The sequence below is a fragment of the Prionailurus bengalensis genome, chromosome A2, assembly GCF_016509475.1.
Source record: "Prionailurus bengalensis isolate Pbe53 chromosome A2, Fcat_Pben_1.1_paternal_pri, whole genome shotgun sequence".
Lineage (NCBI taxonomy): Eukaryota > Metazoa > Chordata > Mammalia > Carnivora > Felidae > Prionailurus > Prionailurus bengalensis.
The window spans coordinates 103,525,080-103,813,437 of NC_057348.1; the positions used below are offsets into that span (position 1 = coordinate 103,525,080).

Below are 288,358 nucleotides of genomic sequence, written 5' to 3' on the forward strand. Positions count from 1 at the left end.
CGTCCATGCCCAGAACCACCAGTTTTATCTCTCCCAATTCATGAACACGCACCTCTGTCCCACCAAGCTGTCTCTTTCCACCTGTGGAGATTTTTCTGCCACTCCGCAGCCTGCATTCCCGGGCGTTCCAAGTATTCTGACCTCAATACAGCTGTGTTTGAGGGAGGAGGGAAATTGTGGTTCCCTCACTTCTCTGCCATCTTAACTCCTGGTGTCATGTGAGTTTTAAAAAAAAAGCTATGTTACTATGTGAATGAACCATGAAAACATTGCTTGATAAAATAATCCAGACACATGAGATAACACATTTTTTATTCCATTTATATGAAATACCTAGAATAGGCAAATCCATAGAGACATAAAGTAAATTGGTGATTGTGAAGACTAGGAATAGGGGAAATGAGGAGTAACTACTATTGGGTATGAGGTTTCTTTGTGGAGTAATGTAAATGTTCTAGAATTATATAGTGGTGGATGGTTGTACAACTTTTGAATATGCTAAAAATTGCTGAATTTTATACCAGAAAGGGTGAGTTTTATGGGGTGTGAATTATATCTCAATAAAGCTGTTATAAAAACTCAGCCCTGAGCTAAGCGCCTTTTTTAAAAAAGGTAATCTTGTTATATCTAGAAAGATGACTGACTGGCTAGGGTACAAAGATAAGCTGATAGTTTATTTTCATGGTACTCGTTTGTGCATTTAAAATTTTTTTACTGTGCGTACATACTATCTGTGAAATTAACTTAAAATATTTTTACTATTATGTATTCATTAAAGATGTAGAAAGTTTTTATTCATGTAATACTATAGTAGATCCTTGCTGCCTAAATTCTTAAAGAAAATTCTGTGGTCAGTATGTTTGAAAAGAATGATTATCAATGAACCCTTTATTACAAAACATAAAATGATCTTAGAATTTCCCAGACCTTCAAAGTTGCAGTTGGGAATTCTGATTTGAATCTGATTCCTATTCCTTTGTCTATATTCTCTCCTTTCTCTATGAGAACATTAAGAATTCTCCTGAAGTTCAGAAATTTAAGCACAATCTTTTCTTCATCAATATTGCGTTCTCTTGAATATCTCTGAAAATATTAATTATGGCAAAATAAAATGATCCATGGGCTTTCTGGGATCATAAATGACAGCTAGCTTCTGGCTTCTTCTGGCTACAACCCAGCTCAGTATTTCTTATTTCCATCTTAGCATTCTATCATAACAAATACTTTTTACCAAACGCTGGCCTTCAACTGGCACCTTATTCCATGTGATTACATGTGGTAATGTAAGTAACTCTTTTACCATGCATGCCTGGGAATACTGATGTCTTATTTTCCACTGGTAATAAAATCATCACTGTTGGAGTGCCTGGGTGATTCAGTTAAGTGTCCACTCTTGATTTTGGCTCAGGTCATGATAGGGTCATGGGATCAAGCCCCACATTGAGCTTTGCACTGACAGTGCAGAGTTGGCTTGGGATTCTGTCTCTCCCTATCACACATTCTCACTCTGCCTGTCCCACGGTCATATGCATGTGCTTTCTCTGTCTCTCAAAATAAATAAATACACATTTAAAAAAAATTATCACTGTCTTTTGACCCATACCACATCAAATAATAAATCTTAGATTCCCATTTTGAGGTTTTATTTCTTTCTTTTCTGAACATCTTAAGATTTTAGTAGAGGAAATAGAAACCAGTCTAGGTATGTTACTCTGAAAAGAAATTTTGTGCATACAAAATCATTTGAAAGCCTGGAAGAATGAAAGTCAGGGATCCAATGAGACTTTTAGTTTGAAGATCATACAATTGTAGCTGTGATGTAGAAATGAGAAAATGAATGCAATTATTGCCACTAACCTTTTTCCAGAACTGCTGCTCCACTGTAAGTTTATCCCTTTGAAGCTGGTGAGTAGATTCTGCCAGAATGTGAATGGAGCTTGTTTTGGTGCTTCTACAGCTAACAGAAGATGGCCTCTGCCTCCCTTTTACCTTCTAAATCTCATGATGTATGTAGGAGCCCTGATATTTCTGAATTACAGAATTGTTTTAAAGGTTTTTAGAAGTTTAGTTCCTCTCATGTTGTTAGATTTAATATTTAATTAATATTTTATACTTTAATACTTATACTTTTTTAAGTATAATACTTTTATACTTAAATACTTTAATATTTAATTAATCTTGTTTGCTCATATGTCTGTATACATAGATTGCATGGTATTGGTAGCCAGAATTTATATACCTTGCCTAAATAAGAAGCCCTGTTCACCTGGAAAATAGATAATGGATACAAGTTCTGTTTATAGATGGCTTTGCTCTTATGGTTATAGTGGGTGGGAAGAAGTTTGGTGGTACAGGGAAGGTGCATGTGAATGAGTAGGCTGTGCCTTTATGGTTTATTAGTAGTTTATAATGCTAAATTTTTCCATTTCTTTTGGCAGTTGATAGTGGACTCACTATCTTTCTTTCTCTTATAAACCTGGTACCCATTCTGAAAATTTCTGGAGTCAGACTTCCTGCTTAATAGAACTGAACTTGAACTTTTATTCTGGAGAGAAACATTGTTTTCAGCTTCCCTGGAAACAGGATTGCTGTGTGGTTTTTTCCTTTTAATGAATTATCCAACCGGTTGTCCAAGTCTTAGCCCTCTTCAAAGGCCTCATTATCTCTCATCTGAGGGTTATACAGACACTTTTAAGGAAAATCTCACTTCAGTAACTCCTTTCTTTCACCTGGGTGAAATTATTAGCTCCTTAGTTTGGTGAATTTTTTTGGCAATCAGAGCCTACCTTTCCATAACTGTCATAATCCCTTGATAACCCTCAAAAGTTTGTGACACTCCTCCTGGGTTTACAACAATACTATGGTTTAATGGCCTTATTTCTATTTTTATGTTTATTCTGTGATTTCAGTGAAATTTGGGGAGGGTACAAAGGCAATTCACATGTTCAACTACCTTTTGTGAATCAGATCTATTATCCTTAGATTTATAACAAACAGTTTTGTATTTTCCTGGCTTCTTAACAAAACAGTCAGGGTCAATAACCTCTTCCAAACCAAATAAGACAATTCAATTTTTGTTTTTATTTTTCTTATTTTACACTCCCCACACACCAATTTATTTACCACCAATTCTCTTGGGTTTGGTTATAATCTTTTAAAATTATGACTCTTCTGGTTACCTATCCTTGCTTAATACTTGTATTAAATTCCACAATTTCATTGTTAATAATTATTAATATTTAATTACAACTTTTATTTTCCTTTTCTTTTACATCATTATTTGCGTTGTATGTTATCCTAGTTCTTGGATTTTTTTTTTTTTTTTACCATTTTTTTTTGCAGTAATTTTGGAAATAGGGTCCTTTGTCATCGGCTTCTCAATACCATTTAACTAGAGTAGTTATTATTATCATCTCCAGATTCTAAATGAAGAATCAGAGGCTTGGGGTGCCTGGCGGGCTTAGTTGTTTGAGTGCCTAACTCTTGATTTCAGCTCAGGTCATGATCCTAGGGTCATGGGATCAAGCCCCCTGCATTGGGCTCCATGCTGAGTGTGGAGCCTGCTTAAGATTCTCTCTCTCCCTCTACTCCTCTCCCCTGCTCATGCTCTGTCTCTCTCTCAAATAAATTAATAACAAAGAAAGAAAGAAAGAAAGAAAGAAAGAAAGAAAGAAAGAAAGAAAAAAGAAAGAAGGAAGAAAGAAAGAAAGAAAGAAAGAAAGAAAGAAAGAAAGAAAGAAAGAAAGAAAAAGAAAGAAACAAAGAATCGGAGGCGTTCCTGGGTGGCTTATTCAGATAAGCATCCAACTTTGGCCCAGGTCATGATCTCACTGTTCATGAGTTAGAGCCCTGCGTTGGGCTCTGTGCTGACAGATCAGAGCCTGGAGCCTGTTTCGGACTCTGTGCCTCCCTTTCTCTCTCTGCCCCTCCCTTCCTTGCTGTCTGTCTCTCTGTGTGTGTCTCTCTCTCTCAAAAATAAATAAACATTAAAAAAATAAAAAAAATAATTAAAAAAAGAAAGAATTAGAAGTTCAAAGAAATCAAGTTGACTTTTTAAAGGTAACACAGAAATTCAGTGGCAAAGCTTGGACTGAAATTCAGGTCTCCATATTTGCTGTTTGCTGTCTTTTGTTTTCCTGTTTGTTCCTCTTTCATATAGAAAGTGTCACATAACACTTTGCTGCTTACTTCACCACCTTTTGTAGGAGTAGTTTGAAGGACCATTTTTACATATAAATCTGATTTATATAATTATTGTTGATGGCACATACAGTCATGTTCAGCTTGATTAGTTGAAGATCATTGTGAACATTAAGAATATGTTTTGACAAAATACTACATTAAGGCTGTCTGTGATTGTAACTATTATGAAATAATTATTCTTATAATATGCATACTAATGCATGAATATCTCGAATTGAACATAGAACAAAACACAAAACATGATGGATTATGTAACACAGGTATTTTAACAAGATGTCATATCATGTGAAGATTCAAATTTGTTAGAGTTAAGGCCAACAGTAATTTACAATGTGTGCCTTTAAGACATAGAGAAAAATATTGTAGATGTTAATGTAGCAGCTCATAAACAATAAAGATTCTTTATGTACAAAAAAATAATAGCAAAGCAATATCCCTTATGAACATAATGCAAAAATACTCAACAAAATACTAGCAAAACTGAATCCAGTAACATATACACCATGAGTAAATGGAATTTATACCAGTAATGTAAGGTTGGTTCAACATATGAAAATCAATCAATGTACTATGCCATACTGATAAAATTACAAAAGTATAAAAAACACATGATTGTTTCAATAGATACAGAGAAAGCATTAAAAAAAACTCAAAACTCTTTCAAAATGAAAACAATCAGTAAACTAGTAACAGAAAATTCTTCCATGTGATAAAGGGCATCTATGAAAACCCACAGCTAACATCAGACTCAATAGTGAAAGACTAAAAGCTTTCTTCCTAAGATCAAGAACAAGACACAGAAGTGCACTCTCACTAATTTAAATTTTTTTTTTTATGTTTATTTTTGAGAGAGAGACAGACAGACAGAGGCTGAGCAGGGGAGGAATAGAGACAGAGGGAGACACAGAATCTGAAGTAGGCTCCAGGCTCTGAGTTGTCAGCACAGAGCCCGATGCAGGGCTCAAACCCATGAACCGTGAGATCATGACCTGAGCTGAAGTCAGACGCTTAACTGACTGAACCGCCCAGGTGCCCCGCACCCTCACTACCTTTATTCAACAGTGTACTGGAGGTTCTATTCAGCCCTAAAATTAGGCAAGAAAAAAAAGAAGTCATGAAAAGAAGAAATAATTTATTTCATGTAATTTCCTGGAAGTTGCACATACCTTTTCTGCTAGCATCCCATTGGCAGAACTTAATTATGTAACCACATATAACTTAGAGAAAGTCAGGTAATGTAGTATCTATTCTTGAAAAACTTGTGTCTGGTCAAAATTTGGGGCTTTTATTTTTGAAGAAAGGTTAATAGGTATTGGACAACAAGTAACAGTTTCTTTCACATTTATTAAATGCAAATCAAAAAAGCAATTTGCTATTTAAATTTTTTTTCTTTCTCTGTTTCTTTCCTTTTCTTCCTTGTCTTTTTTTTTTTCTTTTATCACATGGGTTGCACAGGTTAAAAAGATTGCTAATTTAAGTGCAATGTGGGAGAACCTGGGTGGCTCAGTTGGTTAAGCATCCAACTCTTGATTTTGGCTCAGGTCATGATCTCATGGTTCGTGAGATGTAGCCCCAAGTTGGGCTCTGTGCTGACAGCATGAAGCTTGCTTGGACTTCTGTGTCTCTCTTTCTGTCTGTCTCTGCCCCTCCCCTGCTCAAGCTCCCCACTCCCAAATAAATAAATAAACTTAAAAAATAAAGTAGTATGGTCCTCTGGGTGGGATCTTGGAACAAAAGAGGACATTAGTAGTAAGGCTAGTAAAATCCAAATACATTTTGCAGTTTAATTAATAATATTGTACTAATGTTAATTTCTTAGTTTTATAGATATATAACATGGTGATGCAAGATGTTGACATTAGTGGAAACAGGATGAGAAGTATACACAAACTCAGTATTATTGTTGCATTCTTTCATAAATCTAAAATTACTTAAAAATAAAAAGTTAGGGGTGCCTGGGTGGCTCAGTCAGTTAAGCGTCCAACTTTGGCTCAGGTCATGATCTCACAGTTCGTGAGTTTGAGCCCCATCTTGGGCTCTGTGCTGACAGCTCAGAGCCTGGAGCCTGCTTCAGATCTTGTGTCTCCCTTTCTCTCTGCCCCTCCCCTGCTCATGCTCTGTCTCTCTGTCTCTCTGTCTCTCTCTCTCTCTCAAAAATAAATAATAAAACATTTAAAAAAACTAAAATAAAAAGTGAAAAAAAAAGATTGCTAATACTCAATTGTCAGGGGTTTGGAAAGAATTCTTATGCACTCCTGGTGGTAATATATATTACAGCCTGTTTTTAGAGAGCAATTAAGCATTGTTTATTAAATATGAATGTGTTTATATTTTTTTATTCAGAAAATCTATTTCTGTCAGCAGTGCACGGTGGCAAGATGGTGATGAACATTTCCAAGAAGAGGAAGTCTATGGCAGATGGCATCTTTAAAGCTGAACTGAATGAGTGTCTCACTCAGGAGCTGGCTGAACATGGCTACTCTGGGATTGAGGTCTGAGTTACATTAACCAGGACAGAAATCATTGTCTTGGCCATCAGGGCTCAGAGTGTTTCTGGTGAGAAGTGCTGGTGGATCTGGGAATTGACCCCTTGGTTCAGAAGAGGTTTGATTTCCCTGAGGGCAGTGTAGAGCTTTATGCTGAAAAGGTGGCCACAAGAGATCTGTGTCCCAGTGACCAGGCAAAGTCTCTGCTTCACACATTACTAGGAGGCCTTGCTGTTCAGAGGGCCTGCTGTGGTGTGCTGTGGTTCATCATGAAGACTGGGGCCAAAGGCTGTGAGGTCGTAGTGTCTGGGACACTTGAAGGACGTAGGGCTAAATCCATGATGTTTGTGGATGGCCTAATGATTCACAGTGGGGATCCTGTTAACTACTACATTGACACTGCTGTGTACTGTGTGCTGCTCAGACAGGGTGTACTGGGTATCAAAGTGAAGTTCATGATTCCTTGGGACCCAGATGGTGAGATTGGCCCTAAGAAGCTGGCCCTAAGAAGCCCCTGCCTGATCATGTGAGCATTGTAGAACCCAAAGATGAGATACTGCCTACCACCCGCATCTCAGAACAAAAGGGTGGGAGGCGAGAAAGGCCTGCCATGCTGCAGACAGTACCCACAGCATAACAAGGTTTCCTTGGCAGGTGGATCTGGAATCTGGATTTTGCTCTGTAAAGACCTTTAATAAAATCTTTGAAAAAGAAAAAAACACAAAAACTACAATCTATTTCTTGGAATTCCTCCTATAGAAACTTGAATGCTAGCTTTTGGAGTGTCTTTCCCTTCTTAGATAATTCAGCATAATTCCTCCCAATGAATCTAGGAGGTTGTTAGAGAGTGGAATGTTTGGCTTTCTAACTTCAGAGTTAAAACAATCCTTATTTTTTTATAAAGTAACTTATTATAAAATAAATAAACATTTATTTATTTATTTAGAGAGCATGCAACTACAAGTGAGGGAGAGGCAGAGAGAGAGGGAGAGAGGAAGAGAGAGAGAGAGAGAAAGAGTGAGTCCTAAGCAGGCTCCAAGCTGTCAGCATAGAGCCCGATGCAGGGCTCAATATCATGAACCTTGAGACATGAGCTGAGCTGAAACCTAGAGTCAGACACTTAACTGACTGAGCCACCCAGGCACCTCCGTATGGTTGATGTTTGAAGTAGAATGGAAATTAAGTTCCCAGAGTAGAGCTGGTTAAATAATTAAGTTCCTAGGCTTTTAACTCGAGGAGTAACAGGCCTGAAGGCCAATGGGGAATATGAAGGATACGATGCTACCTCTGGATCTGGAGAAAATGAAGTGTGGGAGGCTGAGTGGCCTCCAGCTGAGAGGGCTGCAGGGTAATTTCCCATTTTAGACAAGGAACTGCATAAATGATCCTTGAAAAGGAAGAGGGATTACTTTGTAGGTTTTAAAATTTTCGAATTTAGTTTGTAAAGCACTGTGGAAACACTTGAGGGGGCACATAGCAGTGGTAGTTTGGGGCAGGGCACTAGAGATTCTTAGAGATTGGAGAAGTTTACACTTTTAGCGGGGATGAGCAACACAGAAAGATGAGGTTGCAATATAATTTGTACAACTACTGTTATGGTGGAATGTCCTGGGGTATTAGAAGTAGTCCAGCTTTTGGTAAATTTAACTAGCCATGCTTTCCTAGCCCTCAGCATTTGTGTATGACTTTTCCTTGGTCTGGAACACCTCCATCTCCTTTTCTCCCTTTCTCAGGCCAGTTCAGGCTATGTTTGGATCTATAACTTACTCCAGGAAGCCTTCCCTGAGTGCTTTCTCTCCTTTTAGCCATGTGTACTTTTTCCCTGGTAGCCTTTCTCACCATACACAGCGAGTTAAGTTCTGGAGGAGAAAAGACAACTGTCTTGTAGAAGGTCCAGCCCCTATGTAATCATACCATAAATTACACGTCTTTATAGTGAATACTATTTTTTTTTCAAGTTTAATATTATAAAATTCAATTCCAGTTTACAAAATAATTCAACATGTTTCTTTAAAGAGTAAGTTCCACTACTAATGATTTGACTCCTACACATTTACTTCCCCATGTTACAAACACTGCCACTCCATGTTTATGTGTGGAATACACCAATGAACTGAATTAACTTCATCCAAATCTTTCTCGGCCCTTGATATATAACCTTTGAAAAATATTAATACTATTCAGATTCTAACATTTTAGTATCATTAAAAAAGTATTTAACCTGTATGTAATATGGCATTTGAAACTGTTGAAGAAATAACAAATCTGTTTGTACATGTTGAGCTGTTCTTATGGGTTTAAAAATTCGTCTCAAAAAATAAATTCCCTAGGCAGATGCAAGGCATTATGTCACGTTCATATGGACACACATCCCTAGGTCATACATGATATACTGGTGAAATGGAATATTTCCCGCTAGATGTATTCTTTTAGTAAAATTGAACTATTTATGTGAAAATAACTGTCCACAGTACACTCGTTGTAATATTAACATAACTAAATCAGTGCTTTTTCCCCCTTGTTACATTTGTGATTTTCAAGGCAGCAAAGTCTAATACAATTCTCACACCTCATTTCCCTCTTAGGGAAAATGAAATTTTCTCAAATTCCAAGATATTTAAAGCGATGCAATTTACAGAAGCAGTAGGTAGAGTGTGGCTCTCGGTATTATTTACGTTTCTTTAGTAGTAGCTTAAGTTAGCAACGTCTCTTTTTACGTCCAGTGTACTCTGAGTAACTCCTTACACGACAAAAGCCAGAAACAAAAATTGCCTCCCAAGGATTCGGGCTGGCGGTGAAACCTCAGGGATTTGTGTAGGAAGAGCGGCGCAGGGTCCGGGAGGGCTCTCGGCTCCCTCTCGTCACTACTCGGCTCGTCTCGGTTTCCTCTCGGTTCTTGCTCGGCTCTGTTCGGCCCCTCCTCCCACGGGGCGGGGGGTTGGGGAGACAGAGAGAGATAGAGACAGAGAGAGACAAGGAGCGCGGCGGCAAGTTCGGCGCATGCGTTCACGTCTGTGGCTGCTATTAGGGCCGTGCTTTGCCGTGTATTTTCACTTCCTTCTCTTCAGAGCTGTATCCGGGTCGTTGCTTTCTCTATTGTCTCAGGCAAACGGCCTCGGACTTTGCGAATTCTGGGTCTTTTGTTGCATCTGGTGCAGGCTAATAAAGTTTTTCTTTCTTTTCTTTTATTTTTTTTCTAACAGTTTTGACGGAGGAAATTTACTGCCCGGGGCTGCTGGGGCCTGAGGGCGCCTCTGACAGGGGAGCCGTGGGAAGGGGCGCGAGCTGCAGGGGCTGGTTCGGCGAGGAGTAGGGGGCGGGGTGGGGGGCGGGAGGGGACCGGGGCCGGTCTAGAGGCGCCCGGGTCCGGTCGCTGCACCGATTTTAAGTAGCATCTTTCGGATTTGTTGCCGCGGTATCAGTCCCGACCTCGGCGCTGCCTGGGCTCTCGAAGCCTCTCCCTAGGTCTCCTCCAAACGACCACCTCACGGATTCCTTAGTAAGTGTGTCGGAGGCCTCCGGCGGGAGAAAGGTGCATTTCAGCCCTTCTAGATAGAAGTCAGGGCCTGTGGGAGCAGGGTGGGGGTGGCAGATTCCTGCGGGAAACTGGACCTTTTTTGGACCTTCCACGTACACGGGAATGAACAGGCTTCTTTTATTACCTGGGCTTTGCGGTTTCTTTGTATTGACTGTTACCATATCTAAGTGAGGGATTATGAACAAGTGGCAGAAACATAACAATGTGCAAGAGGGTCAGTTTCGCTTTTGGCCGGCCTGGGTTCGCCTTTGCCGTACCCCAGGCTGGAGCTGTAGGTGTTGCTGCCCAGCCCTCCGCAGCCCGCGTACCCACCGCGAGCTTCTTACACCATTTGCTGAGAACTGAATTAGACAAAGATTCCCTGCACGAGGTCATCTGTGTCTTCCCTCAGCATCACAGGTGTCTTCTGCCCTTGGTGTGATTATTAATGACGATGTAATGCTTTTCTCTTAACAGTGGATCGCAGCTCCAAGAGGAGGCAGGTGAAGCCTTTGGCAGCTTCTCTGCTAGAAGCTCTCGATTATGATAGTTCAGATGACAGTGATTTTAAAGTTGGAGATGCCTCAGGTAAATGTTTCCTTCTCTCTTCCCTTTTCTCAGCTTCCTGGAATTGGGCTTACTTTCAGAGCCTATTAAAAATCGGTTTTGATTTAAGTGCCAATTTAAAGTTAAAGCACATAAACTTCATTTATTTTGTCCATGTGATTTCCCTAAGGTTCTTTTACTAGAACCTACCGTTGCTTCTGTTTATGTTGATACTCAGATAATTAGCAGGCAGAAAAAAACTTATTCCATTGATTCGAAAGCATTTTCTCTATTCTTTACTCAAAAATGTATTTATGCTTATTTTATGGATAGAGGGAAAAAAATCGGGAAGTATTGCAAAATCAATAAATACCCTGGGAGTATCGTGAGCCATATACAGCCCATGAGCAGGGTTCTTTTCAAATCACTTGACACCCTCTGAGGGGAGTTTTGCTGTTTGTCTGTTAGCTCCCTTACCAGAATAAAATTAGCCAGTGTGAAAAGTTGTACTTCGTGGTAGGTGTTGGACCTTGTGGATTGGGCCTTCCAAACAACTCTGAAGTATAAAGATACATGTTGGCTCATACTTTGTGATTCTAAAAACAGCAAACTTTTTAAAAAGGTCATATATTCACATACTAAATGGAAAACAGAAAAATATGGTTTTCCATGGTATCTTCTGTTTATTGTGCTTCATGTATATAGTTTTAATTGCAGGAATCTGAGAAATGCATACAAATTGTGTTTATTTTATGTGAAAAATACTAATACACCCGAACAATAAAATTATTTTAAATCTGTCCCCTTTTGTTGGAGATTTAAATAAAATGAGAAGTTAAAGCCTTTTCAATTTCATTCCTTTAGTACTTTTAATATATTCTTCCGGAGAGCTTTCTATACTTAGTCCTTTCTCTCTCCTTTCCTCTGGTTTTTCTTTTTTTTTTTTTTTTCTCCTGCTAGGGATGGTAGGAGATGAAATTAGGTTGTGTTGTGTTTCTGATATTACTTTCAATAGCATCAGCAAGTAGAATTTGCATTGTGATTTACTGAGAACATTTTATTTCCATAATCTCATTTAACTTTTATAATAACTTAATGAAGGAGATACTATTTTACAGAAAACAGGCCTGAATTCAAAGAACTTGCATGAGGTCACTTAGGCCATAATGGATATATTTTGACTCCAAAATTTAATAATCTTTTCACTGCTTTGATCCTAAAAGTAAATAGATGTGATTTTAAACTGAAGCTACCTGGATGTTATGACTAATTGAGGTCACTCCCAACAATCAAAAGTTAAGTTTATCTTGCCTTTTAATCTTTGCTTCTCAGCTACTTTCTTTCTCATTTAGTCAATTCACTGATGTTTGGTCCTTCCAAAGAAGGGGAAAAAAAGGGACGGGAGGTAAAATCCAAAACTATTTAAGTTCTCTTGGTGAGAACCTTGGTAGATAAGAATATTTTTGGTTAGAGTGTAGTTTTGGTCAAGGTTGTTGACTGTGACAACAGTCGTTGGGTCTCAGAAGTTATGAGTTATTTGAACACCAATTATGAAAAAACTCTAAAGCCAAATCTCTAAGTGTTCCATAATTGTTTCTGTGACAATAAATCCTCACTTGGTAGGTTTTTTTGTTTTATTGAGATGTAGTCATTTACAGGTATCACTATCACTTGTCTTTACAAAGGTTAAAACAATCTAATGATACAAACTACTTTCTCAAGATAATTTTTGGTATCAAGCTAAATATAGATTCCTGATCTTGTAAATCTTAATCAGAGTTGATGGGAATTATCACTTATGTGTGAAAAATGGGAGGATGAGTTGTTAGGCTGATAATTTTTTTAAAAATCTCTTAAAAACACTAAAAATGTATATACATTCTGTTCCTCTTGTATCATACCTAGTCTGTTCTATTTGTAATTTACTTCTTTGGCTCCTGTGCAGTTCTTATGCTATTGTAAAGGAGATTATAGTAGAAAATGATTTTGTTTAAAGTGGTTAATAGCAATTGAATCTTATTTTCCATTTTTGGTTAAGGTGCATTCGTGTCCCCCATAGCTGAGGTGGTAGCTTACTCTAGATTACTAGTGTTTCCTGTTTGTATCCTTTCTTTGCCTGAGGTAGTTGAACTCCTACAAGAAATAAGACGTAGATTCTTCATTGGTTTTCAGTCATGTTAGAGTTGTGGGATCCCAATCCTATGTATGAGTAGATGAAACTGAGGTGGAGAAATAGCTTACCATCTGTCTGATCAAAGCTTTTAAAAGCAATGTCTAGAAATGACTCGTTGAATGAACTACTGACTCCCTTAGAACTTAATATTAAAATGATTAGATTGGTTGGCCTCCATTTTTATTAATGGGATTCTGTCCATCAATTTCTTTTGCTCTTCATTTTGCATTCAGAAATTCTGGCTAAAAAACTTCATATTTCTGTTTGGCTTTGAGAATATAGACAATTCTGAAAGATTATATTCAATACCTTTGCAGGTAAACATAATTTTATTCATGTAGTTCTCAGTGATAAAATACAAAAAGGTAAATATTGATCAAAAAATGACCTGCCAATCAGATTGGCAAGTGATGTTAATGGCCAAAAGTCCTTTAGAAAAGTACAAACTGAAAATAGATCATCTTTTGTTTTTTCTTTAATGTGAAATTAGAGCTGAATTTCTTTTTTTAAAATACTTTATTTTTAAGTAATCTATACATCCAACATGGGGCTCAAACTCACGACCCCAAGATCAAGAGTCACATTAGAGCTAAATTTCTCATTTTTGGTTGAGGGCAGTCAGTAAATAAATTGTAAAATTAATAAGTTTTAAAACATTAGAATTATGGTGATAACCACCAGAAGAACCATATGTAGACATGTTAAACTGAACCACATAAAATTACCATTTTAGATTATTGGCAGTTTTATCACTTAACCTAGTTAGACTGGTTATATCTGAGACTTGATCCTAGGATTGGGGTTAGGAGAGATTACATTTAGTAATCTGATGTATAAGTGGAATGTTTTTGAAGATGAGTGCTTGTATTCCTTCTAAATAAAACAAAATAGCAGCATTGTTTCCATTAACACACTGGCCAAGGTAGGATGATTAACTTTAGATCTTGGGCCATAGTTAGTTTAGTTAGGACAAATTGCCAGAAAATAATTTACCTGAAGGGTCAGGCTGCTACTTTGCTTTGGTAGTATTTTGCACTTTATCTAATTTAGGCTAATTGGTCAAGATATGTTTATTGATCTTTAGTTTTGTTTAAAAGCACTTTGCTGGATATTATGGTGATTTCACAAAGAAAAGTGATGATATTAGAATAATTAAATCAGTAAAATAACAATGCAAGGCATGATTGATTACTTGTGTAGTTTAAGTCAAGGAGATAGGACTACTTTATCTAGAACAATTCATTGAGGAGATGAGTTGAACTAGAAACTGAAGGAGAAGCAGCCTAGGTGAGGGAAACCTTAAATATTAGAAGTGTGGAGCCTGGAAAATGTCCAGGGGATTGGGGATCTGGATTGAGTAAAAGAATAAAAGAGATGTGCTTGGGAAAATATAATGAGGTTAAATTGAGGCTTTATATTGCTGGACTAGGGTTTCTCAATCTTGGCACTATTAGCATTTTTGTTACATAACTCTTTGTAATGGAGGCTTGTCATGTTTATTGTAGGATGTTTAGCAGCATCTGTTTTCTACTTACTAAATGCCTGTAGTATCTCTTCTTCCTTCCACCGCCATCAGCACCCCTGTCTCTCATGGTGACTATTCATCCATTGCCTCTAGTCATTGCCAAATGTTCTCTGAGGGACAGAATTCAAATTGTTCTTACTTGAGAACCACTGGTCTAAATTTACCCAAAAAATGTTAAATGACACAGATAATGAATAGGAGTTGTGTTGGTTGACTGGTTGACTTTTTAAGAAGGATGTACAGGATTAGTCAAAAATGGCCTCAAGGAGATAACTGAATAACCTGTAGACTGGTGATCTGTCTATTCTGTATTGTGTATATTTATAAATGCTAATCGCTATTGCATTAGATCAATGAAGGGAATAGTTAATTAAGGTTGATGAACAAAGATGATTCTTTACATGGCAAAGCTAAAATAAAACTGAGTCAAATCATACCAATTTTATTGTTTAATATTTATCATGGGGAGAACTTAAGCATTGAATATTGTGAAAGAATTCTTGAAAGTTGTTTTTTTAAATCTGTGTCTGTAAAAAATTGCTTAACTGTCAAATAGCTATTGTTTCGAGAGAGTTTACTATATTGTGTATTTGAGAAAGGTTACTTTTTACTTAACTGAATAGAAAAGAGGGATTTAAATTTTAAAGCTTTTTTCCTAAAAAAAAAAATAAATTTATTGAAGAGTTAGAATTGCTTCTAATGCTAAGTATCTGACTTACGTGATGTATCTGACTTATTTCTCTAGTCTATTATTACCTTTAAAAAAAAAAGATGTAAGAGTGATGGATTTGGAACTTGACAGAGTCATTGTTTGAATTTGTAATAATAGGAAATTTTTCTTTGCAGCCTACAAAAATATAATTATAGACAAAGACTCTGATTTTCTCATTGTTATTTTTGTCAAGCTATGTTTGTAACTAAATATTGTTTATCTCCATCCCTCAAGTGCATATGTACCAAAAAGAAGTGATGACTAATCAGATGTGAAGAAGTTATTTTTCAGAAATCAAAGAAAGATAAAATTTGATATAATCCTGATGCCTGCAGTTGGAGTATGAATAATGTATTGTATTTGGAGAATGAAGGGTTGGGTAAGCTACTAGGTTTTGGATTTGTGGAAAAATTTCAGATTCATCTAATAATATGTTAACATATGTAAAGCATTTAAATCTTTTTTCAAATTGCTTTCTATTCAGACATGATTGTAAAACAAAAACAGAATCAAAGAGTATCAATTTCCCTATACATTTAAAAATAAATGATTGGCATTGGCAACAACAACCAAGACAAAATCATAAAAATTTTTAACATTTTGTAAAATTTACCAAGCAATAGCAAAGTTGGATTGGTCTCAGCTTTTTTTCTTTAATTTTTTAATGTTTATTTATTTATAAACATTATTTTTAATATTTATTTGTCTACCAGAGGTAGACAGAGTGAGAGCAGGGGAGGGGCAGAGAGAGAGGAAGACACAGAATCTGAAGCAGGCTCCAGGCTCTGATCTGTCAGCGCGGAGCCCAAGGTGGGGCTTGAACTCATAAAGGGTGAGATCCTGACCTGAGCCGAAGTCAGATGCTTAACAGACTGAGCCAACCAGCTGCCCCTAGATTGGTCTCAGTTTTGATTAGGTACCCACGTTTGTGCCCCAGTTAATCTTACTTTTGTTATCTGTTGTTGTTTTTATTGGTAAAAATTGTTAGGAATGCTTTTTAGGTATTTCTAAAAAGTATCTCTGTTAATGGGGGCCATCTCTCTTAATTATGGCATTGCTTGCAAGATGTTCCAATTTTCTGTAGTCAGTATGCACAAAGACTCTTTTTTGACTTAGAAGTGTTTAGTTAATTCTGCTTATTATTTATTAGATCCTTATTTAAAAATATCTAGAAATTATTTTACCATAAGTAGTGTTTCATGGTAGGTTGGGTTTAATTATGAGTGGTGTTAAAAAAAAAAATCACAATTTTCTTAACAATTTGCAGAACTGCTGGACTGAAAACAAGTTACCTAGTTGTGGGTGATATTCTTTATTTTTGAAATTCAGGAAGCTCACAAATCCAAAAATGTTTCTTAAGTTTGGTACACACTTGTTTCATGGTAAAACCTAATTGGAACTGATAGTTTATTTGTAGTGTCGCCTTATCGTACTTATCATACTTTTTAATGCAGATACGTATTTCATTATAGGATAGTGCCACAGACCTCACTGGAGATTTTAGTGTAATATATTGTGTATACACCATGTTACCCTTCTAAAATCTGAAAAAAATCAAAATTTTGAAAGACATCTGGCTCCAAAAGTTTCACCTAAGGGATTGTTGACCTACATGGTACTGCCATTGTGTTCTATGTAAGATTATTTAGAGAGGTTCCTCCCCTCACCTGCAACAGTTTTGAATAAGTCTTGGGTTCCTGCATGGTCATCTTGAGATTGACAATTATTTTGTAGGGTCAGCCAGTATCTATTGTATGTTAGTCTTTATTTTTTATGTGATTTAACTTGCAGGATTTTTTTAATCAATCATTTGTAAAGTATTCCTAGGATATTTTAGATACTTGATACTAATTACAACTTTCTTTCTTTTAATGCCCAGTTAATTATAGTGGCTAAGGCTGGTTAACAGAAATTAAAATGGTGTGGAAACATAGACTTTTTTCCACCATTTTTATTACCCTTTTCTTGGTTATATGCTCAAAAAATTTATCACTCTACAGATTTTACTGATGGTGATGACCACGATCTGATTATGACTGGTTGTTTCTTATTTCTTCCTGTTCCTTTCCTTTTTTCTCCTTTCCTTTATTTTAGATTTTTATTAATTTGATTAGGTATAAAGAGGATTTGAAGGTTACTGGGTAGTGTTGGTCTAAGACAGCCTGGCCTGCCCTCATCAAGAGTGGAAGAAACTTGCCAGAAAGCTTGAAGTCCTGCATGAATTCTTTAATATTCTCAGCCTATCTTTCTAGTGACTACTGTGGTTGCTCATTTCCAAGATAGATTCTCTTTTTAAAAAATTATTAATTTCTTTCATTCTGGGGCTATTGTAGTTACTGCCTAGAGTTTTTGAAAGTTTAGGTGGCTCTTACTGATAGGAAAGGTATCCTAATAAGCAGGAAAATTGATAACAGCTCTTGCAACTTCTATTAACTGTGCTAGTGCTATTGTCTCTTTTCACCTGTGAACTTGGTACTCATAAAATTGATTGATATGTTAGGGATGTTGACTATCATAGATACCTGTGCTCATTTTTGCTGGATAAAGAGTGAAAGAAATGAAACCAAGTTTTTTTTTGTTTGTTTTTGTTTTAAATTTTTTTCAACGTTTATTTTTGGGACAGAGAGAGACAGAGCATGAACGGGGGAGGGGCAGAGAGAGAGAGGGAGACACAGAATCGGAAACAGGCTCCAGGCTCCGAGCCATCAGCCCAGAGCCTGACGCGGGGCTCGAACTCCCGGACCGCGAGATCGTGACCTGGCTGAAGTCGGACGCTCAACCGACTGCGCCACCCAGGCGCCCCTGAAACCAAGTTTTTTGGGCCAGATTTTTCTTGTTCTGAATGTGACACAACACTTGTAGGTTCATACAGTTTATGAAAGGAAGATGGAAGAGAAGAAGAATTTGATCTGTATTATATAATTCAGTTAAAATTAAGTGCCCAATTTAAAAAGAAACACCTTTACTTTTAGGGGAAAAAAACTGTTTCTAGGGTACCAAATATAGCATGAGCTATATGACACAAAATAGTGCTCTGCTTTTTAAAGCATGTTTTAATTTAGAGTTACATATATTCATCTTCATTAGTGCTATATTGAATTAAAACCATTATACCAACTTCATTGATTTATTTAATCAGGTTGGGAATGTCTACCATTCTTTGACTTAACTTTGTTTATATTGTTTTGCAAGTTGCTCACAAATTTTGGTGGTTTCATTTGTGTCAGCGTTGTGTGTGTGTGTGTGTATGTATATACATATGTGTGGTTTTTTTTTTCTCATATTTTCAACAGATTCTGAAGGGAGTGGTAATGGAAGTGAAGATCCTTCAAAGGACAGTGGAGAAGGTTCCTGTAGTGATTCTGAAGAAAATATTTTAGAAGAAGAACTGAATGAAGATATTAAAGTAAAAGAAGAACAACTTAAAAATTCTGCAGAGGAAGAAATACTGTCCTCAGAAAAACAGTTAATTAAAATGGAAAAGAAGGAGGAAGAAGAGAATGGAGAAAGACCTAGAAAGAAAAAGGAGAAAGAGAAAGACAAGGAAAAAGAGAAGGAGAAAGAAAAAGAGAAAGAGAAGGAAAGAGAGGAGAAAGAAAAAGCAACAGTATCTGATAATGTGGCTGCTTCTGCTGCTTCTACCACACCAGCCACAAGTCCTCCTGCTGTTAACACATCTCCATCAGTCCCCACTACAACAACCACTACAGAGGAACAAGTCAGTGAGCCAAAAAAGTGGAACCTTCGTCGAAATCGACCGCTTTTGGATTTTGTATCTATGGAAGAGCTGAATGATATGGATGACTATGACAGTGAAGATGACAATGATTGGCGACCTACTGTAGTAAAGAGAAAGGGAAGATCTGCATCTCAGAAAGAAGGAAGTGATGGAGACAATGAGGATGATGAAGATGAGGGAAGTGGAAGTGATGAGGATGATAATGATGAAGGCAATGATGAAGATCACAGCAGCCCTGCCAGTGAAGGGGGTTGCAAGAAGAAGAAGAGTAAAGTTCTTAGCAGAAACAGTGCTGATGATGAGGAACTGACCAATGATAGCCTGACACTATCTCAAAGCAAGAGTAATGAGGTAGATCAACCCAATTTTTATGATATCTGTCTGTCTGGGGAAAAGGGAATTCTTCTCTAAACCATTCTGCTCGTTATATTAAGTAGCTTCCTTGAAATCCTATTTATAGACAGCTGTGGGAGTGAATGAGCACCTTAACTGTAACATTTATTCATTTGGTCAGCCAGCCTTTATTGAGTATCTACTATTTGTCACCGTCCTCAAGGAGCTCACAATCACCGTCCTCAAGGAGCTTGCAGTCTATATAGTTAGAGAAATATTTTTATACCCATAGACTAGGGAAATGGTAGTTTTACTTTCCCCTTTCTATTCTCTCATCCCATTGTTCATAGGACTGCTGAACGGTGCTCAGTGAATTATGGAAACAAAGGTCACCTTTATTTCAACTTAGTTATATCCTGTATCCACATGAAAATTTAGACTTCTAGAATACTCTAGAGTAGGACAACAAACAGCTTAATGATTGCCTCAGACTTTTAGAGACTCACTTTAAGGTTACTTCCTTTACCAGTTGTAACACTCATCATCTGAATAGTCACCAAGTCTTTGCTTTAGATGTAGGGAGTATATGTATACATATATTTAGTGAATAAGTTCTGTCTGCAAAGAAATGAAAAAGAAAAATCAAACATTCCTGTCATAAAACAAACATTTCTGTTATAAAACTACAGTAATGACTCCTTCCACTTGAAGTTCTACTACCGAAAGTTAGGTTTATCCATTGGGCCCAAGATGCAACATTCAAGACTCTTCAGTCAAACACATCTATGTCTCTTTGTCTGTGTGTTTATGTATATGTTTTTCTTCAAAAGAAAGATTGAGTTGTCGTCTTACATGTAGATGTACCTGTTACATCAACATGTAGAACTATAATTAAGTCTGTCATTTCTGTTAATGTGTTTATTGTCATGAAAATTCACTTCTTTAGCAAGCACTTTTTTTTTTTTCTTCATATCATTGAAATAGGGTAAACTGGTAGGGAGAATTTCCTTGTGTACTTTATTCTTTTACATTACTTCTACTTAAAAGTTTTTCATAGCAGTGATTACCTATTTTAAGTAAGTTTCATTTAAAAACTTGGTAATTTTTCTTACCAGAATACTAAGTAACAGGCTCTGAGTGGGTTATATGCTGGTAGTGATGAAATAGTTTATATTTTAAATTATAAACATTGGCAAACTTCTAGGTTATCCACTTTCATGTGAAGAATGTTGCCTGCCTCCAGTGCTATCCTAATTCTTATATTTAGGTAATGGCAAATTGTCATTTGGAATATGATATTTACAATGCTATAGCACAAACAGTTCCATATTCCCAGTGCCAATTTAGGGAAATAGAAATATGGAAAATTCAGTTGTTCAGATTTGATTTAGGCTTTATCCAGTGTATTTTTTGATTTGATTTGATTTAGGCTTTACCCAGTTTATTTTATAGTATTTAGTACTCAGTCTCTCTCAAGTTAGTAAGTTTACCTTTGGCAGCATCACTTTCTTACATCATTTTTATTAGTCTGACGTTCACAAAAGTAGGCTGGCTCACGACAGAGGCAGAGTTAGATTTATGGTAAGGTGTGGAAAATACCAGCATATGTTTAGAAATTTGCCACATAGAATGTATACATTATCTACTTGTTAATAATCTGCAGTACATATTAAATTATGTTATATTTATTATATATATAATATATATATATAATATATATAATATATATATATATATAATATATATAATATATATATTATATATATATATTAAACACATAACATATTGCTTAAGAGGTTGTAGACTGTCCTTTATGGTACATTGGAAGGCCACATGTGCTATTTTAGTTTTTTTTTTTTCCTACCAGAAGAGACTTTAAATAATGGGACTTTATATATTTAGATTAAGTCCCAAAGAAATGAGATTCCAGAGTATTTCTTGGAAATGTGCCCCAATAAAATTGTCAAGAAGTTGCTTATAGTAGCTAAATTAATTTCTCTTGTGTTAATTTATGTTAATTTTCCTTTTGCTCTACCCCCTGCAGAGATGTGGAAGAACTGATAGAAAGTTAGTTTTCCCTTGATAATATTCTATCTGAAAGCTTGGTGACTATTTTTCCCCAAGACTCTTCAGTAATTTTTGATAATTCTATTTCTATTTAAATGTTACTCAAGTTAGATAAAAAAATTAATAAAAACTAATCAATGGAGATTATTATTTTATATTTCTGAATTTCATGTTTATGTGCTCTTGATTTTGTAAAAATGACTAAAGGTAATTCTTATTGCCTATGGCCACTGTTTGTATCTTAATCTTCCTGGTTATTTTAGGTAGTGATACCTTGGCAAGTATCTATTAGTTAATACATATATATTTGATTATATTCAGAAGTTTAATTTTTCTCTGCTTTTAAGTATTCAAATATTACTTTTTGGTAGAGATATATTTAGTTTATAAGCAGCAAACTTTCTTAGCTGCTGTGTTAAGTACTTTTGTAGGGAATTGATGTTGGACATCCTGTAAATGATGCCCAGAAACTTTAATAATTTAAAAATTTTTTTTAGGGGATTTTGATGGGCGGGGTGCTGGGGACCTTTTATAACTACTGACTCTTCTTTTTAATGTTTATTTATTTATTTTGAGAGAGAGAGTGTGAGCAGGGAGGGGCAGAGAGAGAGGGAGAGTGAGAATCCTGAGCAGACTCTGCACTCTGGGCACAGAGCCTGACCTGGGGTTTGATCTCATGAAACATGAGATCACGACTGAGCTGAAACCAAAGAGTCGGGTGCTTAACCGACTGAGTCACCCCTGTACCCCTTACTATTGACTCTAAAAGCCTTAACATGCCTTTGCCATAGGCCTTGAAATACTCTAGAACAGTGGTTTTCAAACTGTTTTTTGTCTCAGAACCCCTTTATGCTCTTAGAAAATCATTGAGGACCCCAATGTAGGTTATATATTTTGTTATTTACCATTTCAAATTAAAACTCAAAAATTTCAAAAAATAAGACATGCAGAAGCACACCAGTTGTCAGATTGATGACCCTATCCCATGTTATGTAGTTCTGGAAGACTACATTATATAACCATGAGAGAAAGTGAAAAAGGCAAATAACTTTAGTATTGTTATGAAAATAACCTTTCTCTTCTGGACCCTATGAAACAGAATCCCACAGACCACACTTTGAGAACTAACGTTTTACACCTGGGCATTTGGTAAACCTGCAATTTTATATATGGGCACTTGCCTTTGCCTGTAACATTATGACATTTTTGAACTTAGCATGCTTTAAATAATCCCCTTGGAATATGGTTATATGTCTTCTTCAGACTTTTATCTTGATGCTTTTAGATTAATTTATATTATGTTGCTTTTTGGTTTTCTGAAGTAAATCTTGGTGATGGGTGTGTAGCATTTTCAGAGAATGGTTCCCATTTTTAGGACTTTGAAGTGAGAGCTTTGGTTGAGAATTAATATTTGATAGAAAATCATATCATATTTCAATAGAAATTTTCAGGTGAAAGTTTTTTGGTTTCTTTTTATAAAATACTCTTATGTTAAATGGATTAGATTAGATGTTAAATGGATGTGAAGAAATGGCAATTGTCATCTGACTTTGGTAATTAAAAATTTTGCCAAAATTTATAAAGAGCTCCTTCTATTTGGGGCTTCTGACTTATTAAATATTAAGTGCCTTTTTACACATTTCAATATAAAGCAATCTGCTTTAAAACCTAAAAAGACAGTTTGTAATATTGTATTTTATTTGAGATTCTTGAGGATTTAACTTCCTTAAAAAACTTAGGGGAAGACCTATTGCTCAAACTCTTTGGTATACTATTTTTTTTTCTCATCTTGAGAACAAGTGGATTCTTTTAATTCTAGTTTTACATGAAGTGTTCTGGAATTCCCTTAAAAAAAATTTTTTTTAACATTTATTTATTTTTGAAAGACCGAGACAGAGCACAAGCAAGGGAGGGGCAGAGAGAGAGGGAGACACAGAATCTGAAGCAGGCTCCAGGCTCTGAGCCATCAGCACAGAGCCTGATGCGGCACTCAAACCCACAAACCGTGAGATCATGACCTGAGCCAAAGTCGGATGCTTAACTGACTGAGCCACCCAGGTGCCCCTGGAATTCCCTTATATTAAACACATAAAACTTAGATAGAATTTATCTTGTATATATTATTTATAAGCATCTATGTGGAATACATATATAAATGAACACTAAACATATTTTAGAACCCATTGAGAACATTGGGCAGTGTTACCATTTTAGGTGTAAATTTTAAATCCCAAGGGTAAATGAAATAATTGACTATAAATAGTCATTGAATTATTACTACAGTGCCCCATTCTTAATTACCATTAGATTCCATTATTCTATAATATTAAAGTTATATCCTAGGTGATACTCTTGTGCCATTCCAAACCTACTTTCTCAATTACTATTTTTATGTAAAAATCATATTTTCAAAAGATATATTTTTTGGTAAAAACTTGAGCCTAACTATCTTGTCCAGAAACTTGAAAAATGATACACATCTTCAGAAGTATGCCAATAAAAATTGATACTAAATTTGCTTTTTATTTGATCACAAGTGTTCTCAACCCATGTTTGATGTATTAACGACAACGTGGAGCATAATATTTGAAGAGAATGTGTTGCTTAGATTTTCCCACTGAAGCGTTATCTGTCAATCATTTGGTAGGGCTCCAGTTCCCCTTCATTACTCTTGTCTTTGAAATACATTTCTGGTAAGAGTCTCAAATGATGGGGATCAGGGGGCCAGAAATACCAGTTAATTTTGATCTTTCTGCCTCTAAATGATAATATGTGTGGAGAGAATTTGGTATAGATACACAATTGAAACATTTACTGTTTTTTTTTTTTTTCTGAGCAAAATGGAAAAATAGGAAAATAATAGAATTAGAGCTACCTATTAGTGCTAATTTACTTGTTTCCCACATGGGTAAACCTTTTTTCAAGGGCTCATTAGTTGTTGTAATTCCACCAGAGAAGTATTGGCAGCACCAATACTGTCAATCATCAAACTCTGGTTTCTGGTTATTGTCTAGATCTTTTTCTAGTCTATGATTTTTTTAACCTAGATGTGGTATTTTGGGGAAAAAGTCTTTTTTGGACACCATAGGAAAATATTTAAAGTAGCAGTGCTCACTGAAGCTTACAACATTTTGGGGGATTCCAAGGAAGATTCCTCAGTATAATAAGTGGTCAGCTCATATTCCTCTTCTTGAACCACCTATAAGAAATAGGAAAGGAGAATGAGAATGAACACTTATTGAGTACCTCGTTTGTCTTGGGAACATTGTTACCATACAGTTATCTTGCTAATTTTTACAACAATTTCATCAGGTAGGTATTATTTTTGTGATACCACTTTACAGATAAGAAAACTACAGCTTCGAGGTTCAACAGTTATTAAGTAGGAACTGAGAATGAAAGCCAAGAACATTGGGCTTTAAGTCAAATGCTGTTACATTGGAAGCATGGCTGATGGAGCGAGAATCTGGGTAGATTTTTGTTTTGTTCAATGTACCAAACTACTATAAAACGTGAGTTTTCTTTTTAGGAAGTATTTCCTACTCATGTCCAAAGCCCTCAAACTGCTTTGGCTTTGTAACAAGGAGGAACAAAATACACAGTTTTCTTAAGTTTATTTATTTATTTTGAGACAGAAAGAGAGAGAGGGAAAGAGAGTGAGCTTGAGTAGGGGGCAGAGGCAGCAAGCAAGGAGATAGAGCATCCCAAGCAGAGATGTGGGGTTTGAACTCCTGAAACCATGAGGTCGTGACCTGAGCAGAAATCAGGAGTTGGATGCTCAATCGACAAGTGCCCCCAATTTTAAAGTAGTAAGATTCTCGAGAAGTGACACTGCCTCCTTGTTGACTTTTCCTTCATTTCTGATTTGTTTTACAGATCAGTTGCAATTTAGATGTATAACACAGAATTGAAAAAAAATGTTATTGATTGTGACATTGAAGTATCATACAAATGTCATTTACAATTGCTATGAAATGATGACTGTAAATGTTATCTGTGGTTATTGGTTTAAAGGAATATGAAAAAACATGGTTAGGTTTTTAAAATACGTAGACTCAAGTGCTGTCTTATACAATGCCCAATCTGGTGATATATGATAAGAATCATTGTCTTGTTACCATTTAAAGTTTAAATCTGTAATGCAGTTTAAATTAGGTAAACTCTTCTTTAATTTTATCTTTATATTTATTATGTCTTCCTCCTTTTATATTATAATTAGCTCCATATCTTTATTTACACTAGATCTTTCTTGACACGAACCTACTAGAGTACTCTCACTCTTTAGCAACTAGACAATCTGGATCCTTTTTAGATAGTTTTCTGTCTCTGTATACACAGATATGTCTATGCAGGCTCTCTTGGATCTGTCATCCAGTAATTTGATGACCCTGGAACTTCTGAATTCCTCAGCAGTTAAGGAGTGTAGAGTCTGTAACTATGCCATCACATACATATTTGCTTATGTGTTATCTTGAATTGATTTTTTTTCCTGTTTAACATATGTGTGTCTTGTCTCCCTTAAGGTAAGAGTATAAGCTTCCAAAGTATAGGAACCCTGTGTTAAACTTTTTAAACCCGTTGTACGGTTAATAATTACATGTGAGTTAATTTTTCCTTTCTCCTAGTTTAAGGGGTCAGACTATAATCTGGAATGGCAAAGCAGATGAAGAGTTGCATGCTTGCTTTTTTATTTCTTAAAGGAGAGAGAATATGGGACTTGTAGAGAAAATGAAAAATTAGAGGGTGCTTTGAGGGTCATTTGACAAAGAGATGGGTTTTCAAGTGTAATATGCTTTGAAATTACTAAAAGAATGGAGAATGCAGCATAATTTTAGAAATCCATAAAATAACTAAGTGGGAATTTTATTTATTGAAATTATCTTTTAATTTAAACGTGATTTTTCTGATATATTTTAATATTAGGACTCGCTGATTCTTGAGAAGAGTCAAAACTGGAGTTCTCAAAAAATGGACCACATTCTGATTTGCTGTGTTTGTCTTGGAGATAATAGCGAGGATGCTGATGAAATAATTCAGTGTGACAATTGTGGCATTACGGTCCATGAAGGTAATTTTGTTTTGTTTTGTCTCCTTGTTGAAACAGCTAATTGACACTGAATTTAAATGAGTAAAATCAGGTCTTTTGCATTTGTACTGTTCTAAAGTTCTTCTACAGTCTTTCATGGTGTTTCAATTGAAGCGACATCTCAAATCCTCAATGTATGAGGGTGTTATTTTTCAGATTATGTTAATTTAAAAATGTGTTTTTAAATGATTGAAATAGAAATATTATATGGAAATCATAACATTTATTTGAAGGTCAGTGTTAAAATATTTTCATTCTTGATGGCATTTATTTCTAGTTTTTACATGAAATTTAGATACAGAAAAAAAGTCTGTTTAAATACAGGAAAAAGTCTAGTATGTTAGTCTGGGAGAATGTTATTTAACATTCTGGGACGCCTGGGTGGTTCAGTCGGTTGAGCGTCCAACTTCAGCTCAGGTCACGATCTCAAGGTTTGTGAGTTTGAGCCCCGCGTCAGGCTCTGGGCTGATGGCTCAGAGCCTGGACCCTGCTTCCGATTCTGTGTCTCCCTCTCTCTGCCCTTCCCCCATTCATGCTCTGTCTCTCTCTGTCTCAAAAATAAATAAACATTAAAAAAATTAAAAAAAAAATTTTTTTTTTTAACGTTTATTTATTTTTGGGACAGAGAGAGACAGAACATGAATGGGGTAGGGTCAGAGAGAGGGAGACACAGAATCGGAAACAGGCTCCAGGCTCTGAGCTGTCAGCACAGGCCCGACGCGGGGCTCGAACTCACGGACCGTGAGATCATGACCTGAGGTGAAGTCAGCCGCTTAACCGATTGAGCCACCCAGGCGCCCCCCAAAAAAATTTTTTTTTTAAAATAAAAAGTTACACTCTAAGTCTAGTGATACATAGTTTCTTCTTTCCTGGTTATAATTTTCAATTTTAAACCAGTATTTATAGAGATTGTCTTTTTTTTTTTTTTAAGTTTATTTGTTTTGAGAGAGAGAGGGCGAGAGCACGAGCAGGTGAGGGGCAGAGAGCGGGGGAAAGAGAGAACCCCAAGCAGCCAAGCAGGCTCCCTGCTGTAGCATAGAGCCCAGTGCAGGGTTCAGTCTCAAGAACTGTGAGGTCCTGACCTGAACTGAGATCAAGAGCCCCCAGGCACCTCTAGAGATTATCTTTTAAGATCTGAGCTAAGAGTGACTAACTATAATATATTGAGAATATTTTTGCCCATTTTATTTTTGAACCCTTTTCATTAATGTATTTGTTTTTTCACTTATTTTTTTTAATTTTGACATAATTTCTGACTTACAGAAAAGTTATGAGTACTACAGAGAATTCCCATATATTCTTCACTCAGATTTCCCACATGGTAATATTTTGCTATTTTATCTTCTGTCCTGTAGCAATTTTGTTTTGAACTCTAGGAGGATAAACCGTAGACATAATGTCCCCTTCTACCCTTAAATACCTCAGTGTGTACTTCTTAACAAGAGCATTTTCTTACCATATAATTATAACCATGTAATTATCAAAGTCAGGAACTCAGCATTGATTGAACTCTATGTAATCTACTGACTGTATTCATGTTTTGCCAGTCATCCCAATAATGTCAGAGCAAAATAAAATCTAGGATTATGCATTGCATTCAGTTATTATGCCTATTTGGTCATCTTTAATCTAGAACATTTTTGAGTCCTTGTGTTTCCTGCCATTGGCATTTTTGAAGAATACAGGCCAGTTCTTCTATAGAATGTCCTTAATACTATTTTTTTCTTATCTTTTCTTATGGTTAGATTCAGGTGACATGCTTTTGGCAAGAATGCCACAGGAGTTGTGTTCTCATTGTATCATATTAAGAAGCATAGAATATTTATTTTTCCAGTTATTGGTGATGTTACTTTGATCAATTGGTTGAGACAGTGTCTTCCAAGTTTCTCTGTGGTAAAGTTGTTATTTCGTCTTGTCAGCTGATTTTTTTCTATCGGGCCATGACAACCACAGAGCAGTTTTTCTGTGGCCTTGCCTTTACCTGCTCTTTTGATGTTACAGCCCTCCTCCCAAATAGTTCTGGTATTCGTCTGGGCCTATGGGACCTGCAGGGTCTGTGCTTCTGTGGCCAGTTCTCTTGCCTTCATGTGAAGCTTCCCTTCCTTGCTGCCAAGTCTCAACTATGGAAATGTTTCCTATTACTATTACTCATTCACTTATTTTTTAATAATGTTTATTGAGTATCTTCTATATGCTTGCATTCTATAGGTTTTAGGCATGTAATATAAACATTGAAGCTTAATGTCTAGTAAGAGAGACAGGCAATGAAGAAATAAAAAAAATAAATATATATCAGGTGGTAGTCTGGACTATGGAGAAAAATAAAGCAGGACAAGGAGTATTGGAAATGCTGTGGATGGGGGTGGTTAACGGGCAGGTGGAAGTTTGCGTTTACAAAGGGTGAAATGGAAAATCCTCTCTGATAAGGTGATATTTGAGCAGTGACCTGAAGGATGTAAGGAAGCAAGTCATGCAACTATTTGGGAAAAGAGTGCCCTAGAAAGAAGCAGTAGCAAGTGTAAAGATCTTGAAGTGGGAACATGGTTGGAGTGTTTATATAATGGCAGGAACTAAGTGAACAAGCTTGCGAGTGGTGAAGGTAGAGATGGACTTAAACCAGGTGAGGCCTTGCAGGTCATAGATTTTATTTTATTTTTTAATTTTATTTTATTAAAAAATTTTTTTTTAACATTTATTTATTCTTGAGACAGGGTGTGAGTAGGGGAGGGGCAGAGAGAGAGAAGGAGACAGAGAAGCCGGAGCAGGGTCCAGACTTTGAGCTGTCAGCACAGAGCCCGATGGAGTGCTCGAACTCATGAACCATGAGATCATGACCTGAGCGAAAGTTGGACATTCAACTGACTGAGCCATCCAGGCACTCCTTATTTTATTTTATTTTATTTTATTTTATTTTATTTTATTTTATTTTATTTTAAATGTTTACAGTTTATTTTTTTATTTTGAGAGAGAGAGAGAGCGCGCATGCACAAGTGAGCAAGGGGCAGAGAGAGGGAGAGAGAGAATCCCATGAGGGGCAGAGGGACAGAGATGGAGAGAGAGAAGCAGGGCTCACGCAGTGCTGGGCTCATGCTCACCTGATGCGGGCTTTAACTCACAAACTGTGAGATGGTGACTTGAGCCGAAGTCCAATGCTTAACCGATTGAGCCATCCAGGCACCCCATAGATTTTAGATTTGACTGTGATGAATGTGGGGAGACCTAAGTGAATTTTGGGCAGAGGATTAATATGATTTGATTTATGTTTTGGAAGGATCACTCCAATGATTATTGGGTTGGGAGTAGACTGAAGTGGGTCTAAATTGGGAATCAGGGAGACCATTGCAATGATGCAAGAGAGGAATCTGTTTTGAGGTAGATAGTAAAAATTTGGTTTTAAACTGTCTGGAGTTTAGGTAAGATGTTGGGACCAGAGATAAAAATTTGGGACTTATCAGCCTGTAGGTCTTATTTAAAGCTGTGAGACTGGATATGCTATCTGGGGAGTAGTAAAGTGGTCTAGCACTTCAGAGGAGATGGGGAAGACATGGCCAATGGGATAGGAGAAGAACCAGGAGTACTGTCACAGAAGCTATGTAAGGAAAATGTTTCAAACAGAGAAAGTGAGTAACTATCAAATTCTGGTTTTAGAGTCAGATGAAGACTATGTCCTGTGGCAAATTATCCTAATGCAATGGTAGACTCCCAAGTATATTGCCAGATAAGCCACCTCAAAGGTTGTGGGAGAAAAGGTTTATGGACAAAATGCTTATATTACATGGTTGGTTGGTTGATTTATTTATTTATTTATGTATTTATTTATTTATTACTTTGAAGCTTGTTTATTTTGAGAGAGTGTACGAATGGGGAAGGGGCAGGGGCGGGTGGGAATCCCAAGCAGGTTCCATGCTGTCAGCACAGAGCCCAACATGGGGCTTGATCCCATTAATTATGAGACTGTGACCTGAGCTGAAATCAAGATGCTCAACTGACTGAGCCACCCAGCTGCGCCTTACGTGGTTTATTAAATAAATATAAAATACATGAAGAGAAGCAAGGGGAAAAAAATGTGATTAGTTAACACACTTATGATAGAGTACAAGTTGGTGGAAGGATCACCTGAATCTTATGGTACACAGAGTTTGTATTGTATGTCTTGGCTCTCTCTGCCTTTTCAGCTCGAGAGCCCACATAGATGGTACCCTGGGGCAAAGACACACTCTCTTAGATCCAGGGACAAGTATGCCTGGTTGTAGCTTTAGTTCTGCAGTTAACCTACAAAATAGTCATGGGCTTTGTGTTTTTAGGCTGTGGACACATGGAGTCAGAATGGTGTCACTGATCGGTGGCCATACTAAGGCCTCATGTATATTGTGTTCATGTCTCATGTGTATTTAGTATATCCTGATTCTTCTTTGTCTTCTCTATACTTAGTAACTAGGTGCCTCAAGAATGTTAAATGTTTCTTGGTCTTTTTGTCCTTTTCTGTCAGTGTGTATGCACATGCTTTACTTTGTACATGTAAGTTTATATCTCATTTTGTTTTTCTGTAGCAGAAATGAATATTCTCAAACAGAACAAAAACAGCATGGTAATCAAGAGTTTACCATGGAATTTAGTCACATGAGCATCAGTGGTTATCTTGATTCAAGAGAGTTCAAGTGGGGATAGAAGAAGGAAAGTGATTAAATGCAATTCCTATGATGACTTTTTATATAAAGAGAAGCAGCAAGATGGGATCTTTGCTAAAAGGGTTATGGAGTTTGAGGGAGGGTTTGTTTCTTCTTATTTTAGGTGATGTGTTAGTTATGTATTTTGTAACAAATTATCCCACAATATATCAGTTTAAAACAACAAACATTTTTTACTTCACAGTTTCTAATGGTCAAGAATCTGGGCGTGGTTAGTTGGGTGATTCCGGTTTAGGGTCTCTCATGAAGTTGTAGTCAAAGCTGTTGGCCTAGGCTTTAGCCATTTCAAAGCTTGACTGAGGCTGGAGGATCTGCTTCTAAGCTTGTTTAACTAGTTATTGGTAGGCTTCCATTCTCTGGTGGCTCTTGGATGGAGACCTCAGTTCTTCACTGTGTGGGCCTGAGTATCTTCATGACAGGACATTTTTCTTCAGAATAAGTGATCAGAGAGAAAGAGATAGAAGCAATTATATGAGAGAGTTAGTGTCTTTTGTAACCTAATTTTAGAAATAAATACTATAATTTCTACATATTGTTCAGCAGACCAGCCCTAGTTAACTTTAAATGTAGGAGGGGACCTTCTAAAATTGTTAATATAAAGGGCACTGATCATTGGGACCATCCTAGAGGCTGTGTACCACAGATGCAGAGATTATATAATATGTTAGTGTGCTATACTAACATGGAAGTGACCAGTGGAAAAGGAGAGTTGATGATCATTTAAGGAGAGAAGAGGAAGGAGTTGCTGGAGCAAGGTTTTTGAGTCTAAGGCTAGAGGGGATAGGATCCAACACCAAGTGGAGAGACTGAGTAGATATGAGTAGCCAGAGTAACTGGAGGGAGACGATATATGGATACAGATTACGTAGGTTGTTAGATGTGGTGGTTGGAGCTGTGGAACTTATTTTTTGAATGCTTCTTGTTTTCTCAGTGAAATGGGAAGCAAAGTCATTAGCAGAAGAGTAGAGATGAGGGAGGTGTGAGAGATTTGGGAAGAGAGGTTGGTATAAAATAGTTATTTGGAAGAATGAAATGGACTGGGGAAATGTTTACGTAATACTATATGATAGTGTGTGTGTGTGTGTGTGTGTGTGTGTGTGTGTATGTGTATGTATTACCTGTATATTTTATTGCCACAAAGCTATAAAGTGTGTGTGTGTGTGTGTGTGTGTGTATGTATGTATGTATGTATGTATGTGTATTACATGTATATTTTATTGCCAGAAAGCTATAAAGGACCACTTGTGATTAGTGGTAATGAATATAAACAGACTAGTTCAACATGGTTGTGTGTATGTCTGTTTTGTTTTCTTCCTTTTTTTTTTTTTTCCCTCCCAGCATGTTCAGATTACTTGGAACAGGTGCAGAATAGGTGACTATCAAAAGCAGCTGCTGTGCGGCTGATGTGTTTGTTGTATTCATCACCACTGTTGATCACAAATATGTTACCATTGCCTATATCCATAAATCTCATTGCTGATGTGTGATGTAGGCATGACCTCTCCTGTTAATGTTGTTGATTTCTCACCATGCCGAAAGCACTATCTCTACTTCATAGGTCATCGGTTTGACCATGGATATATTTTCTAAGGCTGGCACAGTGGTTTTAAGAAATTGAATTGGTTCCTAACATTGAAAAACTGGGATATTTATTTCACACGTTTTGGATTTCAAACTTCTCTTAAAGTGCTGGCAGCAGTATTTCCTCTGAGGGCAACAGTCTGCTAGAGTTGAATAGGGCTGCCTCCTGCTGGTGAAGCCTAGTTTTCTCACCATAATCCTTTCCCAGATCACTTACTCATTTTTGTCAGTTGCTTTTTCCCTGGAGGTATTTGAATGTATAGTTCCCCATCTGTTTTGAGGGTGCTATCTCTTGGTGCTGGTGCACAGACTGCTGAGGCCTTGTGGTCTCAAGGTTGCACAGCTATAATAGTAAAGCAATTACTCTTCTAAAGCTCCTGCCTTTGGGACTCAAGCCACTGGGGACCAGTACTATGTACCACCTCTATGTCTTTGATTCAGACTTAATGCACCTTGGATTCTTAATATGAGTTCTTACCCAGTAGATTCATTGTGCAAACAAATGTAGATTTCTGGAAGGGCACCCCATTAGTACCCTTGACATGCTTAGAGTTGTATTAAAGGTTCATAATGGGACCTGTCCTTCAAGTGAATAGCCTCTTTTATGTCAAATCTACCTTATTTTAAGGTAGTTCTGATTTTTTAAAAATAGCCAAAAACTCTTTCTGAGACAAGGCAGACAAAGATGATGAAGCTGAGTGGTAATTCCATTTAGGTCAAAGCAAGTTGTGTCTGTAGAGTCATGTAGCATATTTTCCTGCATAATTCATTTAACCAACTCTAATGGCAGTTCAAGTTCCAAATGTTCTTAAGTATTTGCTAATGATTGCTCGTTTTTCTTGTAAGACTGAGTCATTAGAATTGGAGACCTATTTTTGTTATGGAAGAAGGAAAAAGAGAAGACAGGAAAGGGAAATTAATGCTCTTGAGTGTGAAGCTTTGTAAGTGTTTTGAGAGGTGGCTAATATGTAGAATAAATAAATAAGAAAGACAATAAATGGGGAAATTGAATAATTTTCTACCTCTTTAGGTGAATATGTTGTGTATTATTGCTTTGTTGGTAGTTTTGTGAATTTTGTGAACTTCAGATAAATTCAAAGTTAAGGTGCAAATTATAAATCATAGGTAAAACATAATTCTTGAGAGGTTTTTTTTTTTTTAATTATGTTACAACTTTTCCCCTCTAGTGTAATTTCCCATTTCCTTTGTTAATGTTGGAGATCGTGTTGTATAATTGTGATTATATTATTCCCTCTTTTTTTTTTTTTTTTTTCCCCTTGCTTTCTTACTAGAGTTAGAACTAATAGCTTGAAACAATTCTAGTTTTGGTAATTTTACATTATGTTTTGGCTTAGGGGACAAGTGTGATTAAACATTAATGTATTTTTCGTAGACATGAATTAAAGTGATGGTTAATATATTCTAATACAATTCTTATAGGGTGTTTGTCAGTAAACATATCAAACATGGTACTTGGGTCCTTTTTTTTTTTTTTTAAGAGTATAGCTCTTTTTTTTTTTTTTTAATGTTTATTTTTTAGAGAGAGTGTGTGAGCGGGGGAAGGACAGAGTGACAGGGAGACAGAATCTGAAGCAGGCTGCAGGCTCTGAGCTGTCAGCACAGAGCCTGATGCGGCACTTGAACCCACAAATTGTGAGATCATGACCTGAGCCAAAGTTGGATGCTTAACCAACCGAGTCACCCGGGCACCCCTATACTTTGATCCTTTTTAAGTTGATTTCCTATAGGTTGTGTTTGTCTAGTCTAAAAAATTCCTTTACCAGGTAGTATTGAGTAGTATGTTTGAGAAAGGGTTGTTTTGATATGGATATACTCCTCAGTCTCCGTTTAAGTTATTTTTGGTAATACTTAGGTAGTATTAGAAATAAATTATATTGATTAATAGAGCTATGAAGAATTTTTCATCATCACTAGTTTTACATCAGTGGAGTCTACTAATAGAAAAATAAAAATAAAACAAAAACCGTGCTTAATAATCTTTGGTTTGATTTTATCTTCTGGGAAGGAGTAATGATGATAAGTCTCAGTATAATATTCGTCTTGGTCAACATATATCTTCTGGACCTTTTTTTGGGTCACTACACTGTTGCTAGCCCATGTTAATTAGACCCTGAGTTGAAAAAATAAGTCATGACTTGTGACTTGATCCAGATAATTTAGATTTTTTTGTTTTTTTGTCTCTTTCTAGGTATACCATGTTCTTATTCCATTTTAATTTTGTCTTCCCCTGAAATGGAGTTAGCAGCCTCTTAGAAGTGTCAGTTCTTCACTTATCCTAATAGGAACTTTCATGACTGCTGAATTATTTTCATTTTCAAGGTCTTTCTCCCTGTATAACAATTCTTGCTGTATTTAAAGTTAATAAGTTTTAAAAATGTTCTGCAACTCCTAGTATTTAAATTAAAATGTCACTCTTACCTATTTCAGTAGTTTTTTAAAGCTTTGCTACTCAAAGTATGGTTCATGGATCCACAGCATTAAGCAGTAGCATCTGTGTAACCTGGGAGCTTGTTAGAAATGCAGAATCACAGGTCCCTTCTAAATTAGAATCTGTATTTTGACAAGATCCCAGGATGTTTCATACACACATGAAAACATTAGTTCCATTGATAATACAGAGAAGTAGCTCTGCAATGATTACCAGGGTGTCTAAACTTTAAAATTTTCAGGGCTACCCTTTGGGCATATTTAGCACCAGTTTATTGAGAAGGCTAAAAGAACGCAATCCCAGGTTGCCTCCAAGGTCTTCATTTTTTGTGAGTCTTTGTAATAGTCCCTATAGCAAGCAAATAGTCATCTGGGAGCCATTTTCTTTGGGCTATGCATACGCCTCCCCCCACCCCCCGCTCCCATTTATTGTTACTTTCAGTTCAGATGCAGTCTGCCAAGGAGAGTCATTTTTACCATAAGCAATATTTCCAAGTAACACAATTGATACTCTACTCTTTATCAGGTTCCCAGACTAACAAAGGTAGAAACTTAACCACAAGTCAACAGGGGAAAGGGTTAATGGAATCACTTGGGATCCTACCAGTTCTCTCTGCTAAGGACTAAGAGAGACAAAGGGCTTTAATGCATGAGTCCTCCAGGACCCGCCTTCTGTTGACTGTAGCAATATCTATTATGTACATACACCACTGAAAGTATTGAAAGTACTCTTTTGTGTACCCCCACTTCCCCAGTACTAGACTTCCCTGTTGCTGTCTTTGAGTCATGGGTCCCATCAACATTTCTGTCTCTCTAGTATTGCTTTTTTTGCCACCTAGAGAGGATTGAAGGGAGAGATTTGGTGAGCACAGCTTTCTCTATGGTGTTGATGTAAACATTAACTACCATTTAAATAAATTTATTTAAATATTAAATATTCTGTAAATATTTATATTTTTAATTTTTAAAAAATTTTTTAATGTTTATTTATTTTTGAGGACAGAGAGAGACAGAGCTTGAGCAGGGGAGAGGCAGAAAGAGAGGGAGGCACAGAATCCCTGAAGCAGGCTCCAGGCTCTGAGCTGTCAGCACAGAGCCCATCGTGGGGCTCGAACTCAAGAACTGTGAGATCATGACCTGAGCTGAAGTCGGACGCTTAACCTACTGAGACACCCAGGTGCCCCGATTCTATAAATATTTAAATGTTAAGACTTTGTGCTAGGAAACTAGAGGATGTACCAGATATAGTCTCTGCTGTTTATATATAATAGAGGAAAGAAAACATGTAAAATAAGAGCGAAGAATACAGTTTTATAAATGAATTATAGATTCTGTGCTATGGGTGTATTGAGTGCAACATACCTTATTGGTAAATCTTTGTGAGTTGTGAGTCAGTTGCATGTGTTCTTTTTGTAACTGAACTCAAGAGGTTTGTTGCTTGGGGTGCATCAAATTGAACACAACCCAAGGAAGGGTTGGAAGCATTGTTATTGTTACAAGTAAGGGAACAGGAAGATAGCTCTCTAAGTACTGTCTCCCATGGGGTTAGTACAGGAAGCTTTTATTTAGTGTATTAGGGAGTACTGTAGGGAACTTACATAGGTGCTTCTGTTTCAATTGTACATGCTTAACATGTCGACATGCTGGTGCATACATCATGTGTTCAAAAAATGGCAGAAAGCTCCGCCCATAGGAGGAGATTTTAGTATAACAGTGAGTGAAGGGTAACTTTAAGGTTACTTCAGGAGGCTTCGGTGCAGGTCCTCAGCACCGAGGAGCAGTCAGGTGAGACACACCTAGCAAGGGGCTATCAGGTGAAACACCTAGTTAGGTATCTCCTTGGCTGGAACTGTTGGTTCTGTAGACCGAAACACTCTCCTTCCCTGCTTTTGTCCCTTCTCCTTCCCTCTTTCTCTTATAGCTTTCAGCTCTCTTATTTGAGTAACTCCTGTTGCAGCCTATCATTTTGATATGCAAAGAATAGGCTGCTGATCCTTGCACTAAAGTATATATTTCTGAATATATTGTATTTAGCTTATTGCTTTTTATTTTTATGAAATTTTAAGGTATTTATGAATTTTACCACATTTTATACTACTAAATTCATTTATGGACTTAATGCAAATTTTTCTTTGCATTTAGAAATCAGTTTTACATGGCTCCTTGCTTTTCAGCATTATGCTACTTTTCATTAAAATAAGCTCATCAAAGCAGAGATTACTTAGTATTCGTATAGACAAGTTATATTTCTTGTGAAAAATATTTTTAGGACAGAATCATTAACCTTGTTTATTTTTAGAAATGAGTGTTAGACAATTTAGAGATATTTTATGTACGTATAGTTTTTATTATTTAAAAATTCTTTTAATGTTTATTTATTTTTGAGAGAGAGAGAGACAGACAGACAGACACAGCAGGGGAGGGGCAGAGAGAGAGGGAGACACAGAATCTGAAGTAGGCTCTAGGCTATGTGCGACCAGCACAGAGCCTGATGCAGGGATCAAACTCATGAGCTGTGAGATCGTGACCTGAGCTGAAGTTGGACTGAGCTCAACCGACTGAGCCATCCAGGCACCCCTCTTTTTTATTTATTTTTTTTAAAGAAAATGTGAAGTAAAACCTTGATGAATTTGTGGTTGTTTATCCTGTGGTAAAGAATCATGGCAAATACTTTTTGCTCTATTTGTTGTCAGCTACATGAATTAGGGATAATATGTTGTTTGGAGATAGTCTTGAATGATTGAAGCCATTTTACCTATATAAGGATTGGAATCTGAAAATATCTTGCTAACAAGTACCTGTGTTTTTTATGTAGTCAGATTCTAAATCTCCTGCATGTTTTCTGTTTCTCCTGTGGTTGTGACTGATATTTGGGTGGTGTACAAAATACATATTAATGCTTTTTAGAATAGAGATAATCTATTTAGTTATCTGATGTTCTTTCCAGTGGTCTCAGATTTCATTGTGGAAAAGAATCACCCGAGGTGCTTGTTTAAAACAGATTTCTGGTTTCTACTCCTAGAGACTCTGATATAATAGGCCTGGAGTGGGACTCTATTATCTACAATTTTAAAAGGTAACCTCAGGATTCTCCTGTAGGAGGTGGGGACGATCATCCTTTGAATGATATTGGTTTAGAAGGAAGTAAAATTTGAGAGAGAAGGAGAATGCATAGTTGGATGTTATGCTGGAGTTTACTATAGCTGCAGGTGTAGGTCATGGCAAGGAGCCAGGGCATTGTAGAATAAAATACACTTTCTCATATAAGGCAGGTAACAGACTCACCAAGAGATTTTTAGAAATTTAGCCTTTTTATTTATTTATAGAAATGGTTGGGAGCAAGCATAGAGAGGAAGAGATAACGAAACTCTGAAAACAAAAAATAATGGTGTCTAAGCCAGTAGAAGGTTGAGACTCGAGGCAGATGGGAGCTAGGGTGTTAACTTCTAAACAGATGTGCCTCTTCTTGCTCCAGCTCTCCTACTGTCTTCAGGACTAATTTTTCGGAAATGCCTATCTGTTCATATTATTCCGTTTAAAATCATTTTGTCCCACTAGAATAAAGTTCACACTCACAGCAGGACTCTTTTAGATTCCATAACCTGCCAATTTGAATGACTTGCCTTTCCAATATTAGGGGGCTTTCACATATGCTCTACCCTCTACCCAGATTCCTTATGTTCTATAAATACAACCTAAATGTAGAGGTGTTAAATGAGTGTTACTGTCTTATGTTACTAGGAGATTTGAAAAATTATTTTTATTAAAATATTTCTTATTAAATATAAGTAACATATAAATATGTACAGAAATTGCAAACATAGAAGTACATAAGGTAAAAACAGTGAACTACTGTTCTTCATCTGAATTTTGCTTCTCTTTGCATAAGAAATCACTAATTAATTTGGTCTGTATTCACACCAATCCCTCTTTGGTAGTCTAACTCTCCTACAGGTGCTATTCATTTAACTTTGTTATATTACATAAATACATTTTCATTGTAGAACATATCAGTGTAAATGAACATCTTCCATACCACATAGAGATAAACATACTTAAAACGGCGTGTGTTCTTCCAGACTTTTCTTGCTTTCTCATGTGCATACACGTAAACACATTAAAAAAAAATTTAATGGGGGGGTACCGGGGTGGCTCCGTTGGTTAAGCATCTGACTTCAGCTCAGGTCATGATCTCTAGTTAATGAGTTCGAGCCCCATGTCAAGCTCTGTGCTGACAGCTCAGAGCCTGGAGCCTGCTTTGGATTAGATTCTCCCTCTCTCTGCCCCTTCCCTGCTCATGCTCTGTCTCTCTCAAAAATAAATAAACGTTAAATTTCTTTTTTTTAATTTAATGGCCAGTAATATGCAAACTCTTCTTGTGACCTCTATACCTCTGTTACCACTGTGGTACTGTCTTACTCCCTATCCAAGATCCATCCATGTTTATGTGTTGCTTTTTGTGTCTTAGTCTCTTTTAATCTAAAACACAGTTTAGAGTCATTCATGACCATGTGTTGAAGAATCTAAGCCATTTTTTAGAATAACTTGTAGAATTTCCCTCAACCTGGATTTGTCCTTTTTTGTTTTTTTTTCCCCTCATGATTAGATTCAGTTTAAACATTTTTTGGTAAGAATACTATGTTGATGATGTTTACCACCACATGAAAAGAACTATGATGCCAATTTGATGGTAGTTAAGGTGATGTCAACTAGAACTCTCCATTTTAAAACCATTTGTTTTTCTTTTGGTAATTAATGAGTAATCTGTGGCATAGCAAGTTGGAGACTATTAATATCCTATTCTCCAATAATCTTTTGCATAGTGGCCTATGAGTTCTTGCCAGAATCATTTATTATGTATGTAGCTGCAAGATGGGGTTTTTAATTTTGTCATTCCTCTGCGTTTATTAGGCCGCATTTGTTTTGTGGAGAATTTCTTCTCCCATTTTTCCTTTTCAGTATTACTATGTTCTCATCATCTATTACCAGATTGTTCTTTCTGATGGTTAAATTGTCCAGATTTGACCAGTGGGAGTCCCTTCACTCAGGCTCCAGTGTATATATGTGAATACACATATCACTTATGCATTTGCTTGGCTCTGTCTCTATCTAAATAAATGGTACAAATATTGTGGACTTTTTTTCCCCTGTGACTTGTCTTATTTCACTTATTTGTTAATCTGTTAATATTGAGATTCTTTTCATGTGAGTACATATGGATACATTATTCTTTTTAATGTACATAGTTATAGAACTGTTCAACGATGTCTTTTTCTTTTTGTGTCTAGTTTTTAATTTATATTTAGTACTAACAAGTATGTGTCATACATATTCATGTAATAATTTCTGTGGGATAGATTCCTAGAAGTGAAATTGTTGAATCAAAAGATAAGTATGTTTTGGGGCTCCTGGGTGGCTGTCAGTTAAGCATCCGACTTCGGCTCAGGTCATGATTTCATGGTTTGTGAGTTCAAGCCCCGCGTTGGGCTCTGTGCTGAGAGCTCAGAGCCTGGAGCCTGCTTTGGATTCTGTGTCTCCTTCTCTCTCTGCCTCTCCCCCACTTGTGCTCTGTCTCTGTCTCTGAAAAATAAATAAATGTAAACAAACAAAAAAGATAAGTATGTTTTAACTTTTAAAAAGAATTGCCAGAATGACCTTCAAAAACTGTACTTATGTATATTCTTAACAATAATGTACAAACTACTTGATAACACTGCATATTAGTAAATTTTATTTTAATCTTTTGGAGACTCTCATTTTATTAAAATATGCGCTCACCTTATTATGAGTGAGGTTTGGTATCTTGTCATTTGCATTTTATTTTCTGTTACTTGCTGTATATTTCCTTTGTCATTTCTTAATAGGTTCTACTTGTCTTTTTCTCATTGATTTACTGGAATTTGTTTTAATGTTAATCCTTTGTCCTGTATGTGTTGCTAATATTTTTGATTCTTGTAAATATTTTTTCCACCCTTTCCAGTGCTTGTTAACTTTGTGGTATTTTTCAATGTTAGAATGTTCATTTTTATACAGTTATAGCTATAAATCTCTCTGTACTACTTTTTAAGTTCCAGAATGAATTTTTATATAAAATTAATCCAGAGAAAGGGAAATTTTCTGAAGTATAATGGAAAGCTAGTGTTGCTGGGTTTTTTGTTTGTTTTAAATTCAGGTGCCTAAGTGACAAACTTCTATATTATAATTCAGCCATGGATTTTTTTTTTCTTAAACATCTCATGGTTTAAACAGAAATTTCCTGAATGTTTCATTTTTGAGAAAACTGTCCATCCTGATATAATACACAGATAGTAAATAAAATGTAGAACAGAGAGAGGAAACATTTCTAATAGTCCTAATATCCAGACAACCATAGGTTAGTGTTTTGGTATAGTTCCTTTATCTTTTCTTCTAATTTTTCCTCTTTTTATTTTTCGTCTTTTTTTTAAATATACTTATTCTTAAGCATAATTAAGAGAAGTGTTTAAGTCGAGATTTTGCTATAAGACAGTACTTGAAATATTGCTTATAAAATGTATAACTGTCTGATTACTTTTCAGAGTACTCTCTTCATCCAAATATAGATGAAACTCTTTTCTCTTTGAAATTGAAGAGTTCCAACTTGTCATTTAGTATAAACACCTTTGTGACAAGATCTTATAACTGAATTGTAATAGTAGGGTACCCCTGAGTGTAATGTCAGTTATCCTGATACACTGATTGTACTATGTGTGAAGAAAACTGTCACATATGTGTCATATAGTATGTGATAGAGCATTAGGTAATGCACTTGGCAGCAGTTACCTTAGGCTTAGCTGATGCATTAAATGAGATACGGTCTACTAAGAGATGTTTTCCCCCTGTTCATTTTCAGTCTGTGGTCTTTTAACTAGCCCTAGACCATTTGTATTTCTTAGTATATGCAAAGATATATCCTTGTGAACGTTTATTGGGTGGTAAAGTATGTTCAAGTTATAACCACTTGAACTTTATAAGTCAGCAAGAACTTTGGTTCTTTTATGTTTTGTCATAGGTATCACATCTTTTCTCAAATAATAGTATTACTGAATTTTTTTTTTCTTTTAATAAAAATCTGAGGTCTTAGTGATAGGATGTTAAGAACGGAAAAAATGTTTTAAAATTTTAAATGACAACTTTTGGGTTCCTATTTTTTTTCTTTCCATACTGAGAGATAATTAGGAGAGATATTATTGAATACATATTGCAGATCAGTTTAACTCAGTCTCAGAGATGTGGTTTGTCCAAAGTTACATAGTTGGAAGTTGGAAGACTGCAGGTCTTCTACTCCCCTGGGAAAAGTTGAATGGAAAAAAAATCCACTGGATTATCCATACCCGTGTATAAATCAGAACAATTGTAGACACATTTATATTAGTTTTCCTTAAATACAATTTGTGTAGGTTCATGTGTTGCTCAGAGGTTGATCCTAATTAGATGGCCATAGAAACATGTTTTCAAAAATGGATAAAGGACCTAAATGTGAGACAGGAAACCATCAAAACCTTAGAGGAGAAAGCAGGAAAAGACCTCTCTGACCTCAGCCGTAGCAATCTCTTACTCGACACATCCCCAAAGGCAAGGGAATTAAAAGCAAAAGTGAATTACTGGGACCTTATGAAGATAAAAAGCTTCTGCACAGCCAAGGAAACAACCAACAAAACTAAAAGGCAACCAACGGAATGGGAAAAGATATTCGCAAATGACATATCGGACAAAGGGCTAGTATCCAAAATCTATAAAGAGCTCACCAAACTCCACACCCGAAAAACAAATAACCCAGTGAAGAAATGGGCAGAAAACATGAATAGACACTTCTCTAAAGAAGACATCCGGATGGCCAACAGGCACATGAAAAGATGTTCAACATCGCTCCTTATCAGGGAAATACAAATCAAAACCACACTCAGGTATCACCTCATGCCAGTCAGAGTGGCCAAAATGAACAAATCAGGAGACTAGAGATGCTGGAGAGGATGTGGAGAAACGGGAACCCTCTTGCACTGTTGGTGGGAATGCAAATTGGTGCAGCCGCTCTGGAAAGCAGTGTGGAGGTTCCTCAGAAAATTAAAAATAGACCTACCCTATGACCCAGCAATAGCACTGCTAGGAATTTATCCAAGGGATACAGGAGTACTGATGCATAGGGGCACTTGTACCCCAATGTTCATAGCAGCACTCTCAACAATAGCCAAATTACAGAAAGAGCCTAAATGTCCATCAACTGATGAATGGATAAAGAAATTGTGGTTTATATACACAATGGAGTACTATGTGGCAATGAGAAAAAATGAAATATGGCCTTTTGTAGCAACGTGGATGGAACTGGAGAGTGTGATGCTAAGCGAAATAAGCCATACAGAGAAAGACAGATACCATATGGTTTCACTCTTATGTGGATCCTGAGAAACTTAACAGGAACCCATGGGGGAGGGGAAGGAAAAAAAAAAAAGAGGTTAGAATGGGAGAGAGCCAAAGCATAAGAGACTGTTAAAAACTGAGAACAAACTGAGGGTTGATGGGGGGTGGGAGGGAGGAGAGGGTGGGTGATGGGTATTGAGGAGGGCACCTTTTGGGATGAGCACTGGGTGTTGTATGGAAACCAATTTGTCAATAAATTTCATAAAAAAAAAAAGAAACATGTTTTCAAATTCTGAATGTCCAAACATTTGAAAACATGAAAAAACTATATGAAATAGGTTTTATATGTCTATTAATTTTAAGTGTTTGCCCAAATGAAAAAAATTTGCATCTTCTACTCAGAATTACATAGGTAGAATTACATAGGTAGAATTACATGTTTTATGGTAGTTCCTATTCTGTTTTGTATAGAAGAAAGAAAAAGATCTTAAAATGTGTTTAGTCATTGGGGCACCTGGGTGGCTTAGTTAAGTATCTGACTCTTGATTTCTGTGGCTCAGGTCATGATCTCATGGTTCCTGAGATTGAAGCCCTGTCTTGGGATTTTCTCTCTGCCCCTGCCCCGTTTGTGTGCGCACACCTACATGCGTTCCCCCTACCCCCCTCTCTCTTTCTCAAAATAAATAAACTTCTAAAAAATGGATTTCGTCATTAATTAAAATGGATTAGAGTGGACATAACATGTTAGAACTTTGGTCAGTAAACCCAATAGGCATGGCAGAGAAATACTGGAAAAGTGGCAGGTGAAGAACTCTATAAATCTCACAACATACTGTGAATCATCTTATTGAAGCTGAAGAAGAAATACGCACCTGCTGGTTGATGTTTGAACTTACATAGTACCAATCTTCTAGGTTACAGAACAGGAATTGCCAAGGAGAATCCTTCAAAAATTATTCTTGAGGTTGTTAGTAAGTAGGTGGCTTAATCTCTGTGCAAATTTTTGTTATGTGTGTAGAATATTCTTTAAAAAATAGAATTGAAATTTTCTGTATTCTAATCGCAGAAATTTTTTGTGATTTACCTTGATTTTGGTGAATGAAATGAATAAAATAGATAGCCCCTTGGGGGCTTTGTTATTTTGATAATTGCCTACTTTGTGTGAATACAGATGAAAGAATTTACTTCAAAGGAACATTATTTTATAAAGAAAATAGATTCTTTCCTTGTAGTATTGTATAACCCTTTGAAAAAGCAGATTATTTTTTATTTTGTTTTTGAGTTTGCTTTGAATACAATATTTTGTTTACTGTTGCCTTTATTGAAAAATTTTATTTTATTGGTGACAGTCAATAATAACTGCTCTCAAGAAGAAAATTATATTTCCTTTTCATTTTAGGGTTTGCCATCTAAAAAATGTATATCTAAACAGAAGTGAAGATGATTATTACCAACCACAATTTAATGATATTAAATTAATGAGTTTTTATTTCTTGGCTAGTCTTATGTATTGTAGTCTGGGTCCTTAGAAATCTTTTCTTTGGGGCACCTGGGTGGCGCAGTCGGTTAAGTGTCCGACTTCAGCCAGGTCACGATCTTGCGGCCCGTGAGTTCGAGCCCCGCATCAGGCTCTGGGCTGATGGCTCAGAGCCTGGAGCCTGTTTCCGATTCTGTGTCTCCCTCTCTCTGCCCCTCCCCCGTTCATGCTCTGTCTCTCTCTGTCCCAAAAATAAATAAATGTTGAAAAAAAAATTAAAAAAAAAAAAAAAGAAATCTTTTCTTTGGCATTCTTTTGCACAATTTTCAGATCATGTTAAGGTTCCTGGTTAACATGATTAACCTTATGGTTAAGGAACCATAAGGTTCTGCCTTTATGCCTTTGAATAGCATAAAGGTGACAATTATGGCATCTGCTTGAGGCAGCTTATATAAGTCATAGTTGTAAACCAACTTTTTAGTTTTCTGCCTACCAGCCTATTTTAATTGTAATCTATATTCAGTTTTTAGCATTGTGTAAAATACTTACATATGACTATTGACTTATTAATGACATCTAGTAAATTAATGACATCTAGTAAATTATTTTCTTTTTATATCCATATTTTTTCCTTTTTAAAATTTAAATATTAAATACAGTGCAGTATTGGTTTCAGGAGTAGATGAAATTATTTTCTACTTGTGTATAGTTCTTTCTGGGTGATTTAATTCAGTATTTATATAGTTATTTTAATTGGCTATCTTTGGTATTTGTGAGAAGATACTCTCTAGTTTAGGCTCCTATTGTCTATTTAGTGTGTAACCAGGTCAGATAATCACATCTTACACTGCATGCATATAAACTTACCTGTGTGCTAAGTCTTGAGTCTTTTGACAGACGATCATTGTGTATATATGCTTCTCATAGTGGTTTTGTTTTGTTGTGTGTATGTTTTTGTTTTTGTTTGTTTTTTGTTTTTTTAGTTTATTGGAGGTCACTTTGGATGCCCCTTAAAATTTGGCACTTAGACTACCTTCTTAGAATAAACCTGGCTAGAGATCTTTGAGTGGTTGATAATTTGGCTATCTGTCTGTAGAAGCAACCTATCTAGAAGAGGTAATAAATGTGTCTTAGGAGATTGGAGAAATACCCAAGCTTAGAGATGACCAGGGCATACATTAGGCCTAGAATGAAGTTGTAATTTATTACCATTTGTGCATTAATTTTTTTTCTCTTAAGGATATTTTATCATAAGCATAGTGTCTTTCTTTCTAGAAGAAGAGAAATTAGATAACATGAAGTGTTGTGTCAAGCATCATTTAGGGAAAAGAAAACTATTTAGGAGTCATGACTATTGTAGTCACCAGTGCTCTTTATTATAAATCATCAAGAGGTTGAATGGCTTTTTATAGTCTGGGTGAAATTATCTCTTAACTTTTCAGTTGCCCTTCACTGGATTCCATATTTATCAGTACTCTGTTCATGCCAATACATCTTCTTGGTATTTTTATACTGAGAAAGAATTATTCATGACAATGGATGTGACATCTCTTTCTTTCTTTCTTTCTTTCTTTCTTTCTTTCTTTCTTTCTTTCATGTTTACTTATTTTTGGAAGAGAGAGAGAGAGACAGCGCAAGCAGGGGAGGGGCAGAGAGAGAGGGAGATATAGAATCTGAAGCCAGCTCCAGGCTCTGAGCTGTCAGCACAGAGCCTGATGTGGGGCTTGAACTCACGAACTGTGAGATCATGACCTGAACCAAAGTCAGACAACTTAACCAACTGAGCCACCCAGGCGCCCCGTAACATCATTTTCTAGTGAGTTTGGTTGGTTTGTCAGGCAATAACAGCCTGATCAACACAGAGTTCATTGATAAAATTGAGTTTTAGGAATTTTAATGAGAACCTGATCTTAACCAAAATGTTAACAGTGGTGTTGTGCCTGAATTTCCTGTTGGCTTACAGGTTTGACATCTAATCTACTATTTTTGTTCTTAATGTTTATTTTACTGCTTATTTTTTTAAGCATTATTTTAATGTTTTTTTGTTCTGCCCCTTCCCCACTTGTGGGGCAGAGATAGAGGATCTGAAGTGGGACCTGTGCTGACAGCAGAGAGTCTGATATAGGGCTCGAATTCACAAACCGTGAGATCATGACCTGAGCTGAAGTCGGATGCTTAACTGACTGAGCCACCCAGATGCCCCTCTAATCTGCTCTTTTTAAGTTCAATCTTAAGAGTGATCTTTTTGATTTTATAAAAAGTTTAGTCAGATCTAGAAGCCCACATAGTAACTTTAGTATTTGTGCTGCTGAAGCAAGTACCCCACATAGTAACTTTAAATATAATTTATAATTGCAGGCATGTATATTTGCATTGATAAAGAAACTTTTTGCTTTTAATAATTGAAAGATAGTTGAAGTATAACATGACCTAATATAAAATGTAGAGACCTATGTTAACTAATCTTGTTTGTTTGGTATGTTTATGAGGATCTTTAAAAATTTTTATCACATTTTCTGCTTAAATAATTTAACTTCTCTCAGATTATTAAGTTAAACAGAAAAAGAGTAATTTCTTGTTTTCATTAATTTGAGTTATGAATAAATTTTTACAGAAGATAGAATTGTAAGTGCTTAAAAAAGATCAACTATCTTCTAGAGCTAGAAGTTGGCTCAGCTATGAATGGAACCCAGCTTGTCTGACTCTAGTCTGAGCTATTCAAATTGTTCTATAGCCTTAATTTATGTCTGTGTGGGTTTCTGTCTTATTTTCCTTTTATTAATACTTAACTTTGTATTTATGGTTATATGGGTTTTTGTTTTAACTGCCATCTCCAAAGTTACATTAGAGGCTTCTTTGATTGTATGTTTGTTTTGCATGAACATGGTCTTATATAAATTTAAGTGTCCATTACAAAGGGAGCACAATAAATATTTGTTAATCAATTGTTCCTAGATATAATCTGATTTCTTTTTAATGAAAACTTCTATTTTTATGTAATTTTGTAAATTAAAAATTTTTTTAAAGAACTGTATATTTTTCTACTTCTGTAACGCTTTTTCAGTAGATCTAAAACTCCTTCAAAAGGTTGTTTCATTGTGCATACTATGGTAGGTGAAAAGTATTTTTATAAAATTTCACTTACGTGTTTTGACTTTGATATCATTTTTATAAACCATTAGTTTTTCAGAATTTTTTCCACTTTTTGTTTTGTGATTTTATTATTTAATCATACTTTTTTTTTTTTTTTTTTAGGTTGCTATGGAGTTGACGGAGAGAGTGACTCAATTATGAGTTCAGCTTCTGAAAACTCCACTGAACCTTGGTTTTGTGATGCCTGTAAATGTGGTGTTTCCCCTAGCTGTGAACTATGTCCCAATCAGGATGGAATTTTCAAGGAGACAGATGCTGGAAGGTTGTTGTCATAATTCTGATGGGTTAATGTGTCTGCTTTGTAATGTGTCTTCTTCTATTTATAATTTTTTCAGTTACATACTTAGATTTGATTGTGTCTTTATATATATATATATATATATATATACACATGTATATATATGTGTGTATATATATATACACACACATATATATACATATATAAACATATATATACACATACATGTATATATATACATATATGTATATATATACATACATATATATATACATATATATACAAACATATATATATACATATATATATACAAACACATACATATATGTATATATATACAAACATATACATATATGTATATATATACATATAAACATATATATATATATATATTTGGCATAGAGTAAATGGACAGTAGGCTACACATCAGGGGAAGGAGGAGAAAAGACCATTTATTGATTATCTGTATTTGCTTTTATGCCCATAGTTGTATTTAATCCCAGTAATGACTCTATGATGAGACAGGGGCTAAAGTTTTCCATATTATAGGTATAGTACTGGAGGCTCAGATCATTAAGTAATTTTAATTTGATCAAGGCCACAGGCTGATGAACAGTCAAATTTGAACCCAGATCTATCTGACTTAATGAGTATATCAGGAGACAGAACGCATACAGTGATTTTAAAAGGGAAAGTTTAATTTACAGAATTATTAAGCTATGATAAAGAGTAACTATGATAGAGGCTTCTGGGTGGCTGAGTTGGTTGTGTCTGACTTCAGCTCAGTTCAGTATCTCATGGTTCGTGAGTTCGAGCCCTGCATCTGTCTGTGCTGACAGCTCAGAGCCTGGAGCCTGCTTCGGATTCTGTGTCTCCGTCTCTCTCTGTCCCTCCCCTGCTCTCACTCTGTCTCTCTCTTTCAAAAATAAATAAAAACATTTTTAAAAATTAAAAAGAGGGGCGCCTGGGTGGCGCAGTCGGTTAAGCGTCCGACTTCAGCCAGGTCACGATCTCACGGTCCGTGAGTTCAAGCCCTGCGTCAGGCTCTGGGCTGATGGCTCGGAGCCTGGAGCCTGTTTCAGATTCTGTGTCTCCCTCTCTCTCTGCCCCTCCCCCGTTCATGCTCTGTCTCTCTCTGTCCCAAAAAAAAATAAACGTTGAAAAAAAAATTAAAAAAAAAATTAAAAAGAAAAGTAATTATAATATAAAAGAACTCTAAAGGATATCCTAAGGCCGAGGGAGAGTAACCAGGGAATGACCAACTTGGAAGACCCCACCACAGACTGGGGTTCAACTTTGTTGGAGAAGGTGTAGCTGCAACCTACTAGAGGGCAGAGATGTTTGCTGGTTTGCTTGGGCCAGAACTGGTCTTTAGTTCTTGGCAAGTGGGTGTCTAAGCACAAGTTGCAGAGGGAGCTAGGGCAGTGGTGGGATGTCTGTAGTGTGTGGTGTCTGTGTTAAGAGAGGCACAGAAAAATTGTCTCCAGTCTTGGCCTCTGAGGTTACAGAGAGTAGGTGTATGTGGCTGAGGCAGAGCACACTGGCAGATGTCCTTCTTCATCCCTGGTGAGAAATAACTTCCTCCTGCAGTGCTGTCTACAACTTCTCCTAAGACAGCTTAATATCATGCTAACTGTGAAGGAGAAATGCTAAAGGGATTTTGTCCATTGTTTCATATTTAGCAGATATTTACAGGTGGAGAATATCATGCTCACTGTGAAGGAGAAATGCTAAAGGGATTTTGTCCATTGTTTCATATTTAGCAGATATTTACAGGTGGACTTGGAGGTGAGAGGCAGTAAATTGATAACTAGCACAAAGACCTATGTGTTCTTTTCACTATGTTCACACTTATCTTTATTATTAAATTTGAGAGATTGTTGTCATAATAGTGTTGACATTTCCCATGATTTTGGTTTTTGCCCAAGAGACTACCATCTGGAATAGATGATTAAGATTTTATTTTATGGATCACTGCCTATCCCCCCTTCCCCAATATAAGAGGAGTACTAAAATATATTGTTTTTTATTTTGTGATATAATGTTATTTCAATATTTTTTTAAAAACATGTTTAATATTCGGATGGGAACAAGATAACCTATACAGATTTTCAGAATGGTTTGCCATATTTTAATGTTGAAAAGGATAGGATATACATTTTATCCCAAAATAAAGGATAGCCTTTAAAATTTAATACATATTACTTCAGTAAAGTAAAAAATAGTTTTCTTATTTTTCAAACTGAGTTAGTGGAAGCCCGTGAGAAATGTTGCCGTATAAGATTGTTGGGACAACATAGAATCTACCATGGAATCTTGGAGAACCCTGGGTGTTGATGTCTGGGAAAAATGGCTAAAAATCTTACCTCTTCTTCCTTATTGCCCATCCAAGAAGATAAAATCTTTAGTCTGTATCATTGACATGGGCATTATTTCACATTTGCACTGACTTGGACCAGAATTAGGGAGTTTACAGCATTAGAAGTATGTGCTTTCAAGTTGGACTGCCTATATTTGGATTCTGGTCTTTCCTTACCAACTGTGATTATAGACATGTGATAAAGCCTTTTTAAACCTCCATTTCCTTAGCCCTTTTGAGAGAATTAAATGAGGTGATTCCTATAAACAGTACAGTTTCTGGAACATAAGTGGTTAATAAATGTCTCCTTATTTCTACTCCTGCTTCCACTGCTGCTACTAGTGCTTTATTACTACCAATATTGTTCTACTTTCTTAAAGTAATCATAGAGTACCAGCTGCATAAATTCCTTGTGGTAACTATTTCGTTCCAAGAGTTGAAATTTTTGGTGATAAATTGTGGTGAATAAGTAGGGCAACTTTGGAAAACAGTTTGCTTTTAGGGAAGAGAATTTGTTTTACCTCTTTTCTTGTTCATAATTTGAAAGTTCTGTTGGAAAACTATAAAGTACCTGTCTCTTCATGCTATTATAATCCACAAAATAGCTTGTAAAATTTTTTCTGTATGGAGAAAAGATAGGCCTCTTTAATTAGATTTACTGAGAAATATTTGCACTGACTGCTATGGGTCTTACCTATGTAGACACTACCTTGATGGTATGGCCTGGCAAAAGTTCCATTATAGTATTTGAACATTTTATTTGCATTGATACCCACACTTAACCTGTAGGCTATGGTGGAAATTATAGGTCTTGATACAGTTTAATGGATACTGTTGAAGCTTGATATGCTTTGATTCAAGGCAAAAAAATAGCCAAGAAGATTTGATCAAAGCCATATAGTATTCTAGTTTCAAATGGAAAATGGGAGGAAAAAAAGAACAATATGTGGAAAGAATGAAAGAAGTTTTGAAATTGACTTCTACCACATGGGCTTTTTTTCACCCTTTGTTTCTGATGGGAGCTGGAAGTTCTACATAGGAAATGATGTGATCTAATGTAAGAAAACCATGAGTACATTTTTGTCATTAAATTTTTATTCCATTCCTTAGGAAGAGTATTTTACTCTAAGTGGTCTGATTATGGGAAATAATAGACTCTAATAACTTAGAGATAGCATGCACAGCACTATGCTGAAAGCACTTCACATTACATAATTGTAACTTCTAAACTGCCTCTGCGGTGCTCTGTTTCTAGCAGTGACTTAGTAATTGATTAATGAGTGAATAAATGGAATGAAAATGACAATGAAAGTGGATTTATTTTACCTATTGTAAAAGCACTACAAACACATGTTTCAAAATCAAATTTGATTGATTAAAATAGTTCCCATTCTGGGGTGCCTGGGTGGCTCAGTCGGTTGAGTGTGTCTGACTTTGGCTCAGGTCATGATCTCACAGTTAGATTCCTGAGTGTGAGCCCTATATCAGGCTCACTGCTGTCAGCAGCACTTTGAATCCTCTGTCCCTCTGCCCCTCCCCTACTTGCGCTGTCTCAAAAATCAGATATTTTAAAAATAAAATTGTTCCCATTCTGATTGAGCCTTTGGTAAGTATCTGGTTAGTTTTCTTTATTAAAATATGTGAATTTAAAAGAATTTATTAATAGTTTCTATGCTATGACAATTTTGACTCTCTGTTTTTTCGTGGCTTTATGTGGTGCTTGTTTTGTATTCCTTTCCTCAGTCAACATCTGTCATCATAGCTCCAAGCAAAATGGATGTTAAAGTAACAAAGAAGACTATTCGTTTTGATTTTTCAATTTGTATTAATTATAGAGTTCTAATGTTTGTGCAGTTAAACAAATGAACAAAAAAATATTTACAACAGGTATTACAAAGGATGGAAATTGTCTCAGCTGTTTGATAGGTGTTTTAATAAAGACCCAAGTTGGCATCCTCACATGAGTGATTTGGGGAAATGATACACTTGTGTGCCAATCACACTGAAATGGCAGTTTAAATCTGTAGTACTTGCATGGCTTATACTAAAACATTTTCAGAAGGTCAGTAGGAAGCAAGCAGCCAGCTGTTGGGTTTATCAAAGATAAACTCCTGCAGAGTACAGTGGCATTTAATACACCAGTGGAGCATGAAAAAACTGTGCAAATTAAATTGAGAAAGCAGCTGCTTGTTGAAGATGTGTATCTTTATATTGAACTCCGCGGGATGCATTTGGGAGGTTGAATTAAAACAGTCTATCAAGAAAATCTCAAAATCTTGGAATTTCTTCTCAATAAAAAAGATAATTTTTAAAGATTCATAACTATTTTCCCCAGGACCTCTATAAAATGATTCTTAGTCATCTTCTTTTAAAACTTACAGTGTGTCACAAAACACAGCCATGTGGCAATGATAGCCTCTCAAACTGTGATAAAGCAGAATTTATTGTTAATATAGTCACAAGGTGAAGGCAGGTTTACCATCTCATTTTTACCTTCTTTCTTAAAGAAGTGATATAGATCTGTTTAAAATTTTAAAACCATTGATCCCATATATTGTATGGTTGTAAGTAAACAAAGGGTTCCTAAATGCATTTTTAGTGCAGCTTTTAAAAAAGAATTAGAATCAACTCCCCATTCTGTGTACTGCAACTTTTTCATGTACTAAAACTTTGAGCATTCTTTGTTTAGTGTTGCAGCATCATTCAGAGTTAAAAAAAATGTATGTGGGGCATGTAAGTTTAAGTACAAAGGTTGAATGGTGAACAGATTAGTTGAATGAGATAGGACTTCCTTATATTATATAACTGTTCTCTACAGTCTTCTAGCAATCAGTTTTAACCTGGGAAGAAAGAAAGGATGTCCACCAAAAATTGTTTTATTTATTTTTTTAAAGTTTATTTATTTTGAGAGAGAGAGAGAGAGCATGCACGAGCAGGGGAGAGGCAGAGAGAAAGGTAAAGAAAGGATCCCAAGCAGGCTCCCTGCTGCCAGCACAGAGTCTGATGTGGGGTTTGAACTCAAAAACCATGAGATCATGACCTGAGTCAGAATCAAGAGTCGGACTCTTAACTGACTGAGTCACCCAGGCTCCCCCCCCACCCAAATTTTGAATTGTCCTGATGGTCTCTCCAACAGCTTTTAGAAAAAAGTAATAAGAAAGAGCAATTTTACTTACTTACTACAGAATTACTTCACAGTTCTTAAATTAGGATCCTTCTCAGAGAGCTTAAAATAATGAATGTGAATCTTCCCATGAGTAAGAAAATGACGTTTCATTTGTATAGTGGTTTTGTGCAAATATTTAAGAATAACAGGTAAGTGCAAAGTGCAGTGAATTTAAGTGAAAGGCAATTATAGTTGTTAATTCTTAGCTTGGGCTAAGCTGCTAGAAAAGTAGTGCTTATTGAGTTGTGCTTATTCCATATTCTTCAGTTGTGGGAGATTGTGAAGGTCTGACCATAGAATTCTTTCAGTAGTTACTTGTGATGGCACACACGTGTTTTATGTTTATTTTCCTTGTGGGCATTTTATGAAAGTTTGATTGCAAAATCATATTTTTCTCTCCTTATAGATGGGTTCATATTGTCTGTGCCCTGTATGTTCCTGGAGTAGCCTTTGGAGATATTGACAAATTACGACCAGTAACACTGACAGAAATGAACTATTCCAAATATGGTGCCAAGGTGAGGCAGTGTTTTTGATTGTCTAAAAGAGAAAAATTTGTTTATATGACTTTTTACTGATATCGTTGTTCACTACAGAAATGCTTATTAGTAATGATACTATTTGTAGAACATTTAGCACTAAATCATTTATTATTGTTAGTAATTTTCCCAGAAAGCCAGTAATTTATAAATTCTTTCATGTATTCTTAATTTAGAGTTACCTATGGGGTAAAATGATAATTGATACTACTTCTATTTTTGTGGTATTTAGTATACTCCCTAGTACACATGAGTTCTCAGATCAGTAAGATCAAATACAAACCTAATTTCTGACTTTATTTTTGAAGTGAAATTTACCAAAATTATGAAAAGAGGAAAAGGGACACCTATTATTTTACTCAGGTTTCAAGGACTTTTTTTTTTTTTAAATGACTGCATAGCCTGCCTTGCAAATCATTCTCAGCCTCAATAATTTATAAATTAGTTTTTATTGATTGAGCTTTAGGATTATAAGTGATAAAAATACACTTACTGGGGCACCTGGGTGGCTCAGTCGGTCAAACATCTGGCTTTGGCTCAGGTCATGATCTCACCTTCTGTGAGTTCGAGCTCTGAGTCGGGCTCTGTGCTGACAGTTCAGAGCCTGGAGCTTCGGATTCTGTGTCTCCCTCTCTCTCTCTGCCCCTCCCCTACTCACACTCTGTCTCTCTCTGTCTCTCAAAAAATAAAACAACAAACAAAAAATACACTTACTAACTTAAACTTAGGTATATAGTTATTATAGGCATCCCTGGAATACTAGAACCAATTAGGCACTGATACATTCTCTTCCATTACTGTCCCTTGGGAAATTGGGAAGGAAGACTGTAATAGTGTCAGTAATACATTAAGGTGGGTGGGAAACTTAAAGGTTTTTGGAAAATTCTGATGGTGAAAATTCAAAAATTTGACAGCTTCTGCTGCTATATGTAGAATATTCTCCTCAGACTCTAACCACAGCCCCAATCCCTCACCCTCCAGCCTCACTCCAGTACTCTTGTGCTTTAGTTTGGGTAATTTCTATTGAACTGTCTGCAGCTTTTTTCTCCAGAATTAGTTAAAGACCCCAGGGAGAAAAGCAGGCCCAAGCACTGAACTTACTTTCCTGGTCCTCAGGTAATTCTGTACTATCTTGTTATCTTTCTAATGCCTTAAGCTATAGTTAAAAAAAAAAATAATTTGTTCACATTTTCTAGTTTCTAGCAGGATTAATACCTACCTAGTATTACCTAGTCCACCATTATTGGAAGTGAAAGTTATTGCTTTTTGAGATCAGCTTCAGAATTCACGAGCACAGAGCCTAGAAAGGACTGGCTTAAGTAATTTTCATTAGGCACACATTATTATCATAATTACAAATCTAGAAGCAATGAAAAAAACCAAGAACCAGATATTACTTCATATAACTGAAACCAGCAATGACCTCTGAACTGAAAAAGAGAATCATTAAATATATAATCGTCAGCTGATTTTTCATTATCACCTTCTTTTGTTTTGAAGTATGATTAGAAAGTAGAGTAAAAAAATTATGTATTCTCTAGCTTATTGGTACAGTCAGTGATGTGAATTATAACTGGGACAGTTCTTCTAGACCACATTATCTATCCATTTCCTAATCCTGGTTACTTTCTCCCCTGTGTTCTCAGTTGCTTAGCATAGTTCTCCTAGCATTTTAAATGATTCAGGCAATTGAAGAAGATTCCCATTTCTTTGTTAGATTGTTCTATAGTCTTTATAAGACTTTTTGTCAGGAAATTTTTTCTTGTATTCACTCTGAAATCCCTTCAACTTCATCGTATTACATTAAATTAGTTTGGGAACTTCTTAAGCACTTTGGTTCTGTTTGTGCTGTTGACATTATTGAAATAATTTAATTTCTCCATTTCTCTCTCTTCCATCTTCTCTCCTTCTGTCTCATTCTTTGTCTCTTTTTTGGTCTCATGTTTACATTACTATTTGCTGATACATCCTACCATATGCCTCCTACTGTTACTAGGAAAAAAAAAAAAACAAAAAAACAAAACCTTAACCAAGCAGTAGAGTGTCAGGATTTGGGTATATTTTCACATCTATACCCAGATTCCTATTCTTGCTGTTTTCATTCATTGCTGATGTATCAGTTGGGTGCTGTCTACCTCCTAGGTAGTTACTTACTGTTACAGTATTAAAATGATATTTTTAGTGTCTACTGAAACTTTTTAATTTTCCTCTGTATGTGTTTCTGTTATATTTAATTTACTTAGAATATATTTACTAAACAGTTCTTCTTTAAGTGTCTACTGGCAATCTGTCACAGTTTAGCAGGTTTTTTTTTTTAAACGAAGATTCCTATCATTAGAGTAGTTTATATTTTAAGACTAGATTTCTTTTTCTCTCTCTGTGGTATAGATAGTGAAAAGGATAAAAAAATAAATTTGGGGAGGATTGGGGGTAATTTCATTTGTTGAAACTTTCAGTTTTACAGTTCTTCCCTTTGTATTCAGGAAGGATTTAACTAGTTGGCTACATTGTGTATCACAACCAATTTCATCAGATTGTTTACATAAGATTACTTTTTAATTCTCTTAAAGATATTTTAAAAATGATTTCTTTGGTTCCAGTACCTAGATTTTTTTTGGCGAATTTCTCTGGCTTCTTACTTATTTTCTTTCATTTTCCAAGCAGTATTATGTTGTCCAAGTCATTATAGCTTCATGGTTAAGAACAATGACTTTTAGATTACTCTGGTTTGAAGACTGACTTGACAATTATTTTTTTGTGTTATTCTGAGCAGATTTCTTAACCTGTCTTCAGTTTTCTCATGTGTAAAATGGAGGTAATACGTCTTTCATATGTTAGTGTGGAATAGTGGATCAAATGGATACATATGTTAATATATGTAAAGTGTTTAGAATAGTGGCTAGCACATAGTAAATCCTTATTATTATTATTATTATTATTATTATTAGTGTCATCATTATTGTATCAGTGGAATTTTGGTTCATTAGAATTCTAGAGAGAATTTTTTCATATAAACTCTTTTCTTGCCCACAGTTATTGTTTTATTGATACGCTATTGATTCACTATTTGTATTTTATGGACGCTTTGTATGAGAATGCAGTCTTGTTTTAGAGATATTTTTATTCTGAGAGTTTTCCTGTTATTCCATTTTAGGAATGTAGCTTCTGTGAAGACCCTCGTTTTGCTAGAACTGGAGTTTGCATTAGCTGTGATGCAGGGATGTGCAGAGCCTATTTCCATGTGACCTGTGCCCAGAAGGAAGGTCTGCTTTCAGAGGCAGCAGCAGAAGAGGTAGGTTTATTTAAAACTATCATTGGTGAATATGTTCATAAGATGTCTCATAACTCTATTATGTCCTACAATAGGTGTGCATGATAGAAGAAATTAACAAGCGTATTTTTAAAGTCTTTGCTTAGATCACTGGTCTAAAATTTCAAGAGTAAACAATATATGAGTTTTTCAGTCTTAAAGCTAGTTAGACATTTGGAAAACATGTTAAACTTTTTATAGCGAGATCTGACAGGTAAAATGAAACATAATCCAAGTTGTTTTAAAGCATTAATATGTCAGCATTTTTTATAGGAGGATCTGAAATTATGTTTGGATAACTTTGCTCTGTTTCTTTAAATAAAATCATTACCCTTTCTTCAATATCTGTATTTCTATCTCTTTACAAGTGTTTTTAATCTTATAATTTTCCTTCCAGGTTTATTAGCTTTAGATTAGACAGTTTTTTTCAAAGCACATTTTGGGGACTCCTTAATCTTCTTTCAAGAGGTTTGTGAGGTTGAAACTATCTTTGTAACAATATGAAAACAGTATATACATTTTTTACTCTTAATTATCTCATGAGCAATAGTGGAGTTTTTCAGAGATTATATGATGCATAACAATATAACATACTGAATGTGGAAATAGTTTTGAGAATCCAGCCATCTTTTATAAAGTGAGCTCTCTAGACATTAAAGAGATTTGAAAATGTAAAACAGTGCCACCCTTCTCACTGAGTTTGTGTATATGTAAATTATAGTATTTTTAATAAAAGTGTTATTTATCTTAACATGTAATGGATTATTGTTATTTTAAAATGAATAAATGTTTTAAAATTTTGTTTTTTAATTTCTAATGGGGACTATCTATAAAATAACTCACATAGGTCTCTTTGAGGTCTTCAATAATTTTGAAGACTGTTAAGGAGTCCTGAGACTAAGTTTTGTTGATTTCTTTAAGTTCTTGTGTTAGATAGGTATTTGAGTATTTGCTTGGTAATTCTTATTATCTGTTCATGGTGGATCTGTGGTGTACCTATAAACCTTTGGTTGTGTTCCTTCTTTTACTGGATAAATTTTCAGTGTTACATAAAAATATATATGTATATTTATATTGGGTCTTTATCTTTTCCCATTTATTTTGTAGACAAGAAACAAGTAAAAAAGATAATGTAATGAAAATTTGTTGAGCAGATTTTGAGGGGTATATATTTTTTTACATTTTTTAAATGTTTATTCATTTTTGAGAGAGAGAGAGAGAGCACAAGCAGGGGAAGGGCAGAGAGAGAGGGAGACACAGAATCCAAAGCAAGCTGCAGGCTCTGAGTTGTCAGCACAGAGCCTGGTGCAGGGCTCGAACTCACAAACCGTGAGATCATGATCTGAGCTGAAGTAGGATGCTTAACTGACTGAGCCACCCAGGAGCCCCGAGGGATATATTTTATGAATAAATGAATTCTATAGCAGTTATGTGTTGGATACGTGTTTTTGTACCAGCTTTGATTCTTAAGAATTGTACTTTAATTGATGAAGGGTACTGGATAAATTTTGAGCATTTTTACAGCTCTTAGGAAGACATAGAAGCATAATTAATTATATAATAAGGTTATGTGGATTAGTATTGACTACACTCTAGATGGTGGGCAGCAATGCAGAGGGGCAGTACAAGTAAGACTTAGAAGATGAGATAAATCCCAAGTGAATACCCAGATCATGGAGTCTGTAGGGTAGGGTATTACTGTACTTACGGAAAACTTTGAGCTTTGCAATCAGGAAGACTCCTTTATAGCCATTTCTTTTAGAACTTATTGAGAGCTTTACCTGTCATACTGTGGCAGTTTGGGTTCCTTTGTATAGTTGCCATTCAACATTTTGGGGGGAGGGTAGACAGTGGCTAACAAAAGCCGCATGATGGGACAGTGGAATGTAAGAGAGTCTAATATAGTGATTTAGAGCATACATCCCTGTATCTAAAGGCATGCACATGGAAATGAAACAAACGAAACACAGTATTACATTAAATAAATAGTTTGCATCTGTGGTCTGCATGTCTCTGTCTCTAATCTCATCTGGGGAAATTTACAGGGGAAATTGAAATAAATCAGGATGTAGAAACAGGACCTGAGGCTTTTCCTTTGCCTTGCTGCCTCCCTTGATTGATTAGGTAGGAATTCTGGATGCTAGAATAACAAAATGTGACTTTTCTCCACATTTGCTTCCTTGTTAGGTGTACTTTTTTGTGGGGAATGATTTAAATCTATTTACATGTGTTTCTGATGTCTTCTTATAAACATTTATAGAATTGGAAAATTATAAAGATTTCTGAACAGTGTTTTAAAACCCAAGAATCAGTATCAATAAGATTTGCTCTTGGCAGTAATCATTCTGTTAAAGGAAGTTCGTGGCTATTATACTTCTGTAGACTAAGATTCATGTAATATAATAGCATATTTAATTAAAAGACAAATTTTAAAGTAAAACAAATCTACTGTTTGTGGGCATATCTTCTGTTTCAATTTTATATGACATTCGAGAAAGCTCCCCTCCCCGCCGCCCCTTTTACAGATTGGTTTGTTAAGTGGGATTTCTTCTTAATGGCTGTTTTATATAGGCAGTAAAAGCAAGGTGGCAAAAGAGAGTAAGTACCCTAGTTTCATCTAGTGACATCATATACCTTACTATATTCTAATGACTTTTTGTAGCCTTCTGACAGTACTTTTTATCTCAGTGGTGAGGATCCATTTAAAGTTTCTATTCTTTTCTTTTTCTTTCTCTCTCTCCCTCACTCCCTCTCCCTCTCTCTCTCTCTCTCTCTCTCTCTCTCTCTCTCTCTCTTTCTTTTAGAGAGAGAGAGGGTAGTGGCAAGTGGGGGAGAGGGGCAAAGGGAGAGAGAGAATCCCAAGTAGGCTCCATGCTGTCAGCACAGAGGCCAACATGGAGTACAATCCCACATCTCTGGGATTGTGACCTAAGCCCAAATCGAGAGTTGGACGCTCAATTGACTGAGCCACCCAGGTGCCCGAAAGTTTCTATTCTTTCTGATCTGCTTTGTGAGAATTCCAAATTATTTAGAATGTTCAAACCATGTTATGATATAATGTATTTATTATTAAAATCGAACAATAGCACAGATTCAGTTATGCTGACAGAAATTTGTTTCACACCATATAGTTTCCCTTAAGGTTACTTATATTTCATGTAAACCATATGGTAGTTTCTTCTGTGATAAAGTATAATTTTCGTATAAAGTATAATTTTCGTATAAAGTATTTCGTATAAAGTATTTCGTATAAAGTATTGTTCGCACCCTGTTACCATGTAGAAAGTTCTCATTGAAACAGTGGAAATAGAGTATAGATTTTTATTGATTTTTTTTTCCCCCCATAACCTTTGACTTAATGGACTGAAATCATTCATGCATTAAATTTCAGTGGCTCAAATTGTGTCGGGGTTTTTTGTACTTCTAAATTCTGTGATGTTATCCACAGTACTATATTGTGACATTTGTGGATACCACACTACAGAATGCCTCATACACTTTTTTTATGTTAAGGATACCTCATATTTATTGTTATTGTTATTATATTCCTTTCTGTTCTTTCTCATTTGTTTCTTTTTTTTAGTGTCATCATTTCTCTTTGGGTTGTAAAATCTCACCTTACTAAGAGACCCTTCTAACATAACTTGGATAAAAACTGTATATGGAGAGCTTATCTTTATTTCTTCTCCTTGGGACACACCTAAAGAATGAACTCCCAGTTATTTTTTTGGCATTCACAATGCAGATTACTTGTTTTGGCTAAATATTTACAAATTATTTTTGTTTTTGATAGAGTAAATTTTTTTTTGGTACTCTACTCTTTATGAATAAAAAATAGACCCTTTAGGTTAGTATCCTGAGAGATGGCTATGAGAGAGCTATGTTTTCTGTTTGAGGTTTTAAAGTTGTATAAAGAGTTAAAGGTGATACCTAATGTGTTCAATTGACAGTAAATAGAAGTAAAAAGTAAAAAGAAGTCTGCCCTTCTTAATCCATTTTTGTCTTGGGTAGAATCTGGCCATGCATTGCTAGCCAGTTAAAAATGTTCCACTTATCTGTGTTAGCTAGTCCTGTATTTTCTGGATGTATTTTTTGTAATATTAATCTATGTATACATAACTTTAATATTTAATGATGGCTTTTACCTACGATTATGAAAATTCTATTTGTTTTAAACAGTGCTTATTTTTTTAGGTACACAAGTTTGACTACAATACCTAAGATTTTATTTCAGTGTTTTTAAATATACAAGGCCCTTTAAAGAAAAAAATAGTTGTTAATTTGAAGTTGATATACAGGATTAAGTTTCAAACGCAGCAATTTTTATCATTGTGTATAAAAGTTACTTTTGTAATTTATTTTAGAAATAACCAACAACATAGGAGATTCTTCAAAAAGCAAATATTATCTCTTGTGTTAGGTTGTTTATAACCCTTTGAAGTGAAAATATTCACTCCTCCCTTCTGTTTTTTTTTTTTTTTTGGTATAGGATATAGCAGATCCATTTTTTGCTTATTGTAAGCAACATGCAGATAGGTTAGACAGAAAGTGGAAGAGAAAAAACTACTTGGCTCTACAATCCTATTGTAAAATGTCTTTGCAAGAAAGGGAGAAGCAACTGTCACCAGAAGCACAGGTATGGGATTCATGCCAAAACTCATGTTTTTTTCTTTCAAGGTTATGGATTTCACATCTCATGTGTATGTGCCAATGACATGTGAAATGTAATTATGAAGTTTGGTTAGTTACCTAGGAAGTAGATTGTCATTAAGGTAGTGAGTGTAGTTTGTAGCTGAATATGTTACTCCTTAGTCAACAGAGAAGCCTTTTATAAAGCACGTTTCCAAATACATTGAAAAATGTGGCTTAGAGAAGTTATTCTATCAGTGCAGTATGTTGACCATATCTTTTTTTCAGTCTGTTTTAGTGTTTGCTTATGTAAAAGATTTGATCAATTTGCCCATCTTTTAAAATGTATTTCTATGTAAATTAAGTGAACTTATAGAGACTTTTGCAGGTATTGAGAAAAGGAACTTCAGTTCAGTCAAATTAGTTTCTGACAACTCGGATCATAGACTAGGACCTGGATTCGTTACTGGGGTAGACCTTTTTTGTAATCCAAGAATATTATCTTAAGAACTGTGGATAGATACAATTTGCCTTGATACAGGAAATTCTGGTTGTCTTTACTATCTCTAAACATACAAGTAGAAATCATAAGGAATATGTTACATTTTAATATCTTTTAAAATGTATATGCTTTTCTTTTATAGGCAAGAATCAATGCCCGGCTTCAGCAATATCGTGCCAAAGCAGAACTAGCTCGATCCACCAGACCCCAGGCCTGGGTTCCAAGGGAAAAATTGCCCAGACCACTCACTAGCAGTGCTTCAGCCATTCGTAAACTGATGCGGAAAGCAGAGCTAATGGGAATCAGTACAGATATCTTCCCAGTGGACAATTCAGATACTAGTTCTAGTGTGGATGGAAGGAGAAAGCATAAGCAACCTGCTCTCACTGCTGATTTTGTGAATTATTACTTTGGTCAGTATACACACTGATAAATTCACATTTTCAATGAGAACAATTTGCTATTGGAAATATTTGATACACTGTCAGTTTTTAGAAGTGTATTAGCCATACTACATTACATATATTAAGTAAAAAGCATGTTTATTTATTTATTTAAAAAAATTTTTTGACATTTATTTATTTATTTATTTATTTATTTAAAATTTTTTTTTTTCAATGTTTTTATTTTTATTTTTGGGACAGAGAGAGACAGAGCATGAATGGGGGAGGGGCAGAGAGAGAGGGAAACACAGAATCGGAAACAGGCTCCAGGCTCCGAGCCATCAGCCCAGAGCCTGACGCGGGGCTCGAACTCACGGACCGCGAGATCGTGACCTGGCTGAAGTCGGACGCCCAACCGACTGCGCCACCCAGGCGCCCCAACATTTATTTATTTTTGAAAGACAGAGAGATAGAACATGAGCAGGGGAGGGGCAGAGAGAGAGGGAGACACAGAATCTGAAGCAGGCTCCAGGCTCTGAGCTGGAGCCCCACAGAGCCTGATGCGGGGCTCTAACTCACAACCTGTGAGATCATGACCTGAGTCAAAGTCGGACACTTAACTGACTGAGCCACCCAGGCGCCCCAAAAGCATGTTTATTTTTCTATTAAGTGTGCGTTGTTGTAAAATGCTAAGTTCATGTATTTGTAAATAGGGTTAAAAATGTTGCAAACAATGTATGATTATCCATATGATCATGTTTATGGCTAGCTTCTTCCTTTGTGTGTTTTGTACATCAGCTTTTATTTTCTAATAAGTAAAATTGGATATTTAATTTAAATAGAGAGAAATATGCGCATGATTCAAATTCAGGAAAATATGGCTGAACAAAAGAATATAAAGGATAAATTAGAGAATGAACAGGAAAAACTCCATGTGGAATATAATAAGGTAAGTCGGCTACAAAACAACATAATATGATCTGTTGTTGATGTCATTTGCGATATTAGAGCTTTCTATGTATGTCCCATTTTGAAAATTTTCTGGAATCTTTAGACCTTTCCCTACAATTCCTACTCTTATTGAATGTATTATCAGCACTAACACTAAGCACTTCCTACGTGCCAGGTACAATCTTGAGCATGTTACATATATTAACTCATTTAATTTCCATTTCTGTTTTATAATGTGAGTTGTAATTATTGCTCCCATTTTCAGAGGAGAAAATTGAATCCTAAAGAGGTGAAGTAATTTGCCCAGACTCACATAGATAGTCATGTCATAGAGTTGGGGTTTGAGGCCAGCCTGACTCCTTTCTAACTAGTATACTGTAGAGCCTCACTTTCTAAGTTTGTAGAAAACAAAGAAACTTACTTTTAAATTATTGTTTTTGTCTTGAATTTGTAATGTTACTTTTGATTTAAGAAAAATACCTATCAATCCAAATTTCCATTCTGCCTCTTCATTGTAATGATGAGGGAGATCAAAAGAATATAAAAGCAAGGTGTAGCCAAAATGTTAGGTAATAAGTAACATGAGCATATAAAACCTATATTGACTTACTGTAATGTTATTTTAAGTAATAAAAAATTAATAAGAGGTAAGTTTCCAATATCAGCCATCTGTAGTGAAAAGAGTAGTGGGATTAGATTCAGAAGATCTGAGGATTCTTGCTAGTTCTATGATCTTGGCCAAGTCACAGACACCATATAATCCTTAATTTTCTTATTGGGAAAATGGTGGAAATACATCTTGATAGACTTTTAAGGATTAATTAGCAGAATGTGTATGAAATATCTATAAAACTGTAACCAAATGATAAATATAGGTATTATTATTGTCAGTAAAAATGCTAATATAAAACAAAATGCTTACATTTTATTAGTGTTGCTGATTAAGTAATTGGATAGCCTCATCTCTCGGTACTGTGGCTTAAATATATTAAAAATATGGACTATAAAAAATATGGACTATAAGTGTAGATATTCTTGGACACTTGTTGATAAATTATTTAAATTTTCCCATGGATTACTACATATTTTATTGGCATACTAATTTTGATTATTTATGTTGTAGCTGTGTGAATCTTTAGAAGAACTACAAAACCTGAATGGAAAACTTCGAAGCGAAGGGCAAGGAATATGGGCCTTACTAGGCAGAATCACAGGGCAGGTTAGTTTCTTTCCAATTGCTATCTCCTTCTGTTCTCATTCTCTATATTATTTTCAGAGATCAGACTTCTGATACAACTTTCCTAACTAAAAAATTCTGTTTGATTAGGGCCAACTAATCCTCTGGGATAATGATAATGCCTGAAATATATCTAGAGAATTGGAAGCTGCCTACTGAGAACCTGTAGCTTAATTTGCTTGTTCTAACAGCTATCTTGTTTGCAGAACTTTTTCATTTGCTCTGATTGTCATTTGTGGTGAAGCTAAGATGTGAAGCATGAATTCGCTCCTACCACATTCTTCTTATGTGTAATTTAGCAGTTTTAGAGTCCTTGCCACATTTTTCTCTATCTTGTTCTTATGTTATATTTAGTCCCCTCTCCCCCACCTTTTTTTTTTTTTTTTGACATAAAATTTAAAAGGCAAACTGAAGAGATTCGTTTTTATGTTAATCTGGTTTTGAGCTATGGAAGAGATGGGTTTTGAAACTTGAGAGTCTAAAGTGTGGTTTTTCCTGTTAAGTAGATATCATTGTAGTAATGAAAAAATTTACTTTATCCTTGAGCATATCTAGCCTATTAAAGTTCTTGGTGTTAAAAAGAAGAATCATTGCCAAATAGATTTCTTTGAATGCTTTTTTTAGTACTGTGTATAATTCATAAATTAAGAATTCATTCAAATAATCTGTTATATTTTAGAAGGAGATGGAGACTCCCTGTGGTACTGTGAAAGTAGTCTTATTTGTGAAGGAGTTTATCAAAGAAGAGATATTTTTCATTGTACTTGTTTCAGAAGTTTACAAAGGGTCAATTTATCATACAATTTGTGTAGACTTAATATTTTAGAAAATAATACATATTGCTATGTGTTGTGCTATGCTAGCTTTCAAGATGCTTCTTTTGTGAACAGGATGTATGCGGCTTATATTACAATGAATAACATAATTTAAGAGGTGAGAAGGAGCAGTCACCTATGGAGAATTGACCTTTCTTCCTATTGATAGGTTGTTGATGGATTTGGGGAAGATTATGGTGCTTTATGTTTTATATTTAGAGAAGTTAATGTTGAGTGCAAGACTATTATTTATTTGCCAAGCTAACATTATGTTTTGGCTTGATTTGCAAGATTGTCTCATAAGAATCTTCTATTTAGTGTAAAGCATTATGTACCATAAAAGAGCATTGTCATTTATTAAGTGACTTTTAACAGAAGTTCACAAATTTCCTTGTGCAAATGTAAAATACACAGAGGAAGTAGAATTCATTTGTACCACTCGCATGACACTTTTTTCCAGTTGGTTGAACAGATGTTGGCCCACCAGGCCACCGAGAAATGACTTTGATAGATGGTTGCTGTCTCAGAAGCCAGCATACTACAGATTAGTAGAAACCCAAAAAGAATCTCATTCACTTTATGGAGAGTTTGGTCCAATAAGATAATTTTTCTAATTAACCTATGGAGCACCGTGTAGCTGGGATGTTGAGGAAAATAAACGGCTTCAATATTCTTTTTGTCAAGTGTATTGTGTGTGGTTTTTTAAAGCTCTTAAATGCTTGTCCTTGTCTTTCACTTTTTAAAGCTAAAGTAGAAGTTTAATTTTCATAATGTTTTAGTGTTTCACTGAAAAGGGATGAGACTATGTAATTATAGATTTTTAATGAGAGTAACTGTGAGACAGAAACTCATTTTAATTCTTTTTGCTGGTGTAATAGCTGGTAAGACATTTCTCCCTCACAATTCTAGCATATTTAGTTGACTTGAGTGGCAAATAGAGGAGAATGTTGCTTTATATTTTTTCTTTAAAACAAAATAAACTGCATTTGTTCAAATCAATAGAAGTTGAACATACCGGCAATTTTGCGGGCACCCAAGGAGAGAAAACCCAGTAAAAAAGAAGGAGGCACACAAAAGACTTCTATTCTTCCTGCAGTACTTTATAGGCAAGTAATAAAATGATAACAGATTAATATTGTGTGTTTTTAAACTCATACTTTTAGTAACAAGATGCTTCAAATATTTGTGAATGGATTATGTCCGTATTAGAATTTATGTTAAATGCATTTGAAATTCATTTTATCAGTACCTTTATCAAAGATGGTTTAGGTTGAATGAGAGAAGAGATTTTTGCTCCTCTTTTAATGATAAGATTAATGACTTGTATCCTTTAAATAAGTGGAGATATATGTCCAAAAGTTGCATGGAAATGAACAATCCATTGTCTTGGGGGAATTGGAAAGTAACTTTAAATAATGTAGATGATCATTTTCTTAAATAATTAAAATAATCTATTATTTAATGGGCATTTATATTTTATTTTACTTTAATGAGTTTTAGAGCTTTGCATGTGTTTTTAGGTAGTGATGGGTATCACATACAATCTGAATTACTGCCTTTGTACAGTGGTGGATAATGAAGATAAGTTCTAGATTTGAATCTGTCTGTATTTTTTTATATGCTCAGTTGTAATAATTTTATTTCTAGTAGTGCTTCTATTATTTACTTTTTTGTCTCTATCGTAATTTTGCATAGCCAAGACTTCTTGGCTCAGTCTAGCTTTTCCAAACAAAATTAGTTCGTTTGGAACCACCATGCATATCAGAGTGCTTCTCACTTGTCAGTACAGTTCATTTTTGTTTCAGAATGTATTGTAAATGATTTTCCTTTTTCACTTGAGTAGCATTGAGAACCAAGCACTGGTTGTCGTTGTTGCGTGTATGTGACCCTTTTTCTCTAGGATAATTTAAAACTTCAAAAATCATTTTTATTTCTTACATGGATGGGTAGCTGTTAGAGATTCTTAACAACTTTTTCTTCACACTTTATGTTCCCAGTATAAAAAAACAGAGATATTCCAGTCATGGTGCCTGTGCTCTCAGGAGTAGTTAAGTTGACATTTTGCACAAGAAAAGTTGGATTCCTTGAAAAGTAACAAAAATCCAAATAACAGTAACAACAATGCAAAATTCCCCATTCCTCACAAAAATATCAATTGGTGTACTTTTAAGACTCAAAGTCTGATTTTGAAGAGACTTATTTAGAAATGTAGCTTATTTACATGTTGAAGATTCATTGAAAGGCTTATAATTAATGTTAAAATAAACAATTTTGTTTGTAAATTAACTTCTGTAGTTTGAGAGAAGTAGAAAATTGTAAAATTTTTTTGTTTAATAGTTATGTTTCTAGAGAAAAGTTGAGCTAATATTAAATGTTTTAAGTGATAACTAAATTGAGGTAGCTGTGATGTTGAGAATACTACGTTCTTTTTTTTTTTTTTTTTTTTTTTAAGTTTTTTTATTTACTTAGAGCAAGCAGGGGAAGGGCAGAGAGAGGGAGAGAGTGAATCCCAAGCAGGCTCTGTGCTGTCATCCCAGAGCCCGATGCAGGGCTTGATCTCACAAACTGTGAGATCATGACCAGAGTTGAAATCAAGAGTAAGACACTTAACCAACTGAGCCATCCAGGCATCCTGAGAATACTGTCTTATATATGCCTCTCTCTGAAAAGTTTGACTCCAGAATAATAATTATACTAGATCCAGCTATTTTTCTATAGTCTCAAATATTTAGAACTAATAATTATTGATGTTACAAAGAGGCACGTTTGAAGGAAAAAAACACTTGATTTTAATAGAAGAAACATTAATCCAAGGTGAAATTTTAAAATTTAAAAAAATGTGCTGTAAATAGCTGTTTCACTAAAATAATTATTATTCTAATCGTTTATTTGCTGCCTTTATTCAAAGTTGTGGCATTTGTAAGAAGAACCATGATCAGCATCTTCTTTTATTGTGTGATACCTGTAAACTCCATTACCACCTTGGGTGTCTGGATCCCCCTCTTACGAGGATGCCAAGGAAGACCAAAAACAGTTACTGGTAAGTAAAATGAAAGAGATTTTAATGGTAGAACTGGTTTGCTCTCTGTTGCAATAGTATAAGATGAAGTGTTATGTCCTATTTTATAATGAAGTTTTTAGCACATTTTTAATTGATATTTTAATATTTTTCCAACTTTGTTGAAGTATGACAATTAGAAATTATATTTAAGATATACAACTTAATGATTTGATATACTAACACATTGTAAAATAATCACCAGCATCAGACGAATTAACATATCTGTCACTTCACTTTAGTTCCCATTTTCTATTTTGTGGTGAGAACACTTCAGACATAAATATTTATTATAATATTACATGAATAAATCTGTAATAGTTTTTTTGAGAAATGAATTTTAAGTTAATTGAGGCTGTTGTGATATCTTATCAATAGTTAAGGCATAAATTCTGTCTCAGGTGTTTTAATTCTGTGTATTATAAGAATTTCTCTAATGCTTTTTGTTTTGAAATTGAATGAATTTATCAGGAACTTGCCTCCATATTCATGCTTTTATTTGTAATTTAATATTTTTAATTAGTTTCACCCAAGGCTTTACTTGTGGTATTTGTCATTTATGCTACTTCTGTTTAAGTTTAACCATTCTTTGCAAATCTAGAAACATTTGACATACGTTTCTAAGGTTGTTTTTTTTTTTTTATTAGGTATATTGCATAACTACAGATGTTTTATAAAAGCTTATGTATGATGAATTGTATCCTTTCCTTAATTGTAGTTCAAGGGAGAGAGATATGCTCAAATTTTAATAGGCCGATTCTATATAGGAAAAATATAGGACATGGAAAACTTTGGAATAAACATCAGTATTCTGTTTAGACAAATTACCTTTCTACTTTTAGAAAAGAGTAAACCCCAGGTTCTTAAATGATAATCTATATAAAAAGTCATGTGTTTGTGAAACACATTAAGCATGTTTTTTGACTTCATTGTTTCATCTCATAAAGCAATCTCTGTTTATTTTATTAGGAAGCTTCTATTGTTTCACCATTTTCACAGGATTGCTTTTTCATAGTGTTCTTTTATCAGTTTGTCTTGAGAGAGTCCTACTAGTACGCCCTTTTCGAGTATAGTGGAGTTTATGTATATACTTTTTGATATGTGCTTTTGAAACCAGAGTTTACTAAGAAAATGCTGTAGCTTATTAGAATGCCAGCAGTGGTAATAAGCATCCTAGGTGGGTGTTTATAAATTGAAAGCCAGTTTGGTAGTCTCCAGGGCCAGGTGCTTTGATATGGAGAGATGCAGTTCTCTACTTAAATGAGATTATGAACTTTTCTAATATTGCTCTGCTTGCAGAGTTCTGGTTTCCAGTGTGTAAGTTTCTGGAAGAACTTCAGATGAAAATGCATTGGTTGCCTCGGATGTTTTAGTGAAAGTTCTCCCCCAAACACCTAAAACTACTTAGGGTCCTATGCATTGGTTGCAGTGTTTTAAAGTAAAAGTAGAAGGTAATATTGGAACAAAGTGAAGTCTTCAATATCTTCTAGTTTCCAGTTATCAAATTTCCTTTGGCCTCTGTAATCAACTTAGTTTTGCTTAGCAATTAATTGAGTGTATTATTTTTGGAGTAAATTTTATAGAATTATATTTTTCTTTAGTGTATCTCAAATGTGAGAGGCACTTTTTTCTTTTCAACATTTTCAGTTTATTTTTGAAGTTATATGAAAGGTAATAAACATTAAAACAGTTTCACTTCCTAAATATTTTATTATTACCTATGTATGCTCTTTACCTAAGTCTATTGTATATGTATGGTAGAAAAACGGTAATGGTGTGCTACTATGCATCTTTCCCCCATTCTGCATTCTCTGATGCCTTGTTGGTATTTGGAAATTAACTATGGTTAGGAGTATTTGTACTGCAGAAATTGGCAAATGCTACAAATTACCACTTTTTTTTCCATAGAGAGCTAGGTGTTAGATATTTACTAACACACCACTAATCCTAACCCCTGCTTTGTTTCTGTTTAGTTCTTCTCAGTCTTTTTTTAGGAAAAGAGGTTCTAGAAAAGCCCTTTCCTCTTAGGGAAAGGGTTCCTGGACCTTTATCTCATGACTGGGCCTGTTACTGGCTTAAATTTCTACAAAGCCTACTGGTATACATTTCTGAATGTCACCAATCACTGCTTTTGCTGTCTTTATGCTGTGTGCACTTAGTAACTCCCTTTCTGGTATGCCCCTTTATGTTCACTGCTAGCTAGAATTACTATGCAATCTTTCCTTCTCAAATACTGTGTTCGGCATGATAGACTAAGCACCTGCTGTCTTAGCTTTTCTCTCCTCCCAGTATCAGCACTGCTTTTGGAAGATACTAGTTTGAGATCTAGATGCTTTCTGTTTGGTCCACACCACAATAGTTGATTGGTTATGCTGGACTGATTTAAGACATGTAACAGGAAAGAAGAAATGGATAAAGATGCAGAAGTAATTATTGGTGGAGAGTAGGGAAGTTGAATAAGTTCACATTAGACAGGCTCTGACTTTTCAGTGAAATAGAAGTAGTCTGTGGAGAGGTAGAGGACCTGGGGTGATGATGGGAACTTAAGAAGACAGGAGATAGTTTCCAACAGTTACTGTGGGAAAAAAAATAGATAAACGACCTGCTGAGGCCATATATATACATATATATATATATATATATATATATATGTATGTATATGTATATATATGCATGTGTATGTATATATATGCATGTGTATGTATATGTATGTGTATATGTGTATGTGTTTGTGTATATATATATATAGTATATACTGAACAGGAATGTTCAGTGAATTAGTTTAGTAAGTTTGGTTAATTGCTTTTTCTCCAGTGATGCTGAGCTGTCCAGGAGCAGGAGAGGAGAGAAACCCAGGAACTTCTAAGGTTGGATTAGGAGTGGACAAATCAGATGAAGAGTGCTTGGTGGATGGGGAATTTGGCAGGTGATAGACTAGTGAAAGTATACTGTTTGGATTTACTTCTAGTGTTAGAAATCTATTTTGTCTTGCTTTGAGTTTATGTTATCTTGGTATGTTTCTTTTAAAATATATGATCTTGTATACTGCCTTACATTCTTCTAAGACAAGCGTAATACTGTATAAATTAGTAAGGGTTTGATTTAGTAGAATAGCCCAAATAATAAGCAGTTCTTTTAATTTTAGAGTAATCTATGTTTCCACCACCCACCTGATCAGAATTTGTCTTGCTTTTTCTAATTAAAGCATATTCTGGGGGCGCCTCAGTAGCAATTGGTTAAGTGTTTGTCTCTTAGTTTAAGCTCAGGTCATGGTCTCATGGTTTCTGAGTTTGAGGCCTGTGTTGGGCTCCATGCTGGCAGTGGAGAACCTGCTTGGGGTTCTCCCTCTGTCTCTCTCTCTCTCCCTCCCTGCCTCCCTCTCCCTCTCTTCCCCTCCCTCTCTGCTCCTCCCCTGCCCCTACCCTCATTCATTCTCTCTCTCTCAAAATAAAAAGGAATATTCTGAAGGGTATTATTTGACAATTAGATAATTGAGTAATATTTATTATATCCTTTTATTCTTTGGATATACTTTTGTTTATTAAGATAAAAGAAAATCTATAGCACAAACTCTTCAGTGAAGAATTTACGGAAGGTTTCTTCCCCTATTTTTAATAATTTATCCTCCCTTTCTTCCATTAACTCTTTCCTTTTTTATTGAGAGATAATTGACATAAAATATTGGATTAGTTTTAGGTGTACATATTGTGAAATGATTACCACAGTAAGTTTAGTTAGCATCCATTCCTATACATAGTGACTTTTTTTTTTTTTTTTTTTTGTCTTTATGATAAGGACTTTTAAGATCTACTCTCTTGGTAACTTTAAAATACACAATACAGTATTAATAACTCTAGTCATCATGTTGTATGTTACATCTCCAGGACTTATTTATGTTTTAATTGGGATTTTATACCTTTTGACCACCTTTACCCCTTTAGCACCCACCTCCTGGCCTCTGGCAACCACCAATCTGTATTCTTTATTTATGAATTTGTGGGTTTAAAAAAATACTCCATATATAAGTGAGATCATACAATACTTGTTTTTGACTTATTTAGCATAATTCTCTCAAGGTCCGTATATGCTATTGCGAATGGCTAGGAGTTTCTTCTTTTTTATGGCTGAATAATATACCATTATATATATATCTCTCCCACAGTTTTTTTTTATCCATTCATTCATCAATAGACACAGGGTGTTTCTATATTTTTGCTATTATAAATAATGATACATGAACATTGGAATATAGATATTTTTCAAGGTAGTGATTTTTCCCTTGGCTGTATACTGAGAGGTGGACTTGCTGGATCATATAGGCATTCTATTTGTAATTTTTTGAAGAATTTCCACACTATTTTTCATAGTGTCTGCACCAGTATACTTCCCTGCTAACAGTGTCTGAGAGTCCCCTTTTTTCCACACTTATTATTTCTTATCTTTTTGATGACAGTTGTGCTAACAGAGTTGATGTGATAGCTCATCGTGGTTTAGGCACCAGTGAAAATTTTCCTCTAAAAAGAGGAGAAAATATGGGAAAAGGCTTAGAGATGAGGGAAGAAACAAATTTTGGTATGGAATCTTTGAAGACTGAAGGAAGTAAGTTGTAAAGGCAAAAAAAAAAAAAAGGCAAAACATGAATTATGTATAATATTTGAGGAATAAAGTATCATTGCATTTATTACATTTAAGGACTCATAAGATCCTTTTTTCTCTGATGTATGCAAATAACTTTTTCTATAAATTGAATTAGTCTACTTCCTTGTCTTAGCGTTAATGAATGAAATATTTTTTCTTTGGTAGTTAAAAATTTTTAACCCCCCTTCTGAACATAAGTTGCAATGTATGGTGTAGGAGATGAAGAAGATACAGCAAATGAGAAAATCTCTTGGTATTTCATTTCAGTATGAAGGTTGTTCTTTTCTATAAATTCCTGACATGAACTTTTATTACTTTAAAATTCCTTTTTAATTAATTCAATATTTGATTACCTAAGATTATTTTTAATATTTTGCATGGGAATTATAAATTACAGGATTCTCTAACCCTTAGTAGAATATATTAAGTAAAAATACAGAGGATTAAATATATAGGATAGCAGCTTAGTGGGTTATTACAAGAAGCCAGGTATGTGTTTTGACATTATGAAAGATAATTATGACTTTACCCCCAAATAATACTTAATAACATTGAATTGGACAAGCCATGGTTTTATCCTAGATTATTATTTCTTAGGACCTTTTGTACTGATTAGTGTGGCAAATATGCTTTTTCATATCTTAAAGGATACATAAAAGAGACTTTAGTATTTAATACATTGTTGGAAAAATTTCAAGTAGTGTGTCCATCTATGTGACTCTGTACTGTAACTATCCTGTCAGTTGTTTTGAAAAGAAATAGATAAATTTCTTCATTGGTGGTTACATTTTGTTTTGATTTTCTGTGTTGTTAAATGTTTTGTGGAGTTCAGGGAATAATGGTACTACTGTCAGAAGGCTCTAATGCAAGTTTTTTTTGATACTTAAATGTATTTTGGTGAGGATGAGAAATGACCATGAGAAGTTAGAGAATGTTCTGACAAGGGTTATAGTTACAAAATGAGAAACAAAAGGGAAAAAAACTCAATTAAAAAAACAACAACAATGATTTGTCCTAAAAAAGGGACTTGTTTCTATACCCCAGAAATTCATGTATATTAAAAATGAATTGGAACTGTCTGAGAAACTTTGACTACATTTCACATCAACTGGTAGAAATGATCACTTAAGGTTATAATCTGTAAATACAAGGAACTGGCCCTTTTCTGTGATATAACTTGATATCTCTCTATAGGCATTTCTGTTTTAATGTTTGTTGTATTTGTTACTATTTACTAATAGTATTTAACGTTTGTGGGGTTTTCACAATTTAGGACTGCCAATAGATTATTTCAAAATATGTTAATTATTTCAGTTAGGAGATATGTTTAGGTGTTTAGTTCTCATACCAGTCTTTGATCTTTTAATCTTTCAAGAGGGACAAAACAGGAACAATTTAGTGTATTACATTTTATTTGTATTTTAATTTTGATGGTAATCTGTGAATTTAAGGAATAAAGTGCTTGGAATAGACATAAAAATTTTTAAGTAACACATGATAAATTATTTCCTTGTTTTTTTCTTACTGGTCAACTTTTTTAGTGTTAAAATGTTGCTTGATAATTTTGGTTAAATGAATGGGAACTTTTAGATACTAAAATCAATGCCTTCAATATAAATTTGTATTTTGGCAATTAATGTATATGTCTTCATAACACATGGTATATTGCATTTAACTCTTACTGGAGTTCAAAGTTTAAATTGTTACTTATAAAAAATAAATATTAGTTTGGTAATGTTTACTTTATTAATGAGCGAAAGGTGTGAATTTTGACTTCACATGGCAAGAAATCTTCGAAAATACTTGGTAAGAGAAATCTAAGATGCATTCAGAGGTATTGGTGTAAACTGAGGATATTGATATAAACTAAGAGTACTGATACATAAACTAAATATCAAACATAATTTTATCTTATAACCATATTTATAAAGATAACTATAAATTAGACTTTGAAAGAAATACTTCCTGATCATTCTTTTAAATTTGAAGAAAATATTTGAAAACTATTTTACTTTTAACAGCTTCTTATTTGTTTTTAAATGGGTTTTTTATAATGGGGAATATCAAGATTTTCAACATTTTGTAGACTTCTGTCCAAGTGTCCAAATGTTAGCCACTAGCCACATGTAACAACTTGAATTTAAATTGATTAAAATTAAAATTAAAAAAATCAGATCCTCAGTCACATTAACCACATACAAGTACCCAGTAGCTATATATGTCTAGTGGCTATTGTACTGGATAGTGCAGTTATAGAGAATTCTAACATCATATAAAGTTCTACTGAACAGCACTGATATAGACTGAAGTTTCAGGGTTAATTATATTTTAGTGTAACTAATGTTTTTTTCAAATATTTTATTGTAGCAAAATACATATAACATGAAACTTACCATCTTAATCATTTCTAAGTGTAAAAATTAAAAGTCTACATATTAAACAGTAGCTCCCTATTCCTCCCTCACCTCCAGCCCCTGGCAAGCACCATTCTACTTTCAGTTTCTGTGATTTTAACTACTGTCATAAGTACCTCATGTAAGTGGAAATCATACAGTATTTTTCATTGTGATTAGCTTATTTCAGTTAGAGTAAGGTCTTCAAGTTCATCGATACTGTAGCATATTGCAGAATGCTCTTCGTTGTTAAAGCTGAATGGTAGTCCATTATATCTGTACCACATTTTCCTTATCCATTTATCAGTAGTTACTAGGGTTACTCCTACAGCTATTGTAAATAATGCTTCTATGAACATGGGTGTACAGATGTCTCTTTGAGAGTGGATTATATGGTAATTCTATTTTTAATTTTTTGAGGAACCACCATACTGCTTTCCAAAGCAGATATACCATCAGCAGCAGTACCATCAGCATTGTATAAGTGTTCCAATTTCTCTATATCCTTGCCAGCACTTACTATTTCTGTTTTGATAATAGCCATCCTATTGGATGTGAGGTGGTGTCTCATTATAATTTTGATTTTCATTTCCGTAATGATTAGTAATGTTTAGCTCCTTTTCCTGTGCTTGTTGGTCATTTGTGTATATTTGCATATCTAATTTAAATCCTTCTTTAACATGCATGTGGACTTCAAAAACAGGTATAATGTTAGCTTTTAGGGTATTAATTTTTTTAATGTATTCATCTCTTACATTATGTAAAAAGTGAAATTACAAACCATTGTTATAATACCAGCTTTTATAATTGATCATGCATTAACCTTTATTGAGATCTTTATTTTTCCATAATAGCTCTGAGTTGCTGTCTAGTGTCCTTTTTTGTTTTCTTTTTTCTTTTTCTTTTTACCCTGCAGGGCTCTCTTGAGCATTTCTTGCAGGACAGGTCTGGTAATATCAAACTCCCCCAGCTTTTGTTTGTCTAGGACTGTCTTAATTTCTCTCACTCTTTTGAAATTTTTTTTTTCAACGTTTATTTATTTTTGGGACAGAGAGAAGCAGAGCATGAACGGGGGAGGGGCAGAGAGAGAGGGAGACACAGAATCGGAAACTGGCTCCAGGCTCTGAGCCATCAGCCCAGAGCCTGACGCGGGGCTCGAACTCCCGGACCGCGAGATCGTGACCTGGCTGAAGTCGGACGCTTAACCGACTGCGCCACCCAGGCGCCCCTCTCACTCTTTTGAAGGACAGTTTTGGTGGACATAGGATTCTTGGTTGACAGGGTTTTTTTTTCTTTTTTCTTTTAGCATTTTGAATATATTAATCCACTGCCTTCTGGCCTCCAAAATTTCTGATGAGAGATCTGCTTATAATCTTACTGAGGTTCCTTTATATGTGATGATTCTGAATTTCTGTCTTTATACTTTGAAGATTTTCCTTGGGTCTTTTTCTTTGGAAATACTGATTATAATATGTCTTGGTGTGGGATTCTTTGAGTTTATCTTCCTTGGTATTTGCTAAGCTTCTTGGATGTTTATATTAACATCTTTCATCAAACTTTGGGAAGTTTTCAGTCATTATTCAGATATTCTCCCTGTCCTTTTTCTCCTTCTGAGCCTTACACAGTGCAGATGTTGGTCCATTTGTTGATGTCCCACATGCCTCTTAAGATCTGTTTGCTTTTCTTCAAGTTTTTTTTTTTTCCTTTTTGTTCCTCAGACTTTGTAATTTCCATTGTTCTTTCTTTCAAGTTTGCTGCTCAAGTCTGTCCATTTTTTTTTCATTTTTATTTTATTTTTTTCCATTTTTTTAAAAATATAAATTTTAGTTAACTAACATAGTGCCATATTGGTTTCAGGAGTAGAATTCAGTGAGTCATCACTTACATACAACACCCAGTGCTCATCGCAAGTTCCTGACTTAGTATCCATCACCCATCTAGCCTATCTCCCACTCACCTCCTTCTGTCAACCCAGTTTGTTATCTATCAAGAGTCTCTTGTGGTTTGTTTCCATCTCTTCTCTCCCCCACCCCTTCCAATATGTTCATCTGTTTTGTTTCTCAAATTCCACACCTAAGTGAAATCATATGGTATTTGTCTTTCCCTGGGTGACTTATTTCACTGAGCATAATATATTCTAGCTTCATGTCATTGCAAATGGCAAGATTTCATTCTTTTTGTTGGCTAATATTTCATTGTATATATATGTGTGTGTGTGTGTGTGTGTGTGTGTGTGTGTGTGTGTACACACATATATAATATTCCCTTATATGTGTATATATTCCATATATGTTTGTGTGTATACACACACACACACACCACATCTTTATCCATTCATCAATTGATAAATATTTCGGCTCTCTGCATAGTTTGGCAATTGTTGAGAAATTCTGCTGTAAACATTCAGGTGCATGTACCCCTTCGAATATGTATTTTTGTATCCCACACTGGTGGCTGCACCAGTTTGTATTCCCGCCAGCAGTGCAAGAGGGTTCCCCTTTCTCTGCATCCTCACCACCACCTGTTGTTTATTGTGTTGTTAATTTTAGCCATTCTTACAGGTGTAAGGTGATATCACACTGTGGTTTTGATTTGTATTTCCCTGATGATGAGTGATGTTGAGCATCTTTTCAAGTGTCTGTTAGCCATCTGGATGTCTTCTTTGGAAAAATGACTGCATGTCTTCTGTCCATTTCTTCACTGGATTATTTGTTTTTTGGGTGTTGAGTTTGATCAGTTATTTACAGATTTTGGATCCTAACCCTTTACCTGATATGACATTTGCAAGTATCTTCTCCCATTCCGTCAGTTGCCTTTTAGTTTTGCTGATTGTTTCCTTCACTGTGCAGAAGCTTTTTATCTTGATGAGGTCCCAATAGTTCATTTTTGCTTATGTTTCGCTTGCCTTTGGCGACATGTCTAGTAAGAAGTTGCTACAGCTGAGGCTGAAGAGGTTTCTGCTGATGTTCTTCTCTAGGATTTTGGTGGTTTCCTATCTCACATTTAGGTCTTTCATGCATTTTGAATTTATTTTTGTGTATGGTGTAAGAAAATGGTCCAGTTTTCCCAACACCATTTGTTGTAGAGACTGTCTTTTTTTCCATTGCATATTCTTTCCTGCTTTGTCAAAGATTAGTTGACCATATAGTTGTGGGTCCATTTCTGGGTTTTCTGTTCTGTTCCATTGATCTGTGTCTGTTTTTGTGCTAGTACTATACTGTCTTTGCAATAGCTTTGTAATACAGCTTGAAATCTGGATTCGTGATGCCTCCAGTTTTAATTTTCTTTTTCAGGATTGCTTTGACTCTTTGGGGTATTTTTTGATTTCATACAGATTTTAAGATTGTTTGCTCTAGCTCTGTGAAAAATGCTGGTGGTAGTTTGATAGGAATTGCATTAAATGTGTAGATTACTTTGGGTAGTGTAGACATTTTAACAATGCTTGTTCTTCTAGTTCATGAACATGGAATGCTTTCCCATTTCTTTGTGTCCTCTTCAATTTATTTTAAAATTGTTCTATAATTTTCAGAGTATAGATCTTTTACTTCATTAATTCATTCCTAGGTATCTTATTGTGTCTGGTGCAATTGCAAATGGGATCGATTCCTTGATTTTTTTTTTCTGCTGCATCATTATTGGCATACAGAAATGCAACAGATATCTGCACATTGATTTTATATCCTGAGATGTTGCTGAATGTGTTGGTTATAGCAATGTTTTGGTAGAATCTTTTGGGTTTTCTCCATAGAGTGTCATGTTGTCTGTGAAGAGTGAAAGTTTGACTTCTTTCTTGCTGATTTGGATACATTTTCTTTTTGTCGTCTGATTGCTGAGGCTAAGACTTCCAATACTATGTTAAATAGTAATGGTGAGAGTGGACATCTGTGTCTTATTCCTGACTGTAGGAGAAAGGTTGTCAGTTTTTCCCCATTGAGGATGATATTAGCTATGGGTCTTTTGTATATGGCTTTTATTGTGTTGAGGTATGTTCCATTTATCCAAACTTTATGGACGTTTTTATTAGGAATGGATGCTTTATTTTGTCAGATGCTTTTTCTGCATCTATTGACAGGATCTTATAGTTTTCATCCTTCCTTTTATTGATGTGGTGTATCACAGTGATTAATTTGTGGATACTGAACCACCCCAGCAGCCCAGGAATAAATCCCACTGGATCATGGTGAATAATTCTTTTCATGTACTGTTGATTTTGATTTGCTAATACATTCATGTTCATCAGGGATATTGGCCTGTAATTCTTTTTAGCGGGGTCTTTGTCCAGTTTGGGAATCAAAGTAATGCTGGCTTCATAGAATGAGTTTGGAAGTTACCCTTCTATTTCTATTTTTTAGAACAGTTTGAGAAGAATTAGGTATTAACCATGCTTTAAATGTTTGGTAGAGGGGCACCTGGGTGGCTCAGTCGGTTGAGCATCTGACTTCGGCTCAGATCATGATCTCACGGTCTGTGGGTTCGAGCCCCGCATCCGGCTCTGTGCTGACAGTTCGGAGCCTGGAGCCTGCTTCGGATTCTGTGTCTCCCTCTCTCTCTGCCCCTCCCCTGCTCATGCTGTGTCTCTCTCTGTGTCAAAAATAAATAAACAACAAAAAAAAAATATTTGGTAGAATTTTCCTGGGAAGACATCTGGCCTAGGACTCTTGTTTGTTGGGAGATTTTTGATTACTGATTCAATTTTTTTGCTGGTTATGGGCCTATTCAAATTTCTATTCTTTCTGCTTTAGTTTTGGTAGTTTGTGAATTTCTAGGAATTTTTCCATTTCTTCCAGATTGCCTATTTTGTTAAAATGTAATTTTTCATGGTATTCTCTTATGATCATTTGTATTTCTTTGGTGTTGGTTGTGATCTCTCCTCTTTCATTTGTGATTTTATCTATTTGAGTCCTTTCTCTTTTTGATAAGTCTGGGTAGGGGTTTATCAATTTTGTTAACTCTTTCAGAGAACCAGCTTTTGGTTTTGTTGATCTTTTCTACTGTTTTGTTTGTTTGTTTTTATATATTTTATTTCTGCTCTAATCTTTATTATTTCCCTTCTGCTGACTTTAGGCTTTATTTGCTGTTTTCTAGCTCCTTTAGGTGTGAGGATAGGTTGTGTAGTTGGAAATCTGCCTTTTTTTTTTTTAAGTAAAGTTTATTTATTTTGAGAGAGAGAACATGTAAACAGGGGAGGGGCAGAGAGAGAGGGAGAGAGAATCCCAAGCAGGCTCTGTGCTGTCCATAAGGAGCCCAATGCAGGTCTCATTCTCACGACCTGAGCTGGAATCAAAAGTCAGACTCTTAACTATCTGTGCCATCTATGTGCCCCTGGAAATCTACCCTTGTAATCCTTTTAGTAAATTTTCCATTTCAGTTATTATACTTTTCATCTACAGAATTTCTTTTTCTTTTATTTTTAGGCTTTCTCTCTCTTTATTGATATTTCCATTTTGTTCATAAATTGTTTCTTGTCTTTTCCCACAATTTCTATTAGTTCATTGAACATTTAAAGAATAATTCTTTGTCTTGTAGATCTGCCATCAGGTTTTCTGGGACAGTTTCTGTTAATTTTTTTTTCTCTTTTAATGGACCATACTTTCCTTTTCCTATTTCTTGTGGGGTTTTTGTCAAAAACTGGACATTTTAGTTTAACAATGTAATAACTTCAGAAATGAGATTTTCTCCATTCCCAGCACTTGCTGTTTTGTTACTGTTTTTTGTTTGTTTGTTGTTTTTTATTATAGTGTGCTATCTCTCTGCTAAGGATCAGACTGAGGTATAAACTTGCAGTCTTCTCATATGTTTTCTAAGCCTTTCTCTGGGCAAGGGTGGCCACTTCCTAATTTTTCTTGTATATGCACTTATGTTTTGAATGTCTATATCTTTAATGTCTGGCTCCCAAAAGAGGACAAAGAGAAAAATGAAGGTGGAAATAAATGACAGTGGTCTTTTAAGTACTGGAAGTCATTTCAGGCCAAGTGGGGGGTCACATAGCAGGGTTCTTACACAGAGAAACGGAACTCTGAGGTTCCTCTTTCTAGGAAGCAGCTTTATTTGTGCCACCTGGGCTCAGCAGGTTAAGATCCCAAAAGGCTGAGTCCCGAGTGCAGCAGGGTATAGCCTTTTATGCAACTTCTACTTCTTTGTCTCCCATATATGGTGACACATATAGTCTGATTGGACACATTTCAAGTTACAGAGTCGTGTCAGAGCTATACATACCTGTATAGGAGTTGATTGGGTCACATTGCCTTCCTTTGTTCTGAGAAGCCTCCACTACATTCTTTAGGGAGGGGCCTTACCACACACCTACCTCTTTGTACTTCTGTGATCACAAGCAGTAATTCCCAGAGTATGGATTCCCAATATTTGGAGGACATGGTTTGTTTTGGCTATCCTGGTTCTTACTGATTGTATGTAAGCCACTGCAGGAATATGTGCACAACTGCCTGCCATGTGGCTTGGTTGGAGGTTGGGTAGTTTTGACTGCTGAGAAATGAAATTAACAGAAATTAATGGTGATTTACCTGTGCTAGCCTTTCCCTGGAATTTATAAGCCTTCAGTAGAATCCAGAGTTCTAAAATAATTGTATTAAACAAAATCTGCCAGTACAGTTTTTTTCTAGGTGGAGAGACACATTTCTGTTGCTTTGGACTGTGCCACCAGTGCTGAAATCTCTTACATGGGTTTACTTAAACATGTAGCATTATTGCATGTGTTCTTATGATAGTTACAGAGTACATGGAATTGCTTTATACATTTACTATTGACATTCTTATAGGAGTGTATGTACCTCTCTGTATGTAGTCATTGTATACCCTGTGGTCACACATACTTGTATATAGTTTCATATATTCTTCACATCTACCTGAATTTTGTATTAATAGGAGCCATAGCTAACACTAGAAGATAAAAATAAACGTATGAACTTACATTTTTTTCTTTATATAGGCAGTGTTCAGAATGTGACCAGGCAGGGAGCAGTGACATGGAAGCAGACATGGCCATGGAAACCTTACCAGATGGTACCAAACGATCAAGGAGGCAGATTAAGGAACCAGTGAAATTTGTTCCACAGGACATGCCCCCAGAACCCAAGAAGATTCCAATAAGAAATACGGTAATTTTTTCCCTGTTTATCATAATCATCACAAACTTCTGAGGGCAAAATTCTGAGGCCAGTTTGTTGTTTTACATTATGAAATATACCGTACATAACTGAGAATTTATGCTTTGTATATTCAACTTAAAGCATAATAACAATGAATACCCACTGTATCCACTGACCTGCTTCAAAAATAAACAGTAACAAAGCCTGTGAATCCCTTGGTAATTTCATTCTTACCTGGCTAGCACAGAGATTACCTCCTTTCTCAACTTTATATTTCTCATTCTTTTCTTTTTATTTAGTAATGACTTTCCAAATGTGTGTATTTGTAAATAATACATAGTTTTGCAGTTTTTAAATTTTGTATGAATGGAGTCAGGCTTTTCCTTTTGGTATTTGTTAATTTGACCAGTTTTTTTTTTTTTGTTTTTAAGTTTATTATTTTGAGAGAGAGAGCTTGAGCAGGAGAGAGGTAGAGAGAGGGGGGGAGAAACAGTCTGAAGCAGGCTCTGTGCTGTCAGCACAGAGCCCAGTGAGGGGCTTGAACTAACGAACCATGAGCTCATGACCCGAGCAGAAATCAAGAGTCAGATGCTCAACCAACTGAGCCTCCCAGGTGCTCCTAACCAAATTTTGTTGATGAGATTCATAAATACTGATCTGTGTAGCTACAGTTCATTTATTTTTACTAATGTGTAGTATATTTTATTAAAACAATAGATCGTATGTTTTGTTCTTTAGATTGGCAGTTTTGTTTCTTTCTTTTTTCTTTTGTAAACAACTCTGTTTTGAATATTTTTGTAAATGTCTTTTGCAGCATGGTAACAAGGAGTTAGGATATATACCAAGGTGTTCATTTGCTTAGTTATCGGATATGTGCGTGTTCAGTTTTGCTAGTTAATTCCACTGTGTTTTAAACCAGTTTATATTCATAGCAATGAATAATCTTACTATTGTTCCCTAAACTTATTTTGTGTAATATTTTAATGCTTTCCAATGCAATACATGTAAAATAGTATATCATTTTATTTTGTATTTGTCTCAATACTAATGACTTTGAGTATCTATGTATTTTATCTATTAGGAAATGTAAATGCAAGTCTTCTCTGATTTTTCTATGAGGTTGTTAGTCTATTTCTCATCACAGAATTTTTGAGGTTAGAGTTCAAAGAATTTCTTCCAGAAAGTATTTATATTTGTTATTACCAGGTGCCGGTGAGGTGTACTAACCTAAGACCGTTTTATTATTTTATTTATTTTTAAATGTTTGTTTATTATGTATTTTAAGAGAGAGAAAGAGAGTTAGTGGGGAGAGGGGCAGAGAGATAGCAGAGAGAAAATCCCAAGTATGCTCCATGCTATCAATGCAGAGCCCCTCATGGGGCTCAGTCTCATGAACTCTGAGATCATGACCTGAGCCAAAATCAAGAGTCAGCTGCTTAACCGACTGAGCCACCCATGCACCCGTAACCTAAGCCCATTTTAAATAAGTTTGGTGTGTGTGTCTTTTTCCATTATATAAATAGTGTCAATTTCTGCCCCAATCCAGTGAAGGCTGGCTTGCAGTTATGAATTCCTGGGGAGACATTTTTTACTTTCTGACTCTGAACCAAGGCAGACACTTTTGAAAAATCTGCCTCCTCCTGAAGGAGATGTAGATTTTTTTTTTTTTTTTAAGTAGGCTTTATGCCCAGCACAGAGTCCAGTGGCCGGGGTTGAGCTCACGACCCTGAGGTCAAGACCTGAGCTGAGGTGAAGAGTCAGATGCTTAACAGACTGAGCCACCCACGCATCCCAAGATGTAGCTATTTTTAGGGTTAGTTGTCATCCTTTGTTTTGTTACCTGTTTAGTTGTAGAGAGTTTTTTCTTTTTTCCTTAAAGTAACAGCTTTCTCAAAAATGTTCTTTAATCTGTAATAACACATTTAATCTAATCATAAGAGAAATTACTTCGAGTATTTCATTCAGTTTGTGTTATGAGCTTATTTGAAATTGAGGAAACAGATGTGGAAATTGTCTCCCAGATAATTTAAATAGTTGTGTTTCAGTGCTGTTAATCAACTTGAAATTGTTTTATTTATAATTCCCATTAGTTTAAAACAATTTTTTTTTGGCCTCACAAATACATTTTGTTTACAAATGAACTAGAGAGAATTTTCCTTCAAGCCTGTTCACTTCTTCCTTCCTTCCTTCTTCCTTTCTTTCTTTCTCTTTCTTTCTTTCTTTCTTTCTTTCTTTCTTTCTTTCTTTCTTTCTTTCTTAAAATTTTTTTAATGTTTATTTTTCTTAAAGAGAGAGAGCACGAGTGGGGCAGAGGTAGAGAGAGAGGGAGACACAGAATCTGAAGCAGGATCCAGGCTCTGAGCTGTCAGCCCAGAGCCTGACACAGGGCCCAAACCCACAAACCGTGAGATCATGACCTGAGCCGAAGTCAGATACTTAACTGACAGAGCCACCCAGGCGCCCTAAGCCTGCTCATTTCTAATACATTTTCTGTAACTTCAATGCCAATAACTTCAATGTGGCTATTAAGATATTCGAGTAAAGCATGTGTCTGTGTTTGCAAAGATTATCCTTTTATGAAACATCGTTTTCTTTACTGTTTAAAGAAATTTTTAGGACCAGTGTTATCATCTTTAACCAGAGACGGAAATTTTGTACATATTATAGTGATATTTATGTGTCCATAGTTTAGTATTATTTCAGATAAAAGAGGATCATATTTTCTTTTAGTTTACTTGTTTGTTCTTACAGCCTGGAATTATAAGGAAGCTTTTGAATTTTCTAATTTATTCCAATTCCTTTTACTGTATTATTTGTCTCTTGTTTTCTTGTGTAAAAGTCTTAGTCTTCTTGTAGATGTGTGTGGGTAAAACACAAGAAAGGATTCTAAGGTCAGTAATTTTAGGAAATACAGTATGATTACTTTCTTTCTTGGGGGAATTCAAATGTATACTCAAGGTCTGAGAAACACTACTGTTTAGAATAATGATTACTTTAACTTTTTCCTAACCTATTTTATCAAAGAGCACTTTTTTCAAGACCATTTTTTATTTTATCATATAGCGCTGAGTGGTACCAGCTTTGGAAATGATGTTCTAGAGGCCACAAATTACTTGCATAAAGGTCATCTGTGGGGTGTTTGTTGGAATGTAGGTTTTGGACTCATCCAAGAACTAATAACTTAGAATTAGGGGTTGGTTTAAGCAGACTTTTTAGGTTTTATTCTTATGCAGACTGAAGTTAGAAAATAACTATCTGGATAATGTTTATCATTATTACTCTTACTTTTTTCTTCCCTTCCTTCCCCCCTGATTAATCCATACAGCAATTCAGAAAATCTTTAATGAGGCTATTCTATTGGTCAAGTACCTGATCGAGGAATGTAAGAATGAGAGATGCAGAGGAGAGTGATTCAGTCATCTTGATTTTGATCTTACCATTTAGGCTGCGTTCCTATTGTTACGTTAACTTTTTATCTTATCAGTTCTGTTTCAGAGATATATTAACATTTTAATTAGACGGTATGGTTAAAAATGAGGCAGCTTACTTTCTTTTCTTAGCACACTGTTAATTATGGGAATCTAGGAATCTAACTGCCACCTCATTTGTATGTATAACCAAGTATCTTTCACAGTACATAACTGATTTATCTCTCCTTTTAATTTTCAATTCTTGTTCCTAGTATTTTTCTACTTATACTTTTTATTTTGGTACATGTATTACTACACTTATTAGCCACCCAGGTGCCCCACATTGAACTTCCTATTACAGAGGTATTGTGATATTGAACAAATTACCTAACCCTTACCTGAGTTCCCCAGCTGAGCTGCTGTATGAATTTCCTATAAGGTGCTGTAACAATTACCATGATTTTGGTGGCTTAAAATAACACAGATTTATTATCTTACAGTTCTAGAGGCCAGAAGTCTCCAGTCAGTTTTATTAGGCTAAAGTCAAGGTGTTGACAGGACTGGTCTTTTAGAGGTTGTTAGGGATTATCCATTTCCTTGTCTTTTCTAGCTTCTAGAGGCCACCTATATTCCTTGGCTCAAGCCTCTTCTCCACTTTTACCTCATTTCCAAACTCACATATGCTTCCTCTCTGATCTTCTATTTCCCTCTTATAAGAACCTCTGTGATTCAGGCCCACCTGAATTCATCTCAAAATCCTTGGCTAAATTACATATACAAAGTCTCTTTTTGTTATCAAGTATCATTTACAAGTTCCGAGGATTAGGATATGGATATTGTGGAGACTAGTATTCAGCCTATTACAGTTGCTTTGAAAATTAAATTAGATAATTTACATAAAGTACCGATCATGATGTCTGGGACATATTAACATCAATTTATGTTCATTTTCTTCTCCCTCCTTCCTCATCCTATTAACTAGATTGTGTGATTTTGATTAAAATACCCGGGCCTTTGCTGCCCCATCTGTAAAACTAGATATAATACGCATAAGATTCTCAGTAACAAAATCTATTAGGGGATGCCTGAGTGGTTCAGTCAGTTAAGTGTCTGACTTCTGCTCAGGTTGTGATTAGTGATTCATGAATTGGAGACCCGCATCAGGCTCTTTGCTGACAGCTCGGAGCCTGGAGCCTGCTTTGGATTCTGTCTCTCCCTTTCTCTCTGACCCTCCCCTGCTTGTGCTTTTCTCGCTCTCTCTCTCTCTCTCTCTCTCTCTCTCTCTCAAAAATAAATAAATATTAAAAAAATTAAAAAAAATATTTCTTTTGTTAGTTTTAATTTTTCCTGCCATTATTGATCAAAGTGTACTTCATTTCAAAGTAGTCATATTACTCTATCAAAATTTTGAGGAAGATTTACCTTTGTGACATAGGGAATTCATGACATATATCCTAGGCTTTAATTTCTCATTTCAAAATAATGTATCACTTAATAAAACTATTAAAATGATCATTTGTTTTACAACTTTGATTTGTTCTACAACTTTCTACCATTTCTGTTAAGCATATGTTCCCTTGGGCTATAGTGCTAGCATAATTTTTAGAAAAATAGTTTGGATTATTTCATGCTAGTAAAAGTGAATTTTCTAGTTTCAAAAGTCTTTTTTGTGGGATATGTGAATTAATATTCGGTTAGAGTAATTTTGTTTTTAAAAATTCAGTCTTTATAATTAGGCATACAGCACTTTAATTTTTTATTTTTTTTGAAGGACTGTCTCTGTAGAGTTGTCCAAGAACCATCAAAAGTATAAAATGAGGGGCGCCTGGGTAGCTTGGTCGGTTAAGCGTCCAACTCTTGATTTTAGCTCAGGTCATGATTGCAGAGTTGTGGGATTGAGCCCCATGTCAGCCTCTGCACTGAGCATGGAGCCTGCCTAAATTTCTCTCTCTCCCTCTGCCCCTCTCCCTCCTCTCATGCTCTTTCTCTCTCAAATTAAAACAAACAAACACATATGTATCTATGTGTATATATGTATATATATGTGTGTGTGTGTATGTATATACATAGACATATATGCATACAGGATCATGGCTGCCATAGATTGAAGTCCTGTTTTGATGAACAACTTTTCTTACCTCTGCTATTACTTTCTCACTTTGTATACTTTATATCTTTACACTTAAAAGTAACATTCTTGTGGTAGTAAAGGAGCAAAAGAAGGAAAGAAGGGAACATGTTGGCGTATTTGAGCAAATTCTTGTATGTTGCTACTATTAACTTCTGTTTAGCCATAATGCCAGTAAACCCAACCAGCTTATTATTTTTTATTTCTTCCTACTATTTGACCATTGGATATTTTAGTTCATTACTTTTTGCAAAGGACAGTAAATAAGAAGAGGCCATGAGGGATTAGTTGACCTTTATCTAAGATTGTTTAATTAGTAGTAAAACCTAACATTTATTGAGTATGCCTCATATGCAGACACTGTACTAATCCTCCAGCCTACTCCCTCTTATAAAAAATAAGTTCGTATTTGACTATTATAACACCTATTTCACTCAAAATAAAACTGAGACACAGAAGGCTTGAGTAACCTACCTGTGATCTTATAGATAGTAAGCAGAATAAGACTTGAACTCAGATAGTTTGAATTAAGAACCTGTGTTTTTTCTTTTAAGGTTTGTAGAAGAGATTTAGAGGTTTAGTTGAGGTACAAATGGAGTCGTCAAACATTTGGCTTTTGGTAGTGTCATTGGAAATATGGTGCTCTAAGGCAGGCATATATCCAATTACTAATTTGTGTACCTGAGCTTATTCACATTAGATATGAGATTCAGGGGCACCGGAGTGTCAGTTAAGCATCCAACTCTTGATTTTGTCTCAGGTCATGAACTCATGGTTCCTGAGTTTGAGCCCCCTGTCAGCCTCTGCACTATCAGTGCAGGATTTTCTCTCTCTCCCTCTGCTCCTCCCCTGCTCTTGCTCACATGCACACATGCTCTATCTCTCAAGAGTAAGCACTTTGAGCTGAGTGTGAATTCCACCCCCCCCCCCCAAGCTTATATGAGCATTGGCATCACTGTGCTTAATCACAGTGCAATAGTATAGAAGTTAATAAACTGTTTGAAGGTTATTCTACCTTGAGGAAATTGATATTAAAAAAAAGAAAAAATTAGAACCAGCAAATCTCTAAGTACACTGGCAGCATGTGTATGTATATATTGGCTGCCAGTATATGTTTATTTTGCTCTTCTGTGTTGGTCTGCTTGTTTCCCTCTAAATTGTAAATAGTATGAAACTTGCTGTAGAAAAAAAGTATATACTTTGATATTAGCAGTGAAGATAGAGAAATACACAATGGTCTTTTTGCCTAACTAATACTCCAAATCCACCTAAAACATTTGGTTTATTGCATCTTAGCTTTTTTGATTAAGCAACAGATATCTTTTGGATTTGTTCATTTGGTTGATCAGTGTTAAGAGAGATGGGCCCATGGACTCAATTTTTGTGCTCCACTGCCTGCTTTGTGCCGAACAAGGCTGCTATTAGAAGAATGGCATCCACACTTTACTGCTGACAGGAAGTTTCCATTTATCATAGCCAGAGAGTGCAATGGGTAATAGACCACTTTGGCAAGGCTTAATATGTTTTTATTATTTAGATCCTGAGGAAAGTCATTTTTCATTTTATTCTACTCTGATTTCCTTAATAAAGATTTATAGAAATATGAACAAATACAGCATATTTTGAGACAGTAGATCCAATAAGATACAGATGCTTTTTGGGGCACCTAGGTGGCTCATTCAGTTAAGTCTCCGCCTCTTGGTTTCAGTTCAGGTCATGATCTCATGGTTCATGAGTTTGAGCCCAGCATTGGACTCTGTGCTGCTGGTGCAGAGCCTGCTTGGGATTTTCTCTGTCTGTCCCTCCCCTACTTGTACTCTCTTTCTCTCAAAATAAATAAATAAACTTAAAACATATATATATAAAATAACATATAACATATAAATAAACATATATATAAATAAACATATATATAAATAAACATATATAAATAACATATAAATAAATAAACTTAAAACATATATATATATATATATATATAATGTATGTAGTCCCAGTGTTACTGTTACTTTCCTAATTTATTTTTCTATCCAAAGATGTTAAAAGATTATCCAGAAAAGTTACTTGACAAAAATGATAGCACTAGAGATTTGGTGTTTAAAAATAATGGGTTAAAAGAGCTATTTTTAAGTGTAAGAATGAAATCATATTACATTTTCAGAAAATACTTCTATACAAACATAGACATTTTCTCTGATTGATATTTTCATGTTATCTTATATTGTTAGGGTATCATTATTTTTAAACATTTACTCTGAATGTTAGAATTATTTTTAAATTGAATTTTAGCTGTGAAAGTAATATGTTAATACTTTTTGTTAAAAGAAATTCAAAATTATAAAGTCTCCTTTGATTTTCCTCCCAACATTACCCTCCCCCAGTCTAATTCACATGCCTTGAATTTGCCTTTATTACAAGGGTACATATTTTGAACTTTGATTTTCTGACATTTCTTTTGGTGTATCTGTCAAAAAAAGGAAAGGGTGATCAGTGAGTCATACGGAAAAGTAATCTGGGCATAGTTCAAGTAACATGGAACTATTAAAGTATTAATAAGTAAAAGAAGAATGATCTGGTTTTAGAAAATCAGAATGAGAAGCGTTGAAAAGCATTTTTTATTTACCCATTACTTGTGATTTACTTTGTATTTTATATTAATTGTCATTACTGTACTAACGAAGTAGTTACTAATGTCATTGCCATTTTACAATTGAGAAACTGAGGCAAAGATGTCAAGTAACTTGCAGAAGGACATACAGCTTCTAAATGATAGAGCCGGGAATCAGATAGCTCCTGAGCCCATATTTTTAAGTACTCATTGTGCTGCCTTTCTGGGTAGAATTGTTCCTGGCACTTCTCCTAAGGCCAGAATCACAGGCTTCTCATGATTTCAGCAGCTTAGTGACTAAGGGTTTGATCAAGAAAATGGAATTCACTCTGTGGGGAATTAGGGGGTTATACCACTGCTGGTATATCTGGGGCTGTAGATGTCAAGAAATCTGTCACCACTGGTCAGAGGAGTTCTGTCAAACATCAGAGAAATTGTCAATGAAATATTTATCTTGAAGCTCCGAGTCAGTGGTAGTTGCTGACACCAGGTCAGAGACTTTGACAGTGAAGATCTTAGCCCTAAGAATACTGTTGGGTAGGTGAAAAATGAGGATTTGTGGGGAAGTCTGCAAAGCCTGCCAGGACTATGACTTGGGAGCAAATGGAAAGGAATATATGGCTGCACAGCATGTGAAAAAGCCAGGCATTTGACTCCCATGACCTCCTGAGTAAAATGGTCTTCACTTAAATGTTTCAAATCTGTGGTCACTAACATGGAACCACAGACAGAAGGTTGTGGGGGAAGACTATGGGAAATGTGGTTTCCAGCCTTAAACAGAGTAAGGTGATGGTGGTGGTGATGGAGGTGTGTGTCAGATTAACCAAAGACAATCTAGCGTACTAACCAACTGCAGTTTTTAAAAGTGCCTAATGTAGTACTTGGCAGTGTTAGGTGATCTAAAAAGTGACATTTCCAGACTTCTTTACTCTCACTCCCTTTTCTTTGCTCTTTGAAGACTGATAATATTTCATGTTTTCTTCCAGCTCTGAGCATTGTGCAGAGCATGCAATAAGTTCTTGATGAGATGATTAAAATAATCACTAACAGCATAAATACAGACAGTGACTTAAGGAATTGTAAATACCAAAAGGATAACTTCAGTGTAGGTCAAAGAAGTTGAACCTGGAATTTTTACAGACTCAGCAGTGTTTTAAAATAGAGAGAGGGTTAACTGCTTCCCTGACTTGCTGAATGTCCAGCTGAGCCCTCACAATGTTTGCCATTCATTTATGTCACAGGTTTTTAGTCACAGGTTTTTTCTTTCCTTTTTTCTTTCTCTTTTCTCCCTTTTTTTTTCTTTTTAGTTAATTAAAAGGAAGAAACGTGGGTGAAGTAGAGAACCTTAAAAAAAGTTTCTTGTGATGTTAGGTCAGCCTCTGTTAACCCAGTGAGTTTCTTCCACTGTTCTTCTATTTATAGAAGCTACACAAATGTGTAAAGGGCTTTTCACAAAGATTTCAGCAGAGAGCTCCTTTTATTTAAATTACATTAAGCAATTCTTTTCTGTAGAATTCCTACAATTTGTACCATCTGTTGCCAATGTCTATTTCAGAAGTCTGCTTTTATGCAGTTTTTTTAGGGTTGAGCCTATGCTTTTAATATATATATTCAGTACATAGGGTAATATTACTTTATAAAATAGTAACTTTCACATGTCTAATTATACAATCTGGAGAAAACTAGTAGTTTTCACTGCTGCATTGATAGCCAGTAATAATAATTTGGAATTTTTTTATGTATGTTTCATTATAGGAATGAAAATATTTAGTCTCTGGGACTGGAATCTCATTTCATAATATAATTTAGCTTCTTTTGTACTGGGAGAATGCTTTTCTTCTCCTGCATGAAAACCTTATAGGACAGTGAATTAATTTATATACCTAGCTCACTTTTAAATGTAAAATGCTGATACTTCACATATAGTGTTTTTCTTTGATTCCTGTATTTGGTAAAAAAAAAAAATGAATTTCTTAAATGTTATGTGGTTTTAATCTTTCAACTATGAATTTTTATTACAGTACCTCCTTTCCACTAGTTTTAGGTAATATCTTCTTTCTTCTGCCTTTCAAGGTTGTTTGCCATTGAGCCAAAACAACTTTGTAATCCTATCAACCTTGTAGTTGCTGTTTTACTGATCTGTGATTCATTCACTATCTAGTATCATACAGTGTGTTTTATGATTTTATAGTATTCTAGTTTTAAGAGTTGTTTTGTTTTTCACACCTTTGAGATCCCAGTAATTCTGTAGTTCTTTCATCTACTTTGATTTGTTCATTTTCAGCTTTATCTCATATTGTTTAGAGGATAGATTGTAACTTCTGATGCATGCAACACAATCTCTAACCTCAGTTATTTGATCTTTAGCTATGTTGTCCTCTTTTGTAAACCTTCAGAGTCCAGTAAAGAGAAGACAGTATTTCAAGATAAACTTTTGCTTATAACATATAGGAACTCAAATTTATGTTGTATTTCCTTTGTAATAGTCAAAACTATAAGCAGTTATCTTTTTTTGTGAGTGCTTTAGTCATATTTACTTCAGAGTTTAATAGTTCTCCGTCTTAAGCAATAAAAATTGGCTGTGTGGGAATCCAGGTCTTTCCATACTCTCTAGTCTTTATTTGTGGTTCCTAGTCCTACTAATGAACAATGACCAGGTTAATTTTTTTTTCAACATGTATCTCTTGAGCAACTAATAATGTAAGGCACTTGCCAACAAATCCTGAGTAGAACACCAAAATGAAGACATGGTCTATTACATCAAGGAGGTATACTGATAAAAAGGTGGCCCTGAAATAAATGTAATTTAACTAGGGAATACAGGGAATTTAGTGTAAAAACTTAGGTATCATTATACCTATAGCTGTCTTTCTTACAATATGTTTTGTTTTTGTTTTTTACATGTTTATTTATTTATTTTGAGAGAGAGAGCATGAGTGTGAGGTGGGAAGGAGCAGAGGGGAGGGAGGAAGAGAGAGAATCCCAAGTGGGCTCCACGGTGACATGGGGCTTGATCCCATGAACTGTGATATCATGAGATCATGACCTGAGCTGAAATCAAGAGTTCGATGGTCAATGACTGAGCCAACCAGACACCCCACAACATGTTTTTATAATAGCCAATTTGATAGCAAAAGCCTCTTGCATTATGAACTGGACAAAATTTTAGAGAAGTTAATTAGATCAAATCCTAATAATTTAGTTTTAATACAGATTCATTTATCACTTAAGATTATTAATTATTAATGAGTGTTGCACATTTTCAGCAAAAATGTTAATATATCCACTATTTTATTTTTTTAGATAAATAGGTACAGATTTTTTTTAGGAAACTTCATTTATAATTATTTCTGTGCTAAGGAAATTCTGATGTATTGATTAAGAGTTTTTTAAATTTAAATAGCTCCTCTGTTTATTCAATTAGAAATACCTTGTTTATGGATATGACTTATAATTATGCTTTAGAAAGTAACTATCCATTTAAAATATAATCATAGTTTCCTCTCTAGACTTTTTTTTTTTTTTTTTTTTGGTAGCATCATCCCCTTTAAAAAGTAGAGGATGGTAGGGGCGCCTGGGTGGCTTGGTCTGTTAAATGTCATTGCTGTCAACTCAGAGCCTGCTTCAGATCCTCTGTGTCCCTCTCTCTCTGCTCCTCCGTCTGTCTCTTTTTCTCTCTCTCAAAAATAAATAAACATTAAAAAAAAAAGTAGAAGATGGTATAAAAATCAAATTCTTGAGTGTTTTAGATAACATCAAAACCTGTAAGATAGCATAATGTCGGGTGGAAAGTACCTGGACTAGCACATAGTAGATTTGAATTGTAGTTCATACTCCACCAATAACCCTTCGTGTGGCCTTGGAGAAGTACTTTAATTTATACCTTGTTGTACTCAGTATCCTCATTTATAAAATATGTTAAATAATCTGCAGTCTTTCTACAACTAAAATTCACATTTGCATTTATTATTTTATCCTTAACACTGTTTAATTGATTAGAGAGTTAAAGTACATTGATACTCGGGGCGCCTGGGTGGCGCAGTCGGTTAAGCGTCCGACTTCAGCCAGGTCACGATCTCGCGGTCCGTGAGTTCGAGCCCCGCGTCAGGCTCTGGGCTGATGGCTCAGAACCTGGAGCCTGTTTCCGATTCTGTGTCTCCCTCTCTCTCTGCCCCTGCCCCGTTCATGCTCTGTCTCTCTCTGTCCCAAAAATAAACGTTGAAAAAAAAAAATTAAAAAAAAAAAAGGTACATTGATACTCAAAGAATCTAGGGAAGGTAGTACTTTGTAATTAGGCTTCATGACATGTAATAAAAGTTGTTGTATTTTTAAAGACCATATTTATTGTTAATCTTTTTATTTTCCCTTTCTGGAAATTACCTTTATTATAATTATTGGTTGTCTTTATGAATGCTTCCAGGAGACACTTTTCAACAAATGGGCCATGAGATGTGTCTGTTGACTTGCTTCCAAGATTTTATGTTTTTGAAATTTTCCTTTTGCTCTATTTTCAAAGTGACATTTGACTGTTTTACCTAGCCAATTTTATACTGATTTCTTTATGATAGTAACATCCCAAAGATAAAATATTGTTTAACAATAATAGAAACATGCTTTCTCACTTTATGAACACTTTTTACCCTATTGCTGTTATAAAGCTGAGTAGGCAGGGTGAGGCAGACCCTGAAGGAAACAATACACTGACTATCCCACTGATGAATTAAATTTTAAGGATTCTCAATCATTTAGTTTATTTTTAAAGGAAGGCATGAATAGAGTTTTAAAAATGACTTCCTTTGCCTTCCATTGTTTTTCAATTTATTTAGTTTCTTTGAATCTAAAAGCAACTCTTGCTACAATCTTCAACTTCTTTGTAAAATACTTTTTTTTTTAACATTTATTTATTTTTGACAGAGACACAGAGTGATGGGGGGATGGGCAGAGAGAGAGGGAGACACATAATCTGAAGCAGGCTCCAGGCTCTGAGCAAACTGTCAGCACAGAGCCCAACACAGGGTTCTAACCCACAATCTGTGAGATCATGACCAGAGCCGAAGTCGGATGCTCATCTGACTGAGCCACCCAGGCGCCCAAAATATTTCTAATGCACAAATTTTTTTATATGGTCAGCCATATCAAATAAAAAAAAATCTTGGATTTTTCCTCTGGAGCCCTTTCTCCTCCAGCTCTAATCTGAGTTTGTTTTTCAATGTCATCCTTGGACTTTGTTTCATCATCATGGGACTTCCTTTTAACCTCCCATAGGTAGAATATTTTGTTGTTTGCATTAAAAAACTTTTTTTTCTATTTATTCCCTTATTTTGATGGGGCAACTTCTTCAATAACTTACTTAGTAAACGTTAGTGAGAGGTAAATTTTTGAGATCTTACATACTTGAAAATTAAAAAAAAAACTACGCTTCAATAGTAATATGGCTGTGCATAAAATATTACATTTAAAAAAATTTTTTTTCATGTTTATTTATTTTTGAGACAGAGAAAGACAGAGCATGAACGGGGGAGGGGCAGAGAGAGAGGGAGACACAGAATCGGAAGCAGGCTCCAGGCTCTGAGCCATCAGCCCAGAGCCCGACACGGGGCTCAAACTCACAGACCGCGAGATCGCGACCTGAGCGGAAGTCGGACGCTTAACCGACTGAGCCACCCAGGCGCCCCTACATTTTTTTTTTTAAAAAGGTATCACTTGACTGACTCCTGGCTATAAGTATTGCTTTCTGCTTTTGTAACTCTTTTTTCCCCCCTGTCTTGTATCCCTCCGGCTTTTTTATCTTTTTCCATTGTATTCAGTGGTATGACTCAGTATCTTGTTTGGTATGGTATATTTTTATTCATTTCTGGGAGCTCACTGAACCCTTTCTGTTTAAAATACTCATGTATTTTAGTTCTGAGAAATGAATTTTTATTATTTCTTTGGTAATTTTTATCCTTCTCTTTTTCTATTTTCTTTTTCTGGAACTTACACTAATTGTATTTTAGTGCTCCTAGATTGGATCTCTGATTTTTTTTTTTTTAATCATAATAATCATTTCTTTCTTCTTTTCTTTTAAATTTCTGGGAGATTTTCTCAACTTTATATTCCAACTGTTTTACTAAATTTCTGATTTGGGATGTGTATGTACCTTCATTGTTCCTTTTTCTTTTAATAACAGATGTTCTTATTTCATGATGGCAAAAACTTCTTTTATCTCTTTAGGAATATTTATTGTAATTACTTTTCAGTTTTCTTTTGTATCCTTCATTGTCTTTGTTTCCTCTGGGATCCTTATTTCTGTTTGTGTTTGTCTCTTTCATGTTGAAGCTTTCAGATGCCTGGGGATCCTTTGATGTCCATATATATATATATATATATATATATATATATATAGTAATTAAGTTTAAGCCGTTTTCCCTATAGCTGTGATTTTATGATCTGGGGATGTATTCTTTGAGAACACCTTAAATGTCAGTATCTGTAGATGTTTTCTACATCAGTTCAGTAGAACTATTCTCTTATCTCTTAACTGGTAGGTATAATTTTAACTGCCAGACTCCTGGACAGGTAAGGAAAAAAGGGCTAAAGGTCTCACAGTTCAGAAACAGAATTCCATTTAAACCTTCTGGTTTCTGTTTTGCTGTCTCACTGTTCTTTTCTCTGTGCCTGATAATCTATTGTCCAGAGTCTGTTTAGTTTTTTTTCTCCAGAGAATATGCCCCCTGTGTCTGGTGGGAGAGGAGTAATCTCTTGACAGCATAGGGAGGGAGTGAAATCCCTTATACCTTTATGTTGATGAATTTTAAACCAAAGTAGCATTTTATTTCTTATCTATATAGTTTGTGTGATTGTTACTTACCTCAGGATTTTGTTTTTTAAGTGTTAACTTGTATTTTTTTCAAATAGTCATTGTTAATGCCTTATCTCCATCTATAGGATGATAGCTTTAATAAATGTGTTTGTGTATACATTTGATTTCTAGTGTGGTAAGTGGAATAATGGCCCTCCAAAAATGTCCACGTCCTAATCCTCAGACCTTGTAAATATGTTCCCTTACATAGCAAAGGAACTTTGCAGGTGTGATTAAATTTAGTTATGGATCTGGAGATAGAAAGATTAATCAGGGTTATCCATGTGACCCCAGTCTAAATCACATAAGTACTTAAAAGGAGTAAATGATGTAGAGTCAGTAGATGAATTTTATAGTGCTTAATTAGTTTTTTCAACATTGATGGATATTGAAATGATTTTGAAAGGCATTTTTGCTTTATTTAGATGTAAGTTAAATATAAAATCATTTAAGCAGTAATGGAAAATTGGTTCATTATTCTTTAAAGTTTGCTACAATTAAAAATGATCAACTTATGGCTGATTTTTTTTATAACTTTTATTGAGACATAATTCACATACCATTCAGTTCATTCATTTAATGTTGTATAATTTAGTGGTTTTTGGTAAATTCATGGAATTGTCCAGCCATTACCAAAATTAATTTTAGAACTTTTTTTTTAATGTTTATATTTATTTTTGAGAGAGAGAGAGAGAGATTGAGAGAGCAAGCTGGGGAGGGGCAGAGAGAGAGGGAGACACAGAATCCAAAGCAGGCTCCAGGCTCTGAGCTGTCAGCACAGAGCCCGACGTGGGGCTCGAACTTGTGAACTGTGAGATCATGACCTGCACTGAAGTCAGACACTGAACCGACTGAGCCACCTAGGCGCCCCTAATTTTAGAACGTTTTTATTGCTCTGCTCCTCCCCGCACCCCCATTCCCACCAAAATTCCTATACCCATTACCAGTGACTCTATTCTCCATTCGCCTAGCCACACGCCCTGGGCAACTCCTAATCTACTTTCTGTCACTGTATATTTACCTATTTTGGACATTCCTTATAAAGGGAATAATATGTGGTGTTTTATGATGGCATTTTTTTCACCTACCATAATATTTTAGGACTTATTCATGTCATGGTATGTATGATACTTCATTTCTTTCGATTTTTGTGTAATATTCCATTATCTGGATATACTGGATGTTTAAATTTATCTATTCATCTGTTACTTGATGGATATATGTGGGTTTGTTTTGTTTTTCACTTTTTGGCTGTTATAAATCATACTGCTATGAATATTCACATACAGGCCTTGTTGTGAACATGAGTTTTCACTTATCTTAGTTGTATTGCTAGGAGTGGAATTGCTGGGTCCTAGGATAACTCTGATTTGAACATTTGAGAAACTGCTTTTAAACTGGCCATACTATTTTCTATTCTCACCAGCAGTGTATGAGGACCCTAGTTTTTTTTTTTTTTTTTTAACATACTTAACAACATTTATTTGTGTCCTTATATAGTCATCCTAGTGGGCGTGAAGTGGTATCTCATGGTTTTGATTTGCATTCTTTGCCGGCTAATGACACTGATGATATTTTAAAAAGAAAAGAATGATGCAGCACCTTTTCCCTCTCTTTTATCTGTGCTATGTAACATGGCTAAAATGATGTTTCTTTCTAGTTGGACTCTTAAGCAAATGAAAAATGACTGAGATTACACATCTGTTGTACAGCTTTAAATAATCTATTATTGCCCTCATCCCTAATTTTAGTTCATATGAGCTAAGAAAGCAAAATCCAGTGTGATATTATAGTCAAATTCCAGAAGGATACTCTGAGGAATAATTGAAGATTATTCCCATAGCACTGTTTTCTTTTGCTGTCCTTATTACAATTGTAATTAAGTTTGTTTTTATGTTATTAGTTTAATAAATGGACAGAGACCCTTTATATAATAGAGATCTGGCAACTTATTTTTAAATATTTAAACTTTTGTTACTTGAATGCTAGGATAAGTTCAGACAGTAAAACTGGTGCCAACAACAATTAGAATTGTCTTACTATGAAAACGTGCTTCCTTGTTCTTGGCTATAATTGAAGCTATATGACTATCAGGGATATTTGTGAAGAGTTTTCCAAATGGGTACAGAGTTGGGATTATATGAAATAATACTGGATTTTAATTTTAAGATGTATGTGAAATAATCATGATTAAATCCTAATTCCTTTGACCTCACTATGTCATGGGTGCTTTTTAATATTCCTAGTCCAATAGCCATTTTTTTGTCACAATTATAGTGTCCTAGTTACCCACATACCTCTTGCCTTCACTTAAAATTCCAGTATCTTAGTTGGATACTATGTTTAATCATTTTAGTAATGCTTTTGCTACCATCCTTGATATTTTTCATCCTTTTGCCAGTCTGGATGAATTCTTTCCTTTTCCATTCCTGCCTGAGAGTTGCCAGTTACATTTTTTTTTTTTTTTTGAGAATTTTTTGTTGTTAGGCATTTTTTTAACCCATCTTTTTTTTTTTTTTTTCCTATACCAATCTTTAAGGTGAATGTAGAGTTTTATATTATATTAACTGTATTAAAAAGTACTTACTCTAAATTCAGGAACAATTTTGATTATAGTTGAGATTTTGAAAGATCTGAGCAAGATCTGTAGACTAGTGGACCTGAAATCCCAAGAGAATAGGAGCTGTCCTGGCAACCGCTTTAGGTCTATTATCTATCTACTTCTACAGGGTTTGGTTGACACCGGGTACTTACAGAGTATTTCACAAATGAGTTTTTTCCATCTTTCAAAATAGCTATGCACCTGAAGCTAGTGTACTTTGGAAGAATCTTTTTTTTTCTAGTCCTTTATTGGTTAGAAGGGAATTAGTCTGATTCTCCTTATATATTAATTGTATTTCATTGGTGAAACTATGTAATTACTCAAAGGCTGCCTGGGCTACTTTTGTGTAAGTACCTTGTTATGTAGACATTTTCTCTGCATTATTTTTTTATGTGGAAACTTTTCATTTGCTTTTAGGCAAGGTAATTGCTTTTGAAGAAAATATAAATTAGCTTACCTATGTCCCTTTTGAAGTTCGTTTAAAATTGATGTTTGTACTTTTTTGGCGTATTTTCTTATAACTTTAATGTAACTTGAAAGCGTTCAGATTTTCTTTTCATTTTCTCTATACTTTATATTATCTAGTGACTTTTCATCTTTTTATACAAGTGCCAAAGGACTTACTGGGACCTATCTTCTCATAGTCTTTTACACACATGCATCATTTTCTACTCTCTTTGAAGTTGTCTCATCTTTTTTCCTATCTCATACATTTTATTTTGTTTTATAGATCTCCTTTTTTGGAAAATAAATGCATTAAAAAGTCCAAGTACTTTTTAGCAACTTTGACTAAAAGCATATTGCTTTTCAGGGGGCACCTTTTGTTATAGATCATTATTTTGAAAAAAAAAAAAAAACCTTAAGCACCTGGTTAAACTGTTTTCCATCTAACTTAAAGTCTGAAGTCAATAGCCTGTTTCAAGTGGCATTCTTCATTCGAGAGATAATCAAATATCCTAGAGTGTTCTTTCATTACATTTGTTTTTAAACTAATTTTACACATGCAAAATAGTAGCCTATTTAACAACATTAGAACCTATATCCTAAGAATTTGAAAAACCAGAATGTTTTTTTTTGTGTGTTCATATCTGTGTGTGTGTGTGTGTGTGTGTGTGTATGTGTATGTGTAATTCTTGACGCTAATTTAAGTGGATACAGAAACATGTGGACTCAGCCCTATTGAAATGACTAAAGATTACTGTGCATTGTGTCTTAACTTACTTGTCATCTTTATACTTTTTAAATTAAATTATTACAGTTCTGGAAATAAAGGGTTATGTATTGAGGCTTTAGATATCAGAGATTGAGTCTCTTATTAGACTTAAAGTGACCTCTGAAGTACTAAACAGATTGTATAGCCTCTGTTTGTTAAAGATCCTTAGAAAAAACCCTGGCAGAAATTTTTGTGGTGAACTGGACTGTATGTAACTCACTTTGGCTTACTTGGAAGGGATCTACTATGGGTATCCTTAGCTCAGATAATCTATTCAGAGCCCAAAGACCCATGCTGTGCTTTTTTTTGCCTGTTGGAAATCTGTAATTTTTATTTACTTCCTGGAATGTAGAATAACAACAAAGAATAGTCAGAGCTTCACGAGTTTACTTATTTTGAATATACCACCATTCATGAGAAGGATTTTATAGATCCTTATTCATTAATTTGTACAATGTATAATTTTTTTTCTACTTTTAATTAGGCGTGTGGTTATTTTAATTTATAGTGTTAAGAAAAATCAGTCACAGTTTCATTCTACATATTTTCCTAACCCCGTTAAAATTAAATTAGATAAAAATAAACTCCATAGCCAACTGACAAGAAGGGGGAAAACTCACTTTTGGTGATCACCATTCCATCTGTTATGTGCCAGTAGCCAGTAGAAACAGATGGTGCTTGTTGATACGTATATAGTTTTTATTTTATTTTGAATATCATATGAGCTTTACTAAGTAATTGTTTCCAATATATTGTTTTATGACTGGAAAACATATACTTATTTTTTAAGGAATTTTATGTTACATAAATTTATTTTGAAAAATTAAAAAAATTATATTGAACGATTTTGTACAACTGCCACACAGTTGCTGGCATTGATTCCTCAGCATAAATCCGAATTTTAGCTTAACAGGTTTTCAAGGTTTGACCTGATTGTCCTAATTAACATTGAATTTAGAATTTTGTTCACGAATAACCATTTTCTCTTTTTATGTAGAAATTACACAGGGAGGCATTCCTTATGTTTCTTCTAACCACATATAGCTAGTTTATTAATTGTGAAAAAAAGATACATGTTAAATTTAGAGAAAACACACAAATGAATATGTGAAACCCATTTTAGTGATATCAAAGATGTTGAGGTACTGTTAGTTTGAAATTTAGTTCATTTGTCAAATGAATCATTCTAACCTTGTGAAAATCATCATGAATCTAGCTTCATTGTAAATTAAAATAACCCCAGTGCTCAAGAATTAATTAAAATTTGTTGCATGTTTTCTAGTCCAAATGTTAGTGAAATTACTGAAACATTTAATTATATCTTTCAGATGAATAAACTATTAAAATGATGCTTGGTAGGTAAAAATACTTTATTCCTTTTTAACTTAGATACATTGTCTGTAATACCATGGCACACTTTCTTTGTGGATAGTTTATCACCTTCTGTTTTCAATGTACTGGGGCGCCTGGGTGGCTCAGTCAGTTGAGCGTCCAGCTTCAGCTCAGGTCATGATCTCACGGTTTGTGAGTTTGAGCCCCGCGTAAGGCTCTGTGTTGACAGCTCAGAGCCTGGAGCCTGTTTCAGATTCTGTGTCTCCCTCTCCCTCTGCTCCTCCCCTGCTTATGCTCGCGTGCTCTCTCTCTCTCAAAATTAATAAACATTAAAAAAAAAAAAAAAGAAAAAATGTACCAGAGGCAGATAAAGAGCTAGGTAGATGTGATCTATGCAACTCAGATTGTCATTGTTCCCTAGGCAATAATAAAATTCTTACAAAATAACAACACAGAAAAAAAACAGAAATATGTCAAGATTTGGAGTGAGGTTCAAAGAAATAAATATTTGCAATTGAACCGTCTATCATTGGGAATTCTAGATAATGTATCTGTGTTAAGTTCTAAAGCATATACTTTTTAAATAAAATTCTTCCTTCTTCCACATGCTGTTTTCACCCTGAATTATTATTATTATTATTATTATTATTATTATGCTTCTAAAATAACATCAACCTCAATGTATATATATCATGAAATGACCACCCAGTTATGAATATTTCTATATATCTAAGATAGAGCAAGCTTTTGGATAATTGAAATTTGTTGCATGAGTTAAACATGTTTTTGTTATTCCTTTTTGCATCATTTCTCCCTTTTTAACTCTTACCCTTACATTTTCTGATTCTTTCAGGGACACCATGTTTAAGATATCTTATCTGTTGCGACTGTAGGCAGTTATGAATTGTCATTATTACAGTGGCTGCCACTTCATTAAAACTAGGAAAAGAAAACTCTTTCCCTCTCTGTCTGCTCCTATCCCATGTGTTATCTCCCTCAAAATAAATAAATATTAAAATTAATATTAAAATAAATATTTAAAAAAAAACCTAGGGGGCAAACAACAACTTCCAGTATTTCCCTAGTTGGAGGACTTGGTATGCAAAAAAACTGTGTTTGGATTAATTTTTTTTTTAATATTACTGGTGTGATAAATGCCAAAAAAAGAAGATTGCTGTACTTTACTTTGGTACTGGATTCTATTAGTCATTGTACTGTATAGAATGCCAAGTGGGGTAGATTATAGTGTCATTTTAAGGTATTGAAGTCTCCTCTTCATTGGAAGGAAGTTTCTACTTGTTTCAAAATACAAGAATTTTTCCTTCAGGCATCACACTGTTATAATTTATTTAAGTATTCAAGTGGAAATAAGAGATTTGCTTTCTTGTAATAATTTTACTTATTTCTACTTGGGATTATACTATTAACCTTGGATTGCCATGCAAGAAAAATTACTGAATTAAGAGTTGAGCTACCTGAGTTTGAAGTTTGCCTCTGTCAGTTATCAGCTGTGTAATCATCAAATCACTTCTTTGGACTGCTTTTTCAGAGCTCTAAGATGCTATAATTTCATCTTGTTTATAACACCTCTTTTTTTTTCTGGCTGGAAATTGTTTATGTTACTTGTGTTTTGTTATTTAAAATTACCACAGAAATACATCAAAGATTACCATTTGGTAATAAGTATACTTAATTTAAAATGACTCTTTTGGGTAATTATAAATATATTCATTTTAAAAATAGCACTTTGCAGTGCCTGGGTGTCTCAGTCCATTAAACATTTGACTTCAACTCAGGTCATGATCTCATTGTTCCTGAGTTCTAGCCCCTCGTCTGGCTCTGTGCTAACAGCTTGAAACATGGATCCTGCTTTGGATTCTGTGTTTCCTTTTCTCTCTCTATGCCCACCCCCCACTTATGCACACGTGTGCTGTGCGCACTCTCTCTCTCTTTCTTTCTCCGCACCCCCCATCAGAAATAAGTAAATAAACATTGTAAAAAATAGCACTTTAAAAAAATAGCCTGGGTGGAATCTGACTCTTGATTCCTGCTTAGGTCGTGATCTCATGGTTCGTGGGATCCAGCCCTGCATCAGGCGCTGCGCTGGAAGTGCAGAGCCTGCTTGGGATTCTGTCTCTCCCTCTCTCTGATGCGCGCTCTCTCTCTCTCTCTCAAAACAATTAAATAAACTTGAAAAAAATAGCACTTTCATCAGACATATACATGGTTAAATAAGAAATTTATTGAGAAATACAACTATGCCATTGTGTGATGGTATCACCTCTTGGCTTTATGCCTTAGGATATTAATTACAGTGTGGGTATGAAAAACTTGCAATTGATGCAATCATATGAGAGGTTAAAGGATTTAAAGTATTAGTCAGAAATGTTAAATTATTGTATATCTTCAAAAGAATTGCAAATATGAACTTAGGACATTCACATATATATTTCAAAAATTAATTCAATGGTTAGATAATTTAAAAACCTGGTAGTAGTTGACTTCTATGCAAAAAAGAACCCCAATTACTGGTAGCAGTTTACTACTAGATAAAGAAACAAACTGAATTGCTACTTCATTACCTAAAGATGGGTTGAATGAAGAAAAATAGGGGAATGTGTGAAGGCCTTTTGGGGATTCTTAGATGTTATGGGACTCAAATGAGTAACTTCAATATTTCCCCTTTGATATTGGTTATTTGGATCACCTTATTGAAATGACCTTATTGCATAAATTATGCAAATTAAAAATAGATCAGTAGAGAAGGGAACAGTAATTTATCCTTTTTGTCAGTTGTTTTATCATTTGTATTATCTAGTATAATTATGAGTTTCAATCTACCCACTTATTTGATTAAAACAAATTTATTGAGCTTTAATGTAGTACATGTTGTATTATTTTTAATTAAGTCAAGAAAGATGAATAGGACAAGGCTTTTACCAGTTTTGTGATGAATTGTGTCAGAGGACAGAAATTAAAGCATAAAGAACAGGAATGTCACAGAAAGGAAAGATGAATATGTAAAGAGCTAGCTTCAAGGTTATAGGTGAAACCTGGATAAGTGTCAGTATTAAGGACTCTTCATACTGATGTTCTCAAACTTTAATGTGTGTATAATTTGCTTGCGGATCTTGTTAAAGGGCAGACTCTAATTCAGTATGTCGAAGTGAGCATGAACTTCTACATTTCTGGCAAGCTCCCAGGGAATGCCAGCATTTATGGGCCATGACTGATATTTTGAGGAGCAAGGCTCAGTACTGTTTTTTGGAAGTAAGAATGGATATATGTAGGTCCTACTCTTAAGTATTTTATCTATCTTAAGTTTTTTTATCCATGCATTATTCAACCACTGTTTATTTAGTGCTTACTTAGTACCAGATACTTTGCTTCCTGTGTACCAGAGTTACAAAGGTGAATAATTCATTGACTCTGGCAGTAAATTCAGTCAGTAACTTCAAAGATTTTTTTCTTTTTTTGTGTATATGTGTGGAGAAAATATCTTTATTTTTGTGTGTGTTTTCCTTTTTCTTTTTTTTTAAATTTTATTTAAATACAAGTTGGTTAACATATAGCCTAATACTAGTTTCAGAATAGAATTCAGAATAGAATTTAATGATTCATCACTTACATATAACACCCAGTGTTCATGGCAGCAAGTGCCCTCCTTAATGTGTAGGGCCTGCATTTAAAGCCTTTTCCTGGATATAGTCTTTTTCTAACTTATTCAATAATGTAATTAGAACATCCTGATTAGCAGTACATAGAGTTTATAAATTTACTTCCTTTAAATGACTAATTTAGTCACCGCTTGGTTATCTAGGGGTAGATTAAACAGTATGCAATTGGCAATGTTATTAAATGACAGTGGACTCAGTATCATGAAGAATTGAAATGAGAGTAATTTAGGAAGACATCAATGTATTGGACATCATTTCTGTTTAGAATTATTGGTACCTGTTCTAATTTGGGAATGTTCCTTGATCTCAACAGTCAGGCAAAATAATTTGTGGGAATGGTGCCTCCATTCTCTTTTAGTCTCTCTAAAGAGCTGTGGTCTGAACATGGGGATTACACATCTACAGGAGGCTGTCCTATGTGGATAAAGATTGTTAACATATTGACCGCAAATACCATTGTATTTATATTACTTTTTTTATTAAAAACCTTTTTAATGTTTATTTTTGAGAGAGAGTGTGAGCAGGGAAGGAGCAGAGAGACAGACAGAATCTGAAGCAGGCTCCAGGCGCTGAGCTGGCGGCACAGAGCCCGATAATGGGCTTGAACTCATGACCTGTGAGATCATGACCTGAGCCAAAGTCAGACACTTAACCGACTGAGCCACCCATGCACCCCATATATTATTTTTGAACATGTAGAGGTCATCTTTGTAATAGTAAATATGTTGTGAAATAATTGATGTAAACTTTGAACTAAATTCGTTTAAAGTAAGTAATTTATACCATGTTTTATTTCACCTAGGATTTGGGGACATCTGAGATCTTTTACTCCCACTTTTTTTATGACAGTTAGAAATTCTTTATATTATACAAACATGTATGTACACACATGAGAATACTAGAAGTAGGAGGAGTCCAGGTGTAGCATTTCAGCTATAGAAGCATATAAGTTACGAAAATTGAAATGCTCTAGATAAATCATAATTGTGTGACATGTATAAAGTGTTGAAAAAAATCATTCTGATTTTGGAGAACTTACTTTTCCTATCAGAAATTTGTGTAATTTAAAAGTAAAGAACTTATAAAGTACATTTAATTTGTTATGTTTTTATCTCTCATAGATAAATTGTTAACAAAATATTGCTAGAGGAATACAGTATTAATTAGAAATACTAATTTTCCAAGTCCTTAACTTAAGCAGTAACATTTAACAGAGAGTATTTTTTTATTATTATTAATTAAACATTAGATATTTCTGTGGCATCTTTTTTTTCTTAGAGAACCAGAGGACGAAAGCGAAGCTTCATTCCTGAGGAAGAAAAACATGAGGTTGGAATAAGTTAAGCATTTTTTACACAGTCTAAACTTTGAAAAACTTTCTTGCTTAAATTATTTCTTTTTTCCTCATATCCAGATTTTGTTTTATGTTTTGTTTTGTTTTGTTTTCTCTTGTATGGCAGGAAAGAATTCCTAGAGAGAGAAGGCAAAGGCAGTCTGTGTTACAGAAGAAGCCTAAGGCTGAAGATTTGCGAACTGAATGTGCAACTTGCAAGGGAACTGGAGACAATGAAAATCTTGTCAGGTAAATGGGATGCTGAGACTTTGTCTTCAGGGCATTAAGGTTCCATCTTCATCATTTTCTCATCACAGATATAATGGGGGAAAAATCACAGTATAGGGCTTTCTTAAAAGCTTATTTAGTGGAAACGGTAGTTCAGAAACATTTCATTCTCTTACTAACCTGCCACACATGGTTATTTTCTGGATTGAGATGTAATTAAGAGTTCAAAATCTGGATTTTGAACACAAGAAACAATTTTCTCTTGACAAGAGCACTTGACACAGTGCTCTGTATATAGAGGCCACAAAAACAATTTGATTTAAACACTTAATACTAAGATTATTACTTTATCTCATAAAATAGCAAAATTACTAAGTTGTTACATATTATAAAAGTTGAAATTTATTAGTAATAATGTTAAGAACAACACTTGTTTATTGACAAGAGCTTCATTAGCACTTCCTTACCATTTATCAAAATGAATGTGTTAAATGCTTCTCTCTTATGAAATAAAGAAAAGTGAAAAGATGGCCTAGGTAGATTTTGTTTTTTGTTTTGTTTTCTTCTTTGTTTCTTTGTTTTGATTTGGTACTTTTTTTTTTCTATCAGACATAATGCTAATCAGGAATCTGAGCTGATGTTGCACAGTGGCTATTCCTGAGGGTGCAGAGACTGTTAATTTTAACCTTTTGTTTCTTTTGTTGAGATGAAGAAATTTATTTAAAACCCTAGGTGAGATGGAGGAGTAGGTGGCACGAAAGGAAACCTCATTTAAAAGAGGTATCATTCTTTCAAAGTACAGTAACAAAGAGTCTTTTGGTATGTTAAGGGAACCCTTTCTGATTTCTTTTAAAAATTTTTTGATAAAACACTATGAAATTAACTGAGGGCATAGAAATTAAGTGTTTCAAAAAGAAAAAGGTGTTGAAACATATATTAGTCCTATTAAATGATTTTAAATATTTGCTTCCAAAATGATGTCATTTGTCATTAAAAATCAAATTTCTGTTTGTTTTCATTCCTCAAAAACATGCAGTTTTAAATTTTATGAGTTTTTTTTTATTCTATCATTAAAGAAGATAAGGAGAAAATAAAAATTCCAGTGAAGAAATGCAAAGTGCTTCAACAAAGTTAAGAAGGTCTATCATATTTGGTCAGTAATTTTTGAAGTAGTACATATAAGATGTCATGAGCACTCTCCTGAAGATGAAACTCATTTAAATTTAGGGTAGAGTAGTTCCTGTATCAGAAGATACACATGAATAATTCTGACCACAATATAATTTTCTGATTTATGTGAATAAAGAAATCCCAAGCATAAGCATAACATGATGGAGTGCATAAACTGTAAAAATAAATAAAAGGAAAAAAAATCCCATAAAACAGTCTTATATAATGAATAAAAATTCAGTCTAGAGGAAATCCTCTTGGGGTTGAGGGTTGTATTGTGGGATATAATCAATTTGAAACAATAGTTTAAAACATAGCTGGTTATTCTGTTTTTAATTATTTGAACCTATGTCAATATCAACCCTCTTATTTATTTTTTTCAAGATAGTTGATTCATGACATTTTTGCTGTAGGACCTATACATTTTTACAGGTTTCTATTTATTTTATTTGCTTGGTCATGTGTTTGAAAGAACCTAGGCTATATGTTCAATTTTTAGTTTAAAAACCACTTTATAGCAAGAGCAAGTCCAACACATCATATCATAGTTGTCATAAAAAAAAGTAGCCACCATCTTCCTTCATTTATAGCTGAAATTTTTAAAATAGTATTAGGCTTTCCTATCACTTATTTAATTAGTTTCTCCTATAAAATTTCCTTTCCTAATTGCATTATTATAACTTGCCAGAGTCTGGGATTTGGTGGAAAGTCTCCTGGAAGGTAAAGATATTTTTGTTACTCTAGAAATAATCAATATACAAAGTCTTCTTCCTTGATTTTGCCTTGTTAAGAAGATAACATCACAGATTTTCTGCAAAGGTTTTAAAGAGGTAATGAAGAGGGAATTAAATGTTTTATAAATATTATATAGTAATGTTTTTGAGGACAAAATAAGCTGGATATAAAGCAGTGCCATAAAATGTTTTATGGTTATAATGTGAATCTTCTGTAAAAAAGAAATACATATTCAATTTAAGCACTGTTGCTCTTGAGTTAAAGAAGAATTTTATTTTATGTAGAATTTCATGTGTTTTTTAAAAAGATAATCGTATAAGCTATTATCTGCCATTTCCCTTAACATCTCTTTTATTTTGTAATTGGCACCATTATCGCTTGCAAATCATTCCCACAAAGGTTCACACTTTTATGATTAAGTTGCATCTTAAATATTGTGTACACATGCTATTTTTTAACTTTAATTTTAAGACATTTTAAATGAAACTTTATTTTTCCCAAAGATATATTTCAGTGCTTAGTCAGAGATACATTAAACTTATTATGTCTGTTAGGTTCTCTTATAAAATTAAACTTCTTGGGTGGTAATTTAATTAATAGTCTTTTGCTGAATATATTTTCTCAAGTTCCTTTGAACTAATGTACATGACTCACTAGAACCTGCTGTTTAGCAGCTTTGATTTTGAAACCACACTTCTCTATGTAATTCAGGCTATATAAAAAATTCTTTCCTAATTATTTTCTTGCTTTTTCAGTTATTGTATATGTGTATATGTGAATTTACATGTGGAATTTTTTAATATCATTGGAAATTGAGTTCAGTTAATCAGTTAACTGTAATATTAGTTTCCAACTGTTATTTTCAGTTTGCCTCTAAGTTTTTCTCAGGTCTTTGACAAGTAATTTACCATTTCTGTGTCTCAGTTTTTCCCTCTATTGTACATGATCAAAATTATACTCTTTTCCATTAGGGACTTATATAAATAACTACTGAGTGATCATATTTTTTCCGTATAAAATAGTAGGGTAGTGGTATTATTTAGTAATACAAAGGATACATATATGTGGGCTCTGAAATAAGGGTTCCAGTTGGTAAATATGTTGCGGTAATAATACATGCTTATTTTTTGCTTTTCAGAAAATGTGCACGTCCTGTTTTTGTATCTAATTATTTCTAGAATATGGGGGACAGAAAACTTGAATTTGTTGAAACATGTTCTCTAAAATAATTAGACTGAACTATTTGCACTAGACATGAAGAATCTGAAAATGATCAAAGTCTTAAAGAGAAGGATGGTTTATAGTATCTTACAAATTTTTTAAAAATACTGCTTCCTTTTTGCCATTTGCTTTTAACATTTAATTAAAAATTATGTGGGAAGTTTCCAATTAAAATGTATTTTTTTTATGCTACTGAGGGCTAAAGACCAAAATGAAATTCTGTTTTGAAATTGTGAAGTCTTTTTAGGCATTTATCTCTTTGTAATGGATGTTCTTTGTTCTAGGTAGTTATGGCCCATGCAGTGATCTAGTATTTGTTTTTGTTTCCACATTTCTGGCACATTTAATACTCAGTAAATGCTTGGTAAATGAATGACTACTTCATAATAACTAATGACTGATTATTCTTTGCTGAATTAATTAAAAAAATGTATACTGTTACAATTTATTCCTAGAACAAATTCGTCATTAAATAGAAGTATTTGGTGAAAATATTTAAAAGCCTTAATAAAGGAGGATTGCTTTTATGTCATTAAAGAATAGGGGATTATTTGTTTCTGTGTATTAGGGAAGGAAATAGGAACTACAGACTTGAGATTAGTTAGTTGATGCATCAGTGTAATAATAGAAATGAAGTGATCCCTCTTCTTGATCATATTTGACTTGCAAAAGATAGATTTTTAGATATAGGTGGGCCTTTCTTCTAAGTCTTCATTAAACTATCAAATTAAGAATAAAACCAAACTTTTAGACCTCAAATTTTACTTTAACTGTGCAAACTCATTGTGACACATTTTATTACTTAATGGGAGATAGGAGAGAGGGAAAAGGTTTCTAAAACTAAGAACCCTAGAATCCATTGTCGCCTTGAATAGCATCTTTAATTTTATCTTGTATTGTTGCTATTACTCAGACACATTGAGTGTAGGAAATGATCTATGAAGCTATTTCACTTTTATAGCTATGTCCACACTATTAAACACTTATTACTATATTCTCCTTGAGTATATGGCAAATTACATAGATATTTAACCATTTTAGTTATGAGATGAGGATGTCTGTTTGGTCTCTTAACAATATTATTAGCACTTTTATTTAGTTCCCATTTTAAACATCTGGATTCTGAGTGTTCCCCCTGAAACTAAATTTAATTGTATCATAAGCTGTTGGAACACCAGCAAGAATTTATATTTATCAGATTTGTATTTCAAATATTAGTCTTTGATTACTCAGATGTTTTTAAATTACCTGTTTTGTTCTAACATAGATGGAGGCTTATTAGATTGCCTGTGTCATAGTTGAGAAGGTGTTTTCAGGTAGAGATTTTATTAGACTGGAGAGTAAAGCTAAGATTAGTTACAACTTCAGTTACTATATTCATAGGACATCGGTTTGCTGAAAATGGATTGTTTTAAATTACTTAAAAAAATGAAACCTGGTGTTATTTTTTAAGAACAGTTGAGATTACAGCTGATAGATTTCTTAAAACAAATAGCATGTATTATTTTATTTTGATTACATACTTGTTAGTTTATTATTTCTTGTGCAATTTATCACATAATCATTCTTAATGATAAAATTTGCATACTCATGTAGGAGTTTCATGATTGTAAGTGATGGTGTAAATATATATTATTTGGATACTTATGAATTAAAACTTAGAAATAACTACAAGTTTTAAAATGATTTGTGTCTTCTAAAAAATTTCAAATGTATTAAAAACAGACATTCCTGTACAAAGACATTTCTGTACAAACTTCTGTTTTTATTCTTTGCTTCTATCAGCAATTACAAGGATAAGTTTTAGGGTTTTGTTTTACTTGTTTTGTCTTGTATTCCTGAGTCAGTGGTTAGTACCATTGAATTACTGTATTCTAAAGGACTATTTCTAAAACTTGGATTTTAATATTTCTTTCAGTTATATGTGGTAAAATGTATCCTCTCATGTCACCCTGACAGCCTTTGTGTTATACCGCTTTCTTCAAGTTTGGCTGTTACTCTGTCTGGTATATATTTAACTTGGCTTTTCACTCTTGAAAGTATAACCATCTTGAAGGCATAGTCTCTGTTTCACTTACCCTCATAAACCTTTATGTTCTCGCTCCAAGTTACTGAACACCAACCCCCACCCTCACCAACCATGATGGTTAGTGGCTGACACACTTCATAGGAAGTTGTATTATGGAATCATTGCCAGGATATTAAATCTGACTAATTGTTATGTTAGATTTAATATAAAAGACAAAGAGCAGCATACAAAGATTTCTCAGAAGACATATGGACTTCCTGTACTCTTGGCTTGAAGAAATAATGCTGCCTAACTCCTTTAACAGGGTTCACATCAAAAGAGAAGAAAAGTCTGGCATTCTAAATCCAAACTGATGAAGCTTTAGGAATTAAATGTAAACAAGGAACATAATTATGAACTCTTTGAACGTTTATTTTCTTAGATATTTAACTGTTCTTTTATTTTTATATATAATTTTAATAACGATTATAGAAACAGTTGCTTTTGAAGGAAATTCTGATATGATTAGTGAATAATATCTAATACTGAAGCAAGATTAAAATTCAGTAAAATTAGAACACCTATTTCTGTCACTTTCTGGAGTGTTTAACATAATTACGTCTTTATTTTGAGAAATACTAATAAATCTCCATTTTGTTTAGTACACAGTTGATTTTAACTTTTGATATCTTTTACAAAGGTATTGCTTTATGAGATCATCTTTAGTAATGAAAGCTTAATTTATTATTCTTGAAAACATGGTGGTTTAATTGTGTTAACTTTTAAAAAGCTACTTAATTGGATAAGCTTAATACTACACATAAAACTCTATAAGAATGCAAATAGTTAATACATGAATAATGCTAGAATGTATAAAGAATTCAGTCTGATTATTGATTAACAAAGATGTTTTTCTTTATTATCAAAGATAAGTAGGAGAAAAGGGAGCATATATATTGCAATTATTTACAGTTTTAAAATATATTATCCTTTATGATATATTTTTAAAAGTAGATATTTTTTAAAAAATTTTTTTTTCAATGTTTATTTATTTTTGGGACAGAGAGAGACAGAGCATGAACGGGGGAGGGGCAGAGAGAGAGGGAGACACAGAATCGGAAACAGGCTCCAGGCTCTGAGCCATCAGCCCAGAGCCTGACGCGGGGCTCGAACTCACGGACCGCGAGATCGTGACCTGGCTGAAGTCGGACGCTTAACCGACTGCGCCACCCAGGCGCCCCTAAAAGTAGATATTTTTTGAATTTGAATGTAGACAACAGAAAATTAAAAGTAAAAAAGTGGCTCTACCTAAATAGAAACTTAATCATACATGTTTTGTTTCAGTGTTTTAAAATCTAGACTATGTCAACTACATAGACAAACAACAATTTAATGTCCCTAAAATTGTGAATTCTGAAGTAATAATGAAATGATTAAACAAGCTTAGACAGTTTCATGGAAATATTGTGTCCATATTAAAATTTATTTAAAAGTGTCATGTCCCTTAGTTCTCTGTTTGCTTGAGTTTAGAATATATAGGAAGACGTTACATAATTGCTAACCCAAACAACTACGATATGTGAATTTACTAAGTTCGTGTGTGTGTGTGTGTGTGTGTGTGTGTGTGTGTATGTGTATGGTCTGTTACATACAATGGAATGCATAAATGTTAAGTGAATAAATTGATGACTTTTAACAAAAGCAGGTACTCCTATAACCCCCCATTTCTAATACGATCTGGAACATTTTCATCACTTCCAAAAATTGTGCTGTTTTCCAGTCAGTCATTCTTTCCAAAGGCACCTACTTTTCTATTTTTCAAACTTATGTTACTTTTCCTTTTCCTCTTGTAGAATTTCATATGAATTATATGTTAATTTTTATTTGATATCAGCTGTTTCTAATGGGTATGTGAAGGAATCCCACTGTGGTTTTAATTTGTATTATTCTGATCTATATTGATATATGAGGATGTTGATAGGCAAGTCAGTTAATCTCTGTGGATCTCTGTTTTCTTATTTTAGGAGAAGAATTTCGGCTATATCATATCTGAGGTCTAGCACACTAGCTCCGATAATCAAAAATTATATGATATTCCAAGTCCCCAAGTCCATACTGCTTATTTGTTTACATTCTTTCACAAGCCCTCCATGGAAACACATTTTGTCAGTAACATTTCTCTCTAGGCTACTCTGTATGTAGAATGTAATTATGTTTTCTTCAGTCTCCAAAAAAAAAAAAAAAATTTCTTAGAGTGAAAGCTGTTTTCATGTTGTGGTGTCTCATTTACCTAAATAGGAGGGGAAAGTAATTTAATTCACAACTTCATCTTTCATTGATAAATAGCAAATACTTCTTTTCTTTTTAAAAAATAAATATATTGAGATCCAGTGTTTGAACTGCAAAATCAGCCATTATAAGTGTAGAGCATAATAATGACTTTTACTACATTTGTTAAGTGATTTGCTATCACTAAAATCCAGTTTTACAATATTTCCATCACCTCAAAAACTTCTATGCCTGTTTACTGTCAGACCTAGTTTCCACCTTCAGCCTTAGGCAACCTCTGCCAACATTTCCCTACCAGTTCCTCATAGCCTATTTACTTTCCTGTCCTGCTCTTTTCATCTTAATATTACCATTATACATATTTCTTGTTACAGATTTTTTTTAAATTTTTTTCCTAAAGGCAACAAAGATTCTTTTTCTGATCCAAGCTTTAGTCAGTCTCCTGAACCTCCTCCTAGGCTCATCTGTGTACTTCTTTGTAAAACACAGGTTTAGCAAGAACTCTGCTAAGTCACTTTTATTTTTTAATCTTTAACGTTAGTTTTTATTTTTGTAATGTTTTTCTCATACAAATAATTTTTACCTCTCAGTTAATCTCACCTTTTCACTCAATTTCAGGTATTGTCCTGAATTTCTCGCCTCCAACATCTCTTAATTTTAATGCTGTTTTAATCCTGTTGTGGTTTTTTTTGTTTAATTTTTTAATTGAAGTATAATTAGCATATAGTGTTGTTATATTAGTTTCAGCTGTGTAATATAATGATTTAACAATTCTATAAATTACTCAGTGTTCATCACAGTAAGTATACTGTTAATCCTCTTTATCTCTTTCACTTATCCCTCCACCCACCTCCCCTCTGGCAGCCACCAGTTTGTTCTCTAAGAATCTGCTTTTTTATTTGCCCTTTTTTCTTTGTCTGATCATTTGTTTTGTTTCTTAAACTCCATGTATGAATGAAATCGTACTCTACTTGTCTTTCTCTAACTTATTTCACTTAGCACAGTATCCTCTGGCTCCATCCAGTTTGTTCCAAATGTCAAGATCTCATTCTTTTTTAGAGAGTACTAATCCAGTGCATGTACACACACATACACACCATCTCTTCTTTATCCATTCGTTTGTCAGTAGACACTTAAATACTTGACTTGCTTCCACATCTTGTCTGTTGCAAATGATGCTGCCGTAAATATAGGGGAGGATATATCTTTGAATTCATGTTTTTGTTTTCTTTGGGTAAATACTCAGTGGTGGAATTATTGGATAATATGGTAATATTGTTTTTAATTTTTTGAGGAACCTCCATATTGTTTTCCAGAGTGGCTGCACCAGTTTGCATTCCCACCAACAGGGCAAGAGAATTCCTTTTCTTCTACATTCTTGTAACACTTGTTTCCTTTGTTTTTGATTTTAGCCTTTCTGACAGGTGTGAGGTGACACCTCACTGTAGTTTTTTTTTAATTATTTTTTTAACATTCATTCATTTTTGAGAGACACAGAGAGACAGAGCATGAATGGGGAAAGGGCAGAGAGAGAGACACACACACAGAATTCAAAGCAAGATCCAGACTCTGAGCTGTCAGCACAGAGCCCGACATGGGGCTTGAACTCACTAACCGCGAGATCATGACCCAAGCCAAAGTCGGATGCTTAACTGACTGAGCCACCCAGGCGCCCCTCATTGTAGTTTTCATTAGCATTTTGCTGATGATGAGTGATGTTGAACATCTTTTCATGTGTCTGTCAGTCACGTGGATGTATTCTTTGGAGAAATGTCTGTTGATGTGCCCATTTTTTGATTGGATTTTTTTGGTGTGTTAACTTTTATAAGTTCTTTATATAGTTTAGATATTAACCCCTTATCAGATGTATTATTTGCAAATATCTTCTCCTATCCATAGGTTGCCTTATGCTTTTGTTGATAGTTTCCTTTACTGTAGAAGAGCCCTTTTTTTTTTTTTTTGGTGCAGTCCCAAGTAGTTAAATTTTGCTTTTGTTTCTCTTGCCTGAGGAGACATACCTAGAAAAATGTTGCTAAGGCTGACGTAAAAGAAACTACTCCCAATGTTTTCATCTAGGAGTTTTATGGTTTCAGGTCTCATATTTAGCTCTTTAATCCATATTAAGTTTATTTTTGTGCATAGTGTAAGAAAATGGTCTAGTTTTCAGTTTTGTTTTATGTGTAGCTGTCCAGTTTTTCCCAGCACCATTTGTTGAAAAGCCTATCTTTTCTCCATTGTATATTCTCATCTCTTTTTGTTGTGGTTTAACTATCCAGTTATGCTTGGGTTTATATCTGTTCTCTATTCTGTTCCATCGATCTATGTGTCTGTTTTTGTGCCAGTACTATATTGTTATGATTACAGCTTTGTGGTATAATTTGTAATCTGGAATTGTGGTACTCCCAGCTTTGTTTTTCTGTCTCAGGATTGCTTTGGCTCTTCAGGGTCTTTTGTGGTTCCATACAAATTTTAGGATTGTTTGTTCTAGTCCTGTGACAAATGTTGGTATTTTGATAGTGATTGCATTAAATCTGTAGATTGTTTTGGGTAGATTGCTTTCTGAACATTTAAATAATGTTGGTTCTTCCAATTCATGGGCATGAAATATCTTTTCATTTGTGTCATCTTCAATTTCTTTCATGGATTTTTTTTCCATTAATTACTTTTCATTCATTTGTTTTTATTGTTTTTATTTAAAAATTTTTTTTCATTTACATCCAAGTTATTATAGCATATACTGCATCATTGATTTCAGGAGTAGATTCCTTAATGCTCCTTACCCATTTAGCTCATTCCCCCTCCCACAATCCCTCCAGTAACCTTCTGTTTGTTCTCCATATTTAAGAGTCTCTGATGTTTTGTCCCCCTCCCTGGTTTTATATTATTTTTGCTTCCCTTCCCTTGTGTTCATCTGTACTGGATCTTAAAGTCCTCATATGAGTGAAGTCATATGATAGTTGTCTTTCTCTGACTAATTTCGCTTAGCATAGTACCCTCTAGTTCCACCCATGTAGTTGCAAATGGCAAGATTTCTTTCTTTTTGATTGTTGAATAATATGCCATTGTGCGTGTGTGTATGTGTATGTGTGTGTATGTATATATACACACACACACACATATATATATACATGTATATATACGTATACACACACACACACACACACACACATATATATATGTGTATATATATATATATATAAAACTTCTTTATCCATTCATCCATTGATGGACATTTGGGCTCCTTCCATACATTGGCTTAGTTGATAGTGCTCCTATAAACATTGGGGTGCATGTGCCCCTTCAAAACAGCATACCTGTATCCTTGGGTAAATACCTAGTAGTGCAATTGCTGGGCCGTAGGGTAGTCCTATTTTTAATTTTTTGAGGAACCTCCATACTTTCTTCCAAAGTGACTGCACCAGTTTGCATTCCCACCAGCAGTGCAAAAGAGATCCCTTTTCTCTGCATCCTCGCCAACATCTCTTGTTGCTTGAGTTGTTTATTTTAGCCATTCTGACTACTGTGATGTGGTATCTCTTTGTGGTTTTGATTTGCATTTCCCTGATGATGAGTGATGTTGAGCATTTTTTCATGTGTCTGTTTGCCTTCTGGATGTCTTCTTTGGAAAAATGTGTATTCATGTCTTTTGCCCATTTTTCACTGGATTATTTGTTTTTTGGGTGTTGAGTTTGATAAGTTCTTTATAGATTTTGGATACTACCCCTTTATCTGATATGTCATTTGCAAATATCTTCTCCCATTCCGTTGGTTGCCTTTTAGTTTTGCTGATTGTTTCCTTCACTTTGCAGAAGCTATTTATTTTGATGAGGTCCCAATAGTTCATTTTTGCTTCTGTTTCCCTTGCCTCTGGAGATGTGTTGAGTAAGCAACAGTAAGTTGCTGTGGCCAAGATCAAAGAGGTTTTTGCCTGCTTTCTCCTCAAGGATTTTGATGGCTTCCTCTCTTACATTGAGGTCTTTCATCCATTTTTGAGTTTATTTTTGTGTATAGTGTAAGAAAGTGGTCCAGGTTCATTCTTCTGCATGTTGATGTCGTTTTCCCAGCACCACTTGCTGAAGAGACTGTCTTTATTCCATTGGATATTCTTTCCTGCTTTGTCAAAGATTAGTTGGCCATACGTTTGTGGGTCCGTTTCAGGGTTCTCTATTCTGTTCCATTGATCTGAGTGTCTGTTCTTGTGCCAGTACCAGACTGTCTTGATGATTGCAGCTTTGTAGTATAGCTTGAAGTCCGGGATTGTGATGCCTCCAGCTTGGGTTTTCTTTTTCAAGATTGCTTTGGCTATTTAGGGTCTTTTCTGGTTTCATACACATTTTAGAATTGTTTGTTCTAGCTCTGTGAAGAATGCTGGTCTTATTTTGATAGGGATTACATTGAATAGGTAGAGTGCTTTGGATAGTATAGACATTTAAACAATATTTGTTCTTCCTATCCAGGAGCATGGAATCTTTTTCCATTTTTTTGTGTCTTCTTCAGTTTCTTTCATAAGCTTTCTATAGTTTTCATTGTATACATTTTTGACGTGTTTGGTTATATTTATTCCTAGGTATTTTATGGTTTTTGTGCAACTGTAAATGTGATCGATTCCTTGATTTCTCTTTGTCGCTTCATTGTTGGTGTATAGGAATGCACGCGATTTCTGTGCGTTGATTTTATATCCTGCAACTTTGCTGAATTCATGAGTCAGTTCTAGCAGTTTTTTGGTGGAATCTTTTGGGTTTTCCATATAGAGTATCCTGTCATCTGCAAAGAGTTCAAGTTTGACCTCCTCCTGGCTCGTTTGGATGCTTTTTATTTCTTCGTGTTGTCTGATTGTTGAGGCTAAGACTTCCAATACTGTGTTGAGTCACAGTGGTGAGAGTGGACATCCCTGTCTTGTTCCTGACCTTAGGGGGAAAGGTCTCTGTTTCTCCCCATTGAGGATGATGTTAGCGTTGGGTGTTTCGTATATGGCTTTTATGATCTCGAGGCATGATCCTTCTATCCCTACTTTCTTGAGGGTTTTTATCAAGAAAGGGTGCTGTATTTGGTCACATGCTTTCTCTGCATTTGAAAGGATCATGTGGTTCTTGTCCTTTCTTTTATTGATGTGATGAGTCACATTGATTGTTTTGTGGATCATTGATGTTTTATATACCTCCTTGGTTAAGTTTATTCCTAGGGACTTTATTATTTTATTATTATTTTATATCCTAGATATTCCTATTATTTACAGTTCTGAGGTGCAATTGTAAATGGGATTATTTCTTAATTTATCTTTCTGCTACTTCATTATTAGTGTAAAGAAATTCAACTGGTTTTTGCGTATTAATTTTGTATCTTATGAGTTTACTGAAATCATTTTTCAGTTCTAGTAGTTTTTTGGTTGAGTCTTTCTGCAAACAGTGAAAGTTTTACTTTTTCCTTACCAATTTGGATGCTGTTTATTTCTTTTGTTGTTGTTTGATTACTGTGAGTAGAACTTCCAGTACTATGTTGAAGAAGTGGCAAGAGTAGACATTCTTGTTCTGTTCCTGATCTTAGAGGAAAAGCTGTCAGGTTTTCACCACTTAGTATGATGTTGGCTCTGAGTTTTTCATATCATGGCCTTTATTATACTGAGATATGTTTCCTCTAAATCTGCTTTATTGAGGGTTTTTGTCATGGATATGTGTTGTACCTTGTCAAATGCCTTTTCTGCATCTTTGTGATGCTCATGTTTTTTATCCTTTTTTCTTTTTCATGTGATGTATCACATTGATTTGAAAATATTGAACCATCCTTTTATTCCTGAAATTAATCCCACTTTATCCTGATGATTGATTTTTTTAAATGTATTGTTGAATTCTGTTTGCTAATATTTAGTTGATGATTTTTATATCATCACAGATACTGGCCTATAGTTTTTTGTTGTTGTTGTTTTTTTCTGGTTTTGGTATTAATACTGGCCTCATAGAATGAATTTGGAAGTTTTTCTTCCTCCTCTATATTTTTGGAATAGTTTGAGAAGAGTAAATATTACCTCTTCTTTAAATGTTTGTTAGAATTCACCTGTGAAGCTATCTGGTCCTGTACTTTAGCTTGTTGGGAGGTTTTTTTTTTGTTTGTTTTTTTGTTTTTGTTTTTTGTTTTTTTTTATTAGTGATTCAATTTCATTGTTAGTAATCGATTTGTTCAAATTTTTTATTTCTTCCTGATTCAGTTTTGGAAGATTATGTTTCTAGGAATTTATCCATTTCTTCTAGGTTATTGAATTTGTTAGCATATAATTTTTCATAATATTCTCTTATAATCCCCTTGTTTCTGTGATGAAGTTGATCTTTTCAAAGAAACAGCTTCTGGTTTCATTTATCTGTTATGTTCTTTTGGTCTCTATTTCATTTATTTCTTCTCTAATCTTTATTATTTACTTCCTTCTATTGGCTTTGGGCTTTGTTCTTTTTCTAGCTCTTATAGGTGTTAGATTGTTTATCCTGCTAAGTCACCTCAGCTAGAATCCCCTGCCCTTGATATCTGATCATCCTAGATATCTGCTCTGGTTCCTCACCTTCCGCTTTCCCCCAGGTAATGTCTGATCACCTGGGCTATCTTCAGCAACAGTCTTCTTGGGTTGGTTTAGCCAGAATTTCTCCTTATCTTTGATGTTTCCCTTAGTAATTTTCCACCCACTAACCCCCACCCTTTTCCTTGGCCATAAATTCCCACTTGGCAATGCTGTATTCAGGGCTGAGTTGCTTCTTTCCTACTGTAAGATCACATTGCAAGTGGTCCTAATACCTATTGTGATGGTCCCAAGTGTGATTGGATATTTTTTTTTAGCAGAGGAACTTCTAATTAGATACACTAAAAGGGGTCTTGAAATGTGAAAACATCCTATTTTATTCCCTCTTCAACTCAATATTTTCTTTTAAGTTTTTTTTTAAGTTTATTTATTTTGAGAGAGAGAGATAGCAGGACAAGGGCAGAGAGAGGGAGGCAGAGAATTCCAAGCAGGCTCCACACTGTCAGTGCAAGAGCCCGATGTAGGACTCGAACTCCCAAACCACGAGATCATGACCTGAGCTGAAGTCAGACAGTTAATTGACTTAGCCACCCAGGTGCCCCTCGATATTTTTAAACATTGGATATTTTTAAAAGAAGCCCACTAGATTTATGTAAAAAGCCTAAATTTTATTAAATTTTATTATCTCTTATATTGGGAGACAGTATTATGTAACATGATTAGTTTGAGGATTTATAGCTACTCAGTTGAGTTTGAAACCTGTTTCTGTGAGTTAGCGCTGCCCTTGTCTTTCTTGTGCCTTAGTTTCCTTACCTGTAAAATAGCAATAATCAATAGTGCTTACCCCTTAGGTTGTTGGAGGATTAAATGAGATCAATGCGAATATAGGGGTTGGCTAAATGGTTAGGGAATTGTAAATGTTCTGCATATGCCAACAACAACAATTGTAATAAAACACTTATGTACCAGGTACCATACATATTTAATCATTTAATGCTCATCCTATGAGCCAAGGAGTATTATTATCTCCATTGAATTGAAGAGGAAACCATGATATAGAGGACTTAGGTAAATTCCCAGAAGTTGCATAGACTAGAAAGTAGTGGAGCTGATATTCAGATTCAGGCTGTCAGGCTCTAGCGTCTGTACTGTTAACCCTATATATTCTTAGCATAATTTGCATTTCAGCTCCCTGGTTAGATGAAACTTGCCGTTGATAAATGTATTTGTTGTAGGCTAAATGATGACAGCCCTTTAGGATGATTTGATATTGTGTTTATTTTATAGTTTACATGATATTCTTTGAGACTTCAGTGCTATAATCTTCATTCTTCTAACCATGCTATTTGAGTTTCTTTGATATGAAGATTTCTTAAAATGTACTACTTTTTCTTTTTTAATTTTAGATGTTATTGAATTGTTCTTTATTTATGTTTTATACTGAATGAGGATCATAGCACTAATAATGGATCCAACCTTTGACGATGTTTGTCTCTGTGTTGTTTGTTTTTAAAGAAATATACCTTTGCCTTTTTAGGGGGCAAGATTACATTCTTTTCAGATATTTTAAGAAATGTTAATATCTAAAAGGTATATGACTATAATATGTTCACATAATATTTATGTTGTGTATGTACATATAAAATATATTAAAATACATACAACTTTAATGCCATATATATTAATTGAAGGTTGCTGTTTGTTAAAATCTGTGATGCCATCTATGTGTTTACTTTTTGATTATTGGTAATTTTAATTGTGGTCATCTATTTACTAAATGCTTTTGAAGTCCCTTTGTCTTGTCTTAAAGAACAACACACATCAATGCTATGCTGTAATTGTAGATTAAGGAAATTTCTGAATATACCAGCACAATGACATGAAATTTTAAGAGAGGTGTATTTGTATTAACCACCAGTTGTGCAAAAAAAGAAAAAAAGAAAAAATTACAAGCATAGTATCTTTGCATCTTGTCAATTGTATTTGTAGAACAGATACATGTTACATATTATAGGCCTCTTGATTGTTATCTGAGGGTTATTTGGAGAGGAGGGATCATGTAAATAGTGAAACAATACAAGATAATAGACAAAGATTGTGGTCCTTTGAAATTTAGTTAGCTTAACAAATAAGACATTATCATTTTAGAATATTCATGAAATAAATGTTAATTTTTTTTTTTTAGTTGAGAATTTGAGTCTTACTTCAGGATACATGAAACTGAGACTTAAATCTAAGAAATATACAACTTAAGAATTACATAACTGTAGGGAAATCTTGCTCATATTTTAAAATGTGTGTATACATGCATGTGCACGTGTATTTTAGTTAGCTGTATGCTATTTGAACAGAAATGATTATACATTTCTGTTTTATTAAGGACAGAGAAGAGAAACTATTAAGCTTCCTTTTCCCTCATTCTTCTTATTCACACATTCTCTGTAATGTGCGTCATTAGTATAACTTTAATATTCCAGTTAATAGTGTTGACATGTATGGAGAGACTGTTAATAAGGAAAATAAGGATGATAATTTTTCTGCTTATTAACAGAAGAAAATCTCTCTTTTTGAGAGCGGTAGTACGTTTAATATTTAATAGACTCAAAAAATGAGCCTCACTTGAAAACTTAATCAGCCAAGAAAAACGGTAGGGAGGGCATAGAGCTAAAATTGAGAGGTTAGAATCTGAGGTAAGGCTTTGCCAGCAAGAGGCTGTGTCACCATCAGGAATGAAGATAACTTCTTTGGGAACTAGTTGTCTCATTCATAAAATGAGTGGTGTACTAGATCAATTTGAAAATCCCCTTTAATTTTCATTCTGTGATTTTATAATATATAGCAATGAAGACAAAATTCAGAAATTAAAGTTATTTGGGTGTATGGAATTCTGAATAATTTACAGCATAAAACTTTCACCAACAGTGGTATTTTTAATTGTATTATTAGCCTGTAATATTTTTCTGATTTTAAAAAAATTGAGTTATACATTTTATAGATAGTAGCCTACCAAAATATGTGAGTTATTATAAAGCAGATACTTTTCAGTTTTCAGGTTTGTGAGAAATGGCTTATAGTAGAAATGTTTTCTTTTAATCTGGAAGCTTTTTTCTTACTAATTTTCTAAGGTAAAATATTCTAGGTTGAACTTTTAAGTAGGCTAAATTATATTATGGATAAAAATGACAGGTTATTGGGGCACCTGGCTCAGTTGGTTAAGTGTCCGACTCTTGGTTTCAGCTCAGCTCATGATCTCATGGTTCATGAGTTTGAGTCCCACTTTGGGCTCTGCGCTGGCAGCAGGGAGCCTGCTTGGGATTCTCTCTCTCTCTCTCTCTCTCTCTCTCTCTCTCTCTCTCTCTCTCTCTTCCCCCCCACCCCCTTGTCTCTCTCCCTTTCTCTCTACTCCTCCCCTGCTCTTCCTCTCTCAAAATAAACATTTAACAATAAAAGTTAGGGGCGCCTGGGTGGCTTGGTCGGTTAAGCGTCCGACTTTGGCTCAGGTCATGATCTCACAGTCCGTGAGTTCGAGACCCGCGTCGGGCTCTGTGCTGACAGCTCAGAGCCTGGAGCCTGTTTCAGATTCTGTGTCTCCCTCTCTCTCTGCCCCTCCCCTGTTCATGCTCTGTCTCTCTCTGTCTCAAAAATAAATAAACGTTAAAAAAAAAACAATAAAAGTTATAAACATTTAAAATAAACATTAAAATAAACATTTAACAATAAATGTTTTAAACATTTAAAAATAAACAATAAACAAATAAAAAAATTTTTTAATGACATGTTGTCTAGGTAAATATAGCAGGTTTCATATTTACTCTAACTTTGTATCTCCTAATTGTTTTACAGGTATGTTATATAATTTCATTTTAATTAAAATTTTTCTTTTAATTCTTAATTCATTTTAATTCTTTTTGTGAACAGTTTCAAGGAGCAAATAATACTTTTTCTCAACTGGAATGAATTAGGATTATCAATTTCTGAATGAGCTCTTCCTACTGCAATGTACTTAATAGGATTTAAACCTAAATGTATCTATATACAGCAAGCTCCCCTTTAAAAGAAGCTTCCTCTAATTCTGGTCTCACTTTTTAGACTGACCTCACGTATTATTAAGAAACAATACAATCAAGAATTAAGTTGACATTGTGAGATGACTTGGTAGCTGACTTTTACCATTGTACATAAACAGCACAGTTATTCTAAATCACTGTATCACTTTCAGCCAGATAACCACTAAAATCACTGCAGTGTGGTTTCCTGAAAATGCCATAATCCTTCAAATGCCACATTAAACTGAGAGAGAAAACCATCAGTAGTGCCTGCACAGTTATGTAGAAGGATGAGCCATGAACCAAGTGAAAAGATGTTCTGGAAGAACAGTAACCTTTCTCTTGATGTGTGTATTTCCCATTACATTTTTGACACAAAATGTTGCAAAATGATTTAATGGTGGCATTTTGTTTTGCTGACTCCTTTTTTTCATTAAAAGAAACCAGTTAGGACAGAAATGTAGGGGAAGGGTGACCAAGCACTGAATTCTATTACGGAAGTCTGTTTTCAAAATAAATTAAAAAAAGATTTTAGGAGCATGGCTTTTCCCTCTTTACATTGTATGTAAACTGTAATATACAAATCATTTAGTTCTATTATATCTGCAAAAGGATGGCTTATTTATTCTTTAAAGTTAATTTCTTTTCTCATTGTGCTCTTCCTCTTCTTTTTTCTTCCTAGTAACCCTTAAACATATATGACCTGTCAGTAAATCAGGAAAGCTTTGCTTAATAAATGCATACATCTCACTTACTACATGTAACCCAGAAAGTGTCCTTTGTATTATCACTTTGGATGTATATTAGTAGAGCTGATCATACAGGGGAACAAAGTGTGGATAGACTAAGTGGTTTAAAAGATCAATACCTGTTAACTTTGAGAAGATACATTTCTATTGGGAATTAAGTTATAAAGTTGGTCCACATAAAACTAGTACAAAGCTTATTTGCATCTATGAAAACATGCCAAGAAAGAGAAAGTGACTTACCAAAATATAGTTTGTAAGACTTTTGCAGCATGGATTTTTGGTTTTACTGTTGATGTGGCTGTCTGGGTATGGGCCTAATCACAAAATTATTTAAAAACAAACAAAAACTTGAGAATCTGTTTTGCACATTACCATTTCTTAGTATCTCCTGTTTTAAAAAATGCATCAAATAGTGTTTGACCAAACATTACTTTGGTTGCCCCTACTCCTGGGATTATAGGAGTATTCATAAAAAGTGCAGTATCTATTAAAGGAATGGGAATTTAATGTGAAATTTCTCAGTCAGTGTGTTTCCAATTGTTGACTTTTACATGAATGAGTAGCTCAGTAGGAGACTCATTGCTCTCTTTGAGCTCTGTAAATGAAGATAAGTTTTCTAACAAATGTTAACTCTGCTGCTTTTTCTTCTAAATGTCTCAAAATGGTAGAGTTTACATGGAGTTCATCAATTATTTATCTTCATTTTACCTTATTTTTTTGCTAATAAGTGTAAGATTAAAAGAACACATCAGGATGGATATATATCCCCATGCTTTTAACTAAAAATGACTTAAGGGTTTTGTTAGTGATACATTTCAAGTATGCCCTACTGAACAAGTACTTTTCTTTTTCTTTCTCCCTCCCTCCCTCCCCTCCCTGTCCCTCATCACCCCCCACATCCTCCTCAGTTCCTCCTCCTCCCACCAATCCCTTACCCTCCCCCCATCTCTCTCTCTCTTTCCCACCCCACCCATACCATCATGACCAGAAAGCCACAGAAGTTTGTCATATAAAAATAATGTTTTCCCCCAAATTTTACATAATGGGAAATCTCAGTATAAGATTACCCAGTGAGATAATTGTCAAAAATGAGTGGTAGCCAGTAAAACCAATGGGGCTGTAAAAGGCTGGGTAGGTTAAAGCAAGTAAAGAAGAAAGGAACAAGGCATTCCATAGGAGAAGAGAGACTGTGGCCATAGCCAGAAGATGGAAAGTCCTTTTATGGCAGTAGGTAGTTCAAGCAGAGATCAATGGGAAATTAATTGACCTGGAACAGCACAATGTGTGGTTGTTTTTTCGGATTGTCATATTACATAAATAAGATATATAAGGACATTTTCTATAACACTGTTTTCAAACTATTACTCTTTGCTACAAATGTAGTTAAAATAACAATTATAAAACTTACAGTACAGCATTACAACTAAAAATTATTAAACTACAAAATGTTCATAAAGAGAACAAATATACGTATACACACATACCTTGGAAAAAATAAATAAAACCATTAGTAAAACAAATGCTTTGGCATATTCAGCTAGCTTTTTATTTTAAGAGAATTAATTGGATACTGGATTAGGACACATTCAACTTACTGAATTGATTTTTTAAGTACCGAAGCAATGTATATTGTTTGTAATCATGTAGATAACAAATATAGAGAGAAATGTTATTTACTTCTTACTTACTCTAAACCCCACTCCTTAGGTGTAATATATTAAGTTTAGTGTATGATCATTTATACTTCATCTGTGTGCAAACAAAATATTCAGAACCCATTGACTAACCTCCTCCCCCCCTCTAGCTTCTCTCTTCCTTTTACAGTTATGGTAGGCTTTACTCTGAAACTTGCTTTTTTTTTTTAAATTTAAGAACACCAAAAAACTTTTTTCAATAAATCTAGAACTAAACCAGACTTTATATAGCTACAAAATATAATGTGGATTCAGGGGCGCCAAGGTGGCTCAGTCCTTTCAGCGCCCGACATCAGCTTAGGTCATAATCTCACTGTTTATGGGTTCAATCCCTCCTGCCACCGTGCTCACAGCTCAGAGTCTGGAGCCTGAATCAGAATCTGTGTCTCCTTCTCTCTCCCTTTCCCCCATCATGCTGTCTCTGTCAAAAATAAATAATAAAACATTTAAAAAAAATAAAAAATATAATGTGGATGTGCCTTGATTTACTATAATAGTTCCCTATTGATGGTATTTTTTTTCTATTTGATCTCTGTTCAAAGTGAGTTTGGTAGACCAAAGAATATGTTTATTAAGTATGTGTGTATGTATATATATGTATGTATGTATATATGTATATGATGTGTGTGTGTACTTTACATTTTATAGATACAATTACTTCATTACCCAGTTGACACAAATATATGAGAATATGATCACACAGATTTTTAACAATCCAGTTGATAGAAATCGGCATTTGGTTGTATGTTGTGACTGCCTATGAGACTGAGAATTTATCACACTGATTAGCCATTAGCCATCTGGGTTTTCTCATCCATGTGTTATCTTTCCATGTGCCTCTTTATTTATTGATGTTCTGTCCTTTTTTATTTTTATTTTTATTTTTATTTTTATTTTTATTTTTTGAGAGAGAATATGCCACAGTTGGGGGATGGGAGCAGAGAGAAAGAGGATCTTTTTTTTTTTTCAATATAATTTATTGTCAAATTGGTTTCCATACAACACCCAGTGCTCATCCCAACAGGTGCCTGCCTCAATGCCCATCACCCACTTTCCCCTCTCCCCCCACCACCCATCAACCCTCAGTTTATTCTGAGTTTTTAAGAGTCTCTTATGGTTTGCCTTCTTCCCTCTATGTAACTTATTTCTCCCCCCTTACCCTCCCCCCGGTCTTTTGTTGAGTTTCTCAGGATCCACATATGAGTGAAAACATACGGTATCTGTCTTTCTCTATATGACTTATTTCACTTAGCATAATACCCTCCAGTTCCATCCACGTTGCTGCAAATGGCCAGATTTCACTCTTTCTCATTGCCAAGTAGTATTCCATTGTATGTATAAACCACATCGTCTTTATCCTTTCCTCAGGTGTTGGATATTTAGGCTCTTTCCATAACTGGCTATTGTTGAAAGTGCTCCTGTAAACATTGGGGTACATGTGCCCCCTATGCATCAGCACCCTGTATCCCTTGGGTAAATTCCTAGCAGTGCTATGATTGGGTCATAGGGTAGATCTATTTTTAATTTTTTGAGGAACTTCCACACCGTTTTCCGGAGTGGCTATACCAGTTTGCATTCCCACCAACAGTGCAAGAGGGTTGCCATTTCTCCACATCCTCTACAGCATCTATAGTCTCCTAATTTGTTCATTTAGCCACTCTGACTGGCATGAGGTGGTATCTCAGTGTGGTTTTGATTTGTATTTCCCTGATGAGGAGTGACACTGAACATTTTTTTTAATTTTATTTTTTATTTTTTAAAATTTACATCCAAATTAATTAGTGTATAATGCAACAATGATTTCAGGAGTAGATTCCTTAGTGCCCCTTACCCATTTAGCCCATCCACCCTCCCACAAGCCCTCCCATAACCCTCAGTTTGTTCTTCATATTTATGAGTCTCTTCTGTTTTTTTCCCCTCCCTGTTTTTATATTATTTTTGTTTCCCTTCCCTTGTGTTCATCTGTTTTGTCTCTTAAAGTCCTCATATGAGTGAAGTCATATGATTTTTGTCTTTCTCTGACTAATTTCACTTAGCATATTACCCTCCAGTTCCACCCATGTAGTTGAAAATGTCAAGATTTCATTCTTTTTGATTGCCGAGTAATACTCCATTGTATATATATACCACATCTTCTTTATCCATCCATCCATCGATGGACATTTGGGCTCTTTCCATACTTTGGCTATTCTTAATAGTGTTGCTATAAACATGGGGGTGCTTGTGTCCCTCCAAAACTGCACACCTGTATCCTTTGGATAAATGCCTAGTAGTTCAATTGCTGGGCCGAAGGGTAGTTTTATTTTTAGTTTTTTGAGGAACCTCCAGACTGTTTTCCAGAGTGGCTGCACCAGCTTGCATTCCCACCAACAATGCAAAAGAGATCCTCTTTCTCCGCATCCTCACCTTCAGGCATCTGTTGTTGCCTGAATTGTTAATGTTAGCCATTCTGACAGGTGTAAGGTGGTATCTCATTGTGGTTTTGATTTGTTTTTCCCTGATGATGAGTGATGTGGAGCATTTTTTCATGTGCCGGTTGGCCTTCTGGATGTCTTCTTTGGAGAAGTGTCTATTCATGTCTTTTGCCCATTTCTTCACTAGATTATTTGTTTTTTGAGTGTTGAGTTTGATAAGTTCTTTGTAGATTTTGGATACTAACCCTTTATCTGATAGGTCATTTGCAAATATCTTCTCCCATTCTGTCAGTTGCCTTTTGGTTTTGCTGATCGTTTCCTTAGCTGTGCAGAAGCTTTTTATCTTGATGAGGTCCCAATAGTTCATTTTTGCTTTGGTTTCCCTTGCCACCGGAGACGTGTTGAGTAAGAAGTTGCTGTGGCCAAGATCAAAGAGGTTTTTGCCTGCTTTCTCCTCAAGGATTTTGATGGCTTCCTCTCTTACATTGAGGTCTTTCATCCATTTTGAGTTTGTTTTTGTGTATAGTGTAAGAAAGTGGTCCAGGTTCATTCTTCTGCATGTCACCGTCCAGTTTTCCCAGCACCACTTGCTGAAGAGACTGTCTTTATTCCATTGGATATTCTTTCCTGCTTTGTCAAAGATTAGTTGGCCATACGTTTGTGGGTCCATTTCAGGGTTCTCTATTCTGTTCCATTGATCTGAGTGTCTGTTCTTGTGCCAGTACCAGACTGTCTTGATGATTGCAGCTTTGTAGTATAGCTTGAAGTCTGGGTTTGTGATGCCTCCTGCTTTGGTTTTCTTTTTCAAGATCGCTTTGGCTATTTGGGGTCTTTCTGTTTCCATACAAATTTTAGGATTATTTGTTCAAGCTCTGTGAAGAATGCTGGTGTTATTTTGATAGGGATTGCATTGAATATGTAGATTGCTTTGGATAGTATCGACATTTTAACAATATTTGTTCTTCCTATCCAGGAGCATGGAATATTTTTCCATTTTTTTTGTCTCCAATTTCTTTCATAAGCTTTTTATAGTTTTCAGTGTATAGATTTTTCATGTGTTTGGTTATATTTATTCCTAGGTATTTTATGTTTTTTTTGTGCAACTGTAAATGTGATCGACTCCTTGATTTCTCTTTCTGTTGCTTCATTGTTGGTGTATAGGAATGCAAGCGATTTCTGTATGTTGATTTTATATCCTGCAACTTTGCTGAATTCATGAGTCAGTTCAACAGTTTTTTGGTGGAATCTTTTGGGTTTTCCATATAGAGTATCAGGTCATCTGTGAAGACTGAAAGTTTGACGTCCTCCTGGCCGATTTGGATGCCTTTTCTTTCTTTGTGTTGTCTGATTGCAGAGGCTAAGACTTCCAATACTACATTGAATAACAGTGGTGAGAGTGGACATCCCTGTCCTGTTCCTGACCTTAGGGGGAAAGCTCTCAGTTTTTCCCCATTGAGGAGGATATTAGCATTGGGTTGTTCATATACAGCTTTTATGATCTTGAGGTATGCTCCTTCAATCCCTACTTTCTTGAGGGTTTTTATCAAGAAAGGATGCTGTATTTTGTCAAATGCTTTCTCTGCATCTATTGAGAGGATCATATGGTTCGTTCTTTTATGGGTGTGATGAATCACGTTAATTGTTTTATGGATATTGAGCCAGCCCTGCATCCCAGGTATAAATCCCACTTGGTCGTGGTGAATAATTTTTTTAATGTATTGTTGGATCTGGTTGGCTAATATCTTGTTGGGGATATATGCATCCATGTTCATCAGGGAAATTGGTCTATAGTTCTCCTTTTTAGTGGGGTCTCTGGTTTTGGAATCAAGGTAATGCTGGCTTCATAAAAAGAGTTTGGAAGTTTTCTTTCCATTTCTATTTTTTGGAACACCTTCAAGAGAATAGGTGTTAACTTTTCCTTACTGGTTATGGGTCTGTTCAAATTTTGTTTCTTCCTGTTTCAGTTTTGGTAGTGTATATGTTTCTAGGAATCTGTCCATTTCTTCCAGATTGCCCATTTTATTGGCATATAATTGCTCGTTTTTTAATTTTTATTGTTTTTATTTTTGCTGTGTTGGTTTTGATCTCTTCTCTTTCATTCTTGATTTTTATTTGGGTCCTTTCCTTTTTCTTTTTGATCAAACTGGCTAGTTGTTCATCAATTTTGTTAATTCTTTCACTAACCAGCTTCTGGTGTCGCTGATCTGTTCTACAGTTTTTTTGCTTTCAATAGCATTAATTTCTGCTCTAATCTTTGTTATTACCTGTCTTCTGCTGGTTTTGGGTCTTACTTGCTATTCTTTTTCCAGCTCCTTAAGGCGTAAGGTTAGGTTGTATACCTGAGATCTTTCTTCCTTCTTTAGGAAGGCCTGGATTGCTATATACTTTCCTCTTATGACCGCCTTTGCTGCATCCCAGAGGTTTTGGGTTGTGGTGTTCATTTCATTGACTTCCATATACTTTTTAATTTCCTCTTTAACTTCTTGGTTAGCCTGAGCATCTTTTCATGTGCCTGTTGGCCATCTGGATGTCTTCTTTTGAAAAGTGTCTATTCATGTCTTCTGCCCATTTCTTCACAGGATTATTTGTTTTTCAGGTGTGGAGTTTGGTGAGTTCTTTATAGATTTTGGATACTAGCCCTTTGTCTGATATGTCATTTGCAGATATTTTTCCCATTCTGTCGGTTGCCTTTTAGTTTTGTTGATTGTTTTCTTTGCAGTGCAGAAGCTTTTTATCTCCATAAAAAGCTTCTGCACTGTAAAGGAGAGAAAGAGAATCTTAAGCAGTCTCCATGCCAAGTGTGGAGCCCAAACATAGGGCTTGATGTCACAACCCTGAGATCATAACCTGAGCCGAAATCAGGAGTTGGACGTTTAACCAACTGAGCCACCGAGGCACCCTATGTTTTCCCTTTTTATTTTAAAATGTCTTGGTGTTTCTCAACGTTTATTTATTTTTCGGACAGAGAGAGACAGAGCATGAACAGGGGAGGGGCAGAGAGAGAGGGAGACACAGAATCGGAAACAGGCTCCAGGCTCTGAGCCATCAGCCCAGAGCCTGACGCGGGGCTCGAACTCACAGACCGCGAGATCGTGACCTGGCTGAAGTCGGACGCTTAACCGACTGCACCACCCAGGCGCCCGTTTTCCCTTTTTAAAAACTGAGTTTATCACATGTCTTTGTGTAAGTTGCAAATACTTTCTTTCAGGTTTTTTTTGTTGTTGTTGTTTATTTGTATGTATGCATTTTGTTTGCTAATGGTACTTTTTGCCAAATCAAAAATTTTGTTTGTATATGTTGTGATATTTATGTCTGAAAAAAAAAAAAACCTAAAGTGACATGTTTTTATGAAATAGCCAGCTAATGCATCATACATTACTTAGGCACTGCATATTATTTTTCTTTGCCTTTTAGATGATGTATGTACAGATTTGCTCAAAATATTTTTTAAAGATCTGCTGAAATACTGTGCTCTTTAAGAATAATTTTTTACTTTACGTTTTGACATAAGCCTAATATAAAAATGTTATTTTTCTTTACTAGAATGCCATATTCTTCTGTTGATTTAAAAACATAATTTGTTAGCTTTCAGACTCTATTCTAAATGAAAATAAATTAAAATCTATTTAATATTTTTTTAATTAAAATTAAATTTTAAAGCATGTTGATGGTACTCATTAATGCTATAATCTTTTATAAAGTGTTTTGGACCTGGAGTAAGTTGAATATGTTTGGTGATTGATTCCTAAGGCAGAAATTATCCTTTCTGTTGAAGAAGTCACTGGTGAACGTGAATTGCTAAATTTAATGGCTTTTAAAGTTTTTAAGTACTTATTGCATTTGGTCTCTTTTCAACATATAACATTAGTGACCAACCTTTCTTCTTAAAACTTCTCGTTTTTATTATGCAGTGTTTTACTCTAGTTCTCAGTAGCAAAATAGTGGTTAAAATGGTTGAATTTTGGTACCAAGTTTTTTGGGTTCAAAAATCCTCCCCCTATACTTACTACTTATGACTTTGAGTTGGTTTTATAATCACTGTGCCATAGTTTCTTGTAAACTGTGAATACCAGTCATTTCTATCCCACAGAATTACTGTGAGGGTTAAGTGAATGTAAATATATAGTGATTGTATACCTTCATCAACCCTCTCCTGGTCTGTTGTGGTCACAAGCACCTTCATTAGTCTGGATGTTTCTAGTCTTTATCCAGTTGTCTGATGAATTTGTTCATGTTGCACTTAAATTTGTACAGAAACTTTCCATTTCTTGCAAGGTAAATCAAGTGTGTAACGTGGCATATAATGTCTTTCAAACCTGACCTTAATATTTCTAGCTACATTTCTGTATTCACAGCTCCAGATGACATGTATTCAAAACATTGCAGGCTATTTCTCCTTTCTAAAACTTGCCTGTTACTTTAATGCCATCTTCCTTTTATTTTACGTTATATCCTCTTTCCTAATATGACCTCCCGTTTTTCTCTGGAATGAGTATTTCTCACTTGTTTAGTCCTTCTTTTTCTAAGTTTAGTTTCTATGTCTTGGTCAACCCATGATTCTCATTGTATAAGTACTAGATCTAAAATTATAAAGCAAATTAGTTTTAATATTCCCAATCACAAACTCAATGCTTATCACATAGTATGTTCTTTATACATTTTTAGAGAATAACAATGGATGGTTTTTAATTAAAGTCTGGCTTTTATTTAATATTTTAAGAGTGACAGATTGTGGAAACTTGGCTTAGTTATTTTTATATACAAAACTGAAGCCTTGTTTAGATTGGGATCGTAGTTTTTGTTGTCATTTATTTTACTGTAATTTGTGTACTAATTTGGTTAATTTTTTGTCATGGCTATATTGCTCTTCTATGAAAGTGTATTTTAAAATTCTTAAATGAATTTTATTATCCTTAATATTCCTGTTGTGTTTCTAAGGATAGTACCTATTTCACTGTAATCTGAATCATCTCTAATCTGAAAATATGTGTTACTATTAGTTTTTGCTAATTTTGACTGCTTGGGTAGGGTAGAGTCAGCTAAAGTTAGGTCTGATTATATCTTAATCCAATTTTAGAATATAAGAAATAAGGTTATAATTTGTTTTGTAATGTGTAACAGTCTGGGTCTCCTTTTTACTCTAATCTTAAAGAAATTTGTTGACAGGTTGAGAACTTTAATTTGGCTTCCTGGAGTAATTCCATAGCAATAGAAAACACTGCGCTGCTTTATCTTTTTTTTTTTTTTTCTCTCTTTTTTTTCTAGGTTGGTTTGTTTGTAGGTACTTTGATATAGTACCATATTCTTTTACTTCACTCCAATGGTTGGTTTCTAAAGAGTGTTTACCTGTGCAGTTATTTCTTTATATTTTACAAATTGTCAAATACCAGACACTATCAACTGATGCAAATAACATAGTATTTTTTTATTTTTCTGGCATTTAAAAAAATACCTTTTATAAATTAAGTATATTTAATATGTAATTCTACTGTTTCATTTTAAGGAAAAAAATTCTTTCACTGCTTAGACTGTATTAATTACATACATATTTTTATATTTCATCATAATAATCTTTCACCTTAGAAATTATCACAAAGAAGTACACAAAGAAAAGCAGCAGGATAAAAGAACATTTTTATTAGGAGAATTATCACCCCCCCCCCCAGACACACATATCTCCAAATAAAAATAGGTTAAACATGGTATAGGATGTGGATGATAAACTGAAGCAAATCAGGGTAACCAAAATATTATATATATTTTATAGATTATAATTTCATAGGAATGAAAAATCTATCTTAGAACATGAGTATATACCACTAAATTTTATATATAGATAGCTAGAGATTGGAAGGGGAAAAATGAGCATGGTATTTTTTAGTATGGTAGGATTATGAATAAAACATTGAAAATTTTTTATAAAATTTTAAATAAGTTAATTACATGAATTTAATGTTAAAATAGAGCCCTATTTGACCACACATACAAAAAAGCTAATAAAATATCAAAAACCTGGCTTTGCTCAGAAGTTACTGTTTTGTAGGGCAAATATATTCAGATGAAATAAACATCAAAATTCCTCCTCAAAAAAGACTAAAGATAGGCTAAATAAGTTTTTGTACACATAGTTTTAATTAAGGAACAAAATACTAAATAGAGTGAAAGGATATGTTTACTGAGGTATAAATAATTTATTCATTTGTGTGTAAGTGTATATATTTTTTAACATACCTAATCATTATAAATTAGGCCCTCAGCATTGTCTGGCAGTCCTTGCATATTTTCCTGGTCAGCTTGAACATTCATTGCTGGCAGCACCTATTTCCATTCTCCTTATGTAACTCATGTTAATACTCTTTCCTTCTTATTTCATGTTTAATCAATGACCTCATCTCCTGCTTCACATAGAAAACAAACTATCAGGGGTGCCTGGGTGGCTCAGTCAGTTAAGCGCCGGACTTCAGCTCAGGTCACGATCTCGCGGTCCGCGAGTTCGAGCCCCGCGAGTTCGAGCCCCGCGTCGGGCTCTGGGCTGACAGCTCAGAGCCTGGAGCCTGCTTCAGATTCTGTGTCTCCCTCTCTCTCTGCCCCTCCCCCGTTCATGCTGTGTCTCTCTCTGTCTCAAAAATAAATAAACATTAAAAAAAAAAGAGGGGCGCCTGGGTGGCGCAGTGGATTAAGCATCCGACTTCAGCCAGGTCACGATCTCACGGTCCGTGAGTTCGAGCCCCGCATCAGGCTCTGGGCTGATGGCTCGGAGCCTGGAGCCTGTTTCCGATTCTGTGTCTCCCTCTCTCTCTGCCCCTCCCCCGTTCATGCTCTGTCTCTCTCTGTCCCAAAAATAAATAAAAAAACGTTGAAAAAAATTAAGAAAAAATATTAAAAATATATTAAAAAAGTAAAAAAAAAAAAAAAAAAAAAAAAGAAAAACTATCAGACAAATGCACAAACTTTCTGATACGTAACCTGTAACTAACCTATAAATTTATGCATCTCTTCCATCACCCTTCTCTCTCCTCTTTTAGTAACAGTATACTAGAAAAGGTTCTCCCTTTTCCTTCTGAAGGTAATATTTCTGCCAGTGCCCTCGAACCCATCCTCCTTGGCTCAGATTATTTCCTATTTCTTTATCTTCTTGTTCTTCTCAGTGACTACTTTCCTCAGCTTTCAAGACATGGCATTCTCCTAGAATGCCCCAGACAGTCCTTTTATAGACTTCTGTCCTTCTGCCTTCCATGCTTATGTTACAGTTCTTTACTATTCTGTCCAGTATCCTTTTTTTTTTTATTCTGCATAGTCCCTGGTGATCTCATCTTTCATATATCTTTGGTTTTCCTGTTAATGCTGAGTTCCCTGAAAATTTTTTTCATGTTCTTTTTTTTTCTAATTGAATTATAGTTGACACATGGTGTTGCATTAGTTTCAGGTGTACATCATGGTGATTGGACAAATCTATACATTATGCTGTGCTCACCACAGACATAGCTACTACCATCTGTCAGCAAACAATGCTATTACAGTATCACTGATTATATTCCCTACACTGTACCTTTTATCCTCATGACTGGTTTATTCCATAAGTGGAAGCCTGTGTCTCCACTCTCCTTCACCCATTTTATCCATCCTCCATTCCCCACCCATTTGGCAACCATCAGTTTGTTCTCCATATTTAAGAGGTAGTTTCTACTTCTGTTTGTTTATTCATTTGTTTTGTGTTTTAGATTCCACATATAAGTGAAATCACAGTGTCTTTCTCTGTCATATTTCACTTGGCAGAATGCCCTCTAGGTTTGTCCATGTTGTGGCAGATGACAAGATCTCATCCTTTTGTATGACTGAGTAATACTCCATTGTGTATATAAACCACATCCATTCATCTATCAGTGGACACTTGAGTTGCTTCCATACTTGGCTATTATAATAATGCTTTAATAAACATAGGGGTGCATAGATCTTTTTGAATTAGTGTTTTCGTTTTCTTCAGGTATATATCCAGTAGTGGACTTACTATGTGTATAATCTGGTATTTCTATTTTTAATTTGGAATATTTGAAATTTTTAATTCTACCTAGAGTCTCTCTACTTAGTTTCTGACTGGCATAGCCAGTCACATCTCCATAGCAATCTGTACCTTATGTATCTTCCTTTATTTTTCATCTTTACTTCTACTGCCTCATTTTGGCTTTTCTCTTGTCATGTGTGAGCTTTTGCAGATAACTTTCTAAAATTTCTTCCTCCTTATAGCTTCCTTTTTCTCCAGTTAATGCATCCACAGCTCTCATTCTATATCACATAATTTAATGTTATCTATTTGCTTAATTCTTTTCAGAGCATCTCCAGCAAACTGTCTAGACCCCTGTCACTTATTCACAAGTGCCCTTTACTACAGTCATAACAAGCTATGTGGCTATTCTGATATACTGTGTTTTTGATATTTTTATTTTGTAAATTTTATTTATTTGGCGGGGGGGAGAGAGAATAGAAACGGCAGAGAGAGAGGGAGAGAGAGAGAGAGGATCCCAAGCACTGCACTGCACTGATGGCTCAGAGCCTAATGTGAAGCTTGAATTCACGAACTGTAGGATCATGACCTGAGCCAGAATCAAAGAGTTGGATGCTCAGCTAACTGAGGCACCCAGGCACCTCCTGACATACTGTTTTTAAAAATTACTCTGTACTTTTCTTCTGCCTCAAACTTTTTTCCACATATTCTCTGCCTGATAAGTTCCAATTTACCTTTTAACATTTGCTTTAATCCTTTGTTAATCTTTTACTCTCCTCCTTCTCAAAGATTGTTTCTTACTACATTAGCAGCTTATGTAGGCCTCTGTGAAAATACTTGACATCCTGTATTGAATCTCTCTTGAGTCTTATACTTTTGTTCACTTGACCCCCCTTATCAGACTGTAAAGTTAATGAAAAAGCTTTATTTGTATTTCTGTATCACAAGCAAAGATAAAACTTGGCATGGTATAATCTTTCAATATTTTTTTGAATGGTGGATGGTTTGTAAAAAACCATGTGGTTAGTGTGGGTTAGGCTTAGAACCCACACCTCTTGACTTCAGTGTTCACTATCATACTGTTTCTAAAGGTTCTATGTTAAGTTCTTAAAATAATTCCACTCTTTTTTAAAAGAAAAAGTCTGTTATAGTGCACAGTTGTGGCTTTACATACCATGTCACCAGTTTCTTCTTTTAATGAATTGTGTGTACTGTTAAACACTTTTATCCTAGTGTTTTGACTGTTCATCATTTTAGTTGTCATTTTGGAGAACACAGCTGCTTTTGGATTAACTTCATTATTTAAATACTGAAATATTAAACCTTTTGCAGTGTCATGTCAGCATGTGTCATTGGGTTCCACTTTTCCCTTCTATGATGGTAGCAAGTTTATGTGACATGCATTTAGTCTTATCACTTCAGTTTAATTAGGAACCAGTCCTTGATACATTTCTTGAGATTTAATCATCACAGTCACATCTTAAATTCTGCACTCATTTTAGTAGTAGTAGTATATCCCATATATAAAATTGTTCACTTAATAAATTTCCTAGACTTTCTTGTTCTGACATTTGACTCTCTTAAGTCCCTAAAAACAATTTTTGGTAACAGTGTGTGATTTATTGATACTAGTCACATCATCTGTGGACACATTTTTCAGTCCCATTAAGGCTCTTTGTGTGTTGATAAATAATTAAAATAACTTATATAAAAAATATATAGCATAGACATATACATGTATATAATATAACATTGCTCCCTTTATAGGTCATTGCTTGACCTGAAGTACTCTAAAGAATTATATTTCATTTTGGAGTTGTCTTCATCTTGAATTATTTTTATCAACTACAATTTTGCTTTACACTAGCTTCATTAGTAGAACTAGAATTAGAAACTAAAACACAAGTCTCCAAAACAGTACCTCTTTCATTTTATCAAGTTGGTTATTATTATATTTCCAAGTTGGTTATTATTATATAAATTCTGTCCTAGACAAGAATTAGGCTGCTTTTTAACCATAGGGTTTTGTTTGTTGTTTTGTTGTTTTTTTATTGTAGCCTTAACGTTAGTCCTTTGGTGAACGAGAGAGGAAGAAATTTAGAAAATAAAAAAGAAGTGAATTACCTGGTTTCTTCAGCTTTCCTTTCATGGATACTGTATCAGTTGTTTAATTTTTCATGGTTTTCTTTGAACTAATTATCTGAATACTCCATGGTTTCTTAAAATGTGAAATTTAGGACCTTAGAAACAGTTATTATTTTTTTTAATGAGGTACTTAATGTATGTATGTATTCCTAATATTTAGGCAAGTTTGAGGAAAACATTATGGGTAAAGAGTAGAAAAAGTTAGGATGATTGAGTATTACCTTGTCACTATACTATTAAAAATGTGGCCACGTAATGTGACTTAGTGTAAAATTGTTTATGCATTCTGGGTGTGTATGTGATCTTTTAGTATAAAGAATACATGAAGCCAAGGATCCTAAGTGTGATTTAGTTCATGAATAGGCAGCCATTTTGAGCACTTGAGAACTGATAGATTGAACTATATGAAAGTAACTCTTTAAGTACCTTCTCTCCAAATAATAGCAAATGGAGGAGAAATTCTGCTTTGAAAGAAACTGTTAGACACTCCATATAATAGACACAGACAGCTGCACAAGGAAGATAGGCCTAGGAAAGACTAAGTCAGTGGGATTCAGTCACATCCAAGTGAAATTACATCCATCAGTAACTTTCCTTTTAAGTGACTGAAATCTTCCAGATCCAGATTTCTCTTGTCAGGTACTCATTCATGTCATTTATCAAGGAACCAAATAATTGCCTAGTTATATCAAGGACCTTGTTGTGACATGGCCTGTAAATGTAGATATTTTTTAAAAGGAAAGTTGAGTTTCATGTAGAGCATTGAGCACAGTGACCAAAGATTTCCTTGACTGTTCTTTTGAAGCTTTCATTTGTAAATAAATTATGAAATCTTTTTTTTTTCTTCATTCCTTTTTAAAATAAGAGTCCTGAGTTTAGTCTCAGATTTATTTTCTGGTCTGTTTCATATTTACTAAGGATGCTAAAATCCATTTTTTCATCCATCAAATTGTTAGACGGAGGATATATAAGAAACATAAGAACTTAGAGGATCATGGGAATATTCCTCAGAGGATAAGGGAGAAATCTTCATATAAACCAAGGAGTCATTTGAGCTAGGTTTTGAATTATGAGCAGGTTTCAGGAGATTAAAATGAGAACTAGCAAATCCTTCAAGAGAATGAATGAACATGAATAAAGACACCTGATCGCATGTGAGATCATTGGAATAAGGTATAATGTAGGTTTAAGGTAGGTGTGGCCTTAGATTCAAACTAAAGCTTTTAAGAGTCCTAATGGGGATTCATTGAAGGCAAGAGATAATAGAGAGTATATAGTACTTGAGAAGATTGATATGTGATGAAGGAATGTGCAACTGGAGGTAGACAGGTTTGGGTGCTAGGAACCTTGAGTGATGGAAAAATTGAAGGATTAGAAAGATTCAGGAGACCTAACTTCATACTAGACGTTAAAACACTATTAACCAAAACAGGGAGGCAAGGAAGAAAACGGAATGTTAAACCAAACTGACTAAGATAACTAATTGAAAAGAATGGTGATGCTAGTAACAGAAAGATGAGTGGCCATATTAATTTTTGGAGACATACAATAGATGAATGGTATCATCTGGGATTATGAGGTTTCTTTTTAGGAGTGTTGCTTTAGAAATTTCCAGAATGCATTTAAAGTTATGGGGTTATAAATATAGAGAGGAATCAGACTCTGGAAATAGATTTCATAACTGTTACAGATTTGTTCTGTACAACTCAGGTATCCAGTCCTAATTTTACTACCTTTACTTTTTTGTAAATGACTGTGTTTCTGAATGGATACTGAAGGACTAGTAGGAAATCATGTTCTATAAGAATGGAGGAACTGAAAAAAAAAAAAAAAAGGCAGGGGGAAGTGGGGAAAGAATGGAGGAACTGAAAGAGTTGGATATAGGTGTCCTTGGTTGAGCCGGGCCACAGACTTAGTCCAGAGAAGTTTAACTACCAAGTAGGAGAGATCCTCAAGATGAGATAGTATAGTTCTCTGTGGGATTTTTTAAAGATTTATTTTAGTGATCAGAATATTTCCATGTAAATAAAACTTATCTTTGCTTAGTTGAATGTTAGTTAGTCCACCTTAAGTTGTGAAATATTTGTAATTTGTCTCCTACCTTCTTTATTATTATTATCTTTAGCTTTCTTTCCATACCTCTTTTTTTGTGTGTGTTTCCTTCATACCAGCTCCATTTGCTCTACTTTAAGGAGAGGGGCTTAATTCTTAGGATACATTCATACTACTTGACAGGATTATTAAGCCACAGAATTTTGTTTTAGATGTTCTGGGAACATACCTCAAAATGTGTATTTATTTATAACAAGTTCTTAATGCTGATTCTGATAGTTTGGGCATACTTTGAGAACCACTGCTTTATACCAGAAGCCCTTTTAGCTGAAGCCCTAAGATCGTAGTTCTAAGCTTGCTGGGGATGCAAATCACCTTTGGAAGGAATTACCAAACAAACAGGCAAAAAGGAAAAAAAAAAACCTTCTTGGAGAATCTAAATCTGTAGTATAAATCTATGGGGTTGAAGTTTGGGCATCTGTGGTTTTACAAAGGTTCACAGGTATAAGCTACCTAACAGTACCTATGCCAGTTCTCTCTCTAGCCCTTGGATTTACCCTTTCATTATATTAAGTTACAAGTCTTTGGGGAAATTTTTAGAAAAGTATTCATTTAGCAGATAATTATTCTATGACCCTTTGCACCAGATGCTGGACTTAGTTTCGGAACTCAGAGGTGAACAACATAGCCATGATCCCTCAGAGTTTAAATATCCCTGGCCTTTTTTTGCATATGCTCACATATTTATTGATCCAAACCCAAATGAGTTGGCCTTTTTCAAGTCTTTATACTAGAGCTGTGTTTATGTAGGGATCTCATAAGATCAAGAGCTCCATTCTCTCCTAGCTGAACCTGATCATGGACTTTTGGAGCCTTAAGAGAGGAAGGCAGTTCTCTTGGCCAAAACACTATTATAAAAAACATTTTTTTAATGATTTCAGTTCTTTCAAATTCATTGAAATTTGTTTTATGGCCCAGAATATGGTCTATCTTACTCTGTGTGCACTTGAAAAGAATTTATATGCATCACTTGTTGAACGGGATGTCCTATAAAAATAGGTCAATATATTTATTGTTCAGGTGTTTTTTTAAATTTTTAAAAACATTTTCAATGTTTATTTTTGAAAGAGACAGAGACAGAATGCAAGTGGGTTAGAGGCAGGGAGAGAGTCACAGAATCTGAAGCAGACTTTAGGCTCCAAGCTGTCAGCACAGAGCCTTCTGTGGGGCTCGAACTCATGAGCTGTGAGATCATGACCTGAGCTCAAGTTGGATGCTCAACTGACTGAGCCACCCAGGTGCCCCTAATTTTTTTTTAATGTTTTTATTTTTGAGAGAAAGAGAGTGGGGGAGAGACAGATAGAGAGGGAAACGCAGAATCCGAAGCAGTCTCCAGGCTCTGAGCTGACCGCAGAGAGCCTGACGTGAGGCTTGAACTCATGAATGGTGAGATCATGACCTGAGCCAAAGTCAGGCACTTAACCGGCTGAGCCACTTACGTGCCCCTGTTCAGGTGTTTTTATAAATATTTATTTTCTATCTACTTGTACTATTAATTACTAAGAGTATTAAAGTCTCTGACTGTAATGGTAGATTTATGTGTATCACCTTTCAATTCTATTAGTATTTGCTTTATACATTATTTCTTCTTGACAAATCGGTCCCTGTATCAATGTAATGTCCCTTTTAATCTCTGGTAACATTCTTATTCTGAAGCTTACTTAGTCTGATATTAGCACTCTGATAAGATTTTGATTACTGTTTACATGGTGTATCTTTTATTCCTCTTTACTTCTATCTATATCTTTATGCTTAAAATAGCTTTATATTTATAATTAATTATTTTATATATTTTTAGATACATGGAGATATGTATTCCATACATATGTAGACACCCATACACACAACTGTATTTGAAGTCGATTAGATTTTGGGGCTCGTGGGTGGCTCAGTTGGTTGTGTGTCTTTTGATTTCAGCTCAGGTCATGATCTCACCGTTTGTGAGTTGAAGCCCCACTTTGGGCTCTGCACTGTTTGTGCAGTGCAGAGCCTGCTTGGGAGTGTCTCTATCCCTCTCACTCTTCCCCTCCCCTGCTGATTCTCTCTCTCGCTCTCTCTCTCTGTCTCTCTGAAAATAAATAAACTCAAAAATAAAAATAAAAATAAAATGGATTGGACTTCTGGTAGACAGCATATAGTTGGAACTTACTGTTTTATCCAGTTTGACAGTCTTGGCTTTTAACTGGGTTACATTGCTTAGAGTTAATATAATTATTGATATGGTTGGATTTAAATCTGCCATCTTTGTATTTTCTGTTTATTTTATCTAGTCTTTGCTATTTTTTATTCTCCTGCTTACTTTCGCATTGAGTATTTTTTATAAATTCATTTTATCTCCATTGTTGTCTTATTTAGGCCCTGTTTTAAGAATTAATATTTGCCCTAGTGTTTATAATATATATCCTTAATTATCACTCACGCTTTTCAAATATTATTTTACTACTTCACAATTAATGTAAGAATCTTAAAATATACACTGAATGCTCGAGGCAGTTAAGGCTAGCTCATTCCTCATCTGAAAGTCTCTTCCCTTCAGATTCTCAAAGTTCATATTTATCTCTGTTGTGTCTAACTCAAGAGACTTGTCCAATAGCATTACACTGAATAAAAATCAAGGAAGTATGCACATTCCCAAATTTTCACATGTCTGTTTCTTCCTCTGTTTCTATCTGGCATTCTTCTTTTTCATTTTTCCTTACCCCTGAGCTATTAAAAGTGCCCGTTATGTGAAAATGCAAACTTTAACATTTAAATTTAAAGCACGTGTGTTTGTGCATGCCTGCGTGTGTGTGTGTGTGTGTGTGTGTGTGTGTGTGTGTGTGTGTAGGGAGCATATGTGAATCTTTGTATACCTACTCAGTTTTCCTAAAACTGTTTGAAAAATAAAGTCTTGTTATTAAAAAAAATTAAAGACCGGTAAGTGGAAACATATATATTTTAAGTTTTGTTCGTTATAAAAATATACATAAAAAATTTCAAAAAGAAGAGTTTAAACTCCTATGATCTCATAGCATCTTAGTCAATTTACTTTTATTCATAGAATTATAATGATTTTGTTCCAAAAAAAGTTTTTAAATATAGCTGTGGTATATTATTTGAAAACTACAAATATCAGAATAAATTGGGAACAGTTTTCCATCAAAATATTTCTTGATATCCATTCCCTCCCTTTTTCATTTTTGTGGCTTCTTTGAGATCTTTCTCAACAGCTGTTTCATTGCTCTCTACCACATCATTCTGTACACCTTAGCTTCTTCAGTGTTTTCTCTTGCCTTCTTTCTGTGGTTCTTCTGATGAGACATCCATGGATTCCACTCTGTTTGCTTTGATTCAACTTTTTATTTTTTTTAAATGTTTACTTATTTTTGAGAGAGAGCAAGAGAGTGCGAGTATGGGAGAGGCAGGGAGAGTCGGAGACAGGATCCTTAGCAGGCTCCACGCTGTGGGGCCGGAACTCACGAACTGTGAGATCATGATTTGAGCCGAAGTAGGACACTTAACTGACTGAGCCACCCAGGCTCCCTGGCTTTACTCATTTTTATTGCCAATATTTAACTGCATTCTGTAGCTTTAATATATCTCGGTTCTCCAAACTTCTGGGTCTTTCTCTTGCCCAATAAAATGGCTTAATCATGAGCTGCAGTCATTGTAGAAAGCCTACCAGTATCCTCCCTAATATTCAGAGTAGGCCATGCATTCTCCTGCTTCTTTACTCTCCACTAGACCCTGCCTTTACATTATTCTCCAAATGCATTATTCCAAGGCTGTCATGAACATTTACTGAACAAATTTAGGGTAAGAGAGATGTCTTATGGCACAAGTCTAAAATTTAAAATTGAATGTTTTATATCACTGTTCTTAGAAGTTGCGTGGCTATCCCTACCACCAAGAATGTTGCCTTTTTGCCTTAGACCTGGCTTTTTAAAAAGCAGTGATCAGTGATTTAAGTTAATGTTTTTGAACATAAAATGTTGCTGTGTAGTACATTATAAAAGGAACCTAAAGAGGAAATTGGAAAATAAACTGGATCTGGTGAAGGACACTTTATTATTTTTTTTAAGTTTATTTATTGTTAAGAGAGAGCAAGAGTGGGAGCTGGGGAGGGGCAGAGGGAAAGGGAGAGAATCTTAAGCAGGTTCCACACTCAGCGATGGCCCAACATGGGGCTCCCATCCACAAGCTGTGAGATCATGACCTGAGCCACAATCAAGCGTTGGATGCTTAACCAACTGAGCCATTCAGGCACCCCAGTTAGTTGTTTTTTAAAAATATTTATTTATTTATTTTGAGAGAGAGAGAAAGAGAGAACAAGCATGGGGGCGGGGCAGAGAGAGAGAGAGAGAGAGAGAGAGAGAATCCCCAGCAGGCCCATGCCATCCCAGGACCAAGAGATCACCTGAGCCGATACCAAGAGTCGGATGCTTAACCGACTGAGCCACCCAGGTATCCTTTAGTTACTTTAAGAATGCTTTTCTACTAGTAAAATTTGAGAAGAGATGTTTAGTTTTCACAGTATTCCTATTTGGATAATGAAGGTAATCCAGCTGCCACTGAATTTTTCTTGTTAAGGTGTATTCTGATAAAATTTACATTAAAAAGAAAATGTATACTCATTTGGTGATGTTGTCAGATGTGTGGAATGGCTAACATGCCTTGCACATTCAGTATTTAATATGACATTCTTTGACTTTTAAATCTTTATTAATTAAAACACTAAACGCTTAAATAATTTTGTATGTTCATAAATATTTTTATGTTATATGTTATCAGTGTTTGAATTTTTTAATTTTATTTTTCTTTTAAAATTAAGTACATTGTAGACGAGTAATTGTATTTAAAGAAAACAAAAGCCTGAACATGATATATATTAATTACATAGTGAAGTGTGGTATTTCTGGAGTAAGCAATTTTAGAGTAGCAAACATCATAATTTCAAGTATATATAGCAATGAAATATTTCTCATTCACTCATCTGTTTTTCAGTAAAATTTGTTTTTGAAATGTTTTACTTATTTTCCATGGCAATGTGTTAATATTTTAAGTAATCCAGAAGAGATCATCTGTTACGTATTCAATTATTTGGGAAGACTGGGACTCTAGCCACAGCTGTGCTATTAGCTAGATGAATGACTCGACTTAAGTTACCTCTGAAGTCATTTTCTTATATGTAAAGCATCAACTTTATTTTTTCTCAAATTTTGTAACTTACGTAACTTGAAGAGATTCCAAAACAAATACTGTACAGTCCTGAAAAGGGTCTCAAAGTTTGTAATCCTGCCATCCATCCACCACTTAAATCATCTGCCTAGTATCACTCAGTACTAAGTGACAGGGAGAGACCTTCTGCCCCAGATAGAATTGTGTAAGTAACCCATTTCCTCTTTTGTTTTTTTTTTTAATTTTTTAATGTTTATTTATTTTTGAGAGAGACAGAGTGCGAGCAAGGGAGTGCAGAGAGAGAGGAAGACACAGAATCTGAAGCAGGTTCCAGACTCTGAGCTGTCAGCTTGGGTGCTTAATCGACTGAGCCACCCAGGCACCCCTAGTAACCCATTTTCTGTTGAGGCAGGTCTGACCATTTGTAGTTTCTCTCTTCAAGTGAACTGACTTGTCTCTCCTTAATAATTTCAGTCCTTGGAGTCATACAAAACAAGCATAATCCAAGTTCTAGTATTAGAAACCATCTATATTTTCTCATTTTTTGTTTTATTAATCAAACATCCTGTTTTCATCTGTTCCTTCTGTAACAAGGTTTTGATTTGTATTGATTTTGTGTAGTTTCGGACATATGAAGTAAACATAATATAATGAATTTGAAAATAACACTGGGTATAAATTTTGGAGTTGGTAGATTTTTATATCAATGTAATAATGTATAGGAATCTCATTTTTAAAAATGTTTTAAAGATTTTTTTAAGTTTATTTGTGAGAGAGAGAGAGAGTGCGCCTGGGGGAGGGGCAGAGAGAGGGGGGTAGAGAGAGAGAAATCCCAGGCCTGATGCGAGGCTTGAAGTCCCAAACCATAATATCATGACCTGAGCTGAAATCAAGAGTTGGATACTTAACCGACTGAAATACACAGGCGCCCCGTGACTCTAATATTTTTAACATTTGTAGCTGAACCTAGAAAAATGTTATTTTAAATTCTGTATGGCTAGGATTTAATGTTCATGTTAGATGCTTACTATGTCCCAGTCTCTATTCTTTGTTCTCTAAATGTATCATCTCATTCAGTTTTTACAGTAGTCCTATGAGGTATTCACATTTCCACTTTGGAAGTTAGGAAACTGAGGTACAGAGCACTAAGCATAATGAAATAGAAATTATTCCAGTTACATACTGCAATTATATAGATTATGTATTAAAATACAGTTTATTTCCCTTCCAGTAAATACTGTTATACTGCTTGATAAATCTGCTCTTCATATTAGTTGCTGAGATTTACAGAGTGCTTTTTATGGACCAATGTGCTAGTTAGTGCTTTCCATATTTTATCTCATGTATTCCTCAGAGCAGTCCCAAGAATAGATGCAGATTTTATCCTTATTTTATGAGTGAGGACTAAGAATTACTTGTCTATGATGACACAACTAGAAAGTGGTAGAATTAGGGTAGTCTTGACTCTAGCTTATGCTCTAATCATGAGGTATACTTCTCTCCAGACGACACTACTTTAGCATAGTTGACTTTGTTGGGTCAGAAGTAGATGCTTCCTGGCAGGCAGTTCCAACTCTTCAAGGTACTGACTGTTGATGCATGCATCAGGGAAGCCCTTTAAAAATGCTTAATTCTTTTTTTTTCCTACCTTAATTTATAGGTAAGCTTACTAGATACATGTGGAATAAATACAAAGCCACAACTTGATCTCTGATGTAAAAGACCACATAGTCAGTCTTTTGTCCTTGGAAGATAGTAGCCAAAACAAGTCACACTGCTTACTCTGTCTGTAAGGGAGATTTGGAATATTAAGTGAAATTTTAGGATAGAGAAATATTAGCAATAGCCTCTTAGTTTTTTTCTAGGTTAAATTTCAGCTTAGATTTAATTGGGGTTTAGAGCAGATTTCCATGATATCTAATGTATTTATGTCCAAATTCCTATCAGAGTTAAGTACAACATATCTTTTGGGTTGTCTGCTAGTCTCCATCATTTACACTTGGAATTAAGATTTAATTATACTTCTGTGGTAAATGATGTGGTTGCTTCCTCTTGCATTATGCTTATCTCGTAGTTCTTAGCTTGCAGTCAAAGCAGTTCTCAGAATATCACATTCAGAAACTGCTTAAAGCTCTTCACTTAGAGACTGAAGCACAGAGAAAAGTTAACACATGTGACTATCCAACAAGGGAATTCAGCCTTCCCTCTCTGTTTCCCTATGACTCAACAAGGGAATTCAACTCTTTTTATTTCTCATGTGTCAAGAAGTATGTTTCTCTGAAAACTGTGTTTCACATTCTTTTTTTTCTTGTACAGTTTTGTTTTTGCTTTCTTTGGAAATTATTCAGCTTGGCATGGTAGCTCTTCTCAGTAGTGCTGTATGTGTCTGTGATTGTGCCACTTTTCACTTTCTTTTTCTCAATGGAACTTAGAAGCATTAAACACATCTTTCTAGTAGTTATATATTAAAATGAAGTTTCTCTATAATGTGTGACTACTTTGGCAGTTTCATCTCAGCTACATGGGTATCTGAAAGAAATAAATAAATTTTTATGATTATCACAGTAAAAAAAAAAAGTTCTTCTAATCACTAAGCACCTAAAATTTCTCCAGAAAATAAAGGCACCAAGGTAGCAAATGAATACAAGTTGATAGTGAAGTAAATACAAGAAACACTAGAGAAAGTTTTGAGAAATAAATGGAAATGAATAAGTTTTGAAATTTTGGCTAAAATTAGTACATTCATAATCTACCAGGTCTTTACAGTGAGGTGTATTTTCTGCCATTTTTGTTGCACATTCCACTAAAAGAGCTAGTTAGGGATATACTCTTTACAATTGTAACCAAACATTTCTAATATAGTCTTTAACAAAGGAAGGCAGTGTAGGCACAGGGAATAAGAATCGTTCGAAAATTTCCTCTCTGAGACTCTATAGTTGAGTAGAACCAGCCTGTAGTTATTAGGTGTGCTTGTTTTCAACACAGTTGCATACAGTATGCATTCAGCATAGTTTCTCAAGCATTCAGCATAGTTTAACTATGTTAAATTGCCATAGTTGAAGAAAATACAGCAGATTGCAATTTTTCAAAATATTTATTGATCAAATACATGCTTGCTCATGTAAATATAAACCCTCCAACATTTTTATATTTTCTTTTTTGTTTTAGTAAGATAGATTTATTTTGACAACTAAAACTGATAATAATAACAACAATAATAATACAAGAGGAGGCAACTCAATGTTTCAAATGATAAAATTATTTCATTTTAACTAGTAAGAACCTATACAAGATCATGGCATTTAGGGTATCTGTCTCTTTGGACCAGATCATATGTTATTTGAATCTACTGTGGTATTGTTAGTATGTTTCATAAGACATAGTACAGAGCTGCTATGATCTTTAAATGTTAATATTCTTTTCTTATCACTTTACTGTGTAGATACCCTTCATGAGACCCAACTCTGCCACAGCTCATCCTCGGAGGCAATCCTGGAAACCTCTTTTATAAGTGTGATTTTAAAAATGTGGATAACACTCTCAATAGAGTACATAAAGTAAAGGAGAACAGCTATCTTGTCCTTCCCATAAGCTTATCACTGCAAAAAGTTGCCTTTGCTTGTCAGGTTTGGATAGAATGTAATTGATTGGTTTGTTGCTTGGACTGACAAGGCAGTTAATTTGCCTGTGTGGATTTTTTTCTATTTTTTTCTTTTTCTACTTTTTTTTTTCCTTGCACTAATCAGAAATATTTGATATGTGCATTGTTGAAAAATAGTAGATAATGTCTTGTCAGAATTGTCCTATTAAGTGATGTCTTTCCTTCTTGCTTCTTTGGCAAATGATGACATGTGGTGTTTGGACTTACTGAAGAGCTATGGAAGCCTGTGGGACTTAAATGCAATGTGCTACTACTCACTGTTGTTGTTGAACAATACCAGTAACAAGAAAGACAATGCATTCCACTAGTCTGCTATCCTGTTTAATCCAGCTTAATACATATATTCATATATGAAATGTTAACATTGGGAAACAACTATAGACTCTTATATTAAAGGTTATTTCTATTTATATTATTCAGCAAAAGTGAAAGACTTGTGAAAGCTTATGCCATTCTAGTTTTGGCTCATTAATCCTAGTGTGAAAGCACTAATATTATTAGCATGAAACTATTACAACTTCAGATTTTAACCTCATTAGTAAAATATATCTGTGTTGATCTCTAGGTATTTTTTAGTAATACCCAAATTTATTCAGTCTACTGATTTAATACAAACTTTCTGTGTTCAGTATAATTTTATTTTTCTCAACCTTAAATAAGAGGTTATGAAATAAGGAGGGAGATACAAAGCTTAATGACTATACAGCTTGCCAGCTGAAAGATCTTCATCAACATCTGTATTTTAATTCTGTTTACAGAATTAAAATTTGATCTTCAAGTTTTAATGATCCAGTTTTAAATCAACGACAGACATACGTTGAATATTCCATCACTCCATCTTGAACTGATTTAGAAGAGACTCTTTGCTGAAATTGAAATGTACATATACATGTAATTCTCAACATGTCTCTTGGAATTTTCTGATTTATAATTGTGGTTTTGGACATCTTTTCAGGTATAGTGGCAATTAAAAATAGTTTAAACTTTAGGAATAGAGTAGGCAGTGTTATAAATAATCAAAAGCAAGTGTAAGTATAAAGTTGCTGTATGGTAGTTATCTATAGTTATAGTAAGGAACCATATTATGGATAAGATGTTTAATAAAAGTAATATGTATATAAAATATGTATAAACTGAGATTAACTTATCAAAAGATCTTTTAATATTGGAGGGAAAATATTAATAGCCTGTAGCAAAACCAGTTGGCTTTTTTTTTTTTTTTTTTAGGAATAACGGAAGACTCATTATTTATTTCTACATAAGCTTAAGAAAAAGTTGGTAATTATTACTATTGCTGACCTGCAGCTGATTATAAGAAAATGTCAGATTGCCATTTCCTTAAAAGAATATGTTAATCTTCCTGGCCCTGCTTTGTTATATGCTGAGAAATTACTAGTGGTCATTTTATTTTGGGTTTTTTGAGAAATCATTAAGCCTTGTGGTTTTGGTGTTACTATTAATCAAAATCCTTTCCACTTTGGTTCTAATTATGATACTACAGTATCATCATTCTCCATCTTGCAGTCTCCAGTGGTGGATATGCTATTCCATATTTGGTGCTAGCCCTAAAATCTTTGTCACACATCACAAATACAAATCTCATTAATTCATAAGGTCCTGCAAACATGTGTTTAGAGTAAGAGAACTTTTAAAGGGAGTAGAATAAAACATACTTTCCTAATAATCTCCTAAGTGCTCTCATTTTTCCACAGTTTTAAAACTCTTTTCCATGATTGGCCCAATTGCTCTGCAAAGAAGATATTAATGTGTCTTTAAGAAAATATGCACTAAATGGTGTGTATTTCACAGACAAAAAATTTGCATGCCAAGTAAATTATGGTTATTTGTCACGTAATAGGGAAATGAAAAAAATGCTAAAATATCAGGAGGGAAATTAAAGGACTCTGAAATACAAGAAGAATGACATAGTAGTATATAGTGGTGGTTCTCAAACTTTATAGTATATTAGAATCCCATGAAAGATTTGATAAAACACAGATTGTTGTGCTATTCCACCTACTTATTGTCGTCTTCTTCAACTTTACTCCCTCCTCCTGTCTCCCTACAGTTTCTGAGTCAGGGGGTCTGGGATGAGGCCTGAAAATTTGCATTCTTAACAAGTTCCTGAGTGATGCTGCTGGACAGGGACACCACTTTGAGAACCATTTGTATGTAATGGTTTTTAAAAGAATCAATGTGTTGTGGTTGCCCTTGATTGATTGAGGATGGAGTTAATGTACGTAAAAGGGCCCTTAAATTTTCAGAAATATCTGTTTCTAGATAAAAGTTTGTGGGAGTTTCATCTACAATACATACAATGTCTTTATTTTTATAAATTCAGTAAAACAATTTTTTTTAATTTTTATGTTTTTAATTTTTAATTTTAATTATGGGGAAATCAGTATTTTAGATTAAAGAAGTGAATCAAAAAACATAGCCTTTGTCCATAATTCACTGATTCCTTTGTTAAAAAAGATTTGATATTAGGGTTATGTTTGAACATGAAAAAAAAGTTTAGCCTTAACCTTTATCCATCTTAAGTTTAGAAATGATTTATGTCTCACTTCTATGCCATCATTATTCATGTATTTCTTGGTATTTTTCTGACTATACACTTACGGCATTAAAAATAGATTGCTGACCAATAAATAATGATCATTTATTACCATTATCTTATTTCCTTGTTTTTATATCCTAACTTAATGAGACCACTCTTTTTAAACAATGTTCCTTTTTTGACAAAACTTACACTGTTGTACTTGATTCACAACATAAGAATATTTTATGAATATTTCACCAAAATTTATTCAAGGAATGTAGAAGGACTCTGTATAGCAGAGTGGAATGTAACATTTAAAAAAAAATTATTTTCTAAAATTGTTTTTGACAAGTGAAACTTGTTTAAGAGACTCAGCTTTAGGGTTGCATGGCATATGGAGATCAATTTTTTCCTACTTATCTGAGTCAGCACTTTGTAAATATACATAATGTTAAGGATTGTGATTAAAAATATTTCTGAGATGGACATGGTTTGCCAATACTTTAAAAAATGTAGGCCTCTTTCTCCCAGTGCTCACTCTAAGACTTCTGCAGTCCTGCTGATAAGATTCACTGCTGTTCAGGTACATAAGATATAATGAAATTGGATGTTCACGCTGGGCTTTGTAAATAAAATGAGATTGACCCCCAGCTATTATCTCATTTATCTGATTTACATTGTAAAATCAGGATCTACACTATTGATTAGAGCATAATTAGTTAATTATGAACAGGGAAGTACAAAGTTATGTGGGGCTTGAGCACAGCAGGTTGTACTGCTGAAAAATTTCCAAGGGCATGAGCAGATGGAGATCAGTTTATTAAAGAACAAAGCAGACGTGTTTCAGGTATGGAAATGTCTAATCATTCTCTCATGCTGTGAGGAGGTACTTGACCTTAATTGTGTATTTTTCTAAGAATTCTTTATGTTTCATTTTTATTTTTTGTTTCACTTTGAATCTTATAACCTGGCTGCTGCAGATGTAGCTAACTGAATTGATCTCATTATTTAAGCTATCATTAAATGTGAATTTGGATTTCAATAATTATCCAGATTTTTTCCAGTTAATGTACTTTCATGTGTAAAGAATATTTTTGTCTTTCTTACCACTCATTCAGTCATTATTGCCTGTGATAAAAATAGAAGTCTATAGTGGCACTAGTGAAAATATGTTGAAGATCTCTACATTAGTCTTCTATTTGCAGAATGATATAAAATACATTTTCTAATTATTTTGTTTGGAAAATGCTCATGTAGGTGGTTTGCACTAAGTTTGTTGTAAAATACATAAGGAATAAAATATACCTTTATTGATAGGAAAATGTTATTCTGATATTGGAAGAATGCAGAATTTTGTCCAAGCTTGTATTATTTTAAAAGTGATTTAACTCATGGGCCACAATCCTGCTTCTTCTCCATCTGTTAAAATGGGTAATTGAAATAATTGGCCACTATTCAATGAAAGAATCTATCAATCTGTTAATAGATTTATATGGGTGTGTTAAGCTGCTAGTGAGATTTAAGTAATGTTAGTATTAAAAGATCAATTCTTTTGATCTTTCTTGTATAGAATTTTTACACAGAAATGGTGAAAAAGTAAGGAAACCCAACCCATCAATTCTCTCAGTATTTAGTCTGTTTTCTTTTTAAGTGAACAGATGTAATGGTATATATTTTTAGGGTCAGTATTCTACTCTATATGATAGACATGGATCTAAATAAAATAAATGTTCCTTGACATAACAAAGTAGCTGTGAATATGGGTCAACTTGATCACAAAAAATGTACATCCCTTTTCAAGTCCCATGTTACAGATTTCTCTTCTGAAGTTTAGCTTATCCTCTGGCTATAAATTATAGGAGGCACACTTAATTGTTTTAGTTAGTTTAAAAACAGTTATTTAACATATTCTCCTAGTGAAATTATCAATTGGAAATTAAGATATTTAAAGAAATCCTTTGGAATACTGGCTTTTAGCCTTTCTCTTGGCACAGGCAGAAATAAATCCGTTGTTTCTTTTCACTTGTATCCATATTCTCAGTAACTAGGTAAACACATGACTGTTTGTTGTATGGATTAGAGGACATATGAACATAAGTCCTTTTCTTCCTTTTCTTTGTCTAGGGTGCTATAATTAACCATATGCTAAGTAAGTATTTTAAATTCATACAGAACTATGTTTATTTGGTCACTGCATTTTGTTAAATATGTAAAAGACCACATATATTTAGCTGCTTTATTATTTACACATCTGTGTCCTTTATGAATCTGATACCTAGGAAGTTGTATTTAATATTTGTATTAAATAATATAATTAAACAATCAGGTTTCCTTTCATCTTATAAATTGGATTCATTTTTTCTCATCAAAATTGTAATTTTAGAATGCCCTGTAGTGTCAATGTGTATAATATATATTAGATGTTTAAAGGATACTTCTTTAAGCATCCAGTTTGTATTTTATCAAAAGGAATTCATAGTGTTTCTTTAAAGGTTAGTTTAATATTCTCTTTTAATATTTTAAGATATTGCCTTTCTATACAGTATGTGTGCTATTGGTATATTATAATGTTTTTTTTATATAGACATTTGTGTTCCATAATAAAGTATATTGTGTCATATCACTATGCTTTTGTGGGTCAATGACTGCTCTTGGAAAAGATTTTAAAACATTGCATTCACTATTCTTTCTGATAAATGAAATACGTATATATAATGTGCTGCAATTATGTTTCCAGGTATATGTAAGAAATAGAAGTAGAAACTATAAATAACAATTTGATCAAAAACTACTTCAACTTTATTTCAGCTTTTAGGTAGAAGAATGGTTGCAGACCCTTAGGAGTTTCTGATTTTCAGTTTTTAAAAAAAATCTGAATTTGTAACATAGCTAGAATTTATTGGCTGACAAAATATGCCAGAGTTTTCATAGTGGTGTTTGTATGTGCATGAAATAAGTAATCCACTGTTTTTACCATCTACATTATTCTTTGGTTTCTAGGATTCTTTGTGGTATCTCTTATATTCGTCTCTGATATATTAATTAGTACACATTCTGTTCAAGTTTACTTGTATCATTCAGGATATTTTGTTACCAGCACATAAATCTATGGATGTCCTCCATATTCTAATGTAAAAACAACCATACTTTTTCCACATGGAAATAATTTCAGTCATTTGTAGAAAGAACTTTTATTTGCATATTTATTAACAGAGCTATTGATTTCAGGATTGATTTATTTCTCTTTGTGTTTTTTTCTCCTGGATTTTAGCAGTTCCTAAGTGTATTAACTACTCTTTTTTGCTATTTATTCTTGGGATTACAGTTTTTATTTACTGGTGAATGAGCTATAACTTGAAAGAACTTCCATATCACCCCCTAATTCTGACAAGTAAATTCTGCCTTTCCTCTGAGACCCATCACAAATACATTAGAGTTCCACAGGGAGAGTAAGTCATTCTAAAAGGTATTACTAATGAAGTAATCAGTAGAATTAGGTCATTTCCAAATGGCATATACTTCAACATTATTGTCTAACAAATCTAGCATATACAACCTTTGTTTTCCCAGTGCATTTATTCTTGAGCTGATAACCTGATTTTACAGTTAATTGGAATTAGCTATAAATTGGAACTGTATCATTGTAGCAAACTTATTCTTAAAGTTATTAGCTGGAAATACATAGGTAACAATAAGAATCCCCTTCATCTATGCAGGTGATATAAACAAATTATTTACAAAACAACGAATTGAGATATACCTTTATATTCATCATGTTGTTTGATGTGACTTATACAATAGAAATCATAATTTGAAGTTATGACACAGAGTTTTAAAGTAAATATGCAATAATTAGGTTATAATTTGATATGAACTAGCAAAACAGTAATACCATAACTCTCCACCTATCAAGAGCCCAGATTATTGGCAGTCTGAACTCTAAGGAACATTTACCAAAACCTAAAGTGAAGCAAAAAAGACTATGTAGTAAACTGAAATTGAGTCCGTGTACTTAACTCAGAAGTTCTCATTTTCATGTCTTTTTATTGTCCATTTGCATAGTCTTACTAAGGTTAAAGATCTGTTTTCTAAATCCACAACAAATTATTGTTAGGAAAATGCTTAGACAAATAGAGTTACAATATCAGAAAGCAGTAGCTGACACTTTTCAAGCAAATTAATACCCTGAAAACCTATGAAAGTTGAATACAAGAATTCAAATAGAACAGCAGATAGTATTCCAAACACAGTTAAACACTTAGCAGCATGTGTTACTTGTATTCATGACCCTGATAGGACAAAGATAAAGTAAATTATATTTATTTTCTTGCTGAAGTAAAGAATGTGATTCTTTTTAAATGTTCCATCAAAATGGTAGAAACACTAGTTTTCATGTTTGAAGGAATATGGCCTCAGCTATCTAGAAGTCTCAACTTTCTCATAAATTCAGAAGTGCTCATATTCTGAAGGTTCCTGTAACTATACATAATATAATTGAAATTTTAACTACTTAAAGGTAAATAAGTTATATTGACAAGAAAGAACATAAAATTGTGTGGGCTTGCCATTTAGTTTCTTTATGTTACATTTCATGTTCGCTATATATTCTCTTGTTATTTTTTCTTAATGCCAGAACAACAGGTATTTGAATACTTTGACTGCCTTTAAATGTGTTTTTGGTTTATTTATAATATTGGCATAGTATATAAAGTACTGTTATTCCTATTTGATTTTGTTTTTCATGTAATTAGAATTATCATGGTAGATCATTCTTTTCGACTCCGTGTCTTGAGTCTAAAATCAGGGTTTTGGAAAACTGCATAAATGTATATGGTTCATAAGGAGAAAGTTTACAGGAAAAATGGGTAAACTTACAACATATTATGTTTTAAACTTTTTTATACCTGAGTAACTTAACTAAGTTGCTAACTTTCTGAAACTTGATCTCCAAAATGGGTCTTTGGGACATTGGATTTTGTAGCGTGATTTGAAATTTTTACCTAAATGTGATTTATACTCCCCTTTATTCTGATGGTTTTTAAAAATCAGTGTTTTTTCTTGGTGTGTTGTTTCTAACAATAGTTCTTTCCCCCCTTTTTTCTAATAAAGGTTATTGAATAGTAATTTTTCAATTTATTGAGTAACACATGCTTTATAAAAATTTCTTCGTGGTTTCATATTTGGATTTCTCAACATTTTAAGTTGTAAATTAGTAAGAGAGACAGTAAATAAAGAGAATCTGACAGACTGAAGAAAAGTATTTTTTTAACTTAAAAGAACACAAATAAAATGAGGACAAAATCCTTTCTATTGGATGTATACATCTTTGTTGTTTGTTGTTAAATTTTGGTCTTGTTATTCCAACTGATGCAAATTTTATTGTACAAAACAATGAAATAATGCAGATCTTTCTTCATTGTCAGCAGGATGAGATTGTCTGAAACGAAGAATAGGTATGATAGTTTTCTTAGATTTTGCACATTATAGGGTGGCAAAGACAGTATCAAAATATTTGTTGATAAGCTTAAGGATGTACTAGGAGGTACTCTGAAAAACCAAATGCACTGAGAGAGAGTGACAGGTAATTTTGAGAATATTTTGTATTTGAGAAAATAATACCAAATTCTTAGAATGATTTTTATTTGCTAGATTGTGTTAACATGCTATAAACATTAGAAAGTGTATTTACAATCTACTTTCACTTGGAGAAAGAGTGATAAGGTACATTGTATAGAATTGATTACAGCTTAAATTTTTTTAAGTAATCACAATGTATTAGATTAAATTCATAATCTAGAATTATATACATCTTATATTAAATGTTTTTTAACTAATGAATAATTAATTCTTGATGTTTAAAATTGAAAATGTGTTATGAACACATTTGGCTATACACATTCATTCATATGCTCTCAACATTTCTGCTATCAAAGTGTTCTGAATGATATTTATTTTGTGTGTTAATTTTATTGTTGTATTTTGTCTTCTCCTTAAACATAGATTTCAGCTTTAGATTGTCTTTGTCATAGACATTAATTTAATAATCTTGTGAACTAAGGGAAGAATTAACAGTGTTGAAATGTATGGTAATTTGCCATTTGTCTTTGTAAAAGATAGTTTTTAATATTATTTAGATACACCATAAATCTCTTTACCCTACAGGTGTGATGAATGCAGACTGTGCTACCATTTTGGCTGTTTGGATCCCCCTTTGAAAAAGTCTCCTAAACAAACAGGCTATGGGTGGATATGTCAGGAGTGTGATTCTTCATCTTCTAAGGTAAGGAGAAAAGTCCATAAGAAAAAGTGTTTCACTTCATTTTGATAGCCATATCATACCATCAGCTTCCTGATTTTGAAGAGAATTAGAATTATGAATAACCAACATTTTAATCTAATGTACTTCAAGACTATTTAGCCATGGTGATTTTATTGCCCTTAAATTATGGAATAAACAGCTCTACTAAGTTATATAAATATCTTCTGAAATGTTTTAGCTGTAAATTTTGTGTATTTTCTATGTTACTGTAATATATTAAATAGTGTTCTAGTCACCAAAGAAAGTCACCCTGCGCTTATTTACCACACCTAGGGAATGGCAGGGTAATTCTGGCTTGAGTCATGAGACATTTGTTTTGACAAATATATATTAATGTGTATAAATATGAATCAACAGAATAACCAATAAAATCCAATTTTATTTTGTAGATAACTCATTAAGTATATTGTGAATTAATTTTTAATAATGGCTGTTTGAAAACTAAGTGAAATAAGTCAGAGAAAGACAAATACCATATGATTTCACTTACAGATGGAATTTAAGAAACAAAACAGATGATCATGGGGGGGGGGAAGAAAAGTCTGTTCTTTGACAAAACTAGTTTTTACATAATTAGAAAGGACAATAAGGTTGTTTAATAGTTTATCTCCAAAAATGGAAATTATATCTTTTGAATACCAACATTATAACCTTAAATTGTGGTAATCTGCAGTTTGAGATATATTTGAAATAAGAAATTTTGATCAGCTGCAGGTTAATCAGATTGTTCTTCCGTAAGTAGACAGTGGAAATTAGCTATCTATTGTAATATGGACATGAAGCCATCTTTCTTAAATGTCACTTAAATGCATTTGTCTCTCCTAGAGTCAATTAAAATTAATACTAAATTCCTTTTTGATTGTGGAATCAAATATATATTTCTGTACATATACATATTTTTTGGCCAAATTGTTGCCTTTAGATTCTAATTTCAAATGTTTAAGAACCTTGATAATGGCCATAGAGAGTGGTATGTGGATTGAGTCTACTAATTCATTAATAAATGATCCACTTTTAATTTGAGATCCTCCAAAGGATAAAAAGCTACTATTTTTAGAACATACCAAAATCATGAGTAATCCTAAAGGCATAATAGATATCTGTATAATTTTTGCAGTTTTACCTTTAATAATGTACAAGCTGTAGTAAAAATAAAAACAAAAATAAAATGTATTTTTTTCAGTTAAAATAATTTGTTCCAGGTTACCACAGACACCATCTATAAAAAGTGATTTGTGAAAAACTACAGAAAAACATTTTATTATAGAAAAAAAGCTATTTAAAGGGTTTTTAAACCAAATTTATTACAAAATTTATATATTAGCATAATAATTATTGAAGTGGAATATACTCTGCATTTTATTACTAATAATCAAGCTTTTTTGCTCAAGATTTTAAACTATACGATATCAAGAATTATTTTCCAGGCATTTTATTAAGACCCAGATTTAAGAGGTATTATATTTAATAGCAAAAGTTATATTGCATAATTTAAAAATGCTGTACAGAAATTGTGTTTAAATGGAAAAAAATAGTGATTATACTGTAGATTATAGAGAGTTGTCTTATGGGACTGTTTGTGGTGTAAGATTTTTTTCTTTTTTTTTTAAGTTTATTTTGAGAGAGAGAGAGAGAGAGAGAGAGCATTTGAGCAGGGGAGGGGCCAAGGAGAGGGGAGGGAGAGAGAGAATTCCAAGCAGCTCTGTGCTTCCAGCACAGAGCCCAACCCGGGTATGATCCCATGTGAGATTATGACCTGAGCCAAAACCAAAGTCGGGTGCTCAACCTACTGAGCCACCCAGGCACTCCATAATATGATTTTTCTAATACATTTTTTGTTTGGGGTTTCCTCTACTCTCAACAAGCAAATAAGGAAAACATCTTTTAAAAAAATAATTATTGCCCTTTAAAAATACACCTTTTTGTGTATATTCTTTTAAAAAGGTTCTGTACTACTATAAATGTGTAGCATTGTATACAGTGCTTAAGGAATGGCTTAAAGTTATATAGTAACTTCATTAATGAATACTGAAAATTAAAGGGGGCCTATTTATATACATGTTAGGAGTATATCTTACATTTCTTTTTTTTAATCTTTTAAAAAACATTTTTAATTTTTATTTATTTTTGAGAGATACAGGGAGAGTGCGAGCCAGGTAGAGGCAGAGAGAGGGAGACAGAGGATCTGAAGCAATGACTGCAGCGAGCCCAATGTGGGGCTCGAACTCATGAGCCTTGAGATCATGACCTGAACCAAAGTCAGATGCTTAACCCACTGAGCCACCCAGATGCCCCTATCATATATTTCTTAATGCAGTAGAATGCCAGTACCATTGAGAAGGATAAGATATTTTTATTTTTGTTTTTGTTTTCCCTCTTTATGAGACAATAGGTCTTCTACTCTGAATGGAAATCCATTAAGAAGGCACATTGTTAGAAAACTTGCAATATATTTTCTGTATTCTGACCTCTGATTGAATACGAGATAATAAACAACCAACATGATCAAAATTTCATCCAAATATAGTGTCTAATCTTTGGAATGTCATAGCATTTTACTTTATAAGGTTTACAGCAGTGAAGTAGATTTGTATTTTTGTCATAACAACATGACTATTGTATAGTTATGCTTTTTTTCCAATAAAAAATTAAATTTAATGTAATAGTTAAGCTGGAAAATTAATATTTGTTGTTGGATCCATTCTGATTTGTTCACTGTTGAAGATGTTCATTCCTAACTAGCAGGTAGTAAATTTGTTTACATTTTTCTTAGAAAGATATTGGCTAGTTTGGGTCCAAAGAAAGCATTGATAGATAATATCATGCTTTATAATTCAGTGAATTGCTGCAGAAGCTGTTAAATTTAGAAATCAGTATGTTATTAATATCTGAGTCAAAACTAGTGTATCAGTCAAAATTAGTATCATTGTAGGGCCTAAAAGAAACCTACAGTGGAAATTAATATACTTTGCTTGTCCTTGATTTTCCTCTATTACATTTAGTGGACTATTATTTGTTAGGTAATACTGTGTGTATTTGCCATGTTCATATATTTTAATGATATGAAAACTAAGATAAAAATAGTTGCTGCCAGGAGAAGGAAAGTGAATCAGTTGCTAATAAATTTACGGGGGGGGGAGGGGAGTGAAGTATAAAATTCTTACAGCTATAAAATGTATATCCAACTTCCTTTCTCTGTGGTAGTCAGGATTATTAAGTCCAAGGAGTCTTAACTTTTATTCTAAAAATTTGACTCCCAAGTAAGTTATTTATTTTGCTTAGAATTTTAGAATTTTAGATAAATTTTAGAGGGTATATAGTTGAATACGTGCTTGAAAATACATTGCACTTTAAACATTAATTTAACTCTTAACATTGTCTCCAAATTTTGTGTAGCAGAGGAAACAAAAATAATGCCATGTATATTCTCAGCAGCATAATATATTTATACATGACTTTGTCTCTTAAGTAATAGGTTTATCATTATCGGCTTTGTGAGGGCAAAAATCTTCTGTCACAAATCCTGCCTATTACTTTTATGAAAATTCTGCTCAAGTCTAAGAAGATTAACCATAACATAATCCATAATTTTAAGTTTTAGCACATGATAAAATACACCTAAGTGTAGTTTCAATAATATTGATTTAATTACAATTTACCTAAAAGTAGAATGACTTTTTTTAAATTGAGAAATAATTGACACATAATTTGATATCATTTTCAGGTATGACAAGATAACCATTCAATATTTGTATATAGAATGAGTGTTTATTCTACCTGAACCCATGAAATATGGCATGATAAGACTTTCTCTGACTTTACCTATTATAAACCTACTTAAATTCACTTTAGGTTTCATGTAAAATGACTACATGGACACAGATATATACATATATGTGTGCACACACAGAAACACAAATCTACACATATACAAACACATGGAAACACATATGCACAAAACATATCTTCTCCCATAGGCTGTGCTTCAAAGACATTTGACTAAGGCAGCAGCTATCTAGCCAGTGTATTAAGTTTATATTCAGTGCAGCTAGTTCATTGCTACCTATCACCATGCCTTAGGAATTTTTTTCCCCTGCTTTTTACTATGTTGCCGTAATACTAATGTTAATGAGTATTATATGCCTGGAAAAATAATGCATTTTGTTCTTTTTTAAATTTTTTTCAATGCTTATTTATTTTTGAGAGAGAGACAGTGAGAGCCGGGGGGTGGGGGGTGGGGGTGGGGGAATCCAAAACAGGCTCTTGGCTCTGAGCTGTTAGCACACAGCCCAATGTGGGGCTCAAACTCATGAACCATGAGATCATGACCTAAGCCTAAGTCAGACACTTAACTGACTGAGCCACCCAGGGGCCCCATGTTCCTAATCATCCTCTTCACCTCTCTCTTAGTTTTCCTCCCTCTCTGTTCCATTTGTTCACCCAACCTAAATACCTGGAATCATCTTCAAGCCTTACCCATCCTTGTGCCTTACAGAAAATCATTCTCTGAGTCCTCTAAGAGAAGTTTTCTTCCTTAAATGTTTCCCCAGTGTGCTCTTTGTTCCTTTCCTCCATTGTTCCTGTGTTGATTCAGTGCCTCACTTTTTCCTCATTTTTTCAGTTTCTCCTGTTTTGGAAACTATCTAAATAGGTCTGCCATACTCTTCTCTTTTACCAATTCTCTTTACTAGTGGCCTCCAAAATGAAGTGTTTGTACCCTAAGAGATAGACAAGATGTCTTATTAAGTCAACTTAATTCTGTATAACATCCCATTTTAATTTGTATGTCTGTGCTTTATAATGTAAATAATATATTAATACTGTGGAACATGATATAACTTCACACAAATATATTTTGATACATATTTAAAATATTTTTAGTATGGGGCATATCAACAAAAATGCCTGGAGACCATACTTCTATACTGGTACTAAAATAATCTTTCAGAAACTACATTTGTCACACCTCTGCTTTGCATTTGTGTTTTTTCATCCTCTTTCATGTCCCAAATATAACCAACAAAAACAGAAAATTAATGTTATTACCATCGAATCCTCAGTATTCAAGTCTTGCCATTTATCTTAGAAATTTCCTTTATAGCAAAAGGATCTAGTACAGAATCATTGTTGCATTTATTTTTCATGTTTCTTTAGTCTGGACAGTCCCTTATTCTTTCCTTGATTTTCATGACCTTGCCACTTTTGAAGATTACAGGGCAGTTATTTTGTAGAATGTCTTACTTTGTATTTTTTAAATCCTTTTTATAGTTAGATTCATTTTATGCATCTTTGATAAGAAATGCCACAGATGTGATTCAGTATGCATTCTTTCAGGTGATACATGACTTCAATATGAACCATAGATGGTAATCACTTGACTAAGGAGCTGTCTGCAAGTCTCTCCCATTCTCTTCCCTTTTCTAATTAATTCGTTAATTTGTCTAACCTTGAGACTATGCAAATATCCATATTATCCAAATTATCCTCATCAGACTTTCATTTTCTGTTTTATTCAGTGGATTATATTGGTTATTATCATTTATTTTGATCTTCAAATTGTCCCAGTTTTGGCTAACGGAAGCCACTTCAGACTGCCTTCTCCCACTTCAGCTTGGCATCTATGTCCTTTTGACATGATCCCAGCAATCTTTAAGTATTTCCTTACTAAAGATATTCCAGACTCAACTGTACTTTCCCTTTCCCTAGTCCTAGAACCAGCCATTTCTCCAAGGAGCTCCAGTTCTTTCAGTGGAGAGTAGTATTTAGAAACCAAGATGTGGGTACTAGATGTGCTCATTGTTACTGCAGTGTCATTCCTCCTAGTTCTTCTAGACAGAGTGAAGGACTAGATGTATATGTACACATACCCATTTCTGCCTTTATAGATACTGGAAACCATTCCAGTTTTCTCCCTTTCTATATTTCTAACTCCCTGACAGAAAACTAGTTCCCATTATTCTGAAATATTCTTATATAATTAGTCCCCTGATACAAAACTAATCTCTCATCACCCTCCACTGCCACCCAACATGGACACCTATTTTGCTTACTATAACCTAATGGGCTTTAGACTGAATTGTTCAGGAAGAAGTGAGAGAGGGAATGAGAGTGGACGTCTATATTTTTTACAAGCTCCCTAAATTATTTTAATGAGCAGTCAAGAATAAGAATCTGTTTTATGTATTTTATGAAGTCTTCAGTTATTAAGAAAGATTCTCACCTAAAAATTAACTTTTTTAGAACTTTAAAACAAATATACACAATGCCAAAACCCAAGTGAAATGTCAACAAACTGTTTTAAAATTATGTTGTATACTTACATATAAAATCCAAGGTAGATTAAGTACTTTTTTTAGATATAGGGCACAGGTTTTTTTTAATGTATTTTTTTAAATTTTTAAATTTTTTAAAATATAGGGCACAATTCACTATTCAGTCTTTTCCTAGAGTGTACTTAATGTAGATCTCAACAACTTCTGTTAACACACCCAAAATGAAGATCATTTATTTTGCCATGGTTAAATGAACATATATAAATATTTTTTAAGAGTGCTTCATTCAAGTCATATACATCATATATTTTACAGTGACTGTGCCAGTTATGATTTTAGCTTTTCATCCTTATTTAAGCTCTGTTTGGTGAAAAGCCATGGATTATACATGACAGGTCATTATCTGACTACTACCAGATTAACTGTCTTAGCTTGGAGAACTCCATTTGGTTCACTCTTACTTGATCTATATAGTGTAGAGCAATAATAAATTGAATTCATATGTAGAGAAATGTCATCTAAATCCCTATGAAAAATTTTCTGGAACTACAAATGCTATGCATGTCTGCTGAGGCAAGTGGTACTTTTTGATAATCATTTGTATTAGAAATCCCTGAGTAGGGAAAGTATGATTTTTTTTTCATCTTTATTTTCCAATTTTCTGCATTAAGCAACTAGAATTCTATAACTGATATAGTTGAGTAAAAACTGCATAGGTAACTATTCACTTTCAAATAAAACACTAATTGTGAATCTTGCCCCTTTACGAACTGAACAAGACAATCTTTCCAAGGAGTATCTTGCCATAGTACATTAAATTAGCACATGTAATTGAACCTGGTAATATTGGAAAGTGGATGTCTGATTTTATGTATAATGACAATTTATGAAAAAATATAAAATTAAGGGGCACCTGCTGGCACAGAAGGTGGAACATGCAACTCTTGATCTTGGGGTTGTGAGTTTGAGCCCCATGTTGGGTGTTAAAGGTCTTTTAAATTTGAAGTATACAAATGACCCGTTAAAACAAATATTTTTAAAATATTTTAGCTATTCATTTGACCTCTTGGATTTTATTAGGTTAAATTTTAAGTTTCTGAATTTAGCATGGTTGACAAAGAAGTCATTTTAGGTAAAACATAACACCTAACTGTTTTAATTCAGTATTCTAGCATTTGTGTGACAAGCATTAGAACTTACAACAGTGTGCTTTAGCAAGCTTTACTGAATTCTGATTGGCTTTTTTACTGGTACAGGTATGTAAAAGTTTGGAGAAAAGTTGTTTATATAGTTTCTTACAGTGGAATCCCATAGAACAAATCTGTGGTGGTTTGTAGACTTACTAAAATTATGAGAATTAAAACTGGTGTGGTTATCCTTGATGATAGCTGTAGTTACATATTAAACTTTAGATTACCTCTTTGCTAGTGTGGGGGATAAAACCCACAATCTTCCAGTTATCTTCTGCTTTACATCTGGGTTATGTTCAGGGTATTGCCTGAACTCTATTATATGCCTGAACTCAAGCATTTTCCACAAAATCGTTTGTATAAATATCTTATTTAAGCCCTTAGTTTCTAACTGAGTATTGTACTTTGAGACTAGTAACAATGATGTATGAATTCAATAAGAAGTAATAGCCATTAAAAATTTTACTAATTACAGATGATACTATGTTTTTTTAAAAAGTAGAGTGTATTTTTTTAAACTGAACATTTATGGACAAACAACTTATTTTTTGTCATTATTGCTTGCTTAAAAAGGTTCTTTGATTGTCCTAGACATTTTCTGAAACCTATTCCTAGGTAATATTTTATCAAGTAATAATTTTAGCCAAACAAAGACTGTTTATGGTTATTCTTCATAATAGAATTGGAATCTATACTGATCTGTTTAGTTCTGTAGTAATTTCCATGGGGACTATGTAATACATGTTAAGTGTATTGGTATACTTCAATATGTCTTGGTCAGGTATTCCTTAAGAATCTTTTTGTACATATGATTTCTCTCCTCCAGGTACAGTTTGTTAGTGTTTATGACATACACGTGTATGTATTTGAACTTCATATTCACAGAAAAAAAATGACTGGGACTTCTAAAATTAGACAATTCTTTCATATTAATAATTTTCAAAATTGAAACACTAAATCACTTTTTAAGTTACATTTACTACAAACTGGAAAAACCAAGCCACTTTCTAATTTAGATGGCATGTGGGCCTGATGCGTTTGCATAGCATGCTGTGGAATATCATATGTGATAAGAAACTAACTCATAACTGAGAGATAATTAATCAAAGTACAGTAGGGTGCCATACATAGGAATGCCTTTCAAAACTCACCAACTTTATACTATCCTTTAGTTTTTTTTTTTTTTATTTTTTTTTAACATTTATTTATTTTGGAGACAGAGAAGAGAATGAACAGGGGAGGGGCAGAGAGAGAGGGAGACACAGAATCTGAAACAGGCTCCAGGCTCTGAGCTGTCAGCACAGAGCCCGATGCGGGGCTCGAACTCACGGACCGTGAGATCATGACCTGAGCTGAAGTTGGACGCTTAACCAACCAAGCTACCCAGGCGCCCCTCCTTTAGTTTTAAAATAGTTTTTTTTTTTACTTTTATATTATGTTGCAGGGAAAAGTGACCTACAAAAAATCTGGTAGACTGAAGGATTTTCATTACAGATTTTAAAAAGTTAATAAGAATATTTTTACCTATTAACCCAGCATTATTAAATTTGGATTATATAATAATGTAAGAATTAAGAAAGAATGTAGAATACATTAGTTATGTAAACTTGTTATTCCAGTATTTATAGATGATTTGAGGGTGAGAGATACTGTTTGCTCTAAAGAGATGGTCCTAGTTGAAAAAGGCTAGCCTGTTCTCAAAGCTGTGAAGCTAAAGGAAATAATGGGGAAGGCTTAACTCCTAGCTTCAAAAAACAGAGTGAGATCTCATGTATTCTAGTTGTAGATAGTTTATTCTAATTTATTAAATATTTATTTTAATTATTTCATCATTGCATAGAATTACTTATCTATTAAAAAGTAATCTTTCTAAGCTACATATTGTGGTGTAGGTAGTACCCTTTACCTACAACTAAGACAGACTTCTTCAGATCTAGGCTAAGAAAAACAAAAGAATAAACTCTGAAAGTTAATGGAATGGAGTTCTGAAATCAAATATATTTAAGAATTCTAATCTAGACATTCTGATAGAATCTTTACCAAGATTGATAAGATATTAGGGGTTGGAGGCATAGCCAATGTATGTTATGCCATGTTTCTTACATTTTAACATGTTCATTTTTTGACATTTCTGAAATTAGGGTGTCTGTAAGCAGTTTATATTTTTAAGTGATAATATTTTTTCTTAAAAATTTGCTATTAAATTTATGGGGTTTCTTATAATCTGAGGCATTGTTGAGTAACAAAATAGAGTTATTTAAGGTATACAGAAAGTGAAAATACACAATACATTGTAGAATAAAGAGCTTTATGAATGCTGAAAAGAAACAAACTGGGTTCAGATATTAATTATTTACAATGCTTGTGCAGTTTATAGTTCTTTTTTTTTAATGTTTATTTATTTTTGAGAGAGCACATGCAGGGTAAGGGCAGAGAATGGGGGGGACAGAGGATCCAAAGTGGGCTCTGCCCTGACACCAGTGAGCCCAATGTGGGAGTCGAATTCACAAACCACAAGATCATGACTTGAGCCAAAGTCGGATGCTCAACCAACTGAACCACCCAGGTGCCCCTACAATGCTTGTGAAATTTAGTAAGTTGTTTCAGTTCAGTAAGCTTCAGGTTGCTTATTTGTGAAAGGCTTAATGGCAATACTTGGAATATTGGAGATACTCAGTAAATGACATCCCTTCTAATTCTTAAAAATACACAAGCATTTTAGCAGCATTTGGGTGGCTCAGTCAGCTGAACTTCCAACTCTTGGTTTTGGCTCAGGTCGTGATCTCATGGTTCATGGGATTGGGTCCTGCATTGGGCTCCATGCTGACAGTGTGGAGCCTGCTTGGGATTCGGCCTCTCCCTCTTTTCTCTGTGCCCCTCTACCACTTGTGCAAACATGTTCTCTTTCTCTCAAAATAAATAAAAATAAACTTCAAAAAAATTAAATGAGCATTTTAATTACACAGGGAAAAATTCAAAATTAGTGCTAATGTCCTGATTTTCAAATGTAGAAAATGTTTTTAAAAAGTAATCTGAAGAGCAGTTTTCTGTGTTTTACTTTTTGTCTTCATGCACCAGGTAAAAATCTTTCTTGTCCCTTTCACATGAAACAGAGTAAGGTCATGTCTAACATTTTCATTCACAAAGAAAAGTCCATTTGCTTTAATTTCTTGCTAGGGTTAAGAGGTAATGGAAAGTTATCTTTATAATTAATCTGGTTTTTAAACTAAGGCACTTGTGGCTCTCTAAACTTTTAAAATTATATACTATAGTATTCCATAAAGTATTTTTTTCTAAATCTATTGTGTATCATTAGCAAATAGTTTTTTCTTTAATATTGGTGGTAATGACTTTCGCATTAAATATAGAATTAAAGTCCTCTATGAATTGAACAGATCATACATTAATGTATTTACTTTACTTTGTAAGTAGAAGGCTGATATTTAAAAAGTAAAAGTTTACTGTCATATTTAAAACGTTGGCTCTACCAAGTATTGAACAACAGAAAAAGACATAACTGATATATGTTTCTATATATAGAAAAAGACATAAATGGAAACTTGTTTTTAACTAAAGATATACTTTTTAATAGGTAAAGAAATACCCAAGAAATTTCTCATAGACTGGAGAGGGGTATTATTTCCTTGTGAAGGTCATGAAAACTATAAACCTGAAAATGAAATGAAAATAAAAAGTAAATAAAATAAAATTTAAAAGTAACAAATCATTGAAGACAGGTGTAAGATAATTTATGAGTCTACCTTGTCAAAGTGTATACAGTTTTTGATAATGAAAGGTTTCATCAAGCCTAACAAATGACTTTTAGAGAACAGGCATATATATCAGCAGCACATTCTTTTACCATATAAATGTTTGAAAACTTCCAAAGGATGGAAATGTGAGAGGTTCTGGGCTAGCATTTTCACATTCTTTGTGGAGTCTGGAAATTCAGGTTATTAACTTTTAGAGCATACTGTGTAAACATATTTGGAATTTCATAGCATGATTATATGCCTTCAGTATGTCTTACAGCATTTATGCCAAGAGAAAGCCTCTTTCTTAAGGCAATTTATACTTACTCTATGCTAGTAATGCATTTCGTTTGGAAAAGTAGATCTCAAATACGTGCTTTACATGTATGAGTCAAAGGGTAGTGATTTATACATGTAACTTCTTTAGAGCCCTGCTTTACACCCCATATTTCTTTTTTTTTTTTAATATATGAAATTTATTGTCAAATTGGTTTCCATACAACACCCAGTGCTCATCCCAAAAGGTGCCCTCCTCAATACCCATCACCCACCCTCGCCTCCCTCCCACCCCCCATCAACCCTCAGTTTGTTCTCAGTTTTTAACAGTCTCTTATGCTTTGGCTCTCTCCCACTCTAACCTCTTTTTTTTTTCCTTCCCCTCCCCCATGGGTTTCTGTTAAGTTTCTCAGGATCCACATAAGAGTGAAACCATATAGGGGCGCCTGGGTGGCGCAGTCGGTTAAGCGTCCGACTTCAGCCAGGTCACGATCTCGCGGTCCGTGAGTTCGAGCCCCGCGTCAGGCTCTGGGCTGATGGCTCGGAGCCTGGAGCCTGTTTCCGATTCTGTCTCCCTCTCTCTCTCTGCCCCTCCCCCATTCATGCTCTGTCTCTCTCTGTCCCAAAAATAAAATTAAAAAAAAAATGTTGAAAAAAAAAAAAGAGTGAAACCATATGGTATCTGTCTTTCTCTGTATGGGCTTATTTCACTTAGCATCACACTCTCCAGTTCCATCCACGTTGCTACAAAAGGCCATATTTCATTTTTTCTCATTGCCACATAGTACTCCATTGTGTATATAAACCACAATTTCTTTATCCATTCATCAGTTGATGGACATTTAGGCTCTTTCCATAATTTGGCTATTGTTGAGAGTGCTGCTATGAACATTGGGGTACAAGTGCCCCTATGCATCAGTACTCCTGTATCCCTTGGATAAGTTCCTAGCAGTGCTATTGCTGTACACCCCATATTTCTTCCCCTCTCTGCTACCCACTTCCCTGATTTCCAGTAGAAGAAACCATTAATAACATATATTTATTTAGCCATAGCATATAAATTTCTCTGTTTATCTTCATGTTACTTTAAAAACTGGCTATCTCTTTTTGGGACTATCACATATGCTGTTTTTAACTTCTTTTCCATTGGTAAAATGCTAAGTAAGGCAAATTATAAGACTGTGGTCCACACTATCCTCCCATAGGCCCCAGCCTAGTCCAGTCCTGCTCCATATTAAATTATTAGCTTCACTTCTTATTTTGACAGGACCCCAGAACAACCCTTAACTAATTTTAATAGGTTAGGTGAACATCACTTTATTACTTCTTTTACTTTACAAAAAAAATTTTTCAGTTTTCTGATTTACATCATAATTTGACATTTTCATCACTTGTCAACTCACATTGCCCAAATGCTAATGATTTTTCCTCAAAGCCTACAAACCACCTGCACCAGGATCTTCTAAAGTACTGTTTAATTTGCAGTTTGGAAGGCCCCATACAGACCTACTAAATCAGTATTTCTAGAATGCTACTCAAGAATTAGCATTTTTATAAGCACCACAGGTGATAATTAAAGTTTAAGAACCACTGCTTTTGACCCTCATTTCTTTTAAATTTCTTACACATAGTTTTGTTTCTACTTGAAGTATTCACTTATCATACCTACACACTTTACTGTTCATAATAGGACTATCTTTCAACCCCCTGCCCCGCCCGAGGCAGGATCAAGGTAGATTGATGATACCTGATTCAGGTTCAGTACGGTAGCATTCCTGGGTTACTAATATACCATATTCCCTTTCTTCTTTATGAGTTCTGGAACTGCACAGCAACATCATAGGTATCTTCCCTGAGCTGTAAATTCAGTTTTCCCCCATTGAGAATCTTCCTCAGTTACTCTGCTTCATCTTTTTTTCTGCTTCTTTGCAGCAATTGATACTATTGGTAACTTCTTCCTTTTTTGCAGACTCCTTCCTTGCCTTTCAGTGAACTTATTTTCTCTGGGTTTTCTCCCTTCTTAGCAGACCATATCTTTTGGGTTTTTTGATAGGCTTCTTTTCACTGTCTTTTCTTACTTTGCAGGTGACAGCATCCATACCCAAAGCTAAGTACCACACCCAATTTTGCTGCAGGAAAACATGGCATTTAGGATTTAATGATCTATCTACTTTTTCTGAGTTGATGTTCATCAAGGGAGACTTTCTGACTTTTAAAATATTATCCTTTGAGGGGTATCTTGGTGGCTCAGTAGTTTAAGCATCCAACTTGATTTCAATTCAGGTCATATTTCACCTGTCTCCCTTCCCCCATCAAAAAAAAAAAATAAACATTTTAAAGAATAAAAATAATACGCTCTGTATAATAATTAAAGACATAATGTGATAAATTCACCAGTAACTTTTAGTTTTCTGTTGCAACTATCTAGTGGTCTCCTGAGGAAAAGCTAAAAAATCTTACAGTAGCAACTTCTAACAGGAAGAATGAACAAGTGAGTTTTGGGTGGGTATATAAAATGGTGTAATGACTTTCAATGCAGAAAAAGTTCTGATGATCTAATGAACAGCATGGTAATCAGAGTTAAGAATACTGTATTATACACTTTGAAGTTACTAAAAAAGTAGATTTAAGCATTCTCACCACAAAAAAAAAAGAGATGGTAATTATTTGATGTGGTGGAGGTGTTAACTAACACAATAGTAGTAATCATTTTGCAATATATGTATATCAAGTCAATACACTGCACACCTTAAACTTACACAATGTTACATGTCAGTTATATCTCAATAAAGTCAGGGAAAAAATTTTAAAAATTACTGTAAGTTTAGTGTTTAAGTAGCAGAGTACATATCAACTTGATCTCCAAGTGAAATATTGTTCTGGACATATGACTAAATATGCTATAATTGAGTTGTCATACTTTGAGTTTTGTTTAACTTTAACGCTAGAGAGTAATAATTCAAACTAGCAGTTTTTAATATAATAAAAACAAACATCCTTTATATAAAATCTTTAAAAAATGTATGCTTATCTTATTTTTTTTTCCTCTGAGTCAGCTTTTCTGGAGAAAATTGGAGTCAGAAAAGAAATTACACATATTATGCATTTTTTAAATTTCTTATAAATGTAATACATGATCATTGTAGAATATTTGGAAAATTTTAAAAAACAAAGAAAATATTTAAAATTACTTCTATTATAATACCTATAGGCATTACATTTCTGCTCATGTTTCAGTAGTATATCGTACTACAACCTACCCATTAAAAATTGCATTCATATTATACATTTTGTCATATAATGGCAAATTATGCAATTGTGTATGTGACCATTTTCCACATTTTAGATATTTTTCTCTAACCAGACTTTTAAGTACTGTGCATTTCCTTGCATAGATATACTCTTGGTTTAATTGCTGGGTCAAAAAATATGAACATTTTAAAAATAAGTGTATCATTTTAGAAATAATAATAGCAGTTAATATTCATTGAGGACCTCTTTGTACCTAGCATTATTTAAGTACTTAAAATGTATAATCTCATTTAATTCTCACCACAGTCTTTAAGGTAGTTACTGTTTTTTTTTTTTTTTAATTTTTTTTTTCAACGTTTATTTATTTTTGGGACAGAGAGAGACAGAGCATGAACAGGGCAGGGGCAGAGAGAGAGGGAGACACAGAATCGGAAACAGGCTCCAGGCTCTGAGCCATCAGCCCAGAGCCTGATGCGGGGCTCGAACCCACGGACCGCGAGATCGTGACCTGGCTGAAGTCGGACGCTTAACCGACTGCGCCACCCAGGCGCCCCAGTAGTTACTGTTTTTATCTCCCTTTCTGTGGGGAAAAAAATCAGGGTTCAGAGAAGTTAAGGATTATGTATGCAGTGGGTATAACCGGGATTCAAACCCAGATCTGCCTGATTCTGGAGGCTGTGTTTTAGAAACTTCCTTTCATATATGCTGAAGTAGGTATTTTTTATTCCTTGTTGCATGAGATCCTCAAATTGGAGTTTGTCCTGAGGCCACTGTAGATTTTCATAGTGTAGAAACCCAGATAATTTATCTATTATAAATAATCACCACTAGTAATAGGAAAATGAAAAATACCTTTATTAAGTAGGATCTGTTTGGGTCTTTCTAGTGAAAAGGGCAATAAAGCCTAGAGGTAATTCTTAAAACAGATTAATTAAAGATGGTCCTACTGTAAGGTGTAGAAGACAGACCATAACTTCTCAAGGCCCTTCATAATTCAATGAAATGAGTATCTGTGTTAGGGGAGCTACTACTTGATAATATGGATGATATATGTAGACCCAGCAGAATCTAATCTGTTGTGCTTGGAAGGAGGTGAGGGAAAGGGATCTAAAAGTGAATTTTTTATTAGGCACTAAGTACTATATTTTTCCTGAGTCAAATATTATATCTTTTTTTTAATTAATTTTATTTATTTATTTTATATATTTTTTGGCTGAATTCTTTTTTATTTTTGTAAATTTATATCCAACTTAGTTAACATATAGTATAATAATGATTTCAGAAATAGAATTCAGTGATTCATCACTTACATATAATACCCAGTGCTCATCCCAAAAGTGTCCTCCTTAATGCCCCTCACCCATTTAGCCTATCCCCCGACCCAACACCCCACCAGCAACCATCAGTTTGTTCTCTGTATTTAAGAGTCTCTTATGATTTGTCTCCCTCTCTGTTTTTATGTTATTTTTGCTTCCCTTTCCTTATATTCATCTGTTTTGTATCATAAATTCCACATGAGTGAAGTCATATATTTGTCTTTCTCTGATGACTCTAGTTCCATCCACATTGTTGCAAATGGCAAGATTTCGTTCTTTTTGACTGCCAGTAATATTCCATTGTATATGTATACCACATCTTTATCCATTTGTCGGTCAATAGACATTTGGGCTCTTTCCATACCTTGGCTATTGTCAATAGTGCTGCTATAAACATTGGGGTACATGTGCCCCTTTGAAACAGCACTCCTGTAACCCTTGGATAAATACCTAGTAGTGCAATTGCTGGGTCATAGGATAGTTCTATTTTCAGTCTTTTGAGGAACCGCCATACTGTTTTCCAGAGTGGCCACAGCAGTTTGCATTCTCTACAGCGGTGCAAGAGATTTCCTCTTTCTCCACATGTTCGCCAACGTCTGTTGTTGCCTGAGTTGTTAATTTTAGCCATTCTGACAGGTGTGAGGTGGTATCTAATGGTGGTTTTCATTTGTATTTTCCTGATGATGAGTGATGTTGAGCATCTTTTCCTTGATGATGAGTGTCTGTTAGCCATCAGGATGACTTCTTTGGAAAAATGTCTACTCATGTCTTCTGTCCATTTCTTCACTGGATTATTTGTTTTTTGGGTGTTGAGTTTGATAACTTCTTTATAGTTTTTGGACTAACCCTTTATCTGATGTCATTTGCAAATATTTTCTCCGATTCTGTCAGTTGCGTTTTAGTTTTGCTGATTGTTTCCTTCACTGTGCAGAAGCTTTTTATCTTAATGAAGTCCCAATAGTTCATTTTTGCTTCTGTTTCCCTTGCCTCAGGAGACACATCAGGTAAGAAGATGCTGTGGCCAAGGTCACAGGGTTTGTTGCCTGTTTTCTCCTCTAGGATTTTGTTAGCTTCCTGTCTTAATTTAGGTCTTTCATCCATTTTGAGTTTATTTTTGTGTATGATGTAAGAGAGTGGTCCAGATTCACTCATCTGAATGTTGCTGTCCAGTTTTCCCAACACCATTTGATGAAGAGACTGTCTTTCTTTCATTGGATATTCTTTCCTGCTTTGTCAAAAATGAGTTGGCTATATACCTGTGGGTCCATTTCTGGGTTCTCTATTCTGTTCCATTGATCTATGTGTCTGTTCTTATACCAGTTCCATACTGTCTTGATGATTACAGCTCTGTAATATGGGCTAAAGTCCGGGATTGTGATGCCTCCAGCTTTGGTTTTCTATTTCAGGATTGCTTTGGCAGTTTGAGGTTTTTTGTCATTTTATATAGATTTTAGGATTGTTTGTTCTAGCTCTGTGAAGAATGCTGGTGTTATTTGGATTGCATTGAGTGTGTAGATTGCTTTAGGTAGTATAGACATTTTAACAGTATTTGTTCTCCAATCCGTGAGCATGGAATGTTTTTCCATTTTTTTGTGTCTTCATTTTCTTTCATAAGCTTTCTATAGTTTTCATTCAGTGTATAGATTTTTCACCTCTTTGGCTAGGTTTATTCCTAGTTATTTTATGATTTTTGGTGCAATTGTAAATGGGAGCGATTCCTTGATTTCTCTTTCTGCTGCTTCATTATTGGTGTATAGAAATGCAGCTGATTTCTGTATATTGATTTTGTATCCTGTGACTTTGCTTAATTCATGGATCAGTTCTAGGAGTTTTTTTGTGGAGTCTTTTGGGTTTTCCACATAGATAATCATGTCTTCTACAAAGTGTGAGTTTGACTTCCTCCTTGCTGATTTGGATGCCTTTTATTTCTTTGTGTTGTTTGTCTGAATGCTGAGGCTGGGACTTCCAGTACTACGTTGAATAACAGTGATGATAGTGGACATCCCTGTCATGTTCTTGACCTTAGGGGGAAACCTCTCAGTTTTTCCCTGTTGAGGATATTAGTGGTGGATCTTTCATAAATGGCTTTTATAATCTTGAGGTATGATCCTTCTATCCCTACTTTCTTGAGGGTTTTTATCAAGAAAGGATGTTGTATTTTGTCAAATGCTTTTTCTGCATCAAATATTATATCTTAATGTTTATCATGAATTGTGAAATTTGAAAATCTGTACTGTGAAAAGAAACTAAAACTAGCCACATTTAGTTTCTTTGCGAAGATAGTCTAAGAATATTCTGATTTGTTCAGTGTCAGCCACTTTGTGTACAAATTGAAAGATTTTGTATATATATTTTTTAATATCAGTATTCTTTTACAGAAAAAACTCTTATTCAAAAAGAATACCTGTAAGTGGATCAGATCCTAATTATGATTTAGATTCATTTGGGTTAATTCTTTTGCCAGTTTTTTTTGTTTTTCAGCCAGAGAATAGAAAATTGTTACCTAACCTATAATTGAAGTTAAAAAATGTCCCCCTCCTCAGATAAAGATATCCCCCTCAGATAAAGATCCATATGTATAACTATGTTGTTCTACCATTTTCTACCTGTGACCTCCCATAGCCCTCTTGGTTCTGAAGTGATTTCAGTTCTACAAGTTTTTTAGCTTTAATATATTGTTCTCTTTTTTTCCTCTGAACTATATTCATATGCTAAATTTAAACTCTGGTCACCTAAGATGCAATCTATTTTAATGTTTTCTCTGAAGGTTTCTTAAAGGTTTATGTTGTAGTGTTATATCTTCATTGAAGTTAAGATGGTTTTTTGTTAAATGTACCTTCAATAATGGCTACAAATGATTATCTGGTTCACTGGCTTGAAAACTCTTTAAAGTATGCATATAGAGGTTACAATTTTTAAGAATCACTTTGAAAAGTTCAGGCTGCATCAGTTCATTTTTATTAGTTCACTTTTGTGTTCCTGACGGACTAGACTGTTTTCTCAACTTTCAAAGACTATGCATTATAGTATTGTGTGAATTCTATTTCTAGAATCAGATTTCTAGATTTAGATGACCAGATACCTGTGAATCAGTTTCCAAAGCACAGATAGGTAACTTAAAGCAATTCATGAATATAAGGTATTTCAGCATTATTTCCTTATATTAATGCGGCAGTTTCAACAACAATAACAAAATCATTATTTAATAACTCAATTTAAAATTTCTTCTAGTATCTACTCATTAAATTTAGTTATCAGTTATTAATTTGCCCCCACTGGAAGTCATTTTAGGATTGTGAATGAAATAGATATTTTCAGAAAACATTCTGCTCTTTTACAAGAAGGCGAAGTGCCCTATGATTTAGACACTTGTCTACCTTTTCTTTCTGACTAGTGACAGTGTAGAAGTTTTAACCTGTTTGCAGCATGACTACATTAAGTACCATTTTATTCTCCATTTCTTTTTGAGTGCTCCCAAGTCTGCTACTCAAGAATCTAATTTTTGCAGTGAAATAAATTTTATGATTTAGCTGTTCCAAAATCCCCCATTTTTTTCTTTTTTTCCTACTCTTTCTCCCCTCCTCATTTTTCCCTGAGGTGTAATCAATACTCTAAGTGTTCGTGGTCCTTTATCAGTAAAATAAACAAACAAACAAAAAAACCTTCTCTAGGATAGTAATCTTATAGGGTCAAATATGGTTAGTTGCTTTTTAAATTAATATTAGTAGTTTTTACTCACCATAGCAATTTGAGAAAAAAAAATCCTGCAGTCTGAAATTGATACCAGTATTCAAATTAATTTTAAATGAAGAGTGTAAAAGACAATAGAAGTGATCTTATCTGTTTTCCATGTTAAAGGACTATTCAGATTCCTATTTTTAAAATAGTAGTCTTTCATTTTTATTCAGATATAAATAGATTTTGTTCTTGAATTTAACACCAGATACAAACAGAAAGCAACTTAATTCTTTCTTCCTAGTGCCTTTAAACAAGCTCCACTGAATCTTTTCTCCAGTGACTCCAGGGCATATCTCATGGTGTTTCCAGTCTCCTTAAGGGATTATTTGTGTGTGTGTGTGTATAAATCTAGTCTAGTTTAATGTCAAGGCTTCATTCTCTCAACCAGTTAAAACTTCTCCTCTCACCAGCTCAGGCCTGCTTCAACCTAGAAAATCTAGAGTTTGATGGGGGCCATTCTGAACTTCGACTCTTTGCTGCTTTCTTTTCTAGGTTTTGGTGATTTCTCATTGTTAGGACTTGCCTACCTGCAGTTCCTTAGATGTGAGTAAGAGATGGATGCCTTCTCCTGTGTGTTTCTTACAACTCATTTTCAGAACTGAAGTTCCTTTTGTCTCTTCTTTGCTTGGTATCACCTCATTCCCAATAGGCTGTCCTCTCTAGCTAGATCCCTTTCTATCTCTAGATAACCAGAGTCTTCTCTCTTTCACATCTCATCATTATTCCTAAGATAAGCACATATACACTCTTGCTCTGTAAGCTCAGAAAGACAGTCATTCCATCTGTGGCCCTGATTTTTTTTTTCTGTGCTGCTGTGCCACTACAGCTAGACAGACACGGATCACCACTCAGTCTCTGTGACCCTCAGACTTGTAGGGGGAAACGCTCAGAGTACTCTTCAGAAAATTCCTCTCATAGAGGGACTCCCTTTAAAACATCTCTTCTAAAGAAATCCTTTCTTTCTTATCTCACCTTTACTGTCTTCAGGCTTCTCTAATGAATTGTCAGACCAATTTTTTTGTGTGTGAGGCTTTGAAGTAAATATTTTCTGAAGTATTTTATCATTGCATATCTTTAAAAAATGAAATTTCAGACCATTTATAATATACAGAGAGAGCAGATTTCACCCAAGCCTTGAATCCTTTAATGTAAGTATGTCAAATACCCTGTCACCATGACTCAAATCAAGGGTTTTTTTTGTGTTTTTTTTTTTTAGTTTTTGTCACTTCTTCACATACTCTCTACCAGTTCCTCAGCTCTTCAAGGTCCCTAGGCCCTCCTCTTCCTTTTGATTTTATCCCTCTCTTTTTAAAACAATTTTTGGGGGGCACGTGGGTGGTTCAGTTGGTTGAGCATCTGACTTCAGCTCAGGTCATGATCTCACAGTTTATGAGTTAAAGCCCCACATCGGGCTCGCTGCTGTCAGTGCAGAGCCCGCTTCAGATCCTCTGTCCCTCCTCTCTCTCCCTCCCCAGCTTACACTCTCTCAAAAATAAAAATATGTATAGATTAAAAAAAAAATTAAACCTGTTTTTTGGCATTTAATGTATACTTTAGAAAAAACATTAGAGCCCTCTATTATAATTCCCCAGCTCTCTCTGAATCCATTGTTCTGTTTTGTTTTGGTTTTAAGTTTATTTATTTATTTTGAAAGAGAGAGAGAGTGAGTGAGCCAGGAGAGGGACAGAGAGAGAGGGAGAGAAAATGCTTAGCAGGATCCGCAGTGTCAGTGCAGAGCCCAGTACAGAGCTCAAACCCCTGAACTGTGAGATCATGACCTGAGCCGAAGTAAGATATTTGACTGAGGCACCCAGGAGCCCCTCTGGATCCATTGTATTGTTTCATCTTAACTGTCTTTTTGTTCTGGCCAGAAATAACTGGAAGAACTTGGGAATCTAGATTCACTACAAATTTATGCCTCCTACATTAAACCACATCTCATTGCTGTCTTTTGTGAGCTCCTTATCAGATTTCTTGTGGCAGCTATTTCAAATCTTTGCCACATATCTCAAGTCTGTTTCATTCCCAGCATCCTCATTTTTTCAAGAGGACTCTATCTCTTAACTTCACTGAGGAAAAGGGCCTGTATCCACATCTTCTCCCCTCTCAACTTGAGAAATAGTCTTTCATACTTTTCCTAATTCAATTTTCATTACTCTCTACCTCAGTCTCTTATTTCCTGTCTCAGAAGAAAAAAAATGTTTGTTTTTGTTCTTCCAAAAATCATCCTTCCCTTCAAAATCTGGTTTTCTATATTCAGTAAGCCATTATACACACTTTTTCCAAATCAGTCTTTTTGAAAGATTATTTTTCACTTGCCCTTTCAGGATAAAAAAACTCAAGGAAGGAGTTCTCCATTGTCCATACTGTAGGGCAGACATCAGGGTTTACCCGTGACTTCCAAGGCTATCTGTAATCTGCCTCCACACTAATACTACAGATAGCTCTCTTTCAGCTTAAGTCCTAGTTTCTCTACAGTCTTTAGGACCAGACTGATTTCTTTTTCATTTCTTTGCTAGACTATTCATTTGGCATTCAGTAGAGGTTTCTTTGCATTCTTATTCATCTTTTTATGTGGAGGTTCTTTTTATGAGCTAGATTACAAATGCGAATGGAACAGAATATTTCTTTCATACTTTCTTGAAGACTGGGAGTTTCAATGTTACACATAATTTTTTCTAAGATAGATTTAAAATTGTTTCTAGTGGTCCTTCACTGCTAGCTTATTTCCTATTAGTTGTTACTAAAATTACTTTCTAAACTTTTATTTTGTTGAATGACAATGGAAATAGTTCAGATTCTATTTTTTTGCCTTACATGCTCAAGGCTATTTGTTGAAACAACAAACGCTGTCTGAAAATGTAAATTTCTGCCAGCCATGACCCAAATATGTATAAAAGACCAAGAGTAAAAGACATAAGAAAATATCTGTTCAGCAACTTTAAAATAATATCTTTTCTCAGAATAGTTTCTGTCCCTGTCTAGTTCACTCAGCATTTCTGCTAATATCTACAAGTACCTGTTGATTATAGTAAATTTCTTTGAAGTAGAGATACAGTTTTAAATTAAAAAGAAATTGTCTTCTCCAGAACGAAGAACACTGGCATTGTCTAAGAGGGTAAAATTAATCTTAAAAAATAGCTATATTTCATATTTTTTGTACATAAATTGAGAAGAAACAGTCTTATTTATAAAGGTATTTTCTTTCTCATCATAGCCCTACCAATATGTCTGCAAGAGTAACCTTATGTTATTGAATGAAATCTGTATTGTATTCAAAGGTATGCCACATACTGCACTAGGTACTTGACATATACTAAGATAATAAGGCATGAATCTGGCCCTTTGGGTGGATAATACATCATTTGAATGTAATTATGAAAACTAGGTAGCATTTGATAGGAATGTAAGTGAGGATAGGCTAAGTTATGCAACACAAACCCCAAAATCTCAAAATTTTACTGGATTAACACAAGTTGAATTCTCATGCAAAATAACATATCAATACAGATTGGCAGAGTGATGCTGCACATCCTAGTAACTTGGGGACCGAAGCTGAAGGCAGTTTTATTTCAACATAGGTAGTCCCTGGTACTGTAGCAGGAAATATGGCAAATTGCAGAATGGCTTTTTAAAATTATGTTTGGAAACTTACACACATATCACTCCAGCTTACATTTCATAAATTACATAGTTAAACCTACCTTTAAGATGCCAGGGAAGTTGGGGGCTCCTAGGTGGCTCGGTTGGTTAAGCATCTGACTCTTGATTTTGGCTCAGGTCATGATCTCATGGTTCATGAGTTCAAGCCCCCTGCATCAGACTCTGTGCTGACAGTGCAGAGCCTGGTTGGGATTCTCCCTCTCTCTGCCCCCCCCCCAACTTGTTCTTTCTCTTTCTTTCACCCTCCCTCCCTCCCTCCCTCTCTCAAAATAAATAAACTTTTAAAAAAAAGATGGCACCTGGGTGGCTCAGTCGGTAAAGTGTCCAACTCTTGGTTTTGTCTCAGGTCATGATCTTGTGGTTTCATGAGTTCACAGGCCCTTTGCTGGCAGCATGGAGCTTGCTTGGGATTCTCTCTCTTCCTTTCTTTCTTCCCCACCCCCATTCACACTTTCTCTCTCTCTCTCTAAATAAATAAATTAAAAAAAAAGAAAAACCAAACCAAAGAAGTATAATGCTGCTATATGCTACCATACTTAAAAGGCCTTTCTGGTATTTGAAGCAACATAGGGGAATCCATGGAGAAAAAAAATGTGTGTATAGTTTCTATGGGGGTAACTGCATAAAAGTTTGAAAAGTGTAGTAATAGTTAACTAATGTTTAAAAAAAAACTTTTTTAATAAAAATTTGAGCGGGGGCAGTTTTAAGCTTACAGGAACTGAGTGGCAAGTATAGAGAGTTTCCATATGCCCCCTCATTCTTGTTCTCGTATTAACATCTTGCATTACTGCGGTACATTTTGTTACAATTAATGAGGCACTATTTGAAGTCCACAATTTATATTAGGATTCACTGTATTGTATATTTCATAGGTTTTGAAAAATTTATGATAACATATATCCACCTGTACAGGATCATTCAGAATAGACTGTCCAAAACAATCTCTTGTGCTCCACCTATTTACCCCTCCATCCCTTCCCTCAAACCTCTGGCAACCACAGATCTTTTTCCTGTTTCCATAGTTTTGCCTGTTCCACATGTCATATAGTTGGAATCATACAACATATATGAGAAGAGCATAGCTGAAGTACTGAAACTCTGTGACTTCAAGACTTATTCTAAAGAAACAGTAATCAAGATAATGTGGTATATTTTTTTTTAAAAAAGACAATGTAATATTAGCAAAAGAGCAGACATATAGATCAGTGCAACACAATCGACAGTCCAGAAATAGACCCTTACATATATGGCAGAGACAGAGGGAGACAGAGGATCCAAAGCAAGCTCTGTGCTGACAGCAGAGAGCCTGATGCAGGGCTCGAACCCACAAACTGTGAGATCATGCCCTGAGCCAAAGGCAGATGCTTAACTGACTGAGCCACCCAGGCGCCCCATAAGTCTCTTTTTTAAATAAACTTTGTCAAAAGAATAAAAGTCTTCTTGCATATATATGTGTGTTCTAAGCATACTTACACATAATATCCTTTTATCTTTGCAGGCACTGGAACCCACCTCTTTCTTTACTTGACATACCCTCCTAAGGCCTATAAACTTGGTTTTATTCCTTCTGTCATCAGTGCTCCTCATTACTTCTTCTGGTACAATATTTCCTGAGAAAGTAGTCTCTTCAGTGTTCTCTGGGTTCCTATAATCTTAGTCAAATAGTCTCCTTCAGGAATACACTCAAAATCATACAATCTAGGTAACTGGGTAAACTTCGGTGAATGACTTAATCTCTGCCTCATTTCTTCATTTTAAAATGGAGACCATAATAAATAATACTTACTCATTGGAGCTTTGGTGTGGGGCTATTTTATCTGTGTTTTAGAGTTTGGTTATAGTGTCGATGAGCCTGACCAGTATCTAATTCACTTTTCCATTCAGTTGAATGTTCACAAGAAAAAGAAATGAAATGGTTTTAATAAGATAAAGATGAAAGGGCGCCTGGGTGGGTCAGTTGGTTGAGCATTGACTCTTGACTTCAGCTGGGGTCATGATCTCATGATCATGGGATCAAGCCCCCTTTCCAGCTCTGTGTTGAGCATGGATTCTGCTTCGGATTCTCTCTGCCTCTCCTACCACTCTCCCTGCCTTAAAAAAAGAAAAAAAAGAAAAAGTGTATATATATTTTATGTCTATTACCTACAAAACACTGAGAACACATCCATTGTTTTCACTTTTTTCATTTGAGGATCATCTAAAATTATTTTAATAGAACTATAATTTTTAAAATACTCCTTAAAAATTTAATTTTAAGCAAGGGTTAATTTTTTTGTGTACTTTTCATGGTAAAGAAATGGCTTTTTTTTTCCCATTGCAACTCCAACTTTGTTAAGGAGCAGTTTCCTGCATTGCTAATGTCAAATGTAACTTTAGCTTTCAATTCATTGCTGTGGTTGTGTTTCCAGAGCCTGCTGTAAGAGATAAACCCATTGCAAATGAAGACAGCATTCATTTCCTTCCACCTCAGGCCACACAGAATTGATTGAGGTAATAAAATGACAGCACCTTGTAATATACTGAAGGCTCTTTAATTCGAAAACCAGTTCAAACCTGATTCAGAGCTTGTTTAAAGCTAATTTATAGCTTGCATAATTTTTAGCTGGCCGACCAAGGTAAAGGATGATATATGAAAACTGATAAAGAATTAACTTATGATACATTCAGACTTGTCTTATTAAAGTCAACTGGAATTAAAAAACAGAGGTGGGAGGGGAATGGCAGAAATAATTGGTAAGCTTTGCTTCACATAGGTTAGCATTGTTGACAACAGTTTAAATTTTTCATCATCTCATTTCAGACCTAAATTCTTGTCCTGTCTTTGTAAAATCAGTTCTATTTGCATTTCTTGTATTTTAAAGTCCTTCATTTTTCATCACATATGTATTAAGGTTGGCGAGGCTGGGTGCAGTTAGCAGCTGCTCTGACTTCCACCGTGCCAAATCATGCCACGTTGGCAGTGCTGCTGCTGAATAGTTGTGTCTGTTAGCATTTAATTCAGTCTTTTTCAAGATGCAAGGGGAAAGGAGTTAGAACTCTTCAGTTTTATTTGGGCTGAAAAAATCAGTAGGCTTTTTGCCTTTGTGGGCTGTTTTTATCTATTGGAGTGTATTTATCCTTTTTGACCCACAAATAACATAACTACCATAGTAAAGTATTCTATACTCTGAATGAAACCAAATTTTCAGAAATTTCATCAGCGTTCATGAATAAAAAATGGATTACATTTTCCTTTTTTATATTTAAATCCTTTACATAGTTATTGATGTGGTTTGAAGTGTTGAGGTTCAGAGCCCACAGCCAAGAAAGAATTGAGATGTCTTCCGTGTGAAAAGGTGGTTTTATTAAAGCACCAGGACAGAACCAGTGGGCAGAAAGAGCTGCCCTGGGATTGTGAGGAGTGACTGATTATATACTTGGGTGTTGGGGGAGGTGAAGGTAAGGGACATTTCCGAAAGGACTTTCATATGCTAAAGAAGACTCACAGAACCTTGGAGGCCCAGCTACTGTCACGCTAAAGTTGTTTTTGCCTCTAATAAAGCATTAACATTAAGACAGTTGCAAGTTCCTGGAGGAGTGTTACACTCTGCCGGCCTCAAGTATTTGTCAGTGGGCTGCGCGTTATATCAAAATTTAATTTTATCTACATTTCTCTGCCTTTGTTCCCCACATCAGTTACAGCTTTCTTGTCTTTAAAAAAAAAAAAAAAGGACAGTGGAGGATGGGCATATTTTTGGCCATACGCTATTATTATAGGATCCTAGAAAATGTTGAAACTGAGAAGGGCATTTGCCATCCTTAACCCTGTGTATCAACTTAGTCCATTGGAAATGTTTTGGATATCTCAGCTAAAAATATCAATAAACATATATAAACATAATTTACATATATGAGACCGTATTCTCATATTCTGTAATTTTTTTTTAATGTTTATTTTGAGAGAAAGAGATTGTGAGTAGCAGCACACAGTGAATGGGCAGAGAGAGGCAGACAGAAAATCCCAAGCAGGTTCTGTGCTAACAACACAGAGTCCAGCGCAGGGCTGGATCCCACGGAACCATGAGATCAGGACCTTAGCTGACATTGTAAGCTCAACTAACTAAGCTACTCAGGCGCCCCTGTAATTTCTCCAGTGCAACTTGTCTAGCTATTTTGTGAGGTATTAAGACAAAAAAGATTGTGGTTAATCTAATTATGCCCATAGTAAACATGGCCGTAATTATTTAATTACTCTTTTGAAAATTACAAAGAGGTACATGCTTATTACAGAATAATATATAAATATGAAAATAGAAACCAGTTAGGGAATAGCCATTGCTAGGATTGTTATTTTTTTCTATGTGTATTTTTAAAGATCTTAACATAACGTAACATATGCCATGCATTCTGAGGGCAGAGTTGCTCCAAGGGGACAAAAATTGGTTCTCACAGGAATAAAAACCAAAGAGGGTTTGTGACCTCTATCGCTGAACCTTTTCTGATAAAATCTTATTTTTAGTATTTAATTTGTCTCAGGTTTTCTTGGGTATCGCACAAGAAATACTATCATTGAGATCATGAAGAATACACAAAAATGTATAATGATCAGTGCTATAAAACAGTGACAAACAAATGGTTGTGATCATATGACATTTCATCAATTGCTTTATCTTGAAGTTATTTCACATTTGCCTGCTGGCTGTTATTGGCCATCTTGTGGATGCTGTTTATAACTTAGGCTTTAAGAATAAAAAGATTTGTTATTTACTATTATAAACATTATTTAATCCATCATTAATTATTTCAGTTCCTGAAATTAGAAAATACTGACAATATATGAATGACTATTTAGCAGCTATTTTCTCTTACCAAGCAAAACCTAAAGTTCACTAAAATTTTAAGACTTTTAAGACTTTTAAGACACTACTTAATTTTTCAGTTACTTTTACTAGAAATGTAATAGTTTGAATGATTTAAGTTTTGCACTGTTATTCTTACATATTTATGTTACATGTAACTTGACATTATAATTTTTAAATTTTGTAATGTTATTTTATGATTTAAGTATAGTAGACACACAGTGGTACATTAGTTTCAGGTGTACATCATGATTGGACAACAGTATAGTTTACATTTTGCTCACCACAGGTGTAGCTGCCTCTGGCACCACACAATTCTATAACAGTATCATTGACAGTATTCCTTATGCTGTGCCTTTTATTCCTGTAATTTATACATTACAGAGGAAGCCTGTATCTCTCACTCCCTTTTGCCCATTTTGCTCATCCTCCAATTCCCCTCCCCTCTGGCAACCATCAGTTTTTTTCAGTATTTATAGGTCTGGTTCTGCTTCTTGTTTATTCATTTGTGTTTTTTAGATTCCACATGAGTGAAATTATATGGTATTTGTCTTTCTAGGTCTGACTTATTTCACTTAGCATTGTACTCTCTGCTCTATCCCTGTTGCTGCAAATGGCAAGATCTCCTCTTTTATTGCTAGTAAAATTCCATTTTGGGTATGTGTGCATATCACATCTTCCATATCCATTCATCTGTGGATGGACACCTAAGTTGCTTCCATATCTTGGCTATTGTAAATAATGCTGCAGTAAACATAGTTTATTAGTGTTTTTATTTTCTTTGGGTAAATTTAAAAATTCTGGTTTTAGTTTTTTGAGGAACTTCCAAACTGTTTTCCACAGTGACTATACCAATTTACATTCATACCAACAGCACACTAGGGTTCAATTTTCTCCTTATCTTTGTCAACACTTGTCTTTTTGATTTCAACCATTCTGACAGGTATAAGGTGATATCTCATTTTTATTTTGATTTGCATTTCTCTAATGATCAGTGATGTTGAGAATCTTTCATGAATCTGTTGGTCATCTGTTAAGTCTTCTTCGGAAAAATGTCTAATCAGGTCCTCTGCCCATTTTTTAATTGGATTATTTTGACCCAATTTATATAAATTAAGATTACTCAGCAATTGTAGTTACACAGTTAAGTTACATATTAATAGCTTTTAATTTTAAATTTGTTAAATTATAAAATTATAAAAATTTATATTTAGTCATTCATAACCTTAAAGAGTTAAGCTCTTTTTAAGCATAAAGCTTAACTCCTTTTTATTATATAAAGTACAGCTATACAAACAGCACGTACACAGATATACAATATATCTGTGGCATTAAAATTTCATGGGAGGCACTTATGAAAAAAATTTCTTAAAAAAATTTTTTTTAACATTTATTCATTTTTTGAGAGACAGACATAGCGTGAGTAGGGGAGGGACAAAGAGGGGGGAGGGGCAGAAAGAGAGGGAGACACAGAATCTGATGCAGGCTCTAGGCTCTGAACTGACAGCACAGAGCCCAACATGGGGCTCAAACTCGCAGACCATGAGATCTTGACCTGAGCCGAAGTCAGATACTTAACCGACTGAGCCACCCAGGCGCCCCTGCTTATGAAAAAAATTTCTAAGAAAACTCTTTGGGGGATGCTAATAACAAAGGGTTGAGAAACACTAGCATAAACAACTTTTACATTGCTCTTTTCCTTAATATTCCATAATAAGCATTAAGGGGTAGCTGAGTGTTCCAGTTGGTTAAGTGTCAAACCTTTTTTTTTAATAAAGTTTTTTTTTTTTTTAATGTTTACTTACTTATTTTGAGAGCAAGCAAGAGGGGAGGCGTAGAGAGAGGGAGAAAGACAGAATCCCAAGCAGGTTCCATGGCTCAGCATGGAGCTGGACAGACGTGGGGCAAGATCATGACCTGAGCCGAAATCCAGAATCTGACACTTAACCAGCTGAGCCACCCAGGCACCCCTAAGTGTCAGACTACGGATCTCAGCTTAGGTCATGATGTCACAGTTAATGAGACAGAGCCTAGCATGGGGCTCTGTGCTGACAGCATAGGAGCTTGCTTGGGATTCTCTGTCTCTGCCCTTCCCTGCGCAGTCTTTCTCTTTCTCTCTCTCTCTCTCTCTCTCTCTCTCTCTCTTTCAAAATAAATAAATATTTAAAAAAATTATTTTTTCATAAGGTCAGTTTTGTGACCTGCACACGGTGTATGTTGCTAAATTAAGAAGTAAATAGATCTATTTGTGACATCAGTCATTATAATCAGTTTTATTTGAAACATATTTTGAGATCATAATCCATAAATATCCATAAAGTACTAGATCACTTTGTGATTGTTGGAGACAGAATTGTAAATATCTATGTAGAGAGTGAAACATAAGTCTTAATAAATCTAAGTTTCAGTAGGATTCCTTTGTAACATTTTTTGTGTATTACTATTTGAAGTCTTTCAAATGATCTGACCTTTGTTTTACTATGGCCCTTCTGGTTTGTATGCGTATTTTTGTCTTCTATAATTCTAGGGTTTGATTTATGAGTCTACTTATTCACACACATTAATGCCTTTACCCTGGCCACTACTATACTATGAAGATTCAAAAACGAGTAAGACATTTTGTCTAATAATTACTTAAAAATGGGAGCCAAATAGAATTCTTCCTCTGAGTAATTCTATCTCATTGGGAAACAGGCATGTAAATTGAAAGACTAAAGACCTATTACTCTCCTTTAAAAGTCCCAGGTATATGAAAAAATTAAAAAATAAAAATAAAGTCCAAGGTATATGATACTATTGTTTCATGGAGCCAAGCAAGCAAATACTTGGCAGAATGAAGTACAACAATGACAAACGTTTTACCATATAAATCATATATATTTTATACTAATATTTTAATTTCTAAAACTTACCTCATGTCTATATTTCAAATAATTATTTTCAGAAAAACAGATTCTAGGAGACAAGCACACTGAGAATTGTATATTTTTTATTGTTATTGTGTATGGCTTAAAGACATACTTCTTTTTTATTTATTTACCTCCATTCTTATTTGGTTCAAAGTCACTAAATTTTAAAACTCCTTGACTTCAACAATATACAAATTTATTTTTAAAAATAGCATTCCAAATTTTTAAGTGAATTTGGAGCCTTTATAACAGGTGATTTTGAAACCCAGATAATGTAACCAAATGGAAACATATGGTTGTTATATTTTTCTAATTTTTATAGCTCTAGAAGGATGTTCTTTTTAGTGCAAATATTTTATTTTTTCCCTGTATGAGTTCTTACAATCTATTAAAACAAAGACTTTGGAGATATTCTCACCACAGAAATCTCAGGGACTAGAACTGCCTGCAAAAAAAAAAAAACAAAAAACAAACAACAACTATTTTCATATTTACAACATTTATGTAAGAACATTTTGTTTTATAAGCAGACTGCTTTTTAGATATGTTATTCCAGTCCCACTGAAATTAACAATAAAAATAAGTTGGTTTCAAAGTAATTTTAAGCAAAAATTATGCCTAGCACAGAACTAATTTAAAAATTTACAGATTTATTTCCAAGTGACCTATTAAGAGAAAACATTTAATTTGTATAGTTTCTGTTATTACAAATAAGACATTTATCTATATTTAACCTTCAGAATCATTTATTTCAATGTATACTTGGTTCTTCTAACATTTGTGGAGGGTATTAACACGACTTAGTAGCATTTGCATATAGGAAGATTCATTTTAGAAACTCTGTTCTCTATTTGAGTAGCTTTATGTATTGACCTAGGTAAAAGCATGATCAAGTTAACTAATTGTCCATTCTTATGAACTTCATATTGAGAGGAAAGTAGACAAACAGAAATCATCAGCCTTTAATTTGAAATAAAGCATTTTACAAAGTTGTATTATGTTTAAATGAAGAATGTATTTTACATTAACCCTAAAGTATAAGTGATTTAAAATATTAAAAGGCAAATGTATGGAGTATACCAAGCATTTAGCTTTGTTTCTGAAAGAAATGAAAAATAAATCACAAAAAATGAAAAAGTTGAATAGTAACTTTTGGTGTATCTTTTAAGGTACCAAAGGTTATAGTAGGAATACAAAATATAGTAAATGTTCTTAGAATTGATGAGAGTTAAGTAAAATTTTCCATAGGATATGATGTACTCTTACAAATAATGTACTAAGACATCATTATAATCAAGTTCATATAATAAGGCATTGACTTCTGGATTCCTGAGTGTGGGGATGAGCTGGCTTCTGATGCCAGTTATTTGCAGAGCCACAAGTCTTTACCCATTTCTACATATTATTCTACACAAATCCCTGTGTATGTCCCTACACACATTTTTTTATATGTGATTGGTCTCTGTACACCAACCTTTTTATACCCCTATATACATTCTTACAGACATTCTGACACATTCTACACATATCCCTACACACTGAGCCCTTGCAGAGCCTTTTCCAAGACCCTTTGTACACACACTCTCTATGTATATATACACTCAACACTCAAAACTTGCCTTTCTTGTCCTTATTATATATGATGTACCCTATCTTATTCTTTACTATTAAATTTTGCTGTTAAAGCCAAATTGTTCAGAAGTCACTAAATCCACATTTTGTGTAGACTAGAACATGCTTGCTGTTCTAGCACATTTGGACTGATACATAGGTCAGTATTTTTTTGTTACATGTCTAGGCATATGAATACAGATGAAGCAAATATAAGCTAGGTGGAAGTAACATTTTACTTACAATCCAAATTTTGTATAACATTTCTTTAAAGCTTTCATGTTCTCATTGTTCAGCAGTGATGAGCTATACATTTATAAATTTTTTTCTCACCATATGATAAACTGCAGAATATCTTACATAGAAATGTTTAAAGAAACTAGAAGTTCAGGCAAAAAGCTTCAAATGATAGGATTTGAAAGAGTTTTAGGATTGAAATTTCTATCCTTTATGATTTAATGATTGGCTTCATGCCAATAGAATGGCAGTAGGTTGCAAAGTTTGGCCTTATCTGAAATTGTTCCCAACTACTTACTGACATTAAGAAATGTTTAATTCCTGGGAAACATCTTTGATGTATGGTCAGTCTTTTCATGTAAATGTCAAAAGCCAGTATGTTTTGTGTTATGTTTATTATCCGTAGGGTAACCTCTTTCTTTATATGTGTATTTCTATAAGATTGAAATTAAGTGAAACATGCCTGAGGAACATCAGGTTTATGGTCAGTCATACCTGGATTTGAATATCTCCTCCTCCATTTGGTAGTTGTGATGCTCTGGGCAAATTCCTTAACCCTTCTGAGTTTCAATGTCATCTTTGATAACTTAAAGATAATACTGTATAAGCTTGTTTTGAAGATCAGAGAATAGCCTATGTAGCATGCATAGCACAATTCTTGGCCCATTAAATCCTCTATAAATGGTAATACACATCATCGTGATAATTATTAATACAAAAAGCTATAGTATGTATACAAAAGGTATAGTAAGTGTTTCTAGAATTGATGGGAGTTGAGTAAAATTTTCCATAGGATATGATGTAATGTACTAATACAATTATAGTAATAATAATCATGATGATATATAGTTAATACTTTATAAACAGATAATCTTCTGTTTATCCTGATTTGTGAGCAAAGCCAAGCTATTTTGTTTCATGTTTGATTTTTCATAACTCAAAGGATGGAATGCCAAAAAACTTACAGTAGCTCTTTATATAATTGTTACTGTCAAAAAGATTCTTTGAGAACAATGGTATCGTATATAAATCTGGTTATAGGCTCTTTTTTTCTGGATTAATAAAGAATTACAGCATAGTACTATTTCATATTTTCAACAAAGGATCACACGAATACTATATTTTTGAAGCATCTCAAGTTTTAATTTAAGCTATTATTCTTACATTTCATATGATACTGAATTATTGCTAGTAGCAGGTCAATAGATACTATAAATGTGCTCCAAATAAGTAATGTCTGCCTTAAAAATTTAGTTGGTTAGAATTATAAAGCATTTACCCAGGGAAAGAAATGGTTCCTCAAGGTTATTTGAGGAAAATACCAGTTTCATGAGGAGTTCTATTCATAATATACTTCTTATTCATTTAGAATAGGTGGAATCTTTGAATTTAAATCTAGAATTCACTTTGCAGATCAACTGGTCAAATATTCTTAGACCTCATCCCCCTCAAGGTTATCTCTGTATTTAAGAATCTGGAGTTCCAAGAAGATTTGTGAATGAATTGTCAGAGACCTGTAATTGGGGCAGGTGGAGTGGCTCAGTCAGTTGAATATCCAACTTGGGCTCAGATCATGATCTCGTAGTTCTTGAGTTCAAGCCCAGTGTCAGGCTCTGTGCTGTCAGCACAGAGCCAGCTTCTGATCCTCTATCTGCCCCCTTGTCTCTCTCTCTCTCTCTCTCAAAAATAATATTTAAAAAAAAAAGACCCATAATAAACAGCAGGGCCCAGCTAAGGACTTTAGACTTTATGTCTCCAAGTCCATTGGTCTTTGCCATATATAGTACTGATATTCAGTGTTCCATTGTGTACATTTGTGACTAAATCTCTTACAGTGTCTATATACTTCCCAAATATTGTATCATTTCCATGATTATCCAATTGGGCTTATTGTTTGGCATATGTAGACAAATATTTTCCCATTTTGATATAAAATAACTTATTTAAAATTTTTTCTTGCATTGTGGTATATAATAGTCTTGATCATCAAGAGCTTAATTGGATATATGGTTCCTACAAAAAGGTTTAATCTGTGTACAGATTTTATTTGAAATTAACAGCATTTTGCATCAATGTAGTATGTGACTGATAGCAGGTATTTTTGTGTCTCATTTTTAAATGTAGTTTGAAACTGTTTCTAGTACCTATAAATTTTATACTGATCGCTTTATTAGTGATATTGCTGTTCCTAATTGATACTTCCTTCTCCTTACCGTGTAGTCTTCCAAAATTTAAAAAATACTGCATCATGAAAGAAAAAAAAATAGCATATTTTCCTTAAATTATCCAACTATGATAATTTTTTTGTCCATAAAAACTTATGTAGCTACCTTTTCAATATCTAAATATCAGAGGTAAAAGGAAGAATTTACTTAAAACAAGCACCACTGATTATTATTTTTTATTTTTATATTAGGATTTTTTAGGCATGTTTTTTTAGAGATGCTTTTCAATTACAGCCAAAGTTTTACTCTTTTTGGCAAAGTGTGCTATAGACAACAATGTTAAATTTATTATCAGTGTAGATTCGTGAACCAAAAACACATATCCCAAACACACAAAATTACAGATTTAAAATTTTCTCAGTAACTTTAGATATCCTCAAATTTAAAGCTGGTGGAAATACTTGATGCCCTTTTCCATTCTTACAGTGATACACATTGTAATTATTCACTGCTCTATAATGGATCATTTTTTATCTATATCTTGTGTCTTTTCTGTCTATATAGAGTAAATATTTATGTTTTCCCATTTTTCTGAACTAAGAGATACACATAAAATAGGTTTGAACTATCCACTATAACTCATTGAAAAGAAAGGCCTTACACTGATATTGTATGGAAGAGAAAACTATCTAAATCATTTCAGCAGCCAGCTTATAACCAAGATAACATCAGCATTTTCCTTCTTGAAAATGTATCTTCCATATATTAAAGTAAGGATGCTGTATTTTATTAAAAATAGTATGACAAGTTTAACCTATCATTATCACAAATCTAGCTTAAAGAAAATCTTACTATGTTTGATAGGGGGAAAAATAGTAAGATTTTGTTTTAGTCACATGTTCACTATACAAAACCACCAAAAAACAATGCAAAAAAAAAAGTACTTCTTATGTTAATAGCACAATACTTTAAGTTCTCAAAGTCAAATTATTATCCTATATAAACATACAGTATTAAAATGACATTAATGATTTAATGGCTAGTTGGCTAATGTCATAAAAGTTACCAGTTTGAAAAATCTAGTATTTTCTGCTCATACAAAATGTAGCCCTGTAATTTACTGCTTCATCTTTTTGTAGTTAAGTATTTGTCTAGGATAGGAACAAGCTATACACTACTTGGTTGCATTACTTAAAAATTAGAAATAGGGGCACCTGGGTCGCTCAGGGTGTTGGGCTCCAACTCTTAATTTCAGCTCAGGTCGTGACCTCACAGTTCACAGATTCAAGCTCCACATGGGTCTCTGCGCTGACAGGGAAGAGCCTGCTTGGGATTCCCCCTCTCTTTCTGCCCTGTTCGTTTGCTTGCTCTCTCTCAAAATAAATAAACTTTTTAAAAAATTAAAAGTATAAAAGATTTTACGTATGTTAGAAATATTTGACAGGCTTTGAGAATCCAGGTTTACTTTACATTTCTTCACTTCTCCAACAATGAAAAACAAAATTTTATTGAACAATAGTCTCTATACTAAAATATGCCCTTAATTAATTTTTGAAGATGGTATACTACAGTAATTTGTAAATAAATAAAATACATAAGCTTCATTTAGCATAATTTTTTATAAATAACTATGCATCATTTTAATTACTACTTTTTTCATATTACTGTTTATCTGTGGTATGTTTAGTAAGGAATTAAGTGGCAGATTACTTTAATAGCTGCATTTTTAAATGTATTATTATATTCTTATACAAGTAATACATGTTTACTAAGATCATTCAAAAAATGCAAAAAAAAAAAAAGAATAAAGAAAACAAAACTCCTAACCTACCTCTCAGGTAACCACTGTTAGGATATTAGTATATCTCTTTCTACCTTTTTATCTTGCCTTCATTTAACAAATATTTACTGAGCATTTTATAAGTATAAGGCCCCGTAATAGTTGCTTAGTACCGTGGCATCCATGACAGGATACAGCTCCTGTCTTCTTGATGCTTGCTTATAGTCTATCAGAGAATATAGACAAATGAGAAGGAAGCTATGGAAAAATAACTGAAGGTACTGTTAAAGCCAGTAGCAAGAGAACTAACCTGGTTTGTTGGGTCCCAGCAAATATTCTTGATATTTTTAGAATGTGGTAGGAGTGTTCTGTGATGCCAATATCATAATAGGCATATGTTCTCACTTGTTCTTTCCCTCTCTCCCTCTCCCTCTCTCTACTTCTCTCTCTCGTTCTCTCTCTGTAGGTATATGTTCTCACTTCTTCTTTCCCTCTTTCTCTTTCTCTCCCTCTCTCTTATATTTTAAAATTTCCACTGGCTGTTTCACTGAGGATCTAGAAGAAAATAAAAGTTCTTGTGTGCATAAACCTTCATATCTGAAAAATTCACATTATTTTAAGAACCACTATGGTATCATTATCACTGCTATAAACTTAAATAGACTGAAAATGAACAAATCTCCAAAAATGTCTCTTAGGCAATTTCATTATGGGCAGAAAAGAATTTAGCATTTCCAAATTATTTTTATGATAACATAAAGTTGCTGATTCACTTGTTATAATTTATGGAAGTATTTTATCCAGCTTTAACACTGCTATTGTCTTAAAGCAATTAGCACAGTTACATATCAATTTTGCAATAATATTTTATAGCAATATACTTAATTTAATCAAAGTATTTGAAGACCAGTTTTTCTAATAATTACATGCTTTGTTTTTACCATTATGAAATATGCTAATGAATTTGAAAAATAACATGTATTAGATATATGAACAGTACTATAATACTGTTTGATTAAAAACAGTAAATTATTGTCATATAATGTTATAAACCTTTTAAGTTTTTGGTTTTCTATTTTTATTCTATTCTGTATGTTATACATTACCATATTTTAAACTGGTTATATTAGCAAATTTGGGAAAATATAAAATCATATTTCATATTTAAAAATTTTAATAGTGGCAAATAAGCTCTTGAATATATTGAGCCTAAATTCTTCATCATTAATTAACTGTATTAAATTAATTAAAATGTTTTGTTGGAAAATCTAGACTTATAACAGTATGTTTTATGACAGTTTCTAGTGCTTTATAATGAAAACATGAGGATTCCTATATTTATTTAAATATTATAAAATTAATTTTGAAAGAAAATTTTGTTATAATCAAAAACTTCATTTGAGACACTAATGCCAGAGAAATATCAGATAGAAAATATTTTAGTTCCTTGAAAAATAATTTCTTCATTTGTTTAAATTTTCTTTGACAAACATGTTTTAATATCTCCCAGTCTTTCAGAGACCCTAACTTTGACCTCATCCTTTCTCCAGTTATTACCTCCTGATTACAGTCATGTAGTGTTAATTCTCAGAACACTAAACTGAAGTTGAGAAAATCATTCTGAAATGACTGTTTATGGTTGAGTGTATAAAGCAACATATATGCATATTTTTTTAAAGGAGTTCTAGATCTCTGCTTTGTGAAAGTTTCCCTTTCATACATATATTCAGCTTCATATGGTCATTTTGAGACTAGGACATACAGACTTAAAAGGAGATGGTGAAAGATGTTCTTATGGACAGTAAATGCAGTGGACTCTGCAAACCAGTGCTGCAGTTTTGGTTTTGGTTTTTGTTTTGTTTTTTGTTTTTTGTTTCTTATTCAAGCTGAAAGTCTAGGGGACCAGGACAGAGATATATATACCATATATTGTTTATAGAGGAGGTAGATTTTTATGCTGCAGGAAAGGTTTGATTAATATATGGAAGACATAAAATATAACGCTTGACTAAAAGCCCAGAAATAGTATTGCTAGAAGCCCAAACTATCAGGAGTAATTTTACCATGAGTCTTTTGGTCTTTCTACCATGGTTCAAAGATTGCTGCTATAGCTCCAGTCTTAAAATTAAACAGGAAGGATGAAGTGCAAAATGACATGTCCTGGCCCCTCTTTAAATTATTTTAACTGGGCTTTGATCTCTACCATTCTACTGAAATGATTCTTGTAAGGTCACTTACAGTCTCTTTCTTGTCAAAGTAGTCATACCTCTGCTTGAATCTTATCTGACTTCTTAATATCTTTTGGCAATCAATTGGCCATTTCCTCTTTCTTGAAAATGTTCTTATCTTGGTTTCTGTGGCCCATATTGTCCCCTAATTTTCTTCATACAAAACTGGCAACTCCTCAGTCCTGTTAGCTAACTTCTTCACCTCTACCTAAGTTGTATTAACATGGCTTATTAGTCCTTGGGGCCTTTTTCTTCACTATTTACATATTGTTCCCTAGATGATTGCAAAAGTCTTATAATAACTATATGTTGAGGACTTCAAAACTTCTAATACCAGCGCTTAATTCTTCTTCCAAGATCTAAATTCATCTGTCCAAATATTTGCTGACATTGGCATTGAATATCTAAAGACTGTCTTAAGCTCAATACTGCCAAAATAGAATTCTTATGTCCTCATTCTTCATCACTCCCATCACAACTATGTCTCCCATAGTCTTTACCAACTTATCCATTTTTGGGTGCCAACAACAGAGGAATCATTCCTAATTACTTTTTTGTTGTTGTTGTTGATTTCCATATCTACCTATCAGCCTGGCCTTACTCTAAACTCTAACATACTCTGAACCATATTGTACTTTCTACTCCTACTACTACTACAATACTTTAAGACACTCTCATTCCTGATACGGACTATTGCAATAGCCTTTTGCCCTATGTCCCTATTTTCATTCTTACCTATCCTCTATTTTCTGTAAATTGCAACCAAAACAAGCATCAAATTCAAAATCAAATCATATTACTTAAATTTTTAAACCCTCCAATGGCTTCTCATGCAAATAGAATATACAGTATGGCCCACATAGTTGTACCTAACATTTAATATCGTGCCAAATATGCTGACTTTTCTGGTGCATGTGCATGCTGAACTCATTTGTACTCTAAAGTCCTTGCCCGTCTTCTGTAGGCCTGGACATCATCTTCTCACAGATTAGTATATGAGTGGCTCCTTCATATCATTCAGGTCTCAGCCTGAATGTCACCTCTTTAGTAGAGGTATTTTCTTGATTACTTTGTCTAAGAAAAGGTGTGCTCCCACAGTTTGTATCCCTTTCCTGTGTTCTTTTGCTACATCAAAATTTGAAACTTGTTAGCAGATTATTATGTCTTTCCCTGTTGGAATTTAAGATCCATGAGGACATTTATGCTGTTTCTCCATCTCCTAGAACAGAACCTGGCACATAATAGATACATATTCCTAGATAACCAACATATAGAAAACATTCTATATTGTAAATTTAATTCTTAACAATTATCATTTGTATTGAAAAATTAGGATTGTAGATAGAAAAAAAAGCAAAACTTACCCTTTTTAAGTATTTATTTATTTTGAGAGAGCACAAGCAGGGGAGGGGGATAAAGAGAGAATCCCAAGCAGGCTCTGCTCTGTCAGCACTGAGCCCAATGTGGGGCTCAAACTCATGAACCTGTGAGATCATGACCTGAGCCAAAACCAAGAGTTGGATGCTTAATTAACTGAGCCACCCAGGCCCCCCTACAAAACTTATAATTTTTGTTCTGGTTAGGTTTTGAGGCTAGATTTTTATTTTTTTTTACATTTTACAGATAAGGAAGCCAAAACTAAGAGGTCATGTGCCTTTCCCAAGGTCACATCAACAGTAAGTTCCAAAGCAGGATTCAAATAGGTTTGTCTGACACCAAAGCCTAGACATGTACTCATGTAGATGTTTTGGGGAAGAACATCACATACTTGTTTTTCAGTGTAAGATAAATTCAACCCATGGATTATGTGTACACACACACACACACACACACACAATGTCACCAACATTTTTTGTTGTGTTTTTGTATAATCTCTATTTTTGCCAACAATTGATTTAAAATCATATTGCTTCATTACGGTCAATATTAATCCATCACGAAAGACAGTTCCAGACAGCAACCTAGGAGACATGAATTCTGAATCCAACTTTACTATTAATTAGCTATGGGACCCTGGGGAAGTCAGTTATGTACTCTAAGAATGGCTTTACTGTCAGCATTATAAAAAAGAATAGATCAAATGATCCATCCTCTAAGTAAGGTACCTCCTATCTCTAAAATCTTAACAGCTCTTAGTAGAGAAGAGTGCTCTGAAAAAAAACATAGAAATCTGTTGTAACTTATCTCCATACCTGATTTATCTCTAAATGTGACTTGCTTATGTATTGATTTCCTCTTGGAAATACACATAGTGGACAGTTTTCTTGTTTTGATCACTCTCCTCTCGAAATTTAGGGATGTAACTAAAAGAACGCAGATACAGAATTTAGAGTTGTCTTGAATAATCTGTTGGGTTTTTTTTAACCTGTTGTTGATTTTCTGAATATTATCAACAGAGGTCCTCACTGTATTCTCTTATTGTTTGTAAGGGTGTTTCAGTTGATTCCCTGGACATTTCTAGGTATACACAAATACGGTTGGTTTTACTTCCTCTTTTACAACTTTATACTTTGTCTTTCTCTTGTCTAATAGTGTTGGCTAATATCTCCAAAACAAGATTAAATAATAGTGGTATGCATGTTATCACCTTGACCTTAGTTGGAATGTTTCAAGTGTATGAAGTTAGTGTTTGAGTTAAAAACATTTATATTAAGAAAGTTTAATGTAAATAAATTGATAAAATGTAATGTTGAAAACAAACTGCAGGGAGGCAAACCATAAGAGTCTTAATATAGAGAACAAACTAAGGGTTGCTGGGGGGGGGTGGGTATTAAGGAGGGCACTTGTTGTGTTGAGCACTGGGTGTTATATGTAAGTGACAAATCCCTAAATTCTACTCCTGAAACCATTATTACACTATATGTTAACAAACGTGGGTTTAAATAAAATTAAAAAAAAGAAAAGAAACTGCAAACTGTAGAAGATATATAATATGATGCCATTCATATAAAATGTTAAAATATAAAAACATACCAGGGAATAAGTAATATCCAACTCAATGTATTGGAAAGAAAGGGGAAAAGGATGGAGAAGGAATACTGAAAGGTTAAGTGTTATAAGTTACGATTATGATTACTGTTATGTTTGCAACATTTATAACAAAAATAATTTGATTCCCTGAAGAAACCTGGAGGTGTCTGGTATAAAGAACATAGGTCTGAATTGAAGACACTTTACCTTTCAAGTGTATAAATTTCCTGATCACCGGGATCAGCTGTGTTTGCTGTCCTCTCTACCCTGAACATATTGCACCTAATAGGTATTCATTAAATAATTACTGAATGAAAAACTAAAGGAAAGAAAGAAGGAAACACATCATTAACTTTTTATTTTAAGTAAAGCTTAGTTTAAATAAGTTATGTAGATTTATTTTGTATATTAGAAGCCTACAATTTTTCTAAAAATCAATGTTACCAAGTTTTCCATATGGCTTTTCAGAAGTCAACATAGTATTATTACATATTATTGTGCTGCTTGTGATGTGAAACATGTAACACAAATTAATTTTGGGGTTTACTACCTTTGTATCAGCAGAATAAAGCCCTGCTTCAGGCTACCTACAGTCAGTCAGATGGGACACAATGGTGTCACAGTTTCAAATGCCTACTATTACTCAGTTATATTCCTGTTTTATAATTCTTTTGAAATTGAATTTATCGGGGCGCCTGGGTGGCGCAGTCGGTTAAGCGTCCGACTTCAGCCAGGTCACGATCTCGCGGTCCGTGAGTTCGAGCCCCGCGTCGGGCTCTGGGCTGATGGCTCAGAGCCTGGAGCCTGTTTCCGATACTGTGTCTCCCTCTCTCTCTGCCCCTCCCCCGTTCATGCTCTGTCTCTCTCTGTCCCAAAAATAAATAAACGTTGAAAAAAAAAAATTAAAAAAAAAAAGAAATTGAATTTATCAATAAAACATTTCAATCTGTGGTGAATTACAGACCATATACTTTATTTCCTATTTTAAAAGAAAATGGGAAAAGAAGGAGCTGCATTCTATTTATGTATTTTCTGTCTGTGATAAAATACAGTAATTTTAAAATAAGCAAAATAAAATAATTCTTTAAAAACCTTCTCATTGCAATGGATAATTATAAATTTAAATTCCCTGGGTAATTACTGAACCATCTGTATTATGAAAATTAAAACTTTTAAATGTTTAATGGATTTTTGATTGAACAGTATGACTGCCACATAATGTGGCTATGAGATCATTAACTTTTGTCATTTTTATATTTTCAACTGTATAACTTCATTTTTCATTAATCATTGGGTTTTGTCAGAGTCAATTTAATATTGTACTAGGATATTCTTTTGAGACCCTTGAGTTTGAACTGTCAGCATTCCCAAGAGCCCAGAGGAGTGCTACCTCTAGAGGCTTATGATTCTTCTTACAAATAGAGGCTATTTTTATTTTCTCAAAAAGTAAGCTTTTGTGTTAGTAATTAGTAAAAAATTGAGAAAGCCATGGACCTTGATAATAAATTATCTTCACATGAGTTTATTTGAAGACATAAGAGCAATCATCCCAAAGTAGTGCCGAATTGTGTGTTGCTCAAAAATTGATTCTTGTGACATTTTACCAATACCCTTTTTGTTCTCAATTATTTCTATTTCCTTATGAGATTTAGGAAATATCATACAACAAATCCTAAAAACTGTCATAATATTTGAAAAAGTGAAAAGGCAATCAGTATGTTTATCAAGATTTCTACAGATTGTCTTTAGGGAGAATTGTAGAACTGTTTTGGATTTAAAGGTTGTTTTTCAGTCACTTCTGTGAGATAGACTTAGAATCTTTTTGTTAAACTGAATAATTAATGTGGTCAGTAGCCAGTGAGCAAAAATTGAGTTATTTTTCAGAATGTATGGGCGCTTTTAAAATGTATTGATCACAGGCAATTGTAATTGTCCCTTTGGTATATGGAAAGAGGACTCTGGAGTCAGAGCTGAATTTGAATCCTAGGTTGTCATATTTTTAGTGTGTGACTAAGAGCCGTTCCTTAATGTCTCCAATCCTCAATTTTCTCAATGAGAAATGGGAATGAAAATATTAAAAATACTGGGGCGCCTGGGTGGCGCAGTCGGTTAAGCGTCCGACTTCAGCCAGGTCACGATCTCGCGGTCTGTGAGTTCGAGCCCCGCGTCAGGCTCTGGGCTGATGGCTCAGAGCCTGGAGCCTGTTTCTGATTCTGTGTCTCCCTCTCTCTCTGCCCCTCCCCCATTCATGCTCTGTCTCTCTCTGTCCCAAAAATAAATAAACGTTAAAAAAAATAAAAAAAAAAAAAAAGAAAATATTAAAAATACTTACTCTTTCCTGGCATTTGTGAAGATTACATATAATGTATGTAAATACTTGGTATTTGATATGTATACAAAAAGTCAAAAGTATTATTTGTTTCCTGTGCATCTGTATAGTAGTAAATTTATTCATGTAGTCAAGAAATATTCATTAAGAAGCCAAAGTAGGATAGGAATAGCACTAATTCCTTAGGATACTGTGGTAATAAGCAAGACAGGGAAAAATCTTCTATCATGGAGCTTACACCCTAGTGAAAGACGACACATGATATGTAAATAAGTAAATGATCCTTTCATTGTGATACATGTTATGGAGAACAATCTGAGTGCTGAGGAATAGCAAGTTTCGTGCATAAAGTCAGAGAACTCCTCATTGACTGACACCTTTATGACAGAAGTAAACTAAGCATACAAAATCAGATGCAGAGTAAAAGGTGCCATTTGTCTAGAAATCTTTTTCTTAAAAAAAGCAAAACAGTGGCTAAGCAGTAATCTATAAGTTCTAAGATATGGAAATGTGGCTGTTATTTTTGACACTGATTGTGAAAAACCACTGTTAGAGCATTTTTGTGTGTGGAATTTTCTAAAATAGTATTTTTAATTTTTCTTGAAGCAAAATCAGTTTTTAACCCATGAAAAATTAATGTGCCATAGAAGATGTGTTACTGGACATCTAATGAGCTGTTAATTTCCAATAAAACTATGAAGACTAATGGGTTCACTCTGGGGAAAATAGTATTCAACTTGAAATAGAGATATTTGAAGCAACTTAATCTGTTCACTTGGGAGTAAAGTTTTTAAGATTCACTTTCTAAACATAGTTTTATTTCTGAAAGATGCCCTTGATGTTGAATTTACCTTAATACAAGGATAGTGCAAGTTACAGTGAGAAGTATTTGTTTTAAAGATTCACAATAGTAATCTTTGGGCATGAGGAAAGGTTTGTTATTTTGATGACATAGCCCACCTCTCTAGAATATTAATCATTATAAAAAGGCAAACTCGGGGCGCCTGGGTGGCGCAGTCGGTTAAGCGTCCGACTTCAGCCAGGTCACGATCTCGCGGTCCGTGAGTTCAAGCCCCGCGTCAGGCTCTGGGCTGATGGCTCAGAGCCTGGAGCCTGTTTCCGATTCTGTGTCTCCCTCTCTCTCTGCCCCTCCCCTGTTCATGCTCTGTCTCTCTCTGTCCCCAAAATAAATAAACGTTGAAAAAAAAAAAGGCAAACTCTTCTATGTATTATCATGGTCAGTTTTCTTCTCTTCACATTTATATGCCTGATATACTTTCTCCATTGCATTGTAATTATATGCATGCCAGTCTACCAAATTGGAACATGGACTGCTCTAGGCAGCAAGAGCTTTTATCCATCTTTGTTATTTCCAATACCTTGCCTAATGTCCAACTCACGGTCACTGTTCATTAAATTTTTTTTAAGTTTATTTGTTTATTTTGAGACACAGTACACGTGCACACATACAAGCAAGGTAGGGACAGAGAGAGAAGGAGAGAATCCCAAGCAGGCTCTATGACAGCAGAGAGCCTGACATGGAGTTCATTCCTAAGAACGATGAGATCACTTCCTAAGCCAAAATCAAGAGTCGTACACTCAACCAACTGAGCCACCCAGGCCCCCCTCATTAAATTTTTGTAAGAGTAAAAAGGGAATAAGATTCTAGGAATAGAATTTATTCCAGGAATATAATTTACTTCAAGAGTTAAAACCATCTTTATAAGATAATGTTTTTGTTTTAGTTTTATTAAACTGAAGTTAGTTAATATACAGTGTAGTTTTGATTGTGGGGGTAGAACCCAATGATTCATCACTTACATACACACCCAGTGCTCATCCCAACAAATGCCCTCCTCAGTGCCCATCACCCATCCAGTCCATTCCCCACTCCCACCCCCTCCTCCAGCCACCCTGTCTGTTCTCTGTGTTTAAGAGTCTCTTATGGTTTGCCTCCCTCTCTGTAAGATACTGTTTAATATGAGTCAATGAACAAACTATATTCCAGACTCTTATAAAATGTAAAGATTATTTGATCAATACAATCAGGTCTGTCACTGGGTTACCAAAAATGAATAGATCAATTGATTGATCTTTAGGTTTTGACTTACTAACATTTTTGCTTTGGTTTGACATCTGTACCCTATTAAGTCAGTCTTAGGTCAAATGGTAACTTCTGTGGAGAAATTTTCTTTGTTAAGCAAGAATACCTCTTTTCCTCTAGATAACAGTCAGACATCATTTTTGAAGGCACTGATTAAAGGTACGAAAATAGCATGTTAGTATTAATAAGAACATCTACTACCCAAAATACGACCAAATGAAATAATAAAAACAAATCATATATTTTACTGTATTACAGTTGAATGTTGTTCTAATGGTTGTTAAACTTCATGAATCAGAAAAACATGACAGTGAACTTCACGTGTGAAACATCACTGAATGACTGTATGATTTTACTAGCATTTTTTTACTAAAGGCACTACTTTATAGAGTCTGTAATGAGTTGTTCATATTATGGAAATGCCAAAACCTCTTTATGTATAACTCTGATTACCTCTGCATACTACTTTGGTGAGAAACTTTATAGTATTTAAAACCAAAGCATATTTATTTCTAAATCATCCTAACAAAGATTTTTTATTTGCTTATCTGTTTTTACTTTTTGTGTTGAGACAAGTTTAGATTTTAAGAGTTGCAAAAATTTTATGGAGAGTACCCACCTTCTCCTTATGTTAACAATCTTATATAAACACAGAACAATGATCAAACGCAAATCTTAATATTGTAATACTTTTAAGTAAACTATAGAATTTGTTTGAATTTTACTGGTTTTGTCACTAATGTCCTTTTTCTGGTCCAGAATCCCCATTCATGGGTATTCTGGATGGTGGCAATTATTACTCTTTCCTTGCCTTTCAAACCTTGACACTTTTGAAGAGTATTATTCATTTATTTTATAGACTATCCTTCAATTTGGGTTTGTCTGGTATTTCCTCATGATTAGATTGAGGCTACCACAGACTAGAGGTGATGTCCCTTCTCAGTACATCATATGAGGGGAAATAGCATGTCAATATGTATTATTAGTTATGTTAACCATGCTCAAATTAAGTTACTGTTTGTCAGGTTTCTCCACTGTAAAGTTATCATTTTTCTTTTAGCAGTGTAGTTTTAAATCATTTGAGTTTGGAAGACAGTTTGGGGAGTTGTTTTATGTCCCTAGATAACCTAGTAAAGAAAGTGGTTTCGTATTTTTGTCTATTTAGTGCTCAGTATTTTCATATATAATGTGCGGGATTAGATAAGATCTGATAGGAATCTTTCAACTTTAATATTCTGTGACTTAATTACTCTGAGAACTGTAAGTGAGTTAAGAGATGTTCCATACATATCCTAGTTGTTTGCAAATTAGCCTCAAGTCCTTCTTTGATTTTGATGTGGCTTTGGAGATAAATACGTTGACAACTTCCTGCTTAAAAAGGGCATTATATATTGAAAATAACTTAAATTGAGACAGTTTATAAGTTCCTAATGAAGATCTATCTAGATATTTTATTACGTATATTTGAAGTTATTTCTTAGTCTGAAATTTGTCAGTTTAAAACATTTACAGTTTGTCTGGCCTCAGAAACCATAACAATAGAAGAATTTTAATTACTGAAATATTCTGTCAGCTTTTTATCTTAATACAAATTCTGGTTTTCACTTTGATAAGTTTCATTCAGTGAAGTCAAGTTATGTAAAAAAAAGTTAATATAATTTTCATTAAGGGAGTTTATGGTATTTTTTACTTGTTGAGTGTCTTCTACCCATTCTCTAAAGTAATATTAAGGTTGTATGTACCATTACCATTTATGTAAATTCTGTTTGTTTCTTTGACAGTAATTTGACACATATGAGCTATAACTATCCTTTATTTAGAATCAAAACTCAGCAAAGGAAATATAAAATGTATTTTCTCTTTCTCTTTTTAAAATTGTGGTTTCAGTTAAAATGGCCAAAGATTATGATTTTTCTAACGGCAGTATAGAAGTTAATTTTGGTAAAAATTAACCTTAGGGCCTTACTAAGCAAAAAAATTTTTTTTTCTTTTAAAATATATAGTGTCTTTTTAATCTGTGTTGCATCAAACTCCTCCTTGTATTTTGAAGGATAAACAAAATGTTGTCACATCCTACTAACGATGGCACTCTTGGGGTGCCTGGGTGGCTCAATTGGTTAAGCATCCGACCTCAGCTCAGGTAATGTTTTGCTGTCAGGCTCTGTGCTGATAGCTCAGAGCCTGGAGCCTTCTTCAGATTCTGTGTCTCCCTCTCTCTCTGTATCTCAAAAATGAATAAATGTTAAAAAAAATTTAAGAAAAAGATGGTAGTCTTCTAGTGGCCAATCCCAATATCATGGTTATTGCTTATGTTAATGAATAAATATGCTACATACAAGTATTTTCCAGCTTTTATAACTGTTATTGCTCAATAAATTCTAGTCATAGTAAACAGTGTATATATATCTGAAAACTTTAATGAGCCAATCTCTGATTTTTGAAATCCAACTTGGAAGTCTTTTGAGTACTATACTTTGGTGATCGCCCTATCTCATATCTTGCGTATTTCAGACATTTTTAGACCTTATTTTTACTTCATTTTATTTTGGTAGAATTTTTTTAAATCCCTGGGAATTTAAACCCGTATGTGTATATTTAGGGTAAAAAAATAAAACAGCATAAATTTAGAAATATTTCTTCTCCTTGAGTGTCTGTAGGGAAAGTACAAGTTTATATGTACTGTCTTTAAATATTAGCACATTTGAGATTTTTGAAATGTTACATTTAGTGAATAGTAGATGATTTGTGACTCATTAAAAAGGAACAACATCAGAATCATATGGGTCCCAGAAGAGGGAGAAATAGGGGTAGAAGGGTTATATGAGCCTAGCAGAAAACTTTCCTAACCTGGGGAAAGACACAGACATCAAAATCCAGGAAGCATAGAGGACTCCCATTAAATTCAACAAAAAATGACCATCAAACAAGGCATATCATACTCAAATTCACAAAATACTCAGGCAAGGAAAGAATCATGAAAGCAGCAAGGGAAAAAAAGTCCTTAACCTACAAGGGAAGACAGATCAGGTTCCCAGCAGAGCTATCCGCAAAAACTTGGCAGGTCGGAAAGGAGTGGCAGGATATATTCAATGTGCTGAATCATAAAAATATGCGGCCAAGAATTCTCTACCCAGCAAGGCTGTCATTCAAAATAGAAAGAGAGATAAAAAGTTTCCCAGACAAACAAAAATTAAAGGAGTTTGTGACCACTAAACCAGCCCTGCAAGAAATTTTAAGGGGGACTCTGTGAGGGGAAAAAAGATGAAAATAAAAAGAAAGAGAGAGAGAAAGGAGAGAAAGACCAAAAGCAACAAAGTTTAGAAAGAACCAAAGAACACCACCAGAAACTCCAACTCTACAAGCAACATAATGGCAAGAAATTCCTCTTTCAGTACTCACTCTAAACGTCAGTGGACTCAATGCTCTAATCAAAAGACATAGGGTAGCAGAATGGATAAGAAAACAAGATCCATCTATATGTTGTTTACAAGAGACCCACTTTAGACCTAAAGACACCTTCAGATTGAAAGTAAGGGGATAGAGAACCATCTATCATGCTAATGGTCAACAAAAGAAAGCCAGAGTAGCCATACTTGTATCAGACAATCAAGACTTTAAAATAAAGACTGTATCAAGAGATGGAGAAGGGCATTATATCATAATCCAGGGGTCTATCCATCAAGAAGACCTAACATTTGTAAACATTTATGCACCAATTGTGAAAGCACCCAACATAAATCAATTAATCACAAACATAAAGAAACTCATCGATAGTAATACCAGACTTCAACACCCTGCTCACAGCAATGGACAGATCATGTAATCAAAAAATCAACAAGGAAACAATGGCTTTGAATGACACACTGGACCAGATGGACTTAACAGATATATTCAGAACATTTCATCCTAAAGCAGCAGTACACACATTCTTCTCCAGTGCACATGGAATGTTCTCCACAATAGGCCGTATACTGGGACACAAATCAGCCCTCAACAACTACAAAAAGATCGAGATCATACTGTGCATATTTTCAGACCACAACGTTATGAAACTCAAAATCAACCACAAGAAAAAATTTGGGAAGGTAACAAATACTTGGAGACTGAAGAACATCCTACTAAAGAATTAATGAGCTAACCAAGAAGTTAAAGAGGAAATTAAAAAGTACATGGAAACCAATGAAAATAACACCACAGCCCAAAACCTCTGGGACGCAGCAAAGGCGGTCATAAGATGAAAGTCTATAGCAATCTAGGCCTTCCTAAAGAAGGAACAAAGACCTCAGATATACAACTTAACCTTACCCCTTAAAGAGCTGGAAAATAAAAGCAAATAAAACCAAAAATCAGCAGAAGACAGGAAGTAATAAAGATTAGAGAAGAAATTAATGCTATCAAAACAACAACAACAACAACAACAACAAAAAACAGTAGAACAGATCAATGAAACCAGAAGCTGATTCTTTGAAGGAATTAACAAAATTGATAAACAACTAGCCAGTTTGATCAAAAAGAAAAAGGAAAGGACCCACATAATAAAATCAAGAACAAGAGGCGCCTGGGTGGCTCAGTCGGTTAAGTGGCCGACTTCGGCTCAGGCCGTGATCTCGCGGTCCGTGAATTGGAGCCCCGCGTTGGGCTCTGTGCTGACAGCTCAGAGCCTGGAGCCTGTTTCAAATTCTGTGTCTCCCTCTCTCTGACCCTCCCCTGTTCATGCTCTGTCTCTCCCTGTCTCAAAAATAAATTAAAAAAAAAAACGATAAAAAAATTAAAAAAAAAATAAAATCAAGAATGAAAGAGATTACAATCAACACAGCAGAAACAAAAACAATAATAAGAGGATATTATGAACAACTATACACCAATAAAATGAACAATCTAGAAGACATGGACAAATTCCTAGAAACATACACACTTCCAAAACTGAAACAGGAAGAAACAGAAAATTTGAACAGACCCATAACCAGTAAAGAAATCAAATTAGTAATCAAAAATCTGCCAAAAAACAAAAGTCCAGAGCCAGATGGCTTTCCAGGGGAAATTCTACCAAACATTTAAGGAAGAGTTAACACCTGTTCTCTTAAAGCTGTTCCAAAATATAGAAATGGAAGGAAAACTTCCAAACTCTTTCTATGAGGTCAGCATTACCTTGATTCCAAAACCAGACAGAGACCCCATGAAAAAGGAGAACTATAGACCAATTTCCCTGATGAACATGGATACAAAAATCCTCAACAAGATATTAGCCAGCCAGATTCAACAATACATTGAAAAAATTATTTACCACGACCATGTGAGATTTTCACCTGGGATGCGGGACAGGTTCAATATCCACACTCAATTAACGTGATTCATCACATCAATGCAAGACAAGGACAAGAACCATATGATCCTATCAATAGATGCAGAGAAAGCATTTGACAAGACAGCATCCTTTCTTGATAAAAACCTTCAAGAAGGGAGGGATAGAAGGATCATACCTCGAGATTATAAAAGCCATATATGAATGACCCAACACTAATATCATCCTCAATGGGAAAAAACTGAGAGCTTTCCCCCTAAGGTCAGGAACAGGAGAGGGATGTCCACTCTCGCCACTGTTATTCAACATAGTATTGGAAGTCTTAATTAGCCTCTGCAATCAGACAACACAAAGAAAGAAAGGCATCCAAATCAGCCAGGAGGAGGTTCAAACTTTCACTCTTCACAGATGGCGTGATATTCTACATGGAAAACCCAAAAGATTCCACTAAAAAAATGCTAGAACTGATTCATGAATTCAGCAAAGTTGCAGGATATAAAATCAACGCACAGAAATCAGTTGCATTCCTATACACCAACAATGAAGCAACAGAGAAATCAAGCAATTGATCTCATTTACAACTGCACCAAAAACTATAAAATACCTAGGAATAAATCTAACCAAAGAGGTGAAAAAGATAGAAAGCTATGAAAACTATAGAAAGTTTATGAAAGAAATTGAAGAAGACACAAAAAAAAAAATGGAAAGAGATTCCATGCTCCTGGATAGGAAGAACAAATATTGTTAAAATGTCGATACTATCCAAAGCAATCTACCTATTCAATGCAATACCCATTAAAATAACACCAGTATTCTTCACAGAGCTAGAGTAAACAATTCTAAAATATGTACGGAACCAGAAAAGACCCTGAATAGCCAAAGCGATCTTGAAAACGAAAACCAAAGCAGGAGGCATCACAATCCGAGACTTCAAGCTACACTACAAAGCTGTAATCATCAAGACAGTATGGTGCTGGCACAAGAACAGACACTCAGATCAATGGAACAGAATAGAGAACCCAGAAATGGACCCAGAAACATATGGCCAACTACTCTCTGACAAAGCAGGAAAGAATATTCAGTGGAATAAAGACAGTCTTCAGCAAGAGGTGCTGGGAAAACTGGACAGTGGCATGCAGAAGAATGAACCTGGACCACTTTCTTACACCATACCCAAAAATAAGCTCAAAATGGATGAAAGATGTAAATGTAAGAGAGGAAGCCATCAAAATCCTCGAGGAGAAAGCAGGCAAAAACCTCTTTGATCTTGGTGGCGGCAACTTCTTACTCAACACATCTCCAGTAGCAAGGGAAACAAAAGCAAAAATGAACTGCTGGGGCCTCATCAAAATTAAAAGCTTCTGCACAGCAAAGGAAACGATCAGCAAAACCAAAAGGCATCTGACAGAATGGGAGAAGATATTTGCAAATGACATATCAGATAAAGGGTTAGTATCCAAAATCTATAAAGAACTTATTAAATTCAACAACCAAAAAACAAATAATCTAGTGAAGAAATGGGCAAAAGACATGAATAGACACTTCTCCAAAGAAGACATCCAGATGGCCAACCGACACATGAAAAAATGCTCAACATCACTCATCATCAGGGAAATACAAATCAAAACCACCATGCAATACCACCTTACACCTGTCAGGATGGCTAACATTAACAGCTCAGGCAACAACAGATGTTGGTGAGGATACAGAGAAAGAGGATCTCTTTTACATTGTTGGTGGGAATGCAAGCTAGTACAGCCACTCTGGAAAACAGTCTGGAGGTTCCTCAAAAAATTAAAAATCAAACTACCCTACGACCCAGCAATTGCACTACTAGGTATTTATCCAAGGGATACAGGTGTGCTGTTTCGAAGGGACCCATGCATCCCCATGTTTATAGCAACACTATCAACAATAGCCAAAGTATGGAAAGAGCACAAATGTCCATTGATGGATGAATGGATAAAGAAGATGTGGCTTGTATACACAATGGAGTATTACTCGGCAATCAAAAAAAATGAAATCTTGCCATTTGCAACTACATGGGTGGAACTAGAGGGTATTATGCTAAGTGAAATTAAGTCAGTCAGAGAAAGACAAAAATCATATGACTTCACTCATATGAGGACTTTAAGAGACAAAACAGATGAACACAAGGGAAGGGAAACAAAAATAATATAAAAACAGGAAGGGGGACAAAACAGAAGAGACTCATAAATATGGAGAACAGACAGGGTTACCGGAGGGATTGTGGGAGGGGGGATGGGCTAAATGGGTAAGGGGTTAAGGAACCTACTCCTGAAATAATTGTTGCACTATTTGCTAACTAATTTGGATGTAAATTAAAAAACAAAATCATAAATATAATTTAAAAAAATGGGCAGAGGATCTGAAGAGACATTTTTTCAAAGAAGGTATACAGATGGCCAACAGATACATGAAAAGATGTTCAACATCACTGATCGTCAGGGAAATGCAAATCAAAACCACAAAGACCACTTAGTATCAAAAAGACAAGAAATGGGGTGCCTAGGTGGCCCATTCGGTTAAGCCACCAACTCTTGATTTCAGCTCAGGTCATGATCTCATGATTCGTGAGATCAAGCCTCTTGCTGGGCTTAGCGCTGACAACACAGAGCCTGTTTGGGATTTTCTATCTCCTTCTCTCTCTGCCACTACCCCACTTGCACTCTTTCTCAAAAATAAATAACCTAGTGGGGAAAAAAAGACAAGAAATAGCAAGATTTGGCAAGGGTGTGGAGAAAAAGGAACCCTAAAACACTGTTGGTGGGAATGTAAATTGGTGCAGCCCCTATGGAAAACAGCATGGAGTTTCCTCCAAAAGTTAAAAATAGAAAAAGCATACAACACAGTAATTTTACTTGTGGGTATTTACTCAAAGAAAACAACAATAGTAATTCAAAAGATACATGTACCCCTATGTTTATTGCAGCATTATTTATCATAGCCAAGATTTGGAAGCAATCTAAGTGTCGGTGGGTAGCTGAATGTATAAAGAAATTGTGGTGGATAAAGAAATTACGGTAGAATATGTAACAGCCAGCATAGATGGACCTAGAGAATATTATGCTGAGTAAAGTAAGACAAAGACAAATACAGTATGATATCACTTATATGTGGAACTAAAAACAGTGAAGCAGAAACACTCCTGAATAGAATAAACATAAGTGCCAGAGGGGAGGGGTGTGGGGAATGGAAACATAGTGAAGGGGACAAAGAGATACAGAGTTTCAGTTAGTTATAAAATAAGTCATGGGGATGAAAAGTACTGAATAGGGAATACAGTCAATATTTTAGTAACTTTGTATGGTGACAGATGGGAACTATACTTACTGTGGTGAGCACTGAGTAATATATATATAGTTGTCAATCAGCATGTTGTACACCTGAAACTAATATACCATTATGTCAACGATGCTTAATTAAAATTAATAAGTAAATAAAAACATAAATAAGGTACTACATGAAAAAACATATAAAACTTTTGCTATCCTCACTTGAAAATATATTTATGTTGTACCATTAAAGAATTTGAGATATTTTTGTTTTGTTTTTCTATAATCAGTGCTGACTGCATACCAACTTACAAAACTGAATACTTCAAGTAAATATCTTTTAAAGCAAAAATGTTACAAATGAAGGTGAGTTATCAGGGTAGGGGCATCTCATGCAGAATCTAGCACATACTTCTATGCTTATTTCTCAGATATTAGACTTCTATAAGAAGATTTTTTTTTTTAATCTTTAAGACCATAAGCTCCATAAGAAGAGGATAGTGGTATTTTTAGCCCTAGAAGGTTCATATCTTAAACGTACCTGAAATATCTAAAAATTAATGTTACAGAAATTGTGCTTTTTATTCATGTTTATGGGAAGATATAAGGATATAAACTTATAGAATAGGGTTTATGTTCATTAAGAGCCTACTCTAGCTCACACTTAACCATCCGTCATTCATTTCCTTTCTTTCCTTTCTGCTAGCTATTTTGCCTGACTCTCACCTTTCACTCACTGATCTTCATTTCCTTTAATATAAATATACCCTCTCCAGATGGTTGTGCTAGTCCTGAGGGTCTTTCTGGCTCTGGGAAACACTGGAAAACCCAGTGTTTTATTTCTAACTTCCCCATTTCCATGCTACCAAAAGCCACCACAAAGTAAAACATGACAGGAGGAACTAAAGACTCAGAAAAGCAAACCTAGTCCATTAAATTTGTTCCACAATCACAAATCGGAGATAAGTGATTGCTTAACAAATGAAACAGAATTGTTCGTGTATTCTCATACATGAAACCAGATATTCATTTCTGCCCTTCTATCTGTTTTACTTGCTATTAAAATAAAGGATATGATTTTATAATATTAAATTAAGGGAAATTTCCTTGGTTATTTCTTTTCTGAACCACTAAGTAGAAAAAAAGGTAGAAATTTACTTACAAGACATAAGTATTTGAGCTAGGTTTACTAAGAACCTCCCCAGTTACTTTAATTTTAGAATATAGCCCTAGACTTTCTAATTAAATATGCAACTTCTGTCATAAGGGAAAAAAAACCATCTTATGCTTTTTACACTATATTTAATTAAGCATTTCTTGTAAGTTCATTTCAGTATCTATCATGGCCCACTAAAGTTGGATTCAGTTATAAAATGGTAGATTAATTACCTTTTGTATTAAATGAAATAAGAATCTCAAATATGCAAAGTCAGGAAATTTAATTGTGGTCTTCAATTGCTTATTCAGTGCATTGGAAAACTGAATGCAGAAGTACAGAAAAAAGAGCCAAAGGTTGTTAAATGTAGCACATCACACACATCTTGCACTTTACTTAATGATCCAAGTGTTTATTACTATGAAGGAAATGCACCATTTAAAGAATTATGGTGGAATTGTAAAACATTAAAAACTCTAATTAATTTTAGTCTGAAGCATGCAGCGTGCTCATTTTGCCTAAAACATTTTCATTATCATCAGTATTTTTCCAGTTATTAAGATTAATTTTTTCTTCATTGTGCAGCACCAGCACATTTTCAGTATTAAAAGCATAATCTTAAATGCTGTTGAGAATTATATCTGGAACATACTTTAAGTAAATAAAAGACAGCAGTTTTTGACCATAGATTGGAAGAGTATATATATTGCTTTTTGATACCTATTCTATAACTAACATAACAGATTAAGTGTATATCTTTTTTGTCAAAAGCCATAAATATATATACACATATATATTCACTAACATTTTTAAAAAGACCATTGTTAAAGCATAAAGATAATTTTGACTATTAATTTGAATCCAACTACAGTAACTCTCGGATTAGCCAAAGGAATATTTAAAATCTAAAGATAATACAAGAAAATAGAAATAGGTTAAGTTAGTGCTTAGCTGCACCTCCTCACTTCATTTTACTGCTGTACTACCATGTATCTGTCTGCTCTAAGTAAGAAATTCAGTAAAGTGAAAACAACTGAAATTCTCTTTGTAAACATTGACCTCCATTATGCTTATTTCTGGAAATAGTTCAAAGGGTGAGATTATAAAGGGATTTATTTAAAAAAATCTTATGTTTTCTGTTGGTAAAAGTAATCCATAAGTAGAAAAGTAAGAAAATATATGAAAGCATAAACAAGGAAATAAAAATTAAGAACATCACCATTATGAACATTTGAGATACTTACGAAAGGAATTTTAAGTAGAACAATGGAAAGCAAACTGTTTTGGCTGTGTATTTTCAATGTGAGCAGCTATAGGTGCCTTGAATTTTTTTTCCACATAAAATCTTTATATATACGTGATACTTACTTTGAATGCAGAAAACCTTTCATTGAGTCACCATTTATTAAACTGCTTTTTGAAATAATTTTAGATTTAAGAAAAATGCAAAAATAGTACAGGTAATTCCCATTTGCCCTTTATCCAGCTTGCTGAAGTGTTATCGACTTTTATAACTAAAGTAGATAACTGAAACCAGGAATTAACATCAAGACAATACTATTAACTACTGCATAGACCATATTTAAATTTTGCCAGTTTTCCCACTAATACCCTTTTCGTGGTCCAGGATCCCATCAGTTTTTAATCATCATGTTCCCTTAGTCTTCTCCCATCTGTGACAGTCCAAACTTTGTTTGGTCTTGGATGACCTTGACGGTTTTGAAGACTACTGTTTAATTATTTTATATAATGTTTATCTGATGCTTTCTCATGATTAGATTGAGATTATACATTATTAAGAAGGATACCACAGACTGATGTGCCCTTTTTAGTGCATCATAGCGAAGGGTTAATTACTGTGAATAAGTATTACTGGTGATACTAACCTTAATCACTTGGGTATGGTGGTATTTGACAGGTATCTGCATTATAAAGTATTTATACATTCTTCTTTAAAGATAAAAACAAACAATGGGGAAAGTTGTCCCTTTGTATAATACTACTTAAAGAGAAATCACTTACAATTTGGCTGTCTATAGGGTTAATAGACTAATTTGAGTCCAAATATTACCTGAGCAGTAGAAATTCTAGCTGCTAAAATAACTGCCCTTTTTTTGGAGTTGGTTATCTCCGAAGAGAAAGAAAAAGCAGGATGGATTGGTTTTATTAATTGGCATCAATTCTTTGAACTATTATGAAAACTAAGACAGTTTTGTAAATAAGGAAAATTGAGGGTGCCTCTGTTCCAACTGATAGTGGAAGCTTTACTAGCATTTAAACAAAACCTTGCAGGTTTTATTCATTGGTAAGAGAGATTTAGTTTAGGTAAGAATGGCAGTGTTTTTACTGTTAGAATGTTTAGTTTAGGTAAGAATGTTTTCGCTGTTCTCTGTTAGAATAACTCCCTCAGTCTTATGTTACCACCAGGAGCATTAGACCGTAATCCCATGGACCGTGTATGCCTAGACATTCTCATTCTCATTACTACAACAATGCTGTCAGTGTAAAAAGAGCAAGAAGGCTAAAGAACCACCGTCAGTCATTTGGCATTATGGGTTGTTGTTATGTGAGTGGGTATTGAAATTCCACATGTAACTAGCAGATCTGCAGGGTGGTTACAATCAACATGTTTTCTGGAGTATGAATTAGCAAGCTTCAGTGTTAAGAGGTAAACCTGTCTACACTTTCCAGTGGCCCCAAAGGGTACATTTTCTTGCTGGCTGCCTCAGAACACTTTGTGAAACAAATGTCAAAATTGTCAGGACTGTCACTAAGAAAATGATCCGTGTAGTAAGGGTCTTCTTTTGCTGGGAAACAAACAGATGTCTTAACTCAGCAAAGAGTAAACAAAAACGTGCCATTTATCAGAAGAAATTTTTTACTGCCATTAATATTCAGTAGTGAAGAAATACTTTTTGGTAAAAAGCTTCTATATTTGCAGTTTCATTCATTATGCAATCATTAGTCAATGATATTTGATTTGCTGCCTGAGCTATTTCAATGCTTTTATTAATCTTGAATTGCTTATAAAGTTCTTACACAAATTAGCACTTGTAAACAAACAAACAAAAAATAAAGCAACCTCTAAAATCCTTTATGGAGGTTTATTGTGTCTAAATCTACTGTTTTTATTTATAATGATAAAACCTGTTGGAATGCTTGGGTGGCTCAGTTGGTTGAGCATGTGACTCTTGAATTTGGCTAATCTCACGATCCCATGAGATTGAGCCCCATGTCAGGCTCCGTGCTGAGCATGGAGCTTGCTTAAGATTCTCTCTCTTCCTCTGCCCCTCTCCCCTGTCCTCTCTCTCTCTCTAAGTAAATAAATAAATAAATAAAATCTTTTATTGCTATTTTCATTATTTTGATGATGTTCTACTATAGCAATTACAATGTGTTATACTCTAGCAGTTAGGGTTAAATGCCTTTTCCTCCCCTTCATAATCCTTTTCTTCATCCAAATCACAGTTATCTTTATACAGAGGAAAAAGGAGATAGGATCTTGTTACCTATGGAAACGGTTTAAAGGTACATAAAGGCAAGATCATGTAAGACATGTCCTCAGCATAAAGAAAAATGTGGAACAATTCTTCACCTGTCCTGAGCAGGAGGCAATATTAGAAGAGACATGCATTTATAAACTATGGTTGACCTTTGAATAACATGAGAGGGCTAGGTGTTCCAACAACCTGCATGTGACTTTTGACTACCCCCAGATTTACCAATAGATAGAGCTTATCATTGACCAGGAAAGCCTTACTGATAACATAGTTAATTAACACATATTTTCTTATGTATATTATATACTGTATTCTTATAATAAAGTAAGTTAGAAAAGAGAAGATGTTGACAAAATCAGACAAAAGAGAAAATACATGTATAGAACTGTACTATATTTATTGAAAAAAATCTGTTTAAATACATAAATTCAGTGCTACCTAACAAAAAATGTCTTGCCACCTTTACCTGCTAAATTAACACCTTCTGTCAGTGTCTCACATGAAGAAGACAGCGCAAAGCATAGTGCAAAATTTGCTTCTGTTAAGATATAATCAAAATGTAATCTCTAGAAACTCTTGCCCAAAAGTGGAAAATACCTGTTCAAGAGTCAATCAAACATAGTATCTCTGTTCAGTAGAGATAAATTGGGAAAAAAAAAATTAAAACAACATACAGTGACTATTTTGCTTTGAACAATATATTAAAATTACATTGCCTGCCAAAATGACATTCAAAGCCCCATCCCTTGTATGCAACATATTTATGAATGATTCAGATTGGTTTATAATATTGGTAATTTCTCTACTTTTCTGATGTTGACAAAGTCTAACCCACAGATGCTGTTGAACCTAGAGACAAAGTATATAAAGGAAGCCTTCTCCACCTTAATATTTACAGGCAAGGATGTGGTTTTTCATGGGAAAAAATTATACTTGAATTTCATTTATTTAATAAAGTCAGTTTACTAAGAGCTCAACAATGATTGAATTTGGTTTTATAGGATTCTGAGATAAAGGGTGATGTATTTGGTGACACTGATAATATTACTGTTGTCTAGAGATACTTAAGAAATTGCTACCTATGCTTAACTCAGTAGACAATGCTTTTTAATTTCAGTTAATAAAAATGAAAGTTCTCACTTGATAATTATTAGAAACATTAGGAAAGCAAGACTGCTTTGTACTTGGCATTGTTGAAGGAACACAGATGATGAAATGGGTTACAGATTGTAAGGTGAAATATTTTTCCAGACTCTCATTATTTATAGTTTGGAGGTCGCCATTTAATATTGAACACAAGATGCACTTCATTCCTATGGAGACAGACATTACGAAGTCACTTCATTTATTCACCATGTTCCACAGGACCCTGCTATGAATTATGAAGCCACACTTAGAATTGAAACTGTAGAAGACTGTAAGCATTCGATAGACTGACATGCCCATGTTTCCTATTTTAGAGCTGACTGATCTTCAGATAACATATGGTGGTGCAAGTAATTGGAAAATTGGCAGGCCTGTCAAGAAAGCACGTTAGAGGAGACAAAAATGCCATGCTGGAGCACATAAAGTGTCTCAGAAGTTAAATTTACTTTTATCAAACAGTGAAGTAAAAATACCTGATTCACCCCCCTAAAATGGATACTTTTTATGGGCAGGTGTTTTCAAAAGTAATTTGAGGTCATTAATAAAATAAGTTGCTTTTAAGAACATACAGAAATTTTTAGGCCACGTGTAGTGCAAATGAGCACCCACTATAAATATTTGAATGTTACATAATGTTACCGTTTTGTTTCTAGCCTCTTTTCTAGGATTGCCAGAATCACAGCAGTTAATTCTTCAGAGAAATAGAATTAAAATGTATTAATTATAGCTGATAAAATGTCCTAAAGTTTACATTTTAATGTTTTCTAAAATTTATTTCACAGGAAGATGAAAATGAAGCTGAAAGAAAAAATTTATCTCAGGAGCTCAGCATGGAACAGAAGAATCCAAAGAAATAAAGGATTTTCTGTAGTGTTTTGAAAAGTTTGCAATTTATGTAGTAGCAGATAAAATTTCTAATTGTAAAATGTTAAATTGTAAAATCTAATTTGCAAAGTGTTCTCAATAAAGTCATTGAAAATGAAATAGGACCTTGTTCTTGGAATCTATATGTTTTGTAAAGCAATTTAAACTTTTAATAAAGGACCTTCTAAAAATACTAAAATGAAATCTGAGAATGGAGACAGAATTTTCTCTAATCCATAACCTATAATCTGTTAAGTATTAATACATCTGAGTGACCTCAAAAAAAATCTCTCACAGTCATTTTCCCCCTTACTGGGCTCTATTGTCTTCTTCAGGGGCATTAACAGAATTCCAATTATGAATATAAAGAAAAGACAACATGGTTCAAAAATCAACAGCAAACACATGCATGTGAAAACACTTAAAACCAAACAGTGCCACTAGGTGAAATATCATTTTGGGATTTCATCAACTCATGTATGACATACTACTCTAGCATGGCAAGTAAGGGTTAAAAAGAAATAATTTCACATTCTCTGCAGCCGAAGTAGTACCATGACTTTTACTTCACAAAATACTAAGGACCTACTATTTGCTGTGCCCTGCACACTTTCCTGGATATTTCAAGAACACTTTCCCATCTGTATTTCTTTGGCTTAGAGTTTTCTAAAATTCCTTTGATACCTATCTTTATCAGGATTTTCATAACCAGCCATTTGACTTCCCCTGGTTCTGATTTTTTAGCCAGCATTTACCAACTATAGCAGGAACAATGAATCGACTTGCTGTTTGCAGAGTCAGATGTTTTTAGCAGATGTCTTTGTTTGATGATTTAAGGCAGAGTTTTTTAAAAAGAGAAGCATAACTTGGGAAGGCTTGTAAGAGAATGTCAGCATACAAGTTCTTCCCTGTGAGAGTGCAAACTGCGTACTTGCCCTGGAGCCACAGTTTGACCACATGCATCTGACAAGTTCAATAAAGGTGTGGCAGTGGGATGTGCTGACAGTTATGATACAGTGAGCCGAAATGGGAAAAACTACAAGCAGGCAAGACATTAAATTCACTGATACATAGCCTCAAGTAACATAACCGCGGGTATCAGGAAAACAGCTCTATCCCATATACTAGAGTCCTTGGATGAATTTTGGAACAAAGATTTTGAGGCAAATGCCTGAGAAGGCAGGTTAGAGTCTAACGCAGGCCTTTGCAACAAGCAACTATACAAATTAATTTGACATTTTCCCCCATTTTTTTTCTGTTTTTGAGTGAGACATCAGTCTATATTTCAAAATACCCTATTCACATAGATTGGAATTATATTACTAGTGTCACTTTTAAAAAGAAGCAATAATACATGATTCATAGCATTTATTTTGGTGTTGCAGGTACTATACTAAATGCTTAGTGTACATTATGCCACAAACCATCCCTGTTAAGACATAAGATGGTTACCGTTATTTTTCCCATTTTCCAGTGATCAATTCGAGGTTTAGATGGGAAATAAGAGGAAACAGGTTACGAACGTTATGTAGCTTGTAACTGGCAGAGCAACACTTCAAACCCAAGCAGTCTCACCCAAGAATATCACATTTAATTACTGTGGAAACACCTGTTAATACCGTACCTCTTTCCATCCACTATCTCCCCCTAAAATGTACAGGCTTGGTTATTAGCACCTCATTCATCACCTGCTACTTCTTTAGTTATTCCTCTTCCCCAACTTCTTAGCTATGCTTAATTTATTTTGAAGACTTTGGCTTCAGTGAAATAAGTGAAACAATTATAACTACCATTTCACCTGCTCCAAAACACAAGAATCCTGCTTTACCTTTTGTAGATTAAGTTATGATGAAAGAAGTATAAGAGCAGCTTACTGCTTCTCTATGGTTTTTCAGTAACTTTTGGCCTTTTTTTTTTCCTTCGGTACATTGTGAGTGCACTGCCATCTGGTCTCTTAATTAGTTTCATTTCTAAAAGAAGTTACTGAGTAGTATGAGAGGCACAGTGACCCTGAGCCACTGGACGGGCATTTTAAACTATTTTTTTTTCAACGTTTATTTATTTTTGGGACAGAAAGAGACAGAGCATGAACGGGGGAGGGGCAGAGAGAGAAGGAGACACAGAATCGGAAACAGGCTCCAGGCTCCGAGCCATCAGCCCAGAGCCTGACGCGGGGCTCGAACTCACGGACCGCGAGATCGTGACCTGGCTGAAGTCGGTCGCTTAACCGACTGCGCCACCCAGGCGCCCCTGGACGGGCATTTTAAATAGAAATATTTAAGTGATACCTTTGACTATTTAAAACCCCAGTTGCCCTTTTTAAAAAAAATTTTTTTTTTCAAAAAAACACACTCCTTGGCTTAGGACAGCAAGTGATAAAGTAGAATCACAGTGAATTTTCTTTAGGGATAATTTGCCGTATGAATTTCTCCACTTTTTAGGGTCCATACATTCATGCCATCAAGACATACCTATAAATCCCGTTGTAACCCAACTAGGTTGCCCATATTATGTAACTCATTAAATTGGTCACTTTGTTTGAGTCAGATTATGCATATTTTATATTTTTTTAATATTTTGTAGTGTATTACATTTTGTATTAGCTCAGGCTGCCATAACAAAAGACCCCAGGCTGGGTAGCTTAAATAATAGAAAGTGATCTGTTTTCAGTTCTGGAGGCTGGAAGTCCCCAGTTTTAGTGTCTGGTGAGGGATATTCCTGGCTTACAGGTCGTGGACTCACTGCATCCTCACACGGTCTTTCCTTGGTGCGCACATGAGGCAAGAGAGCAGGCAAGCTCTCTGTCTCTTCTTTTTTTTTTTTTTTTTTAATTTTTTTTTCAACGTTTATTTATTTTTGGGACAGAGAGAGACAGAGCATGAACAGGGGAGGGGCAGAGAGAGAGGGAGACAAGAATCAGAAACAGGCTCCAGGCTCTGAGCCATCAGCCCAGAGCCCGACGCGGGGCTCGAACTCACGGACCGCGAGATCGTGACCTGGCTGAAGTCGGACGCTTAACCGACTGCGCCACCCAGGCGCCCCTCTCTGTCTCTTCTTAAGAGAACACTAATCCTACCATCAGGAATCTAACCCTATGACCTAATCTAACCTTAATTAGTTCCTTACTCCAAAGGTAGCCATTACTGAGGGGTTAGGGCTTCAACATACGAATATGAGGGGTTGAGGGGCCACATTCAGTCTGTAACACATTTAAGTAAGTCCAAGTGCCTCTCTCCGTGAATAACTATTCTAGTTGTTGAAAAGCACTAGAGCCGGGGCGCCTAGGTGGCGCAGTCGGTTAAGCGTCCGACTTCAGCCAGGTCACGATCTCGCGGTCCGTGAGTTCGAGCCCCGCGTCAGGCTCTGGGCTGATGGCTCAGAGCCTGGAGCCTGTTTCCGATTCTGTGTCTCCCTCTCTCTCTGCCCCTCCCCCGTTCATGCTCTGTCTCTCTCTGTCCCAAAAATAAATAAAAAACATTGAAAAAAAATTAATTTAAAGAAAAGCACTAGAGCCAAGTCCCAGTGAAACTGTCTGTGACAGTAGGGATTATATATAACTAGTATTCCACCTGCTCCAAAACATGAGTGGAAGAAAATAATAGAAATGTTAATAATTTGAATACGACCTAAAAATTGATTTCTAAAGAAGACAGACCACTGCAAAATTATATGTACCCATTTTCTCTATATATATTCCCATTACTCAGCTCATTTCCTGACTCATATTAGATGTAACACTGCCACTGTAAGTCAGCCTGCGACCAACAATAGAGAATATTCAAAAGACAAAATGCCTGTATAATCTCCACCTGCTCAACTGAATTGTACTCTTCATGTTAGTGATTGGGCTATATTTCTTCACATCTTTAGAACATTTAAAAATAAAACAACTTTAATCAGTACTTTTCTCTATCATACTTATGACCAGCATTATTTTTTAAACTGTATTCAGAATTCTACTCTTTCCTCAGGTCTATGAAATAAACAGCAGAAGTAGGAAGAGGTGTGAAGCTGTTCTCAAGTGGAAATTGCTGAGCACTAAGATGCCCCAGTTCTAAAATTCATTCCATAGAACTTTACTGGAACTTTCTATATATGCCATGCACTGTGTATTACCGGGAATTCAATAACAGACAAACTCCCTCTGCTGTCACGGTCTTGAAATTCTTAATACTTTTAAAATAAGGGGCCCCACAGTTTTACTCTGCACTGGGCCTGGAAAGTACATAGCAGGTACTAACATGTACTGATTTTACTCTTTAAATCAATTGTATTGAGTATAGTTTACATATAATAGATATGCAGTTCAATAAGTTTTACATCCCATAATCACCACTCCAATCACGATATAAAACATTTCCTTCATTCTAAAAAGCTTTCTCATGCAGTTCTGCAGTCATTCATGCACCCCTATTATAACTACCAATCTGCTTTCTTTCTTGACTCGTTTGCCTGTTCTAAAGTTTCAGACAAGTGGAATCATGTCATATGTATTCTTTTGTGTCCGCCTGTCTTCACTCAGCATAATATTTTGAGAGTCATCCAGATTATTGCATGAATCAGTAGTTTTCTTCCTTTTTATTGCTGAGTACTTTTTCATTGTATGGCATACCACAATTTGTAGATCCATTCACCTGGTGCTGGACATTTGAAGAGCTATCATACAAAAGAAGATACACAAATGGCCAAGGAGTACACGAAAACATGCTCAGAATCATTGTTATCGAGAAAATGCAAACTAAAACCACAATTACCACTTTATATCCACTAAAAGATCTCTATGTTGTCCAATACAGCAACCACTAGCCACATGTGGCTATTAAGCACTTGGAATATGACCTGTCTGAACTAAGTTGTGTTCTAAGAATACATGCCAGATTTGGGTGACTTAGTATGAAAGAATAAAGTATCTCATTAATTTTATTGCGACTGCATGCTCAAATGATAATATATTTAAATAGATTTGGCTAAATATATTATTAAAATAAACTTCAACAATTTTCACTTTTGTAACATAGCTATCTATGTGGTTCCCACTGTATTTCCACTGGACAGTCCTGGGCTATAAAGTCTGATAATGAAATGCTGGTGAAGCAACTGGAACTTATGCAAAGGACTCAACTAACCCATGTTACTTCAGACGCACATTCCACAGAAACTGTGAAATAATAAACATGCGTTGTCGTAAACGGCTAAATTTGTGGTAATTGTCACGCAGCTATAGAATGCATCGATAAGCAGTTGAGGACAGGCTGCTACTCTTGGCAAGTCAGGCATTCAGCAATGGTAACCAAATCTCCTCTCAGGAGTGAACACTAATGTTGTTGTGTCCATTCATAGCTCCATCCCTGCAGCATGGCCATTTACAAGCCTACTGAAAAAGTAACGATGTAGCCATGGAACAAGGCTGACAGACAGCTAAAGAAACTGTCATTGTGTCTTCCTGATTATCAGTACAAGTATAAAATGGTACATTTTGAAAGATTTTGGAAGTTTTGGATGAGGGTAAACATACTCTTAATATGACCCAGTCACTCCACTACAGAGTTTTACATGAAATAAATGAAAATATATGCCCACAGTTTTATTTACATGAATTACATGTCATTACATGTAAATTACATGGATTACAAGTAGTTACATGAGTTACATTTGTTACATGAATATTTTAAATAATCTTATTCATAATACTCATAATGAGCCAGAAACTGGAGGCATTTTTTTCTTTTTAAGTAAAAGTTGTATTTCATAATGGTTATTATTTTCAAAAACTATTTGTCACACTAAGCTGTGGGGTATGATTCACAAAATCCCTTGATTTTCTTTCTGGGAAATTGCATGTATTGTGCAGATTTGTAACATCAGTGTATGAAGGTTAGGAGTAATCACTACCTACAAAAGATGCTGATGAAAATTTAAAAAGAAATTAAACAACATACAAAAAATTCAGCATTCAAAAAACAGTAGAATGCCTTATTTGAAAACATTTAATGTAGCTAAAGCTTTTTAATGACTGCATGTTCGCTTTTAATGATTTGTTTTGAATGACCTTTGCAGTTCAAAGTATATTTATACACAATCTAAAATTTTTAAATCACTGTATCTTCTGGATAAAGTCTATCCTTTCCCCTTGGGACTAGAAAGCTTGAGTGAGGGGAGAACCCAGATGTGCACCCAGGTGCTCCAACTGTAAGTGTAAATGAACTGCTTTGAGTTTCAAGTGTCTATGAACTTTGAGTTTTATTTCCACACATACCGAACAGGATATGCTCTTTTCAGGGTACACTAGTTTTCATTTGTAACTTCCTGATCATCCAGATGAAATGAGGTGAGTCTAGGTAGTTTTGCTTCTCCAACACTTTTTTGAAAATGATAATTACATTCTTACTGCTCATTTTGTTTTGTATATCCTGTGTGTAAATCACTAATGTCTTTCCTTTAAGCCTTAACCACTAGAGGCATTTCACACGTTTGTACTCTCCTACACCCGTTACAAGTTGTCACGTTTTTCTCGGATAGGACAAATGATTATTCTTTAAGTTAAAAGTATATAAAACAAAAAACGGGAGTATGTTTCTTACAAATCCATCTCTCACATGGCTACCTAACATTTATTAAAAAGTCCATTGAGAAAGAAGAAATAGGTTCAGTTAATCGCACTGACATTTCTCAAAGCCTTGGGTCCCTGAGGCCTGCATGCATTTGGATTGGTTGGTTGCCAACACTGCGTGGGACTGGAACAACTTAACTCCTCCTGATAGTAGACTAAGTAAGATTCACTCTGAATAGTGAAGGTTGATTAGAAACCTACTCCATTTCACATTACCTCAAGAAAACAATTTTTACACTGCCATGAATGAGCAAATTTCATCCCCATCCCAGACTATCCTGAACAAACAGAGCAGGTAATAAATGCCTCCCTGTGGCGAATTCAATGTGAAGTCCATGGTTTTGTTATCTAGAGAGGAAGTTAAGTGCTAACGGCAACAGCATGAAAACACATGCAACTATGGCATAATTCTGATTTGTTTTAGAAAAACTATTAATTTCCTTGTTACGAAGCCAAGTAAGTACAACCCTTTAAAACTGTTGAACCATGAAAGCCATTTTCCTTAAAGGTTTTAAATTTGGGAACAGACTCATGAAATTTATAGCTTTAATGAGATATTCTTTGCCTGCAGTCAAGATGAAAGCTAGATCATTGGTTTCCCAGCATGACACCTATGTGTTCTTGTGTGCACTTGATATCATTAGGCTCATAATAACACAGCCAACATCACATTAATGTTTGAAAGGTTCGCTTTTGTCTCTAGTTTATGTCTTTCATTTACACCTACAGCATGCTAAATATCTCTCCAGACATTAAGATATACTCTACCTTTATTGATACTGTCAACAGAGCAAAAAAAAAATCACTAATTTCAAATACATATTTCAAGCCACAAACAATAGATACGGTTTCTAGAAAACAATAGACAATTAAATCAGATGTTGTATGTATAAGTTTGAAGATGATTATCTTCCTTGTTGATACATAAGGAGATGAAAATGTGGATTTCCCTCATGCATGCCAGTTCCAACTATCATTTTTAACAGTGAGTCTAATTCCAAAGGTGAGGCAACATCATTGTTGCTTTTAACGACAGATGAACCCTTTCAGGGTATTCAGATTTCAGGGCAGTGAGAAAGGCAGCTTATTAAACAGCATCAAAAGAGGTAATAATCGCTGCAGGAATCTGCCATTCTATGCTCCATGGTGAAAATAACATATGTGAAAGAGCTCTGAAGAAAGAATCAAGCCTATTGTTTGCAAAATATCCTTATTATTTTTTATATAACACAATGTAATTCTGTGATTAAGGAACCTAATTCTGTACATTGTGTCCTTCAATTTGTCCAAATGTTTGAAGGTATTTTATCTGTAAGTTTATGATCCCTGTATTACTATCATCAACAATATCAGACATACACAAAAGTGGAGACAAGGGTACCATAAATCCCTATCTACTCATAACTGAGATTCAATACTTCTTGAGATTTTGCAACGCTTGCTTGATATACATATTTTTTCCTCTTTATCTCTCTTTTGTCTGATGATTTTAATTTTTTTAATGTTTTTATTTATTTTTAAGAGACAGAAAGAAAGAGAGCACGAGTGGGGGAGGGACAGAGAGAGAAGGAGACACAGAATCCCAAGTAGGCTCCAGGCTCTGAGCTGTCAGCACAGAGACCCACAAGGGGCTCAAACTCACAAACTGTGACTTCATGACCTGAGCCAAAGTTGGACACTTAACCGACTGAGCCACCCAGGTGCCCCATCTTTTGTCTAATGATTTTAAAGCAGATCCTAGATTATAATACTTCCTTAACATATACTCTTCTCCTTTCAACAATTTACTTCTGACTGGATATGTTTAATTCATACATGTTTCTCTATGACGGATGTCCATTTTGTTTTGTTTTTTAATAATGTGAGACAGTAGGTTCATATGATTATGGACGATTGGAAAACTATATTCTGCCTTGTGCACCTCAGGCCACATTTTTAGTGAGATTCAAAGGAAGATATCTATTTGGTCTGAATTTTTTTTAAATGGTGATGATGTAAGAAGCAGAAATTACACTGAATCTCAATTCACATTTGCATTTTTGTGGCGTAGGCAGAAAAATAGAACTAATCAGAGTTGCAAATCATAAAGGAGAACACGTTCCAACCTCCAGAGCACTGTTGAACCAAGACATGTTTCTGATTATACTAACAAGGGACAAAACTGGTACATTCAGCAGTGCCTTCAAAAATGTATCTTGTTAGTAAAAATCAAATTAACAAATGGAACATCTGTTCAGGGTTAAGATTCTTTCTCTCTTTTTTACACTGTATCTTTCTGCCAAGTATTGATTTGGGATTTGAAATTTTACATTTGGTTATGTCTAATTCTAGAAGTCGGGAACAGTCTATGTAAAAGGTTTTAATAGGCTGTTTGCTTTCAGTCCCCTTAGATACAACCAGTATGTGAGTTCCTTCTTCCTTCATCCCAGCAGCCCAAGTCTATCTTCCCAGGGGAACCATTTCTGCCCAAGACCTTTCCTCTAAACTTGTATCCTGTCTAGACTCCTCTAAAATCAAGCTCTCCTACTTGCCCTCAAACCCAGGATCTCTTTCCCACCATGGAGTTCCACATTCTCCATTTAGTTATATTACAAGAGAATTGCTGGTGAATATGATGAATGAATTCCTCATGGGTGTATTAGTCAGGGTAGACTGGGCTTTGCTGTGGAAACAAATAGTCCCTGAAATCTCAGTGCCTTAAACCAACAAAAGTTTACTTCTCATTCATATCGTCTGTGACTCTTTTTACCAGTTCTTCAAGACAGCCTCATGGATTTTTATGTTCATATTGCAGCTTCACCATAAGAGAGGGAGTGAGAGAGAGAGAGACAGAGGGAATCTGGTGGAGGAGACATAAAAAATTGTCATGGTTAAGTGTCCCAACAGAGGTTGATAAAGTGTGCCAGAGTTCACAAAGGGGAGCAGATAAAGAAGCCCAGAAGTGGAAAAATATTCCATAAAAATAATACTTCAGTCTGGCTTTGAAGGCATGGGACTTTATCAGAAGTAGTAGTGGGAATGATGTTTCAGAGAGATTTTATAGGAATATGCAAAGATAATGAATTTTCAAAGGTTAAAGATGATTCAGGCTATCTGGATCCAAGAGAAGACAGGGCAGGAAGTGATAGGAGCTGCATCTAGGAAGATATGATGAGGTATTCTTACGAAAGGTTTTGGGACTTTCCTAACGCACTTGGATTTAGTTCTGCAGAACTGGACGTTTATTGAAATCAAATAGGGATAAGGAAACCGTGGTGATGGCTGTACAACAATGTGAATGTAATTAATGACACTGAATTATACACTTTAAAAGAGCAAAGTTTAGGGGTACCTGGCTGGCCCAGTTGGTAGAGCATGTGACTCTTGATCTTAGGATTGTGGGGTTTTATTTTGATTTATTGTTATTTTTATTTATTTTAGAAAGAGAGCACACACATGAGCAGGAGAGGGGGGCAAAGGGACAAAGAGACAGAATCTCAAGCAGGCTCCACACTGAGTGTGGAGCCCAGTGCTGGGTTCGATCCCATGATGCTAGGATCATGACCTGAGTCAAAATCAAGAGTCAGATGCTCAACCTACTAAGCCATTGGGGTTGTGAGCTTGAGCCCCATGTTAGGTGTGTAGATTACTTAAAAATAAGATATTTTAAAAATGTATAAAAAAATAAAATGGCAAATTTTATTATATATATAATACACATTTTAAAAATCAATAATGGGATATACTAAAAGAAATTTAATTGTACACTGTAATTTTTTTAATGTTTATTTATTTTTGAGAGAGAGAGAGAGAGAGAGAGAGAGAATGAGGGGAGGGGCAGAGAGAGAGGGAGACACAGAATCCAAAGTAGGCTCCAGGCTCCGAGCTGTTGGCACAGAGCCTGATGTAGGGCTTGAACCCACGAACTGTGAGATCATGATCTGACACAAAGTCAGACACTCAATAGACTAGGCTACCCAGCCCCCAATTGTACACTTTAAATAGGTAAATTGTATGTTATAAGCATTATATCTCAATAATTTTATTTTTAAAGGATTTAAAGCCTTAAAAATAAAATCATATGAAGAGTTTAAAAAAAAAAAACCTGACACTTGAGTCCCATCCAATATTTAATTAAGTCAGAACCTCTGGGTGTGGGCCAAACATTCAGCATATTGAAGCACTCCAGGTGATTCTTATGTGTGGTCACAGTGCAGAATCACTGCTGTAGGCAATAAGGAACCAGAGAAGAATTTTAATCAGGGGAATAACATGATCGGGTTTGCATTTTAGGAACACAGATCCCTGGCTTTTCTGCTCAAATTCTCAGTAGCCACACCAATATGTATAGGGACTATTTATAAGAGCCTGAACCTGGAAACGACTCAAATGTCCCTCACCTGGCAAATGTCAAAATAAACTCTGGTATATTCATATAATGGAATACCAAACAGCAAGCCACTACTATACTGTCTTTATTTCTGCTGCCTCAAGCTCTATTTGCCAAGGCAGAGTCTGCCCTTACTTCCTTTTGGGCTTGTCTGCTGCCCAGCCAAGCTTCCCTATTAACCTTAACAATGTCTTCTCAAGTGGTTACTCAAGCCAGAAACCTCACTCATTTTCCCACCATTTTTAAAAGTTATGATTTACATATAGAAAAATGCACATTTTTAATGCGCAGGTCTTTGTTTTTTGACATACTGCACAGTCATGTAAATACCAGCACACAATTCTACCACAGTCAAGGTAGAAAACAGTTCTATCACACCCCCAAATTACCTTATGCCCCTTTATAGCCAACTGTCAATCTGTCCTCCCCAACCCTAACCTCTGGCAACCACTAATCCATTTTCTGTCCCCACTGTTTTGCCCTTTCAGAATATCATAGAAATGGAATGCTACAGTATGTAGCACTTTTTTTTTGGGGGGGGGGGCTTCTTTCACTTAAAAGAGTTCATTCATGGGGCCCTTGGCTGGCTCAGTCAGTAGAGCATGTGACTCTTGATCTTGGGGTGGTGAGTATGAGCCCTATGCTCTGGGGGAGATTACTTAAAAAGTCTTAAAAAATAGTTCATGTTGTTTCATGTATCAGGAGCTAATTCCTTTTTGTTGTTAGTAGCGTTGATTGCCTGGATGTACCACACTTTGTATTACATTCACCAGTCGAGAGAAATCTGAGCAGTTTCCAGGTTTTGACAAAACATCTATAAACAATAAAGTTTCTATAAACATTTATATCTTTGTGAAAACAAAGTTTTTATTTCTCTTGGGTAAATGCCTAGAAATGGGATTGCTGGGTCATATGGTAGGTGTGTATTTAACTTTGTACTATGCTACCAAAGTGTTTGCCAAAGTGACCGCGACATTTTACATTCCCACCAGCAACAGATGATGGTTACAGTTGCCCCATATCTCCACATTCTCACCAGCACTTGGTATTTTATGTTTTGTTTTTATTTTTTTTTTAGCCATTCAAATGGGCATCTTTGCGGTTTTACTTTGCACCTCCCTAGTGACTAATGATGGTGAACAATTTTCCATGTGCCTATTTGCCACCTGTATATAATCTCTACTGAAGTGCTTCTTCAGATCTTTTGCGCATTTTTCTCTTGGGTCGTTTACTTACAAAGTTGTTTTTAAAATTTTTTTTAACGTTTATTTTTGAGAGAGACAAAGACAGAGCAGGAGTGGGGAGTGGGGGAGGGGCAGAGAAAGACAGAGACAGAATCTGTGCTGACAGCTCAGAGCCCAAAGTGGGATTCATGAGATGATGACCTGAGCTGAAGTTGGACGCTTAACTGATTGAGCCACCCAGGCAACCCTACAAAGTTGTTTTTAATGCCCCTCATTGTTTATGTCTAAGGCAGTCAGTTGTTCCTCTATGACAATAATCAAAATTCCTTTTTTTTTTTTAAAGTTTATTTATTTTGAGAGAGAGAGAGAGTGAACAGGAGAGGGGCAGAGAGAGAGAGAATCCCAAGCAGGCTCTGCACTGTCAGTGTGGAAGCTGATGCAGGGCTTGACCTCAGGAACCATGAGATCATGACCTGAGCTGAAACCAAGAGCCAGCCACTTAACCAACTGAGCCACCCAGCTGCCCCTCAAATTTTCTTTTTCTATCATTAGATATCCTTCTAGGTCCAGCTTTCTGGAATTAGTAGCCTCCTCTTGTTACACTAAACCACCTATCTTCCCTTATTTGAGGCTGTTCTCTCACAAAGCTGATGTCTTCAAATTCATCTCTTCATCTAATGAAGCGTTTGTCTCTGTTCTTCTATGTCCTACACTGGGCAATTCAGACTTCCTTATAGATACCCATACCTCCAAACCTGCATTTAACCAAAGCTATCTTGCATTGTCTCTTTTTCCCTTTTGTTCATCCAAATACCTTTTCCCTTTTTTCTCCCCTTTCATATTGAAGGCTTTCCTCAAACATCTTAAAATTCTCAATTGTCCACTCATTAAAGAATGGGCACTATGTACACGATGTACATGGGGCAGGTTGTGGGCTGGTGAGCTTCACCCCAAGAGGCATTGATAAGAGACTCTGCAAAAGTCAGCACCTCCGAATTGCATGTGTGTTTGAGTCTGGCCATTTCCTCCAAGAATAATGCTACAGACCCCTTCTTAAAACTAGTTGTCTTCGGACAGTAAGCCTAGGGTGAGAGCGCCAGGGCCTTGGTAGGGCTAGAGTCCCATGGCCCTACATATAAACCTGTGGGGAGGCTCCCCTCTGTCCTTATAAGTACTTGCTATCTCTCTGTCTTGAGGCCCTCTGGTCTTTTGGTAGGGGTGGATGTCTTTCCTTTAGGCAGAGAGACACTCAACTGACTGTGCAGGTTGGGGAAACACACCTAGATACCGGTTCCTCATCTGTGTTGTTTATTAGCTTCACTCTTCATTCCAGCCTCCTACTATGTCTGCTGGGTCAATTTCTTGGGTATTTATGAGGTGTGAGACACAAACTGATCTGATTCTTATCCCCCTTTACAAGTACCTGGCCCTCACCTTCTCTACTGAGCTAAGACAACTACCACTCCAAATGCTCCTTCCATCATTCCAAAATTTTACTTTATTTTCTTCCTTGTCCCTGTGATTTCAAATCTTTTTTCTTTCTTTCTTTCTTTCTTTCTTTCTTTCTTTCTTTCTTTCTTTCTTTCTTTCTTTTTTTTTTTTTTCAGTTTTACTGGGTCTTGGAGAGGCAGCAGAAAGAAGCATGAGTTGAATCTACTATTTTTTAAGCAAAAATCTACCCTAAATTTTTTAAGTTTTTTAAGTTATTTATTTCAAGAGAGAAACAGAGAGAGAGACAGCATATGTGCATGCCAGCAGGGGAGGGACAGAAAGAGAGGGAGAGGGAGAGAAAATCCCAAGCAGACTGTCTGCTGTCAGCACACAGCCCCCTGCAGGTGCTCAATCCCACCAACCTGGAGAACATGACCTGAGCCTACATCAAGAAGCAGATGCTCAACCGACTGAGCCACCAAGGTGCTCCCACCCTAGTTTTTAAATATAATTTTCATAGGATTCTTATGAAATTTCTTAGTCATATATAGCTTGTTTATAAATAATAATCCACTCAAGCCTACTTATGTGGAGATTTCTTGAGTGAGCACAGAGATATCTTCCAGAATCCAAATACCTGAAACTCTTAGGCTGGAATGGGGAATTAGAAAATCTTCAAGAATCGGGATAGCTAATTGGCAGCCTATTATTCTGTAGTTTCCCCCCTATTTTTACGTAAAATAGGTTCCCTGCTCTCTTCTCTTTTCTGTCTCCCTCCCTGTAAAAAAAACCTCTTTTTGATTACTTATCAGCATAGGTTCTAAATGAACATATGAACTATAAGACAGTCTCCAGATCTTCCAACTCAAGGAACTTTCATTAACGAATTCTAAAGTCTAAAGGCCCAGAACCAATTGGGCCTGTTCTTGAGTCACATGTTTTTCCATATCCAATCAGCTGAGGGCAGAGAGTAGTAGGCCACAAACATTGTGACAGCCAGGGCCCCTGGAAGGAGGCATTTCTCCTGGACCAAGATCACTAAGACTTACGTACTACATAATGATGAAATAAATAGTGAATATGACAGTGTTCTAGTACAAGGTAGATATTAATCTTTTTCTTTTTAGTTCCAAACTTATGGACTATTATCATCCTTTATAATTTCATTCAAACATTTGACTCCTAAATAAGCTTAAAAGGTATTATAATCTAGTAATAAAATAAAATAAAGCTAGTAATATTAGCCAAGTGGCTCAGAAAAGCTACACACAGTGATGGAAACTCAAAGCGTGAAGAATATGACTGTCTACAGAGACCTTAAATGAGAAAGTAGTTGAGGTGCAAGGTCCTAGTCCAGAATCTACAACTCAATGACCAACAGTCAGGGCAAGGCTTAAACTTCTTAATGTAGTCATAACAATATTAAAATGAAGAATCTAGAACCAAACCACTAACAGATTAAAAATATAGAAGAAGTTGTCCACATGAGAACAAACAGTTTTATTGGAAAGTAGGTCTAAATCTCAGGGGGAATAATTGAAATATAAAAAGGGAGGCAAATATCTATAAAGAACTTAATTTAATTTTAGAGCTACTGTGATTTTGGAATAAAATTACTTTTACCAAGAATCATATTTGCAAGGATACTATATAATGGCATTGCAATGACAGAAATGATTAGTTTGGAATACTAAAGATGATACAAAACTAGGGAAGTAACTGTTGATTTAAAACACTCATACAGAATTGGAACCAGTTTTATTTTTAGGTTTTTTTTTAAAGTTTATTTATTTGAGAGAGAGACAGCATGAGCAGGGGAGAAGCAGAGAGAGAGAGAATCCCAAGTAGGCTCCACACTGTCAGCACAGAGCCCGACTCAGGGTTCAGTCTCAACGAACCATGAGACCATGACAAAGCCAAGACTTGGATGCTTAATCAACTGAACCATGCTGGTGCCCCAGAACCAATTAATTTTTAAAAGGATAAAATCAAGAGGAAGATTTCCAAAACTTTGAGAACAAAAAAGTTAGACACAGTTTGGTCTTTAAATATTCTAAGCACACACAAGGAAGATACATTTTTCTGGCTTGTAAAGGTTTGCATTTTCTGCAGTTCATTGAACAGACAAAATGTCAAAGGGAAATCTCAGCTCTTTGTGGACACAGTTTATATAAAACATAAAAGAAGCTATGAGCTTCCCTTAAAAAAAACAAAAACAAAAGAAAACCCCACTGCCTACAAAATCCTCTTGCTCTGTACTCATTCAATGCCTGTGCAATGTCTTTTTCTTCCTGGTTTAGCACACCATGATCCAGGAAACACATTTACCCTTTGACAAACTGGGCTGGAGGTACAGGCTTGGGAGAGATGCAAATGAACTGGCTCAACAGGGTCAGAGGAGAGATGTGTGCTAGAAAGTGACCCACTCCTTGTAAGAAACCACAAGAGGTGGCCCTTGCTGTTTGGTTGAATGTGGACCTCAGTGGAGGACAGAGGGAACAATGTGCTGTCACCACTTCTGGATCCAATACTGCTTCAAAAAGACTCTTTAACTGAAGGGTTCAAATAAAAATCCCAGAACCTTTGCTTGGCAAACATACTTGGTCTAAAGTCCCAATTCCTTTTGTATCAATTCTTCTACCCTAGGCTTGAGCTGATTGAGCGGAATATTTCTATGCTTAGGATACTCCTCATTCCTTCAAGGGAAAAAGAGTGAACTGCCATTGAGGGGCTGGAGGGGGAGTAATGGTGTGTTACTTGATTCCAGCTCAGTTTCTCTATTCCAGTAAGGCTGAGACTTATTTTTTCTTCCCAGATTGCCTAAAGATAATCACACCTTATCACCAAGAAAATTCATTTCAGTCTAGTCTATGTTACAGAGCCAGACCTAAAACCTTGATGTATTTCTCTGTTTGTGTTTCTTTTCAAAATTAATGTTCCCTGGTAGTTTAACTTTTATTAATTTATTTTAAGACAATTACCATTCTTTAGGAAAATGTCTATCATGTAAAAGGAAAAACACCCAAGTTACACCAAACACGTAATCCAAAAATGCTCATTGAAGCTCAACTTTGCTAAACTAGATGTTTTAGAATGGAAAGCAAAATGACACCAAAACCTCTGGGTAATTATGGGAGGTAAACTTTAAGATTGCCCCCGTGAAAGAAAACAGTCAGACATTTGTCAAATGTGGCAAGACAGATTTTATTCAGGTGACAACAGTAGGGGAGAGAGACCCCAGTGTAAACTGATTCAACTCCACCGAAACAAAAAGGATGCCTTTTAACTGCTGAGTGTGCTAAAGAAAAAGCACTGGGAAGGTTAGTCAATGTGATTAGGCTATCTGTCTGCTAACTGGTGCTTACTGAAGTCAATCTCCAATTCTCCCAGGGAAAAGGGAAACAGAGACCCTATCTCTCTTGATCACATTTCACAGAGATGACTCTCAGGTCCTTGAGAAAGACATTTCTGGGTTGCACAAGATATATTCTGAAGAGGCAGAGAAAGGATTTACAACAGCAAGTTTTCTAAAGTAAATACAAAAAGGGAGATCAGAGACCTATAATCAGATTTTAGCTAGAAAAAACAATACATTATTTTGGCAGTACTGAGTTTTCCCAGGCAGCTCTTTTAAAGGAGCAAGGGTTGTCATCCTAGGGACACAGCCTTGAGCTGATAGAAGCTATGCCAGAGTTTGTTCAAGTCTCTTGGTGTAGGTGGTAGACAAGGCATTTGTACAGTTTTGCAGTTCTTACCTTCATGATTCCTACCTCTTGATATTTATGCATTTGTGCAATCTCCTCCGAGTGCAGGTGAAACCTATACCTTGCTTCTAATTAATTGATCGTAACAAAGATGACAAGATGAACATGACTATATTTATATAATGACATTACATAAAATGGCAACAAACATCCTATGAAGAGACTATCTGCTCACTTGTTGGTCTTGATGAAAGGAGACCAAAGTGGCAAAGAACTAAGGATGGTCTCCAGCCAACAGCCAGTGAGAAAATGAGGTCCCCAGTCCTACAACTACAAGAAAATGAATTCCACCCACCACCTCAGTGGAACGAACCCTTTCCCAGTAGACATTCAGATGAGATCCATCCCAGACAACACCTGGATCACAGCCCTGCAATCAAAATTCCTGACCCACAGAAACTGTGAGATAATAAATGTATGTTGTTCTAAGCAAAATTTGTGGTAACTTGTCTTGCAGCAATAGATAGCTAATACAGCCTATGCTTTCAAAAGCATGTTGAGTTTAACATTATTCTCCTATCAGTCTCCATGAAAAAAATTTTTTTTCACCTCCAAATTGGTTTGAGGAATGTTGCATTCCATATCCATTCTATATCCTTGGAGAGTTACCATATTCTGACAAATACAACAAGAAAATATTGTTAAATCAGAGTTACCTACCTTTTTTTCCCCATTATGGAGCCCAGCCTCATTTTGATTTTTTTAACTTCTAGCAATACTGTATGCAACTAGTTTTCGAATTATCATACCACAAAGTAATGGTTGCAAAGAGCAATAACTTTCAAGCTAGGAAACTCATCCAGCAAAGGTACATTAAGACCGGCCACAGGTACTTGCCTATGGTAATTTTAAGGAAATCAATTTCCAGATTCCCACTTCTTTACAGTATTTTCCCCAAACAACCTGCCAGAGAATTCTCATGGGGAGAAGCTTTCAATTTTCCTTTTCCACTTTATAAAATAAAGGTGTCCCTCCCATTCCTCCCCATTAAACCTCTAGATGACAAACAGAAGGACAATGAAACAGTGATGTCCATGTTTAGTAAGTGGAAGACCCTAAGGCTGGGTACTAAATCTTTTCACAACCCCAAATTTTCCTTTCTTTACTTTCACACTGCAGAAGAGCCTATGGGATGAGAGAAATCGATGTGGCCTACTTTGGAAAATACAATATGCCAGAAATGAACAAGTAATTCCTAAATGAACATCTCCTCAAAGGTAATTAAGGCAAAATGAAGGACGTCCAAGGATAGGGCTAGGACATCTCCCAGAGAAAAAGTAAAACCCAAAACCCAGAGCTGCTGTTGGCTGAAGCCTGTTTGAGCATAGCAGCAGGTCATGAAAAAAGAAAGAGGCTCTAAAAGCTCTAGAGTTCACACAGAGTTAATTCCTACTGTAAGTCAGGGAGGGAGTTGGTGATAAGTTTCATGCTGAACATGCTCACATTGAATTTTCACAACCACTTGAAAAGTATAGGGAATTTTTACCCATATTTTACAGGTGTAGGAAACTACACTTGAGTGAGTTGCAAAACAAAGGCTTGGCCCCACATTTGGGCTGCAGGTCCAGTGTTGTGGTTTTTGTTTTTGTTTTTTGTTTTTTTTTAGAGCAAGGAAAAGAGTTTATTCGAGCCCAAGGTTACTCTACACTAGGAAGAAAGTGGTCCCTAGTCCAGTGTGCCTTTAATACATCATCAAATGGGCTCTTGCAATGACAATGGAAAAGCAGCTAACCACCCCTTTTGTTTTCCCCCTTTAAGGCAATACTTTGATTCCTTTTAGGGAGATTTCACCTCTATAAAGGGATCTGAGGAGCACTGGATTCCCAGGATGATTTAGTTGTAGCTTACAACCTGAGTTGTAAACTTGTTCAAGTTGAATTCTTAACCTCTAAGCATAATGACAGGCTATTTTCTAGCTCATGAGATGTTTATAAAAAGATGGATGAGATTCTGGTGATCAGAAAGTACTTTTCTAATAAATAATGATATGGCTAAGAAATATTTTTGAGATTGAAAATACGGTATCATTTAAACAATGTGAATAATTGCAGGAACTGAGACATATACCAACTGACCTTACTGTGATTTTGTTTGTCCATTCCTAAAGTATATCTGGTAGTTACATAGCATATGGACTAGTTAAGTACAACACCCAAGTGCTTCCTTGTTTCTGAATGAAATGCACCAGGGAAGAACAATGACAAAGGAAATAGTGATGTTTCCAGGAATTTCTCTTATAAGATTGAATACAGAGGCATTTATAATGTGCCTGCATAAACATCATACTTTGTATCTGGCCTATTCCCTAAAGAGGTAGAGATGGTTTATAAAATGTACACAATATGAAAGAAGAAAATGAACTTAAAAGTAAAATCAGTAACAAGTAAAATGTAAATAAGGAGCCAAGGTTAAGACTGGAAAAGGCAGAATGCAGCTAGGTAGGTACTAGTGAGTTATGAAAAGTTGAGTCACAAATTTGGCTCTGAGCTTCCTGGAGGCTAAGCAGCTAGATCTTAATGGACAGACCAACAGATTTTGATATGTTATCAGTAAGAAAAGTGTGATTTCAATTAGCCTTCTAATTCTTTAATACTTCACACTAAATATTCCTTGCAGACAAACTTTACATATGGAAATCTTTGTGCAAAGCAAAGGTTTTGCTAATTAGAAGGAAATGAAAAAAAAAAGTGTGTTTACAAAAGTGTTTCTCATTATGAAAACTGATGGTTTCAAAAAACTTTGTATGATAAAGAAGAGAGTTTCAGTGTTTGTTCCCAGGTTAATCAGGTCAAGTAGCCAAAGGCCTGCTGCTTTGAAGGTTTAATTCAAGGTGCTTATCCAACCTCTTTGTGGAACAAATCTTGCAAACCAGGCCTTCTCAGAAAATTCGCAGCGTTTTCTGTGGGAGCTTGAAATGTCAGCAGAAGAGACTTTCTGATGATATTACGCTGGCATTACCATCCTAACAGTTGGGGTGGGGGTGCAAGTGCAAGATGGTAAAACTATTTCGTGGTCTGATTTTTATGGTGTACTACATAACAGCTTTCCTGGCAATGCTGACAAGAGAAAACAAGGCAAGTAAACAAACCACAGAAAGAAAGCAAAGCTTGACAAAAGCCAGAAGCAAAGATCCTTAGTTCTCAATAATTACTGGTGTTAACACATTTCAGAAGAGGATAAAATTATGATTCTCATGCAGATAAACAGAACGCACATTAAGGATTTTATTTCCTTTGTTAACTTACTGTTAACAAAGGAACCGGGCAGATGTTAAAACCAGTTTAAAGGAGAATCCAAAGAACAGATACATTCACTGGTCAAGAATACTGAATTGAATCTATAAATGGACACCTCAGTGTCTTTTCCACAAGACAGTAGCCCTCCACAACACAGAATTCATTTGCATGTTCACCGACATGAGCATTGGCCTTGCCCTCAAATGCAAAATAGCTCCAAGGCAATTAGAGGCTATCATCAGATAACTCTAGAAAGGTGTGTTCTAAACAATGCAAAGTCTGTCATTGGTGCACCTAATAATCTCATTTGCTTGGTCTGAATTTCCTTACACTGGTAAGTGAACATAACCTCTATCCTGGACAGCCCAGCCGTACTAGCAGTGTCTACCTTTGGGGCATTTCAAAGCATAGGATACTCCTTATCTCCTGGGATTCCTAAGTGGAGCAGGGCCCTCATCCTACTTGAAGTAAACAAAACAGAGGATCCTGAATAGAGTCCTGCTGTTCAGCAGACCCTCAAATTTGCCCTCATGACAGATCTTCCAATGGCTGCCTTTAATCTACAACTAAGGCATTTGATGGATGGATGAGATTAGTGAACGTCCATATCTCTTCAACAGCAACAAAGCAGTCTTGCAACAACAGTTAATGTTAATGCCACAATTTCAAAATAATGCTTTAGCAATAACTTAATTTTATATACTCAACAGAGAAATGAAATGCATCAGAACTCTCTTTTGTTAGGTCTTTCCACTGGTGGCAGAGACACTACCTATTCATCAAACTCATCTCCTCCTCCAGGCACACAGTTAGACCGTGTTCCCAGCTTCCTTTGCAGTTAGTTAGAAGTAGTCAAATAGCTGCATTCTGGCCTAAGCAATATGGTCTCCCCGCCCTGCTAGCTGGATGCAGAGAACCCGAGATACATAGGAGGAAGGACACGTATTTTGAAAGAAGTGTAGACCCTGAATGACAGGACACTTCTGGACTTGAGGTGAGTGAGAAGTAAACATGCACGGTATTAAGCTTTTGACTTTTGTGATTTATTTTCGGTTGAAACTAGTATTACCTTAACTAACAAATCCACATTCCACATTTTGTTTGAATTTAAATGTTTAAAAATAGGCCTTACCTTCCTATTGTTTAACAATGAAAAGGTGCGCATTAACCGTCTCCCTCCCATGTCATTTCTGTACACGACGCTCCGCACTCCCTCCCTTCTGCCTTGCAGTGAACTACTTTAATACAAAAAGTACATACAAATGACATATGTGTAAATATATTCTTTTCTTTCCTTCCTATCCCAGAGATAGCATACTATTTACACTGTTTTAGAGGCGCCTGGGTGGCTCACTCTGTCAAGCATCCGACTTTGGCTCAGGTCATGATCTCATAGTTTGTGAGTTTGAGCCCTTTGTCAGGCTCTGTGATGTCAGTGTGGAGCCTGCTTTGGAACCTCTGTCCCTGTCTCTCTCTACCTCTCCCTTCTTGCACTCTCTCTCAAAAATAAACAAACATTAAGAAATATATATATATATATATATATATATATATATATGGTATACACTGTTTTAAATCTTGCTTCTTTTACATAACAAAATATCCCAATGGCTTTTTTTTTTTTAAGTTTATTTATTTTTGACAGAGAGAGAGAGACAGAGCATGAGCAGGGGAGGGGCAGAGAGAGAGGGAGACACAGAATCCAAAGCAGGCTCTGGGCTCTGAGCTATCAGCACAGAGCCCGACGTGGGGCTTGAACTCACAGAACAGACTGCAAGATCATGACCTGAGCTGAAGTCAGACATTTAACTGACTGAGCCACCCAGGTGCCCCTCCTGATGGCTTTTCTATTATACTGCACAAGAACCTATTCTTTTTTTTATAGTTGCATAGTATTTCATTAGGTTGGCTACTATAATGATGGGGATCTATTAATGGGCACTTGTCAACCCATCTTCTTGAAGGTAGATAATATAATTGGAGTAAATCAGTGTCTGTTTAGGATTTAAGCCATGTCCTAGTTGACTGCAGAACACAAGCCCTGCTCCACCCTCTTTAAGAAGACAGGTACCTGAAAGAAGTTTTTCTTTTATTCACCAAAACAACAATATAACCCACACACGGAGTGTGAGATAATGAGAATAAAACGAGGGTGAAGTTAAATGGAATTACTATCGTAACACCAGGTGAAAGGAGAAAGGCACGGCAGCCTCATTCAACTGTCTGCTGTGTATAATCTGTGTCGATGGAGCATTACAGCTGTATTTGTCCCTCAAGGGACAACTTACTCCTTACTCCTAACTTACTCCTTATAAAACACCATTTTTAAGGACACCTGGGTGGCTCAGTTAGTTAAGTGTCCAACTTCAGCTCAGGTCATGATCCCATAGTTCATGAGTTCGAGCCCCATGTTGGGCTCTGTGTTGACAGCTCAGAGCCTGGGAGCCTGCTTCAGATTGTCTCCTCCTCTCTCTGCCCCTCCCCTACTCATGCTCGCTCTCTCACTTGCTCTCTCTCTCAAAAATAAATAAACATTAAAAATAAATAAAAATAAGACACCATTTTTGAGGACACGGTTAATCTACATGTCAGAACCATTTTTTTTTAAAGTTTGTCGCCCTCATTGTTGAGAGAACAAAAAAGATACCAATCATTTTCCCAATTTGAAAATCTGTAGCTCTTGGCCTCCATCCTCACTTCTGTCTCTGCCTCCTGTCCATTTTCCCTTGAATATCTAAAACCAGACTCTATGCCCACCTTTCTGCTGCTCCCAGACTCAAAATCAAGGAGCCACTCTTGAGTGTCCCATACCAGATATGCAAGAGCCAAGCTTTAGCGATTCTTTGTTCACAATGTCCATTACACGAAGCCATGTGGAAGAGACATGATTTGAACACAGATCTGTGTGATTCCAAATGCTGAGCTCTGAATGGTCTTCTATTCTGTGTAAATTAATTATTGAGGATGGTTTAGTATATAGACACTGTTGCCACACCAATGTTCCCATCATCCTCACTAATAAAAAAGCACACTGAAAACACATCAATCTCAGAAAAGGTCAAGAATTGGGCATGTTAGTGAAATTTTACATCTTCTGATGTGGAAAATTCTTAGACATTAATTTGTCCAACTGTTGCCTTTCACAGATGAAGAAACAGCATCAAAGGGGATGTCTTGCTCAAGAGCACACACAGAATGAGCATCAGAGGTTTGGTCTCCTGATGTCCATTGCTTTTCTTTGTATTTCATGACCCCCTTTCAAAACTTTGTATTATTTGCCATGCTTTTAACTATTCTCAATTTAGCTAGTGTAATTAATGGGTTCTTTTTGACCTTCCAGAGCAGTCCTTGGTTTAAATAAGGCTGAAGAAAATCTCAAAAAAGTGTTGACCCTTTGATTCTTTGAGTACCGAAGTTTTTTCTATGCTATTTTGAAAGCAATGCTGAGTTTCTCCGGAAGGGGTGGGAGTAAGTGAAAAGCAGCTGCCTGGGCTGGGATCTGGGCATGCTGTTCCTCTTTCCACCTTTCCCTGAGTATCTGGAATGCTACTGATTCCAAACCTTCTGTGTCATATTGCAGGGTACTACATGAGTGCCTCCCCAAGGGAGCAAAGAAGATAAAAACTCACCCATTCTCTTTTATTATTTGATGCTCAGCCAGATTTTTCCACTTCAGCATATTTTAATATCCTACCCACAGGGTTGACCTTTGCAGACTTAATTTATGACCTGTCTGAGAGTTATTCAGTCGGCATTATTTCAAATCATAACTTAAGAAAAGCAGTGCCAGACTAAAAGTCGTTTGTTTGGCCTCTCCATTCTTGGGAAAGGGGAACAGTCCATGTCTAGTCTTCTGCTTTCTAGGTTCGGACTCAGTTTCATCTATTAGCTTGGGGACTGTTGGACATAGGAGCTAACTGGTTCATGATAAACAGAGATGGGGACAGCAATTTTCTGTCCAAGGAAATACCCTCCATCCACTCTGCAAACTTTGGAACAATATTCTCACCCATCTCTGACCACATGATCTAGACTGGACCAATCATTGTATCTCATTCCTTTTGCATCCCTCACAAATGAACATGTAATCCAAATGTGAACTGTAAGAGGCATCTTTTATGATTTTCTCTGCTAGAATGAGCAAAATAGTTTCTTTCTTCCTTCTTGCTTGTGACTTATAAAAATAAGCTCTCAGGGCTGCCCGTGTCTTTCCAGGTATAGTAAACCTCCAAACAATGATGAGAGAAGAACATGGACTTCTGGGTTCCATGTCCTGAAGGCCCTGAAGTAACCTGGGTACCTGAACCTCCTCCTTTGGGAGCCAAACTGATAATTTTCTAGGAAACTCTTTTTGTTTAGCTTATGTTGGGTTTCTGTAAAATAGAGTCCTGACTACACACTAAACTCCCAAGAGTTTGTTTTATAAACTAGGTTGTCAATTTAAAAATTTATACTAAGAAATATAACTGTCAGGTGGATGGGAATATTACTGTAGGCTGGTTAGCTCATGCTCCTCCCTAGAGGACAACTTATGTGGGAAACCAAATTATGATGAAAAGGTTGCTTTGTAAGTACAATATCAGGATAAAAGCAGTAGGGCAATCTCAAGGGGCCCTTTCTACATTCCATAGCACTTTGGGGACATAATGCCTGGTAAGTAGGGCAGAACAATTTAGCCAGCTAAACAGGCCCCAATCCTTGCATAATTCTTAGGGGCACACTGACAAACTCTTTTCTCCAACTTTACACTTTAATATTTCTTATCAATCAGCAAGCGATTCTGATCCCTTCACCAGATACGTAGTTTTATGCCTCCATGACTTTGCTCATTGCCCTTGCTTCCTTTCCCCCTCCCCCAAGCAAACCCCTCACTGCCACCTACCTCTTTTCTCTTTTCTGATTGTAGAAATCCTCCTAATCTCCCAGGACTTAACAGAAAACATCAGTTCCTCTGAGGCAGTCCCATTTTTGTCTAAATCAAAGTTTAATCCCACCTTCTTTGCTTTCCTTAAAGGAGCAAATTGCACTCATTTTGCAGTATCACAAGCTGTGTGTGTGCTGTGTCTTCTTCCAGATTATGAGTTCTTCTGAGAACAGGGATTCAACCTTTTTGATACCGAGTTTTAATCCATTGCAAATAGTAGAGGCAAAAAATATGTTGAATGTTAGATATCTTAGCATGAATTACTGCAGATTGATTCATTCACTTTTACTTATAGGGTGCTGTATTGCTCAAGACATTTTGAGTAACCTTTGGCAGAAAATGAACCTCCATGAAAAGACTTTGGGGTGAGGACCTCAGAAACAGGCTTGAACAACCAAATGACAAGAAAGGCAAGAACACAGCTGAGGCTTGAAGACAACTGATCCCAGGATCATGAGCCTCCCTGAGACTTTCTGTCTTGTGTCTCTGAATCTCTCCCCACATACCGTTGCAGACCAGGTTCACCCTCACTCTGGGGAATGCAGGGGCTCATAATCTTAGAGCTTCGTTTCTCATCATGTCAGCTACCAACAAGGACCTGAAATTCCCCAGCTTGAGATGGAACATCCTAAAGAAGTATATTGGATTATTGGTACCTTGTGGCATTGGCCCCTATTCTTCACTTCTTCCTCCATCTTTATTTTTTGTCTTTGACTGTGACGTTCTGCTCACAAAAGACAGACTACATTTCTCACCTCGTGACCATGTTTGGATGAGGGGAAGACAGTAGTATGCTGATTCTGAGCCCAGGCCTTTGGAGGCCTCTTTAATTTCCATCTGTGCTCTTGCTCTTTAGCTGTTCCATAAGGACATGCTCAGGCCAGACCCTCAGGTCCCCAGAGACACATGGAACACAGCCATCTAGCCATTCCAGGCTGTCTGTGCTGATTCCAGCTCAATGGCATGAGTGATCTCAGTCAAGATCAGAGCCACCCAGCTGACCCCAGGCTCAGCCAGCCAATAGTCACGTGACCCCCAGATCCAGGAGAATACATGATTGTTGTTTTAAGCCAATGAGTTGTCAACCTAGCATTTTTTGTGGCACAAGCTAATTGATACAAATTAAATCTCAATGTTGCTACTTCCTAGAAATATGACCCTGGGCAGGATACCTAACTACATGGATTTCACTCTCTACCTCTGCCAAATGGAGATAGTAACAATATCTGTATCACAGAATTGTTGTGAGAATAAGAGAAGTAAAAATGTCAATTGTCTGGCAAATTTAAAAACACTAATTATTATTATTACTGTTTCACGTGCCCACCCACCAACAATTATAGTCAGGAATGTGGGAGGGGTCTTAGGGATTGGCCTGTGGACAAAGGGGCTGAGGGTCTATAAGAAGAAAGCAGTTCCTATTTAATGAGATGGTTAGATATGGTGGAAGAAGCATTCCCAAGTGGACGTGGCTGCTGACTCCACTTTACGATGGGAGGCAAGCTGGGCAGACAAAAAGAATGTGCCCAGTACCTTGGAGCTCTTTCCCGAGTTAGTGTTAATGCTAAACTCTGTATCACAAGAGATGATTTCAGCTGGCACAGAGCAAGAAGCCTGAGTGCATGCGGTCTCTTCTATTTACTGGGCATACAATCTTAGAGATTATTAAATTAGTTTTACTATAATCCTTTGCATATTGGAGAATGAAAACACCAATCCCCATCTCCCAGCATGGTTTCAGGAATTAGATGATTCTAATGTACCATAATAAGTGGTATGGTACATGACATATAGTAGGTACTCCGTAAGTAGTAAGTCTTGCTGTAGCTATTATTCCTGGCTCATTCTGTGATGTGCTGTTTCTCATTGGTTTCCAATACAGGAGGAGAGCCTTCCTGACTCGGCCTCCTCCATTTCTAGAGTTCACTGATTACAACCTAAAGCACATCCTATTAAGATCATGTGTATGAAGTCTGAACACGAGCAAGGTGCATCCATTCTAGGGCAGTTAATATTGAACACGTACATGTCTCTAGTCTTTCAAAGGCGACAGGCTTAGAAAAACACTTGCATTATCTGATCTGGAAACCCTTTTTAGTGCAGAATCTGAATTGCAAAGTTGTTATTAAAAACTGCAAATGATCAGCAGCCGTAATTGTGCGGTATTAACTGCCTCTAACCCTGCTCGTCTCTCTTTGGCTGACACTCGTGACTGACACTGTGAACTGGTGAGCAGCTTGCTGAGCTGGGCTGTCATTAGTGTGCCTGGAAATGCACGTTGTTTGCAAATGGACCTTTGTGGTGGAATTGCTCATTATCCCCATAATTTCAGGAAGTAAAGGAAGACCCCAATTAATTTCCAAGCCCAAGAAAGATAGAAGAGAAACAAGCAGCTTTCCTCTGGCAACAAGAAGGGGACAAACTGACCAGACCTGCCTGTCTACACATGATCACATCTGACGGAGTGTATTTGTTTCTTCTTGTCCCCATGCGCAGCAGCAGGAAGACACAACTTCCACCTTGCCCAGAGGAAGACGAAGGTGTGATTCAGCAAGCCGGCCTTTCCACACGAAAAACATCTGCCCTTCGTCACACCACAGGCTGGTGTCAGGAGATGTGCTGGGGGGAGAAAGGGAGTATGGCACCTGAACGAAAGGACTCACCCTGAGGAGGACACGAACAAAGAAAACCTATTGGGTCTCTACGTGGAGTTAAATAAAATGGGAGTCATGAGGGGCGCCTGGGTGGCGCAGTCGGTTAAGCGTCCGACTTCAGCCAGGTCACGATCTCGCGGTCCCGGAGTTCGAGCCCAGCGTCAGGCTCTGGGCTGATGGCTCAGAGCCTGGAGCCTGTTTCCGATTCTGTGTCTCCCTCTCTCTCTGCACCTCCCCCGCTCATGCTCTGTCTCTCTCTGTCCCAAAATAAATAAACGTTGAAAAAATAATTAAAAAAAAAAAAAATGGGAGTCGTGATTATAGATAACAGTCTCTGGATAAATTAACAATTTTCACCCTGGCATGTGTTTGTACATGTGGTATGCTGGAGTGAGAAAAGGGAGGAGGAGAGGTTGTAAGTGGAGTGCAGTGAGCTAGAATGTTCTAACATGTTGCTAAATGACAGGAGAGTGGGATGGTGTGCCTGATGGGCTGTCCTGATGCTTGGCTATTTCATCAGAGGAGATGGAAGATGTCAGCAGGCTCAACATCTCAGTGCGCCCATAGAAATGCCACTGTACTTTCCTAAAGGGAAAATCGTGACTTCTCAGACGGGGAAGGGGCTGCAGTGAATGAAGGAGATGCTGTCATCAGGCAGGACCAGTGGGCCTGGCATCCGGCGTGTATTCCAGTGGCTTTGCATGGGAGACATGATCAATGGCTGTTTTCAAAAGATCTTGGCTTTAGGTAAATTTACTTCCCCATCATGAGTGCCATGCTATCAGAAAGACAAATTAATTTAACATGAGTGACTTACTGCTCCCTTATGAATTACTTTCCCATTGTTTTTAATAGCATCTCTTTATCTCTAGCACAAGGAAACACAGTTGACCTTTAACAGCCTCTTTTATAAATGAACCCAACTGCAGTTCAGCTTTTCCACTTTCAGATCTTTATCTCCTGGCACCTTGAATCCAAGCTCATCTGAATGCAGGTCCAGCTGCCTCTCTAATGGTATCTATCCATTAATTAAACACTCGGTGCTTAACAGCTTGCACACCAGCAGCTGTAAAGGATGAGAAGGCAGTTCTCCTTTAATCTACAAATATTTATTTTCTTTTAGGGGGATTGGTTAGGAAAAGATTAAGTGTATAGGAGGATAACCAGCTTATGGAGAATGTGCGTGTTGTGCTGGAAGTTTCCTGCCGAGTCACATCAGGTGCAGTTAGTAAGCAGGAAGGCAGGCTCCTAATCCCTGCAATCATAAATTATAAAGTACTGTTTAAAACAAGCATCTTCCTCCATCTGGGCTGAGGAATGTGTCTGTGTTTTCTGAGTATTTTAATGAGTGCATGCGAATGAGTTTACGGAGAGGAGTGAATATAACTCACATAGAACCGGACTCTGATATTTATGGGATCCTGTCTGCACAGGAGCCGGGTCGTGGCTTATATATTCTTATCCGGCCACAGTGCATTATGGGACCCTCCTTTTACATTTACATTTGCTCCATTTACATTTTTCCTTGTTTCTCAGACTCATTCATCACTGAACTGTATAGAAACTGTCCTAGAATAACAAAATAATAGGTTGAAAGTCAGACATAGCATTAGCTTTTTAAAAATGTTCTTCTAACTAGAGAAGCAGTATATGTGTGTGGTAGAATATTAAAAAATACTTACAAGCAAAACTAAAGAAAGAAAGGGATTATATTATAAATACCTACAGACTGTACAGTCAATGCCTTAGTATATATCCTTCTGGATCATTTTTTAATTTTTCTATGTCTTTGGGGATAAAGTTTTGTAATCTGCTTCTGTAGTTAACAATGTCTATTTTTCCACTTTAGTATATTTTTATCTTCTCAAGTACCAAACCAGATTCACATTTTTATAATTAATTAAAAAATGTCCTTTATATTTAGCTTGTCCAAACTAGCATCTCATCCAGAACCACACATTCCCTTTAACTGTTATATGCCTTAGGTCTCTTTTAATCTAGGCTGATATATAGCCTCATGCATTAATGTTTTAGAGGGAGTGGATTGTCCAGGACAAGTTTCCATGGCTTAGTTTAGGTTCTTTGAAAGCAGAGCCTGAAATAAAGACTTTTGTTCAAGTGGTTTCTGGAATGTGATTTCATGAAGAAGAAGTGAGGGAGCAGTAAGACAAAAAGGGAGAAGTAAATGCTAACAGGAACATGTGCTATTGACACAGCGATTGTAAGAAATGGGGTTCGATTCTGCCAGGACTGATGACAAGCACCCAAGATATCTCTGGGATTGCCCACCTGACAGACAGTAGTCTGAGGTATTAACCACTGACTCATCTTGGGAAGGAGAAGCTTTGCTTCCAGCTGTGCTTGTGCATGTAGAATATCATGTTGTCTGCAAAAAGTGAAAGTTTGACTTTGTCTTTGCCAATTTTGATGCCTTTGATTTCATTTCGTTGTCTGATTGCTGAAGCTAGGACTTGCAACACAATGCTAAGCAACAGCAGTGAGAATGGACATCCCTATCGTGTTCCTGATCTCAGGGGGGCAGACTCCACCAAAAGTCTGCTAGAACTGATACATGAATTCAGCAAAGTCTCAGGGTACAAAATTAACCTACAGACATTGGTTGCATTTTTATACACCAATTACGAAGCAACAAAGAGAAATAAAGAAACTGATCCCATTCACAACTGCACCAAGAAACATAAAATACCTAAGAATAAACCTAACCAAGATGTAAAAGTATGTGAAAACTATAGAAATCTTATGAAGGAAATTGAATAAGATACAAAGAAAGAGAAAAACATTCCATGCTCATGGATTGGAAGAATAAATATTGTTAAAAATATCAATACTACCCAAAGCAATCTACAATTCAATGCAATCCCAATCAAAATTGCACCAGCATTCTTCTCAAAGCTAGAACCAACAATTCTAAAATTTGTTTGGAACCACAAAAGACCCTGAATAGCCAAAGTAATATTGAAGAAGAAAACCAAAGCGGGAGGCATCACAATCCCAGACTTTAGCCTCTACTACAAAGCTGTAATCATCAAGACAGTATGGTATTGGCACAAAAACCAGCTGTGCTTCTGCAGACCTATCAGAGGAGGTTCTGGGCAAGAATGCAGAGAAGCTCACAAAGCTTCATTCAGAAGTGGGCGAAGGGGATGTGATGTGGGCAAGCCAGCAGCTATAGCCCATGTTACGGCTTTGTAGGTATTTTCTTCTTCATTTTTTCCTCCACATAGTATTATTCATTTTCTTATTCTATAGGACCATTTCCTATATGCAAAAAGTTATCTAAGGCCAGATATAGTTAAATTAAGCATTGAGGGGGAAAGAATGGCTTTATTACTATTATTTCTGTAATAATAGCAAAGATGGGCTAACACTTTTTCTTTTCAAAAGATTAGTTCATCAAAATTTTACTGAGCAACAGATGTTGAGGTAGGTGCTGAAAGAAAACTGCCCTTAATTTTACCAAGTGTTGTAAAAAAAAATATTGTGGTGATACGGTATAATTTTATATGGAATATGGTGTTGGATTAGAGGAGAATGTGATCAATTCTTCCATCATAGTGAGGGAGGAGGTATAAGGATAAAGAAATATCTTCATTAATGCGCTGATGCTTGACCTGGGTTTTGACACAAGTAGGTGGGGAGGGATGTATTCTAGGCTGAATTATATTGGGAACAAAGGTTATAGGTATGAAAAGAAACTTGTTTGGGAAACTGAAAGTCATTCAGTATGACTGGTGAGTGGATATAACGGGGTGAAGGCAGAGTTTAAAAAAGAGGAAGGGACAGACCATGGAGACTTGTACATCAGACTAGGTAACTGTCTTCACTAGTGAGCAGACACGGAACATTCCTGGCAGGAACATGGAATGCTCAGATGTGTTCAAAACTGTTGAGTTTGGGAATAAACAAAACTGTGATTAAAAAAAAACTGAGAACCTTTTCTAGAGGGCAATCCAGTGGGTAGTTACAACTTAGTGAAGACTCTAATTACAGAAGCATAACTTCACATGATTTATAAAATGCAGCTGTGCATGTCTTGGGGGCCAAAGAACTGTATTAGACAGTAAATGTGTGACATAGAAGCTGCACAGGAGGGCCGAAGAAGCAGTAGGACTGGAGCCCCTAGGACTGCGTGTGCAGGAGCCGAGTTCTTTTTCTCTGCTATGTTGTTCCTTGTTGTCAAGGGTCTCACTCAGGTCTTCCACTCATGTCAAGTGCAGTGAATATCCGTATGATCATTGTTCAACATTCTCTATCTGGCGTGTTACTTCTATCTGTTTCACTTATATCACTGGCTGTGGCTTTGTTCTTTCATTTGGGATAAATTTCTCTGTCTCCTCATTTTGTCTCCCTCTCTGTGTCTGTTTCTCTGTGTGAAGAAAGGCAGCTATGTCTTCTGCTCTTGAAAGCAGTGACTTTATGAAGAAGAGGTCCTGGAGTACCCTGCTGTCCTCTGTTCACCAGAACCTGGCACTTCAGTGGAGTATCCTACGTGTGGTGCTTATGCCCTGCTGTTGTGTCTGAGTCACTGATCCTTTCTGCAGATGACTGCCCTGACGCAGTCTGTTGTGGGCTGTGCTGGCTCTCTGGGGTGTTAGTGGGGCCCAGGCAGGCCAGCTCTGAGGGGGCGTGCTTGCTGGGAACTTGGGAGTTGGCAGCGGTATTAGCAAAATTTGTTCTGGACCACTGGTCCTATGACAGAATCCCCCAAGTGCTGTGGAAGCTGGGTGCTACCTGACGTGGAATGCAGCCAGTGGCTAGGTGGGTCGTGCATGTAGCTGTAACTAAATTTGCCCTGAGCCCTGGGCTGAGGCCACAAGAGTCTGTGCACCGGGCCTCCTGCAGGTGGCTTTGTGTTTATGCTGGGGGGGTGGAGAGCAGGGGAGGAAAATGCTGTCTGCCAGCTCCCTAGTTTTCAAAGAAGTTCCTGAACACTCTCCGAAATCAGTATGAACAAATCTGCTTCCCAATTGCTCCTGGTGTTGTGTAAACAGCCCTTTTTATGTTGCCTCTGTGCAGGCTGTGTGCAGAAGTTGATAGGCATGAGTGGAAGCAGACTTTAGAAAGGTTGGAAACAGTATTAGAGGGGTCTAAGGCAGATCTGCTGCTCAATGATGGCCCAGTTCTAGAGACTTAGGTCAAGTCCTGCAAAGAGAGACTAGAGGCCAAGATTCGTGGAGCTGTTTCCATGAGGAAGTGTGAGGCAAGGGGCAGTGGCAGAGTGGTCTGGTACCCAGGAGATGAAGGGCAGCACAAGGTTGAGAAGAGTATTCTCCACTTCCACAGGAACACAGGGCTACACTAGCTCCCTGAAGTTTGGGGAAGATCAGGAGACTGCTTCCTTGACAGAGATGTTCAAATTCTCAAAGCAAGCATGTCTGGTAGGACATCTGCAGATGCCTTTACACGTAGTAGTTACAAAGGAGGAGGCTGGAGCAGACCAGAGAGAACATGACAGATGCTGCAACGTAACCTGACTGAACTAACCACTTGGTATGTAGGTACTTTAGGGTGATCCCATGGAGACTCCCCAAAATCATTAGGCCAGACTTCATAGTGGACTGCATAAGTTAGTGTCATTTTTGTTAACACAGATAGTGTAAGTCTCATTTGTTTCCATACATGGGTAAGGTCTGTAAGATATGGGCTGAAAATAATGCTAGATTCAGGAGTATACCTGGTTGGGTCTTGTGGCTCTGTAAAAAAGCTCTAGAAAGCCTCTCCTACATGTGTTTGAGACACCACTATGATGGTGCCCATCTTGTGGTCGTATCTTCCTAGATGTGCAGTACTTTTATGGATTACACCATAAAGATTAGAAATCCTTCAAACACGAGATATAATCATGGGAAGAGCCAGTCTTTGCTCTAGTTCACCCTTTGTTGGTTGGCTTATCTCCGCACAAGTATTGATTACTGCAAGAGGAAGAGGCTGTATATCCAACCCCTTCTGCCAAAGTAAGAAGATTTATCTGAACAGAAATAATAGGAGACAGCAAGAAGAGGGGAACTATAGCCAGGAATCAGCTACATTCAATGAGATAGTGATGTCTGGAGGAGTCAGTGACAAAAAGGAGAAAAATCAGAGCAGCGTCACTCTCCAGAGCATGGCCAGAAGCACCTCCAGGTGATGTATGATGATACAGCCTGCTGAGTGCTACCTTCCTAACCGGGCTACGTTAGGCTTTCATGAACAAGCAGATTTATTGTACTGTCACTGGTACATCATCGAGCAGAGAAGTCGCAAGGAATTGTGGGTAATGGGCTTTGTTTTTTTTTTTCTGGTTGAAGCCAACAACCTCCCTCCTTTATCTCAGCCAGCAGGAGACTCAGAGACAGAGCAAATTGGAATTTATACGTTCATTGACTATGTTCCTATCCTTCTACATTGTGCTGTAGCATGTATTGGACTTTTCTTGTGACAAAAATAATGTAATAAAAGTAGAATAAACTACAGTCATATATAATGTGTGAGGACTAAGCTTTATCTTCTGTCTTTCCGGCTTTTACTATATTTTTATACATAATCTGTCAATACTTATAATATATTAAATAATTATGACCTAATAATAAAATGCACCTGCGATTTCTTTTTTGAGGCGCCACTTACAACATGGATGGATCCTAAATAAAACAACTCTAAGAAAAACAAATACTGTATATACTCATGTATATGTATAATCTAACAACAAGCAAAACCAAATCCTGAGAACAGATTGGTGGTTGCCAAAGGACAGACGGGGAGGGCAAAATGGGTGAAGGGGGTCAAAAAGGTACAAACTTCCAGTTATAAAATAAATAAATCCAGGGCATATGATGTACAGCATGGTAACTATAGTGAATAATACTGTATTGTGTATTTGAAAGTTGCTAAAAGTTCTCATCACAAGAAAAAAATATTGTGACTATATATGGTGCCAGATGTTAACTACACTTTATTGGGGTGATCATTTCGCAATGTATTCGAATATCAAATCATTCTATTGTATGCCTGAAACTAATATGACATAATATAGATATTGGAAAAAAAAGGAGGGAGGGAGCTTGATGAGACAGGGTGGAAGGTATGTTCACATACCCTTTCGGTGACAAAGTCACTTGGTATGCTGTTTGAAGAGGCAGTCTAGATACTTGGCAAAATTTAAAATATGAAATTTCCTTTGATCCTGCAGTTTCACTACTAGGGAAATTTCTCTACAGATATACCCATATGAATGTGCAAAGATAGATGGAAGGATAATCACAGAAGCACCATTCCGAGGTGAAAAAATTGTAAGCAATCTACAAGTTGGACACTAAGGGATGTGATTAAACAAATCATCGTGCAACTTTATGACGAAATATTACCCAGCATTACAATGAGTAGTGCGCATTGGAAAAGCCAGCTGTACAACGATTCCATTTCAAACACATGTACATGTATGTACGTGTATATGCCTAGAACATTTCTTACAGGAATGAAAACTGAAAATCATTTTTTGGGAAATATGTAGGGATGGAAGTTAGAGGCTGCTGGTCAAGGTAAAAAAACAGAAAACAAAAAACACACAAACAAACAAAATTGCCAGCATCTTTTACTAATGAAAATTTTAAACACACTCAAAAGTGAAAAACAAAAGGGAATATAATTAGCTTTCAGGATTTTTGTGAGCACAGACTTCCTCAAGATAAGTGGGGGACCCAAATGACTAATCAAGGTACATCCCTGTCGTGTAAACTTACACTTATACATCTATCCTCAATGGAGTTTTTTTCTCCTTCTTTTCTCTTTCAGTATGATTTCTAGCAACTGCAAAATAAGTCGAAGAAGAAAACATGAATTGAGTAAAAGTGGTTGTGCAGAATTATAAAAAAGCATCTAGAAATGGTAGGAAAAAGTCCTGTTGATAGCCATCAACTAAGAGGAACGTACTATTTACTTTCTTCTGCTCTTTGATACTGGTTATTTCTGTATGAGGCTACTGACAATGCTATTTTGAACAAACTCATAACTATTTCAACAACATTGAACTCCCAAGAAGTTGAGGTTGGAGTCCTTAATGTTCTTCCTATGTCAAGCTTGCAGGTAAAGGGAAGCCAGTTTGCTTCAGAGCAACAGTGTCTTCAGTTCTCAGTTGGAATTTGAGCTTAGAGACCACCACATCCTGAGATGTCACTCACTATTTGTTATTACTCGTAAAGAAAATCTGCACAAAGCCTACGCAAAACTGGTTAAAGTGAGCTTTTTTGATCGAATGTCTAATTTATTAAACTGACCACTTTCTACTCCATAGGCATCGCTGAGCACTTTCTATGTATCAGACCCTGCTAGACACTGGGGATATAAAGATGAAACTGCATATTCTTAGAGTTTATAATCAAATCGAAGAAGTAAACATAGGACACACAAATTACAATATAGCAAATTAACTGCAATGCAGTGAGTAGATCCAAAGTAGAGTCACCAAGAAACACGCACACACACTGATATTTTTAACTGGAAAACACATGTAGACATCATCCTAAGCTTTTCTGAGTATGAATTGTACAGTGTTGTAAAATAGCAAGCTAATGGTGGGGACAATGGTCTTGGGGAAACATAAACCATGATAGAAATTTGTGAAATGCATCCTGTTTTCATTCTTGAAAGGTTCCCTATTTCCCCGATAAACATTGTAATAAAAATCAAGGTCCTCAAATCTGTTTTGATTTGCAAATCTGTTCCCTGAGAAAAAAATTTTTCCTTCTGAATATTGTACAAGAAACAATTAGATTTGGATTATTTACAAAAGCCTAGAAAATTTTGAAGCCAAATGTAGTAGCTATCAATAAGTAGACAAGAAAGCTCTTGACATTCTTAAAGACGAATAGATTTTTCTTTTCCATTTTAACATCTTCCAGACTTGTCAATTCCATTTACTTTTAATTATACCACATGAGTAAACCACATGGAAAAACAATAGATCTGTGTATGTTACTTACATAATGAAAGACAAATAGATCTAGCAAATTACACCAAAAAGAATAAATACGCATATATTCTTTTTTTGTTTTTTGTTTTCACAAGCACCACTCAGATTTACTTTAGCAGTAGTATAAAGGAAGAGCAAAAGGAATATGAAAGTAAATCTAGGATTATGTCCAACTAAAATAATAGAATTAAAAACAAAGAGGCCAAAAGCTGTATATAATAGTAGACTGGTCCTCCCTTATCTATGGTTTTGCCTTCCCTGGTTTCAGTTCCCTGAAGTCAACCATGGTCCAGAAGCAGATGACCCTCCTGACATATCATCAGAAGGTTAACAGTAGCCTAACACTACATCACCATGCCTGCATCATTCACCTCACTTCATCTCATCATGTAGGCATTTTATCATCTCACATCACCACAAAAAGGAGGGTATGTACAGTATATTAAGATATTTTGAGAGAGTTCACCGTCACATAACTTTTATTACAGTTTAGTTATAATTATTTATTTACTTATTATTGTTGTTAATCTCTTACTGTGCCTAATTATCAATGAAACTTTATCATAGGTATGTATGTCCAGGAAAAGACATGGCCTATATAGGGTTTGGTACAATCTATGGTTTCAGGCATCACTGTGGGTCATGGAATGGATAAGGGGGTGGGGGGACTACTGTAACAATTTTTTGTTGTGTAGTTTGATATTTAGAGCCCTCTAGAATGTGAACTTTTTCTTACTTTCAAGAAGGCTTTGGAGTTTTCCCCATGTAGGGTTTGCATATACACTAGGATGGAATCAGGAAAGACATCTGAATTGACATTCAAAATCTCTTGTGCTACTTACTGGCCATGACAGAGTACCCTTTTCCCCCCATCATTTTCATTTACATGCATTTACAGCATTTTTCTGCAAATATGTTTTATCTTCCTTCTGTTCGCTGCCAGGAAGATGGACCAAATTTTAAAAATTCCATTTATTTTTCAAGACTGATATGTACAAAATATGGCCTTTGCAAACAAATGAGATTTAGGAGAAGAGTGAGTGAATGCCTAGACCTGAACCTCCCCTTCATAGGCTCATTTGGGTGGCTATATCCTTAAAATTTTTTTTAATGTTTATTTATTTTTGAGAGAGAGAGAGACACAAAGCTTGAGCAGGGCAGGGGCAGAGAGAGAGGGAGACACAGAATCCGAAGCAGGCTCCAGGCTCTGAACTGTCAGTACAGAGCCCAACAAGGGGCTCGAACCTACAAACAATGAGATCATGACATGAGCTGAAGTTGGACGCTTAACCAACTGAGCGACCCAGGTGCCCCATGGGTGGCTATATCCTTAAACAGGGGACAAAAAAATGTAGTTAGATAACTTGATCTACTAATGTCTTATTTTTTCTACTCTATCAAATATCTTGTAAATAAAGGTGTTCCTCTTAGTTTTATTCGGACAAATAAGCTCTGTTTGATATAAGAAAGGGGAGGCGTGTTTTGGTAAAAAACAATAATAACAACAAAGGAATTGATAAAATAATGAATATGTAAAATTAGGTTTATGGAAAGATCAATACTTGAAATTGTGTAGATAATTTCTTTATTGTTTTAACATAACTAGACTGACTTTGAAATCAAATCATTTCCTACACACCTCATGAAACTGTCAGAGAGTGAATGAATTCAAAGATGATTTCATCATTACATATAAACAAAAGCAAATAAGGAAAGCTACAGGAAAATGCCCAAGGACATTTTCTCATTAGATGAACATGTGAGGTCCTACTGGTCATGGATTAACTACTTGGGGTATTTTTGATTTTGAAATTGCTGGACCATTCACATGGGAAACAAATGTCACCACTCTTTCTGTGATAAAGATTTTCCATCATTATTTTTTCTTTACCCTTTTGCCATCTCATGTGCATCATGGTGCTTGCGGCAGGGTGTTACCTGTATTTCTAACTGCACTTTTAAGACTGAAAAATTCTAGTACTTCCCAGTTAGCCAGCCAGACCTGCTTCAACAAGTTAGGAAAAGAAATGCATTTGAAACACCAAGTCCCTGTCTCACAGAATGTGGCATTTCAAGGAAAACATTGACCCAGACAGCCAGCTAGCAATATTCTTTCATGTATAGGATAGTAGGTCAGCAGGATTGCAGCATGGGAGAGAGTGCAAAGGTCTAGAGACTAGGGACATGCAGAACTGACAGCTTTCTGCAGTCATGTTATGCAAGGTCAGTTGCTCAACAACAGATGTGTTAAATCTCGCATTTACTTTTTGTCTGTCACCAAGGTTGACCACTCTAACAGATGCAGATGACAAGAGGAAGGCAACTGTAACAAAACAGAGCCTTGCATCTCAGGGAAACATCTGTCATTGCCCTTTTCATTTAACCTCAGTACTGGGTCCTATTACAGGAATCTTCCAGACGCCTCCCTATCTCTGGGCCAGCTGGGCCCAGAAAAGACTGAGTTCCATGAGACTTGGGGGAAAAGGAAATAGGTGCATGAATATCTATGGCTGAAAACTCTTGAACAAAGCCATTTCTAAAAGACATTTACTATTACAAGAGCTCCTAACTTATTAAAGAATAACAGCAGTGGAAGTAAAGGAAATAAATTCTATCATCACTAAGAAAACAGCTGCCACTGGCAACTTTTAATATATAGTCATGGTACCTTATAGGCCCTTTTATTTGTATGAACAGGTGATGAGAATGAAAATATTGCCCTCCATCACCAGATATGTATAGTAGATCATCATTATTTATACATTGAGTATTTGTGAATGTTGAGGAGCATGGAAATCTGTATTTTTAGCAAGCTTTCCAGGTGACCCCCATATTGTAGCTTTTAGAACACTGACTTAGGCTCCAAACACATCAGCTTACCCACTGGCAAGCTGTGGTCAAATGGGAAGATTGGCACAGACTCTGTTTACTTCCCTCACCCCTCAGTCAGTCTGTGAAGAAAGCCAACTAAACACTGGGAGGTGCTCTTCTTGGGAGTCGCTATAGATAATAACTCCAGTGCTTGTCTTTGGCCTACAAGTTTAACTCTAAAGCATTGTTTAGTCCCCAATTACTCCAGTCTACTCTGGACTTTGGCTCATGACTTCAAGGCTTTTCTTCTTGAAGACAAATAGGGAACAATCCCAGTAAAATCGCTTCATCCATCACTCCTTACACAGCCCTTCGAGATGTTCCCTCTACCCTTTACCTCCTGCCTCTTCTACCTCTCCACCTCTTTTACCACTGTCCCCTCACTTCACTCCATATGCATAGGTTTGCTAATTTGTACTTGGGACACAGGAAGCCCATTCCTGCCACAGGGTCTTTGCACTTAAACTTGCCCAGATCTTCACACGCTTGGTGACAGCTCTCACTTGAATTAGCTCTCTTCCCCTACGTTATTTTTTTTCATTGTCTCTGCCCCAATACCCTCCTCAGAATGTTAACTTCATGAAAATAGAGATTTTGTCTTGTTCACCTGTATAGTCTCTGCCTACTATAAAACAGTTGGCACATACCAGTTCTTAATAAAATGCAGACTAACTGAATAGATATTTGCCTATAAAAGGGTCTTTAGAAATCTTCTGGCCCCATCCTCATTGCTATTCACCTAGTAAAGGAAATCCAAAATTTCATTAAACCATAGTCACTATGTTGCACTAACACATGCTCGTGTTTAGAACACATTATACTTAAAATTAATTACAAGACACTAACACACAAGAAATGGAATGCAAAATACATTGTGACTGCTTCCTAGGGAGACATTTATCCTGTAACTGGAGGGTCTAGAAGGGTGGTTATTAACTCACTATATACATCGGGGATTGAGGGTGGTTTGAGTGGTCCTTGAGTATTTCAGAAACAGAAACAGCATGAACAAAAGCAAGTTATATTTTTGGAAACTGGGAGTAAGTAGAGGTGACTATAAATAAGGGCACATGGAGGGAAGTAGAAAGAAATAATGTTGGAAAGGTAGAGTCAACTTATGAATGGCTTTTCCTACTACGCAAAATACTCTATTCTCAATTTTATTTTGAAGAAATGGGAAAATCAAAGGCTTTAAAATGGTGAAATAATTATGTTTGCATTTTAACAACACCAGTGGTGGGTGGCATATGGATTGGAACACTTCTGTTGGAATTAATGAAGAAAGTTATGAGGAGGAGTCACAGAACATGGAAAAACACGGGATGGTGGCACTGAGGGAGGGGAAATACATATTTTTCTGAAATAAAATCAGTAGGACTTGGAGATAGTAATGGTGTAAAAAGAATGTATACAAGTAACCCATTTGGTAGTTCTGTCCTTTCCTTTGGGTATGGGGTGGATGGAGAAGCCTACGGAACAAGGAAATACTTTAGAATAATCAAAGAAAGGGAAAACCAACAGTCCCTAGTCCCAAAGAATAAACAGCAGAAATAAAAGAAAATAATTTTTAACATATCAGGTATTTAGGATTTTCCACCAGGATTTAGAATTATTCAGGCACTGAATTGGTTTCTTTGGGACACATCTATGTTAAATACAGAGCAGAGATGTAAAGGAAGATGTTAGAAGATAATTAACTTGAAAGCAATGAAAGACACTTAAACAACAATAAACAGGAAACACTGATTTAAAATGTGCAGTTATGGGGTGCTGGGGTGGTTCAGTTGGTTGGGCATTCAACTTTTGATTTCAGCTCAGGTCATGATCCCAGGGTTGTGGAATAGAGCCGTATGTCAGGATCTGCACTGAGCATAGAACCTGCTTAAGATTCTCTCTCTCTCTCTCTCTCTCTCTCTCTCTCTGTCTCTCTCTGTCTCTCTCTGTCTCTCGCCCCCCCCCCCACCTGCCCCCGCTCACAGGCCCTCTCTAAAAAAAAAAATCACAGTTATACCACTGACAACATACACTTATTCCACCTGCATTAAGATACTTATTGTTAGGAGTACCTCCTTTGAGCTAGCCAGAAGGCTTCTTACATTTTTTCCCCCTAATTCAGTCAGATCCAACAACAGAATTGGGTATCCAATTCCAGGAACTTAAAAACTGAAAAAAGAATACAGACTTTCGTGATAAGCAGGAAGAGACTAAGTGGAAATATTGGCAGCAACTCCCCACCCTCATCTTGTTCTTCTACTCCGTGTCACACCTGGGGAAGTTTTCACTAAAGTGCGTGAGACTGGTGAAGGATGCAGGCTTAATGGCACCTCCATGACTGAACTCAGTAGCTCCCCTTCCCAAGACTCCTATTCATGAAGCAAAGGGAGGGGCACATAGCAGCAGAGCTGGGCTTCTAGGCCCATGTGTATAGCACATCAATTGCAACAACTTCATTCTGTGGTCTACAAAGCTTCTTCTTTCCATACTCAGAATATTGCAGATGTGAGGTTTCCCCCAATGACTTATGCACTCTTAAAAACTACTCACAAAAGTAGGGGCTCAACTGATTTATCTTCTTGAGGAGGATCAAGTTCAGTAAGATTTAGGCACCTTGTAACCATAATTTTTTATGACTGGGTTGTGTTCATCATTTTGAACATATCTCACATTCATCATATATTTTAAACAAAAACAAACTTAATATCCAGAACTAAATATATCCAATATGGCTTTCTCTTTCCTTCTATGGAGAGATCACTGCATCAATTCTTTAGAGAATTCTTCACCATGATAAGGCTGATACCAACTTTTCTCACCTCCCCAGTTGAGATTATCACAAATAAAGTCTTGAGAATTCTGTTTATTAATTGTTGCTTGTAGTTTTGAGTGGCCAAATATAAAATATGGAGTGATGAAGTGGAACCCTCAGCTTCAGTTTTCACATGCATATTTTTTTTTAGAAAAATTTTTTTGTTCATCTCACCTGACCTTCACAAAGAAAATGCATGCTCAGTTAACACCTAGGTTCAGTGATTTCCAAGCCAGTTTTATTCATCCATGGCTTCATAAAATATATGTCCAAGATTCCATTCAGCAATCAAATAAGTATTCAGTATTCAGGAATTGCTCTTCTTTAGCTAATTTGTTTCATAAATAAGTTTTTACGCTTTTCCACTCTGATATATTAGTCATCCGTCTGTAGCTAGCCTCAGAAATTTTGAAAAATCTTCTACCTACATATACACATATGATCATACCCCTATTTACATATTTTCATAATAATCTAGTACCTACTTTAGAGAATCCCTGTCACTACTATTGCTAGCAATATTCTAATTGGAATAGGAATTATATAGGAATAATGTTCTGAAGGGTTTAGAGAGAATGGGATTGACTGTAGAACTATGGATTAGAAAAATAAAGGACCGAGTTAGGTCAATAGGATGATGGGTATATCTATCTAACTTGGGTCTGAATATACTGGTAAGTTTGAATCAGTTTACAAATGACTCAATTGTTGGTAGTTTTGCATAAAATAGAATTTAGAACAATGAACATCATGTGCAAGGGATAAAATGGGATAAAGCCCATATGCTACCTCAGGAAGCTTATTGTCCAATATGGGCAACAGACTTCCATATTTCAGACTATAGTAAAATGCATTACATGGTGATTATCCCCAAATGAGGGATAAACAGAACACTATGTAAAGGTAATAATTCTGAGCAATGTAATTAGGAAGAGCTTTAGGGAGGAGATGGCATTGAAACAAGGCTTTGAAAGACAAAGGAATAAGAACTAAGGCTGATGGAATAGCACATCTGTCATATCCAGGTCAGAGATAATGAAGGATGCCACAGGGAATTGAAAAAGAATCAAAAGTTTATTTAGGGAACGGCCTATAGTTGTATGGGACTGGTGTGTGGACCATCTATGATCAGACTTTTCATCATACTGGAGAGGAAATCAGAAACCACTTTTGTGTGTCAGGAATGGCAAAGACAGGATTGAAAGCATGATTCCAGGTAATTCTATTTAACTTTATAATTCACAATTCTATCTGTCAATCCAAAAAAAGGCATACTGATGATACTGAATAATTTTCTAGTCTCCAGTGATACTGTGAGAAGGTATAGTTTCACATAATTGCATGGATCTATTATGAACATTCATTTCCTTCAGAATTTTTAATTGGGTGGCTGCTAATTGCTCTCCTCACACCGAGGTTCCAGGTATAATCACTAGTGGTTGTTCTCTTTCATCAATACTGCTCACTATATTACAGGGAACTAGTCCATGAATATCTTCTCAAGCTCTTTATTAAGTTTCTCTTATTGCATTGGGAAGACCAGCACCAAGAACAGATCATTTGCCTGAAATGCAATCATTAATTTTGCTCCCATTGCTGAATCTCTCTGATTCTTTGTAAATTCCCTGTGTTATCTGAGACTTAACCATAGTCTGACAATTCATTTACAGGACCAAAGTCTGCATCTGAAGGGCTCTATGCACTTCCAATATACTTTTGAAGAAGGATGGTATGGGTGGTCCTCCCTTACTCATGTAGAAAAATCAGGTTGTGTTTAATAAATACATTAAAAAAATACATGTCAGTGGGAGTGGAAGTAGAAAATAAAACTATTTCTCATCAAAACCATATAGCCATTATGTTACGGAAAAGAACAAATTCAGGGTACTGCCAGTAAGATATTGCCTCAGGGTAAAGATGAATTGAAGACTGTGGTTGTAAGGTCCTTGCTAAGACTCCTGAAATGATTAAGGTGCCTACTAGATCCTCTTACATGGACAAAAGAGTTCCTACAAAGATTAAAGTTTTGGTCTATAAATGCCCGAAACTGCCAAACTATCTGTAATTGAGTCTCTAGAGAGAGGCAGGCATGTCTTAAAAAGAAATACGGGTGTCATATATTTTGGTGCCACAATATTTGGAACTAACAATGTTTTGAAAAGAGCTATATTGGGGAAAGTACTGCAAGCAGAACTAGAAGACTGAAATCATTTCAGATATAAAAAGGTTCCATTTCCCCCAGGCAGAAATCAGTGTGGGGAAACTGTTCACTTTTCTAATGGGAGTTCTTATTACTTTTATCCCAACCCTGTTCTACTTTTGTATGTTGGATATGTACTGGGCAGAAAACCTAACACTATATTAAGAGGTCTCTGGATCAAGAAAAGCTACATTTAGTCCTGATGTAGATCACAAATCTCTGGACTTTGAATCTGATGCTGTGATTAGATGAGACCTCTAGAGGGTCTTGGGGATGAAGAGGAGTGTGTTTTACATGTGGGAAGGATATAAAGTAATGTAAACAGAGAGTTAACTTAAAAAACAATAGCAACCTTTCCCTTCCCTCCCACTGCCTCACTGGTGCTGGGCTTGGCCATGTGATTTGCTTTGACCAATGGGACGTTAGTGGAGATTACATAAGCAAATGCTTGAATCACATTTGCACAATTGTGCTTCTGTCACTGTCATAAGAACATACTCTGTGAAGCCCACTGGTGCCAGAAGAAGGGAGACATGTGGATAGACATGTGCTCAGCTTTCCTGCACGCCTGCAACTTGAAGTTGTCACCCTAGTCAACTCTAGAACCATGTGGATGAGCATGAAGCTTATTGCTGTCATACCACTGAATTTGGGATATCTTTGTCATATATCAATGGCTGATACAATGCTATATCCTAGGCACCAGGCTGAGCTCCACACTCAATCATTTATCAGCCTTGTGAGGTATATTATTAGCTGTATTTTGCAGGAAACTGGAGTTTAGAGAAGTTCTATAATTGAGTGTAGTTTATAGCCATGCCTGCCTAATTACAAGTCTTTCCTCTTTAACCCCATCAATACCTTTCAGTGTTACTGATAGATTGATAGATTCAGGTTTGATCCTTTTTTCCCACTTTCCTTTCCTCTGCTTTTGATGAGCATACTCAGTGGGTAGGATAAGAAGGCTTTCTCTGTTTTTCTCTCACTGTTTTTGACCTGAGTAGAAATGACACTAACCAAGTGCTGGCCTCGGGCCCAGTGGTGAAGCTAGACAAAGCTGATTTGCAGCCATGCAACTGCCCCACTTTATGTTGGGATTTCTTCTTCCAGTGAAGTATACTATTCTTATCTTTCAAGTACATGTTTTTGTTTTGTTTTTTTGTTTTGTTTTTTGCTTGTGTCCTTCTCAAATCAAAATGAAAAAGATTTGAAATATTTGCTTAGTGAAAGAAACTCATCAGTACTGTGTGGTCTTGATTCTAGACACCTACCATTTGACCTTATCCCTAAATGAGGAATTTAGGGCTTTGTATGCTTTAAAAATATATATATATATGTATATATATATATATATATATATATATATACACACACACACATACATACACACATATATGTATATATATATATATATATATATTTTACTTTTTTAATTTTTTTTTAAGGTTTATTCATTTCTCAGAGACAGAGCGTGAGTGGGGAAGGGGGAGGCTCAGAGAGAGAGAGGGAGACACCGAATCTGAAACAGGCTTCAGGCTCTCATCTGTCAGCATAGAGCCCGATGTGGGGCTGGAACTTACAGTCCACGAGATCACGACCTGAGCTAAAGTTGGACGCTTAACCGACTGAGCCACCCAGGTGTCCCACCTTTTAAATATATTTAAGGCAGATGTGAGTAGGGCACAAAGGTTGTTGGGACTATGGAGAACCTCTTCAGTTCAGAAATACTATGGTAAGTAAATCCAGCTCTGAGGGGAGAGAGGACAGGGATAAGAGTGTAGAGTAATTTACAGGAAGAAGTATAAAATGTAGATTTGAGCTCAGTTTAAGTGCTGGACATTTAAATATGTTCTAGTGTAGCATGTAGCCCACATGCACAGAAACTACGCTAATGAAGACAGTTTATGAGGTCACATACCCCTTTCATCTTCTTTTGGGTTCCCAGACCCAATTCCAGCATATGTTTGGGGATTATCACACAAACCAAGCAGCTGGATATCTGAAAATTCAACTCAATTCTGACGCTATCTGGAGATAGCATCAGATTCCACGGGTTAAGGGTTCCGTCCAACAAGAATACACCCCACCCCCTTCAGATCCAGTCACAAACCCAGGTTGTTGTTACATGTGCTTCCGACCAACTGGCTAGAAATCAAAAGGTTCCCATGACTCCTCCCCCGACCCCTTGGGTTCAATTAATTTACTAGAGCAGCTCACAGAACTCGGAGAAACATTTCACTTACTAGATCATTGGTGTTTATTATAAAAGGATAGAACTCAGGAACAGTCAGATGAAAGAGCTGCATAGGGCAAGGTATGGGAAAATGGCACAGAGCATCCACACCCTCGCCAGCACCCCCATGCGTTCACCAAACTGAAAGCTTGCTAAACCCCATCCTTTTGGGTTTTAAGGAGGCTTTATCACATAGGCATGATTGAGTAAACCATTGACCACTGAGGATTGAACCCAATCTCCAGCTCCTCTCTACTCTCCAGGAGTCAGTGGGGGGCCTCAAGGTCCTAGCTCTCTAATCACATGGTTGGTTCTCCAGACAGTGAGTGCCCTCTTCCTTAGCTGGGGGTCCAAAAGTCACCTCATTAACATAAAAAAAGGCATTCTTTTCACTCTCTATCACAGAAAATTCAAAGGTTTTAAGGAGCTATGAGCCAGGAACCTTGGAATAAGACCAAATACTATAAATCACATTATCACAATCCACTCAGAAAAGTCAAACCTTGACCAAAACAGAAGGGTACTCTCCTGTAACGCTTCCCACCAAAATGACTTGAAGCAATTCTTGGGGAAAAATCCTTTTAACCATTTTATAGCAAACCATACCTTATAATGTGTGGAGTGCACTTTCAGATTTCTTGGTTTTGCTTCATTAAGGAAACTGGTGAAAATCCTTAACCAAAGAAAATTTCCCCAACCCTCATTAGGGCAGAGCTTTTTTGTGCAATGTAATTCACTCCTCCCTTCTGGGAAAGGGAAATTCACTACTCTCTTCTGGGAAAGATATTGACATGGCTAATAAAATACTAAGCAATTTTCTGATAAACTTCATGAAAATTAATAAGGATAAAATTTGTTTTTAGGAAAACTATCACCCATTCTTTCACTAGTCTAGTTTTGTTTTGCTGTTCTTTGTATTTGGTTTAACAAACACAAATTGGCCTCCTAACAGCAGAATTATAACAAAATGTTTGCCTATAACAAATATTGCAAGATTATAACCAAGGTTATAACCAAAAGCAAATCTATAACTAAATTATCAATACTGGAAAAATTTTTAAAAACCTATGTCTGAGCTAATTTGTCCTTTCATTTTGTTGCTTGAGGCTACTTATCCTCTGTGAGGTCACTGTTCTTTTCATAGCCAGTATCTCCCTAAGATGAGGGAGCTGAATTCAGCTGTGGTAGACCCCACATTACCACAGCAGACCCCAGGATAATATTTGCAAAATGTCTGGCATGAAAGAGCGACTCAATGTTGATTTCCTTCCTTCCTTTTTCATTCCCTCTGCTCAGAACAACCAAAATGTCAAATGGTTTTATGGCAAGAAGATCTGCCCATAAACATCAGGCTCTTCACAGTCTGCTCATGACTTTTCACAATTTCCACTTGAAATATTGCCTTTATGTTTTTAACAGAAATCTGTTCTTTCAATATATTCCATTAATCACAGAATGATTTGCTGTACCTGTGTGGCTGACCCAGAAGGTTGTCTTTATTGAAATTGAGGGTGCTTGTTCCTATCCAATGGGTGGGGATTGGATCTGTGTGGGGATGAAACAGGTGTGGGTGTTTTGTTCTAATCCCTTCAACTCAAAGAACCAACTTCATGGCTGAGGTCAAGCTGAGAATAGATCCCTCCCCACTGGGCAAAGACCTAGCTACCAGGACACTTTCTGTCTGGCATCATTAAAGCCCACCCCTGACAGCAGAAGCCCATGGGTGTCCTTTTTCCACCTCATGCCCCCTGTGGTGTGTGCAGGCTAACTATCACACTTAATCACTGCAGGAAATCTGACATATGGGGACAAAGATCTTTATTTTGTAGAGGGAATACCATTCTCAAAGAGATTAGCTGAGTCTTCCCAAGGTCATATGGCTTGTGAGTGAAGGAGGAAGCTCCCCACGCCAGCTGACTGTCCAGTCCCTATCTCAGTGCACATTTCTGTACCTGCAATGCCTGGCATGTGGCCGCAGACGTTGCTCTACAAGGTACGGGCTGCAGACCAGCTGCACCAGCACCTCCAGGAACCCGTTAGCAATACAGATGCTCAGGCACCACTGCACAATATGAACCAGAATCTTCATTTACACTAAGATCCCCAGGTGACTTGTATGCACATGGAAGTTTGAGAGGCACAGAGACAGGGCTTCATATACGGTTACTAAATAAAGTCATAAAGAGAATGAAAGAACTTCTTAAAATATGTGGGATCAGTCAAGAAGTTATGGTATCAGTCACATAGGAGATCGAGAAGACACCAGAGGGAATGGATGGAAGGCAACGTACAAAGGACAGCAGAGAAGAATTTCTCTGCAGTAAATATCACACTAAATGGGCTCAGTATGAGTACTCAATAGGACACAGGGAAAAACAACATCAATTCATGCCTATAAATAAAAGACACACTTCAGAACACTTAGGATAAGGAAAAAACTCACAAAACTTCCAGAGAGAAGAAACAGATTTACCAGGGAATGAGAAGCAGAGATACAAGTTGCAAGAAGAAAACGGAATAATAAAAATAAAAGTCTGAGGGAAAATATACTCAAACCCAGAATTTCACACCCAGTGAATTATTCAAAGATGAGCAAAGATTCTTAGTGGCAGATCACAGAATTGTCTCCCTCAAGTTCAAGCAGAAAGGGACATGTTAGAGGCTCTTAGGTAGCTCACAGAACCTCTGGAAGGCCAGAGAACCAGGCCAGTGGGACACACAGCCAGGAACAAGGCAGCCAGAGGCAGAACACTGACTTAGATCTTGGGGTGGAGCTGTGGACAGGATCCTGGAGACACCATTCCAAGCAATCCCTCACTCCTCCCACCACACTGTCCCCCACTGGCTCCCACTCTGCTTTTAGGTTAATCTTTCAGCCCTGGGGACTAAGAGGCCTTCAGAAGTCATCCATTCAGTGCCACCTGCTGGCAGGTAGGACTGGGTGGCTGCCAGCAGGGAATCACATGTCAGCTGGCTTTACGAGGGAGGAGCAATCTGTTCCAGCACTACTTGGATGCAAAAAGAGCTGTTCTACAGCATGCCAGACTTTCAAGGAGCTGGGGAAGCCCACAGAATGCCAGTTTACTGCAGGGTCAGGATTGTGCCATTTATCTAACAGCAGGCACAAGAGTAATCATTTTCTCAGCATTAAGGGTAAGATTTTCTGAAGAATACCTCCTGCATAAAAAAAAAATGCAGGAAACAGATATATGTGTAGAAAACTCAGTGGTAGGAATTGAGTCAAAATTCATAACCTCTGGGTTTTGGTACCAACCTAAGAGGTTACTGGAAAATAAACAGTAGATTCCTTAGACTCTTTATTTTGGATTACCTTTTAAGGCTTGAAGATTGTAATTTCTTTGTAAATCACAGTTTCAATGGTAGTATTTTTTTAAAAAATGAAAACTTTTTTGGGGGAATATGTGAATAAAATATGTTCATATATAAATACGTAGGCAGTAACGTAATTTAAGATAAAAATGATAAATCAATCATAGTCCACCATACAGTACATTTATCCCTAGCTTTACTTTTTATGGTGTTTCAGGATGATCATATATAGGTACAGAGAAAGGGAAAGAAATTTAAAAATGTATTTGTGTACGCATTTTTCTTTATTTATAAAATGAGATCATACTATATATGTTGCATTGAAACATGTCTTTTTTCATCTCACTATATCATGGTATCTTTCCTTGTTAATATATATGCGTGTAGATGTATACATGTATATATACACACGTATATATATATATATATATATATATATATATACATTCCATTGTATGAACAGATAGGAATGTATTTAGTTAATTTTCTATTGGTGGGTATTTGGATTATTTCTAATGTGCAGCTATTGTAAACAATGAGATTGTTACAAATTGAATTATGTGTCACCCCTCACCTCCAACAAATTCATATATTAAAGACTTACTCCCAATGTGACTGTTTTGAAGTGTGTGTGTGGGGGACTTTAAGGATATAACTAAAGTTATAACTAAGGAGGTCATGAGGGTAGAGTCCTAATCCTGTAGGACTAATGTCCTTAAAAGTAGAGGAGAAAGTACAGAGATATTTCTATTTCCATGCACACACACAGGAAAGGCCATGTGAAGACACACTAAGAAAGCAACCATCTGCAAGCAAAGGAGAAAGGCCTAAGAAGAAACCAAATGGCCAACACCTTGTCTTGAATTTCTAGCCTTCAGAACGGTGAGAAATATATTTCTGTTGTTTAACCACCTAGCATGTAGTATTTTGTTATAGCAGCCCTAGCAGGCAAAGACCACAGCCAACCTAGTGGGTGTGAGGTAGTATCTCATTGTGGTCTTTATGTGCACTCACTTGCACTGTCCTAATCATTGGCGATGTTGAGCAGGAAACAGAAAACACAGAAAAACACAAATTTTTCAAGCTTTCGACATCTACTGTTAGTCTTTCTTCACAAATATTTTACCAACTAAAGCTCTTAACAATAGTGGCTTCTTTGCCCTCTCCAGCATCCACAGGTAATATTTATCGTATAACTTTGAACAGCACTGATCACATACAAGGAGAATGTTGCTGTAAGCTCCTTTGATTGCAGTTATACGGTGCTACATTTCTTCAGTATTACACATGGATTTAGCAAGCTTTGCACTAAAAAATGTTCTTATTGAGTTGAAAGCTACATTTTTAACATTGAATCAACCTTTAGAAAGATTACATGAGGGGTGACTGGGTGGCTCTGTCGGTTAAGTATCTGACTTCGTCTCAGGTCATGATCTCACTGTTCATGAGTTCGAGCCCTGCGTCAGGCTCTGTGCTGACAGCTCAGAGCCTGGAGCCTGCTTCAGATTCTGTGTCTCCCTCTCTGTCTGCCCCTCCCTCACTCACGCTCTGTCTCTCTCTCTCTCTCTCTCAAAAACAAGTAACATTAAAAAAAAATAAATGTCCATCAACTGATGAATGGATAAAGAAATTGTGGTTTATAGACACAATGGAATACTACTTGGCAATGAGAAAGAATGAAATATGGCCTTTTGTAGCAACGTGGATGGAACTGGAGAGTGTTATACTAAGTGAAATAAGTCATACAGAGAAAGACAGATACCACATGTTTTCACTGTTATGTGGACCTGAGAAACTTAACAGAAGACCATGGGGGAGGGGAAGGCAAAAAAACAAAAACAAAAACAAAAACAAAAACACGTCAGAGAGGGAGGGAGCCAAACCATAAGAGACTCTTAAAAACTGAGAACAAACTGAGGGTTGATGGGGGATGGGAGGGAGGGGAGAGTGGGTGATGGGCATTGAGGAGGGCACCTGTTGGGATGAGGACTGGGTGTTATATGGAAACCAATTTGACAAATTTCATATTAAAAAAAAACAAAAAAATAAACATTTAAATTTTAAAAATAAAGTAAAAAAGAACCCTTTAAATAAACAAATAAATAAAGATTACATGAGATGAAATACCTAATTTGATTCTTTTGTATCTACATTTCTTCCAACTTTCCTAACCCTACACCTCTAATTCTGACGTATTCCTGTGGTCTCCCATCTCCCTACAGACTCCTTGATAGTTAAGTTTACTTGTTGAATCCCTAGTTAAATTCACTTTCCTTCTGTTAACATAGTCACTAAATAGCAGCTATCCTTTTATAAAGAAGAAAGGAAAGGAGTACAGGAAAGCATATTCTTAAGTGAGGAAGCTCACATTTCTTGAATGATGGCCCAAGCATTCATGGACATGTTGTGCTGCACCCTTTCATCACAAGTAACACTTCCCTTTCTTTATCCTATTAACGTTAAGGTGTCAAATCTACTAGCAGATCTTCTATTAATAAGCCCTTCAGGGGGCCTGGGTGGCTCAGTCGATTAAGCATAAGACTCGGTTTCAGCTCAGGTCATGATTTCGCAGTTTCATGACTTCAAGCCCGCATTCAGCTCGGTGCTGACAATGCGGAGCCTGCTTGGGATTCTCTTTCTCCATCTCTTTCTGCCCCTCCACAACTCATGCTCTTTCTCAAAATAAATACACTTAAAATTTTTTTTAAAAAATATCATGCCCTTCAGTTAGCAGGTGGATGCAGCCAAGTAGCCTTCTGCTCATACCTTGCCCCTTGAATCTCAGACTTTAGTGACTCTGGCCATAACTGTGACTTGTCAATAATGCCATTGATAAACAGAAGATGAAAACTTCCAGGTTTAAACCTGATCTGACAAAATGCCCTGGCTTGTGTGAAAACTGTTGGAGATTTCCTTCTCACTGAACTCTGTACCCAATTTGACTTTTTGTGCTTTTCTAATCAAAACAAGGAAGAACCATTCAGTTTCTTTTTTTCTCAAGAATATAAAGAAAATATACATGTTCCATTGAAATGAAGAGGAAGTCATAAAATGGTGCAGCCTGCACAGGTATACATAAAAACATTAAAAAAAAAGCCAGAACACCAAGCAAATATAACCTTTGGGGGAGCATTTAGATAATAATCACCATCCACCTTCCCACAGGCAGGAAAAGAAATAGATAGTTCATGTAAGTGAAGTCATGCAGTATATCTTTCTGTGATTAGCTTATTTCCTTGGCATAACGTCTTCAAAGTTCATGTAGGTTTCAAACATTGCAGAATTCTGTTTTTAAAAGGCTGAATAATATTCCATTGTATGTATATACCACCTTTTCTTTATCCAGTCATCTGTCTATGGACATTTAGTTGTTTCCACACTTGGCTATTATGAATAATGCTACTAATGGTCAACAGATATATGAAAAAATATTCCATGTTTCCAATCATCAGGGAATACAAATCAAAACTACAGTGAGATATCACTTCGTACCTGTCAGGATGATTAATATGACAAAAAAAAGGCTACAAGTGTCAGTGTGGATGTGGAGAGTTTGAAACGCTTGTACACTGTTGGTGGGAATTCAAAATGGACAGCTATGGAAAACGGTATGGTTCCTCAAAAAATTAAAAACAGAACTACCAAGATCCATCATTTCCGCTTCTGCATATTTACCTAAAAGAACTGCCATCAAGGTCTCAAAGAGATAATAGTATTCCCATGTTCAGAGGTGACACAATGTGCAGAGATGGAATGAGGTCAGGTAAAGACCCAGTTGGATCAAAAGTCCCAGGGACAACAGTTGTGTGCAGAAGGGCAACCACAAACTGTACATACACTAAGTAAAGGCAGGCAAAGGTTGAACTAATAAATGACTAGACTACCTGGAGCAGGCATGAGGGCTTCTGTATTACATTATGGAGCTTGCTTTTTTAACTTACAGGAGGGATGTTCACCAAAGCCATGTAAAGAGTGCAGTGGCATACCCAATCCTAGGATCACACACTTGACTGGGTGGACTTTTACTGGATGAATGTGGGGGTGGAGGCAATGAACCTAGAGGTAGGTATCTAGAAAGGAGTCCATGGCATTGTTCTAGGAGGAAGAATGCAAGGATATGACTTAAGGCCATGCAAGGAGGGTAGAAAGAAAACTGAAGCGAGAAATTTTTAGGTAGACTGAGTATGAGGGAGAAGATAAATGAGGGGGAGGAATCACTGTGGGTATCTGAGTTTCTCATTTGGGAGACTGTGTACTTCGGGGTGCCCCAAACTTAGTGATAATTCAAGAGGATGAACCCATTCAGGTCTATAGGGGACAAACTCCTTTCTGATGCCCAGTATGAAGATTCCTTGAAGGTATGGTTAGAAAAACTCTTGGCCAGTGCTTCTTAGACTATTTGTGACAAAGACCCTATTTTTTTTTTTAATTTCCAATCCAACATGGACTCAGAAAAATAGCTAGGAAAAGTGGAAAAAATGAATATCTGGGAAGAGTAAACAAAGGCATACACAATAAAAGCCCAAATAAACATAAAAGGACTCTGTCAAACCACTATCAAAGTTTCTAACTCTTACCCTTGATTTCTTTGTTACATTGTGATAGACCTGTAAGTTTGTCTTTCAACAGGGACTGGCAAGTTTTTCCCAGCTTTAATGAGATATAACTGGTATACAAAATGCTTCACATAGTTAACATACACAATTTATGTAATTTGATGACTTTGAAAATGTCAACATTTGTGTTTCCATAATACAACTGATAATTTTTAAGGATAACATGCACAAGGACATAGGCAAAGAAAACCAGAAATTATGGTGAAAAATGTTCTAGTTTGTACAGTTTATGGCTATTATCATCCTAATTTATTTATAGTCCCCCCCCCTCACTCTTGAAAATGTCCTCATTTGGGGTGAAAGATCTGTACTCTGAAACCATAAAACACTGATGAGAGAAATTGAAGATGACACAAAGAAATGGAAACACATTCCATGTTCATGGATTGGAAGGACAAAATTATTAAAATATCTGTGCTACCCAAAGCAATCTACACATTTAATGCAATCCCTATCAAAACACCAGCAGCATTTTTTACAGAGCTAGAGCAAACAATCCTCCAATTTGTATGGAACCACTAAAGACCTTGAATAGCCAAAGCAATACTGGAAAAGCAAAGCAAAGCTGGAGGCATCACAATTCTGGACTTCAAGTTATATTCCAAAGCTGTAGTGATCAAAATAGTACAGTACTGACACAAAAAATAGACACATAGATCAATGGAACAGGATAGAAAACCCAGAAAAAAAAACCTCACAACTATATGGTCAATTAACCTTTGACAAAGTAGGAAATATCCAATGGGAAAAAGACAGTCTCTTCAACAAACGGTGTTGGGAAAACCGAACAGCAACATGCAAAACAATGAAACTGGACCACTTTCTCACTCTATACAGAAAAACAAATTCAAAGTGGATTAAAGACCTAAATGCTGACACCTAAAACCATAAAAATCCTAGAAAAGAACATTGGCAGCAACCTCTGACATTGGCTATAGCAACTTCTTTCTACATATATCTTCCGAGGTAAGGGAAACAAAAGGAAAAATAAACCATTAGGCCTACAATAAAATAAAAATCTTCTCCAAAGCAAAACTAAAGGCAATCTACACCATGAGAGAAGATAATCGCAAATGACCTACCTGATAAAGGGTTAGTATCCAGGGGTACCCGGGGGGCTCAACTGAGTGTCTGACTTGATTTCAGCTCAGGTCATGATACCATGTCATGGGATTGATTGCCACATTGGGCTCCAAGCTGAGGGTAGATCCTGCTTAACCTTTCTCTCTCTCTCTCTCTGTTTCCCCACCTTTTGTCTCTCTCCCTGGTGTGCTCTCTCCCTCTCTCCCTAAGAAAAATAAATAGGGGCACCTGGTGGCTCAATTGGTTACGCTTCCAACTCTTGATTTCAGCTCAGATGATGAGGTCATGGTTCAGGAGGTGCTTGGGATTCTTTTTCTCTGCCCCTCCCCTGCTCACATGCATTCTCTCTCTCTCTCTCTCTCTCTCTCTCTCTCTCTCTCTCTCTCTCTCTCTCTCTCTGTCTCTGTCTCTGTCTCTCTCTCAAAATAAATAAATAACAATTTTTAAAAATTAAAAAATAAAGGGATTTCTGTTAGACCTTTCCCATCATATGTAAAAAAGGGTTAGCATACAAAATATATAACAAACTTATCACACTCAGCACCCAAAAAACAAAAATCCAATTAAGAAATGGGCGGAAGATATTCTTTTCCAAAGAAGACCTGCACATGGCCATAGACACATGAAAAGATGTTCAACATCACTCATCATCAGGGAAATGCAAATGAAAACTACAATGAGATATCATCTCACACCTGTCAGAATGGCTAAAACCAACAAAACAAGAAACAACAGGTGTTAGCAAGGAAGTAGAGAAAAGGAAACCTACTTGCCCTGTTGGTGGGAATGGCAAACTGATGCAGCCACTCTGGAAAACAGTATGGAAGTTCCTCAAAAAGTTAAAAATAGAACTACCCTATAATCCAGCAATTGCACTACTAGTATTTACTCAAAAAATATAAACATAATAATTCAAAGGTATACATGCATCCCAGTGTTTGTATCAGGCTACAATAGCCAAATATGGAAACAGCCCAGTGTCCATTGATCAATGAATGGATAAATATAGTGTAATTATAAACACACACACACACACACACACACACACACACACACACACACACACAGGAATATTACTCAGCCATAGAAAAGAATGAAATCACATTTGCTGTGATGTGGATGGAGCTAGAGAGTATTACACTAAGTGAAATAAGTCAGAGAAAGACAGATCCCATATGATTCCACTCATGTGGAATTTAAGAAACAAAACAAAAGAGCAAATGGAAAAAAAGAGAGAAAGGCAGACCAAGAAACATACTCTTGACTGTAGAGAGCAAACTGCTGGCTACCAGAACGGAGGGGTGGTCGGGTTAATTAGGTGATGGGGTTTAAGGCATGCACTTGTGATAAGCACATGGTGATGTATGGAAGTGTTGAATCACTATATTGTACACCTGAAACTAATATTACATTGTGTTAACTAACTGGAATTTAAACTAAAAAAAAGAAGAAAATGTCCTCATTTGGATAATAAGTAACATGGTCAATCTATTTATAGAAGAGCAAAATATGATCACATACAGATGCTCTGATACTTCTTCCTATAGGATTTCTTCATGTATTGATAGAAGACCAATCTGGGAAGCATCATGGAGCTATGAAAATTTGATTTACTTCAGATTTGGTAAATCAGGTTTGTGGGAGAGTTGACAGGCAGGGCCAGACAGTTGCTTTTGAGCTCATGGGACCAAAGATTTCCTTTTAATATACAAAACCTTTTCCTTCCCATATGATCTCAGTCAATGTTCTCATCAGAAACCATGCCTTCACTACAAGTCCCCTGCCGACAAAGACAACTTTTGCTTTCTGAATCACATTTCTCTAATTTTGTTGATATAATTCATTCTGCTTCTATCATAGAGCAGGACCTCTTACAACATAATTTCCATCCTCAATTTCTCCCTCAGTTTAAGATGGTAAATTTTCCTCCTAATAATAGTGCCTAGCTCTTCCTCATTATGTATTACATTGTCCTTCTAAAATTTTTATTTCTTTATGGAGCAAACATCTACATCTGAGTTTTCTACCTTCTTCTCCCCTGTTTGGTATTACCCATTAAAACCAACACAACACATGCTGTTACCATTGTAAACTCTGCTGAAATACTGACAGCCCATTACATGGATTGTCAGCTACTATTGTTCACAGCTGATGTCACTTAAATTTTTTACTGACTTAAAATTTTCTTTCAAGGTATTGGGGAAGTTAAGAAAAAAGTGGGAAAAATATTTTGGACAGTGAGTGTTGGGGGGAGCATAGAAGGGGATTATTTGATATAACAGTTCTAACCAGCAAAACACCAAATTCAAAAACTGACATGTAAGTATTGGGGGTTTTTAGGAGAAGAAAGAGGCCAAGAAAACAAATCTAGAAGAAAACTTTGTGAGGGACAAGGTAGACCCAGGTGAGTCAGGACAAGTAAGTAAAGCTTAGTTTACCGACAGTGACAGTAGCTATAAGAGGACAGTCAATAGATTTTAAAAAAGAAAAATGACCATTGTAGGTATTTTGTGTGGTTATGCACAGTTGCTTACAGTACTGGTTTATTTTACCTAATAGTCAAGTTTTATGAAATATCATTACAATGAAGATGTTTGAACTAAAAAAGATTTCACCATGCAACACATTTATGGAGTCTCAGGACACAATTATTTGTAGTGAGATATATTTAAGTATATTATTGGAAACAGTATCATTATTGGATTATTGGCTGTTATATAGGGATGTTCAGAATGAGTTGAAGCCGCTGGCAGCATTTAATGAGATTTCCTATTTTTCCTTCATTCATTCAGCTTTTAATAACACCAGTAGGCCTTGTCTCTTATCTCAGGGGCTGGCAACAGATAGTTGCTGGAGAAGAACCGCCCACAAGGCAGCTCAGGACCTCGAGTGCTGCTGCAAATGGTCTCAAGCATTTAGGACCATCTCTTTATTCAGACCAAATCCTCTTTATTATGTGGTGTGCTCTGTCATAAATGATAACACTGAATTTCTTTTTGTTTGCTGACAACATGCCAGCTAAGCTCTGTGCAGTGTTGCAGGGAAAACATATTTTCTTTGAAGTATTTGCTTTATGGCTTTTCAAAGGTTTGTCCTGTTGCTAGCTACCTCTTTTGTATCTCACATTTATATATATAGTCTAGAATTGGAGAATTAAACAAACAAACAAACAAACAAAAAAACCACAGCAAAACCCTGATTACTATTTGGGCACTGATTGAGTTTCATGTGTCCTTCTATCCTGGTAGGTAATGAACTAAGTTCATTAAACATTTTCATTACGTTTCACCATTCCTTGAAAATGTCTAAGCTGTTTATGTGCGAGCATGTATAGGCTCTCAGTTATTCATTACATTAAGCAGGGGGTAAAGAAAATGGTATGGGGTCCTTTTGGACACACACGATTTTAACATCACAAGAATTTATATGCAAGCCTGATATATATAAAGCAATACTCTGAGTAAAATGTGTAATTATTGCAAAAAAATTTTGAGAACTCTGCTATCGTTTGCTGGGGTTAGCACCATAAAGTCTATTACCCTATCTTTTTTTTTTTTACATAGTTCATATCACAAATTGTAAGGTAACTGCAAGCTATATTCTTCTACTAAATAATTAATGTAACCATTAGTAGAGGCAGTTTACATGGCTGGAAGCGTCTCCATCTTTTACACAGTTCTTCCTCATTAAGTGTTTTGATGATGACGTGACAGACTGCCTCCATTTGTTGGGGATGTCTGGAAATTTGACAGTTTCTTTCTCAGCAGTCCTTAGAGCCCTAGGGATTTGGTTTTTCCTACTATGTTGAAGATGTGTTTTTCATTTTAAATTCTGTGATTTGCTTGTAAAATTCTTCCCATCTCTGCCCCTTGTGAATTTTGCAGTTGGCATGAAATGAGAAAATTGAGGTAAATGCTACCAGTAGAATATTTATAAGTACTTTTTTTTGCCTCGCTGTAAACCTGTCATGAAGTCCTCTCTGTCCTCACAACAATGCATCTGCCAACACACCAGCAGTGTCCTTGGTTTTTCTACCAGGGCCATGGCAACTGCCTCCTCTTTGGTTTTTCTCCCTCAGTTTCCTTCTCCTTTGTTCAAGTTTCTTTTCACATGCCACTTCCTCAAAGAATGCCCTGGTCTGCCAGTGGAAAACAACACCCTATCACTCTCTTTTCTATTGCCTTGCCTTATGTCTCTTGGAAACATGTACCTGCCATTACTTGAAAATATGTTTATTGACTCTTTCCCCTTTAGAATGTAAATTTCATTGGCTCATGGATTTGTTCCCTGCTGTGCCTGTAATACCTAGGAAAGTCCTTGGCCTATAGTTGATACTTAATAAACATAAAGGAATAAATATTGGTAGTTAAAGAAGACTTCAACTACCCCTATTTTGGCCTCAGTCTGTGCTTTCTGATTAAGTTCTTTTCAGCTTATCTTGTAACTCAGAAAAGACACCCAGTGGGTACAGCATCCTATTTTGAGAATAGAAACTACCCCCTCATGCTATAGGGACTGTCCTAATGTAGCAGTGAGTCACATACAGAGATTTGGGACACAGAGGCTTTTCTTTCCAGGAAGCAGCTTTATTCATACCAGCACAGGCATATATAACTCTAGGTTACAGAGTCATGAGGAATGTCATGCACCGGCACATCACCAGGTCGCCTTCCCTCATTTTGAGGTTTTCACCACATTCCTTAGGGAGGGGCTCTACTGCACTAATGTCAGCCTTACCCCCATGTGATTGACCCCAAGACAATGATGGGTCTGATCTTCATTGCCAACCTGCAGGCACCCACTGACCTCTGGCCCACATTTTCCTTCTATAAACCTAGAAGTATTTTCAGCACTTTGGAGACAGTTTTTGAGATGTTAGTCTGCTCTCTTCCTGATATCGGCTTTATTGAAATAAAGTCCTTTCTGGTTTCACCACCTGTCATCTCTCTGTCTTTGGATTTTGTTGAGGCGAGTGGCCAGTTTGGGACCCTCCAAGCCCGGTACTCTTGCATTCTTAGGCCCCAGTTTCAGTAGGGCTAAATGGCTTAACACATTTGTATTTTAGTGAGCATTTCTAAGATATTCTGTGCACACACCTTAGGTCACACACAAAACACCATAGGTTCCTGCTCAAGACGGCAATGTAAGAGCTGAACTGACCTCTCACAAATATACCAAATCTAGCTACATTTGGATCAACTTCCTCTGGAAAAAAAATCCAGTAAAAACAGGCTGAATGACTCCTATGCATTGGGTGAATGGAGGTCCACACTGCGCTGGGTAGGAGACACTGGGACACAACCAGTCTGGCAGTAAACCCCACCCCTGGCACAGTGACAGCAGGGAGGTAACTCCAAACCAGAGTTCTCCCTGAGGAGTGAAGGGCTCAAACCCCACATCAGGCACCCCCGGATTTAGGACCTGGGCTTTAGGGCTCTGAAAACTGACAGGGTTAATGTTCACAAAATCCACCAGACTATAAACATTTGAGAAATAACTCTTAAAGGGCCTGTGCCCTCAGACTCACCCTTTTGCAGGTCCCAGAGCAGAAGAAGTCAATCTAGGGATTCAGGATTTTGCAGGTGAACGGCCCAGTTTCTTGTCTTGGAGTGTTGGCCTGAGGGCCAAGCATCTCTTTGGACACACATCAGGCGTGTCTGTTGGAAAGGAGACTGGTGAGGGCCACCTTTGTGTTCTCCTTAGGCCTTGCTGAAGCTGCAGGAGGCCATCTTTTTTTTTTTTTTTTTTGTAAACGTAAGTTTTTTTTCTTTCTTTTTTCTTTCCTGACCTATACCATCTCTATGCCCTCCCTCTGCCTTGCTCTAGCCACAGATGCCTTTTTTTTTTCTTTTTTGAATGCCAGGCTTTTCTCTCTTTCTCTCTCTCTCTCTCTCTTTTTTTTTTTTTTTTTCGTTTTTAAAAAGGTTTGTTTCGGGGCGCCTGGGTGGCTCAGTCGGTTAGGTGGCCGACTTCGGCTCAGGTCATGATCTCACGGTCCGTGAGTTCGAGCCCCGCGTCGGGCTCCGTGCTGACCACTCAGAGCCTGGAGCCTGTTTCAGATTCTGTGTCTCCCTCTCTCTCTGACCCTCCCCTGTTCATGCTCTGTCTCTCTCTGTCCCAAAAATAAATAAAATGTTAAAAAAAAAAAAAGGTTTGTTTCCCCAGGAGGAGCTACGCCTGCGCTCTCCCCCTGTGTTACGCCATCCCGCAGGCGTCGTCGTGGCGCGCTCCCGCCGCTGTTCTGCAGGGCGCCAGGATCACCGCCAGGATAGCTATTCTGGTGTCTGGTGATGCCACAGCTCTTGCGGCTTCTGTCAGGCGAGACCTCTACATCGCCTGGCTCTGGTGGTCAGTGGGGCTTATGCTCGTGGATCCTACAGGACTCTCAACAACAGAGAAAGAGTTCTTTAACGGCCAGGATCTCCAGAGCGCAGCAAGAGGCAACAGACACAGCAGGTCAGTCTTTCTGTGAACAGGCCTATTAGCTCATCAGCATAGCTGCCCCTGCAGCTTGAGGGGCAGGCTTCTAATTAAACATACATCTAAGGGCCATCTCTGGAATCCTTTTCAGAGACCTTGGAGTGTGGGTGCTATCCTCATGCTCTCTCGCTGCAGCATTCGAGTGCCAGTATTTCCCAGAGGGGAGCTTTTACGCATGTTTGGGGCCCAGGTTTTTGCTGTTGCAACCGCGGGAATGCCCGTTATAGCCTGGCTCTGGTGGCTGGGGAGCTTGCATACCTAGATCGCACAGGACTGTAGCGATCGCGGAGATAGTTCTAGGAGGCTGCCACTCCCAGGACACCACACAGACGGTGGACTGAGACCCTCGGCCTTTCTGTGAAGGAGGCATTCTTGGTTGTCCTGGAGCTTCGGCCAGACAATAGACTTGGAATATCTAGGGGACTGTGGACGAACTCTCAAGGAATGTTAGGCCGTGTATGCTATCTTTGTGTTTTCCCTTCTCTTCACCACAGCTAACAGTTGTCCCCAGGCAGGAGATTATACATTTATATGGAGCCCCAATTTTTGAAACTGCGACCCAGGGACACCTCTAGATCATTTGGCACTGGTGTCCAGCAGGGCTTATGGTTGCGGTATATTTGAATCCAATATAGTGTTATATGCTAAAAATACTTAAATAAAAACAAAATAAGACAAACAACAAAAACTATGGTTAGTTGATTTTATGGTATTAACAAACAACAAAGGCCTTGTGAAAGACATTTAAAATTTAGATTATACAGTTGACCCTTGAACAATACGAGTTTGAGTTCCAACAGGTTCACTTATACAGATTTTGTACAGTACTGTAAGTGCATTTTCTGTTATTATTTTCTTAATTTTTTTTTTTTTTTTTACATTTTTATTTATTTTTGAGAGACAGAGAGACAGAGCACAAGGGGGGAAGGGGCAGAGAGAGAATGAAACACAGAATCCGAAGCAGTCTCCAGGCTCGGAGCTGTCAGCACAGAGCCCGATACGGGGGGGCTTGAACTCACAAACTGTGAGATCATGACCTGAGCCCAAGTCCAACACTTAACCGGCTGAGCCACCCAGGCTCCCTACCTGTTATTATTTTCTTAATGATGAAGGAGCATAAGGCAAATTGAGGGCCAAGCACAAGGTAGCATACCTCCCCACCCCCACCCCATGTGGGATATGTGTAACCTTCCTCAGGCACTCCTGGCTGCCCAAGAACAAAGGAAAGAACAGAAAACAAACTGTTAAACTGATAGAGTCTCCATCAGTTTACAAATATCTTTGTAAATTAAAAAAAAAAAAAAAAGGCAATCTTATCAATAACCTCAAGTCCAGGAACTCCCTACTGTGTTAATGCCTTGCTAGAGAGAAAAATAACCTAAGCTTAACAATAGCTAGGCCTCCGGTTATCTGTGTCTTTAGCATATGAAAATCCCTTTAAGAAACTTCCTCTTGACTTTCTCTCCCCTATCTCCAGAGTATATAGCCAGTCACCCTTCACAACCCCAGTGAAGCTCTTTTTGCCCCCAGAGTCCTGTCCCTGTGCTGTAATAAAATCACCTTTCTGCACCAAAGACATCTTCAAGAATTCTTTCTTGGCTGTTGGCTCCTAACCCCCATCACCCCAAAACCCTATCAATAAGATTTTCTTTTCTCTAGCTTACTTTATTGTAAGCATACAGCATATAATATACATAACATACAAAAATCAACTGTTTATGTAACAGTAAGAATACTGGTCAACCAGAGTCTATTGATGGTCAGATTTGGGGGGATCAAAAGTTATGCACAGATTTTCAACTGTTAAAGGGATTGGCACCCCTGACCCTCACATTGTTCAGGGTCCACTGTGATTTCCATTCAAGTAAACATTTTTATTAATTCAGTAAGAGAACATATAGGTTTGTGCCTGTAGCTCTTTATTAATTTTCTTGGCACTAAAATATTGAACTTCATAATTCACATGGTGTTCTGCTAAATATGTGGCACCTTTTTCTTATGTTGTCATCAATCTCATTGTCTGTAATGAGTGGAGTGATCATATCTGCTTTTATTACTACAATTTAAATCTTGTCATGAGTTAAGATATTTATTGAAATAATTTTTGTACAACTATTGCCAATTTGCTGAATCCCT

General features: G+C 35.6%; 1 protein-coding gene and 1 pseudogene across 5 annotated transcripts; both read left to right on the forward strand.

Moving 5' to 3' along the window:
• The first annotated feature begins 6,550 nt into the window (after positions 1-6,550).
• On the forward strand, positions 6,551-7,394 carry LOC122486445 (annotated as a pseudogene).
• A 2,235-nt stretch (positions 7,395-9,629) lies between these two features.
• On the forward strand, positions 9,630-223,583 carry PHF14 (PHD finger protein 14). 5 transcript variants are annotated; one of them, XM_043588972.1, is made up of 18 exons: positions 9,630-10,188; positions 10,684-10,794; positions 18,456-19,252; positions 26,225-26,369; positions 48,213-48,372; positions 54,280-54,391; positions 57,567-57,704; positions 62,212-62,358; positions 62,996-63,266; positions 64,079-64,185; positions 65,311-65,406; positions 67,242-67,345; positions 69,148-69,279; positions 83,275-83,443; positions 108,524-108,574; positions 108,706-108,827; positions 161,413-161,530; positions 223,382-223,583. In XM_043588972.1, coding segments are annotated over exons 1-18 (2,856 nt in total). In that variant the 5' UTR covers positions 9,630-10,187; the 3' UTR covers positions 223,457-223,583. The 5 variants fall into 5 exon arrangements, with proteins under 5 accessions (XP_043444907.1, XP_043444908.1, XP_043444909.1 ...); XM_043588973.1 differs by lacking the exon at positions 223,382-223,583 and adding an exon at positions 187,437-187,658; XM_043588974.1 differs by lacking the exon at positions 62,212-62,358.
• Positions 223,584-288,358: the final 64,775 nt, after the last annotated feature.

What these genes read in the sequence shown, in the direction of transcription:
- PHF14 (XM_043588972.1), top strand. An exon ending in CTCAAAGCAAGAGTAATGAG is followed by an intron (nt 19,253 to 26,224) that starts GTAGATCAACCC and finishes TTTTAATATTAG; the next exon opens with GACTCGCTGATTCTTGAGAA. An exon ending in GACAATGAAAATCTTGTCAG is followed by an intron (nt 108,828 to 161,412) that starts GTAAATGGGATG and finishes TTTACCCTACAG; the next exon opens with GTGTGATGAATGCAGACTGT.